The 270601-nt window shown below is 50.5% G+C and overlaps 21 protein-coding genes and 2 long non-coding RNA genes across 134 annotated transcripts in view; 11 read left to right on the forward strand and 12 right to left on the reverse strand.

Moving 5' to 3' along the window:
- Positions 1–38196: 38196 nt before the first annotated feature.
- On the reverse strand, positions 38197–60602 carry KIF1C (kinesin family member 1C). Of its 10 annotated transcripts, none has more exons than XM_070563194.1 (25): positions 60386–60554; positions 60110–60225; positions 59770–59841; positions 58547–58667; positions 58166–58298; positions 57670–57746; positions 57120–57299; positions 56394–56459; positions 55812–55990; positions 55615–55726; positions 55104–55181; positions 54879–54944; positions 54714–54789; positions 54135–54213; positions 53791–53936; positions 52621–52790; positions 52377–52456; positions 52170–52245; positions 47268–47347; positions 46293–46387; positions 43351–43434; positions 42747–42933; positions 42527–42599; positions 41260–41874; positions 38197–39440 (listed from the first exon to the last, which is right to left on the reverse strand). In XM_070563194.1, exons 5-25 carry the CDS (start codon positions 58269–58271, stop codon positions 38757–38759), a joined length of 3309 nt encoding a protein of 1102 aa, XP_070419295.1. In that variant the 5' UTR covers positions 58272–58298; positions 58547–58667; positions 59770–59841; positions 60110–60225; positions 60386–60554; the 3' UTR covers positions 38197–38756. The 10 variants fall into 10 exon arrangements, with proteins under 10 accessions (XP_070419295.1, XP_070419301.1, XP_070419296.1 ...); XM_070563200.1 differs by having other exon boundaries at positions 58547–58653; positions 60386–60511; XM_070563195.1 differs by having other exon boundaries at positions 59770–59890; positions 60386–60511.
- INCA1 (inhibitor of CDK, cyclin A1 interacting protein 1) lies at positions 59807–67129 on the forward strand. 5 transcript variants are annotated; one of them, XM_008534853.2, is made up of 7 exons: positions 59807–59932; positions 62466–62553; positions 64966–65079; positions 65312–65351; positions 65630–65823; positions 66287–66452; positions 66704–67129. In XM_008534853.2, the coding sequence occupies exons 1-7, from the start codon at positions 59917–59919 to the stop codon at positions 66848–66850; spliced, it is 765 nt and encodes a 254-aa protein (XP_008533075.1). In that variant the 5' UTR covers positions 59807–59916; the 3' UTR covers positions 66851–67129. The 5 variants fall into 5 exon arrangements, with proteins under 5 accessions (XP_008533075.1, XP_008533076.1, XP_070419317.1 ...); XM_008534854.2 differs by lacking the exon at positions 59807–59932 and adding an exon at positions 60507–60827; XM_070563216.1 differs by lacking the exon at positions 59807–59932 and adding an exon at positions 60879–61058 and having other exon boundaries at positions 62369–62553.
- Positions 67130–67431: 302 nt separating this feature from the next.
- Positions 67432–84121, forward strand: CAMTA2 (calmodulin binding transcription activator 2). 17 transcript variants are annotated; one of them, XM_070563173.1, is made up of 23 exons: positions 67432–67622; positions 68906–69000; positions 69202–69305; positions 70479–70546; positions 70632–70767; positions 71355–71426; positions 71690–71843; positions 72179–72313; positions 72906–73852; positions 74568–74694; positions 76122–76256; positions 78130–78245; positions 78897–79081; positions 79420–79498; positions 79685–79907; positions 80131–80435; positions 81543–81739; positions 81989–82172; positions 82360–82431; positions 82549–82569; positions 82737–82924; positions 83099–83173; positions 83275–84121. In XM_070563173.1, exons 2-23 carry the CDS (start codon positions 68970–68972, stop codon positions 83336–83338), a joined length of 3618 nt encoding a protein of 1205 aa, XP_070419274.1. In that variant the 5' UTR covers positions 67432–67622; positions 68906–68969; the 3' UTR covers positions 83339–84121. The 17 variants fall into 17 exon arrangements, with proteins under 17 accessions (XP_070419274.1, XP_070419276.1, XP_070419273.1 ...); XM_070563172.1 differs by having other exon boundaries at positions 67519–67622; positions 71340–71426; XM_070563179.1 differs by having other exon boundaries at positions 67545–67622; positions 71779–71843.
- Positions 84094–88525, forward strand: SPAG7 (sperm associated antigen 7). Its single transcript, XM_008534862.2, has 7 exons — positions 84094–84422; positions 86906–86973; positions 87202–87290; positions 87431–87515; positions 87637–87726; positions 87827–87983; positions 88102–88525. The coding sequence occupies exons 1-7, from the start codon at positions 84338–84340 to the stop codon at positions 88209–88211; spliced, it is 684 nt and encodes a 227-aa protein (XP_008533084.2). The 5' UTR covers positions 84094–84337; the 3' UTR covers positions 88212–88525.
- Positions 88526–89563: 1038 nt separating this feature from the next.
- On the reverse strand, positions 89564–96082 carry ENO3 (enolase 3). Of its 3 annotated transcripts, none has more exons than XM_070563213.1 (12): positions 95879–96082; positions 93777–93863; positions 93423–93518; positions 93215–93273; positions 92961–93030; positions 92430–92563; positions 91276–91498; positions 90973–91170; positions 90571–90772; positions 90029–90137; positions 89805–89863; positions 89564–89720 (listed from the first exon to the last, which is right to left on the reverse strand). In XM_070563213.1, the coding sequence occupies exons 2-12, from the start codon at positions 93859–93861 to the stop codon at positions 89651–89653; spliced, it is 1305 nt and encodes a 434-aa protein (XP_070419314.1). In that variant the 5' UTR covers positions 93862–93863; positions 95879–96082; the 3' UTR covers positions 89564–89650. The 3 variants fall into 3 exon arrangements, with proteins under 3 accessions (XP_070419314.1, XP_008533085.1, XP_008533086.1); XM_008534863.2 differs by lacking the exon at positions 95879–96082 and adding an exon at positions 95106–95711; XM_008534864.2 differs by lacking the exon at positions 95879–96082 and adding an exon at positions 94511–95686.
- Positions 96083–96084: 2 nt separating this feature from the next.
- PFN1 (profilin 1) lies at positions 96085–100168 on the forward strand. The gene is made up of 3 exons (XM_008534865.2): positions 96085–97555; positions 99001–99193; positions 99816–100168. The coding sequence occupies exons 1-3, from the start codon at positions 97424–97426 to the stop codon at positions 99911–99913; spliced, it is 423 nt and encodes a 140-aa protein (XP_008533087.2). The 5' UTR covers positions 96085–97423; the 3' UTR covers positions 99914–100168.
- Positions 100169–100619: 451 nt separating this feature from the next.
- On the reverse strand, positions 100620–105710 carry RNF167 (ring finger protein 167). Of its 4 annotated transcripts, none has more exons than XM_008534867.2 (10): positions 105545–105710; positions 104778–105278; positions 104614–104694; positions 103195–103320; positions 102997–103084; positions 102718–102808; positions 102394–102499; positions 102159–102252; positions 101207–101287; positions 100620–101128 (listed from the first exon to the last, which is right to left on the reverse strand). In XM_008534867.2, the coding sequence occupies exons 2-10, from the start codon at positions 104859–104861 to the stop codon at positions 100821–100823; spliced, it is 1059 nt and encodes a 352-aa protein (XP_008533089.2). In that variant the 5' UTR covers positions 104862–105278; positions 105545–105710; the 3' UTR covers positions 100620–100820. The 4 variants fall into 4 exon arrangements, with proteins under 4 accessions (XP_008533089.2, XP_008533088.2, XP_070419316.1 ...); XM_008534866.2 differs by having other exon boundaries at positions 105415–105550; XM_070563215.1 differs by lacking the exon at positions 103195–103320 and having other exon boundaries at positions 105545–105685.
- Positions 105573–108669, forward strand: SLC25A11 (solute carrier family 25 member 11). The gene is made up of 8 exons (XM_008534870.2): positions 105573–105971; positions 106588–106740; positions 106829–107035; positions 107212–107302; positions 107384–107474; positions 107561–107660; positions 107742–107793; positions 107924–108669. Exons 1-8 carry the CDS (start codon positions 105877–105879, stop codon positions 108077–108079), a joined length of 945 nt encoding a protein of 314 aa, XP_008533092.1. The 5' UTR covers positions 105573–105876; the 3' UTR covers positions 108080–108669.
- Positions 108670–110262: 1593 nt separating this feature from the next.
- GP1BA (glycoprotein Ib platelet subunit alpha) lies at positions 110263–113241 on the reverse strand. Its single transcript, XM_008534871.2, has 2 exons — positions 112832–113241; positions 110263–112598 (listed from the first exon to the last, which is right to left on the reverse strand). The coding sequence occupies exons 1-2, from the start codon at positions 113111–113113 to the stop codon at positions 110766–110768; spliced, it is 2115 nt and encodes a 704-aa protein (XP_008533093.2). The 5' UTR covers positions 113114–113241; the 3' UTR covers positions 110263–110765.
- Positions 113242–116397: 3156 nt separating this feature from the next.
- On the forward strand, positions 116398–118921 carry LOC139074137 (uncharacterized). Its single transcript, XR_011523624.1, has 2 exons — positions 116398–116491; positions 117213–118921. It is a non-coding gene; the product is annotated as an uncharacterized lncRNA (long non-coding RNA).
- A 9204-nt stretch (positions 118922–128125) lies between these two features.
- On the forward strand, positions 128126–139780 carry CHRNE (cholinergic receptor nicotinic epsilon subunit). Of its 10 annotated transcripts, XM_070563206.1 has the most exons (15): positions 128360–128606; positions 131587–131717; positions 134188–134283; positions 134637–134723; positions 134988–135130; positions 135255–135299; positions 135418–135527; positions 135662–135817; positions 136113–136213; positions 136613–136813; positions 136890–137004; positions 138293–138407; positions 138483–138669; positions 138757–138863; positions 138951–139780. In XM_070563206.1, the coding sequence occupies exons 4-15, from the start codon at positions 134678–134680 to the stop codon at positions 139098–139100; spliced, it is 1476 nt and encodes a 491-aa protein (XP_070419307.1). In that variant the 5' UTR covers positions 128360–128606; positions 131587–131717; positions 134188–134283; positions 134637–134677; the 3' UTR covers positions 139101–139780. The 10 variants fall into 10 exon arrangements, with proteins under 10 accessions (XP_070419309.1, XP_070419307.1, XP_070419306.1 ...); XM_070563208.1 differs by lacking the exon at positions 131587–131717 and having other exon boundaries at positions 128126–128606; XM_070563205.1 differs by having other exon boundaries at positions 128368–128606; positions 128903–134283.
- Positions 130027–138386, reverse strand: C10H17orf107 (chromosome 10 C17orf107 homolog). 2 transcript variants are annotated; one of them, XM_070563219.1, is made up of 4 exons: positions 138037–138386; positions 137735–137926; positions 137358–137636; positions 130027–137278 (listed from the first exon to the last, which is right to left on the reverse strand). In XM_070563219.1, the coding sequence occupies exons 1-4, from the start codon at positions 138100–138102 to the stop codon at positions 137177–137179; spliced, it is 639 nt and encodes a 212-aa protein (XP_070419320.1). In that variant the 5' UTR covers positions 138103–138386; the 3' UTR covers positions 130027–137176. The 2 variants fall into 2 exon arrangements, with proteins under 2 accessions (XP_070419320.1, XP_070419321.1); XM_070563220.1 differs by having other exon boundaries at positions 137150–137636; positions 138037–138244.
- Positions 139776–190589, reverse strand: MINK1 (misshapen like kinase 1). 50 transcript variants are annotated; one of them, XM_070563135.1, is made up of 34 exons: positions 189925–190558; positions 157680–157745; positions 155893–155949; positions 155679–155804; positions 153634–153744; positions 153128–153218; positions 152556–152686; positions 152184–152238; positions 151962–152040; positions 151530–151705; positions 150971–151040; positions 150393–150609; positions 148034–148150; positions 147479–147565; positions 147045–147272; positions 146677–146850; positions 146126–146326; positions 145596–145681; positions 145330–145440; positions 145074–145186; positions 144745–144833; positions 144494–144517; positions 144244–144407; positions 143693–143795; positions 143471–143608; positions 143181–143289; positions 142631–142798; positions 142381–142524; positions 142031–142165; positions 141726–141826; positions 141492–141641; positions 141248–141407; positions 141017–141156; positions 139776–140628 (listed from the first exon to the last, which is right to left on the reverse strand). In XM_070563135.1, exons 1-34 carry the CDS (start codon positions 189979–189981, stop codon positions 140545–140547), a joined length of 4062 nt encoding a protein of 1353 aa, XP_070419236.1. In that variant the 5' UTR covers positions 189982–190558; the 3' UTR covers positions 139776–140544. The 50 variants fall into 50 exon arrangements, with proteins under 50 accessions (XP_070419236.1, XP_070419235.1, XP_070419224.1 ...); XM_070563134.1 differs by having other exon boundaries at positions 143693–143798; XM_070563123.1 differs by having other exon boundaries at positions 146126–146386.
- A 5140-nt stretch (positions 190590–195729) lies between these two features.
- On the reverse strand, positions 195730–208651 carry PLD2 (phospholipase D2). 13 transcript variants are annotated; one of them, XM_070561004.1, is made up of 26 exons: positions 208189–208304; positions 207531–207640; positions 207311–207441; positions 207065–207203; positions 206760–206931; positions 206526–206631; positions 206366–206431; positions 206168–206226; positions 205940–206032; positions 205694–205846; positions 205075–205224; positions 202648–202731; positions 202430–202508; positions 201014–201124; positions 200648–200818; positions 199580–199706; positions 199272–199390; positions 199067–199180; positions 198826–198930; positions 198504–198592; positions 198283–198396; positions 198066–198115; positions 197656–197790; positions 197271–197424; positions 196776–196890; positions 195730–196523 (listed from the first exon to the last, which is right to left on the reverse strand). In XM_070561004.1, the coding sequence occupies exons 5-26, from the start codon at positions 206810–206812 to the stop codon at positions 196299–196301; spliced, it is 2472 nt and encodes an 823-aa protein (XP_070417105.1). In that variant the 5' UTR covers positions 206813–206931; positions 207065–207203; positions 207311–207441; positions 207531–207640; positions 208189–208304; the 3' UTR covers positions 195730–196298. The 13 variants fall into 13 exon arrangements, with proteins under 13 accessions (XP_070417105.1, XP_070417103.1, XP_070417104.1 ...); XM_070561002.1 differs by having other exon boundaries at positions 207065–207207; positions 208189–208293; XM_070561003.1 differs by having other exon boundaries at positions 207065–207223; positions 208189–208260.
- A 3311-nt stretch (positions 208652–211962) lies between these two features.
- Positions 211963–213100, forward strand: C10H17orf114 (chromosome 10 C17orf114 homolog). The gene is made up of 2 exons (XM_070561012.1): positions 211963–212035; positions 212796–213100. Exons 1-2 carry the CDS (start codon positions 211963–211965, stop codon positions 212966–212968), a joined length of 246 nt encoding a protein of 81 aa, XP_070417113.1. The 3' UTR covers positions 212969–213100.
- Positions 213101–215430: 2330 nt separating this feature from the next.
- PSMB6 (proteasome 20S subunit beta 6) lies at positions 215431–217694 on the reverse strand. Of its 2 annotated transcripts, none has more exons than XM_008534878.2 (6): positions 217306–217694; positions 216811–216878; positions 216355–216486; positions 216110–216239; positions 215760–215904; positions 215431–215646 (listed from the first exon to the last, which is right to left on the reverse strand). In XM_008534878.2, exons 1-6 carry the CDS (start codon positions 217405–217407, stop codon positions 215504–215506), a joined length of 720 nt encoding a protein of 239 aa, XP_008533100.1. In that variant the 5' UTR covers positions 217408–217694; the 3' UTR covers positions 215431–215503. The 2 variants fall into 2 exon arrangements, with proteins under 2 accessions (XP_008533100.1, XP_008533102.1); XM_008534880.2 differs by having other exon boundaries at positions 215464–215666.
- A 5609-nt stretch (positions 217695–223303) lies between these two features.
- GLTPD2 (glycolipid transfer protein domain containing 2) lies at positions 223304–227670 on the reverse strand. The gene is made up of 2 exons (XM_070561032.1): positions 224189–227670; positions 223304–224092 (listed from the first exon to the last, which is right to left on the reverse strand). Exons 1-2 carry the CDS (start codon positions 224284–224286, stop codon positions 223555–223557), a joined length of 636 nt encoding a protein of 211 aa, XP_070417133.1. The 5' UTR covers positions 224287–227670; the 3' UTR covers positions 223304–223554.
- On the forward strand, positions 223448–227673 carry VMO1 (vitelline membrane outer layer 1 homolog). Its single transcript, XM_070561033.1, has 3 exons — positions 223448–226802; positions 226911–227026; positions 227305–227673. The coding sequence occupies exons 1-3, from the start codon at positions 226614–226616 to the stop codon at positions 227600–227602; spliced, it is 603 nt and encodes a 200-aa protein (XP_070417134.1). The 5' UTR covers positions 223448–226613; the 3' UTR covers positions 227603–227673.
- A 1354-nt stretch (positions 227674–229027) lies between these two features.
- Positions 229028–235394, reverse strand: TM4SF5 (transmembrane 4 L six family member 5). Its single transcript, XM_008534889.2, has 5 exons — positions 235046–235394; positions 230124–230204; positions 229605–229741; positions 229199–229379; positions 229028–229121 (listed from the first exon to the last, which is right to left on the reverse strand). Exons 1-5 carry the CDS (start codon positions 235214–235216, stop codon positions 229107–229109), a joined length of 585 nt encoding a protein of 194 aa, XP_008533111.1. The 5' UTR covers positions 235217–235394; the 3' UTR covers positions 229028–229106.
- On the forward strand, positions 229234–233306 carry LOC103560667 (uncharacterized). The gene is made up of 3 exons (XR_011523190.1): positions 229234–229369; positions 229650–229764; positions 232511–233306. It is a non-coding gene; the product is annotated as an uncharacterized lncRNA (long non-coding RNA).
- An 11154-nt stretch (positions 235395–246548) lies between the features above and the next one.
- Positions 246549–270601, forward strand: part of CXCL16 (C-X-C motif chemokine ligand 16) — a 24408-nt gene continuing 355 nt past the window's right edge. The window contains exons 1-5 of one of the 2 annotated variants that reach the window (XM_070561031.1): positions 246549–246722; positions 267136–267525; positions 267884–268022; positions 268307–268389; positions 269877–270293. In XM_070561031.1, coding sequence (XP_070417132.1) covers positions 267459–267525; positions 267884–268022; positions 268307–268389; positions 269877–270293 — 706 coding nt within the window. In that variant the 5' untranslated portion in view covers positions 246549–246722; positions 267136–267458. Of the gene's footprint in view, positions 246723–266839; positions 267526–267883; positions 268023–268306; positions 268390–269876; positions 270294–270601 lie in introns of those variants that run through there. The other variant, XM_008534891.2, reaches the window with a different exon arrangement.
- ZMYND15 (zinc finger MYND-type containing 15) lies at positions 261027–266798 on the reverse strand. Of its 4 annotated transcripts, XM_008534890.2 has the most exons (13): positions 265667–266798; positions 264992–265226; positions 264747–264902; positions 264321–264481; positions 263624–263776; positions 263232–263312; positions 262967–263083; positions 262774–262862; positions 262588–262686; positions 262285–262438; positions 262139–262197; positions 261710–261870; positions 261027–261330 (listed from the first exon to the last, which is right to left on the reverse strand). In XM_008534890.2, exons 1-13 carry the CDS (start codon positions 266247–266249, stop codon positions 261159–261161), a joined length of 2220 nt encoding a protein of 739 aa, XP_008533112.1. In that variant the 5' UTR covers positions 266250–266798; the 3' UTR covers positions 261027–261158. The 4 variants fall into 4 exon arrangements, with proteins under 4 accessions (XP_008533112.1, XP_070417117.1, XP_070417116.1 ...); XM_070561016.1 differs by lacking the exon at positions 264747–264902 and having other exon boundaries at positions 265667–266554; XM_070561015.1 differs by lacking the exon at positions 263232–263312 and having other exon boundaries at positions 265667–266554.
- MED11 (mediator complex subunit 11) overlaps positions 270583–270601 on the reverse strand; it is a 9457-nt gene continuing 9438 nt past the window's right edge. For both annotated transcript variants that reach the window (XM_070561035.1, XM_070561034.1), the window contains one exon: positions 270583–270601. This exon is cut by the window's right edge and continues 1299 nt beyond it. The gene's annotated coding sequence lies outside the window, so the exon portion shown is untranslated.

Consider the following 270601-nt stretch of genomic DNA (forward strand, 5'->3'; position numbering starts at 1 on the left):
CACTGACCCAGACACTGACAGTGCTTCGTTTGATCAGCTCTTGTGTGTGAGTTAGACAGGAAAAGGACAGGTGATATCCTCCCCGCTACTTCATTGCCCACCATCTGCTTTATCACACGAGCCAATTTAGGAGCCATCTGGAGCAACGGGAATCTACTGAGGGAAGGCGACTGAGGCATATAGTCCACAAATACCATTCTCATTTCCCGTGTACGTGAGGATGTTTGTGACAGGGTAGGGGATGATGTTTCACAGTCTGCTAATGGGCTCAGGATTCCATTAAATTGAGTTTTATAGGTAAGTGCGAGCGATCTCTCCTCTTGAAAAACACGGCAGGTAGGAAGCTTACCCACCCTCTTGCATTCGCACAGGGACGGGTACATGGGAATAAGACATGGCTCTTGCTCTCCTTGGCCCTTCTCTCCTATCTGGAAGACAAGGGCAGGAGGGCTACCGGCACAGGCTGCGCTCCTTTCTTACACTTTAGAAACACATCATCTCTCAAATTAGCTTACAATTCTGATTAGGACCTAGTGCTGGTTGTAGTTATATTTTCAGTTGTCTATGGACCGCACTCCAAGCTGTTAGCAAACTGTTAATAACAGCCCTCAATGTCCTGTCAGACTTCATTAGTATGTAAGTGTAAGCTGTTGTTAGGATTCCGAAGGAAATGATCAAAAGCAACCCCCTTGCAAACCTTCAGGTCTTTCCAAATCCCTTCTCCCACAGGTGTAACCCCTGGGCCAAGGTATGATTTAGCACAAGGACCCTGGCTTGGATAGCTCTCTCTTCTCTTGCAAACTTCTCTCCTCTTCCCACTTCCCCACATCCACTTCTTATATCACTGTCACCTCCCTCCTTGATCCTGCCTCCCTTTCCTTCTTTCACCTAGGCCAACCTCACAGGAAATCCTGCACACCCAACATCTCACTCAGTATGACGCAAATGCATCTGGCCTTACGTGACTTAACCATTTCCTATGAACATACCTTTTCCCGCATATAGACAGTGTTCCTTGAGATCCAGGACTGCATTACATGTCCACGAGAGGCACTGGCCATGCCCGGCCCACATTCAGTAGAGACCAACTGACCTGAAATACTCGTATCTCACTTCCACACACTAAGGCGACCGGCTGAAGCTGAGTCAAGACTCAAGTCTTCGGTGTTCCCCTCACACCTCCATCTATGAAGAAGCAGCAAGTAAAACTAAAAGGCAACCTCAGTCTCTAGAATTAATAGTTATACCAAGGAGCCCAGAGCAGCCAGTTCTGAGCCTGACCCAGCAAGGTCATGTTTTCACTGTGCCTGGATAGCAGATCCTTCTGGGGCAAGTTCTCTAAGCCTAAGAGGTGCCTTTCAGGGTCCTGTAAGGTCCACTTCTCTCTCAAGTGAAACCATAGCCCCTTTCACATGGGATAAAATGTAGCAACACCCGAAAACCTCAGCCTCGCAATAGCTGCTCCATGGTTTTGGTGCCAGGTTGAGAGGCAGAGAAGAGAAGGCTGCCCTGATAGAGGGGTCAGCGCTGGGCTTCGAGGAAAGTGAGCTGGAAGTGGTGGGAGGGGATGCACTGGAACTCGACAGCAGCAGAAAGTTCAAGGGAGCAAGTGATCGGAGGACAAAGCGGAAGAAAGCTGTACCCCAGCATATGAGGCTCCTCATCGGGGCTCTGGAGTCTTCACAAAGTCAGCAAAATAATCGGCACACGTGCCACCACAGGTAAGACACCACTGGGCGTCCCTGCCCACTGAGCCCCAAATCTGCCTTTGAAACCCCTCATCACAACCCTCCAGGCAACTGCTACTAATTAGTCTGAATTCACATATAAGTAGAAATTATTTGCCATGCCAGGGCCAAGGCAGTCCTACATGAATATTTCTGAGGCTCTTTTCTGAGAAAATAACATGGAAGGAGAATCAAGCCGCAGTGTCTCCCACCATCACAGGCCCGTGTAAGTCCCCAGTGTGACTAGAGGATCTCAAAACTGCCCGCATGACTCCTAAGTCTGTTTTCATGGTGTCATTTTCCCAGCTCAAGATGTGGCGCATCAAAAAACCTTGGGTGAACTCTTCAGTCCTCCAACAAGATCCATTCTCTGACTCAGCCTTTCTCTGCAGGCTAATGCCATCCGTTTGCTGTCTCCCACACTCTGATTACTCGCTCTTCATACTGCTTTCCTTTACACCACACACCTGCCCACGGTACTGTCCGTGTCTCCAGTGCCACTGAAATCCATAACTGTGATGACACCTCAAGGTCCCTCTCAAACAAAAGGGTCCCTTTGTTTCTGAGGCTTAATTCTGCGGCCAACACCCGCAAATTCTCTCTCTAGACTCGTCTTGGGCTCGTGCCTTCCCTCGCCAAATTCACTCTACCCCTGCAGTACTGAGTCATTCAAATGATCCTCCTTGACCTCACTACTTTAATGCCATCTAAGATATCATGACGTGTAGATCTTATCCAGGTGGGCAAAACACTAGGTTTTGAGGCATGGTTAAGAGAAAATAACAACAAATCCAAACCTTACCGATATCTAACATAGTTTACTAAGCCTCTCTCATATCTTAGCCATGGTCAGGGTCTCCTGAGGCTTGGGCTGTCTCTGGCAACTGTAGATAAGGCTTTCACAGGTGAGGGGGGCCCAAAGGATTCAGTGACTTGTCCAACTTTACTCAGGTCAGAAGGGGGAGGCCAGGATGAGCACTCCCACCTTTACGCTCCTCCCCAGGCTCTTCCTCAACCTGACTGCCTCCCGAAAGTCCACTTTCACACTCAATTGGCCCCCAACCCCTAATGGATATCAGAAGCACGCGCAGGCCTGTTTTGCCAGTGTTTTGACCATTCAGCTCCAGAAAGGAAATTTCGAATCTAACAGTCAGAAAAGCCACATGTGCTTTATGTGTGCATGAAGTATCTCACATCTACCGGAATAAAACCCTGCACCATGATGGAGTTTATGTTACCCATCTGGCTTCCCTGCTTCAACGTTCAAAAAATCCCATCCCCAGAGCCCCTCCTGATCCCTCTCTTCTCACTCCTACCACTCCTCTACTGTCCTGCCTCACCCTCGGCATGTGGGTAAATTTGACCTGTTGTAGCTTGTGTTCTCTTGTAAGAATATTTTCCATCTCCCCACCCGATGATAAGAACCCAACCTGCCCACAGGACTGCACCCATAGCACAGCACCCACCAGAGATGTCTGTACATGTTGACTGAGAAACGCCTACGTGGAAAGTCTTCTGTGATTAACTTGAATTTAACAGTGGCCTTGAAGAAACAGTACCTTAACCCAGAAGTCTAAACGTAATGGCAGGGATTTGGGGCGCAGGGTAAAGCTAGTAAAAAGAGCAAATGGAGCCAACTGGCTTTTCAGAGCCCCTCACATCCCGTGAGATCAGTAGTCATCAAAAGGTTGATAACTTTACCATAGGGTTGGATGAAGAACATTGGCTGACACAAGAGTCCACAAGTTCTATACAACATCTGAGGGTCAGTGAACCAAAATGTAACAACCAGATGGCTGGTTAATGAGATTGGTTGATCTTGATGACTGGTGATACTGGGAAGCTTAAAATGGGGAGGATTCTCAAATGGAATTGGGATGAAGTGTGTGAGCAACCAGTGTAAGGGGCTGATGTTTGCTGATATTTCAAATACAAGTTGGTTTCTGTTCCTCTTCTCCTTTCTTATCTCACTGGACACACCTTTTAAGCTCTATCCAGTATTTCTTTATTTTTGGATAGGGCCACCCCTGGATAAGCAACAATGTTGTGAAGTTATACATTCTACACTCTAGATGGTCAAAACTAGGCCCTTCCCTACTTGTGATGGAGTATGTCATTTGACCTATCATACTGGACCCCAGGGAGGATGCATTGATCTAACCAGTGTCTTTGGTGCCAAGATGTTGGAAGAATCTTGGGCCATTTCCAGTACTGGTAGGCAATTGTTGAAAGTCACCAGACCCCACAAAGGGAAGAACAGCGTCACTGGAGGAGATGGACAGACATCTCCAAATTGGGCAAGTAGGTCACACCTCCCATCATCCTAATAAATACTGCTTAATATGGGATGTGGGTTATTAGGATAAGGGGAGATAGGGCCTGAACCTGAAGGAGACTGGGCATCATGAAGAGGGATATAAGAGATTACATTAGGCCTTGTCAAAATCAGGGGACTCCCTTTTCTAGGTAAGGCCTCAGTGTTAAACTGCAGTGGACATTTCCGCCCCCTCGGAAAATAGCCAAAACACTATTCCACCCGTTGCTCTCTACTGAAAACCACAGCATACAACGTTCAGAGATGAGTAAGCTTGTTTCAGCCCTCAGCTTGCGTGATAGCCATCTACCCAAAAACCATCCAAGAGATGAGTTCTGTTCCATATCCTGAGATGCAGAACTTCTGCCTTGTGGGGAGAAGCCCCAAAGGGTTTTGTCCAAAGCCAGGCATCTGTCTCAAAGGGGAAAGGGTTCTGACTTCTCCTGAGTAGATTAGCAGAAACGACATCCATGGCCCCCTTTGAAGCAGATTTAATGCGTAGATCCTTTTCTGTTCTTTGGTAGCAACATCAAACAACAAAATGACACAAGTTTAGGGTAAAAAAAAAAAAAAAGTCCCAGGCTGCTCTGTAGACCAGATATTTCAGAATTTCCAGAGGGGAGACGGAAGCACCAGGAAGCTCCTCGGTGACTCCCGTGTGCCCCAAGGTTGAGAGCCCTGGTGAGACCATTGAGAAGCCACCTAGAGCTGCGGCCCAGAGGCTTCTCTGGAGCTCAGGGTCTCCAGGCAGGTGCAGACACCTGGGTAAAAGTGGCCTTCTGATAGGAAGGAGGATGAGGGGCTGGCCTACCCTTTCAAAGGTTAAGGACCAGCTCCTGCTGTTGCAGAGTGATGAAAAGAGCACTGGATTGAGCATAAGACCTGGATTCTGGTCCTTGCCCTGCCATTTACTATTTCTGGGACCTTAATAGAGTGGCTTAAACTCTTAGTTCCCTTATCTGAAATAGGAATAATCGGATGTGCCACGTCTGCCCATGATATGCCTGATATGAAGACCACCAAGTACAGAGCTGTCAGTTTTAGGAAAGAAATGAGTTTCTGAGGTTGTTACATAGCTTAAGACGATTTCCCCAGCAGAAATAAAGATAAGGTGGGCGGTGTCCCCACATGGCTCATAAACGTACAATCAATGAATATATTTTGCGTTAGGGCTATGTTTATTATCTCTACAGTTTCACAGGGGACTGTCTCCTCAATTTGTAAAACCAAGTGGCATAGCAGCTGCTGCAACTTTTTCATCAAGTTTTACTACATCTTCCTTCCATTTTAAAATGAGATTTCTACATGCATTTTTCAGTGCTAACATTAGCATCATTACTAAAAAAGCAAGGGTGATGTTATAGAATACAAAACATTAAAAATTCAAACAGTAGATTTTTGCCATCTTTTTAAACATTTATTTTACTCATTTTAAATACCCTTTTTCACAATATATACATATATCAAATCATTATATTGTACACCTTAAATTAATACAATGTTATATGTCAATTATATCTCAATAAAACTTAAAAAATACAAATAAACTTTTAGTTTTAAAACAATTTTAGATTTATAGAAAAACTACAAAACTGGTACAGAGTCCCATGTACCCCACGCCCAATCTCCCCTATTAACATCTTACATGGCTATGATTCATTTGCTACAATTAACGAGCCAGTCGATACACTGTTATTAACTAAAGTCCGTAATTATTCGGATTTCCTTAGCTTTTACCTAATATCCTTTTCCTAGTCCAGGATCCCATCTGGAATACCACATTACATTTAGTAGTCGTATCTCATTAGGCTCTTCTTGGCTGTGACATACCAGCACATTTTAAAAGAACAGCACAATACACATCATCGCCACCGGAAGTGCAGAGGCAAATCAGAACAACTGCCCAGTTCTCACGATACACACAAAGGAAGTGGGCATTCGTTTATCAGCTAAAAAGGCAATAGTGTGAACGGTGTACAGTTTCCTTCCCAAGCTTTCAAACTGCAATTCTTGAAATTTTGCTTAATTGAAGGGGATTGGCTTTATTTCACATTTTGGGTACAAAATGAATTTTATATCATATGCTTTCAAATTACACAACATCACATAAAATGTGTCCCATAACACCACACAAATATAAGGCTGCTCCCCTGGTGAAGAGAAGACAGATTCCAGATTCCTGGGGCCCACCTCAGGAGAGTGTGATTTAGAAGGTCCAGGATGGGGCCACAGCTCTCTGTATTTTAATCCCCAGGTGATTCTGATGTATTACGGCATCGCTAAATCTAAAAGTCACCTCAACCCTGAGGAACAAGCCTGTCCATTTAAATTCAGTATCCATGTAACAGCCAGCCTGGATGCTGAAATTCACACTCAGGAGAACTAATGACGAGTATTCCAGTAACGTGTGCCAAGACACAGAAGTCTACAGACACCCTTAAAACTACAAGCAGGAGGTGCTCCCAAATTCCATCTTTAAATTGGTTATTGAAACCTGAAACGTATTTATTTACCCTAACATTAAGTAAGTTCTCCTAACAACCCACAAAAATGCATTTATCCAACAACACAAGGGAAATAGCATACCCTTGCAAATGAAAGCCGTAAAACAATGCTGTGGCAACACCAGCTATAAAACAAAACAAAGGGAAAATGAATGAGAAATAATATTTTATTTATCTTGAGTGCTGATGTTGAGTAAATAGAATGAGAACAAAAGAAAATAAGGGGGCAGATAGAATTATTGAAAGAATTGTCTGAATTCTTTCAAGAGTTCTAAAGGCTGTTAGCCCATTTTTACCCCAGAATCCAAGGCTGCCTCTTCTCTTTGGGTTTTCTCATAGGCTTATCACCAAAGGCAGTGGGACAGCTTAGATTTTCCCTGATTCCCACCCACGTACCCCCCCAGAATTACCTGGGGAGCTAAAAAAAAATTGATGTCCCTGAGTGTTAGTGTGCTAAGGCAACCATAACAAAGCACCCCAGACTGGGTGACTTCAACAACAGAAATTTACTTTCTCGTAGTTCTGGAAGTGGAGGGCCCAAGATCAAGGTGTCAGCAGAGTTCATTTCTCCTTCAGCCCCTGTCCTTGCCTTGCCAGCGACCACCCTCTTGCTGTGTCCTCACATGGCCTTTTCCCTGTGCAAGCACATCCCTGATGTCTTTTCTTCTTCTTACAAGGACACTAGTCATCTTGGATCAGGACTCACCCTTATGACCTCACTTAACCTTAATTACCTCCTTAAAGACCCTGTCTCCCAATGCAGTTACACTGGAGGTTAGGGCTTCAACATACAAATTTGGGTGAGGCAATTCTATCCATAACACCCTGCCTCACCACAGATCAATTAAATTAATATTAGTACCTAGGGTTCTTGTGAGAATTAAAAGAGAAAAGGCACAAAAAGCACTTAGCACAGATGCTAGAATGTCCATAATGGCGATTACCACTGGAGTGACTGCTGGTGCAAATAAGGAGAGGAGAGATTTTCCTGAGGTCCAGGCAAGAGTTGCAAGGAAGGAGTGTTTGCGTGAGAAGGATTAGCTGCAGTGGAATTAAGTAGACCGGGAGTCACGAAAGGCCCAGGAGCAGGACAACGTTTATGGTTAGGCATCCTCTCCCTGTGCAGCGATGTCCTCGACAGGCGTTAGGTGGCGCCACGAGCCTGCAAACCAGAGCCCATCTGCGGTGGGGAAAGTAGATAAGGAAGCAAAAAGTTGAGTCTCTGGAGCACGTGTCACCCTGACACAGGTGCCACTTTGTCTAGATGAGGTGTCTTAAGTCAGGTGTTTACATTTCAATGAAGCCATAAAACTCAATGTACAGACCAATCCCCCTCATCTAGATTTTTCCTAATTATTTCTATATCGAGGGATATGTTAACATATACATACTGTAGGTTATAACAGTATGTAAGTGTATTACTTATGATAAAAAATAATATCATGACCATGATCCCAAACCAGATAAGCCATTTCTGTTGGCAAATACGGCAGTGAAACATGGGCCCTGGTGGAGACAGAAAAGAGAAAGATGTGAGGAGCATTCACGACAACCGTGGCAGAGAGGTGGCTGCCTGTCCCAACATCACCCATCCCTCTTAGAATCCCAGAGGTTTATCCCGGCAAAGGCCACTTGCAGTACAGAGTTCAATTCCTAATCTTCTTTGACCTGGTGTGGTCATGTGGCCAAGCCTTGGCCTGTGGGACACAAACAGAAGTGGCAGCTTACGGGAAATTTCCTTGAGAGATAGATGGCAAGTACCTTCCTCCATTCCTTGCCTGGAACATGATTTTGATGACAGGAGCTCCACCTTCTACCTGAGGCTGGGGCTGTGCCCTAGGGATGACAGAGTGGGAAGCAGGAAGTAGCCTGGATCCCAGGTGACTATGAGGACTCCATAGAAACCGTGAATTGTCCACCTCCGGCTGTTTATGTGAGAGAAAAATGAAGCTAAATCATGTGTAAGCCACTATTATTTTGGGTCTTTGTTACCCATAGCCAAACGCAATTCAACAGACACTCCATATAAGAACTCTAGTTTTGTTTTTAAAAAATAGTTTTGTATAAAAAAGTATATATATGGACGAAATGAATGTAAGGTCAAATAGAGAAGATGGTGACAGAGACACAAAGATAATTGTCAAACTTTCAAAGCTGAGTAGCATCACACAGAAGAAGCAGGAGGAAATGTTGACAATAATACAGTAAAGATCTCACTCGTTTGAGTCTTCTTTCAGTGCGTCTGAAGGAGAGGACAGTGTAGGGTGGGAGGACGAAGATGAGACCTGAGAGCTCCAACTGTTGAAACAAGCTGGGCGCCCCGTTAGCCCTGCTTGAATTAGTCACCACTGTGGCCAGTGGGGCTTAATCAAGGTCATAAGTTCTGAGCTGAGAGAGTAACAAGGAGAGGTGAATTTAAAGCGTTCATCACTCAGTAACCCTCACTGAGTCACCACTGACAGACAGTTTTCCAATAAGTAGTTCACTCCTATATTTACTGAGACTAGCTGGGATGATAGTAAGGAATGCTAGATAATACTGTACTTACACATTTAGTACTAGTCCTTTCCTCTAGGAAAAGGGATGCTTTGATAATTTAGACCAGAGGCCCATTAAATGGGAAAGTCACCGATGTGTCTCTCCAACACAGCCAACAACAAACAACAAGGTCCTTTGCCACAACTCTAGTCCAGAGACTTCCCCTGTTTGACATTTGGTGGAATTCCTCTTGGGCCACACATAGAATTAGCAATGTATAGACAACTGTAACTGTTTGTGTTCTCTCTTGCTTTTGTTTGTTGAACTGTGATCTTTGGGTACTTAAAATTGGCTTAAAAATAAAGTTCTGTGCGCTTCCTAACACATTCTACAAGGCCAACATCACTCTGATACCAAAGTCTGACAAGGACAACACAAAAAAGGAAACTACAAGCCAATATCGTTGATGAACCTAGATGCAAAAATCCTCAAGAAAATATTGGCAACCCAAAACAGCGATACATCAAAAAGATCATACATCATGATCAGGTGGGATTCATACCAGGGACACAGGGATGGTTCAACATCCGCAAATCAATCAATGTGATATACCACATTAACAAAATGAGGAATAAAACCACATGATCATCTCAATAGACATAGAGAAAGCATTTAACAAGGTCCAACAGCCATTTATGGTAAAACCTCTTAACAAAATGGGGATAGAAGGAAATTACCTCAATATAATAAAGGCGATATATGACAAACCCACAGCCAACATCATACTCAATGGGGAAAAACTGAATGCCATCCCTCTGAGAACAGGAACAAGACAAAGATGGCCACTATCACCACTCTTAATCAATATAGACTGGAGATTTTGGCCAGAGCAGTTAGGCAAGAGAAAGGAATGAAAGGAATCCAAATAGGGAGTGAAGAAGTGAAACTCTCACTGTTTGCAGACAACCTGATCTTATATATAGAAAACCCCAAAGAATCCATCAGAAAACTATTACAAATAATTAACAGCTACAGTAAAGTTGCAGGATACAAAATCAACTTACAAAAATGAGTTGCATTTCTATGCTCTAATAACAAACTTACAGAAAGAGAACTCAACAATACAATTCCATTTACAATCGCAACTAAAAGAATAAAGTACCCAGGAATAAATTTAACCAAAGACGTGAAGGACTTATACAATGAAAACTATAAGACATTATTGAAAGAAATAGAAGATGACATAAAGAGATGGAAAGAGATTTCATGCATATGGATTGGAAGAATAAACATAGTTAAAATGTCCATACTACCTAAAGCAATCTACACATTCAATGCAATCCCAATCAGAATCCCAAAGACATTCTTCACGGAAATAGAACAAGAATCCTAACTTTCATATGAGGCAACCAAAGACCCCGAATAGCCAAAGCAATCCTGAGAAAAAAGAACAAAGCTGGAGGCATCACAATCCCTGACTTCAAAATGCACTACAAAGCCATAGTAATCAAAACAGCATGGGACTGGTACAAAAACAGGCACACAGATCAATGGAACAGAACTGAAAGCCCAGAAATAAAACCGCACATCTACGGACAGCTAATCTTCAACAAAGGTGCCAAGAACATACAACGGAGAAAAGAGAGTCTCTTCAATAAATGGTGTTGGGAAAACACGACAGCCACATGCAAAAGAATGAAAGTAGACTATTATCTCACACCATACACAAAAATAAACTCAAATTGGATCAAAGACTTGAAGATAAGTCCTGAAACCACAAAACTCCTGGAAGATAATAGAGGTAGCATACTCTTTGACATCGAACTTAAAAGGACCTTTTCAAATACCATATCTTCTCAGACAAGGGAAACAAAAGAAAAAATAAACAAGTAGGACTTCATCAGACTAAAGAGCTTCCACAAGGCAAAAGAAACTAGGATCGAAACAAAAAGACAACACACCAACTGGGAGAAAATATTTGCAAAACATATATCTCACAAGGGGTTAATCTCCATAATATATAAGGAACTCATACAACTGAACAACAAAAAAACAAATAGCCCAATGAAAAAATGGGCAGAGGACATGAACAGACATTTTTCTTTCTTTTTTTTTTTTTTTGAGGAACATTAGCCCTGAGCTACTTACTGACAGTCCTCCTCTTTTTGCTGGGGAAGACTGGCCCTGAGCTAACATCATGCCCATCTTCTTCTACTTTTTATATGTGGGACGCCTACCACAGCATGGCGTGCCAAGTGGCGCCATGTCCGCACCCGGGATCCGGGCTAGCGAACCCCGGGCCGCCTAGAAGCGGAATGTGCGAACTTAACCGCTGCGCCACCAGGCCGGCCCCTGAACAGACATTTTTCCAAAGAAGATATACAGATGGCCAATAAACACACAAAAAGATGTTCAACATCACTAATCATCAGGGAAATGCAAATCAAAAGTACACTGAGATACTACCTTACACCTGTTAAAATGGCTATAATCACTAAGACTAAAAATAACAAATATTGAAGAGGATGTGGAGAAAAGGGAACCCTCATACACTGCTGGTGGGAATGCAAACTGCTGCAGCCACTATAGAAAACAGTATGGAGATTCCTCAAAAAACTAAAAATAGAAATACCACATGACCCAGCCATCCCACTACTGGGTATCTACCAAACAACTTGAAATCAACAATCCAAAGTAACATATGCACCCCTATGTTCATTGCAGCACTATTCACAATAGCCAAGATATGGAAACAATCCAAGTGCCCATTGACCAATGACTGGATAAAGAAGATATGGTGTATATATATACAATGGAATACTACTCAGTCATAAAAAAGACAATATCATCCCATTTGCAACAACATGGATGGATCTGGAGGGAATTATGATAAGCAAAATAAGCCAGATAGAGAAAGACAAACACCATACGATTTCACTGTTTCAATGTTTATATCTGGAATATAAACAAACACATGGACAAAGAAAACAGTTCAGTGGTTACCAAGGGAAGGGGGATGAGGGGTGGGCACAGGGGGTGAAGGGGAGCACTTATGTGGTGACAGACAAGAAATAATGTACAACTGAAATTTCACAATGATGTATACTATTATGAACTCAATAAAAAAATAAACTAATGAAGTTCTGTGACTAAAAACGACACACACAAAAAATAAAGTCCTTCGAGCTGCCTTGGATCCAAAACAATCTGAAGTCTGCCTGTTCAGCTTTTCCTGAGTTCTCCTGCACGAGTGTCTACACTGAGGATCCCCAAGACCACCCTCAGCTTTGATGGTTTGCAAGAAGGACTCACCAAACTCAGAAAGCTGTCACACTTACAGGCATGGGTCCTTACAGAGAAAGGACACAGATTAAAACCAGCAAAGGGAAGAGGCGCACAGGGTGGTGACCTGTGCAAGCTTCCAGTTGTCCCTTCCCAGTAGAATCACACAGACAGCGATTAATTCTCCCAGCAACGATGTGTGACAACACGTACACAGTGTTGCCAACTAGGGAAGTTCACTCAAGCCTTGGGGTTCAGGATTTTTGGCCGGGGTCAGTCATGTAAGCATGGAGTGCTCATGCAACTGACAGTAGCTCTTCAGTCTCCAGCCCGCCAGAAGGCAAACTGATACAGTGTGGCCCAAAGCCCCTAGGCAAAGAAACAGGCATTCACCAGATATCACATCATTAGCATAAACTATCTAGGGTGGCCCAAAGCCTCCGGTGTACAAATACACTCTTATCAGGCAAGGTATTCCAAGGGCTCAGAGGTTATCTCTCAGGAGCTGGTCAAGGGCTAGACCTGAAAATCTTTGGAATGTGCAGGATTTGGGCAGCCTAGACCTGCCAAGTTAAGTCTTTATCTTTATAATAAAGCCACAGACAGGAAGGAAGGAAGGCTACAAAGAAAGAAAGAAACAAGGAAAGAAAGAAAAATAATAACAAAAATAATCCCAGTACCATTATAATAAAGCACCATTACCTGAGCTAGCTTCTAAAGACCTCCACTCCTTGCATGAAAAGAGTCCAAGCAAAGCACATCTCTAACAGCAAGGTGTCTAGCACGGTGACACTCAATAAATGAGTGAACGAATATATGGAGGGCCATTCCTGGTGCTCCTGAAGGTGCAAGATCTGTGTCTCAGAGCTGCCCACTTTGTCCAGCTGCAGCCCTGTGACTAAGCCCATTCCTACAGCTCTTTCCCTTGGCCAGCTTCCTCCCAAGTGTTTCCTTCCTTTCGTCCTCCCATCCCTTTCTCTCTGTTCCAGCTGTTCCAAGACCCCCAAGGACCCAGATTTCCATTTAGTCACCCCAGGCAAGCCATACAGGCTTCAGGGCTTCTGTCCAGCATCAGGACTAAGGAGAGGCAAGTGAGGCACAGCGCACAGTATTTAAGGTGGCATCACTCTCAGAGTCATGCAACAGAGAGAGTGCCTTCTTAAATTCTGTCCCATAGGTGCCTCATTCTAGTCCTGGCCCTGCCTTCTGTCTTGAAAGAGTTTCTGCATGGGAACCCATACCCCTTAGTTTTGTGTGTGTTGAGAGGGAAAGGTCAGGTTTGAAAAGAAGCACAGAGGCCAAGTCTTGGGACACAGAGTGGCGCGTTAGTTCAGGTAAGCATGAATGCATCTTCACATCCTCCTTCGCCATCCTAAGGGGTAACCCAATTAACTTTAAGCACCAGAAAATAACTGAAATGGGTCCTGATGACCACCATCCACTTCCCTCATTTTTACCAGGGCCCCTTTACCATTCAACCCTCTCAGAGTCATGAGGGCTTTTTTGGCCACTGCATCTCAGAATCTTTCTTCCCATTTATAAACTACTACTTGGAGGTAGAAAATTTGCCAACACCCTCCATTTCAGCGCTCCTTTGCATTCCCCTGATTCCAGGAAGGAGATGACTACAAGAGATAGCAGGAGTTCTGATCCTGATCAAGGACATTTGTGATGCTTACGTGGTGTGACAAGTCAGAATTCTTCCAAGAATTTCCAAAAATTGCATCCACTGCTTTTCCATCTGGTGTGGCACTTCTGATGATATATAAGGAGGAACTGTAGACAAACTTTCCTCCAGATTTACCATTTGATCAATTATTCGCACAAGAAAGGTATGAAGCAAGGAGTCGCATACAGGGATCAGCTAGCAACTTTGTACCACAAGATAAATACACAGACACATTCAAATTGCTCGCATTTTTATCATCTCTTCTTTCGCCAAGTAGATTCCCAGGTGTCAGTCTGGCTGAAGGCATCCTCATTCTCATTGCATTCATAGAATTCTTCCCTGAAGTGAATTCTTTGATGCTGTTGTAAAGCTTGACCCAAGTCAGAGAGCATTTCCACATTTATTACATCCAAATAGTTTCTCTCCTGGATGAGTTCTCTGGGGTCGAATACGGTATGAACTCTAATTGAAGGCCTTCCAACACTTAGGACATTCACAGGATTTCTCTCCAGAATGAATTCTTTGATGTTGAATAAGACTCAAGCTCTGATTAAAGGTTTTACCACATTCAATAAATTATAGAGTTTCTCTCATGAGTAGACTCAGTGATGTAAATAAGATGTGGGCTCTGAGGAAAAGCTTTTCCACAGTCATTACATGAAAAGGTTTCTCTTCTAACATGAAGTCCCTGGACGGGTAAGGCTGAATTATGTCTAAATGTTTCCCCACATTCCTTAGATCCATGGGGTTTTTTGTGGTGTGAATTCACTGATGTTCAATGAGACCTAAGCTGTAGCCGAAGGCTCTGTCATGCTCAGTACACTCACAGGGTTTCTCCCAGATGAATTACCTGATGTTGAACAATGTATGAACTCCTCCAGAAAGTTTCCACACTTATCACATTCCTATGGCATTTCTCCACCGTGAATTCTCTGATGTTGAACTAGTCAAGATCGCTACCTAAAAAGCTTTCCCACATTCCTTATATTTATAAGGTTTTTTCCACTATGAACTCAATGATACCTAATGAGTTCTAATTTCCCTTTGAAAACCCTCTGGCATCCACTGTGTTTATATGATTTTTCTCCAGTATGGATTATCTTATATGGAGTATGATATAAACTTTTTTGGCCACAAATGGCACATTTTCACCTAGCTCATTGGTAAAGATAAAACTCTGTTGGTGAGGTGGGTGGGGAAATGAGCACTTGCTTATTGCTGCAGGAGCGCAAATTGGTACAAATTCCAGGGAGAGCAAATTTTTCCAAATGAAAAACGCATGCACCTTTTGATGGGGCAATTCCACTTCTAAGAATGTATTCTATACGTAGACTTTATTGCGTGCAAAATTACAAGTGTACGAGGTTACTTAGTGCAACATTATTCATAACATCAAGTGGTATGAAACCGTCTAAATGGATTCATAGGGAAGTGGTTAAATAAATTATGACACATCCGTGAAATGAGACACCCAGTAGCCATGACTAAGAATGAAGAAGCTCTTTATAAACCAATCTGGAATTACCTTAAAAATAAAAACAAGGTTCCGAATAGTGTTTACCAAACACTGCCAGTTGTGTAACAAAAAACAAACGAACAAAAACAGAGAGAGAATGCTCCCACATTTTGATTGACTACGCACAGACTATCCCTGGAAGAACTGAGATCCTTACTCCAGGGAGGAAGACTGGGAACTACTGCCCTTTTGTTCTTTTGCTTTCTATACTACAAAAATGTATTGGTTAGTTTAAAAATTAAATTTCAAAAAATTCTGAAATCTAGGAAAGAAATAGATGAATTCAGGCAGGGGAAAAAGGTTATGATAGAGCAAGGAAGTGATAATAAATAATGCAGAGAACGCATTATTTAAAACTGTAATCTGTTCCGGTTTCTGGTTCCACACGTTAAGAGCTTGCAAGTCGCCACTCCATCCTAACCACAAGTAAAAAGCTGAACAAGCTGAAAAATCAACAATTCTTCTGAGATCAGTAAGAAAAGTGAGGTCACAGAGCAAACCACTGCCCCCAAAGTTGGAGAGACAGGCGAATACAGAGAATCACAACATGCTGGAGCAGAAGCCTCCATGGGAACCAGTGCCGGGTAGGAAAGCCTGACCTTTAATTGATGAATTGCTGGAGGCTCAGTGTGGACAAGTCCGAGAGTTAAGAACTCCAGGGGACCCAGTCAAGGGGGAACGGGGACTCCACGCCTTTATGAATTTTACCTTCAGGAGCTTGACCAGGTTTTCACAGTAACTATCAGAGAAAAATCCCCTTGTACTTCCAGCAGGAGGATGGGAAAAGGAACCACGTTGAAATATGCCAGAGCACTCTGTTCTTCTTAACAAGGTCTGCCCTTAGGAGAAACTAGTTAACCAGAGCCTAACCTGCTGGGGTTTTATCCAAGCCTAACCTGGAGGAAGAGAAATACCCAACTCTAGCCAGCTGTAGCCTTCCACATGGAAAAAGGGAAGTATCCAACTCCAGCCCACTATAGCCATCCTGTCCCACCCAAAGGGAGAGAAAAAAACCTAAGAAATACTGTGAAGTTCACAATCCAGAGGCATAGGCTCACTAAAAGACTGAGACCTAATCGTAGGACTATAGAATGCTCCACCTCCCACCCACCTTGCCACCACATTACTAAAGGCCTACTTATGGTAGTTCCTTTTGCCCGGGACATCATGTCCAGATATCAGGAAAAAATTACAAGGGGGCTGGCCCCATGGCAGAGTGGTTAAGTTCATGTGCTCCACTTCAGCGGCCCAGGGTTTTGCTGGTTCAGATCCTGGGCATGGATATGGCACCACTCGTCAGGCCATGCTGACGCGGCATCCCACATAGCACAACCAGAGGCACTCACAACTAGAATGTACAACTATGTACTGGGGGGGCTTTGGGGAGAAGAAGACGAAGAAAAGAAAGAAAAAAAAGAAGAAGATTGGCAACAGATGTTAGCTCAGGTGCCAATCTTTAAAAAAAGAAAAAGAAAAAAATTACAAGGCATATTAAAAGGCTAAAACACAGTTTGAAGTCAGAGCAAGCATCAGAACCAGACAGGGCAGGGATCTTGGAATGATCAGACCAGGAATTTTAAAAACTATGACTAATGTGCTAAGGGCTCCAGTGAATAATGTAGACAGGATGCAAGAACAGATGGGCAATGTAAGCAGAGAGATGGAAATTCCAAGAAATAACCAAAAAGAAACACAAGACATCAAAAACACTGTAACATAAATGAAGAATATTTTTGATGGGCTTATTAGTAAACTGGACATAGCTGAGGAAAGAATCTCTGAGCTTGAGGATATCTCAATAGAAACCTCCAACTCCAAAAAGCAAAGAGAACAAAGGCTAAAAAAAAAAAAAAAAAAGGAACAGAATATCCAAGAACTGTGGGACAACTACAAAAGGTATAACATGTGTGTAATGGGACTACCAGGAGAAGAAAAAGATAAAGGAACATAAGAAATATTTGAAAAAATAATGACTGAGAATTTCCCCAAATTAATGTCAGACACCAGACCAGAGACCCAGGAAGCTGAGAGAAGATCAAGCAGGATAAATACAAAAGAAAAAAATCCACAAAAAGAAAAGCCTACACCTAGGCCTATCATTTTCAAACTGTAGAAAATGAAAGATAAAGAAAAAATCCTGGAAAAGTCTGTAGCAGACCAAAGATAAGAATTACATCCAACTTCTCCTCAGAAACCATGTAAGCAAGAAGAGAGTGGAATGAAACATTTAAGATGCTGAGGGAAAAACCCACAGACCTAGAATTCTGTACCCTGCAAAATTATCCTTCAAAAGTGAAGAAGGGGGCTGGCCCCGTGGCCAAGTGGTTAAGTTCACGTGCTGCGCTGCAGGCGGCCCAGTGTTTCGTTGGTTTGAATCCTGGGCGTGGACATGGCACTGCTCATCAAACCACGCTGAGGCAGCGTCCCACATACCACAACTAGAAGACCCACAACGAAGAATATAAAACTATGTACTAGGGGGCTTTGGGGAGAAAAAGGAAAAAAATAAAATCTTTAAAAAAAAAAGTGAAGGAGGAATAAAGACTTTCTCAAACAAACGAAAACTGAGGGAATTTGCTGCCAGAAGAGCTGCCTTGCAAGAAGTGTTCAAAGAAGTTCTTTAGAGAGAAAGAAAATAATACAGCTCAGAAACTCAGATCTACACAAAGAACAGAACAGCACTGAAGAAAGAATAAGTGAAAGTAAAATAAAACCTTTTATTTTTCTTATTCTTAATTGACCTAATAGATCATCATTTTTTCAAAATAATAATAGCAACAACGTATTCAATAATGTATGTTTATATATATATGTGTGTGTATATATATAGTGAAAAATGAATGACAACAATGATACAAGGGATGGGAGGGTGGAATTAGTATTGTTTTGTTATTATAAGGTATTCATACTACCCAGGAAGAAGTATAGTGTTATTGAAAGTGGACTTGGATTAGTTGTAAATGTACATTGCAAACTTTAGGGTAACCACTGATATGCTAATAAATGGAACACATAAAATGCTCAATTAAAATCACAAAAGTTAGAAAAAGAGTGGAAGACAGAAATACGAACAAATAACAGGAGCAACAAATAGAAAACAGTAAAAAATATGGCAGATATTAATCCAACTATAGCAATAATCACTTCAGATATCGATGATCTAAATGAACCAATCAAAAGACAGAGATTGTCAGAGTCTATCAAAAAACAATACCCAACTATGTGTTGTCTACAAGAAACCCGCTTTAAATAAAAAGACACATATAGATTAAAAGCAAAAGGATGGAGAAAGATATACCAAGCTAACACTAATCAAAAGAAAGCAGGAGTAGCTACATTAATTTCAGATAGAGCAGACTTCAAAGCCAGGAAAGTTATCAGGGACAAAGAGGGTCATTATATAATTATGCTAAAGGGTTCACTTCTCCAAGAAGACATAACAGTCATTAATGTGCATGCTCCTAACAACAGAGCATTAAAATACATGAAGCAAAAACGTGATAGAGCTGCAAGAAGATATAGATGAATCCACTATTTTAGTGGGAGACTTCAGCTCCCCTCTACCAGAAACGGACAGATCCAGCAGACAGAAAATCAGTCAGGACATAGTTGAGTTCAACAGCACCATCAATCAACTGGATATAATGGACATCTATAGACTACTTCATGCAACAACAGCAGAATACACATTCTTCTCAAGTTCACATGGAACATTCAACCAAGACAGACCACACTCTAGGCTGTAAAACACACCTTAACAAATTCAAAAGAACAGAAATCATAAAATGTTTGCTGTCAGACCACAATGGAATTAACTAGAAATCAATAACACAAAGTTAACTTTAAAATTCCAAAATATGTGGAGAATAAACAACACACTTCTACATAACACATGAGTCAAAGAAGAAATCTCACAAGATTTTTAAAAATATTTTGAATTTGGGCCCAGCCTCGTAGCACAGTGGTTAAGTGTGCACGTTCCACTTTGGCAGGCTGGGGGTCGCCAGTTCGGATCCCGGGTGCAGACGTGGCACCACTTGGCAAGTCATGCTGTGGCAGGCGCCCCACATATAAAAAGCAGAGGAAGATGGGCATGGATGTTAGCTCAGGGTCAGTCTTCCTCAAAAATTATATATATATATTTTTTGAATTAAATGAAAATTAAAACACAACTTATCAGAATTTGTGGGATACAGTGAAAACAATGCTTGGGGGAAAATTTAAGGCATTGATGCATACATTAAAAGGAGAAAGATGTAAGATCAATAATCTAATCTTTCACCCTAGGAAGCTAGAAAAAGAAGAGCAAACTAAATTGAAAATAAGCAGAAGAAAAGAAATAATAAAAATGAGAGCAGAAAGCAATGAAATTGAAAACAAATAATTAATAGAAAAAATCAATGAAACCAAAAACTGGTTCTTTGAAAAGATCAATAAAATTGATAAGCCTCTAGCCAGGCTAACTAAGGAAAGAAGAGAGAGCACACAAATTACGAATGTCAGAAATGAAACAGAGAGGCCAGCCCCATGGCCAAGTGGTTAAGTTCACGCGTTCCGCTGCAGGCGGCCCAGTGTTTCATCGGTTCGAATCCTGAGTGCGGACATGGCACCACTCATCCAGCCATGCTGAGGGGCGTCCCACGTGCCACATCTAGAAGGACCCACAGCTAAGAACATACAACTATGTACCAGAGGGCTTTGGGGGGAAAAAAGGAAAAAATAAAATCTTAAAAAAAAAAAGAAATGAAAGAGGGAACATCACTACAGATACCATGTACATTAAAAAGACAATACACGAATACTGTGTACAATCTATGCCCACAAATTTGATGACCTAGATGAAGTAGACCAACTCCTTGAAAGACACAATCTTCCAAAACTCACAAAAGAAGAAACAGACAATCTGAATAGGCCTGTATCTATTAAAGAAATTGAATCAATAATTAATAACCATCCAAAGCAAAAATCACCAGATGGGTTCACTAGTGAATTCTGCCAAACATTTAAGCAAGAAATTATACCAATTCTCTATAATTTCTTTCATGTGATAGAAACAGAGGGAATATAACTCATTTTCTAAGGCCAGCATTACCCTAATACCAAAACCAGACAAAGACATTTAAAAAAAAGAAAATTACAGACCAGTATCTCTCACGAACATAGATGTAAAAATTCTCCACAAAATATTAGCAAATTGAATCCAAAAATGTATAAAAAGAATCATACATTATGACCAAGTAGGATTTATCCCAGGTATGCAAAGCTAGTTCAACATCTGAAAATCAATTAATGTAATCCATCACATCAACAAGCTAAAGAAGAAAAATCACATGATCTTACCAAGAGCTGCAGAAAAAGCATTTGATAAAATCCAATTTCCATTCATGATAAAAACTTTTAGTAAACAAGGATTAGAGGGCAACTTCCTCTACTTGATAAATAATATCTTCAAAACCCCACAGCTAACTTCATATTTGATAATGAGAAGTTAGAGACTTTCCCACTAAGATGAGGAACAAGACAAGGGTGTCCCTTCTCCCCATTCCTTTTCAACATGATAATGGAAATCTTAGCTAATGCAGTAAGACAAGAAAAAGAAATAAAAGGTGTACTGATTGAGAAAGAAGAAATAAAACTGTCCTTGTTCACAGTTGACATGATTGTTTATGCAGAAAAATCTGAAAGAATTGACAAAAAAAAGCAACCTCCTGGAATGAATAAGCAATTATAATAAGATTGCAGGATACAAGGTTAATATACAAAAGTCAATCACTTTCTTATATACCAGCAATAAACAAGTGGAATTTGCAGGTAAAACACAATATCATTTACATTAACACGCCCCCAAAATGAAATACTTAGGTATAAGTCTAATAAAATATGAACAAAATCTATATGAGGAAAACTACAAAATTCTGTTGAAAGAAATCAATGAAAAACTAAATAAATGGAGAGATATTCTATGTTCATGGATAGAAAGAGTCAATATTGTCAAGATGTCTGTTCTTCCTAACTTGATCTACAGATTCCATGCAATCTCAATAAAAATACCAGCCAGTTATTTTGTAGATATCGACAAACTGATTCTAAAGTTTATCTGGAGAGACAAAAGACCCAGAAGAGCCAGCACAGTAGTGAAGGAAAACAACAAAGTTGGAAGACTGACACTACCAGACTTCAATACCACCTATAAAGCCACAGTAATCAAGACATTGTAGGATTGGTGAAAAACTAGACAAATAGATCAATGGAACAGCATAAAGATCCCAGAAATTGAACCACATAAATACAGCCAACTAACCTTTCACAAAGGAGCAAAGGCAATATAATGGAGAAAAGATAGTTTTTTCAAGAAATGGTGATAGAACAATGGGATATCCACATGTAAAAAAATAAATCTAGACACAGATCTTAAACTCTTCACAAAAACTAGCTCAAAATGCATCACAGACCTAAATGTAAAATGCAAAACCATAAAACTCCTAGAAGATAACACAGCAGAAAATCTAGATGACCTTGGATTTGTTGACGACTTTTAAGATATGACACCAAAGGCACAAACTATGAAAGAAAGTATTTATAAGCCAGACTTCATTAAAATTAAAATTTCTGGTCTGTGAAAGATACTGTCAAAAGAATGAAAAAACAAGCGACAGAATGGGAGAAAAATGTTTGCAAAAGATATATTTGATAAAGGACTGTTATCCAAAATGTACAAAAAACTCTTAAAATTCAACAATAAGAAAATAAACAACCCCATTAAAAAACGGGCCACAGGTCTTAACAGACACCTCACCAAAGAAGATATACAAATGGCAAGTAAGCACATGAAAAGATGCTCCACATCGTATGTCATTATGGAAATGCAGACTAAAGCCACAATGAGATGCAAATTAAAGCAAACTACACATCTATTAGAAGGGCCAAATCTAAATGCTGGTAAGGATGCAGAGCAGCAGGAATTCTCTTTCACTGCTGGTGGAGTGCAGAACGGTACAGCCACTTTGGAAGACAATTTAGCAGTTTCCTAAAAAACTAAACATACTCTTACCATACGGCAATCACACTCTTCGTATTTACTGAAGGAATTGAAAACTTATGTCCACACAAAAACCTACGCATGGATGTTTATAGCAGCTTTATTCATAATTCCCAAGGCTTGGAACCAACCAAGATTCCTTTAGTAGGTGAAAGAATAAATAAACCAAGGCACATCCAGACAATGGAATATTATTCAGCACTAGGAAGAAATGAGCTATCGAGGCATGAAAAGATATAAAGAAAACTTAAATGAGTATTACCAAGTGAAAGAAGCCAATCTGAAAAGGCTACATACCGTATGATGCCAACTATATGGCATTCTAGAAAAGGCAAAACCACGGAAACAGCAAAAAGATCACTGGTTTCCAGAGATTAGAGGGAAGACAGGGATAAATAGGCAGAACACAGGATTTTCAGGGCAGTGAAACTACTCAGGATGATACTATAATGGTGGATACACATCCTGAAACATTTGTCCAAACCCATAGAATGTACAACACCAAGAGTGAACCTCAGTGTAGACAAGGGGTGATGACGATGCGTCAATGTAGCTTCATTATTGTAACAAATGCACCCCTCTGGTGAGGGATACTGATTAGAGGGGAGGCTCTACATATAGGGGGAAGGCAAAAGGGTGTGTGGCACATGTGTGTGGTGATGGATTGTAATTAGTCTTTGGGTGGTGAACATGATGTAAACTACACAGAAATCGAACTCTAATAATGTACACCTGAAATTTATACAATGCTATAAACCAAAGTTTCCACAATAAGAAAAAAAAAAAGAGCAAATATAACTCCCCACCTCCCCAAAAAGTATATATATGTAAATGAATGAGTGCCTGCATGATGTGCAGGACTGTGAGGTAGGTACCGGGGAAGTTACAACGAGGTGTGAGATGTCATCCTCGCCTAGGAGTTACAGACGAGGTGAAATGAAGACACAGGAGCACAAATGTCAGGCGAACAGTGCAGTCAAGTGCCAAACGGGGTGTGCCAAAAATAAATGCTGTAAGAGGAAAGAAATCAGTGTGGGCTGAGTAAGTGGAAGCTTGAGAATATCTGTTGAATGAAAAAGCTGGCAGGGCTTGCTAGCTGTAGCCATGACCAGATAAAAGAAGCAAGGAGTCAAAAATAACACTGAGGTTTGAGCCAGGGTGACTAGGAGGCCAAGTGGTTCTACTGACAGGTGGGAAAGTTGGGCTGGGGAAGGTGGGTTAGGGTTGGGGCATGTTGACATAACACACTCTCTGGCTCTTGCCCCCAGCCTCCCAATGTAGACCCACAAATCCAGGCAAAGTACTCCCCAGGTAATTGTGGTTGTCCCCAAAGGAGGTCTTCCATGTACCAATGAACAAGGCTGGTCCTCTGTGGGCTGACACCAGACATTTCATGTACTTCTCCCTGCTCAGGACCCCTTCCACTGGGTACCAACTTGTCCTGGCTCCTAGTAACAAATAAATGTCAGCTGTTAAATGTGCCAGACCTTTGAAAGCTGTAAAGAAACTGTTATTATCGAGTTATAAAATATTAATGCCACAAGAGACCTTAAAAACCAGTCCAGGGCTGGCCCTGTGGCACAGCAGTTAAGTGCACACGTTCTGCTTTGGTGGCCGACGGTTCGCCGGTTCAGATCCTGGGTGCGGACATGGCACCGCTTGGCAAGCCATGCTGTGGTAGGCATCCCACATATAAAGTAGAGGAAGATGGGCACGGACGTTAGCTCAGGGCCAGTCTTCCTCAGCAAAAAGAGGAGGATTGGTAGCAGTTAGCTCAGGGTTAATCTTCCTCAAAAAAAAAAAAAAAAAAATCAATTAGTCCAGGGCCAGCCCCTGGACTGGTTAAGTTTGGCACGCTCTGCTTCAGTGATCCAGTTCGGTTCCAAGGCACAGACCTACACCACTCTGTTAGTGGCCATGCTGTGCTGGCAGCCCACATATAAAAAAAGTGGAAGATTGGCATGGATGTTAGTGCAAAGCGAATCTTCCTCAGCAAAAAAAAAAAAAAAAAAAGAAAAAATCAATTAGTCCAAGCCTCTCATTTAGCAGATGCACAAAATGAGGCACAAAACCTGGAGTCCCAATCATGGATCAGTTTAATGTCTAAGACAAGACCAGAACCCAGAGCCAGGAGTGGACTCCTGGCCTCCTCCAGTTCCCACGCACTCCACAGTTTGCTTAGCCATATCCATAGTCCTGTTGCTCTTTTTCACTTGGCTCAGAGGTATTTTAACTTTAATTTTCGAAGCTTGTTTTTGAATGCTGGCCTGGGCATCCCCCTGTACTAATGGGAGGGTAAATCAGGATCACCATTTGGGAAAGAAATTTGGCAGTCCATCTCAAGAGCCTACGTTTTCACCAATAATTCTATTTCTGGGAATTTACCCAGACCAAAAAAAAAGGCCAAAAGTTTAAAACCTCTGTAATGGGCCCTTCTTGTTTTTACCCACCCAGCGTTTCTTTTCCTCTGCTGGTAATTGAATCCTCTTTCATCAACCAATTTATGGCTGCAGAGTTGGAGACTTTCACTGAATTTTATCAGCCAAAATATCTGTAAAATATTTTTTCCTTTTCATAGTTACCAAACGGTACCCCACTGATGTTTTCATTTGCCTTTTTTGGATACGTAGTCAAGGAGAGCGCTTTTTCCATATGTGTCAGCTACTTGTATTTCCCAAGAACATTCATTTATTAAGTAATCCTTCCGCTGTCCCCCTTTCCACTATCTTGTAATACAGTCTTCATCATTCTCACCCTCCTAGGGTATGTCTCTGAGGTGTCTCTTTTCTCTTATTAACTTCTCTGTGCTTATAGGAGTGGCATTCTCAACGGAACCTTGATGGTGAGAATTTCCACAAATAGGAATGGGGAGAGGGCAGCTCGTCTAGTCTGTAGGAACAGTGTGGAGAGGTGGTGTTTACAAAGGGGGCCCCCTATATGATAACACAGTGGTTCCCAACTTATTGTTCTTAATTTTACTATTCATGAAATCCATCGTGAAGCCAAAGACTCACTGAAAATTTTTTTCCAATACAAATATTTGTCTTTAATTTTGTCAATAAAGACCTTTAAAGGAAAAAACTCTATTGACATCTTTTTGTGAAAAAAAGAAAGAAAAGAAGAAAGGAAGGAAGGAAGAATCTCAGAATGAAGGAAAAGCCCTCCCAACTAGGGCAACCTTCTCACACAGGTGCACACACCCCATCCGGGGTACACGGTCATTTCCCGCAGGACCAGGGCAAACTTCAGTGTGCAGGTTGTGTCCAGAAATTCCTGCGATAATAGAAAGGGCAAATAGGGTCTACAAATTCAGAACTGGATTGCACCTTTCTCCCAGAGTTCAAACACATCCATGGAGGGAAAGCAACAAGGCTGTGGACAGTCAGATTCAGAGCACCCAAATCCGACTGTGAATCTGACTTTCCCACGCTCCTCTTTCCCACGCTCTGCTCCTTTCTTCTCCTCGCCCTGCCTCCAACCTGATCTCAGGCTCACCGTGGGCCTGTTGTTCTTTCATGGAAGGCAAGGAGAGAACTGGCCTTTGCCTGAATTTAGAGACTATTTGATCTAGGGCTGATATTTCGCTTTGGTCACTGAAAATCACCATCTGATACACCCCTGGAGGCAGGGGGTATCTTAGCGATATTTTAAAAGCGACCATTAAATTCCCTTTAATAAAAAAAAAAAAGCAGGATGCAAAGGAGAATACCCCACCTATATACCCATATATACGCACAAACACACACACATATTCTGCGTTTATAAGAACAGCTGATGGCGATGGTGATCGTCTCTGGGGAATAAAACTTGGGGTCCACCATGGAGGGAGACCCATTTTACATTGTGTACATCTTTTCACATAGTGTGATTTTTTTTTTAATATTTTATTTTTTTTCCTTTTTCTCTCCAAATCCCCCCAGTACATAGTTGTATATTCTTCGTTGTGGGTCCTTCTAGTTGTGGCATGTGGGACGCCGCCTCAGCGTGGTCTGACGAGCAGTGCCATGTCCGCGTCCAGGATTCGAACCGACGAAACACTGGGCCGCCTGCAGCGGAGCGAGAGAACTTAACCACTTGGCCACGGGGCAAGCCCCCGCATATGGTGTGATTTTTTTTAAAAAAACTCAGAGTAATTGTTGTAAAATCTTTATTTCATCTCAAAAAAGATAGAAATAATTCTCACCTCTCCATTCTCCTGCCCATTTTTCGTATCTATAAAATAATACTTGAATGAAGAAAAGAAAAATCGATGAGGATGTACATGACCAGCTACGGACCGTCTAGATTTCTCTGTGTTGACTGGCCAGGTTCTAAATGACCACAACAGGACCTACCCCTTTCATTTTCCCTGACATCGGAGATGACCCTCCTCTCAGGTGGTATCCATGAGTTTTAGATTTTACCATCATCCATTTTCTGTCCTTTCATTTCTCGCAGCATTTTTAGGTGTTTTTTGTGTGTTTTCATTTTAAACATTTTATTTGACTTGTTATTATGGAAATTGTCAAACATGTACCAAAGTCGAGAGAATAATATAATGAACCCCCAAGTATTCATCACCCACATTCAACAACCATCAACTCACAGTCAATCCTGTTTCATCTACAACCTCAACCTCAGTGGGGATATCTTCCTCCTTAACTATAGTTAGAGATGGAATTTGCTCTTCTTGGGGGATGGAGGGAGATTTTACTTAATAGCTTTATTGAGATATAATTCACATACCATAAATCTCACCTCTTAAAGTGTACAATTTGACTGTTTTACCACCATAATCTAATTTTAGAACGTTTTTATCATCCCTGAAAGAAATTTTGTACCCATTAGCAGTCACCCTCCATCCTCCACCCCAGCCCAGCCCCAGGCAACCACTCATCCACTTTGTTTCTAGAAATTTGGCTGTTCTGAATATTTCATATAAATGGGACCACGCAATATATTGGGATTGCTTCTTTATGTCTTAGAAACTCAATGATTTAGTTGAATGTCAAAAGCTCAAATAAAGTCTAACTTCTGAACCTCCTCACACTGCCTGTCTTCTTCACTTCTGGATTCAGCATTCCAGCCCCGGAATGCTGCTTTTAGGGGTGCCATGTCACCTTCACTTAGTCTCCACGGTTACTGTTCCAACCTCCCTTTCAGCTACAGGGGAGCGTTCCTGCGCGACAGTGGTAAACTGCTATGTTCATTTAATGGCAATATAAAACCAGCTCAGGGATGCACAGTTAAGTTTTCCAAGCCTATCTTTTCCATCTTCCTTCCTTTCCCCCTTACAAAACTGTACAGAAAGCAGGAACAGCACCCCCCACCCCCCAGCCCCGCCTTGAAGTTCCTCTGATTGTCCAGTCCTCCACGGAAAATCTTATTATTTGTTTGTCAGAACAGAAACAAAATAAATGCCCTTAAAAGGAGACAAGCAATAGCGCGAGGAGGAGGAGGATGATGAGGGGGCAGCCTCCTCCTTACCCGGCTCCCCCGCCTGGGAAGACACCCAAGATGAGTGTCTGTAGTTTGTTCCCTCCTTGAAAGACAGCAGGGCTTGGGGAGGCTCCCTTCCCCTCCAGGCCTCCCTCTGGCGCCAGATGTAGGTACTGTGAAAAGAAGCAAGCTCCAACCCCGGGCCTTAAAACAGGAAAAGCTTCTGAAACAGCCATTATTTGTGGCATAGTGTAGCAAAAGCAGGCAGGGGGCCAGCCGCGTTCATCTTCGCCTGGTTAACAGCAGAGAATTAGAGTGACTGACGTGTTTCTTTTCCTTCCGATGGGAATGGAGGAGCCCCCTTTCACTCCACTCTTTACCTTATCTCACCTCTTCTCACTTCAGCATCTCAACCCCTTTCATCTGAAAATCCACCTCACCCTGCGGAATTAAAAAACCTATAAACCAAATCCCTCTGATGCAGGGCATGCAAAGCCCGGGCAAGTCACTAGTCTTCATTTTTCAGAAGGGTAAGAGACCAGGTGAGGAAATGTTTACCTCCTAGGGCCATAAAATGTAAGTTAAATCTTTGCTTATTCTTTATCTCATCCTGCTAGAACTGGGTTTCAGTTTCTTTTTGTTTTCTAAAAGTGCCAAAGAGCTTTTCATCAATATTAGAAAGAGTTGTTTTCATACTTCTAAGAATTGTTCGTTTGTAACCTCGAGCCTAGGAAAGTTACAGGAATCTACATTTGCTTGAGTGTTTGACATAGAAAACTGTCCTTGTTCACCCAAGTCGTAAACTGCGTGAATCATAAGAGGTTGACTTGACCCAGGACCAGGTCGTTATCAAGCCTCTGTGACATCACTGGTCTATCTCTAATTAACTTTGCCAATATAAAAACCTCTGTGGGTTCTCAAGAACCTCTCTAAAGGTATTCCTTCTTGTAAAAACAAACAAATGCAAATTAATAAGTAAATCTCTAAGACTGATTGGAAAACACAATGCAGAATCTTAATTTTCCAAATTCACCCCTAACTGCAAACCCAAACCAAGTAATCCACACGAAGGACTGACTGGCAGAATGACTCCCTTTTATCAGTAGTGTTGTGGCCAAATGGTGTGAACTCTGAGCCACTAACTAGTTGGCGTGACTTTGCCCCATAGAAGTGTGTATTTGGGAGAGGGGAGTGATGTTAAACCTGCCTGACAGGTAAGTTATATTGTTGGGCTGGGTTTGCCCTCTCCCTGGGTGAGTTGTCAAAACCAGGCCCCGGACTGGAGACAATCACACTGAAAGGAGGGGTAAGGCTGTGGCCCTTTACAACCACCCACAGGGAGGGAGGGGTCCTGGATCCGGAGGAGCCAGGTTGAAGCAGGTCTAAGATAAGCAAGATAAGGACTCAGGCTGACCTAGGTTCACCTCCTTCTCTGAGATCTGAGTACAAGTTTCCTGAGGCAGAGGGGAAGGTGGGGCTGCTGCGGGAGCAGAGGCCAATGCTGGAAGATAGTCACCTTCAAGTGTGACGACCTTCTTCCACACAGATGCGGGTTAAGTCACGGAAATCAGTAAGAAGGGTTCATCCCGTGCACAATGTTTCACGGATTAAGGGCCTCCACGGTGCCTACCCCAAGGCCAGCCCAGTCCTCACAAGGCTTTGAGGATTTGGTCTCCACCCTCCTATCCATACCAACATTAGTATTTAAATGCTGCTGTAGGGTCTTCAAAAGAGGAATCCTAGGGCCAGCCCCAGTGGTCTAGCGGTTAAGATCTGTGCAGCCTGGGCTCAATTCCTGGGAGCAGACCTACACTGCTCCGTTAGCAGCCACACTGTGCTAGTGGCCCACATACTAAAAAGTAGAGGAAGATTGGCATGGATGTATGCTCAGGGTGTATCTTCCTCAGGAAAAAGAAAAGGGAGGAACCCAAGCAATTGTCTAGGATTCTGGGTACTTTCTGGCTAACAGGTAAGGGAATTCGGGGGAAGTAAAAATCAGGGGTTGGAGACTGGGGAAATCCTTACCACTGCCCCTCCCACCCATCTGGATGGGATGGTGACCTAAATCATCTTTCGTGGCTGCAGAATGAGAAGAGCCTTAGGCCCTGGAAACTCCCTCCCTCCCTCTGTAAGTGCTATTCCTCCATGCTTCGGTTTCCCTGGGGTACTCGGGGCTGCCAGGCTTAGGGCTGTTTAGGGACTGTGAGCCGTCCACCAAGAAGCATAGGGATTCCCCAGTGAGAGGGGCAAGGCAGGCCCCTGGTCCCCTCGGTTACTCCCCTCCCCCAGCCCCTCCCCAGGGCTCCCACTCCTATTCCTTGTACCTCTGCTTCTGCTCTTTTGTGAAAATTCACGGTGAAGTCCAAAGTTCGAGCCACTTCTCACTGTGACCTACTGTGCCTTTTCTTCCCATTTGTGTCAGCTGTCTCACCCCAGACCTGAACGAGTTTGATCTTGGGACACTCCAGTGCCCGGTGACATTCTTCACTAAGAAAGGTCCTTCCACTTCCTACTTGGAGTATGCATTCCTCAGTCGGCCCCACACAAAACGTGTTTTTACAACCCCACAAATGACAAACACCCGGGCATACTTACTTCTAACAGTAACCGCTCACAGCACGCTGCTAGATCCTTTCTTGTGGTCTTGCCTCTCGGTGCAGCCTTTCTAGCGTTCTGCCTCTCCACAGCTCCAGAGCTCCACTTCTAAAGACACAGTGGTTTCTTTCGTCTCAGACTAACTCAAGGATAAGCACCTGCACTTTATTACTTTTCTTTCCCTCCTCTTCAGGGCCCCTAACACATAGGCAACTTTGTCTGTAAATTGTTGATAACTGATTCGCAAACAGGCAGTGGGGCAGGAGCCTCTGGCCTAGGGTGACATGGAATCCTCAGGAGCACAGGCCCTGGAGACATCACCCCGGCCCAAATCCCAGCTCTGCTTATGGCTGCAGAAGTGTGGGCCAATTACTTATCCTCTATGTGCCTCAGTTTCCTCATCACACATGGAATAATAATAATAATAATAATAGTAACCGCTCCATTGGGCTGTTATGAGGATTAAATTTGTTAATATTTGTTAAATACTTAGAACAGTGCCTGGCATATAAGCAGCAGTATAAAAGTGTTGAGTAAATTGGTCTTCTTTTTTTTTTTGAGGGAGATTAGCCCCGAGCTAATATCTGCCGCCAATCCTCCTCTTTTTTGCTGAGGAAGACTGGCTCTGAGCTAACATCCATGCCCATCTTCCTCTACTTTACACGTGGGATGCCTGCCACAGCACAGCTTAGACAAGTGGTGCATAGGTCCACACTAGGGATCTGAACTGACGAACCCCGGGCCACCAAAGCGGGACGTGAGAACTTAACCGCTGCACCACAGAGCTGGCCCCTAAATTTGTCTTTTTAATTCTAGACTTCTCAGAGGATTAGAAATACCGTTGCTTGGTATTACCATGAGGGCCTAAATTTGACCACATTTTGGTCTGGTTCAGCCTTTCCCCTCAGCAGAGAGGCCAATCCTAGTTACACATCAGAATCACCTGGGGAGTTTGTGTCTGTTTAAGCACAGATTCTAGGAATTCACTGGTTCATTCATTCAACAACGAGCTGAGAACATATTACATGGTGTGATGATCAGGAGAACAGAGAAGGTAGTGAGACAGACAGGTAACTCCTCTCAGTGAACTTACACCCTAGTGAGGGAGACAGACCAGGGGTCAGCATGCTTTTTCTGTAAATGACCAGATAGTAAACATTTTAGGCTTTGAAGGCCATAAAGTCTCTGTGCAACCATTCAGTTGTGCTCTTGCAGCAGGAAAGCAGCCACAGACACTCTGTAAATGACGGGCGTGGCTATGTTCCAACAGAACTTTATTTATGGACACTGAAATTTGAATTTCCTGTAATTTTCACATGGGACAAAATAAGATTCTTCTTTTTTTTTTTTTTGAGAAAGATTAACCCTGTCTGCCACCAATCCTCCTCTTTTTGCTGAGGAAGAGTGGCCCTGAGCTAAGATCCGTGCCCATCTTCCTCTATTTTATATGTGGAATGCCTGCCACAGCATGGCTTGATAAGCAGTGCACATATCCGCGCCTGAGATCTGAACCAGCGAACCCCGAGCCCCTGAAGCAGAGCACTCGAACTCAACTGCTATGCCAAGGGGCCAGCCCCCTTCTTTTCACTTTTTTTCAACCATTTAAAAATGTAAAAACCATTCTTAGCTCAAAGGCCTTACAAAAACAGGTGGTAGGCCAGAGCAGTCCCTGAGATGGACAATAAACAAGTGAACAAGTACAAAATATCATTTCAAACAGAGAGGTGGACTATGAAGAAAAGGAAACAGGATAAAATATGCTAGAGAGTATGGGTGTCTGTGGGTAACACTGATGGGGAAGTCAAGGAAGGTTCTCTGAGGAGATAACATTTAAGTTGAGACCTAAATGATATGAACTGTCATGCAAAGCCTGGAAGGAAAGTGCTTAGAAGCTCAGAGATAAAGGCAGAGCGGTAGGTGAGAACCAGAGCCTGTGGGCCACGGTAAGGAGGTGTCCAGGGAACCGCAGGTTTGAAAGCGGAGAGGCTGTGAGGTTGGGCCTGGGAAATTTTACTTCTAAGGGGAAAGTAAAAACCAGGGGTTCTCATGCGATTCTAATGCACAACCAAGTTGAAAACTCTTATAGCATCCTAATAATTTCCCCTCAGAGGTTTGACTCTGGATCTTCAGTCTAGAAACTTCTTGAGGGGGTATTTCCAAAGGCCTTCTTTCCCCTACCACAGAGTCTGCAGTAAAGGCTTCTAGCTGGGTCCTGCTCTCACAGTCCCATGTCCTCCCCATTTCATGAATGAAGAATGGATTGAGACATTCTGAACCACACAGAAAGCCAAGGTTCCTCCATCATGGGAGTGACAGGCACCCACCTGGTTCGGGGAAACTTGTAAACTTTCACAGGAGCTAATTCAAGTGTGGATTCCTTGGAATTTAACAAAAATAAGACTCCATCTGGGGGCTGGCTATACTATGTATTGGGGAGATTTGGGGAGAAAAAGCAGAAAAAAGAGAAGATTGGCAAGTTTTTAGCTCAGCTGCCAATCTTTAAAAAAAAAAAAGAATCCATCTGACTTTTTAAAGACTGGCACCTGAGCTAACATCTGTTGCCGATCTTCTTCTTTTTTTCTTCTTCTTCTCCCGAAAGTCCCCCAGTACATAGTTGTATACTCTAGTTGCAGGCCCTTGCGGTTGTACCATGTGGGATGCCGCCCTACCATGGCTCAACAAGTGGTGCCATGTTTGTGCCCAAGATCCGAACCGGGGAAACCCTGAGGCACGAAAGTGGGCCAGGTGAACCCAACCACTCAGCCACAAGGCCAGCCCCTATCTGGCTTTTTACCATATTTATTAAATTTACTTAGTTACTCTCCAGTATAATCCTGCCATCTACTAAAAGTTATGATATAGCCAAAGGCTATTCATTATGTTTATAGACTATCTCCTCAGTAAAAATTATCTAAGATCTAATTATTATCTGAGAATTTCAGCTTTGATTAAATTTACAAACTTTTTTCCTCCAGGATGATTCTCTGAAACTCAGTAAGGTCAGAATTTCATTTAAAGCCTGAACTACATCTGGCTATTATGACACAAAGAGAAACAGTATCAGCCTGGAAATCTGAGATCTGGGTCTGGTCCCTGCCCTACCCTACTGGATTCTAAGCAAGTCTAAGCTTTTCTGGGCCTCATTTTCCTCTGAGTATTAACATTCTGATAGCGTTTACAATTTTGTATACAATTAACATGCATTATTTTGTGACTTAAAAGTCAAATAAAACCTTACACGAAAAAATTAATAAAATCAGACAGTTGGGCTAAATCATTTTGCCCATACATATATATTCTCTAAAGTGCAATTAGATTCGAATACAGATTGTAATGCCTTTATCATACCCACACCTTCTCTCTTTTGTGGGTTTTCTTTCCTGAAATCTTTCTTTTAGTAAATGGCTCTCTGGCTTTCCCTATGGGGTTTTCCCTTAGGACACTAACATGCACTCATTTGCAAGGATTTCTGAAAACCCTGTTTACTGATCATCGTTCTCTTCTCTTTGTAGTCTCCACACCACCTAACATGCTAAGCACCTAACAAAGGTAGATGTTCAATAAATACCTGTTGAACATTTTTGGACACATTTTCAGGAGGTAGCAATGGGTGCTTTGGGGTGAGGGAATACGGATTACTTCGATTTTCTTCCTTCTACGTTTCCAGAATTGCTACATTTAGAACAAAGCAAACCCCTACCCAAAGCCTCCTCTAGTATGGAGGGCATCCTTGCTCCTAAGGTTGGTCCACTTCCCCTGCACAGTCCCTACGGCAGAAGATGCTCCATTAATGTCCCTTCTCGTCCCTTTCTTTGGAAGTCGAGCGCATCCTCGATCGGGAAGAAATACTCTTACGGCAGTCAGGTTGTCCCTTCTGGAAAATGAAGACGAAAACATCCCGTAGGAAGAGGAAATGCCCGCAGGACCCCTACCGCTACACCCCACGCCCGTGCCGCACTCCTCTGACACCTGGGCCCCCAGACTCAAGCCCAGCCAGCTGCGCCACGCGGGACCGAGACGCCCCAGGCCGGCGCCGCCTCATGCCCAGCCTTCTGCGCGTGCGCCCCCGCCCCGCCGCGGACGGCTCTCAAGACTGTGAACCCCTAAGCGGCCGGCGAGGGAACCTGCACCTTTTCTCCCCCTAGCGGACGACAGTGGAACAACAGGGCTCGGGAGAAGTTTCGACGGGTAGGGGTCCAGGCACTGCGGAGGGTTGAGCTGGAGAGGAGCTTTGACATCTTCTGGGACCTGACCTCGTTTTGCGGCACCTCCCTTCTTTTCCGTGGCTTCATTTCCAGTTCAGAACAAGAAAAAAGGCAAGGCGCCACCCTCGAGCTCCTAATACGTGCTAGGCCCTTTACATGTACATGGACGTATTATCTCATAAAATCTTCCCAACAGCTTCATTGGGTTACTAGTCTTATTTACAGAGGAAACTGAGGCCCTGAAGGGGTGACTTGCCCAGGGTAACACAGCTAACTAGTGACCAGACTGGCCCCCAGGTCTGCCTGTGTGCTCCAATGGTTGATTGCAGCCCTGACGTGTTGGGGCTGGGGCCCTGGACATGGAGAAAGGACAGCTGCTTCTCTCAAGCCGAGAAGGCTCTGCAAGAATGCCCAGAACAGTTCCCAAGGTCATTTTTAAAGCTTAGCTGGTTAGGCAGGAAATCTGTTCAGGCTAGTCCATGTGTCTGGTGTGTCAGGCAGGAACCCAGCTACAGCCTCAGAGCTGAAGAAGCTAGGGCAAGACCTTCCCGGGTATCTGAAAACACAGCCCGTCTCCAGGATTGGGGGGAGGAGGGGAGAAAGGATCTGGGGGAGTTGAAGTGGAAATCCTCACTGAAGAGGCAATCAGGGACATTGTAGGTTAATGTCAGCTCCTACAATTCCTGTGGGATTGTTCAGAGATGAGAGAAGCGGTTTCTACAACACCCATCTGGTGACCAGACTTTTAGATGAGACATACTATCCAAAGGATGCCACAGTCTCCTTTAGCCTTTCAAGAGACAGAAGTGGGTGGTGGGTGTAAGAACTCGTATAATGAGGCAGAGGCTGCTGGCCTTTGACCTGGAGGAAGGCGAACACTAAGCCACCGGAATGGGTAGGCAGAGACGTCAGTGAAGCAGCAGAGTACCAGGGCCACAGGGAGAGCCCAGGAGCCGAGTCAGGTGAAGCAGGATATTTAAAGCCAGCCTGCCTTGGGGAGCGTTCCCTAAAAACTCTACTGGCACAGGAAGCAGGGCCCCAGTGACACCCAGGGTTTCAAAGACTCCATGTGAAGGCATCAGATGATGGTGCAAGCAGAGTTTCTGACCTGGCAGGAATGGTGGGTCTTTGGGGATGGTAAGTAGAACCCACCCACCACCCACCTCAACCCAAACATCATCAGATAGCTGCTGACGTTAAATCTTTAAAAGGGAACGGAACTGGGGCTGGCCAGGTGGTGCAGCGGTTAAGTTCACGCGCTACACTTCGGCAGCCCGGGGTTTGCTGGTTTGAATCCTACACAACACTCATCAAGCCATGCTGTGGGGGCGTCCCACATGCAAAATAGAGGGAAACTGGTACAGATGTTAGCTCAGGGTCAGTCTTCCTCAGCAAAAAGAGGAGGATTGGCAGCAGATGTTAGCTCAGGGCTAACCTTTCTCAAAAACAAAACAAAACAAAACATGGGTGAGCCCTGTGGTTAAGTTCACGCACTCTGCTTTGGCGGCCCAGGGTTTCGCCGGTTCGAATCCTGGGCGCGGACACAGCACTGCTCGTCAAGCCATGCTGACGCGGCATCCCACATGCCACAACTAGAAGGACTCACAACTAAAAATACACAACTATGTACCAGGGGGCTTTGGGAGAAAAAGGAAAAATAAAATCTTTAAAAAAAACAAAAAGCCCAAATGAAAAACAAGAGGAGGCCTCCAAAGAGAAAAATGAGGAAAAGCAAACTGAACCTCCAAGGAAACTGAGGATGAAACTGTAGAAATGTCCAAATTGACTGAGGAAGAAAACTGCCAAATTGCCTGGGGGACTTCTGCCCATAAATCTGGAGGCAGCCCACAAACAGCGGCCCTCACTTCCTCACAGGGCAACTTTGGGAGAGACCAGAAACTAAAGGCAGACCCATGAAATACTTGAGAAGACCTAATACGAGAGGTAATGTGATTTCCACAAGGAAAGGTGGTATCTGATGTCCCAGAGGTGTGAGATGGAGTCTGGGCTCCAGTCAAGCTGACCTGGGTTGGAATCCTAACTTTGCCTCTTAAGAACTGTATGACCTTGGGAAACTCATTAACCTATTCAAACCTCAGTCTTCCCATCTGAAAAGTGGAGACAAAAAGAGACCTACTTTACAGGGCTGTTTTAAGGGTGCTACGCATATGGGATGCTAGGATTAGTGGGCACTTCTCTGAATGAAATCTAAAGTTCAACCCATTTTAAAAGATCAGTTTGGCAGGGACAAGTAGATAAAAATGGTAGATAACACTTATTTATATAAAGCAGTCTTTAGGGAAAAGTAATCCAATTGTATTTAAAATTAGCAAGCTATCTTTCCCACCTTCACTGCAAAGCACTGTCTCAGCTTGCCTTGGCCTGCAGAGAACTTTGTACTCTATCATTTTCTTGCTCACATTTAGTCTCCTTGACCAGATTATAAACTGCTCAAATAAACAGTGTCACCAAACTATCCATTACATTCCAGATCTTGGGTCACCATCAACAGGTCCAAGGTGGCCATCAAAGGTGCCAAAATAAAGGAAGCCAGCACCAGGGCGTGGAAACCAATGGTCAACCTAATCGTCCCCTTGCCCAGAGTCGTGGTCTGGCTGCAGTTGGGATAATGTCTGTGGTTTTGGCTGCTTGCACCTCAAGACTAACATCAGGAAACTGCGGAGAAGCAGCTCAAATTTTCAAGTAGGTAGAAGTGTTTTCCTGAGAACAGGATGCAAACATGGGGATTCTGGAGTTTGGCAAGGTGAAGACAGAGGAAAGATACATCTAACGGACAAAGCCTTTATGACACGGCATTGCCACGGGCTTGTTCCTCCAAGCCAGAACATGAAAACAAGCAGGCAGCCTCCTTGAAAACAGGCTTAAGACAAAATCCTACTTGGAAAACCAAAAGGCAGGAAACAGGAATGGGATGAAAATTATCAGGTAGGTGCAGTAAACTTGACCACCACAATGACTGGTGAGCACATCCAAGCCAGAATAGAATCCCGGGCAACTGCTGCCACTTAGGCTTTTCAAACAGTTAAGTGGCTCAGTGAAGCAGAACCCCTCCTCACCCCCAAATCCGTCCATTTCCTGTTAGGAAGAGCCAGGTGGCACTGACAGGCTGGTACTCCCTCCAGCTCCCCTCATCCCTCCCTCTCTGTCCCAGACAATAACAGCGGTGTTGAGGGCAGAGATGGAGACGCAGATAAGCACATATGAAAGAAGGGAAAGGAAGAGTGGGTTACGCACTCTGAAGTGAGGAGACATGATGTTGAACATTCAAGAAACCAAGATGGAAACATGTCTTGATCTGGGTGGTGACTGCGTGGGGGCATACTTACGTAAAAATTCACTCAGCCACACACTTAAGATCTGTGCATTTTACTTATATAATCTACACCTCCACTAAAAACCAAACCAAACCACCACCAGCAACAAGCTCCCTCTGTTTGCTATCCTTTATTAAAGGGTCCCACATCCTCATGGGAGCCCAGCCAAACCAGAAACCAGACAGGTCCCCCAAATATAGCAGGAGGCCTGGAAGGGGAGGGGAATGACTTATGATCCCACCACACCTCCCTGGAAACAGAAACCCACCACAGACAGACAGACAGACAGGGGCCAGGGAAGAGAACTCACCTCACTCTAGGTTCTCTCCCCTTTGCCCCCACTTGAAAAGAAAGTCAAACACTGGCTACGCAGCCCCCCCAGCCCCCCACCCCACCCATAGCAGCGTTTGTGGGGACCCCCCCTCTGCAAGGGGCGGCCCCGAGGCAGCTTCCCATCTCTCTTCCTTCACTTTGGTTTGCTCCTGGCAACTCCGTGCCCTCTTCCTTCCTCCAGCCTCCGGCCCAGTCACTCCCACATCTTCTATCACCTACTCGGACCTTCTCTCTCATCTCTAGGGCCTCCCTGCCCCAGGGCTCCTGGGGAAGCAGCATCTCCGGCGGCTTCACTCCTCCCAGCAAGGGGCCTGCCAGGCCCTCTGCCCAGGGTGTGGGATTCACACAGCCGCCCCACTCTCCTTGAGGTCAGGGGCCGAGCGCTGCCGTCTCATTCGCGGGGGAGTAGTGTATGGGGGGTAGCGGGGCCCTGGGGGCCGCTGCGCTGGGTACGGTTGGGGCTGCTGGGGATAATAGTTGTGCTTTTTGGGTTGGAAGTGCTGGGCTTCGGGCTGCGTGGAACCCCCTCCCCGGGATCGGCCCCCTCCGTCCAGGGAGTTCCTGCGGGGACGGTGGGACCTGCGGGGACTTGGGGGCCTGCGGGCAGGGGTGGCCGGAGGGGGGGTGGCCTCCTCAGGGGGTTGGGGTGGAGCTGGGGCCTCCCCGCCCCCCATCCCTGGCCAGGACTCCCGGTGCTGGGGGTTGCTCTTGAAGGGGAAGCGCAGCTTGCAGTCGTGAGGGGGCACAAAGCGGGCTGGGGGCCTGCGCAGCCCCCCGCCGCGGCCCCCAGCGCCCTGCAGTCCCTGGAGCCGCAACTGCTCCTGCTTGAGCCAGCGAAGGCGGCCACGACGGAAGGCAGGGTCCTCCTCCATCAGCCGTGACACCCGCTCCCAGCTCGACAGGGGTGGCGAGGGGGGCCGGGCTGAGGGCGTGCGGTCACTGGGGGCCTCCTCCTCTCCTGCCTCTGACCCTTGGGGCGTGGCCCAGGTGGCATCACTGGCTTCTTCATTCTCATCCTCATGATCCTGGGAGGGAGAGGGGTGAGAGAAAAGGAGAAGAGACATGAGGAGAGCAGAGTCCTGAGCACGCGCGGATCCAGAAGTCAGAAGCAGCTGGATGTCAAGGGACCCCCAGAGGGGCCTGGAGATAAGGAAGCTAGAACAGCGGTTTAGGAGCACAGGCTCAGGAGCCAGGTGCTCTGGGCTCCATCCTGGTCTGCCACTTCCCGTCTGTGTGGTCTGGACCTCTGGCTTGTAACCTCTCTGTGCCTCAGTCTCCTCATGTGTAAGATGATGTCAATAATAAAGGTACCTCCTGCACAGGGTGGTTGTAAGAATTACATGAACTAAACCATGTAAAGTATTTAGAACAGTGCCCGGCGCATAGTAGGCACTCAGTAAACGACGCTGAATAAATGACGTGCCCTGGGGATACAGCAGTCAACAAAGAGGGAAGAAAAATACCTGCATTATTTCAGTGGGGTGAGACAGCTGATAAATGAGTAAGAAAAATACATAGTATGGTACATATATTATACTTCAATAACAAGTTAAATATGAGTGTATATATTTATATTACTTAATATACATTATTCATATTACATGTAAGTGTATATATTTTATATATATAGGATATATTATATAACACAATTCATATAAATATATGCATTCAGATGGAGAAGAACAGAGCAAGGAAGAAGAATAGGAGGCTGGGGTGAAGGTGGCTGCAATGAATGGATACAAAGGGACTCACTAAGAAGTTATCATTGTAGGAAACACCTGAAGGAAGTGAGGCTATGAGGCTATCAGGGGGAAAAGCATTCTAGGCAGCGGGACCAGCAGGTGCAAAGGCCCCGAGGCAGGAACTTGCCCAGGAAGTTGAAGAACAGCAAGGGATGGAGTGGAAAGAGCGAGGGGAGCTGCATTGGGAGGTAAGCCCTCAATAACCATGAGGTGGTGTTGTGAAGGCAGACAGTCATCCCCCAGTAGAAGGCAAGGTGCAACAGAGCAGAAATTTTGTCTGTTGTAAGTAACCCCAGTGGCCAGCACAATACCTGGCACACAGTAGGCATTCAAATATTTACTTGTTGAGTGAATACATGCAAAACAGACATCGGCGATAACAGTGCCACTTGCAGGGTTACTGCGAGGATGAAATGAGGTGATGCAGGAGAAGCGCTCAGCACAGAGGCTACCAGAGAGCCAACTGTCACCCCTGGGAGAAGGGTGGTTATAAGAGTGTACATGTGAGTGAACAGTCATCAAGCAGGGACTTAAGAATTGTGCACTTTAGGGGCTGGCCCGGTGGCACAGCAGTTAAGTGTACACATTCCACTTCAGCGGCCCAGGATTCGCCGGTTAGGATCCCGGGTGCAGACATGGCACCCCTTGGCAAAAGCCATGCTGTGGTAGGCGTCCCACGTATACAGTAGAGGAAGATGGGCACGGATGTTAGCTCAGGGCCAGTCTTCCTCAGCAAAAAAGAGGAGGACTGGCGGTAGTTAGCTCAGGGCTAATCTTCCTCAAAAAAAAGAATTGTGCACTTTCTATCAGTGGTGCTCAAACTTTACTGTACTTCAGAAACAGCTGGTACTTCTTATAAACGCAGATTCATCCCCAAAGACACTGTTCAATAGGCCTGGGGAACCCAGGAATCTGCATTTTCAGCTGGTGCCCTGGTGATTCACAAACTAAACTACCCTGAGAAAAGCTGTGTTATAGCTCAACACAATTTTTTAAAGGAAGGGGGGAGGAGGTTGGAATCTGCAGCGGGAGGTTGATTCCTAAAGAGAAGAACTGAAGGAGGGGAGAAGAGCGAGGAAGCTGGGGCCAGGGCCCTCCCTACCTGGGTCAGCGGGATGACCCTCTCCATGCGGAGCATGCGGTCCCTCAGGGCCTGCAGCTCGCGATCCTTGCTGCTGTTCTGCAGCTTCACCTCCTGCAGAATCCCCGTCAGCTTGTCGATGTGAGCCCGGAGGTCCTCCACTTCCGCCCCTCGGGCTCCCTCCTCGCCACCACCACTTCCACTTCCACTGCCTTCCTCTTCGCCCACCGTGTCCCAGACATCCCGGGCCACGGCCCTCCAGGCATCTCCGGGCCCCTCCGGCTTGCCATAGGTGCGACACAGCTCCCGCATCTTGAGGGCGGCCAGGGCCTCGATCTCTGCCCGCCCGTGGCGGAAGTCGGCCAGGGCCACCTCATAGCAGATCTCCTTTACTGCCTGCATCTTCAGGTCAGCCATGGTGGCCCAGCGTGGGTCTTTGCCCTGCAGCCGCCGACGCTGGGGGATCTGATACACCCGGCGAGGGGCCCTGCGCTTGCCACTGCTGGGCAGGCCGCAGCGCTTGACGATGGTCTGGACCGTGGTGGGGGGCAACTGCTCCCGCAAGGACGAGATGAGCCGCCAGCTCTCTTCACAGGAGCGCTTGTCGGAGTCGTCCCCACTGTCAGAGTCCGCATACTGAGGCCAGAGAGACAGAGAGGACACGGAGAGGGTAAGGATATCCCAGAATCCACAGGTCCCAACGACACCAGAAACAACCGTCAGAACTGCGCACCCTTGGGTGGACTGCTCAACCTCTGCTCGTCTACACAACGGAAATAACAGCAGCATCTCCCTCACAGATACATGTGGAGGATTAACGTCCGCCGAGTGTGTGGATCAGTGGCTGGCACAGAGAGTGATGGGTAAACATTAGCTGTAGCTGGATCAAGTCTAGCTTTCGTGTATCCATTATCATTGCTCAGGATGAGGGTAAGGATTTAAAAGTAAGTCCACTTACAGAACAATCTTAAGTAAACAATAATATAGGTGGCACTTGGATACAGTAAAATGCATAAAGCTAGCACAGGATCAACGGGAGTCTGGGAAGCCCTGGTCAACCGGGAGGAAGTGTAGTTCGCTACATATAGTTTCCTCCCCGAGCCACATTTCTCTCCTAACTGTCTCCTCCCAGAACCCACCTCTACCCCTCATCCCCATGCCCACTCCCCACTCTGGCTCAGACAGAGTAAACCAAAAGCAGAGTTAGGCTGCAGCACTACCGGCCTTGCTGCTCATGTGCCCGCCAGCCCATCTCCCACCTCTGCGTGGCCCCCGGCCAACCCCTCACCAGTCGCTGCTGCTCCAGGAGCAGATCAGCCTCCTCCTTTTCTTTCCGGTACTGATTCTCCAGATCCTGCAGCCTAGGATCGGATAGGGAGGGAAGGAAGAGCTGTGTGGGGTTCTGGAGCCACCTCAGTGGGATGTCTGACAGTAGGAGGGTGCTAGTGACTGGGGGGCCCGGGAGGGACGGCCAAGAGGGCCCGGGTGGTGAACACCTCTCTTCATACCTCTTCTCCATCTCCAGCTTGATGTCAATGCCTTGCTGCTCCAGCAGTTCCTTCTGGGCAAAGTTCCAGTCGACGGGCTCAGAAGGCGGTCCTGGGGGTGGGGGGACCCCTCGCTCCCGTTCCAGCCGTGCCTGCTCCGGGTGATTGAAGCGGAAAACGTGGTTCTTGCCCATCACAATCCTATTCCCTGGAGATGGGAGGAGGGAAAAGTGGACTCGCTCCCCCATAGCAGCAAACTCATCCCCATGACCAAGGCGTACAGGGCCTTGCCCACAAGTGCCAGAGGCCCCGATACCATCTCTCCCATCACCCCAAGTCTGAGGGCAGTCAGAGCTGAGGCTCCCCCACTGACCCCAGGAACTACCCCATCCCTGACAGCCAGAGGGAAGTGGGGAAGCTTTGCAGCCTCTTCCTGTTTCCCTGGGCAGCAAGAGAAACCAGAACCTGACTCCTTCATCTTCACTTCCCACTTCCTTCTTCATATTCCCATGCTGTTTCCTATTTATTGCTGGGTCCTGCCCCAGGATTCCCCGAGAAAGCTCTGCCCCAGGACTTCCTACATACAGCCATGTCCCAGAACCCTCACTTTGCACCCTTCCTCTACCTGACTTCAGCACCAGTGGCTCAGTCACAAGCTTCCCATTGACATAGGTCTCGGCTCCTTCACAAGGCTCCAGGGTGACCACCACTGAGCAGAGGGAGACAGAAAGGGGAGCGATTAGACCTTGGGGGAAGGCGGATTATGGTCACAGATTCCCATCTTGCATTACCCCCCAAAAACAGACATGCAGCCCCAGTCCCACCCCCCAGTACCTGTCGGGGTGCCATGGCCCCTCTGGTGGCAGGCAGCACAGGAAGGAAGAGCAGAAGGAGGGTTAGAGCCCCGGCTACAATAGGAGCCTCTGCAGGGACTCCCTACTCGCCCCTGACCACCCTTCCCAGGAGGGGCTTAGCAAATCAGTAATTCTCAGAGGGCTTCCTTTCTCCTGTCCAACAGGTCAGCAGGCCCTGTCATGTCTGCCTTCCAGATGTCCATTCCTTCCTTTCCCACTAACATTACCCCTGCCCAGGCCTGCATTTCTCCAGCAGGCTCCTAGCCCACTTCTGTCCAACGCATCTTGCAAGCTGCCACCTGACTGATTAATCTTCTCAAGCCACAGCAACAGATCACTGTCTCCACAGGACAAGACAAAGTTAACCCAATTCAAGCATCTACCAAGGTGCTCCTCTGGCTTGTGTACAAATCGAAGAGCCTGTTGCTCGCTGGGACACCAAGATACACAAGGCAGCTCCCTGCTTGCAAGGAGTGGTGCCCCTTTGTCACAGAGGGACCCCTGTATCCAAAAAGTTCTGCGACTCCTTAGCTGAGGACTCTGAGGAAGTCACCCAACTTCTGTGAGCTTCTACAAAATGGGATATTGAAGGCTTTCTTTACAGAATGGTTGAAAGGCTCAAATAAAGAAATATGCAAAAGGGAATTATTATTTATACGAAAAGTAATAAAGAAACCAGCATGAATTGTAACATAAGGAAAAGATGGGACTACTGACGCTGTGGGAGTACAAAGCAAGCAGAGAGGGACTCAGCTTAGGGGCAGAGGACTGGAAATGAGTACGGGAAAGTGGTAACTTCCGAGTCAATGCCTGAAGGGATCCTCGGATTTCAAGGGGGCAGAAATGATGGAGAAGAGAAAGAAGACAGACAGAGGTAAGGCATCACTGTGTGTCCAGGACAGAAACGGAAGAAGGTGGCAGACAAGAGGACAGGGTGGCTGTAATGGGTCCCAGTCTATACCCATCCTTATTTTCCACCATACCCCCAAATTCCTTTGTTCATTCCACAAATATATCGCACCCCCCTACTATATGCCAGGCACTATTTTAGGTCCTGGAAATACAGTGGGGACAAAACCCAAAACCCCTGCTCTCATAGAGCTCACCTCCAGCTGGTAAGGCAGACAATAAACAAGTAAATCAGCAGGTAATCTAAAGTCAGAGGGACAGGTGTCATGGAGGGAAATGGGGCCAGGCGAGGGGATGATTTGCTCCAGCCTGGCCAGGGCAGCCTTCTCCATGTCCATGAGCCCACAGGATCTGCACTCAGAGCACAGCCCTGGCGCCTGCCATGCTGCATTCCCGTCCCGTCCTGCCATCTTCCAGCTGTGCGGTCTTGGGCGAATTCCCTATCCTTGAGAGCCCCAGTTCCCCTGCCCATGGGCTGCGTGAGAAAACGCAAGGCACAAAGCAGATGGTCAGTAAGTAATAACTATTATTCCACGTCCACAGCTTTGTCCATGCTGCCCGCCTCCTCTCTGCCTGCCTTTGGTTGACTCTTAAATCTGCCATAAGAACAGAGGCCCAAACCTTTATAAAAGCCCCCTCCCTTCGGGGCACAGGATCATTGGCTGTTTTTACTGCGAGGTAACCACTTAGTGCCTGTCTGTCATGTCCCCAACATACGCTGAGCTCCCGAGGGTGGGCTCGCTCCACGGGCCTTGTATGGTTTTGGTGTCACCCCAGCACACGGCTTGAGGTAACCGCAGAACAGGAACTCAGCAATAACTCAGTGGGCTGCACTGATTCAACGGCTTGCAGCCCGCAATGCCGGAAGCGTCTGCTGCCACTGGGGACTTGAACCAGACCAGAATGACTGCGTTACCCTGCCGACCCTGAACCAATTGACAGCCCAATGAGCGTGTCTTAAACCTGAGCTGTAAGCCACATGATAGTGTCCTTCTTATTTTTAAGGATGTGCTGGCCACGCCCCATCTCCTAGTCCCCTGAAGGCATCACGCGAGGCGCTCCTTCCAGGTCTCTGAGACCCACTACGCAGGCCCAAGCTGATGGAGGGCTCAGGGGTAACATGTCTTGCTCCCTCCCCAACTTGTCTCCCAGAGCTCAACTTCGCTTGGGCTTAATTGAACCCAAATCACTCCACTTTTAGAAAATGACTGAACCAGAAGGAAATGGTGACCTCAAAACACAGCCTGAACTGCATGAGTATCGTTCTGATCCGTCAGACAGGCTACCACTTTCACCCTTAGGGCTCGGGATGCCTGAAAGCTTTTGCTGCTGTGGCCACATAAGAGCTAAAAATCTGAAAGTTCTGGAACCAGAGGGATACATCGGCCAATTAACTCCCAGAAACCTTTGCAGTCATAGCTGGACAGAAGCAGGTTTTCCAGAGACAAACTCAGATATCCCACTGAAACAAACACAGGTTTTCATAAAAAATGACCAGAGTGCTATAGGAAGCTAAAAAATCAAGAAGATGAGATCTCCTCTCTGGCCAGTGTTCTGTTTCTGCCTTGGGGACCCCGGCCATTCCCTGTGCATTGCACCGGTCTGCACTCTCAGGGCGGGCGCACATTGCTGGGCCCTGGATGTTCCCCCACTGCTTACTATAAGCTCGACGTCCCTCTGAGGGTGAGGACACAGGCCCCCTTATATGGCCACACTCTCAGTGCCCGACCCAGGCCTCTGTATTCAGTGTGTGGGGTGCGACTGTACGCAGTGGCCGCTCCACTCTCACCCTCTCAGCCATTACCTTCTCCATCTGGCTGAGGGATGCTCCGGAACAGACAGTGTTGCTCCCGAATGAACTGCCCGGTCAGCTTGATGTCCACATCTACCTGGCCGACCCTGGGGAAGCAATGGCCAACATTTTCTGAGCATGTGCCAGACATTCACCAAGCCTCTTCTGAACACAGGTTCATCCAATTCAGTGAGCCAAGCATAATTATTCCCATTTCACAGATGAGGAAGTGGAGGCTCAGGAAGGTAAAGGAACTTGCCCAGGGTCACACAGCCTGACAGTGGTGAAGCTGGGATTTGCGCCCAGATCTGCGTGACCCCACAGCCCATGTCCTCACCTACTGCATTACATAGCAAAGGGAAAAAGGGAACCTGGAGTGAAATGGGCACCTTCAGCCATGGTCCTCCCTCCCACCCATCCTTCAGCTGATCACCCTCCCTAGCCATGAGGATCACCAAGGACAGCTATGAATGCTTGTGGTAGGGGAGGAAGGGGCACCCTCACCCCTTTAATTCCAGAGGCGACCTCAGAGGCACTGAGTTCCAGGGGTTCATTAGCATCAGTGAGTGAAGCCACCCGCCCCCCAACAACATGGGGCCAGGGCCATGTTTCCCTTCTCCTCCCCCAAGGGAGGGTCCTACCAAGGCATGCCACAGCCATGGTGCCAGGGCCTAAGACTGCGGTGGTCTAAGCTTCCTGCCCATCTCCTGCCCCAGGAGCTATCCCCACAAGCACTGGTCAGTCCGGTCTCAGGAGGCGACTCACTCCTACCAAAGAGGTGGATGGAGGCAGGACGGCCGCTGAGCAGGCAGGCTCAGCAACTTCTCAGGAAGCCCGGACAGTGAGCAGGGCTGCGGAGGCAGCTGTCCTGAGGTCTGGGGTGTCTCCAGTGAGGTCACCAGGAAAGGGAGTCATCAGGGTGGCCGTGCCTTTGCAACCACACCCCGAAAGGAGAGGCTGCCCCACAGGCCACTGAATAAACGCTACCTGGTCACGCCATCTTTGATGTGGTAGAGGAGACATTCAGACATCAGGGGGTCTTCGTTCAGGTTCACCAGGTGGGGAGTCTGAGGGGGGAGGGGAGTGGTCAGGGAGGGATCTCGAGAGGCGGCTGGAGGGTGCCGGAAGGAGGAAGGGAGGCAGGAGCTTCAGAAGACATCCCTCTGGGTTCTAGCGCTGCCTGCTGCCTGCGCCCCTCACCTGGAGAACTCTCCCACCCTCCTCACTCGCACTCACACCAACCACCTTCAGGACAGCTTGACCCACCCCCTCCTCACACACAAGGGGCCTACAAAACTGCCCCCACCCACCTACCCGCTCCCAGGTCAGCAACCCTTCCCAAGGCCCCATTTCTTCAGAGGCACCTCAACCCCCAGCCTCCGCAACCAGAAACCTTAGAATCCACCTGCCCTCGCCTCTGCTTTCCCTGTCTTCCTTCCGTCCCCAGGTCTCATTACGTCTTCCTTTAAAATGCATCTTGCGACTTCTGGACAGTACAAGAGGGGACTGGGTTGGGGAACTGGTACTTCCCATGTCTTACTCCAGCCTGAATTTCTTAGGAACACAGATTACTTTTATAATTATAATTAAAAATAAAAAGGGTCAGTTCAATTCGAAAGCAAATAAGACAGACAGACCCGTTTCTCACAGCAGACTGCCCATTCTTTCCCAGCCACTGCTCGCCCCCAGGCTTTGCCCCTTCGCTTCGGACCAGGGTCGCTGCTGTAGCAGCTGCCTGGCGCCGGCCCTGCCAAGAACTCCCCAACCGAATCTGTCCCTCACACCTGGCTCATCATCATGCTGCTCCGCACTGAAACCCCAGCTGTTCCGTCCCCCAAAGCACCTTTTCCTGACTTGTTTCTCTTACTAGACCCCCGCCCTCTCCAGGCATGTAACTCTGGGCAGCATACAAGCCCTGATCCCTCTACACCCCTCACGCCACTGGCTGCCCAGCCCAGGGAAATCGCCCTCCCTACCATCTGATGCCCCACCCCCCCACCATAGGCCCGCTCACTTCTCACCATCTCCATGTCTCCCAGCTTCCCGCTCACACCACACTATGGTCTCGCATCACCCTTCTCCACTCAGACCTCTCTAGCTGGCACCCTATGCCCGCCTGACTTGAGCCTCTTTTTACACTGGTAGCCCTGGGCCTCCTCCATGTCAGGGCCCCAGCTCACTTCTCCAAGCCCTCTCCCCTTCCGTGCTCCCGTCCAGTGGACCACTGAGCACTCACTCCAGAAGAGGCCTCCTGCACCCCTGACCACCCTTGTGAGCTGCTTCCCATGTTGCCTCACCTGGAACAGCCTCCCTCCCAGCCCTACCTCCACCTGTCAAAGTCATCCACTTCCTCCCTGTCCCTCACGGTCTAGCTCAAATGCCACTTCTTCCAGGAAGCTTTCCTAAGCCTTCCACCTGAACACAAGATCCCCTTCTTCTGTTCTACAAGGATTTACCATGGGCTTTCTATGAGCAAGACCCTGGTGAGGTGGTGGGCAGGACTCAGAGATGAATCAAACCCATCAGTAAGGAAATTAGAGTCAATTTGTGGAGATAAGACTTGGCGTGGAAACACCACTACAAGTGGGAAATGGATGTCTCGTAGTAGAGTTTCTGCTCTTTCCATGCTCCCACTTTGCTTATTCATCTGTTCATTCATTTGTTCCCAGGGAGTTGAGCGCCATCACATCCTGGGAGGGGCTCACACGCGAAGGTGAATAAAGCGAAGAACTTCGAGAGCTCAGGAGGACTTCACAGAATGGGCAGCACGGGAACTGGTTTCTGAGGATGAGGAGGATGTGGACATGCAGAAGGAAGAGCATTCCAGGTGAAAAGAGGAGTTTGAACGCCCGGAGGCAGGATAGCACAAGGTGTAGGTGAACACAGCCAGCAGTCAAGGCCCCACATTTCTTTGGGAGCCCCTTGAACAGAGAGCCCAAGGCTGCGTCCACGGTGGATAGGATGCGTACCAGTGTGTCTGCTCCTCCACCCAGGGCCCCCAATGGTCTCTGCTGCAACACTTCCTCTCCCCCGGGGACGTTCTGCCCCTCCCTACACTGCAGTGTCAGGCCTGCTCTGGGAACAGCAAACACTGATGGGCTCTGGAAGCAGAAAGCGATCTATCCCTCGGGAGAGGGGACACGATTTAGGGCAGTGCTTTTCAATCTTTGTTCAGCCTTGGATCCCTTTGTGCAGATGAAACCTTACCTAGAAGCCTCATACGTCAAGCAGATAAGCAGGGAGCCGCTCAGGCCGAGGCTGGGGGTGGGGGACCCAGAGTCCGGTCCTGCCCCACTCCCCACCTCAGCCCCTGTGGAACAAGTCTGACTCGGGTTTGAAAACCACCAATTTAAGAAGTTCTTAGGCCTGGTGATGGGGGGGTCCCAGAAAGAGGGGGCTTCCCCTAAGGCTATGGCTCTCTCCAAGACAAATTGTAGCTTCTCCCCTAGGACCCAATTCCCCACTCGACCACTCCCAGGTTGGAGCCACCCCCAGCAAACCCATTTCCCTCCACTGAGCTGAGCAGCTCTCCCTTCTGAAAGACACACGCCTTTTCAACACATGAGAGTATGTTCATCCTCACCACCTCGAGAGAGTGCAAAAGTCAACTACCCTAAGACACCTTCTCACCCGTCAGATTGGCAAAGATCCCAAGTTGAAGAGGCTGAGGGAACAGAGGCTCTCTTGTGTGTTGCTCTCGGGGAGACAGTGGCATGGTTATGATCTTTGGAGGGCACTTTGGGGAAATAGATCAAAATTTCACATGGCTACCATTTGACCCCAAATCTCCACTTCTGGGAATCTGTTCTACAGATAACAGACCTATTTATAAGATGATCTGTTGTAACACTGTTTACAGTATCAAAGAATGGGAAACAACCTAAATGTCCATCAGTAGGAAGTTGGTTAAATAAATTATCCCACATCTACACGATGGAATGTTCTGACTGAAAAAGGACAGAACTCTGATACATTGTTAAATGAAAAAGTAAAGTGCCAGGTATAGAACCACTACTGCAAAGAGGGGCTACGTGTGTGTGCATGAGTGGATAATTACACACAACACACGCCTGTACGTGCACAGGCTACCTCTCAAAGAACACATCAGGAATTGATACTAGGGCTTGCCTCTGGGCAGGGGGCTTGAGGATAGGAAGGAAGGAGACTGCCTTCCCACCGTGCACACCTCTCGGTACTACGTGCAGGTTCTCTCTAGTGTATATTACCTTTACAAGAACAATTAAAAACAAAACAAAACCCCCCTCCCGTTGGTCCCCAGGCTTTAGCAGGTGGCATCCCTGTGCAGAGTAAAACCCTCCAGGAAAGAAACATCGCCCCCCTCAGTGTCTCCACCCCTTTCTACCCTTTCTCCAACCCTGCAACTGTGGTGGAAGCTCCTCAGGTACACAGCACCCCAAGGCGGCTACAAGCCACACTGAGAGCCACGTGTAGCCCCTCATCCCAGATGCAGCCCTCAGAAGGACCCCAAAGCCCTGGGTGCCCAGCTCTGGACCAGGCCCCTTGGCCTGGCCTGCTGCCCTCAGTCACCACCCACAGCTCTGTCCTCTGTCACTCCCTGGCTGCACCTCAGGTCAAGCAAGACAAATTCTCCTCTTCTTGGATCCCTGTTCAATGATCCCTGCTTGCTCAGTCTCCCAGACCGCCCTGACCTCATGAAATCAAGATGGGCTTCCTTCCAATAACCCACCACCTCTTCCAGGCAGCCCCTGTCTGGCTCTGAGCACAGTGCGTCTGATTTAGGGCCTGATCCTATTGTGCTCTGAACGATGGACCAGACAGGCATGGCTGGCTCCCCAGTGGGACTGGAAGTTCCTGCTTTACTCAGACTGGCCTCCACATCATCCGTCATCAGTATGCACCAGTACAGCTGGGCTGGCTATCTACAGCTGGCAGCCATTCTGACTGGTTTGCCCCTGTGCCGTGCTGGTTGTTGAAGATTGTGAATACCATTCCGGCCTCTGACTGAGCCTGATCGCTCCTGCCCTGCTTCCTTCCTTTCTTCCTCTCAGCAAAGATTTACTGAGAACCTACTAGACAGCAGGCACGTGACAGGCACTGGTGTGCCCCACTCGGCCGACACCACCCTGTGGCTGCTTAGCCTAGTGTCCTCCCTGCTCCTCTCTACCACCCAAATCCCATCCATCTTTCGGGCTCCACTTTCCAAACCACCTTCTCCAGGAAACCAGTGTCCACACATCCCCAGGCTGTACTGATGCTTCTATCTTTAAAACTCTCGCTGCGTTTACAATCAACATCTTAGAGTTTAGTGTTTACTCCTCTCCGATTCCCTTTACAGTCTTGTCTTTCCAAGTTATCCTTTCAAAAATGTCTTCAGTTACTTTTTTGAATAGGTAACACATACACAGGGTACAAAATTTCAAACGATACAGAAAAGTATACAGTGAGTAAGTCACTATCCCAAACAACCTCCACCCTCCCAGGTCCTCTCCCTCATCTCAGGGTAAGCGCCATAACCAGTTTCTTATGAATTCGGAGATAAATTCTATGCATGAACTTGCATACACACATGTGTAAGGTTATGTTTGTAAATCCCTAGATTCCAAGCAGCTCTTGAAATCTCCCAGAGGGCAGGGACCCTGTCATCCTTCTGTGGTCCCTAGAGCCCCTGGCCACAGGCACCTAATAAGCACATGCCTCTCTGGCTGACTGTCAGATGGAGGGAGAAGGCAGGGATGGTGGACAACACAGAGACGAGGTGGTAGGAGTGAGGACACAGGTGACGGAGGGACAATTCAGAGATCTCAGAGATCAGAGTTAGAACTCATTACCCTGCCGCCCCCAAACCTCTTCTCTAAGCATCCAGTCTCCTAGGCCTCCCTAGACCTCCTCACCGGACTGCCCACTCACCTTCTTGGGAGAGAAGACGCCCACGGTTCCCCCATCCTCCCGGACAGCCACCCCCATCTCAGCCAGCAATGCTTCTCTGTGGGCAAAGGAGAGGCAAATGTTGGTCTTATCCTCGCTACCCACGAACTCCTTCCCAGTAGGGCCTGACCTTCTCTCCCCACCCCCACTCCTCCCAGGGCTCCAGCTGTCACACCCTGCCCTTCACACCTCTCCATCCTCAGGGCTTCCGTTTTGCGTAGCTTCTCCTCCCAGGTCTCGTTCAGCTCAGCTATAATCTTCTCTGTCTCCTGGAGGCACAAGACAGGCACGGGTCAGGACAGTCTGGGACAAGCACCTACCATGGGGGCCACACTGCTCCTAGGATTCCTTCTTCCTCTTTGACCCTGGTTTTGGAGAATTAAACTCCCAAGCAGCCCCTAGACTCCCACCCTTGCCAGCTCCAGCTTCCTACCTGCAGCCTCTCCATGGCCTCCTCAGGCCCAATCTGGGGCTCAGCATTGGGGGAGAACGACGGCTCCAGCTCCCCATTGTGTGCAGGTGGAGATGAGGGCGAAGCTGGGGCAGGGGGAGATGATATAGCTGGCAGAGCACCTCCAGGACTCCCCTCATCCACCTTCAGGCCTGGAAGGGAGAAGAGAGTCAAAGAACGAAGCTAAGAAAAGATGGAACTGGTCAGAGACATAGAGAAGGCCTCACAGAAGACCAGCCTGTAAGGACTTCAGAAGATATCCGGTCAACCTCCACCAAACAGGGAGCCCGCCTACTGCAGCCTTGACAAATGGGCTCCCAGCCTCTGCTTGTTCCCCTCCAGGAACGGAGAGCTCATCACTGAACAAGGCAGCCAGTTCCTTCCATTGTTAGATGACTCGAATCATCAGAAAGTTCTTAGCCGGGTTGAGTTGAAATCTGCCACACGTCACGTATGCCACTGTTTTTAGTTCTGCCCTCCAGAATAAGAGCAACTCCACTGCTTTTCCTTCTGCAAGACTACCCTTCAAATGTGGGAAGGCGAACATCATGTCAACCTTATCCTTCTCTTCCCAAGAACTGACACCCTTATCCCGCTACAGTGCCGCTCAGCACCCTGACTGTCCTCAATGGGATGGACCCCAAGACTGAATGTGGAGTCCACACCGATGCAGTCAACATAAATTACACATCCTCTAATACAGATGCTGTTTCCTATTACTGAGACCGAGCACTGCATTTTAGAAACCATTCCACTATTGACTCTTGTTAAGCTTATGGTCAACTAAATCCCTGATGTTTCACAAGAACTTCTGTCAAGGCAGGTGGCCCAGCAGCCTATTCTTAAATGATTTACTGTTTGAACCACAAATGCAGGACTTGCCATTCACTCCTGCTCCTGCCATTTAGTAGTCCTGGGAGCCTGTCAAGCTCTCTGAATCCTGACTCTCCCCGGGAGAATCAGTCCCTCCCAGCTCTGAACACCTGAAGGCGTGATATGTCCCCTCCCCAAATCTATATCCATGTCACCAAGCACATGAAATGCTTTGTGGTCAGTGGTCCCACCCTGGCCCCAGGACTGGGCAAAGAAAAACAAGGAGGGATGAGGCAGGCCAAGGGGCATCCATGAGCTCCCCCTCCCCTGGAGCCCTACCTCCCAGAGCGGAGGCTGAGAGCCCCTGAGCCATCAGCAGTTCCCGGAGCCGAGCCACCTCCTCCTGCAGCTCCCGGATCAGCCGGGCATTAGGGTCCTCGTTGATGATGGCGTTGCAGCGGATCTGCTTGGTGCGGTCGGCATACCTGGGGTGAGGGGGGGGATGGGGACTGGTGAGGCCCAGATGCAGATGACCTTGCTCTGCTGCCTGTTTCCCTCTTCCCCTCCCAGGTTTTAAAATACTGGGGAGTTGAGGATCGACCCTGTCTCTAGGGTTCTGAGCTTCCAGCCTGAGCTCTGCACTTTTCGTATGCTGCCCCACCTTGCCAGAGCTGAAGGCCCACCTGAGGGTGCTGAGGGTCTCCTCGTAATTGATGTCCGCGGGGCTCAGGGCCGCAATCATTGCCGTGCGTGAGTTCCCACCTATGAGTGGACAGAGGGGAAAGCTTGCGCTGGGCTGGGTCCTGAGTAAAGTCACGCTGCATCACGGGGTGAGGGGGACTTCAGTGCCCAGGCAGAGGTCTGATAGGGTCACTGTTTGAGGTAGGGTGAAGTTAGGAGTTATAGAGCTAACCAAGAAAGCTAGTGGTCAAGAGGGAGGCAGGGTGAGGTCAGGGAGACATGAGACATCTGTGGACAGTCAGAGAACAGTGGGAAGAGAATAAAGTCAGCAGTGGGTGTGGGGTCAGAGAGCGGCTACGGGTAGCCAGGTCAGTGAGGCCCTTGGCTTGGCAGGGAGGCTGTGGCCTTGATCGTAGTATCAGAACATCTTCAAAGGATGTTCCCTGGGTCAAGGTGAAAGCCAATGGACAACTGAGGGATTTGAGATTCTAGGAGTGGCAAGTGGATCTGTCAAACATATCAAAGGGGGGCAGTGAGATAGTGGCCGGGCCAGCAGAGAGAGAGAAAGAAGGAGCCCTCACCTAAATTCTCCTTGAGCAGCCAGGTGAGCACAGAGTCCCTGTAAGGGATAAAATCCGACTTCCGCTTCTTCGATTGCTGGGGGACAAATGAGGCCAGGGGATCAGGGCGGGTCACCCCCTTGTCCCCTTTCCCAAAGCCCCTTCTCTTCACGCCCCAGGTCTCACCATATCCGCAAGGGCCGAGATCACCTTCCCTAGAGTAGTCAGGGACTTATTGATGTTGGCGCCTTCCTGGAAAGGTATGAGGAACATGGGGAATGAGGTCCTCCTCTCCCACTCCAATCCACCTCCCCTTCCACCTCCCTGCAGTGAGATTCCCAGGTTACCATCAGAGTCCACCACACACAGCCCCCAACACTGTCCCCGTCCATCCCTCCTAAGCCCCCTCACCTTGAGGCGCATGCCCCGGGCCCCCGAGGAGTCGGCCCGCTCACTCCCAGCAAGGTCCACCAAACTGATCTTACTAACCTGGGTCAGAGGAAATAGGCAGGAGATGACTGGGGTCGGTAGGGGTGGGGCAGGCAAATCGGGAGAACACCCAGCAAAGGAATGGGCAGTTGGCAAGGGAGGAGAAAGCCAGGAGGGAAAGAATGAAGGCAACAGGAGGAAATGGAACAGCAAGAGGTTGGTTACTCATTCATTTGTTCATTTACAGATACTGATACGCCCACTATGTGCTGGGAGAAGGGACCCAGTGGGATCCAAGCCCTGCCCTGAGAAATCTAGTAATTTGCCAACGAGCACACAGGAGACTGTACCACCCTATTCTGACGGGGAAAGCAGAGGGGGCTGTGAAAGCAGAAGAGGCACTCAACCCAACAAGGGTGGGGAGGGAGGACACAAGGTCCTTTCATCACATCGTTGTCCCTGTTACCAGGTAGGGATGGGAGGGGTGTCCCACCTTCTCCGAGTCCAGCCCAGTGAGCTGGTCGTGGCAGCGCTGTGTGAAGACAATGGTGAAGACGGCATGGGAACGGCTGCTGGTCTCGTTCATGTTGGTGGCAGCCACGGTCCTGTGGGGACGGAGTGGTCACTGGGTCCTGCCCCTCACCTTCCTAACCCTGGCTCCCTGCCCTCCACTCCATCAGCCTGCCTCACCGCGCCTTATTTCCACAGTCCATGAGGTCAGCAATGTCTGCATAAGAGGTCACAGCCAATTTAGACAGGTCCTGCACATAGGGGCCCAGGATGGGGTGCTCCCGGACACGCAGAGAGCCCCGACTCTTGGGGTTCAAGAGGTCTCGTACCCGCTCACAATAGATCTCCATATAGCTCACCTGAGTGGGAGAAGCAAATAAGAAGTGACAAAGCCAGCAATAACAGCAACGATGAAATTTACCCTGAACTCTCCTGGATATGACACAGGTAAGCTCAGCTAATGTACACAGAGTATGTACTGTGTCCCACACACACTACTAAGCATTTTGCATATGTGAGCTCACTGATCCTTGCAATAACCCCAGGAGGGATCCGATCATTATCATTTCACAGATGAACATACTCAGCAGATGAGAGATGAAATCATCCACTCAAAGCCACAGTTAGTAATCGGCAGAGCCAGGAATAGATCCCTGGGTGTCTGACTTGAGAATGCCCTTGGTCTTAATTACTCTGCTCTCCCCTTCCCTGCCCTGGGAACACCGTGCCCCCTCTCAGGCCCCTACTAAGACCTGGGCTTACCTCCACAGAATAGGATAGCTGAGCACTCTGGTTCTTACTAACACGAGAGAAGAGGTCCTCACAGAGCTGGAGGGGGACACAGAGAAGCTGCTGTTCACATCGCACCTGTGGCACCCAGCACCAGGCCAAGCCCTGTCTCAGGTGACCCTGTTTAACCCTTACCACAGCTCTGAGGGAGGGATCATTCCCATTTTACAGACAGGAAAACAATCTCAGAGAAGGTCACACTTTCCCAGAGTCATAGGCTAGTATTCGGTGAGCCAGGATGCAAACCCAAGCATCCTGACTCCAGAGCCTGTGTGCAAGGCCACCATGCTGCGCAGTCAGAGAAAATTATGGTCAACTCTCAGTTATCCTAGAATTTTTCTATAGTCAACACGTTGCCTACTATACACAAGCCTACAGAACTACACTCACGAATAACTACAAGACAAGAGAAAACAGTAGTAAGCGACAGAAGCAGGGTTCAAACCCAGGGCTCTCTGATGCCAAAGCTTTGGCTCTTCTCACTGAGCCTTGTTGCCTCTGACGAGGGCAAAGACCCCCTCCCCAGAGAGCCTAGATATCCAGGTTGCAGCCAATCCCTCTCCCCCATCACATTCCCTGTCACTAACAGCCCCAGAAAGCCAGGTCTATGCTCCATAACCCTTAGACCCCTGGCCTTCCTCCACAGGGGCAGCTGAAGATGCTCCTGCCCTGGCTGCCCTGCCAGGGCCCAGCATGTACCTGGGGCACGATGCCCTGCTGCCCCGGCTCCTGCCGCCCCATCATGGTGTAGGATTTCCCAGCCCCGGTCTGCCCATAGGCAAAGATGCACACGTTGTAGCCTTCAAAGGCATGGAGCAGCATCTCCTCTCCAATGTCCCGATACACCTGTTGCTGAGATGCAAACTGAGGGTCCTCGGCCTAGGTGAAAGGGAGGCAGAAAAAGACAGCAGGAGCCCTAGATGACTTGTCCTTAATGTCTAGGTCCCAAGAATCTTGCCCCCAACACAGATGACTACGCAAATGTCCTGTGTGCCCCCATCCCCATCATGGTCCTAATCACCCCTGAGGATCCTAGCCAGTTTCTTGCCTGTGCTGATTATCCTAAGGGATTCTGTTTCCCCCATCCTGGTCCCAGTCACAACCTATGGGTCCTACCCACCCCCACCCAGGAGTCCTGGTTCTCCCAACCCATGCCCTGGTGGTCTGATTTCCCAGCAATGCCTCCTCCCCACGACCTAAATCCCCTGTCCCTAATTGCTTAGCTCTCCCCCTAGCCCAACAACCTCACCGAAGTGTGTGACCAGTAGGAGTAGTCGAAGGTGAAGCTTTTGGGGGCATCCTTGCTCTGTTTGGGATTGATGATGGCTGAGGGGGCAGGAGAGAGCAAAGGAAGGAAGGCCAAGGTGAGGTATTCCCAACCTCTGCCCTCTCCCTCCAAGCCCCTGGAATCCAGGCATCCCACTCCCCACCTCTGTCCTAGTTCATCTCTCCCCTTTAATATTCCCCACCCCCTCTAGCTACCAAAGCTAATTTTGGCTTCCCAGGACCCGCCCCCCACCGGGCTGCCTCCCTGGATTGGGCAACGGAGGGCTCCAGGCCAACATTCCCCCTCCCAGGGACTGGGAACATGGAAAGGCCAGCCTGCCCCAGCCCCCGCCCTTACAACTAGCACCTGCTCTGCACCCAGCTCAACCCTCCTCTGGGTTCGGCCCAGCAGGACTGGCCTGCGTGGTGGGCCCAGCCTGCCCCACTTGTGCCCAGCAAAGCCCCTGGGACTCACTCACAGGTGGTGCTGCCTTGCATGCTGACCACACACTTGGCATCCTGGCTGGTCTCACGAGCGTTGAAGGGCCGAACCCTCACCGCCACTTTCACCGAGGCACCAGCCATGGCTCCAGATACTCCCACCCTCCTCAGCTGGAGGACAGAAACAGAAGAGGTGGTCAGAGCCCCTGAGAGGACCCAGACATTGCCTCCTAGCTTCTCTCAGGAAGCAGTGTCTCCATCTCCCTTCCCCAGCTACCCAGCCCCTCAAGGACCCAGTTCCAGTTCCCCTGGCCTTCCTCCCAAGTGTCACTCTCCTCAGGGACTCCCGAGGGTGTTCCTGCCTCTCTCCCCAGTCATATCCCAGTTCACAGGGACCTGGGCCGTCACCCCAGAGTTACCTGGCGTCCTGGCCCCAGACCAGGGGGGCTGTATCAGTTCTGGCTGCCACCGGCCCTCGTAGGAGGAGCCCCATCCTACACTTGGGGCCTGGCCACGGCAGCTGGGGCTGTGGGGAAAACCCTGGTTGTGGGGGAAGAGTGGTTAGGAGGCACCTGTGGCTCCAGAGGTGTGTCTGGGTTCCGCAACGGGAGGGCAAGGAGTAGGGGGTAACGTTAGGAAAGGTAAGGGTGGCTGTCCCTCTGGAGTGGCCGAATGCAATGTGAATCCAAGGGCAGGGACGGTGATATTTTTATTCCTCGTCACTCGCAAGCGTACTGAACGTTCAGATAGAGAAGACAGAGAGAAACTGGACAGAGGGCAATTCAGAGAGGGACACATGGGCAGAGACACTGAGGGTGGCAGGAAGGGGGGAGCGGTGGGGCAGAAAGTCAGAGACACCATGAAAATGAGAGACACAAGAGAGAAGGCAGGATTGAGGTCACCCTATGAAGGATATAATGGGAGGAGGAAAATAGGAGAAACATAGAGGAGAGCAAACAGAAATGCTAAACAGGCAGGAAGGTGAGTTCTGGGGCAAAAGCACAAATCAGGAGCCCAGAAGAGAAACGAGAGGAGAGAAAACCCCAAACATAAAACCTGCCCTCAAGTTCCCCCAGAGAGTCAGCCAGGGAGAAGTAGAAACCAGTTCCCACCTAGGACTCATAACCTCCACACAGAGGGAAGGATTGCTGATGGGCAAAGTCCAAGGGCTGGAGATATAGCCCAGGACTGAGCTCCAAAGGGCCTGCCTGCGGGCCCCAAACCCCTTGCCCAGCCCCCAGCACTTCCTCCTCAGGATCTAGGACAATGGGCAGGGGAGGGTGGGGTCATCCTGCATCCCTCATACCAACCCCAGGGCTCCTCTGTTGAGGGATCCAGAATACCTGTCTTTGTGGGAAGGGAGGATAGCACAGGGATCTCCGTGAAAGGGGAGAGAAGGGAAAAGAAGCAGGCAGGTCCCAGCCCCAGCCTGGGGCTAGTGCTATGGCGTCTACTGCCCTGGGGAAGGTGCCAGGCTGGAGCCCAGGAATGTGGGTGATCGGGTGCCCACACCCTGGGAGGAGAGGCTGAGCAGCCCACGCCCACGGACAGCAGGGTGGAGAATTGGGAAGAGGGATCAGGGATGCTGGGCCCCTTTCTGTGGCCCCAAAGGACCTCAAACCCCCGTCATGCCGGGCCTCACCTCACCAGCCTTCCTGGGCAGGGCGTGGGAGGGGTGAGAGAGCTGGTCTGTCCCAGGACAGGAAGGGAGTAGCTGAAATCACAGAGGCTGTCTCAGGAAGGACAGCCCTGACCCGTAGACCCTGACCAGGGGAGGGAAGAGACACTGATGGGGACACGCAATGGTGACGCCGTTGGGGCTAATGGGGCAGGGAATGGGGTGGCACGGCTGAGGGATAGCCGGGTAAAAGACTAAGGAATAGGTACAGGGGTCGGCTGGTGCAGTGTAAAGGAGCAGTGGGGTACAGGAGGAGCCGGGCCTGGGGTGGGGCCGACCGACCCGAAAGGGGGCCTCGGGCTACCTGCATCGCCAGCCCGCAGTTCTCACACAGGCGCCCGGCCCGGCCTCTCTGGGCGGCCATGCGGACCCTGTCCTCCTGACCAGCCAGCCGACGGCCGCCCCGGGCCTGGCACCTCTCTGCGCCTCCGCGGGACAAACAGCACATGATCCCGGCTCTCGCGGCCAGCCGGCCCCCGCCGGGTCGTGCAAACGGGGACCCCGGCTCCCCGCCCGGCAGCCCGGCACATTCCTCCGCGGGCGTCCCCTCCCTCACCCCCCCTTCTCCCCCAGCTCTCACCTCGTCGCGGAGGGGCTCCCCGAGCCGCTCGGCAGAGCGCAAAGGGACAAACTTTCCGGGAAGCGTGAGACGCGAGCGGGAGAGATCCGGGGCCGGATCGGGGCTGCCCCCGCCCCTCGCCGGGTCCCCGGGCGGCGGGCGGCGGACTCGCGCCCCGGGGGCGGCAGCAGCAGCGGCGCCAGCGGCCGGCGCCCGCCCGGGCAGCGCGAGCTGGGGCGGGAGCGAGGGGCGGGGGACCGGCGGGCGCGCGCACGCGGGCGGGCGGGCGCGCACCGTCCGGGGAAGGGCCCTGGAGCAACCCAGACTAATCCGGTTAAAGGGGCAATGCCAACGGGACTGTGGGGCCCACCGGGAGGGGACGAGAGAACCGAGTTGCGGAAGCAGAAGGGCGAGCAGGACGCCAGGACTCGGAGGATTACGGCCGCCTGAGGAGCCGGGAAAGGTGGGGGCGGGCCCTGGAGGGGACCCAGGCCCCGGACCCGCGGACGTCGCCGCCGTCGGAGGCGCGCCCAGGGGGCGGGGCCTCCCCTATGGCCCCGCCCAGGAGGCGGTTCCGCCCAGCTCCCGCCCCGAGGCGCGAGGCGCCGGCCGGCTCCTCCCTCAGCTCCAGTCATCGCCTCTCCTCGTCCCCGGCCGGCGTATGGTTCTAGAATTCGCCGCGCAGCTGCCTCAGGTGCTGTGGCCAAGTGCGGTCAGCGGCGGCACAGCCACCCGGGCGCTCTGTCCCTGCCTGGCCCTCAAGCTCTGCCGTCCCGGCCTGCCCAAGCCGCCGCCTCAGGCCCAACCACTCCCGCAGGCCTGGGTGGCCCCTCGGGCCCAGGCCTCCCCTCCAGACCCAGCCTGTCCCGTCAGGCATGGGCCGGCCACCCGGGGGCCACATCGACTCCTCAGGCCCCAGTTATGCCCTCAGGCTTGGCTGCTCCCGAAGGCCTGGCCCCTTCCCAGTCCACCTGCCAGGGGTCCCCTCTGCCCCCTCAGGCCTGGCCTCTCCCTCAAGGCATGGCTGCCGCCCCCACCACCCCCGGGCTCTGCCCAGCCTGGCCCTTCAGCTCCTCATCTGCCCTGTCAGGCTCAGGTGCCCTCCAGGACCCTGAGTACCTCCTCGGTCAACTATTGAGTACCCTGTCCCACTTCCTTAAGCTTCGTCCTACCTCCTCCATCCAGGTCACCCATTTACACCCAACTCCCTGACGTCTGAATGCCCCTCAGCTTCCAGCTGCCACCTGAGTTCAGCTCACCAGCCCTGGGCCAGGACCGTCCCACTTAGATCCCACCTGCTCTTTGAGCCCAACTCTGTCCCATCTGCCACCTCAGCCCTGAAGACTCCTCTGTCCATTTTTTAGCTCACCTGACTGCTTTCTCAACCCATCCTTGTTTGCCCTTGGATAAATACTTGTTCACTTCTAACAGTTTCCCACTGGCCTTGTCTGTTCTTTATGCTGCCTAACGCACCCTCCTAACCTATCTCGCATTTTTATCTGCCTTTTCTGCCCACCCCGACTGGCTCTCAGGTCCTCTGTGGCTGTCCCTAATTCTGGCTCTGGGCCGCTGACCTCTGTGCTCACCTTCTTTGCCTACAGACATTCCCAACTGCCCTCTCCTTCCCTGTCACCAACTGATCACTCTGTCCACACTTAAGTTTCATAACCGCTCAGACCTGCTTTATTTACCAACCCTCAATTCTGCCACTTCCCTAACTGCCCCCAACCACCAATTCTGTACTAACTGTACCCCCAAATGCTTCTGCCCCATCTAGTCTCCCCCATCATCATTCTTCATTTCATCATCCCATATTGTCAGTTAAGTCACTTAACTGTCATCTGTCCATTTCACTTACTCTATACATTTGGCTTCAGAATATTTATTTTGTCCTTTATTTTTTACCACATCCAAATTTCCTGTGCTCACCATCTTCAACCTGTCTTCAGCTAATAGAAATGTCCATCACTAGAAGTACCTTTGAAACTCTCTTTCCCTTTTCAGGACCCATACGTCTTTTTTCCCATCTCTAGATGTGCTACTGGTCTCATCCCTACAGGCGTTGCATGAGTGAATGATTCATTTTCTGTTATCCTCCCAGCACCAATGAGGAGACTCACTCCACCTACCCAGCCCAGTCCAGTCATTCAGGTACAAGAAGATGGAGACAACCTCATCCCTTTTGCCAAGTGAGTCCTCCCACCTAGTGGGGAGGATGGGAATGGGATGGAGGGAAGATTGCATGGCTGGGTCCTTCCCTAAGAGGAATGGGAAATAAGGAACAGGAAGCTCGGTGCCTGGTCTCAGGAGACTGATGCTTCATTAATTTATTCAACAAATAGTTTTTGAACATTACAATGTTCTAGGCACTGTATTAGATGCCGGAGATTCAGCAACGAGAGTGATAGGGATCCTGCTCATAGAGCTTACATTCTAAAGGGAGGAACCAGAATGTATAAACCAATATAATTTCAATCAGTGATAAGTACCATGAAAAAAATACAACAGGAGTATAATATAATGGAAAATAGAATGTCTTGGAGACATAAGTTTAGATAGGATGATTGTGGAAAACCATTCTAGGGAGGTGAGTTTTAATTGAGATCTGAAAAATGAGAAGGAGCCAGTCTGATAAGAACCTAGTAGGGGCCAGCCCGTGGCCAAGTGGTTAAGTTTGCGCGCTCCGCTTCGGCAGCCCAGGGTTTCGCCAGTTCGGATCCTGGGCACAGACATGGCACTACTCATCAGGCCGTGCTGAGGCGGCGTCCCACGTGCCACAACTAGAAGGACCCACAACTAAAAATACACGACTATGTACCAGGGGGCTTTGGGGACAAAAAGAAAAAATAAAATCTTAAAAAAAAGAGAGAGAACCCGGGGAGAGAAGTAGGAATAGTATGTAAAAAAGCCCCAAGGAAGAAACACACTTGATATTTTCTAAGACCAGGAAGCAGGCCAGTGTAACTGAAACTTAGTGACCAAAGGAAAAGCCGAAAGTCAAGTCAGAGAGTTAGGCAGAGGCAAGATCATATAGGACCTTCTAGGCCATCGAAAAGAGTTTGGATTTTATTCTAAGAACGGTAGAAATCACTGGAACGTTTTAAGCCAGGGAATGACATGAGCAGACTTTTTTTCCTTCAACTTTTTTATTATGGAAAATTTCAAACGAAGATAGAAGTAGAGAAAATAATAGTCGTGAATTCTGTGTACCCTCCTCAGCTTCAATAATTTATCATTATATGGATATTCTTTTCGTCTATATATCCACTGAACCCCCTACTACTCAGACTATTTTGAAGCAAATCTCAAGCCATATATCATTTCATGTGATCATATTTAGAAGATTACTCACACTGCTCTGTGCTGAATAGATTGTTGGGGGATTAGAACGGAAACAGAGGAGGAGGAAGCCATTGCAGTAGTCCAGGGGAAGGTGAGCTGAGATATGGTGGTGGGAGTGGAAATGGTGAGGAGTGGTTAAATTTGGGTATATTTTACATGCAGAACTGACAGGACTTGCTGGTAGACTGGATATGGGAGGTGAGGGAAAGTGAGGCATACCAGGTTTTTGGCTGTAGCAACTGGGCTTTTGGGGTGACTTTTAGTGAGATGAGGAAGGCTAGGGAGATGTTGAGCGGGCAGTTGAACCTGCAAGTCTGGAGTCCAGGGGAGGAGCTAGGGCTGGAAATATGGATTTGGGCACATTGGTGGTATTTAAAGTCATGGGCCTGGGTGAGATCACCTAAGGGGAGATGGAGATGGAGAAGATAAAGGGCCCAGGCCTAAGCCTTAGGACACTCTCCTAGAGATCAGGAGGGTAGGCACCATTCAATCTGGGGGCTTTGGAAGTGATGAGCACTGCTTTCAAACAGCTCTGCACACCCCTCCCTACCTATAAGGATATTAGTCCTTCTGAGATAGGGGAGACAAAGCAGGGCTGAACAGGGACCGGCCCGGTGGCGAGCGGTTAAGTGCGCACGGTCCCCTTCGGCGGCCCAGGCTTCGCCGGTTCAGATCCCAGGTGCGGACATGGCACCGCTTGGCAAGCCATGCTGTGGTAGGCATCCCACATATAAAGTAGAGGAAGATGGGCATGGATGTTAGCTCAGGGCCAGTCTTCCTCAGCAAAAAAGAGGGGGATTGGCAGCAGTTAGCTCAGGGCTAACCTTCCTCAAAAAAAAAAAAAAATGAAGAGTCCACTCGAAAAAAAAGCAGGGCTGAACAGAGGTTCTGCTCTCCTGGATCCTTGCATTGACCAAAAGGAACCATGTTTGTCACATCACCTGAGTAATCAGGGCCTTCCTCTTTAACAGCCCTGCTTGCTAAATATGATGTTCTCTGGTTGTGGGGTGTAGAAGCTTGAGATTGAGTGAGATCCGAGCTCAAACAATTGCCAATCTCTACCCTCACCCCAGCTCCAATCTCCTTTCAAATCAGAGGCCTTACCACCTTCCTCAGCTAAAATGGATAAGGGAGGACATGGCCTGAGGGAGCCTGTGCAGCTCTGTCTTCCCTTGGAAAGACAGGACTCCTGAATCCCTGGGGTGAGTAGATGCTGTAAGGGAAATGCCAGACCTGAGCCTGCCTTGTCTTCACCTCAGGTGTTCCAGGGTGGTCAGCCGATCTCCACCCCCGAGCTTGCCTTCCCAGAGCCTCAGACTGACACCCCAGCGTTATGGAGACATCTTTTGGGAGAACCTTAGTCAAAGGCCCAGGTGGGTGGAAATGGAGAAAATGGGGACTAACTGGAGGTGGGAAGGTGAGGCTGTACAATTTTAAAATACCCTAAGCCCTAGCAATAAGCCCTAGTCTAGAGAGTTGCCCCACTGGCTGATGCACGTTGTAATTCCTAATGCCAGGCAGACAGGTGGTGGGGAGAGGTTGTTAGAGAAACGGTATGGATGAGGGTGTCCTGTCTGCACTTAGCCCATTTTTTGTGCTTCACAGCCCCACCTGGATGGAGGAACATTACATCCCACCCCTGCTGGTATGACAAACTGTCTGCCCTTCAACTCTTGTTGGTTAAAATTGTACCCACTGCCATTCTGTCTTGAGCTCTCCTTATTACCTGTTCCCTCTGGTGTCCCCCAACCAGCGCAGTTAACTAGGTCCTCCTTTTTATGAATCACTCATCCTGTTTCCCAGATCACGGCTATGTTTTTGTGATCTGGGCTTCCCAAGACCCCTGACTCCCTATTTCAGTCCAGGGTTCCCTGAGAGACCCAGTTCTGCCCCCTTGCTCCTTTTCCCCATTCTCTGGCACAGAGAGCCACGGGTTGCTCCCAGCCTGGCTTATATCCCCCTGAGGGGCTCCCACCCCCTGAGATGCTTTGCAGAAGAAAGAGAAGGAGGCCTCATTTGGTGGGAACGCAGCAGGGACCTGGGGGCATCCCAGCCCGGGTAAGGGCTGTCACTTATCACCTGGAGGATCTACGGAGGAGACAGAGAATCATCAATGAGTAAGGAGAGGCATCTGGGCTCTGAAAACCAAACAGGGTTTGGGGGCAGAATGGTTTGAACTAAGGAAGGAGTTGAGAGCTTTGAAGGAATTGGAAGTTGTTTGGGAATGAGTGACGGACTCCATGCAATTGAAGCCGAATTTCCATACTGTGGAAAGGGGGAGGGAACTGAGGGATGGAGGACGAGCCACAGGAGCTGGAAGGAGCGGAAACTGGATCACTGAAGATGGGAAAGCATGCCATAGAACCAGAGGAGAGTGGGGAGCTAGAGGTCACCTCTGAGTCCCTGGACTGAAAATACTTGTCTGAGGGGAGCAGAAAATTGGGAATGGAGAGTTGCAGGTCAAGTGACAACACCCCTGGGTCCCAGCGGGGGAAGCATTTCAGGGCAGAAAGGTGAAGAAGGGAAAGACAGGAAGCCTGGCCTCCAGGCACCTCTTTCCTAAGCCTAAAGTCTCCACAGACTGAAGAAGGCCCAGTGGGGCAGCCCTGAGGCTACGTCTGAGCCCCTGGTGCCCGATGAAGAGGGCTGTGAATTCCCCAGCACCACCAAATACCCTGCCCTGGAGGCAGAGAGGGCAACCTATCCATGGGAAGAGGACCACTTTCTCACTCCCGGCCGGGCCCAGGTATGGTCGGCCAGGCCCAGGTATGGTCGGCAGAGAACTTGGCGGGGTGGTGGAGGGTGATGTGGATGCCTGGTCTCTCAGAGACTGAAGAAGCCAAGAGCCAGGGTGCAGAGCTGGATTTGAGAGGAACAAAACTAAAGTAGGCAAGAGCCAGAGACGTGGGGCTCCCGGGGTTTGGGGACTAGGAAATCTGGAGAAAGACCTGTTTTTCCATTCTTTCATTCATTTTTCAATTTCTCTCATCTTTACAGCTGCTTTGGTCCCCCTGGAGTCCCCTGGGCCAGGAGGGGTCTTGTCTCTCCAGGCAGCTGAGCTCTCTGCCCTCCTACAGCACTGTCACAGCCAGTAGGAACCCCCTTTACAACCCCTGGGGGATGGAGCTGCAGCCTGAGGAGTAAGGAGAAACTGTCGATGCCCAAGATGCTAGCGCTGCCTCACGGGCCCAAGACTAGTTCTCATCACTGGAATCTCCCCATTTCTGGAATCCAGGCATTTCCCTTTCCTTAGCCTCTCCCAACCTCCTCTCCTGTCCTCTGAACTAGGCACTAAAAGCCCCCTTGGCTCCCATCTCAACCCACCTCTCTCACAGGATCTCCCCAAGGCCTGTTGACCCCCCGGCCCGCTCCCTGGCACTGTGTTCTTCTCTCTGTTCTGTTATTAAAAAGCAAGCAAGTTGAGCCCAGAGTTGTCTTTCTCTCCGGGAGGCACTGATGGAGAGGTTCACGGGGAAGGAGGGCTCCTTTCACCTTCTCGAGGACCCAGTTACAATGAGGTCGGGCTGGGTCCTCAAAATTGAAGCGTCCTGCCCCGAGTCCGACGTTCCTCGCCAGCACTGGCCGGCCGCCTGCGCCCCACTCTCCTGGCCCGGAGGTCACGTCAGTTGGCCGAGCTTCCGCCTCGGGGACCCCGGAATCCTGCCTCGCAGCACTCCTGCCCCTTCTGGGACTTCCCGGCAGCCGGTCCCGCCGCCTGGCCCAGCGCCCCACCCAGAGCCCCACCCAGAGCCCCACGTGCGCTGACCCCAGGTTCCCTTCCCGACCCCCATCCCCTTAATTGGGAGGCCCCGCCCCGTGCGCAGTGACGTCGGACGCCGCTGTCAGCCGGCGCCGGGGGGGGGGTCGGTGTGGGGTAGAATGGCCGCTGCCGCCGTCACCCGCGGGACCCCGGGAGGTAAGAGCCAGGGCCTCTCGCCCGCCTCTCCGCCCCCGCGCCAGGGGGCGCAGCTCCACCAGCCCGGACGTGGCGCGCCGCGCCGGGGACCACCGTCCCTCCTCCTGGTTCCCCCTACTCCCCGCTTCCGTCCTCCTCCCCCGCGCCAGGGGGCGCCGCTCGGCGCAGGGCCCCACGGCAGAGCTGCCGTGCCGGGACGGTCCCGGGGACCCCCCGCACCCCGGCTCCGGCTCTGCCCCTCGCCCGCCGCGGGTCCACGGACTCTGCTCCGCAGCTTCCTCAGAACGTCCCTCCGTGCGGGCGGGAGGTGGGACCCTACCACCTTGGAGCTTCTCGGGGGACCACCGCCCCGCCGCGGGGTCCGCCCCCGGCACCGCTCCGCACCCTGGCAGGCTGCCCAGCCCGGACTGCGCACCTGCGCCCTGGGCGGAGTCCTTACCCCAATCCAGGCTTTCCTGCACACAGCCGAGCTCGGACAGGCCTCCTCCCCCTCTCCATCCTCGGACACCTGGCGGAGCCCGCGCCCAGAGCCTCCTCCAGCTTCCATCTGTTCCCTCAGGAGGGTGGGGACTCAGGCTGGAGCCAGAGTGGTAGATGGGGTAGAGTAGGCCTGGAGGCCAGGGGAAGCAGAGACGTTTGGGGGGGGGGGGGTGATAGGGAGAGGGCTGTCAGCCTCAGGGTGGAGGATGGGTTGTCCGGAGGATGAGAAGCTGGGTCCTGGATCTCTCGCCCAGATTCTACCAGGCCCTGACCAACTTGGAGGAGAGGGAGTACGTTAGAATCAGTTCTCCGATCTGCCCTTCCCATTGGAAAAATCAAATAGAGAAGGAACTCAGGGTGTGTCTTCTAAGGCCCAGCTCTCCACCCGCACTTAGATCTGCCCTCCCCCGAACATCCAGGCTCTCATTTGCCAAACCATCCTCCAAGGACCTGACCCCACCGTAGCCCCAGTTTCGTAGCCCCAGCCTCCGCGAGAGCCCACGCTGTAGGGCTCTGAAGCGCCAGCCCTGCCAGCCTTCTCCCCTCCCCCACCCCACCCGTCTCTTCCTGATCGCTCCGTTCTGTCGTGTCTCCACACTCGTGTTGATTCCTGGCACCACGTCGGAGTTCTCTCTCTCCTCCATTCCCTGGCTCTGCTCTCACATCATAGTGCAGCCCCTTCTCGATTCCTCGTCTTTCCAAATAACACGACCCAGTTCTGCACCCCTTCTCCCACCTCATCCTCCTCATCCTGGATTTAAGTGTGGGGGCTTCTGCCATGACCTTGTTCTCTCCCTTCCCAGCACAGACTCCCCCTCCCCCCGGCCCCTCAGGCCGGGGGTGACCTTGCCCCCTGGAGCCCTCACCATGAATACCAAGGACACCACCGAGGTTGCTGGTGAGTTCACAATCCAGGTTCCCAATTTGGGCACAGCCTTTTTTTCTGCCCACACTGTGGTGACCCTCTAATTCGTGGATCCCTGCTCTCCTTGTCATCATTTCAGTTTCCCCCAAAGCTCTGGTTTCAGCTCTTTTCCCCTGGGCTATCACAGGGATGTCAGGAGCAGCACACTAAGCCCTCCCTTCTAATTCCCTCTAGAGAACAGCCACCACCTGAAGATCTTTCTCCCCAAGAAGCTGCTGGAGTGTCTTCCTCGCTGTCCGCTGCTGCCTCCAGAGCGGCTACGGTGGAATACAAATGAGGTTTTCTAGGGAGCCTGGAGGATCAGGGCCTAGCAAGGCCTCGTGGGCTGGAGGAGGGTGACTGGGGGTCATCCTGTGTATGTCGACACTACCAAGTGCAGAGTGCTGTTCTAGGCTCTTTGGGGATCATAGGAGAGGTATAAAGACCTGCATCTTGTAGGAGCTCACTTCTTGGCACATCCCCCCAGGGAAAAATAATAGCTACCACCTACAAAGTATTTCTTACAAACCGAGCACTGTGCTAAGCACTTGACCTACGTTATTTCATTCAGTCCCCTAATGATTACAGAACAGACACTGCTGTTATCCCCGTGTATAGATGAGGAAACCAGCTTACCTCATATAGTTTATCTAACTCCAGAGTCCCTGCTTTTAACCACCACTGATGCTGGCTCTTTCTGGAAGGCATGGACCTTGTGTTACACACCTTCTGTGTTCTCAACACACAGTGCTTTGTGTGTACATGATGGTCAGTCATTATGATTTGGTTGTTGATTAGAAGACAACTGTCAGTAAAAGGGTAGTGTGTGTGTGTTATTGTTATAAATGCAGGAAGGGCCAGGGTGGTAGCAGGACTTCATGGAGACCTGGGAAGGGATTTGGTTGATAGGATGGCTGGGATTTCCAGACTCGGAGAGATGTGCACATGGCACTTCAGGCTTGTAGGGTGCTAACATTCAGGAGGTGACTGCACAGGCCGTGTTCAGGGAACAATGAATAGACTGATCTGGTAGGAATGGTACTCACCATATGAGTAAATAGTGGGAATGATGGTTTGATCCCTGCTCTGGGAGAGCCTTGGATTCAGGCTGAGGAGTCTAGAATTCCTGGCAGTGTCAAACCATTGAAATTTTTTGAGTCAGGAAGTGGCACAAAAATGGGATTTGGAGAGAGTAAAATAATATGCAGTATGAAGAATGGGTGATGAAGAGCTTGGACCTGGCCCCAAGATAAACATCCCAGTTGGGAGGGAAAGAAGAAGAGGTTAGACTTTTGTCTGAGATGGAACCTGGGATTCCTAGGAGGGCGGTGGGCCTTGCTGGGTCCAAATGCCTGGTAGCATCCTCCATTAGCTGCCAGAACTCAGCAGAGAATGTGACTGAGGGTATGACTGAGACACTAGGCTGAGGCTCTATGAAGGGGACACCCACCTGACTGCCTCCCCTCCTACAGGAGATTGCATCGTACTTAATCACCTTTGAGAAGCATGATGAGTGGCTATCCTGTGCCCCAAAGACAAGGTGAGAAAGTTTGTGAAGGGTGGGAGTGGCAGGGGTCTTGGGTTCTGTCCACAGAACTCGAGGAGGCCTTCGCTTCCCTCCTCAGGCCTCAGAATGGCTCCATTATCCTCTACAATCGCAAGAAGGTGAAATACCGGAAAGATGGTTACCTCTGGAAGAAGCGGAAGGATGGGAAGACCACCCGAGAGGACCACATGAAGCTGAAGGTCCAGGGCATGGAGGTAAGCGAAGCATCCCACTCGTCTGCCCTTGCCTGCCCTTCTCCACTCTTAGCTGGTTCCGGCCCTGCCAGGGCTTGGTGACGTCATCTGTCACCCTCCCAGTCACCGTTCCTTTCTCACTTTGGATCAGCAAGTTGGTTGCCTAGCTCACTCTCTGCTTCCCATTTCCCTCCATGACCCACCTTTCCAGGACTTGCCTCCCCCTGGAGGACACCGATCCCCAGTCCCCTCACTTCTCTCGCATTTCCCTCAGGGGTCCAAGTATTGAACCTCTGAGCACAGGTTTCTCTTCCCCAAATCATTGCTGCTCATCTCAGATGAGTTCTTGCCCTGCCCTCTGACTTCTAGATAGCCCCATATCTCAAATCTGCTCCTCATTGTAAGGCCCTGGCCCCGCTGTTCCCTTCTCTCTATCCCTCATCTATGATTCGGGGTGCTGGGATTTGAAAGGTGTGGGAAATAGGTGGGAGTGGGTGAGGGTTGAAGAGGAACTGGTGGAAAGACTGGGATTCCTGCAAAGGGACTGAACAGAGGAAGAGTTGGGGAGCAGACTAGCCCTCCCCCCACCCCAGCCTGTCTCCTGGCAGTGTCTCTATGGCTGCTACGTTCACTCTTCCATCGTCCCCACATTCCATCGGCGCTGCTACTGGCTGCTCCAGGTAAGGATGGAAGAGCTCAGAGAGCTAGACTCTTCCTGGCTTTTTGAGGGAGATGGGGTCTGAAAGGATGAAATGGCAGCATAACTAGGTTCTGAGTGGGAAAAGGAGCCTGGGAAGAAGAGAGAGGGGCTTGGGGATGGAGAGAGCCAGAAGTTGGGGGTGAGGTTGGGGTTGCCCGGCAGAAAGTGAGAACTAGGAAGCCAGCTGCTCCTCTAGACCTCAGGACCCCATGGTGCTGTGTGTGTGTACCCTTCTGCTCTCAGAACCCTGACATCGTCCTTGTGCACTACCTGAATGTCCCAGCCCTGGAGGATTGTGGAAAGGGCTGCAGCCCCATCTTTTGTTCCATCAGCAGCGACCGTCGAGAGTGGCTGAAGTGGTCCCGGGAAGAGCTGCTGGGACAGCTGAAGCCCATGTGTAAGGCAGCAGAGCTAGGACAGCGCTCGAAGGGGAGATTGGAAACGGGCCTCCAAAAGGGCCAGGGTGCTATAACCAGAAGGTTATAGCAACCTGTGGGGTGACCATTTCCTTCCAAGCCAGGGGGGTACTTTCCTATGGGGGGCTAGGATTCCTGGTGTGTTCTAAGGTGTTGCACAGCTGTGAGCTACATGTCCGAGCAGTCTTGAGGCTGCTGGCCTCTCTTCACCTGGCCAGAAGTCTTGGAGCATCTCAGGTGCTTGCAGGAGCTATCAAGGTGCTCTTGGGACTGTTTTGTGGGGGTCCCACAGCACTTCCCCCCAACTCTCCCCTAGTTCATGGCATCAAGTGGAGCTGTGGGAACGGGACAGAGGAGTTCTCTGTAGAGCAGCTGGTGCAGCAGATCCTGGACACTCACCCGACCAAGCCTGCACCCCGAACCCATGCCTGTCTCTGCAGTGGGGGCCTTGGTTAGTGACCCCTGACCTTGGGGCTCTCTTCCCGCCTAGCCACACTGCTCTTATTCAAGCCAGAGGGATATCTGTCTTGCTGAGATTTGCATGCTGATTTGCATGTCTTTTGCATGTTCCAGAAAGATGGGCCAGATGAGCGAGCAGAGGGCTTCCCATCTGGGCGCACACTGGCCCCAGCTCCTTTTACCTGAGTCCTGGCAGCTTGGGCTCTTTATCTGCCTTCTACCCTTAGCAACTCCTGGCCACCCCAGCACTATCACTTACACCCAGCCTTAGCTTTATTCCTAGTTGGTACCCCCTTGGTTCTGTTCTTTTGTCCTTTCTCTATGTCTTTACCTATTTCTCTCAGCTACTCCCCCAAGCCCTCCTTCTCCCCTACAATGCTGCTATAGTCTTGTTGAATTTGGGGGGAGGGGAAAGGTGGGGAGGAGAAACATTTCTGCTGCCTCCCAGTGGCCACGGTCAGTATTACATCTCTGGTACATAGCACAGTCCCGGGAAATACATGAAGGCTGCCAGTAAGAGAAGGCTCCAGTAAGAGAAAGATGTGTCTTAGCCCTTCTCCCCTCCCCACCCCTTTGTACTCCAGGTTCCGGGAGCCTTACCCACAAATGCAGCAGCACGAAACACCGAATCATCTCTCCCAAAGTGGAGCCCCGAGCTTTAACCCTGACTTCAGTCCCCCATCCCCAGCCCCCTGACCCCCCTCCACTGATAGCCCCACTTCCCCCAGAGCTCCCCAAAGCACATACCTCCCCATCTTCTTCTTCCTCCTCCTCTTCCTCTTCTTCCTCAGGCTTTGCAGAACCCCTAGAGATCAGACCTAGCCCTCCCACCTCTCGAGGGGGTTCATCGAGAGGAGGCACCGCTATCCTCCTCCTAACGGGACTGGAGCAGCGAACTGGGGGCTTGACGCCCACCAGGCATTTGGCTCCCCAGGCTGACCCTAGGCCTTCTATGAGCTTGGCTGTGGTTGTAGGCTCTGAGCCCTCTGCCCCACCAGCTCCTCCCAGCCCTGCCTTTGACCCTGATCGTTTTCTCAACAGCCCCCAGAGGGGCCAGACCTATGGAGGGGGGCAGGGGGTAAGTCCAGACTTCCCCGAGGCAGAGGCTGCCCATAGCCCTTGTCCTGCCCTAGAGCCTGCTGCTGCCCTGGAGCCCCAAGCAGCTGCTCGGGGTCCCCCTCCACAGTCGGGAGCAGGTAGGAGGAGAGGAAACTGCTTCTTCATTCAAGATGATGACAGTGGAGAGGAGCTCAAGGCCCAGGGGGCCACCCCACCTGTACCTTCACCCCCTCCTTCACCCCCACCCTCACCTGCCCCCTTGGAGCCATCAGGCAGAGTAGGAAGAGGGGAGGCCTTGTTTGAAGGAGCTGGTGGGGCCAGCGAACTGGAGCCCTTCAGTCTTTCATCATTCCCAGACCTTATGGGGGAACTCATCAGTGACGAAGCTCCAAGCATCCCTGCTCCAACCCCCCAGCTCTCTCCTGCTCTTAGCACCATCACTGACTTCTCCCCAGAGTGGTCCTACCCAGAGGTGAGTCTCAGGCTTCTCCCCTCCCTTCTCCATCTCTCTTATCCCATGGTCTGTGACCTAGTTTCCCTTCGTTTTCATGGCTGCTTAGTTATCTTCCCAATCTCTGTTTTTACAGAGTGTAGCTCCTTTCCTGTCTCTGTAGTCCCTCTGACTAACCCTTTCTCCTTTCCTCCCCTTTCCACATGTTAGCTGTGGTTGTGTGAGTCCCCCAAGTGTCCCAGGGGACTTCACTGTCCCTTGCTGACTGTTTCACGGGAAGGGAACTGGGACAACTCAGCCTGCAGAAGAGAAAACACAGCTGGGGTGTGATTGCAGACTTTGGGAAGCTGAAAGACTGTCTTCAGCAGTGGAGAAGTTCTTCTTTATGCTGCCCCAGAGAGGGAAAGGAGGAACTACAGTGGGGGTACAGGGGGGGCCTAAGAAAAGGATTTCCTGCCAATGATAGCTATCTGCAAATGAGTTGATAGCCTTGGGGGAGGCAGTGAGTTTCTCATTTCTGGCAGATTCAGGTAGAGGGCAGGAATGTTGGGGAGGAGGGACAGACTGGCTGACCTCACCCCACTGGGTCCTGTCCAATCCCTGTACCCCTAGACTCTAGTACAAGGCCTGCCATATATTAGATACTCGCTCAGGGTCTGATTTAGTGAATGAATGAATGAGGAAATGAATATCCAACAGAACTCCAGTCACATGGCTCTCTGACTTCTCTCTGCAGGGTGGGGTCAAGGTGCTCATCACAGGTCCTTGGACAGAGGCCGCTGAGCATTACTCCTGTGTCTTTGATCACATCGCAGTGCCAGCCTCACTTGTCCAGCCTGGTGTCTTACGCTGCTACTGTCCCGGTATGGGAATTGGGAACAGTAGGGGAAGGGGTTAATATATGGGCAGTTAGGACTTCCAGGAAGCACTGGGAACAAATGTGTTGGGTTGTTCCTGAGAGCGCAAGGACCTCGTCTAGTTCTGAGGCTGAGCCCCTTGTTCCCCCAGCAGGCAGATGAGTCTGGGCTTAGGTGTCAGAAGATCTAGGTTCTGGTCTAAGAAATCTACTCCTTAGCTGAATAGTGACCTTGGATAAGTCTGTTCCTTTCTTGGGTGCTTAGCCTCCCCTCCCATAAGGTCAGGCATTTGACCCAAGGGGTCCCTAAGGTCTGTCCAGGCCCTCTGGCTTAAAGTCAGAGTCTCTGCTGCAATCCAGGGAGCTCTTGGAAGAATGAGAAGGAAGAAACGTTGGTCTCCTCCAACCAGTCTTGGGACTGAAGGACATTGGCTTCCAGACCCATGCTGTCAAAATGGTAGCCATTAGCCACATAGGCCTATTGAAATTAATTTAAATTAAATAAAACTTAAAATTTAGCTCTTCAGTCACACTAACCACATTTTGACTGCTCAATAGCCACATGTGGTTATTCCCAACCTTTGTTTTTAGGTGGATTGCAGCTTCTTTCCTGTTTCCATAGTCCCTCTGACTAACTCCTTCTAACTAATGTGGCTAGTGCTACCCTATTGGACAGTGCAGATACAGAACATTTCCATGTTGAGGAAAGTTCTGTTGGACAGTATTGGTCTAGATTTCGTTGCCAAGGCTCGTCTCTGCCCTTTTGCCACCAATTTTGTCCCCTACCCTGCACTCAACAGTCAGTGTTACTGTGGGACCCCAAGGACAGCAAGTTGACAGCTTTGCTGTCTATGAGTGTGTTCTCCCCTCATCTCAACAGCCCTGTTCAATGGTGCATGGAAGGAAAGGGGATGAGACCAGAGAAGCTAGGACTGGGCAAGAGTCTCAGCCTCTAGTCTTGGGACCAGGGCCTGGTGGTTTCATTCTCAAGGCTCCAGACATTGAGACCCCGGGACATAGCTCTCAATAGACACTGTTGGTGAGCAGCTAATGACCTTTTCCCCCATCTTAGTAACAAGGTCGTGACCTCTGGACTCTGATCTTGGGGGATGAGGGGTTTAACCACCATCAAATTATTTATAAGTATAGGTATCTCTAGGCCCTCATCTTCCAGGCCTTGGTGCTGAATAACAAAGATCCTTAACTACAGGGTCTAGAATCCAAGGGGTCCCTGGCCCATAGTAGATATTAAGTTTTCAAATGAATGGAGTCCCTTCCCAGTTAGTGCCAAGGCCAGTGAAGCCAGGGGCCTCTTGGCCCATAGCAGGGGAGTAGGAGAGATAGATGTGAAATGATCATCCATGGCTCTGACTCAAGGGCCCAGAGAAGGAGCCAGGGAAGGAGAGCCCTTCTCGCTGATCCTGCCCTCCCCAGCCCATGAGGTAGGGCTGGTGTCTTTGCAGGTAGCAGGGCGGGAGGGGCCCCTTTCTGCTTCTGTGCTCTTTGAGTATCGAGCCCGCCGATTCCTGTCACTTCCTAGTACTCAGCTCGACTGGTTGTCACTGGACGGTGAGTACCTAATCGTCTAACCCCTAGTGTCAGGCCCCTTGGAGCATGACACATTCCTAGACCCCTCAGGACTCAGGTGGCCACTGCTTAGCCCCCACTTCACCCCTCTTTTCTCAACTCCTGCTCCATTGGTCATTTCTAAATGCAGCAGCAAACTTCCCTCGCCTCCTCTTGCCTGTAAATCTTGGAGCCATCTTTGTCCCAGCTCTTGCCATGTCCTCTCCATCCCGGAGGATGGGATCTAGGCAAGTGAGGCCAAGAGACAGGTGTAGGGACGGGGTCTAGAGCAATATATGTGGGATATGCATGAGTGTATATATATACGTATGTATGTATTTAAATTTTCTTATTGTTTTTCCTCTGAGTATAAAGATAGTTGTTTATTACAGGGAATTTGGAAATTACAGAGAAGCACAAAGTAGAAAATGAAAATTGCTTATAATCTTACTACTCAGTGATATTTACCACCTTTAATACACTTCCTTATACAAACAGAGACGCACACACATGTGTGTATGTGTGTATTTATTAAGTCTAGAACTGTATTGTTCCTTTTCCTGGTTATCCCTACTTGCTTTGGTCATTGTTTCTCTCTGCACCTGCTTCTTTCCCGGCGTTTGCTTTTCTCTGTCTCCTCCTCTTGGTGTCTCTGTTGTTGCCTCTTGGTTTCTCTCAGTTCTGCTGTGGTCCTGTTTAGTTTGTCTCTGTCTTCCTCCATCCCTACTTCTCTCCCTCAGGGCTTTCACTCCTGGTTTGCTCACTCTTGGAGCTGCCCTCTCACAAAGCCCAAGTGTGAGTGTTGGCTCTCTGCCTCGAGTCCACCTACTTTGGGATCCCAGCCCTTTTCTGTCCACTCTGTGACTGCTCCTCATCTGGCTGTCGCTGTCTAATCTGTGTTTACCATCTCTCCTGTGGGGTTCCTCCCTCTCTCTTCTTTCCATTTCTCCTTGGACCAGCGTCTTAACCTGCCCCCCTTCTCTTATTGTTTGTTTGGTATGTTCCCCAACTCTCCTTTGTCCTTTCTCTCTTCTCCTTCACCTTGTTTATCCTTTCTGCTCTTTCTCCTCTGTTATACCTGGGTTTCTGCTCATCATTGTCACCCTGCTTCCCACTATCACCTCTATACCTTCATCCCCTTCCGTTCTGGCATCTCAGAACATCCACAACCTCCACCTGTTTCTCTGTGCCTGTTTTCCCAATGGCTCTGAGCCCCTCCCAACTCCCCTCCTTGTCCTTGTGTGATCTCAGGAGGGGACAGATATAGCTTGGGTGTGTGTGTGTGCACAAGTGTATTTGTGTATGGGGGGGGAGGAATGGACATGGCTATCCATCTCTGTCACCTTCCCTCCCTGCCATCCTCTTTGTGGACAGCTGCGGGGGGCCGGGAAGAGGGGGTGGTGCTTTTCAAATCACGGTCCCTGAGCTCTTTTGGGCAGTGGTTAACAGAGAGGAGGGACCCTGGAGTCCTTCAGCCCCAGCATGGGGGACAAAGGTAGTGTCTGGGGCAAGGAGAACTGAGGGAACAGTTCCCCTAGGAGAAGTGCCCCTGGGGAGTACATGTGTATGTAATCTGGGACAGCTTGGGCTGCATGCCATTGGGGAGTTCCTACTGTCTCTGTGTCTCAAAGGACACGGTCTTGGTTCTGGAGTCTGGTCCTAGGTCAATAGGTGGTTTTAAGAGCCCTAGTTTAAGGACTGAGTCCTGGTGGGCTGTATTTAGAAGGCGGGTGGGTAAAGGGGCTATTGTTTTGGAGAAGAGGAAAGGATATGATTCTGTGTCTTCACCTCCCAGATCCTGGGACAGGTCTGGTTTTGGTGATCAGGGCATCACCTAGACCCTGCCCACTCAGCCCCCCATACCCGTTCCCCTCAGACAACCAGTTCCGGATGTCCATACTGGAGCGACTAGAGCAGATGGAGAAGCGGATGGCAGAGATTGCAGCAGCTGGGCAGGCACCCTGCCAGGGTCCTGAGGCGCCTCCAATGCAGGTACTTCCATGGGGGGGGAGGTCTACAGTGGGGAACAGGGCGAGGGTCTTCCTAAAGAAAATGGCTCTAGTGTATGACTCACCCTGCTCTCCTGTCCCTAGCCTCCTCAGCCAGTCCTCCTTCCTTCTCCCTGACGTCACCCTGCTCCCACCCCCGCCCTGTGGCAAGAGTGGCTATTCTGGGCACCCTCTTGGCATGATGGGCTTCAGACTATTTCTGGTCCGAAGAAGGGTGGAGGTGAAGGAGAGGGTGGGGGAGGGGATCAGCAGAGTTGGGGCTCAGCGCTCTGTGGGTCCCAAGTCTCTGAAGGAAGAAGACTGGGAGAGAACTCTGGGTTCTGAGGGGGAGAAGCCATCTGTGGATATGGCACTGATCTGAGCCAATGTGAAGGCACAGCGTGGGCAAGGGTGTGTGAGGTCTGGCTGCCAGAGACGCTGAAGGAAGTTGGCTGTGGGAGTGGGGGACACCCAGGAACTCGACCTGGGAGAACTGATGGGCCATCAGAGGTCTGGGTGGTGGGAACCTGGAGTGGGACGTGTGGGGACGGGGCAGAATTAGAAGCTGAGAGGACAGGTGTGGGGTGGCCAAGGCCATGCGAAGCCAGGGGACCAAATGCTCAGGTCTCTCTATATAAGTGTGTGTGTACCGCAGGATGAAGGCCAGGGGCCTGGGTTCGAGGCACGGGTGGTGGTCTTGGTAGAGAGCATGATCCCACGCTCCACCTGGAGGGGTCCTGAACGTCTGGCCCACGGAAGCCCCTTCCGGGGCATGAGCCTTCTGCACCTGGCCGCTGCCCAGGGCTACGCCCGCCTCATCGAGACCCTGAGCCAGTGGCGGTAAGCAGGGGCAGCAGGGAGGGGACTGGGCAGCCCCTGGGACAGAAGTGTCAGGCAAGTGAGGAGGAACTGAGGACCTGCAGCCCTGCCAAGAGGGAGCTGGGGTCACTATGGGAAGGAAAAGGGGCTGGAAGATTTGCATATGAGGGAATTTTAATATCCCCTGACTTAGACACTGAGTTCTTGACCGCCTTACATTTATTAATCTCTTTGACTGCCTCATCCACTGACCTTAGTGCTTCCAGACAGCTTGCCTCCCAGTCCCATCAATTCTGATGTTCCTTCTTTGCCTGCTTTTCCCCTGATGGGCTCTATTGTCCCTTTCCCAAACCCTCCAGGAGTGTGGAGACCGGAAGCTTGGACTTAGAGCAAGAGGTTGACCCACTCAACGTTGATCATTTCTCTTGCACCCCTCTGGTGAGGAGGCTGGAGTCCTGAGTGCATGCAGGCAATGGGAAATGGGGACAGGGCTTCAAAATGATGCAGGGAAGGAGTGGGGAAGGTTAGGGACTGAAGACCTGGCAACTGGGAGGAAGGGCCCTAGGCCTCACCTCCACCTCTATTCCCCCTCCTCCGTCCTGCTCTCCCTGCCCCTCTCCTCAGATGTGGGCTTGTGCCCTGGGACACCTGGAAGCTGCTGTGCTCCTTTTCCGTTGGAACAGACAGGCACTGAGCATTCCCGACTCTCTGGGCCGTCTACCCCTGTCCGTGGCTCATTCCCGGGGTCATGTGCGCCTTGCCCGCTGCCTTGAAGAACTGCAGAGACAGGAAGCTTCAGCTGAGCCCCCACCTGCCCTGTCGCCACCCTCCTCCAGCCCAGACACTGGTGAGGGTTGCCCCTAATCTTTTTAAGAGGGGGATGTGGGTGGGAGGATAGGCCAGGGGAAAACTGAAGAGTGGGAGACAGAATATAAGGGGAGGAGGCAGGGATGGGGAGATAATAGTAGCAAGGAAGACAGGGACATTGAGAGCAAGGATAGGGGCAGGTAGGTGACTTGAGGGATGGCAGATGGCTCCTGCTGCCCTCACCCTCTTCCCTCACCTCACAGGTCTGAGTAGTGTCTCCTCGCCTTCAGAGCTATCGGATGGCACTTTCTCCGTCACATCAGCCTATTCTAGTGCCCCAGATGGGAGTCCTCCCCCTGCTCCTCTGCCAGCCTCTGAGATTACTATGGAGGAGGTGGTCCCAGGCCAGCTCTCCCCTGGTACCCCGGAGGGCCCCCTACTCCTCATGGACTATGAAGCCACCAACCCCAAAGGCTCCCCACCCTCACCACCTCCTCTTCCACCAGCCCCAGATGGTGGGGCTGCTCCAGAGGATGCTGACAGCCCACCAGCTGTGGATGTGATCTCGGTACTGCTTATGTTGATGGAATTATGAGGGCTAGAAACAGAGAGGGTGCAGGGGTAGGGTGAGGCCAACTATTATGAGAACAGAGTCAGAGTCTGGCTTCAGTTTGGGAACTAAGGGCCATGTACCCTCATTTTGGGGCAGGCAAGGTGTAACCCTTTGCTTAGCTCCTGTGAGAGCTTGCAACTCAGAAATCATGAGGCACCAGAGGTTAAAAATTTTGGGGAATATCTTCAGTTAGTGCTGGGTTGTAGGGGTTACCTGTTAATCCATGAAGAGACAAGGTTCTTGGGGAACCAGAGCGATGGAGGGAAGTTTGGAGGAGTGTGGAACAGAGAGGTTGGTAAGATGGAGGGATCTGGCGGTGATCTGGGCGGGGAGGAGCCTTGCACATGGTAAAAGCTAAGAAAATCTTATGGAATGAATGAATAAAAGAGAGAGAGTGAATCTGGAAGTGCAGCAGCATATTTCTCTGCTAGAACCTGGAGACGTAGTATCTGCTTTAGAGAGGCTACTGGATTAACTGGGTAGCACTATAAGTATAAAAAACTGAAGAGAACTCCACAAGGTTGGCTGTGTTACCTGTGGCCAGCAGGAAGTACTGTGGGCTTCAGGGCTGGAGCAAAGGCAAGGCTGGAGCCGTCCAATAGGGTGTCATGTGATTGGCAAGCACTGAGCTGGTTCTTGGAGAGCTGAAGTGGGGTGGAGTGGGGTGGCGCGCATGGCCAAGCCTGTGGGGAGGATGTGCCAGTAGGCTGGCATGGGGCAGGCCCAGGTGGGACAGTAGGCAGTTGGCCTGGAAGGGTAATTCCTTCATTTGCCCAGCTCTGGAATCCCCATTTGGAGTATGTTCCCTAGTCTATGTTTTCTACTACACCTCAACATACAGAGCTGTACTCCCAAGTGGGAGCCCAGTAAGCACAAATGAATGAATGTGGAGCAGTGGCTGAGAAAAACAGGTTTAGCAGGGACAGCAATCCCTGAGGCCTCATCGTCCAGTAGTGAGCAGAGGAATAAGATGGGAAGTGGACTGAAGCTCCAGCTTTGGCAGGGCAGGAACATCTGGCACTTGAGGCATCTCAAGGCTCACCTAGCTTCTCCTTCATCCAGGTGGACATGATCTCACTGGCCAAGCAGATCATTGAAGCCACACCAGAGCGGATTAAACGAGAGGACTTCGTGGGGCTGCCTGAGGCTGGAGCCCCAGTGAGGGAGCGGACAGGGGCCCTGGGGCTCAGTGAGACCATGTCCTGGCTGGCTAGCTACCTGGAGAATGTGGACCATTTCCCCAGCTCAGCCCCTCCCAGGTGACCAGCTCAGGACAAAGCCTCCAAATTGTTCTTCAAAGGAAGATGGGAGGGAAGGAAGCTTCCCCATAGCCAAAGCTCCATTTAGGCTCAGGCCCCAGGGCTTTTGAGAAGGGGATTGGAACTGACTGATAAGCTCTGAAGTAACTCTCCAGTCTACTGCTGGGGGTCTGCCTTCACAGCAGTCCCTAGGTGGGAGAAGAGGGACTTCAGATGCCCCATGACGTCCCTTCTCCCTATCCCTTACAGCGAACTGCCCTTTGAGCGGGGTCGCCTGGCTATCCCTCCAGCACCTTCCTGGGCAGAGTTTCTCTCTGCATCTGCCAGTGGCAAGATGGAGAGTGATTTTGCCTTGCTGACACTATCAGATCATGAGCAGCGGGAGCTGTATGAGGCAGCCCGAGTCATCCAGACAGCCTTCCGAAAGTACAAGGTCAGGGGGCTGGGGGTCTCGGGATGAATTACACAATCTTTTTTCAGGGGAGACTGAGCTTCCAGGACTTTGGGAGGGAGAGCAGTCATCCAGACAGGCCTCGGATGGGGTGAAGGAGCAGGGGACCCCAGGCAAGTTGTCTATTAGGTGGGCCATTAGGTGCTGAGGCTTCCTTCCCTACCCTTAGGGCCGGCGGCTGAAGGAGCAGCAGGAGGTGGCAGCAGCTGTGATCCAGCGCTGTTACCGGAAGTACAAGCAGGTGAGACCCCTCTCTCTCTCAAAAGCGTACTCACCAACCCACACCCACACACACCCATTCCAGCCCAGAGCACCCAGAATGCTGCCGGAGCCCTAACTCCCCTTCTCTTTCCACAAGCTGACCTGGATTGCACTTAAGGTATCAAGCATGAGATCTGGGTGTGAGGTTGTCTGTGATCATTCAGCCTTTCCATGAGCGTGTGGATTAGCCAAAGAGACGTGCATCAACTGAACTTGGGGGCGACCCTCAGGGGTTTAGGTCTGTCCCTCAGTTTCAGCTCCTGTCCCTCCTCCCTATCCCTGCAGTTTGCACTCTATAAGAAGATGACCCAGGCGGCCATCCTGATCCAGAGCAAGTTCCGAAGCTACTATGAACAGAAGCGATTTCAGCAGAGCCGTCGAGCAGCCGTGCTCATCCAGCAGCACTACCGCTCCTACCGCCGCCGGCCCGGGCCTCCCCACCGGCCCCCAGGCAGCCTGCCTACCCGCACCAAGTACGACTCCAGCCCTCTGTCCCTACCCACTGTGTCCATGCCTAATGCCCACAGACCCCCAACCCTCAGCTCATCATCATTAGGGACCCTTCCCTGCTAGGTCCCTAAGGGGCTGAGGGCAGGGGATGCCTGAGTGTTGGGTGAGATCTTCTCATCTCTTCTTTCTTTCACCAGAGGCTCCTTTCTCACCAAGAAGCAGGACCAGGCAGCCCGGAAGATCATGAGATTCCTGCGGCGCTGCCGACACAGGTCCTCACCCTTTCTTGCTCTGGATTTTGACCGCCCACCTCCACCATCCCCCCTGCCCCGATCTGCTAGTCTCCTTTGACTCCTTCCTTGTCTCTCTGCAGGATGAGGGAACTGAAGCAGAATCAGGAGCTGGAAGGGCTTCCCCAACCCGGACTGGCCACCTGACCTCTCCACCGCCTTTCTCATCACCCTGGGGGCCGCTTCTTGCAGTCTTAACAGGGAGAGGACTCTCTGGGGGAGGAGGAGCCCCCTGTCGGCAGCTTTCCCCCTCACTTTGGTTGGAGTCCTTCCTAGGTCTCCATCCTCCTCCCCCTCCGAAGTGCTGAGCTCCCTCTCCCACCCCAGCTCCTCCACCTCGCTCCTCTTCCCTCTGGGTCGTGCCCCCTCTTTTGGTCCCTGGCTCCAGAAGACCCACGCCCCACATACCTGCATCTTCAGCTGTGACCTCCGGAGCCCTGCCTGCCCCCTCTCCCCAGCTCCCTCCCTGCCTGCACCGGCGCGGCCCCTTCCTGACTTGCCTTATTTATTTGTTCGACGCGTCTCTGAATGTATCCGCCTCGGCCCCACCTCTGCCTTCGCTGCGCGTGCCCCTCGTGTTTCAGGGCTGACCGGGCCCCCACCCGACTCCGCATGTTTGCGTCTGTTTCCTCCCTTCCTGGCCCTGTCTTCCCCCGTCACCCCGACTCTGGCCACCAACCTCGGGGCCAAAGGGGGGTGTATATAAGAACGCGCTGCGGAGTCCCGCCCCGTCCCCCGAGGGGAGGGGGCTTGTACATAATGTAACATACAGAGTATAGTGAAGAATCTATTTAAGGCGCCGCGGGGAGGGCTGCACGGCCGGGCTTGTGGGCCCCTGGCGCGGCGGGGGCCTCCTGCCGGCTCCACGAGCACTTTCTACTTGTGCATGGGCTTGGTTTCTACGAATTGCCATTAAACATCGCTGCACCAGCCAGCCTCCGGCCTCTGTCTGCGAGGGCGGGACAGGGCGGGGCCTCCGCCGGCGGGAGGTCTCCGCGCGCGCCTGGCCCGGGATCAGAGGAGGACCGGGCGGGGCGGGGCGGGGCGGGGCGGGCGCACGGTTTTCCGCCTCCGACGTGTTTCCGGCCTTAAAGGCATTTCGCCCTTCCCTTTAAGACGCGCCGCCCCTTCTCAGTCACTCCCAAGATGGCGGACCTACTGGGCTCCATCCTGAGCTCCATGGAGAAGCCACCCAGCCTCGGTGACCAGGAGACTCGGCGCAAGGCCCGAGGTGAGGATCCCAAATTCACAACCGCCTTTCTTCGCCCAGTTCTCAGGACTGCACTCTTCCCTCTTTGGACGATACCGCCTCCTCAACCTTGAGAGACCCCCTCACAGGCCCCTTCTGAGAGACCCCCAGAGTCCCTAAAAGGGCAGCCGACCCGCCCGCTGTCCTTAGCGGACGATGATTGGTTACCTGAAGCCAAGCGCCAGCCTCCTGCTTCTTTCCCTAGCCTGGCCTTCCGCAGTCCTTGTTTTCAATTCGCCGACGGGCCCGCCTGTCCTCTGCTCGCGTGCTCTGATTGGTGGGCTGCCTCACTCCGCCCAATCCCTTGGCGTTCTTCGGCCCCGCCTACCTCCCGGCCCGCGTGTCCCTGCGCCCCATCCCCCTTCCAAGTGGGTCCGGGACACGCCCATCCGCAATCCTTTCACCTCTATTGGTCATCTCAACTTAAAGGTCTACCTATGAAGTCTTGTTTGACCTATCTCTCGCCCACGCCACCCTTAGCACCTCCATTGGTTGCTGGGTCCTTTCGGTGCCCGTATGCGCCTTATAACCTGATTTAACCCGGTCCCTCCTGCTTCCCTCCGACGCTTCTATCATTTGTACCCTTAAATTCCCAAGCTGCCCGCGCGGATCGTGATGTTGATCGGAGGGATGAGAATGCCCCTGCCGGGCCCGATTCGCCTAGTCTCCCCGCCTGTGTTCTCCAAGTAACTTCCCCTTAGGCGGGCTCAAGTTCGGTTGCCGGCCTAGGGCGCGGCCGGCCGGGCAATGCTGGCCTCCCCCGGGCTGCCCGCGGCGCGGCGCGTGAATGAGTCTGGCAGAATGACTGCCGTGGGGAGGACCCCAGCTCCCAACCCTGCGGGCCTTGAACAGGGACAAGCCCCGTCCTGGGTACCGGCTCCCCCACAGGTTGGATGCCTTCAAAGTTCTCAAGTGCTGCTTAATATCGAAATATCATCCATTATTTACTGAACGGTTGCTAGGGATCCGGCGTACCCTCAAGAAGCCCACAATCTGGAACACTGATGAAATGATCACACAGAAGTTTAATAACCAACTTAATAAGTCTTCTGAAAGAAAAATAATTTTTATGAGACCGACTACCTAGGAGTCCTAACCTAGTCTTCAGTGAGCTGAGATCTGAACAATAGGTAACTCAGTGAGTGAGAGGGGGAGCGAAGTGTTACAGGCAGAGATGTGCATTTGAAAGCCCTGAGGATGCAGAGAGCATAATGGGTACTGGGAATTGGAATTCGTTAATGTTCACCATACTGTCTAGGTGGGGTTCACCAGTAGCAGTTGACAGACTAAGAAGCTGAAGTTCACAGTTTAGTCACTTGTCTGAGGTTGCACGGTTACAAAGTGGCAGGGTTTCAAACCCAGATGTGCCTTTTAAGCGTGTGTTCTTAACCACAATCTCGTTATACCTCCTCAGATTCAGAGAGAAGATTCGCAAACCAAGTAGAGAACAGTCAGTGGCCAAGATGGGATGCGTTGATAGTTGGAGCCCTTGAGGTCAGAGAGATGAGAGCTCCTAAACTATCGGGCCCTGCGGCCACAGAGAATACCTAGGTAGGAGAGCAGCAGGGTGTGCCTTCTAGGAGCTCATAATCTGGTAGGGGAGACAAATAAGAAGTTACCTTATGTTAGTTCTCAGCACGTGCTCTAGTGGGTGTCTGAACCGAACGTGCTTGGGCCCCAGAGGAAGCAGTGAGTAACTCTGACTCATGGTAGATCTCAAAGTTTACAAGAGGAGGAAAAGCATTTCAAGCAGAAGGAACAAGGTGTGCAAAGGCATGGAGTGATTAGGAAAACGGGAAGAGGGTCAGTGCAGCTGGAGGGATTCAGATCCTGTGGAGGAAGTGGGCTCTAAGGTTAGAAAGGATTTGAAATGGCAGAAGAGAGGAGAGGGAGGCATGAAGACTCAAGGGTGGGGAGTTCCTCTGCAGGTCACCTTGGACACCTACACTCCTAAAGGAGAAGAGTGGCAGATCAGCCATTTCAGCTTCATCCTGTCTGTGGAAGTGAGAAGTGAGGGTGTTACCAAATATAGGAAGTGAAATAATTTCCCCTTTCCTATGTAGACAATGAGATAGTAAACTCTCTGAGGCCAGGGTTTAGCCTGTTCTCCTTACCTCTGCAGGTGCCTTATAGTTCTTTGTATGTTGTGGGCATTAAATAAATATTTGTTAATTGGTTTCCCCAGTGGGGTTGGGAAATGGAGTTAAGCATGATTCTAATCTTTGTTATTCCCACTAGACCGTGGGCTCTTGAAGTGCAAAGCGCTATCTTAATCATCTTTGTACTCCGGGGCCTAGCACAGTGCCACATATAGAGGAAATATCAATAAATGCTTAGTGAATGACCAGTAATCCTGCCTTCCCAGCTGACACCTCCCAGTGGACCCCAGACCTCCTTTGAAGCTTTACAAACTCTCCCCACCCATGCTTCCACTCTGGCCTCATGCTCCCATTTCTCACCCCCAGAGCAGGCTGCCCGCCTGAAGAAACTACAGGAGCAAGAGAAACAACAGAAAGTGGAGTTTCGTAAAAGGGTGAGAACAACTGGAGAGGTCAAAGACAGCCTCAGGAAGGACTTACAATAAGTTAGGATTGGAAAGTTAAGGACTCAGTTTTCTTTAAATGTCTTGAGAGAGGTGAAGCCTGGAAGCCAGTGGCCTGGAGGCTGGGAAAGGTGGGGAGGAGAAGGCCATTGGCCCAGCTGGGGAGAGGGATATTGAGGCAGAGCCATCGTCTCATATTATCTTACCTTTTCCCCCAAGATGGAGAAAGAAGTGTCAGATTTCATCCAAGACAGTGGGCAGATCAAGAAAAAGTTTCAGCCAATGAACAAGATAGAGAGGAGCATACTGTGAGTGTCTCTGGGCTGGAGGAGGCAGGAAACGGGTGGCCAGGGTGGCATGAAAGGGCCAGCAGGGGAATCTGCTAGAGGAGGGCAGTAGGCGCCGTCCTGGCTCTCCATGCTCTTTTCCCTCTGCCTTCCCTTGCCAGACACGATGTGGTGGAAGTGGCCGGCCTGACATCCTTCTCCTTCGGGGAAGATGATGAGTGTCGCTATGTCATGATCTTCAAAAAGGTGAAAGGCCTGAGTTCCCCACTCTCTCCTCTTTCCTTTTCAGCCTGTACTTCCCTGGGGGAGAGGAATGAGATAAAACGTGTATATGGAACCGTGACCCCATTATTCCCTTCTTCCCCAGGAGTTTGCACCCTCAGACGAAGAGCTGGACTCCTACCGTCGTGGCGAGGAGTGGGACCCTCAGAAGGCTGAGGAGAAACGGAAGCTGAAGGTGGGTTATGCCCGGCCATCCTTGGAGTCCTGCAGCCCACCACTTGGGAGGGGTTGGGGTCTGGCCCCTGAGCACCGGTGCCCCACCTCTGCACCCCTAGGAGCTGGCCCAGCGGCAGGAGGAAGAGGCAGCCCAGCAGGGACCTGTGGTGGTGAGCCCCGCCAGCGACTACAAGGACAAGTATAGCCACCTCATCGGCAAGGGGGCAGCCAAGGATGCAGCCCACATGCTACAGGCCAACAAGACCTACGGCTGTGGTGAGGCCACAGTGTGGGCTGGGGAGGGCAGGGAGAGGAACACAGGATGGTGGGGGAGGGGTGGGGAGCCCACAGCACAGGCCTCCTAGGCCCTCTCCACCTTCCCCTCTGCCCCCAGTGCCCGTGGCCAACAAGAGGGACACACGCTCCATTGAAGAGGCCATGAATGAGATCAGAGCCAAGAAGCGTCTGCGGCAGAGCGGGGAAGAGTTGCCACCTACCTCCTAGGCACCCCAGCTCCCTGGGGCAGGGCAGAGGGCAGGGAGGGGCAAGGCTGCTGCTATGAGAACCCGTCCTGGAGCCCCGCCTCTGAGTCACCTCCTAAGAGCTGTCACTCAGGCTGGGGGAAGCAGGGGTTTGATTTGTCACTGTCGGAGCTTGGATATGTATGTGTTGTCTGTGTGTGTGTGTGTGCATGTGTGTGTGAAAGAGTGTGAGTGCATGGGTGGGTATTTAATCTGTATTATTCTCCATTCTCCTTGAAATTTTCTTCCCCATGGGGCTGGGGTTACTTTACATTCAATAAACACTGTTTGACCCAATGTCTTGGTTTATTTGAACAGAGAAAGGTGGGTCCTGGAGAGAAAGAGAAATAATTTTAGGTTGAAAAGTATAAAATTGTTGTTTGTGTAGGCCAAAGATGGCCAAATATGGGCACTTTCATAGAGATTTATAAGAAATAGTATTTTTTTTACACGAGATCCTTTTTCTTTTAATTTTTTTTTTATTTTTGACATTTTATTTTTCCTTTTTCTCCCAAAGCCCCCTGGTACATAGCCGCGTGTTTTTAGTTGTGGGTCCTTCCAGTTGTGGCATGTGGGACACTGCCTCAGCGTGGCCCAATGAGTGGTGCCATGTCCACGCCCAGGATCTGAACCGGCGAAACCCTGGGCCACCAAAGCAGAGCACGTGAACTTAACCACTCAGCCATGGGGCTGGCCCCAGAAATAGTATTTTAAAAGCACAATTGCTAGAGCCAAATGGCCTAGCCTTGGCACCTGGCTCTGCCAGTTACTTTTACCTTAGGTAAGGTCTTTTACCTTTTTGTGCCTCAGTTTCCTCACGTGTAAATGGGGATAATTATGGTAACTACCTGATAGGACCATTTCAAAGATTACACAAGTCAATATGCCAGATATTTAGAATAGTTCCAGATCCTCAGCGTTCCATAGAAGAAGCTGCTCTAGGTACCGCATCCTCGCAGCACACTCGCACTTCATGAGGATGAGCACTCTGCAGACCGTGCACTTCAACTTAGCGGCAGACCTGATCCAGCTGCCCCCTCACGGTGATGTCAGACCCTTGGTCCCCCACCCTGCTGCCCTTCTGGGGCTGGTTCCATGTTCCATCAGTGCCTCTTCAGCTTCATTTCACACATGACACCTGCTCCCCCAGCCTCCTTCCAAAATGTGAACTTTGTCGTTCTAGATCCAGTCCAACTTCCTCTGACCAGTCCCTCACTGCCTCCTCATCCCAGCAAGTCCCACGTCTGTTCTCCCCTTCCTGCCCCCACCTCTCCACCTCCTGTCTTACCCAGTCCAGAGACCAGCATCTCCTCCCTCCCACAAAAGAGCATGCCATTGTCTTGGTTGACACCACTGTTTATTTCAGGAAGAAGGGCTTGAAGGCCTAGATCTGTCCTGTGGGGTCCTGGGGCCTCCGGCTTCTCACTTGGCCTTTGGGTTACGGAACTTGCGTCCAGCAAAGACAGCTTTGTCCCCGAGAGCCTCCTCGATCCTGGAAGGCAGATAAAGTCAGAGCTGTGCCCTTCCAACCCAACAGCCGTCGGCTGCCCCCGCCAGGCACGCTGCACCACTGTACCTCATGAGCTGGTTGTATTTGGCCAGACGCTCTGAGCGGCAGGGGGCACCAGTCTTGATCTGAGGAGGGAAGAGGGATTCGGAGGTTTGCAGCAGGCTGGAGAGAGACTGGGGCTGGGCCTGGCCCTGAGGGAGCAGCCTGTGGTGGCATTCAACTCAGGGGCAGGAGGCCAGGGACCCCAAGAAAACTTGGCCAGGTGCTTGGCAGAGGGGAGCCATGAGTACCTGTCCGGTGCAGAGCCCCACCACGAGGTCGGCGATGAACGTATCCTCAGTCTCCCCAGAGCGGTGGCTCACCATCACCCCCCAGCCATTAGACTGGGCCAGTTTGCAGCTAGGTAGAGAGGACATTTGATAAGGCCTAATGGGACCTCCTCAGGGGGAAAGCCAAGGGCTGGTGGCGCTCTCCCCTTGTTTTGAGGAGTGGGCACTTTGCGGGGAGGGTAATGACTAAGTTCTTCGGGAAGGAGGAGAGAAGGGGTAGATTCTTGATCTTGAATTTGGACTCCTGAGATGCTGGTGGGAAGAAGGGTGGAATCTGGGAGAGAGGAATGGCATGGGGTGGGGATGGGGCATGGCAGGGTCACAGTAGCAAAGCTCTTGGGGTCAGGCCAAGGGTTAGACAAAGCCTTGAAGTTAGGAGGGAGGGAATGGGTCAGGAGCCAGAGGAAAGTCAGCCTTGGAGTTAGTGGGCAAGGCTGTAGCTGGAGTGGGCAGAGCTTGGACAGATGGAAGCCATGGTGCACCCCAGGCCAGGAGGCACTCACGCCTGGATGGATTCGGTCACCGAGCCAATCTGGTTGACCTTCAGCAACAGGCAGTTGCAGGCCTTCTTCTGAACGGCCTGGGCAATCCTCTTGGGGTTGGTAACTGTGAGGTCATCCCCCACGATCTGGATGTTGACCCCCGAGAGGAACGAGGTCCAGGTGGCCCAGTCATCCTGGTCAAAGGGGTCCTCGATGGAGACCACTGGTGGGAGATGGGGGCAGAGTTGGGTGAAAGGTTAGAAGGGCCCCATGGAGGGGTGACAGGTCAGAAGAGTTTGGGTGGGATTTTGATGGGGCTAAGGATTGGAAGGACCAAATTTGTGGCAGTGGAGGCACTGAGGTCAGTGGGTTGGGCAGTCGCCAGGAACTCGGGCAGCAGCAGTGGAACACCTGGGGTCTCACCAGGATAGTTCTTGATGAAGTTCTTGTACAGCTCCCCCAGCTTCTCCCCAGTGATGTGCCGTGCGGGGTCATCAGGTGACTTGAAGTCTAGATCGTACTTCCCGTTGCGATAGAACTCTGATGCTGCCACATCCATGCCGATCACCACCTTGTCTGGGTAACCAGCTGCTTGGATGGCCGTCTTCAGCAGCTCCAGGGCTGAGAGAGAGGCAAGAGAGGACCTGAGGCTCCATGGCACCCTATCTCTGCAGCCCCTTCTCTGTGGGAGCCAGGGGCTCTACCCCTTCTAGCATTGACACTGACCCTCATTGTTCTCCAGGATGTTGGGTGCGAAGCCACCCTCGTCGCCCACATTGGTGGCGTCCTTCCCATACTTGGCCTTGATGACCCCCTTGAGGTGGTGGTAGACCTCAGCACCAATGCGCATGGCTTCCTTGAAGGAGCTGGCTCCCACGGGCAGAATCATGAACTCCTGCATGGCCAGCTTGTTTCCAGCATGGGAGCCCCCATTGATCACATTGAAGGCCTGAGCGGGGAGAGGGCATTCAGACCCGGGCCAGGGGGTGAGGGATCAGGAAGGGTTAGGGGGATTTGTGGAAGTGGAATCCTGGCTTCCTACTAACAGCTGAGTGATCTCGGATGAGTAACTCTACTCCTCAGAGCCTCTTTCCTCATTTCTATAAAATGGGGATACCACCAGCTTATCTGCAGGATCTTATGCTGAAAACTAGAGAAACTGAATGGAAAGTTCTTAGCATGTGCCTGGTGTGTAACAGTTAACACTGTTACAGCACTTACCACAGGCCAGGCACTGTGCTAAGCACTTTACATATTCTATTAGCTCATTTCATTCTCAAAACAACCCTATTAAGTAGGCACTCTTATTATTCCCCCATTTTATAGATGGGGAAAATGAGGCATAGAGAGGTTAAATCAACTTGCCTAAGATCACACAACTAGGAAACTAGTAAAACCAGGACTGGAACCTGGCAGCCTGTCTCCAGAGCTCATGTTTTCATACAATCTGCCTCATAAGCAACAGTAAATGATAACATTATCATTGAGATTAAATTCAAAGGGTTTCTATAAAGAGGGAATTTGGTTTAACAAAGATTAAAGAAAATACAAAGAAATGCCAAGATGCTTGCCATGAAGGAGCTCTCAATCTGATCTGGGGGTTGGGGTACAGGGCAGAATGAGAAGTGGGAGTCATTGAGCCTAGGCCTGGAATGTGAGGGACCTGGTTACATCAGGGAAAGAAGCAGAGAAGCTTAAGGGAAGGTTTGGCCTGTGGGAAAGAGGGAGGGGCAGGACCGCAGCAGGAGAGGTTCCATTTCAGGAAACCACTTCTTTGGAGCTGGGTCTGGAAGGTGGACTTTCCAGGGGCTGCTTATGCAATCCTCGCTGGGTGGGGCAACTCTGTCACTGTGGGATCTGGCAGGGGCAGCTGCACTCACAGGCACTGGGAGGACCAGGTCCGGGTTCCCAGCGAGATCTGCGATGTGTCGGTAGAGCGGGACTCCCTTCTCAGCTGCTCCAGCCTTACACACAGCCAGGGATACGCCCAGGATGGCATTGGCCCCAAACTTGGCTGGGGGAAGCAAGCACAAAGAAAGGATGAGAGCTGTTCCCCTAGGGTTTGGGGTCATCTCCTCAAACATTCCCTCTGGTCACCCCAGGAAGAATCCAGAACTCCAAACCACAGGGCATTAAGAGTTTCTTAATAGATCTCTCCCAGCAGCCCGATGTGCCCCAGGAGCCCCCACCCGAGGGGAATGTGTCGGCTTCACGTCTGCATCCACAGACCGGCCTAGGCCTGGCAGAGAGCAGGCATCAGGAAATGCCTGTGGAATGAATAAAAGTCCATCCAGCTACGGTGTGCCCCAAAATATGGGACACAGAAATAATCCTAACCAGACCTCGGCCCGTGGTCTCTCCCGACCCCTCCCACACCCCACCCTTTCCCTTATCCCTAGCCCTTCACTCACACTTATTCTCGGTCCCATCCAGCTCAATCATAAATTTGTCAACTTTTTCTTGATCCACAACACTTAGTTTCTGGAAGGGCAGGTTGGAGGAGGGGAGAGCAGAGGTCAGGCTTCCTAGGAGCCGGGGTACGTGCCAGAGGAAGGGGAAGCGCGGGTGTCTGGGGAGATGGAATAGTTGGCCTCTCCCAGGCATGAGCTGCTTGGGATGAAGCGACAGGGGCATGGGGGAGGGGGATGCAGGCTCCTCCACTTGCCTTTTCCAGCAGAGCAGGGCCTAGAGTCTTGTTGATGTGCTCCACAGCCTTCAGGACCCCTAGAAAGGCCAGAGGTGGGGGTTCAGACCTCTGATTCAATCAGGTCTCCTCCTGTGGATGCCAGTCCTCTACCCCATGCAGACGTTGTGTGCCCCTGTCCTCAAACCTACCCCCCACACAGGCCCCTCCAGCGTCGGTCTTTCCTCACCTTTCCCCAGGTAGCGGGATTTGTCTCCGTCTCTTAGTTCCAGAGCTTCATAGATACCTGTGGAAGCTCCACTGGGCACAGCTGCTCGGAATCGGCCTGGGGCAGGAGGAATTGGAAGATCACAGGGAGCCCCATCCACCCACTAAGGGCCGAAGTATCCTCTGAGCCCAGGGCAGAAGGCAGACACTCCTGCTTCTTCTCGCTGGGGAGGCGGGTTAGAAGAGGAAGGCCTGGGAAGAACTCTGGGGAAGGGGATCCCAGAAAAAGGAGAGGTTGTGGCACAGAGATGGGAGACAAAGGCCTGATGGGGTTGAGGGTCTTCCAAGGCAAACCATTTCAACGGGCCTATGTTACCCTTGGCTGTGTGCAGGTCCACCTCCACCGTGGGGTTGCCCCTGGAGTCCAGGATTTCCCGGGCAAAGATTTTCTGCATGGCCATGGCTGCAGGACAGGAGACGTGAGTGAGTGCGAACAGTTGATCCCTTAAGGAACCCAAAATCCCTTGCCCTTTAAGAGTCTTCCCCACCCCAAGAAGGCAGGTGCTGGAGCTAAAAATATCCCACAAAAAGGTCACAGACCAAAGAGGCAGGCGAGCCCCCTCCCCCACTCAGAACAGCTCCTATTCCACCCTCCCATCCTAAGACTCCAGGGGCCTCTCTTTTCTGACTCCCCAGATTCCACTACTCCCTGAACCCCCATCTCCCACAGGGCTGCACTTATGCCTTCTCCCCGCACCCTCTGGTAAAGCAATCTGTTCTCCATGGCTTCCTAGCCCGCAAATCCTCTCCTGTTATTCTGGTTCTCATTTTCCTGCTCCTCAGTCTTCTCCAAATCCTCGAGGGGCCCCAAATTCCTCCCCTGCCTCCAACTCTGACTACTCTTCTGTCGCCATCTCTGCCTGCCTCTCTTCAGTCTCATTTCCCTCTCTTTGGGTACTCCCATCCTGCTTGCTCCAACCCCTCCAGTCTTTCTCAAGCACTCCCAGTGTCAGGAGGAAAAAAAGCCGACGTTTCCCTCAATTGCTCCAAGCCAGCGCCACCCGCGCCCTTTACAAGGCCCATCCTCCGGGGATGAAAGATTCATCAGACCTGGGTTGTCTTCACTGGAGGTTTGAGGTGAGCTCCGAGTTTGGTGGCAGCTGGGACACAGTCAGTTCACCCCCTCTCAGGCTGGGCATTTATCCCCGAGCCTCCCTGTCCCCCAGCCAGCCCCGCCTCTCTCCCTCTCCATCCTCCCCCTCCACACTGGGCTGGTAGCCAAGTGCCCACTACAGCCTAAAGAAGCCTTTGGCCCTGGGCACCTGCCCCCTTCCCAAAGGCCAATCACTCCTATCCTTTCTCTCTGTCTCCCAGTAAAGTCCCTACTTTTAATTCTACCTCTGGGGAGGAGCAGGGGAGGGACTTCAGACTAGGGGGGTCTCTCCCCTCCCCAGGATTATATTCCCCTTTTGCAAAGGTTAAAGAGGAACGACTGCCCTTTAGGAAAGGCCACGGGTAACCTGAGCACTGCAGGACTGGGGAGGGGGCCTGGAAGAGGGGCTGCAGGATTGACATCCACACATGCTCAGCTCACTTGGCGGGCGCAGAGCTGCCTCTGCCCTGAGTAGGGGAGGCGGCTGGGGGTTCTGGGCAAGCTCTGAGGTCTAAAATTGAACCCCCGACTCCGAAGGCGAGAGGGTCTCACCTCTCAGGGTCCTCATAGCGGCCTCTCTCGGCTCCACCCCATCCTACCCTCTCTAGGCCAGCAAGAGGGTGGAGAAGGGAGCAGGGAGCCAAATTTAGACGGGCCCTCAAAGTTGGCGCGGCTCCCTGCTGATAGCGCTAGGACAGCACTTATCGCCGTGCGTGGAGACTGTCAGTCAGGAGCCCCTTTCCCTAACGACTGCGGGCACTTCAGGGCGCGGTCCTAGCCCATCAATGAATGATGCTGAATCAGGAGTGAAAAAAATGAATGGACGGGAGGAGGGGAGTGGCCCTTTGTGAGCGTCCGAACGCCCGGGGCCAGTCCGGCGGTCCGCTCGGAGCATTGCAGGGAGGTGGGTCTCTGCTTTCGGTAACCGTGTCCGCCTGGGCGGGCCTGGGGGGAGTGTGGGGCTGCCCCGAGTTCTGCAGCAGCCCCGGCCGGGAGAGGGAGGCACGCCGAGGCTCGGGCCGGCCGGACAGCCGGCGAGGGTCACAGGGCGCCTCGGCTCCTCGCCCCCGACTCGGAGGTCCCTCCCGCCGGCGCCGGAGCGGCCCGCGCCCGGTGACTCACCCCCGCGGCCCTCTCCCTAGTGCCCCTCCCGGCCCCGCAGAGTCTGCCTGTCAGCCCCCACCCCAGGATCCCTCCCCCCATGTCCCATCTCGCCCCTCCCCCCTTATCTCTGGCCGCTCCCTCCCGGGATTTTTCCACCCGGGAGTAGGGGGTGCGGCAGGTGAGAGGTCAGGAGATGGCGGGCGGGGAGCGCTGCCACGTGCCTGAGTGTGGCCCTGCCCTAGCGGGCCAGTGACTCAGCCACGCCGGCTGTCGAGGAACACGGGCTCGGGGGGCATCGGATGCCCAAAGGGCTCGGAGTGGCCGCAGGGAACCACGCCGGACTCGGGAGGAAGACAGAAACGACGCCCCTGCCAGCCCCGGAGGCGCCCCTCCCCCGAGGGACCGGAAGCGGCCCAGCCCCTCGGCGGCCAGGCTGGCCAGGGGAGACCAATTCACCTAAGCCCGCCGCGAGGTCCTGCCCCACCCCCTTCCCAGTTGTAGGCGAGAGAACTAATCGCACGCAAGTTCTTAGCATAAGTTTTACTGAAAAAGAAGAAGAAAAAAAACCCCAACTGGTCCAAAGTAGAAGGGACTTTCCCCTTCTTGAAAAAGTTGCAAATCTTGAAACTTCTTAGTATTCTTCCGCCTTGAAAAATAGTCCCGTCCGTCTCGCCTCGTGGGCGCCCGCGCCCAGTGACCTCTGCAGAGACGGGCCAAGGGGCACGGCCAGTGACCCAAACTGCTGGCCAGGGGACGGGCGGGGCTGGGACGTCGCTGTGGGGCTCGGGGCTGGAACTGATCCAGCAAGGGATAATCCCCTGGAATGGGAGTGGGCTCTAGTGAGTCCAACTTGTGCCACCCAGGGAGATGCTGGGGACACAAGTGTCCCCAGTGGATGCCTTCAACTCTGTAAACGGCTAGGCTATTTTGTCAAATTCCCCTAGCTCCCTTGTTTCTTGAATAAATAAAATCAAGAGTGGAGAAGCGGTAACGCGCGCGCCTCGCCCCCGCCCCTTCCGCCCGGCGGGAGACACGTCCCCGGCCCGCCTTCCTTGGCATGCGGGTCCAAATCGGTCCGGCCAGAGGCGTCCGGCGCGCACCCGCGAAGCCGGCCGCCGGCCCCAACCGCCCCACGCGCCTTCCCACCCGGCCCCGGCGCACGCGCGGGCGCACGCGCCGCCGCCACCCGCCGTTCCTTCCCTTCGGCGGAGGTGGGGGAAGGGGGAGTCGTTCCGTTTAACCCTGAGTTCCCCAAACCCTCTTTAATTTGCTAAATTTGCAGCTTGCTAATTCTTCCTCCTTTCACTTTCTTTCCTCCCTCCGGCTCACTCCCTTCCCCTATCCCAAAGACTAGTTTATATTCAATGAGAACTGGAGCGAGCCCTAACCCTAACCTTTCCCTGCCCCCCCCCCCCCCCCCCCAGCCTTTGACATTGCTTTCACTCGAACTCTGCAAATTTTGCAATAGGGGGAGGGATTTTTAAAATTGCATTTGCAAAGTTCGGTATCTGGGCAGGCAAGAGGGGGGAGGGAGGGAGCGGGGAGCAGGCCCCGCCCCTACCGCCCTTTGCAAATAAAAATCTAGAGGAGGGGGGGAGGAGCAGGAAGTGGCGGTGCGAGGGCTGCTGCACAGCTAGCAGAGCCGCGGTCCGGACAGCAGCGCGTGCCCCAAGCTCTCCGCCTCCCCCCGCCCGCCAGCCCGAGGCAGCCCGAGCCCAGCCCGCGGCCCCAGCAGCAGCGCCGAGAGCAGCCCCAGCAGCAGCGCCATGGCCGGGTGGAACGCCTACATCGACAACCTCATGGCGGACGGGACCTGTCAGGACGCGGCCATCGTGGGCTATAAGGACTCGCCCTCCGTCTGGGCCGCCGTCCCCGGGAAAACCTTCGTCAACATCACGGTACTGCGAGGCCTGCGCGGTCTGGGGCACTGGCCGGGCTCGGACGCTGAGGGAGGGACTTGGGTGGGGGCGGGCGCGGTCTGGGGAGGGCAGCGGATGGCCGTGACCCGGTCCTTGCCCAGGAAGCGGCATGAATGGCGGCTGCACGTGAACGGGTCCCTCTGTTGCCCCCCAAGTCCTACGCCCCAGGCGGCGGTGCCCGTCCCGCCCGCCGCCCCGCTTTCTGCGACGGGGCGTTACATCCGGGGCACAGGGCGGGGAGGGGCGCGCCGCCCGGTGCGGCGGCCCACTTCCGCCTCCTCCAGGGCGAGGCGGGCACGCGCTGCAATTTCAACCAGGGATTGTGATTGAGAGGGGACTTGGGGACCCGTGGACCCCCAGCTCTACTTCCGGCCGCCCGCTCGCGCCCCCTCCACCATTGTTTCTCTTTATGCGGGTGGGAGCCCCAGTCGCGTGGCCTGGGTCCTATGCCCGTCCTCTGGGCTCCCTGCCCCTCCCAACTCCATTAGAGAGGGCGAGGCCGCCACACGCCCCCCCTCCCCCCGAAGTCGGCATGTTGGACTCAACATTCCTGTGAGAACAATCCCGGAAGTCCCCTCGCCCTCCCTTCCCGCCATCCGGCGGGGCCTGCAGCAGGGGAACTTTGTGAGAAGTTCTAGGACAGTATGAGTGAAGGAATAGGGGATGACTACTGCTGTCCCCATCACCACCTCCCCTGTCCACACTGCCCGGAAGTGGGGAGGGGGAGCGGAAGTTCAAAAGGGGGGGAAGGGGATTTCCGGGCGGGAGGGGACCGGATGTGGGGATTTGGGGTGTAAGGGGGAGGGGAGAAAGGTTCCCTAGGGTATCTAGACCCGAGAGCTGGCTTGCTGGGTCTAGCCCCGGGCCCCCTTCAAAAGTTTTCCGACTTTCCCGGAAAGCCCCCAGGGATCTGATTCCTCATCGTGGGGCATAGATAACCTGGACCTAAGCTCTTAGGTTACTTGGAGACCCAGGCGTCCGGGCCCCTAACAACTCCTGCAGAACCTTTGACCAAATAAGGGCAAAGCTGCTTCTCCTGCTTAGCCCGCCCCCTCCCTTCCCCTCTTCGCTTCTGCTTTTCCTGAAGGAGAGTTCTGAGCATCCAAAGGCTCCCCACTCCGTGTTACTGCACTATCCTCACTGGCTTTTCGCCCTCTATTTCCTGGGTTTGCTTTCCCTATTAAACCAGGTCTAAGTCTCCAAAGGAAGCATGTTGTCCCTTCCTATTACTATTCCCTAGGTTTGAGGATCATAATCTTTTTGTGCACTGACTTCTAACAGTCCTGTGTACAAAGCACATAACCTATGCCTCTCCCCACCGGGGGGCTCTAGTTCTGGGAAGTGGAAGGCAGGTGGGTCCTTGGAGATAATGGGAACCTTAGTATAGTAACTCGGTGGGTGTACTAACTTGGTTCCCCTTCCAGCCAGCTGAGGTTGGTGTCCTGGTTGGCAAAGACCGGTCAAGTTTTTTCGTGAATGGGCTGACACTTGGGGGCCAGAAATGTTCTGTGATCCGGGACTCACTGCTGCAGGATGGAGAATTTACCATGGATCTTCGTACCAAGAGCACCGGCGGAGCCCCCACCTTCAACATCACTGTCACCATGACTGCCAAGAGTGAGTTTCTGAATCTTACTAGCTCCAAGGTCCCTAGTGTACCTCCTCCTGTTAATTTTTTGGCTGCTTTTTCTGTGTGGTTCCTCCTCAGTATGAAGGGACCAGACCAGCTTTGGCTCCCAGCCTGCTGGATGCTGGGACTCTGGATAGTCCCTCCAGTTCTGTCTCAGTTCCTCATCTTGTAATATAAAGAAGTTGAACTGTATTACCTCTTAAGTTCCTTCCTGCCTTGAGCCTTTTCGGACGAGAAACTCCCTGTTTCCTTGGAGGAGGTAGACTGTTGGTCGTAAGTCCGCACTTAGCTCTCATCTTTTGAGCCTTCTGTTAAAACTCGGAGGCGGCAGGCTCCTCTACAGCCATTTCTAGCCTTAACACGAGTCAACAGTCTACACGCCTTTGACCCCTAAATTTTAGCGGGTTCCTTTCCAGCCTTTAAGCTTGATTTTCCCCTTTTGAAAAGCCCTATTGTTTCAGGGTGACTGACAGCCTGCCTGTGTGTGGGGGGGCGGGGTTGGGAGAGATGAGGTTGGGTTACAGCCCCCAGGGCTGGACAGCTGCTGAACAGCTGGCAGGGGGTGGAATTGTGACACCTGGGTCCTAGCCTTCTTTCTCTTTCCTCTAGCGCTAGTCCTGCTGATGGGCAAAGAAGGTGTCCACGGTGGTATGATCAACAAGAAATGTTATGAAATGGCCTCCCACCTGCGGCGTTCCCAGTACTGACCTCGTCTGTCCCTTCCCTCCACCACTCCCCACTGCTTTTGCACCCCTTTCCTTCCCTTCCCATACACACACATACACCATTTTTATTTTTGGGGCCATTACCCCACATCCCTTATTGCTGCCAAAACCACATGGGCTGGGGGCCGGGGCTGGATGGACAGACACCTCCCCCTACCCATACCCCTCCTGTGTGTGGTTGGAAAACTTTTTTGTTTTTTGGGTTTTTTTTCTGAATAAAAAAGATTCTACTAACAAGGTGCTGTGTGGTTTTAGCCTGGGTGTCAGGATGGAGGACACTCTCTATACCTGCCTCCTTTATCCTGGCTTGGGGTTAGGAGCAAGAGTGTTGAGGCACTACTTCCAGGACTAAGCACCTGCTTCAGGCCTACCTAGCCAGCTGGCCCAGCCCTTCCACGGGGGCATTTCCAGCCCTAGGTCGGCAGTGTCCTAGAGGAATTGGTGGATAATGGAATAGAGCCATCCAGACAGAGAATGGGTCCAGGCCTGCGGGAAAGGCAGGGCCAGTTGAGTCATCCTCATGTGTGGGTGGGGCTCCCCCTCTTTGAGTCACAACAAATGCCTGCTGGGGTTGTCCCCATGACTACAGGTTAGTCTGCTAGCACTCCCCTGCCCCTTTATGGCAAAAAAGGGGCAATTCACCAAAAGGATAATAAGTTCACTTGTGTGAGAAGGATCTCACCCTGCCTTAGTCCACAAAAACAATTTTATTAACTCAGTAAGTGAAGACCCAGTCCCTTTGCACTCTCAACCCCCTCAAAAGGATGGGGTTCGGTAAGGGAGAAACCTGGGGCGGAAATGTCCCCTATCTCTCAACATAGAAGACTGGGAGGAGGAGGAGGAGGAGCTGTGCAAACAGGTCAGCAGAAGTGGAGGGGTGAGGGGAGCATTAGACCAGGATGGCAACTGAAGAGGAAGAGGAGGAAGGAGAGGCTGGAGGATCCGCGGAAGACCCAGGAAAAACATGGGGGGCTGGGGCTAGGGAGCCAAAGGAGGGGGGAAGTGTGGGACTGGAGCCCAGAAGTGGGGTGCGTTCCGAGGCAGGGTGGTCCCTTGGCTCCCCTGCCTCATCACCCTCTTGCTCCTGAGTTTCTTCTTCCTCCTCGTCCCCAGGACCCCGATGAACGGGCTGCTTGCAGATGGGGCAGGTCTTCCGGGTCTGAGTGAGCCAGGGGTCCACACAGCGGCTGTGATAGGCTGCAGAAGAGAATGAGGTGAAGCACCTGGTGCCTGCTGGTGGAACAGGGACCTGGACACAGGAAGTGAGGGCCTCACCATGAGCACAGGGGAGCACCCTCAGCTTGTCTCCATCCTCATATTCATCCAGGCAGATGGCACAGACATCATACTGGTCTCCTAAGGACGAAAGGAGTCCTTTTACTGAGCCATCCTGGACAGAGCCCACAAGAACTCACTCTGGGAGGCCTCTGGTGGAGCTAAACCCTGCAAAAGTTAGTTTCCCTGGTTTTACAGAACCACTGGAAGTGCTAAGACGGGCAGGGTAAGGCCAGGGTAGAACATGAGGAATTTGGAGTTAGAATGGACAAGCAAAGAGCAGCAGAGGTAAGACGGGAAGTGGGTTTTTTGGAGGGAGGTGTAAGGGTGGAGAGACAGGGAGTGGGAGGAGCGGAAATGGGGGGGCAGGGCTTCTGTTACAGCCTTATATGGGCACTGGAGGCTCCAGGGCCTGAAGACCCAGCCCCTCCTTACCTGTTTCTTCCTTCTCAGACTCAATCCTCCCCATTCCTTCCATTTTTCTTCTCTCTCCACTTTCTCCCTTATTTTATTTCTTTTGTGAGGAAGATTGGCCCTGAGCTAACATCTGTGCCCATCTTCCTCTATTTTATGTGGGATACCGGACAGCATGGCTTGACGAGTGGTGCTAGGTCAGCACCCAGGATCCAAACCTGTGAACCCCGGGCCACTGAAGCGGAGCACGTGAACTTAACCACTATGCCATTGGGCCAGTCCCCCACCTTCTCCCTTATAAACAAGTTTGGGCCTCCATCATTTCCCCCAACTATTCCACTTAGTCATTTTTGCCTTCCATCTCCTGCTCTACTCCTATCCTGTCCTCACTGTATGTATGGGAAGGAGGAAGAAAAATGGCATCTCAGGCTGATACCTTCTCCCTGCCATCTTTCTTTGCCCCTTATCTCCTGGGCTCAAATTCCTTCAAAACGAGGTAAGCTGTGGGAAAGGCTCTCCTCTCCCCTTTCCCCCTCACCCTTTTGATAGTCATGTGTAGGAATCTGTTTCAGCTGCTCTTTGGTCAGTCGATTCCGCTGGAGCCGTTTCCGGTGCTGGATACAACGAACTATCTGGGGAGAGTGGGAGTGGATGGACCAGGCTTAGGGAACAGAACTGGACAATCCAGTAGAAACCATTCCACCTCCCAACTTCAGATCCAGCCTGGCTTTAAAGGCCTTGGCTCTTCCCATCATACTCCCTGAGCTACTCACCATCACTGCTCCCATGGCCAAAACCAGCAGTCCCACAATCCCTGTGAAAGGGATGAGGTAATAGCCCAAGGGGAAGCTATTGTCTGGGACCAGAAGCACCCGAGCCCTGGGAATAGGAAGACCAGTATCAGAAGGGCAGGAAAGGCAGAGGAACAAAGTACCTGGCTCTGGACAAGGCCCGTGGATGGGAAAGGGGGTGGGAAGAAAGTCAAGAGGCAGAGTAAGTAGGAAGGGCTGAGGCTGAATGGTGGGGGCACTGAGGCTTGGGCTCCAGGTTAGCATTGAAGTGCTGAAGGAAAAGGGGGAAGGAGGGACATGTCCTACCCCTTCTCATAGACAAAGAGGGCACGCAGGTACTCGGAGCTCCTCTCCCCAATAAACACAGATGGGATCCAGATCTGCTGCTGGATTTCCTCTGCAAGGATCAGGGCATTACACTGGGACCCAACCTTCCACTCAAATCCTTTAGTAACCCTAGCATTTGGCTCTTTTGCCCCATTCCACCCAAAGGACTGACTTCTTTTCCCTACACTTTCAGCCCTTTCACCATCTCTCAGTCTGAGCACTACTGAAAACCCAGCTGTCCAAATACCCCAGCCTTACCACTATTCCACACCATGTTCAGAAGTTCATTGGAATTCACATTGTGTACCACAGCTGCACCATACCCAGCCTTCTGAGCATTTAGGACCTAGGGAGACAAGGCAGGAGATAAGGAGCCATCATGGGCCTTACCTCCCTTCATTCCTGGTGCTTTTTTTTTACCCTCAGCTTCCCAGCTCCCACTCCACATTCAGCAACCTTGAGGTCAAAGTTGCAGTCGAATCTTCGAAGCAGTGCAATAAAGACTGACCCGTTGACCGGGGCTGGGGGTGGTGGGGCAATGGGGCTGCAGGCATTGGCTGGGTGAGCCTCCACAAGGAAGCCCTGGAGAAGAAAAGCAAACAACAGCTGGATTTCACCTCCCTAGGTTCTGCTCCCCACAGGGCCCCACCAAGCACACTGGCTCTCACAAGCTGCATGTCTTCTATTCCTCACTTCCTTCTCATTCCTGGGGCCTGAGCATCTGGCCTGAGCCAGAAGTCTACCTGTACTCTTAGCCTCCTGAAGATGCAATGACATCCAACCCTCCCTTTACCGACCCTCCCAATATCCCTCTCTCTGTCCCAAATGAGCTAATCTATACCCCTACTCCAAGCTGATTCAAATTCTTCTGCCTTCCAGTTTCCCACTGATTGTGATTCAATTCTCCACTCATCCATGTCACTTTCTCTCAAGTTCTGTTTCACATTCCCTTCTCTGGTACATACTTATACAGAACATACTCCCCTCTGTTAAAAAAAAAAGACAACAGGCCCAAAATGTAGTAACTCGTGCTAAGCCCCACCATTACCGAATCAAGACTTGGTAAGTAACTTAATTACAGTTTCAGCCTCCCCCAGGAATGGAATCTTAAACCAGTCAATCTGGAATTACCTGGTCAGCATCAGTGAGGTAATCTGCCTGACAGACCCCTGCTGTCTCCTAAAGAAAGTTGGTCTTGCCACAATCAGCTTTTTGCTAGTATAACTTCCTTGTCTGGTCCCCTTCTGCCTATAAAAGTCTTTTACTTTGTACAGTTCTTGGGAGCTCCTTGCTATCTACCAGACGGGATGCTGGCCGATTCATCAATCACTGGGTACAGCCAGTAAGATCTTTAAAATTAATTTGGTTGAATGTTGTTCTTTAACACCTCCCTTTAATTTTCCAAATACTCCTCTTACAAACAAGCATACTGATATCTATGACCCAACTGAGTTCTTACTATGTGGCAGTCTTTGTGATGAAGTACTATAAAACTATTTATCTAATTTAATCCCCATAATAACCCTGAGATAATTTCTATTATCCTATTTTACAGGAAAACAAACTAAGGCTCAGAGAGAGAATAAACTTGTCAAAGGTCATAGAACCAATGACCCACGGAGCTCCAGAGACTCTACTGATAAGCACCACTTTGCCCTGACTTTTATCATAGTCCATGCGCCCTCTTCCTGTAAGGCTTAGAGTTCTAGGGGCAGACTTTGTCTTCTCCCTCTAGATTCTACCCTGGATGTGCTTGTGCATTTAGTTCCTAAGTGGACTCTTTTCCTACTTCCAGCTTTTACCAAAAGGCAAGGTTCCTCAACCCCTACTAAGGATGGAGAATTTAGGGAAACAGGAAAAAGGTAAGAAAATCACCTGAAGTCCCTCCTGGCTCAATGCAGCCCCAAAAAGAGCTGGAAGGTCTGCAAAGTCCATGCTGGCATTGTGGTCCGAGGTCTGCGGACAAGAGAGTCCATGGTCCCCTTCAGCATGCCACCTCTCTCTTGAGCGCCCTTCCCTCATCTGCCCCTCAGACTCACCGCTCGAATGAGCCCCCGGATGGGGGCTGCTCCCCACAGCACAGTGGCCACAACCACAGGAAGCTGGAAGGCCGCAGGGTGCATGGCAGCGGGAGGGGAGAGGCTAAGGAGGCCGCGTCTCGGTAGCAGGAGCAGATGCGGAGTTCCGCCTCCTCTCCGCCCCGCTTCAGGATCCCAGGGGTCCAACCACCCCCAGGTCCCACTTCCCAGCTACATGGGGGCGCGGGGAAGGAACCCTGACTCGGGGAGTGATATATCCAACCCGTTTAGTGGCGCTGGGAGGGAGACTAAATATATCCTTTTCTGGAATAGGGATAAAAATGGGGAAAGCGGACAGAGGCAAACACAGGTGATAGAAAAACTTCTGGAAGGGTGGGGGAGCTCCAGGAGGTGGGACTTCCGGCCAGGTGGGCCGTCTTCCTATCCCCTGGAAAAGGGTTTCCGGTAAAGAAAGTCAGGCCGCTTCCAGCATTGGACGCTCGAGATGAAGGACTTCCGGTCCTAAAAGGCCGGTTAAAAGAAAGGTTAGAGGTGGAGGCAGTGCGTGTGAAGATGGAAGGAGCACTGAAGCCCCAGAAGACGACCTAGTCGTTTCCCGCTTAGTGCCCGGGATCCTGGAGCTGCCCAGTTTACGAACCTGTCCTCCCTCTGGCCGCCGCCGCTGCGGTACCTTCAGGTCTCGCGAGAGTCCTGACCAGACTTCCCTCCCACCAGCTGAAAGCTTCCTGCGTCTATCGCGAGAGATCTCCTGACTCTGGCTCGCCTACCTCACTCGATCTCGCGAGATCTTCAAATAAGCTCCTCTCTATTTTCCCGCGATTCCAATTCGGTGAAAACTGCGTCGCCGCTCTGGCTTTCTAAATCAGCCACACCCCTTCCCGTACCCATCCTTGAAGCCCCTCCTTTAGCTCCGCCTTATTCCCGGCCGCCTTTGCGCTGCTCGCCTGCGCCTGCGCCAGCTTCCAGCTTATGCTGATCGTGAGAGCTTGAGGGGCGTGCGCGCGCGCGCGCCCTCCCCCTGTTGCGCGCGCGGTGTCACCTTGGGCGCGAGCGTGGCCGCGCGCGCACGGGACTCGGAGCCGGGGGCCATTGAGTGGCGATGGCGGCGACGGCGAGTCCCGGGGCTGGCGGGATGGACGCGAAGGCCCGCACCTCCCCTAAGTCCGTCAAGTTCCTGTTTGGGGGCCTGGCCGGGTAAGCTCAGGCCCCAGGGATGGGAAAGGAGGATGATGGGACGGGTGCGAGGAACTGGGCCCTGTTCATCCTTGGGTCTGTTGCAGTGAACTGAGCCGGCATGGGGTCGGCGCAGTCCCCAGAGTATTGCAAGGTCCTTGATGCCCTGCCAGGATCTTTTCACCCATTGCAGGGCCGCTACTGGGCTGCATGCAGGGTTATTGCATAGTCCCTGTCAGGCTACCTGAGTTTCCCAAACCATTGCTTGGCTCTGCCGGGCTGTATGGGGTTTCAGGTCATTGCGTGGGGCTTCTCCTGGTCTATGTGGAGGCTCAGGTCATGAGTGCCCACCTCTCTTTCCTGGGTCAGACTGCATGTGGTCCCAGGTCACTGCTTGACCTCCTTGGAGCTGCATGGAGCACTTTGATGATTGCCTGGCCTCTCCTGGACTCCTGGACTTTTCAGACCCATTGCTCTTGGTACACACAGAGACTCATATACATGCCCGTCAGCCTCCTGAGCACTTAGACAATCGCATGGCAGGCCCTGCCCTTTGTGACCCCTTGTTGCCAGGCTCCATTGGGCATTGGTAGATCTGGGACACCTGGCCCTTGACTCCACCCCTGTCTTCCTCCAGGATGGGAGCTACAGTTTTTGTGCAACCCCTGGACCTGGTGAAGAATCGGATGCAGCTGAGTGGGGAAGGAGCCAAGACACGAGAATACAAAACCAGCTTCCATGCCCTCACCAGCATCCTGAGGGCAGAAGGACTGAGGGGCATTTACACTGGGTATTGGGGGCATACCATGAAATGAGGGATAGGGTGTGGTTGGCAGCTCCAGACCTTGGCCTGATGCACTGACCCCTTCACTCCCCAGGCTGTCAGCTGGCCTGCTGCGCCAGGCTACCTACACCACTACTCGCCTTGGCATCTATACCGTGCTGTTTGAGCGCCTGACTGGGGCTGATGGTACACCCCCAGGCTTTCTGCTGAAGGCTGTGATTGGCATGACTGCAGGTGCAACTGGTGCCTTTGTGGGAACACCAGCTGAGGTGGCTCTTATTCGCATGACTGCCGATGGCCGGTGAGTTCCAGGTCTGAACCTGCCCCCAGCCCCATTCCCTGGAATCTAGAATGAAAGGATTGATTTCTTATCCTAGATCCAGAGCAGAGCATTCACTTGTTCTGGCCTCCCTTTCTTTGCTCCTGCGGGACAGGGTGGTCTATCCTGAGCTTGGCCTCTCCCTGCCTTCCCACCAGGCTTCCAGCTGACCAGCGCCGTGGCTACAAAAATGTGTTTAATGCCCTGATTCGAATTGTCCGGGAGGAGGGGGTTCTCACACTATGGAGGGTGAGTAAAAGGGCTGGAGACTTGGGGGATGTGGGGTCGGGTCTCGGCCATCTCTGATTTTTTCCCGCTCTCCCACCCCAGGGCTGCATCCCTACCATGGCTCGGGCTGTTGTTGTCAATGCTGCTCAGCTTGCCTCCTACTCCCAATCCAAGCAGTTCTTACTGGACTCAGGTGAGGTCCAGAGCTGGGCCCTCAGCTCCCAGCTTGGCCTGGGCCAGCTCTGAGCTGACTGCCATCCCCTGCTCCACCTCCCCCAGGCTACTTCTCTGACAACATCCTGTGCCATTTCTGTGCCAGCATGATCAGCGGCCTGGTCACCACTGCTGCCTCCATGCCAGTGGACATTGTCAAGACCCGGTGAGTATGCGGGCCTGGGCCTGGAGATGGATAGGAGGGCCCCCTTTATGTCTCTTATGCCCCTACCCTCCTCTCCTTCAGGATCCAGAACATGCGAATGATTGATGGGAAGCCAGAATACAAGAATGGACTGGTGAGGAAGCAGGGCGGGGGGCTTGGGCTGGAGGATTGGATGTCCTGGGAGGGCAGTGAGGGTAGCTGCATAGGAGGGACAGGGTGCCAGAGGCCAGGTCCTAGCCTCAGCACCCTGCCTGCCTGTCCAGGACGTGCTGGTGAAGGTCGTCCGCTACGAGGGCTTCTTCAGCCTGTGGAAGGGCTTTACACCGTACTATGCCCGCCTGGGCCCCCACACCGTCCTCACCTTCATCTTCTTGGAGCAGATGAACAAAGCGTACAAGCGTCTCTTCCTCAGTGGCTGAGGTGGGCGAGGGGCCTGGAGCCGGTGTGCTGGGGCTCCCACTCGCCCGCTGCTCCTGCAGTCAGTGCACCCCCGGGGGGCCTGGACTCTGCTGCCTGGGCCCCTCTATTTATTTTCCCTCCACAGTGTGGTGCCCCCTCTGCGGTAAAGGACTGGTCTGTCCCACCCCTGCTCCAGCTTGCCCTGCTTGTCCTGATCCTCATGACCTCTCTGTCCCTGCCGGTGCCTTGGGGGGAGTTGGGAGACTCCCTGAGGATTTCTGGCCTCCTCTTGGGTGTTAGTTTCAGGACACATAGGACAGCAAAAGATCCGCCCCTTCTCAGTGGGGAAACCGAGGCAGAGCCGAGGGGACAGGAGAGAGCAGAAGCTGTCAAGATGGTCAAAGGGTCTGCAGGGGGAGGACATGGCCCTCCCTGCACCTCACTGAGGATGTAATCAATAAATTGGATTGATGACACCACCCCAAATCTGGAGAGTTGTGGGGGCAGGTGGGAGAGGAGACTGGACAAAGAAGCAGCTGCCCCTGAAGAACAGGACCTGGAGTTTTTAAGAAAAATTATTAAAGACAAGCACCCGCTGGTTTTACGCAAATGCTATGTAAATGAGTCTTGCTGCAGCAGTTGACGGGGGTGAGGAAAACCAAGACTCAGGCCCTGGGGGCTTCTTCCCAGCCACTTGCCACAGACAGATGCATGAGTCGGCTCACGTTCTCCCAGGAAAAAGCCTGTGGGGTTGTGACTGCTTCTGCAGCCTGAGAAGGGAGGGAATCACGAGGCTCTGAGGGGAAGCCGGCCTGTGGGAATGCAGGGGCAGGACCCCAAAGCCTGGAGGCTTGAGGAAAGCGAGGGTGGTATTAGAGACTTGATCTGGGCCCCCGGCTGGGGGGAGTTCTGCCGTATCTGTTTCTTTAGAAGGAGATGTGTGATTCCCAGGCCCTGCCCTCAAGGAGCCCAACAGCCTCTTGGGGCATAAAAGGGCATGGGAAGGTCAACTGGAAGGAGGGCTGGGCAGCGGGAGGCCCGAAGGCCTTGAGCCAGGCCAGGGGACAGGCAGGCAGCAGGTGGGAGCTTCCCCCTTGGCAGGGCCTCCTCAATAGAAGAGGAGGTGGTGCCTCGCCGCCTGGCGTCCCTGCTGGGCCCTCCCACCTCTGCGGCTCTGCTTACCCCCTCCTTGCACATGCTAGCCTGGGCCACAGTGGCCACTTTGAGACACTTGGAGGCTGGACCTTGTTCTTAAGGAGTTCCAGGTCCAGAAGGGAAGATGACACAGGAGCAGTTGGGAAACTGGGAGTGTAGCAATAGACCATTACTTGGAGCACCTGGCCCAGCCTGGGGGAGGAGAGACCTGTGCACAGTAGCAGTTAGGCTGGTCGGGGAAGGGGATGGGGCCGCACTTCTGGCTGATCTGAGAGCAGAGGCTTAGAGGAGAAATGCTGGGGAACAGGTGATCTATGCAAAGTTTGTGAAGTCTGTCAAAGCTGAACTGTGAGGTGGGGTCAGTGCACACAAGTCCTTGATCGCCAAACTCAAGAGTTTGTCCTCTACCGGGAGAAGAGTTCAAAGCAGGGGAGAGATGCAGTCAGGTTTTCAAGATAAGAAGTTCTTCCAACACCGTCTGGAGGAGGGGGTCTGTGGAGCCAGAAAGGCTCAGGCTTCACTCCCATTCTCTGGGCCCCAGTCCTTGGATTGCAGAGAAAGCCCCACCCAGCGTGGTAAAGGGAATGGCAGAATCTATCGCACAATGGAGAGCAGTGGGTTCCATTTGTCTGTGTCCTAGCTTGACAGCAGGAAACCCAGGACTATTCAGTAAAACCCACCAAGGTGGCACACACCACCAGGCCCACACCCTTCTGTCCCTCTGACCTGGGCAGAGCAGGAGAGCTGCATTTCTGAGGCCACAAGTGTGAACAGACACCCACCTTCACTCCTAATACTGCAGGCTGCAGGCAGGCCTCAGCAATGTCACAAAGCTCCAGGGAAACATGGTTCTTGAGCTGGACCTGGAGCTTGGGGTGGCCTGGTGGGTGGTCACCCCTGGAGGAGAGAAGGAGGCACCAGGTGGGGGAAGTGCAGGCTCAGACTAGAGCTGTTTGGGCGAGTAGCGTAAGGCATGCGGGGGGCAGTTGGGGCCTGAGATGCTGGTGACAGGTGCCCCAGCCACTCTCCCTCTCCAAAAGAAACCAAATTTTCTTCTTTAAATTATTTTTTATTATACCAATAATACACGATGGTGGAAAACTAGAAAATGCTAAGCAGAGGAAAATGAAAAACCATCCATATCTATCCTACCCAGAGAATCAGGGCTCACATCTTGATAAATCTCTTTCCAAGTTTTCTTCAAAATGCAGATACATGTCAGAACCACGCCCTATTCTATTTATTTGCTTTTTCCTAAAACTTCCCAAAAGTGATGGGGTAGTAACCCCAAAAGTGGGGAAAAACAAAACAAAACCATGTGGCATTGGGAGCTTGGTTCTGTGGGCCACCCCACTCCATCTCACTACTCCTGACTTGTGGGTCTGGGTTGTGTGCCTGTGGTGTGAAGAGGAGGCTTCTGACGAAGGAAAAGTAATGAAGACCTTCCACTGAGCCTGTGCTCCTTTCCCCCTCACAGCGCCTCCCCCCTCCAGCTAGATCCTAGTAGGAAAGCCCATCAGAGCCTCTCTCAAGGTCCCCAAACCACCCCCCTCAGAGGCTGTGGCCGGAGTACCTAATGCTCACTGTACCCAGCAGGTCCTGACCACGACCCAGACTCAGGGCAGAGGGCCGCCGTCCTGCCACCAGGGGCCCCACGCGGCCATTAGGCCGTACCCACAGGAAAAGGCTGGAGCGGAAAGTGGGGAGTGACCCTTGAAGGAAAAGCAGCCAGGCCTGGGGCACAGTCACTTGCCTTCCCCTCTGCAGCTCCAGATGTGTGGTGTGTGTGGCCGTGGCCAGGGCAGCAGACTGGCCAAAGACCAGGGCCTGTGGTTTGCCGTGCTGGACCCAGGTCAGCAGCAGGATGAGGACCACAGAGGCAAAGAGAAGCCAGAGGAAACCCAAAATGTAGAAGCCCAAGGGGAGGAGGCAGCAAAAGTCAGGGTTGAGAAAAGGGTCATTTCTAGAGCTATCCAAATTCTCTTGACCCACCCCAAGGACCATCAAGGAGTTGATATCGGTCGTGGGTTTTGTGGATTCTAAGTTAGTAGTGACTGAGGTGGGCTCTGGGGTGGTGGGCTCTGGGGTGGTCAGGGTTGTGGTGGGCTCTGGGGTGGTCGGCATGGTGGTGGGCTCTGGGGTGGTGGTGGGCTCTGGGGTGGTCAGGGTTGTGGTGGGCTCTGGGGGGGTGGTGGGCTCTGGGGTGGTGGTGGGCTCTGGGGTACTTGGGGTGGTGGTGGGTTCTGGGGTAGTTGGGGTTGTGGGCTCTGGGGTGGTCGGCATTGTGGTGGGTTCAGTAGAGCTTTTTGACATTTTGGAGAATCTGATGAATTCTGTGATGTATGGGAATGTGGTCTGTTTCTTAGTGGACTCTTCGGTTGGGGGCAAGTAGGGCATTTGGCTCTGTAGAGAAGCACTAGGTTCTAAGTAGAGTAGGCCTTGGTGGGTTGTATTGGCTTCAGTGTTGGTAGAGAAGCTGACCATACCCCTCATGGTCGTCACCTCCTCTCTATAGTCATCATAGTCTATGTCCTCATCACCAGCGGTGGAGCAGCCCTCCCCTGCGTAGGTGTAGACGGGTTGGTTGTCACATCTCACACTTGCCACATTGGGGGTCATGGCCTTGACATCTGTACCGTTCTTCCATACGTAGACATTCTTCTCATTGGCCTCCAGCCAGTGCTTGAAATAGAGGATCTCACAGTTGCACTTCCAGGGGTTGTCGTGGAGAAAAGCAAAAGGCAGGATGAGGTCCCCAAAGAAGCGCTTTGGTATTGTGTACAGCCAGTTCTGTTGGAGGTAGAGGGTGTCGAGGTCCTCCAACCCATCCAGGAGCCCAGGGGGCAGCTCCTGCAACTTGTTCTCAGCCAGATTGAGCTTCTTCAGCTGGGCTGTGGGCCTTAATAGATCAGGGGGCAGACTCTTCAGTTTATTGCCACGCAGGGAGAGCTCATGGAGTTTGCTCAGGCCATTCAGGTCATGAGGAAACAAGGAGGTCAGCTGGTTGAAGGAGACATCCAGGGTAGTGAGTGCTGGCAGTGCTTGTCCTAGCAAGGGCAGGCCTTTCAACTGGTTGTGGGAGATATCCAGGGTATCCAGCAGTGGCAGCATACTGTCAGTCGTCAGCGTGGTCAGCTGGCATTTAACCAGGTACAGCTGAGTGAGGCGAGTCAGAAACACCGCGGAGGACGTAGAGAAGCTGCCCAGGGGATTCTCATCCAGGTGGAGGATAGCTGTGTCTTTTGGCAGATCGGGAGGCAGCGTCTTCAGCCTCCGATTATCACAGTTCACTTCCACCTTGGCCACTTTGGAGACCTCACAGATAGATTCGGGGTGTGAAGGGCTTGGCAGCAGGAGCAGCAGGAAGAGGAGAGGCATGGGGACCTGTCGGCGAGGGGGGCTTGAGTGGGCAGCCCACTGGCCCCCAGCATTATTCCCCCAGGCCCTAGCCCCCACTGCCGCCTCCAGGATCCCTTCCAGAAACTCAGCTCCCACACCTCCCAATCTCTCCACTCCCCTCTCCTACCCTTGCCCCCCAAAGCCTAAACTGCTAGCTCCAGGTCTTTGGCTCTTATCCCTCCCTCACCCCCCCTCCCCCAGCCCCAAGCCCAGCTTACAGGCAGGCAGAAAGACCTCTGAAGGCACAGGGCTTCTTCTAGGGTGTGACTCGGTTCTTCTCTCTTCCAGCTCCAGGGAAGGCAGGAAGGGGGTGGGGACTGAGAGGAAATGCTAGCCTGATAGGGACTCCTGTGACCTGCAGAACAGTCTCCCTCCCGGACATAGGCCCTTATCACCTCCTTCCACAACTTTCCCCTAAGCCCTTCTTTTGGCTCTACTCTTTCCCACTTTCCTTCTACACTGGGGAGATTGAGAGTGACTCCTCCAACCACCACCCTCATCCAGCTCTTAAAAACCTCTCCAGCTGCCACTCTCACTTCCCCTTCAGAGCTACATTCTTAGAGTTGCCTAATTTTAATCCTTGTTCCCTCTGTCTTCACTCCATTCTAGTCTGGTTCCCCCCAAGCCCCACTCCATTGGGTTAGTTATTGCCAAGGTCACCAGTGCCCCCCACTCCTCTGCATCCACTGGACACCTCTCCTTTATGATCTTACTTGTTTTCTGCAGCCTGCATCCCCATGGCCACTCCCACCCTGGGACTCATGGCACTAATTTTCCTTGTTTTCCTCTTACTTCTCTAGCTGGCCCTTCTCAATCTCCTTTGTGGATTCCTCTTCCTCTGTCCTTTAAGAAAAATTAACCTTCCCCCAGAGTTTGGCCTTTGGCCCTCTTCTTATGCTATACAAACACCTGAGACTATCCTCATCCATGCCCTTGCCTTCAACTACCACCCCAACCCCAGTGACTCTCAAATCTTTATCTGTAGCCCAGACCCCTCTCCTGAGACCCAAACACATATACCCCACTGCCTTTAGAATTTCTTGGATGTCCCACAGGCACTAAAACAATATGTTCAAACCTGAGCTTGTCATCTCTTTCCAAATAGCTTATCCTCTTGTGTTGTCCAGCCTGGGAAATGGTACCCTCATCTACTCATTTATCTACCCATTCAGTCCATACAAACAAAATCCTTGGCAGTCATCCTAATGCCTCCCCTCCTTCATTCCCACATCCAACCTCTCACCAAGTCCCACTGACTTTACCTCCTAATCTCTCTCAAATCCACTTCTTTCCATCCCTGCTGCCACCATTCCTAATCCAGGGGGCCATCTTGTCTCTACTGCTTCACTGCTCAGCTCCCAGCTGGTCTCCCAGCTTTCTGACTTCCCTTCTTCTCCCCATTCCCCACTGGAGTGGTCCTTCAGAACTTCAAATTTGCTCATATCCTTCCACTGCTTGAAACTCATCAGTGGCTCCTTATAGCTCTCAGGAGGAAGTCTTAGATCCCTAACATGGCCTACAGGATCCTGTGTGATCTGATCTTCCTACCTGTCCAGCTCCATCTCTTAACACTCCACACTTCACTCGAGATCATTCTCATTTTTTTTTTTTTTTGAAGAAGACTAGCCCTGAGCTAACATCTGCTACCAATCCTCCTCTTTTTGCTGAGGAAGACTGGCCCTGAGCTAACATCCGTGCCCCTCTTCTTCTACTTTATATGTGGGAGCCTACCACAGCATGGCTTGCCAAGTGGTGCCATGTCCGCACCCGGGATCTGAACCGGCAAACCCCAGGCCACCAAAACGGAACATGTGAACTTAACCGCTGCGCCACCGGACTGGCCCCAGATCATTCTCATTCTGTGCCAGCTCTCTTCTCACCCCTCATCCCCTTCTGCCTAACTCTTACTTATCTGGAAAGTTGCAGCCAAGAATTTCTTCCTCTGGAAAGCCTTTTAGCACTTCCCAAGACCAGGTTACGTGCCTATTTCAGAAAGTCAGCCACCATGTCTGTTGGTCCACTGCCCTTTCTTTTTTCTTTTTTGAGGAAGATTAGCCCTGAGCTAACATCTGCCATCAATCCTCCTCTTTTTGTTGAGGAAGACTGGCAGTGAGCTAACTCTGTGCCCATCTTCCTCTACTTTACGTGTGGGACGCCTACCACAGCATGGCTCGACAAGTGGTATGTAGGTCTGCACTTGGGATCAGAACCGGCAACCCCCGGGCTGCTGAAGCAGAACATGCAAACTTAACCACTGCACTACCGGGCCGGCCCTCCTCTCTCTTTTCTTTTGCTTGAGGCAGATTAGCCCTGAGCTAACGTCTTTGTCAGTCTTCCTCTATTTTGTATGTAGGTCTGTGCCCAGGATCCGAACCTGTGAACTCGGGCCGCCAAAGCGAAGCACACTGAACTTAACCACTATGCTGTGGGGCCAGCCCCTACTGCCCTTTCTAATGAGGAAAATGTCCCACCTCCTGTCCCCCAGGAGGAGCACCATGCAACCACATGAGCCTGCCCCTGTCTGCTCCCCACTGGTGGCAGACAAGAGGTGGACACTTGAGCCAAATGCAGTTAATCCATAGACTTGCTGTTTGTATAATTTGCTGGCTGCAAAATGTATTTGAAAATGTAGAGAAAATGAGACTGTAAGCAGCAGGAAGTGAGGTGGGAAGTTGCATAGAGAGAGGCCATGACGTGGAGTAAGGGCCCTGAGGCTGTTGGGTTTTGCTGCATTGTATCAGTTAGAGTTTTTAGTGGTAAGCAACAGAAAATGTTCTGGCTAATTTAGGCTGAAAGGGAGTTTATTAAAAATACATTGGCGGGGGCCGGCCCCGTGGCCGAGTGGTTAAGTTTGTGCACCCTGCTTCAGCGGCCCAGGGTTTCACCAGTTCGAATCCTGGGTGTGGACATGGCACCACTCGTCAAGCCATGCTGAGGCGGCATCCCACATGCCACAACCAGAAGGACCCACAACTAAAAATACACAACTATGTACCGGGGAGCTTTGGGAGAAAAAGGAAAAATTGAAAAAAAAATTACATTGGCTACTTCACAGACTTCTCAGTGAGGGCTAGAGAACCAGACTTGGAAGTGTGTCAGCCAGGAATGGGGCCCAGAATGAGGCTGCAGAACCAGTCTGGTGAGCAAAACTCTGCTCCTGCTGCAAGACCAGGTCACTGAAGCTTGCACCCCTCCAGCTGCTGAGCCAGCACAACCTCCCTGTCGCAGAGAGAGAATCCTGCAGCACCCTTACTCCTTGTGATATCATCTCCTGATTCAAAGTCTGGGTGTGAGTCTGACTGGTCATGCACCTGTGGCCCAGCTGCAAGGGAGGCCAGGGAAGCAAGCATCTGGCATTTTCAGCTTCTTTAACAGGAGGCAATTCTGCTTCTCCAAAGATTCTTAAGTTGAAAGATTTGGCCGACATAGAAAAGACATTCATATGCTTTAGCACCTACTAAAACGATCCTATGTTTTACTTTCTTCAAGTGTCAATGTCCCGAATTTCTTCTAATTTTGCATTTTTGAATGCTTGGGATTAACCCTAATTGGCCATTATGGATTATTCTTTTAATATAATTCTAACTTGGCATGCTCACATTTTATTCAGAACTTTTACATCTAAATTAGAAAATAGGAGTGATTTGTAGATTTCTTTTGAGGGCCTTCATTTTTTTATGTTTGTTTGTTTTGTTATTAGAGTTATGCTGCCCTTGTAAAATAAGTTGGAAATTTTTATATTCTCCGGAAAAGTTAGAAATCATAGAGATTTTCTGTTCTCTGCAGGTTTGGTGGAAATCACCTATAAAACCATCTAGACCTGATGCCATTTGGGGAATACCTCCTCAAATACCTTTCTACTTCCTACTGTAATTATGGTAGGTCTGTTGAAGTTTCCACATCTCGAGTTAATTGTGGTGATTGATATTTTCTAATGAAATATCTATTTCGTGTGACTGTTCAAATTTATTATTGCAAGTTTGAACATTTATACTTTCAACACTTGTTAAAATCTCCTTATCTGTAGTTATGACCCCAATGTTGTTTATTTGTATTTTCCTCTTTCTGTCTCTCTTCCTTTCTCCCTCCCTTTCTTTCTTCATCAGACTTGCCAAAGATTGGTCTGTTTTATTGGACTAGTCAAATAACCAGATTTATTAGTTTTACTAGTCAATTGCTGGGGTTTTTTTGTATTTGATGACAAATGTCTACTTTTATCTTTAATAATTCCTCATACTTTGAGCTTATTTTCATGTTCTCTTTCTATCTTCTTGAGTTGAAATCTCAGTTCACTTATTTTCAATCTCTCCTTCTTTGTGCCATCTCACGTGTTTTATCGTGTAATACCTGAGGTGAATATCCGTAATTTTTTTATCCAGCATCCATTCCTTAGATAAGAGGACCCCAGTTTCCTTTTGGGAGATTCCACCTCCCCAGATGAGTGAAAACTTGATGGGACTATAGAAGTAGGCACTCTGACCTCTCACTTTGGAGACCAAAATGTCTTTGGAAGTTCCTTCCACTAGATTCTTCTTGTCACCACCTGAGATCAGCCCAGGGATGTGACCTAATGATAGACAACTTTACTCGTTCTCCTAGGACTTCAAATGGCGAATGAAGTGACAAAAGAAAAGAAAACAGAACCGGACTTCATTCATTCTCCAAAGTGCTCAGGAAAAGCTGTAGAGCAGTTCCTGCTGCTAAGGCCCCCGGAGCCACCTGATTTCTGAGCCGTCCTAGATGGTCAGTGTTCTCTTAGACCCCGGCGAGCTCCTGCATCTTTCCAAGAAGTCTCTGTTGGATTAAGTTAGGTAGAGTTGATTTCTGTTGCATGCGTCCGAAGAAATCCAATTCTGTGCTCTAGTTGTGGTTCATTTGTAAAGAGTTTGTGCAGAAGACATTGGTTGGAAGTCTATTCAAGATCCATTCAACTTTTTCTCCTTTTTTTGAGAAATTACTCTTACCCCATCCTTAGGATTTTTGGTGGGAAGGACTCTAACCCAGCTGTATGAGTGGACCTAAGTCAGTCACTAGACTGCCTCCCCTTTGACACAGTTTAGGGCCCAAACAAGTACCCTGATATAAGCTGGTCAGGGTATCCCATGGTCAGAGTGACTGGTCCAGAGATAGAAGCAGGAAGTAAGTTGGTCCTTTCACAACAAAGCCCAAGACTTCTGTTGGATGGTTGAGGTATACATACTTTCTTTGGATGTTGACAAGGAAATATGTGACCCCAGGTGAACTGTTGGCATCCATCTTGTGTTCGCATGGACATCTGGCCTTAGGATGAAGCTAATGTCAGGGAAGTTATAATGAAAAAAATGGAAAGAAACCAAGTCCTTGGCGTCATTGAGATGCTGTATCAAACCAATTCTGAAGTTCAGTGAGCCAAACATCCTCTTATTTTTTAAAAAACCGACTGGTTTTGGAATTGTTACTTGCAATATAATAAGCTTTACGAGATAAAGATTGTATTTTCCATTTTTCTTTTTTTTACGTGAAATTACTTACAAAGGTATTTAAAAATTTTCAGGTGAGGGGGCTGGCCCCATGGCTGAGTGGTTAGGTTTGCACACTCTGCTTCGGTGACCCAGGGTTTCACTGGTTCGAATCCTGGGCGTGGACATGGCACCACTTGTCAAGCCATGCTGAGGCGGCGTCCCACATGCCACAACTAGAAGGACCCACAACTAAAAATACACAACTATGTGCAGGGGGGCTTTGGGAGAAAAAGGAAAAATAAAATCTTTAAAAAACATTTTTCAGGTGGATTTTTTAAAATTAAACTTTTTATTTTGAGATATTTATAGGTTCACATGCAGTTGTGAGAAATAAGACAGAGATCTCATGTACCCTTTACCCAGTTTTCCTGAATGGTAACATCTTTATCATAACCATGATATTGACATTGTTCTGTCAAGATACAGAACATTTCCATCACCATAAGGATCCTTCATGTTACCCTTTTATAACTACATCCACTTCCTTCGTACCCCCACCCCTCCTTACCCCCTGACAACTACTAATCTGTCCCTCGTTTCTGTAATTTTATCATGTCAAGAATGTTATATAAATGGATCATACAGTCTATAACCTTTTAGAATTGTTTTTTTCACTCAGCATAATCCCCCGGAGATTCGTCTAGGTTGCTGCATGCATCAGTAGTTCATATTTTTTTTATTGTTTAGTAGAATTCCAAAGTATGGGTGTACCACAGTTTGTTTAACTGTTCCCCGGTTGAAGGATTCTATGCTGGTTCCAGTTGTTGGCCATTACAAATAAATTTGTTATAAATATTCGTGTACAGATTTTTGTGTGAACACAAGTCTTCATTTCCCTGGGGAAAATGACCGGGAGTGCAGTTTCTGGGTCACAGGGAGTTGCGTGTTTATTTCGGGCTTTGTCTTTGGGTTCATCCTGTTTGGAGTTTGCTCAGCTTCTTGCGTGTGGAAGTTTACGTCTCTTGCCACATTTGGGTAGTTTTCAGGCATTATTTCTTTGAGAACTTTTTCAGCCTCCCTCTGTTTCTCCTCTGTTTCTGGGTCTCTGATGACACAATGGTAGATCCTTTTCATAGTCCCACAAGTCCCTGAGATGATTTTTTTTTTTTATTAATGTTATGATAGATTACAACCTTGTGAGATTTCAGTTGTACATTTTTGTTAGTCATGTTGTGGGTACACCACTTCCCCCTTTGTGCCCTCCCCCCACCCTCCCTTTTTCCTGGTAACCACCGATCAGATCTCCTTATCAATATACTAACTTCCACCTATGAGTGGAGTCATATAGAGTTCGTCTTTCTCTGACTGGCTTATTTCGCTTAACATAATACCCTCGAGGTCCATCCACGTTGTTGTGAATGGGCCAATTTTGTCTTTTTTTTATGGCTGAGTAGTATTCCATTGTGTATATATACCACATCTTCTTTATCCAATCATCAGTTTCTGGGCATGTAGGTTGGTTCCACGTCTTGGCTATTGTAAATAATGCTGCGATGAACATAGGGGTGCAACGGACTCTTGAGATTTCTGATTTCAGGTCCTGAGATGATTTTTTTAAGTCTATTTTTCTCTTGTTCAGAATGGGTGACTGCTGTTGCTGTATCTTCTAGTTCACTGATTCTTTTCTCTGTTTCCTCCATTCTGTTGTTGAGCCCATTCACTGAGCTTTAATTTCAGATATTATATTTTCAGCTCTAAAATTTCCAGTTGGTTCTTCTTTTTTATTTTATTTTTTTTTTAAAGATTGGCACCTGAGCTAACAACTGTTGCCAATCTTTTTTTTTTTCCTGCTTTTTTTTTTTTCTCCCCAAAGCCCCCTGGTACATAGTTGTGTATTTTAGTTGTGGGTCCTTCTAGTTGTGGCATGTGGGATGCCGCCTCAGCATGGCCTAACGAGCAGTGCCATGTCCGCACCTGGGATCTAAACCCTGGGCCACTGGAAGCGGAGTGCACGAACTTAACCACTCGGCCACGGAGCTGGCCCAGTTGGTTCTTCTTAGATCTTCTATTTCTTTGCTAAAGCTTTCTATTTTTTTCATTTGTTTCAAGCCCATCATAATTTCTTGTTAAAGCATTTTAATCACAGCTACTTTAAAATATTTTTCAGATAATTCTAACATCTCTGTCCTTTGGGTGTTGGCAGCTATTCATCGTCTTTCTTTCATTCAGTTTGAGGTCTTCCAAGTTCTTGATATGATGAAGGATTTTTAATGGAAATATGGACATTTTTGTATTATTTTATGAGATTCTGGATTTTATTGAAACCTTCTGTTTTACCTGGCTTTTTCTGGTACTGTTCTGGCAGACAAAAGGGAGATGCTGCCTCTTTACTGCCAGGTGGAAGTAGAAGTTCAAGTTCCCCACTCAGCCTCTGTTGGTATCTGATGTGGGAGGTGTGCTTCTCCTTACTGCTGGGTAAGGGTGGGAGTTCCACTTCCCCACATGGTCCCCACTGCCACCTCGGTGAGGATGGCCTCATTGCTGCTGAAATGAGTGAAAGTTCTGACTCACCAGTAGGCCTCCTCTGACACCACCCCAGCGGGGACGGGGAGCGATCCCTCATTACTGCCCATATGGGATGGAAGTCCAGGCTCCCACTGGTCTCCATTGACCCTGCAGTGTGGGAGACCTCATTATCAGCTGGCCAGGGTGAAAGTCCCCACTCCCTACTTGGCTTCCTGGAAACCACCCTGGCAGGGATGTTGGGGTGCCTCATTACAGCCCAGGGAGGGTGGAAATCTAGGCTTGCCGCTCAGCCTTTGCTGGTGTGGATGTGGGTGGGGCCACAGTTTTTCTGTGGTATTTGTCTGGAGCAGAGTATTGATTTTCTACGTTTTCTGTCTTATTCGGCTGCCCCTTTCCTGGTCCTTTGGCTAGAGAGAACAAGCTTATGCTGGGGCTTTTTCGTCTGTGCCTGTGGTGTTTCCAGGTTGCCAACATCTTCACCTCCAAGACTGGGACGTGCAAGACAAAAAGAAAACCCAGAGAACTCGCCATCATTGTGCTGTTCCCTGGGTCCCAAGGTCCCTTGCCTTTCTGCCTTCTTCTCACCACTTTCCATCTTCTTATTTTTGCTCATATACAATGTCCAGGGTTTTAGTTGTATTTAGTGGGTGGAACAGGGAAAAGTACATCTGGTCCATCTTCCCAGAAGCAGAAATCTCTCAGGTAGATTTTGCTGCCTTTTTATTACAAACCTCTAAATTTATTGCAGTTGACAATCAACATCCCAGGTATGGTGTGATGGTTAATTTTATGTATCACCTTGGCCCACACTCACCATTTGTTAACATTTTGTCTCATTTGCTTTATCACTCTTCCTCTGTTTTTTCCTGAACCATTTGAGAATAAATTGGAGACATCATGCCCTTTACCACTAATATGCAATGTGTGTTTCCTAAAACAAGGACATTTTCTTACATAACTGCAGGATACTTATTAATTTCAGGAAATTTAATATTGATACAATCCAGTTCATATTCCCATTTTGCCAACTGTCCAAAAAATGTCCTTTATAGCTTTGTTTTGCCAGTCCAGGATCCAATCCAGGACCATTTCTCTATAGTTTCCTTTAGTTCCTTAACTTGTCTTTATTTTTAATGAGTTGACATTTTTGAACAGCACAGTCCAGTGACTGTGTAGAATATCCCTCAATTATGTAGAATTTCTCTCAATTTGTCTGATGTTTCTCAAGGTTGGATTTGGGTTGTTTTTCTGGCAGGAATATTACATGAGTGACGTGTCTATCTCAGTACATCACATCAGGAAGTACATTATTTCAATTTGACCCATTACCAGTGGTGTTAACTTTGGTAACTTGGTTAACGTGGAGTCCACGTGTTTCTTCACTGTCAAGAGTCTATTTTTCCTTTTGTAACTAAGAAGCACTTTGGTGGAGGATTTTTTTTTTTTTTTTTTTTTTTTTTTGCTAAAGGAGATTAGCCTTGAACTAACATCTGTGCCAATCTTCTTCTACTTTATATGTGGGTCGCTGCCACGGCATGGCTGATGAGTGGTATAGGTCTGAGCCCCGGATCTGAACCTGTGAACCTGGGCTGCCCGCCACAGAATGCACCAAACTTAACCACTATACCGTGGGGCAGCCCTGTATTTTGATACTATGTAAATATCAGTTCCTAATCAAACTTTGGCCCACAAGTTGCAACATCCATTGATGATTATTGCCTGAATCAATTATTGCCATGAAGGTTGAAAAACATTTTTGTTGGAGGTGATTTAAGTTTATTCCTTTTTCCTTGTAACCAAAAGAACCCGACTAACACAAAAATTAGAATCAGAAGAGGGGTTTCATGGAACTGACACTGAGTGTCAGCAGGTGGAATGGAATGTTTCTATCCAGGGTTTGCGTGGCACAGCAGCTAAGGAAGCCATCCCCCGGGGTCTCCTGGGCTGACAGCAGGAGCCCTCTGTCAGTGGGGATGTGGTGGATCCGGTGGCTGTAGCTCTGGCTGAATTCCAGGAGTGAAATGGTTTTTCGAGCTCTCTAGACTGGATTAGGTACTATACTGTAAGTTCCCACAACCCTGCCAAAGCTATCATGATACTTTGTCTTAACGTCTGTCTACCCCTCTAGATGGCGAGCTTTGGGACAGCAGGCACTCAGGAACAGCCCATGCTCGGGGGTGGGGTGGAGAAACTGCTGCATGCGCTGAGGGAGGAGTGAGCACATTAAATAAGACACCTCCTTCGGCTTCTCTCTCTGTGTCTCATGCCTCACTTTTATGTGCTTCCTCTGGTGTCTCATTATAGTCTTAACAATGATCCTGGGGCCTGCCTGGTGGCGAAGCGGTTAAGTTTGTGCGCTCGCTTCTGCGGCCTGGGGCCCCGGTTCTCAGGTTCGGATCTCAGGTGCTGACCTACACACCGCTCATCAAGCCACGCTGTGGTGGCGTCCCACATACAAAACATAGAGGGAGATTGACACAGATGTTAGCTCAGGGTCAATCTTCCTCACCAAAACAGAACAAAACAAAGATGCTGCCAAAACGCTACCTGCACAATTGCTGAAAAGATGCCACTTTTGGAAAATGTGCTCCTTCTGCCGGCTCACTCAGCAAAGCCAGTCCAGCCACATTTCTGCAGAGATCACGTTCCCTGTTGCGAACTTTGTTCGCTGTTGTAGCCCCAGTGCTGGCGTGGTGCTTAATAAAAATTTCTTGAATAAATGAATGAATGAATGTCAGCAGAGTAGGCAGACAACAGTGGGTAGGTCTGTGATAGCCTTGGCTGAGCAGAAATTCTTAATTTTAGTGTCTTGAAATCCATCAATGTTTCCTTTTATGGTTTGTGGTTTTGGTATCTTGTTTAAGAAAATCCTACCCCAAGGTCACAAAAATACTCTCCTACATTTCCTTCTATTAGCTTCCTAGTTTAACCTTTTGTTTTAAAGTCCTTAATCCGTCTGGAGTTTACTTTTATAGATGGTGTGAGGAAGGGTACAGCTTGATTTCTTCTTTCCTCTTAAAGTGAGGCAGCTACTTACCCCACTTGCTAATCTAACCTGTGACCACTGATGTTATCCTGTCTTTATCCTGTATCAAGCTTCCGAGCGCACATGGTCTGTTTGTGTGCTCTCTATTCAGTTTCCTTCTCTTATTTGTCAGTTACTAAGCAGTACCAATTGTGGGGGTTTTTGTGTTGTTGTTGTTTGTTTGTCTGTTACGACTTTTGTGGTATGTTTTAACATCTGGCAGGGTGATTCCCTCCTCTTTTCTTTTTCAAAACTGATGTGGCGGGGCTGGCCCTGTGGCCAAATGGTTAAGTTCATGCTCTCCACTGCAGTGGCCCAGGGTTTCGCTGGTTCGGATCCTGGGCGTGGACGTGGCACTGCTCATCAGGCCACGTTGAGGCGGTGTCCCACATCCCACAACTAGAAGAACCTGCAACTAAGATATACAACTATGTACGGGGGGGATTTGAGGAGAAAAAGCAGAAAGGAAAAAAAAAGATTGGCAACAGTTGTTAGCTCATGTGTCAATCTTTAAAAACAAACAAACAATAACAAAAAAAACCTGATCTGGCTATTCATGTACCTTTATACTGTCACATACACTTGTCAAGTTCCCAAAAATTTAACTTATTATTTTAGGGAGAATTGACATCTTTATAATATTGAGTTGACCCATCCAAATAGTTTCTCTCTCCATTTATACTGAACTTTTATGTCCTTTAACAGTTTCAGATTTTTTCCATAAAGGTTTTACATACATACAAAGAATATTCTTTTTTTTTTAAAGATTTTATTTTTCCTTTTTCTCCCCAAAGCCCCCCAGTACCTAGTTGTGTATTTTCAGTTGTGGGTCCTTCTAGTTGTGGCATGTGGAGCGCCGCCTCAGCATGACCTAATGAGCAGTGCTAGGTCCGTGCCCAGGATCCAAACCGGCGAAACCCTGGGCTGCCGAAGCAGAGCACGTGAACTCAACCACTGGGCCGCCTGCAGCGGAGTACACGAACTTAACCACTCGGCCACGGGGCCAGCCCCTAGAATATTCTTAATTAATTTAAGTTCTGAATACTTTATAGATTTTGTCACTATTGTGAATGATATTTTGTTTTCTATGATTCCTAGTTGATTATACCAGTGTAAAGGAGAGCTATTAGCATTAAATTTTTCTTGTATCCAGTAAAGTTCCTGACTCTCCTATTTGTTCTAATGGTTTGCTTATTGTTTCTGATAGATTTTCCACATAGGTAATCATCATCACAGGTAACAACAGCTTATCTTTTCCTTTCCTGTCTCTATACTGCTTATTTCATTTTCTTAGTACATTGGCCAGGATCCCCAGTATTGCAGTAGTGGCAACACTGTCTTATTCCTGTCTTTACAGGGAGGGCATCATTAAATATGTTAATTGTAGGTTTCGGTTTTTAAAATTTTTTTTCTGAGGAAGACTGGCCCTGAGCTAACATCCGTGCCCACTTTCCTCTACTTTATATGTGGGACGCCTACCACAGCATGGCTTGACAAGTGGTGCATAGGTCCTCACCTGGGATCCGAACCCGCAGACCCTAGGCCGCCAAAGCGGAACGTGTGAACTTAACCACTGTGCCACTGGGCTGGCCCCAATTGTAGGTGTTTCATAGATATTCTTTTTCAAGTTAAAGAAGTTGTTTCCATTCCTAGTTATCTGAAGTTTTAAAAGTTAAAATTAGGCATTGCACTCCATAAGGTTTTTTTCTGTTTCTAGTCTTACAATCATGTGATCTTTCTCCTTTAGTCCACTAGTGCAATTAATAGTATTGGTTGATTTTCTGATGATAAACCATTTGGGTTGGTAGAAATGGTCTCAGCTGCATGTGCAGAATACCAGCAACAGAGTCTGGAGACCTAAGGGCACTCACTCCTTAGCGTGCAGTCTGGAGGTGGGCCACCTCGGGGTGGTCTAGCAGTGTGATGGTGTCATCCCGCAGAAGGAGCCTATCTTTCTATTTTGCCATCCTCAGCACACTGGCTTTTTGTCCTCATGCTAGTCACCTCATGGTCGCAAGATGGCTGCCACATTCAAAGGCATAAATCTGGTGGTGAAAGGAAGGGAGCAGGAGCAGAGGCACAAAACTGCTTTACCTTAAGTGATGCTCCTTTTATCAGCAAAGGAGAAGCTTTCCCAGAAGCCCCCTCCCCCGGCAGACTTGTCCTAGTGTCATTGGTCAGAAATGGATCATGGTGCTCTGGCTGCGAGGGAGGTTTGCCTTCTGAGTATCTGGCAAAGGAGAAGGGGAGGGCTGTGACTAATGGCAACTTATCCCTTGTGGCTGGGCACGTGCTGCTCCCAACAGGCTGGGGTTCTGTCGGGAAGGAAGAATGTGGGGGCACATACCATCCTTGCATTTCTGGGACAAACTTGACTTAATCAGGTTGGACAATTCCTTTTTCTCTCTTTTTTTTTTTTTTTTTGGAGGAAGATTAGCCCTCAGCTAACTACTGCCAGTCCTCCTCTTTTTGCTGAGGAAGCCTGGCTCTGAGCTAACACCCGTGCCCATCTTCCTCTAGTTTATACGTGGGACGCCTACCACAGCATGGCTGCCAAGCAGTGCCATGTCCGCACCCGGGATCCGAACCAGCGAACCCCGGGCCGCCGAGAAGCGGAACGTGCGAACTTAACCGCTGTGCCACCGGGCCGGCCCCTGGACAATTCCTTTTTCAATAAACTTTTGGATTAATTGGCCCATATTTTATTTAAGATTTTCACATTTATATTCCTAAGTGAATGGGGCCTATATTTTTATTTTCCTGTCATGTCCTTAGCTGAAGTAAAAACATCAGAAAACTAGTTGGCTTGCCTTCTTTTTCTATTTTCTGGAACAACTTGTATGAAGTACAGATGCTCCATTCTTGCAAAGTTTGGAGGAACTCATCCACAAAGCTAGCTGGGAGTGGGTTCGCTGCGAGGAGAGAGCTTTCATTATCATTTCGTCACACACTATTCTTTATAACTGCTTCTTTCTGCTTCAGTTTACTGATATTCCCCCCTTTTCCCTCTATATAAAGTAGCACTTATTTTTGGTAATGATTGAATAAAATGAATAAAAAACCGAGCCTTGGGATAAGGTGACGAGGATTTCCTGTTTCAGATTCTTGCTCAGTAAAGCTTTTCCTCATGTTGAAATGAAGTGGATAAAGAAATCCTAATCTTGGGGCCGGCCCCGTGGCATAGTGGTTAGATTCAGTGTGCTCTGCTTCAGCAGCCCGAGTTCATGTGTTCGGATCTGGGCATGGACCGACATCACTTGTCAGCCATGCTGTGGCAGCGACCAACATGTAAAGTGGAGGAAGGCTGGTACAGATGTTAGCTCAGGGCTAATGTTCCTCAAGCAAAAAAAGAAGAGGATTGGCAACAGATGTTAGCTCAGGGCTAATCTTACTCAGCAAAAACAAACAAACAAACAAAAAAAACCCCTGAAATCATAATCAAATATAGGAATCTGTTTCCTCTATATTTAGACCATGTGGAGAAAATTAATTTAACTTTGATCATATATTCCTCTTAAAAATTCAGTTCTACATATTCTTAAATAGAGAAGATCAAATGATCAGAAAAATAAATTTCTCCTGTAAAAACTGGTCACATTTGATCACAATGTAACATTCAACTAATACAAACACTGCTTTCAAAGGCATGAGAGTGTTATCAGCCCCACCAGGTGTGAACGTATCTGCTCTCCTGTTGCTTTGGTTCAAAAGAATAGGACAGAATCATTAATAGTAAACTAAGTACCTAATATTTTCCCTTCATTAATTTAGAATAGATTATCGGCAGGAGAAATAGCCAAGATAAATAGTTCTACTCTAACAAAGAATATTAAAGGAAGTGTTTGTTCATGATCTCATCACAGTACCAAGGGAACTTTTATAAGGAAAATACAGAAGGGCAGGAAAAAGATCCACCAGCCGTCACAAGCAAGCAATTTCACAAGACATTACGTGTGTTGACAGTGTGTCCTCTACAACTGTATTAGAAGGAGTAAAAAGGTGACGATGCTATAATATGAAAGGAAAATAAGAATTGTATTTATTTGGTATTTATACAGCTGTCATAAATTACAAAAATGGATACAGTCATAACCGTCGTCATGTAACCCATGGCATCTGAAAGCAAACACTCTTTGCAATTATTGAAAATGGCCCTTAAGAACTATAATACCCGCTCTATGCTCTATATGTAATCCTCCATTGTGTGTTTAAACAATGTATTATTTTAATTTTTTTAACTAATCACTTTTAAAAACTGAGTAACAATTTATATACAGAGAAATACCGAGATCTTAGGTGTACAGTTCCATAAGTTCTGACACACGTGTCCGCCACCCTTGGTGGTGACAGAGAACATTTCCATCTCTTCCCTGTGCCCCTTCCGGCTCAGTCCGCCCAACCAAGCAACCATTGATCTGGTTTGTGTGCAAGTCTCCTGCGGACATATGCTTTCCTTTCTCTTGGATAATTCCTAGGAATGGAATTCCTAGGTCAGGGGGGGAATGCATGCTTTTAACTTTGGGAGAAACTGCCCGTCTTCCAAAGTGGTTGTCTATTTTACACTCTCCTACTTACTTAAAAAAAAATTGAGTTCCACTTACTTTTGAGAGTTGGGAGTATGAACCATGGATCTAACACGCATCATTCTAGAATTGCTTCCCGCATCCTTACCGCTCGAGGATTCACACCTCATCAGGCTGTTCCAGTGCTGGGAGTTGTCAGCAGTTTTCCCCGAGCCTGAATCATTTTCTCCCGGACTTTCAGAATCAGCGGCATCCTGGCGGCGGCAGCAGCGGTCGCATCACCTTCTCCACCGCCTTCGCACTCTCCCAGGCCGGGCGCGCCGCGTCGTAGAAACTTCCCGCGAACGTACTGTCCGCTCTTGCCTGATACTGAGACTTCCCTTCTCGACTCATTTTCTTGTCTTCTGTTCCGAAGTGGGAAGGTGATTCGACGTCTCCTTTAACAAGACGACCGGTATGGATTTTCTTTCCCGTACCGGTAAGTCCCCAAAGTTTTTTCTTCTTTACCCAGGTCAGCAAAGAGATCCCCGCCTGGGGAGGGCGGACGCTCCACCGGGGCCTGGGGGCCTCCCTGGCTGCGCTCGCGTCGCCACATCCCGGGGGGCCCGCTGAGCCGTCTCCCTCCTCTTCCTCTCCATTCTCTCCTTCCCTCCCTTCTCTTCCTCCTCCTTCTCCCCCTCCTCCCCCTCCTCCTCCGCCCCTCCTCTCTCATTTCTGCCCCTCTCTTTTTGAAGTTATTTATTATGAGTCTTTGCCATCTTCATCTCTCTGCAGGGGAGCACGCCCCCCTTGGCTCTGGCCTGCTGTTTCCCTCCGACGCCAGGACCCTCCACCTTCTCTCTTCCCAGGGGTTTCTCAGGTTTGCAGCAAGGCTTTGACGCTTGAGGAGGGAGCCAGCGGCCCAAGTGATTTCACCACCTTGTGCGTTTTTTATGGCTTTCCATGGGCACTTTGTTACGAAAGGAGATAAGCCATGTTCTCTCAGTTTATCATTTGCTTGTCTTTGGTTTTATACTTTTGACCCTACAGAAGTTTTTTGCATTTTTTTCTTTTTCTTTTTCTTTGTGGTCTGATAGGAGGCTCCCGGGAAGGCAAGGCAGGCCTTCTTCCCTCCGCGATGCTGAATACATCCATCCTGATTTTACCCTAGGACTTTCTTGGTTTCATTTTACATTCAAATATCAGACCGCCTGGTGGAAGTGGGGAGATGAGGGTCTGGTGGTTATTTTGATGATTGATTTTTCAGTTGTCCCAACAGCATTTATTTGACTAAGCCTTATATTCCATATTAATGTGCTTTATTTTTTTTAAAGATTGGCACCAGCTAACATCTGTTGCCCATCTTCTTTTTTTTTCCCCTTCTTTTTCTCCCCAAAGCCCCCCAGTACATAGTTGTATATTCTAGCTGCAGGTTCTTTTGGTTGTACTATATGGGATGCCGCCTCACCATGGCTTGATGAGCGGTGCCATGTTTGCGCCCAGGATCTGAACTGGCGAACCTAGGCTGCCAAAGTGGAGTGTGCGAACTTAACTACTCGGCCACGGGGCTGGCCCCTGATGTATTATTTTATCTTTATTGTATTGCAGATTCCCATATATTGGAACAAATAATATTGTGTTCCATTGACATGAATAGGCAGTTTTCAGAAAATAGAAATATATGTACACCAGCTGAAAAAAAAAAGCTCAACCTTTTTCATCAAGACATGTAAATCTAGGTAATGAGATAGGAGTTTTCACCTGTCAGTTTGGCAAAAATTTAAAAGTTTGATAATCTTTCCTGAGGAGGGTATGATGAAACAGGCATTCTCATACTCTGTTGGCATGAATGGAAGTGGGTACGTGCTTTTTGGACAACAATTTGGCAAAAGGCATCAGCAGTTCTGTGTGTGTCTGTGTGGTTTTGGTGTTTTTTTTTTTTTGAGGAAGATTAGCCCTGAGCTAACTGTTGCCAGTCCTCCTCTTTTTGCTGAGGAAAACTGGCCCTGAGCGAACATCCATGCTCATCTTCCTCTACTTTATATGTGGGACGCCTACCACAGCATGGCTTGCCAAGTGGTGCCATGTCCGCACCCAGGATCCAAACCGGTGAACCACGGGCCACCGAGAAGCAGAATGTGTGAATTTAATCACTGTGCCTCCGGGCCGGCCCCTATGTGTGCTTTTTTAATGCGTGAACTCTGTCCCAGCAATTTCACTGCTAGGAATTTATCCTACAGATATACTTCCAAAAGTATGCTAACGATAAATGCACAAATATGTTCACTGTTGCATAGTATGTAATCTCAGAAACCCAAGTGGTTAGCATCTTAAATGTCTATCCATTGAGAACTGCATAAATGATCTATGGGGCATTCATACAACGAAGAGTGTGCAGCAGTTAAAAAGATGAAGACAACTTGTATGCCCTGCTATGGGCCACTCTCTACGGTATAGTAAGTGAGAAAAAGATGCAGGATAGTAAACATACTCTGATGCTTTCCATATATGTTAAATCAATAAATGCATATATATATATACGTATATACACGGCACATATGCTACACTTTGGTCTAGAAGCATTGAATTTCCAAGAAACTGCTAACCTTTGGGAAAAGGGACTGGGTGGAAAGAGGAAAGCTTTTGATTTTCATTATGCCTTCCTGTACCCTTCAATTTTTCTAGTGATGGCATGTATTACTTTTTTATCGTCAGAAGGGTTTTTCTGGGTATTGTGTTATGGGGCATTTTTGTTTTCTTTATACTAGTTTATTTTTTTTAATCCTAATATTTTTAAGTTGAGAAAAGGGGGATTCACTGGAAAGACGCTGAGGTGCCTCATGCCATCGAAGGAAGTGCTGGGCCCCCAGGCTGCAGGAGACAGTGCGGCTGGGCCTCAGGAATTTCTGGGGACCAGGGGCTGGGATGCTGACGGCCCTTTCTTGTCTCTACTTGTCTCTGTGTATCAGCCGCCTTCTCTCTCACTCCACGTAAAAGATGAGGAATGAAACATGGCTGCCCCATGCATCTAAATGTCTTATCTTTCAGCTCCTACGGCAGCGAGACCGCCTTCCTGAGTTCCTGCTTGACAAAATTCTCAGGGAAGGACTATCTTTGGCCTGGCTTGGGTCAAGTGTCCTCCCCTGGACCCATCAACTCTGGCCAGGGGAGGGGGGTGGGTGGGAGGTGGGGAGTGTCTCTAAGAAGCTGGCATACCCTCTGAGGTCACATGGTTGGAGAAGAACGGTTCTCGGTAGAAGGGAGGGTGCTGGGAAGATAACACTGAGCTCATGCCTTCATTGGTTCAGAGTGCCCATCATGTGCTGGGCTCTGCAACCAGCAAGGGCTCAGCCATCAGCGAGCTTAGGTTCTAGTGAGGGAGACAGTCTGGAAATCGGTGTCTGCCAGACCTCCCTGTCCTGGCTCAGCCAAACCCACTTTCCCGTTCACAAAAGAAAGAGGAGCTCTTTTTGTTGCAGGCAGAGGAGGCCCTCATCAGACCAGCTGGGGGATATTTCCACTGTGCGGGCACGGATGGCTAAGGAACAGAGCCTGGCAGGCCGGGCCACGGAAGGCGGCTCAGCTGTTCTGAGTTGCCAGCCAAGAGCCGGTAGGTGAAGGGAGTGGCTTCCTGTTGAGCTGAGATCTTTGGGTCCAGCTTGGAAGTCAAGATGTCCCCGAAACAAAATAGTCAGGCAGCCCACCAAGGTTCTGTGGAATTGTTATTATAGAAATACAAACCCCAGGCCTGGCTCCACCAACTTGGCAGGAAGTCTCGGTCCCTCAGGCTATCGTCATCCTGAGCAAACACAGAAGACGCGGGGCGGCTCAGTTCTGGCCTAGCACTCCGGAACGGGATGGCTGCCGGGGTGGGGGTGGGGAGCGGAGGTAAGAGCCCCTCCTGCAGACTCCCCAGGGCAAGGTTTTCTGATGTGTGTGCTCTGTCAGAGATGCCTGTGGGATTCACTGGTCTGAGAAAGGTCTCCACCCGCAAGTTACAGCCCCAGCTGGGGACTCAACAGCAGAGTGCTCTCCTATAGATGTGATCCCTGCCTCCGGCCAATGGCCCAAGCTGCAGTCTGTGGGTGTGGGCATCAAGCGATGAGTATTTCCACTCCCCCCCCACCCCCTCAAACTACTCTCCTGCATGCAGGTTGTTGGTCCAAATGTGGTTTTGCGCCACTATTGTATCTTATGGGATGTGGGGTGTGTGTGATACATTGTTTATACATGATGTAATGATGGCGCTTAAATTGAGGATTTAGCCCATAGTTTGGAGAATGGATGGAAATCACGCCTGGAGGAGACTTTACGTAAATCTGAGGACACTGGACTCTGAGGTCAAGGGCTTTGTCAAAGGCCCCTGCCACAATCACTTTTGGAAGTAAGACATCAGCTTTCAATCCTGCTGGGAAGGCCATAGTGCATTTTCAGTTGTCGCAGTGAGAATGGGATCACGACAGGGTGTTTTAGGAACTAAATATGCAGGAAGTGGGCTGAGCTGGTAAGGGTGGAAGGCTCTGGACATGTGGGTGGCCACACCCACTGTCCTTGGGCAGTCTTGGGCCAACCCCATGAGTGTTCCCTGCCTGTCCCCCCATCCCCCAGCCTTGTGGCATCAGGCAGGTAGCAATGGGAGTAAAGGCTGAGTTGACTGCATCTGTAGAGAGAAGCCAAGAGCACGACTTGGGGCCAAGACCATGGTGAAATGATGCAGAAGCTATGAGAAAGCAGAAACCGCACAGCAGAAAGGGGATATACAAAGTAGAGGGAAAAGGCAGCTGGTCAGGAGTGAGAGGAGCACAGAGCAGACAGAGCAGAGGCAGGAGAGGTGGGAGTGGCCAGTCCCCAGAGCTGCCTTAGCCTCTGACACTGGTCCAGTGTGTTCCATCCACCTGTAAGGCTGTGGATCTGATTCTTGCAACACAAAGAAGCTGAGTGACATGGTACACTACTTACAGCTTCCATGACTCCTGCTTTTTACCCTTTGATAGTTCTGGTGTCACTGTCTGTTTATTGGTCTCTCCCGCCTCCTCGAGGCCGTGTCTTATTCACCTCTATAATCCTAGCATCTGGCCCTGTGTAGGGAACCCTGTAGGTGCCCATTGCTGTTTGAGTAAATATCTGCATTTATCACAACTCCTGGACTAGGCCCTGACGCAGAGGCTGTGGAACAGGCAGCAGCACAGATTTTAGAGTCAGTGTGTGTAACAGCCACGTGCAAGGTGAGCTGGGCCAAAGAGATTCTTCCTGAGGGTCTGAAGTGGAAAACGTGGAACAATAAGGCAATCAGCAGTGGAAGCAGAGGCGTCAAGGATGTGTGGGAAGCGGACAAACTGCGTGGACCCTCTGGTCTTTGGTTTCCTTGCTTGTTACATGGGGGTGATTATGACGGCGCTCATAGGGAGAGGAAGACCCCCAAAAATGATGGACATGCAAGTGTTTAGTGAAGTGTAAAACAAACACAGGTGTACATGATCAATAAAGCTGACTGACAAATCTCATGCATTATTGTCAGCCTACTTGTGTGACCTTGGCCCTGACCTGAGAGTCCGCTTTCGTACATTCAGGTCAGTGGTAACTGCTGTGCTGGCCCGGTGTGGGGAAGCAACGGGTAAGGATCGAAAGTGCTAAGTCCAGCACCTCCTACCGGGTGAGGAAACATATGGATAGCTTCTTAAAAAACAGATTTCTGGCACCCCATCTCTGCCACCCTCTTAAATCAGTGTTCTTTAGGGATGGAGCCTAGGAATGTGAATTTTAAATAAGCACCACAGGTGAAGGATTAGGGTGGTCCAAGGAGACTTTAAGAAACACTGAAAGGATCAGTTAAGGTGTGTGAGGCGGGGTGGGAGCTGGGGAGGACAGTACTATCACCTGTGGCCACAAGGTGGCAGCAGGGAGAGGCAAGGAGAAACTGGCCCCCTCTAGCAGGTGCCCACTGAGAGGGGCTGGGGTGGGCATGCATGGGAATGAGGCTGTGGGAAGAGGTGGACCCCCGAAATCCTGCATGGTCTCCTTTGCCAGGTGAAATCTGTTACTGCAGACTGATCCCCCGTGACCGCCGGTCTCATTACCAGGTCTTATGGAGACTTTACTACTGCCAAACTGCCGGCAGAAACTGCATTAGCATGACTCTGGCCGTGCTGTGTGGTGATAATGTGTGTTCCACACGGGTGAGTATGTGAGGCAAGGGATGTCACCTGCCCAGGGCAGCTTACTCAAAGGACACCAGTGCATGTTTAAAGCAGGGGCCCCCATCCCCTGCTGCCAGTCTCTTGAAGGACCTGTCCACCTGCATCGGGCCTGCTCCAGTCATGAGAGGATCGGGTCTGTGACTTAGGAGCTGGCCAAAGACCAGACAAAGGATACTGGGATGGGGCGGGAGCAGGGAACACAGGATGGGGCAGCTGCCTCTGGAAGCAGCCAAGATGTTCCTGGCTGCAGTAGGGGTGGGGAGAGGATTAGGTGACAGTCCCCTGACCCAGCCCGGAACTAACACCCTCCTCCCCCTCACCCACCCTCCAAGCTTCCTAAAGCTCAGAATAACCCCGAGGACCAGACAGCGGGATGGCAGGGGCTCTGCTCGGCGCCCTGCTCCTCTTGCAGCTTCTCGGTATGGACAGGGGTCAGAGGAGGTGGTCAGACACACACACGGAGATACTGACATAAAGGGACAGGACAAAGACAGAGACCAAGATGTAGACTGGGATGTAATATTTGGTCCCCAGGCACAATATCATTAGCTCAGAAGACAGACACGGAAAAATACACAGCCTCAGAGACAGACACGCAGAGACTGTGCCGACCCAGAGGCAGAGAGGAGAGGCCCCGCAGCCTCTTCATCTCCAGTGACCCCACTGCTTGACCCCATCCCCAGGCAGAGGTGAGGGGAAGAACGAGGAGCTGCGGCTTTATCACCATCTCTTTGACAACTATGACCCAGAATCCCGGCCAGTGAAGGGGCCTGAGGACACTGTCACCATCAGCCTCAAGGTCACCCTGACCAATCTCATCTCACTGGTAAGATACCCCCATCCCCATCTCCGTTTCTGAGCCTAAAATCCCACTTCTAACCCCAATGGCTGAGCCCTGTCCTAAAGTTGACTGGAACCCCACGTCAATCATCCTAATCTTCCCTTTGCAGAACGAGAAAGAGGAGACCCTCACCACCAGCGTTTGGATTGGAATCGTGAGTCAAATCTGGGGAACAGCATAAGTCCTGTCCAGGGGACCCCTTTCTCCCAAACTCCTCATCGGCACCAGGTGGGAGATGCAGGACACACGTCCTTCCGTCCCCCACCCCCTAGGATTGGCAGGATTACCGACTCAATTACAGCAAGGACGACTTTGGGGGCATAGAAACTCTGCGAGTCCCTTCAGAACTCGTATGGCTACCAGAGATTGTGCTGGAAAACAAGTGAGGACCGAGCCAGACTGGCGGGAAGCCGAGGCCCCAGGCGTCTGGGCTGGAACTGGTTGGGGCAGGAGGCTACTTGGAGGGGGCGGGGGCCGCGGACCTGCGCAAACGCCGGGTTTCCCCCGAGCACACAGTATTGACGGCCAGTTCGGCGTGGCCTACGACGCCAACGTGCTGGTCTACGCGGGCGGCTACGTGAGCTGGTTGCCCCCGGCCATCTACCGCAGCACCTGCGCCGTGGAGGTCACCTACTTCCCCTTCGACTGGCAGAACTGCTCGCTCGTTTTCCGGTGGGAAGAGTTACTCAGAGGCCTTGACTGTTATGGGATTATGGGATTATGGGGCAGGGGCGGGGCCAGATGTGGGAATCTAGCCCGGGGGCGGGGCCTTGAGCTGGGGGCGGAGCCATGCCTCTGAATGGGGTGGAGCCGTTCGAGCCGGTTAGAAGTAGGGTGGAAACAGAGGCGGGGCCTGGGCAATGGGGTGGAGCATTATTCCCCCGCCACATCCGAGCTTCCAGGGCCGGCTTGAGGCAGAGCCCGGGTCCGAGCTTCTGGGGTGGGGGCCCGGGCTCTGGCTCCGCAGCTCTCAGACGTACAATGCCGAAGAGGTGGAGTTCGTCTTTGCGGTGGACGATGACGGCGAGACCATCAGCAAGATCGAAATCGACACCGAGGCCTATACTGGTGAGGCCCCCTTCTGCTCTGAAAAACCTGTTTCTAGACCGAGTCCAGAGAGGGCACCTGCAGAGTGGAGTTGCCTCAACCATCGATACTAGGGTTTGACTTGGGCAACTGGGCTTGAACTTACCCCTTTCCTGAAACCATTCTCGACCGTCAAACTGGTCCTGCTTCCTCGCTTGTGGTCATTCCGTACCCTCACTGGGAATGCCCATTTCTGCCCGAATTGCCCTCATCTGACGGCCCATGGCACACGCAGTCCAGACCACCCGCCCCAACCATCCTGTCCAGACAGCAGCATTGTCTCCTCGGCCCGACGTCACCCCGCGGTCAGCTGTGGGGCCGGAAAGCAGGGCAGGGCGCCGCACTCCCGAGGGTGGGCTGACCGTGCCTCCCATCCTGCAGAGAACGGCGAGTGGGCCATAGACTTCTGCCCCGGGGTGATCCGCCGCTACTACGGTGGGGCCGCTGACGGCCCGGGGGACACTGACGTCATCTACACGCTCATCATTCGCCGGAAGCCGCTCTTCTACGTTATTAACATCATCGTGCCCTGCGTGCTCATCTCGGGCCTAGTGCTGCTCGCCTACTTCCTGCCGGCGCAGGGTACGGAGGCCACCGACCCTAACCCCGGGCTCACTCCTGGGGGGCGGGGCCTGCTCTCACCGGGCGCTCCCTCCAGCTGGCGGCCAGAAATGCACAGTCTCCATCAACGTCCTGCTCGCCCAGACCGTCTTCTTGTTCCTAATTGCCCAGAAAATCCCAGAGACGTCTCTGAGCGTGCCACTGCTGGGCAGGTAAGCGTAGAGGGGGTCCTGGCGGTGCCCACGTGGAGGCGTGGCCAGCGTGAAGGGCGGAGCCAGCGAGCACGGAGCAGAGCAGGAGGGGCGCGCCGGTGGGCGGGCGGGGGGCGAGGCCATAGCCAAGTCACTCCGGAGCAGCTTTGGTTGGCTGGACCCCTGCTGGGCTTTATTTACTTGGACGCGGGGTGGGGTGGGGCGGTGGTGGATTCTCTGGTTCTCCGTCCTCCGCACTGCTGCTGGACGCCACTTTGAGGTCTCCTGAGTATCTCTGTTGGGGGCGGGTTCGTTCAGTGCCTCCTCATCCCTGCCGCCTGTGGCCCCCAACTCACCCTCCATCCCCAACTCACCGGTTCCCCGGGGGTTCCGAGGCCCAGCTGGCGTCGCCACTGTTGCAGGAACGAGGCGGACCCGTGCAGACCCCGTCCGCACAGGCACAGCCACGCCCCCTGGAGGAGGAGCCCGGCGCTCGCTCCCGCGGCAGCCCCCACCTGCCGAGCCCCCTGTCCCGCGGCCTCGGCTACCCGGGCCAGCGCTCCACCCGGATCCCCACCATCTGGGGCTGGGCTCGGGCCGCCGTTGCCGCCGTCTAGTCGTCGCACCTCCTGCTGCAGCCACAGGGCTGAGATCTGCAGTGGGGGTGCAGGAGTTAGTGGGGATGCAGAGGTCCCTGCTCCCGCTGTCCGATCCCCCCTCCCAGTCCCTTCCTAGTCCCCCGGCGCCCCACCTCTAACAAGGTGGCGCCGAAGCTCACGACGCTAGCCGCGGCTTCTCTGAGCACCAGCCCCAGGGTGGGCTTCGGGGCGGGCGGCTTCTTCGGCTCCAGGGACTTCAGCTCTCTGAATCTCTGCTCCAGATATTCATGGGCTGCGGCCACAGCGAGTTCCAGGGAAGATAGAAGCGGGGGCTGGAGGGCCACCTGGAGAAGGAATATCGGGTCACAGGGCAGAGGTCGGGGGGGGGGGCGTTGGGGAACCTTCCCAGAGGGTCCCGAGGTGCCAGCTCTGGGGGGCATTGGGGTAGCCTTACCTCCGTGGAGCTGTGGAAGCGGTAGACCCACAGCAGGGTTTCCAGGGAGCTGGGGGTCCCCTTCATGGCTGCCACCGGCGGAAGGAGGGGGAGGAGGACCGGGGGACGCGTCTGGCCCCGCCAGTGATGAGCCCCTAAGGGGCATAACTCCACCCCTGGCGGAGATGTGTGTTTGTGAGGTCAGAGGACGAGCGGCGCCCTTTGTGGCTCCGGGGTAGTTGGGGGGTTGTGACGTCACGCACTCCCGGCTCCTCAGGTACCTCATTTTCGTCATGGTGGTTGCCACGCTCATTGTCGTGAATTGCGTCATTGTGCTCAACGTGTCCTTGCGGACGCCCACCACTCACGCCATGTCCCCGCGGCTGCGCCACGTAAGCGCCGGGTGGGCGGCTCGGGGTGGGAGGCGGGGCTTCGGGCTAATCCCCGCCCCGGCCCCGCCCCACCAGGTCTTGTTGGAGCTGCTGCCGCGCCTCCTGGGCTCGGGCGCGCCCCCCGAGGTCCCCCGGGCCGCCTCGCCCCCAAGGCGGGCGTCGTCCGTGGGCATCCTGCTCCGCGCGGAGGAGCTGATATTAAAAAAGCCGCGGAGCGAGCTCGTGTTTGAGGGGCAGAGGTACCGGCACGGAACCTGGAGCGGTGAGCCGAGTAGCCCGGGCGGGCCAACAGGGGCGCCTGCAGCGGGGGAGGCTTCTAATAACCGACCCCTGGGGTTGCCTCCACCAGCTGCCCTCTGCCAGAACCTGGGCGCCGCCGCCCCCGAGATCCGCTGCTGTGTGGATGCCGTGAACTTCGTGGCCGAGAGCATGAGAGACCAGGAGGCCACCGGCGAGGTGGGGCGCTGCAGAGGTCCCCCACCCTCTCTGGTGCGGCAGGCTCCTGCAGTCTACAGAACTCAGCTTGTGCCCGCCCTTCCCCAGGAGGTGTCCGACTGGGTGTGCATGGGGAAGGCCCTTGACAACATCTGCTTCTGGGCTGCTCTGGTGCTCTTCAGTGTGGGGTCCAGCCTCATCTTCCTCGGGGGCTACATCAACCAAGTGCCTGAACTGCCCTACCCGCCGTGTATGTAGACCCAAGCCCGGGGCCACACCGACTTCCACTTTCCTACTCATCTCCAGGAGGAAATTGATTTTGAAAAACAAATTGCTGCCGCTGTTGTATTATGACCCTTTCCCACTGCCAATAATCAATCTGTATTGTGCCACCTTCCCAAGAGGAGTTGTGTCTGCACCGGTATGTAGGTCTGGCCACCCAGCAGCAGGAATCAGGAGAGGGCAGACGATTCACGCAGGCTCATGGGCCCCAATCCTCCAGAAACAAGAATCACCCTGGATTCAGCCTTTCTCACCTCCCAGTTTTTCTCAGGCCCCATGTGACCCTCTAGCCCTTGCAGATTATAAGCGATCTTTATCCATCTCATAGCCAAACAGGACAGACCCCTTTGCAGGACTGGCACATATGGAGGCTGGAACCAGGAAGCCAGGTCCCTCTCTGGCCTGATCCTGCTGGAGTGGGCAGAGACCAAAGGCCCTCAGTGCAGATTCCCCACAGGCCCACAGGTTCAAGGCTGAGGATGCCCTGGCCCTCCCACAGTCACTTCTTCTAGGTCTTCCTGGCTGCGCTCTGCCCCACCAAGACTCACTGCAGATTCCACCCTACTTTGCCCCCTTCATCCCAGCTCCGCTGGCTTGTCCTGGCTAGTATCTGGGATTGTGAAAGAACAAAGAATAAAACAGGGCCTGAAATGGTGGGCGCTGGTTGAATTGTCTTTATTAACAAATGGGATATCCAAGGCCACTACATTGAGGAGGGGTGGGGGTGGGGAGGGGACGGGGCTACTTGCTGCTCACACTATATACAGATGCAAGCACGGGGGTGTGGAGGGTGAGAGCTCCCTGCTCCCTCCCTCCACTAGGGAAGGGCAGAGGCTAGAAGAGATGGGGGTTGGAAAGGGGGAAATGTTTTGGCTGGCGGGGTCCCCCCTCCATTCCCTGGGGTTTGGGGGGAGGGGAATCATTAAAGTGCTTTCAGAAAATGAGGAAATGGTCCCTGCCCCTGGAGTGGCTGGTGACCCCCCTAAAACCTAGGGCCCAGTGACCCCCCCCAGGGTCTGGTACATTCAAGGGGGGAGCCGGCTCCCCTGACGTGCAAATAAAGGGGCCCAGGGCCCTGCCCAGTCAGCAGCAGCGGGGTTTGGGGTCCAAGCCCCAAGCACTCCCCTTTTAAATGGAGAAAAGGGGGGGGTGGGGCTAGGCCCACTCAATTCCTGGTAAGGAGAAGCTGTGCCGCTCCCCGGAAGTTGGGACAGGCACAGTTTTGGGGAGAGAACATGTCAGGGAAGAGGATGGTCACGTGATCACAAAAGCATCAGGGGTCAGAGGTCACGTTCCCAGCAGGCTCCAGTGAATCAAACCAGTAAAAGCAAAAGCCCAGGGAGGGGAAAGAAGGGCGGCCTGGGAAGTCTGGCTGTGCGGGGAGTGGGTCCATGTGGGCCAGCCCCAGTCCAGGGCCCCGTCACCAGTTCATGATGCAGTTACGGTTCAGAGTCATGAAGTAAACTTGGCTGCTGCCCCCGGAGCGGACTGAGGCAAAAAACACCTGGGTGGGGTAGGAGAGAAGTCACTAAGGGATGGGGCAGGGTCTCAATTAACTGGGAGAGGGAGAGAGGGGGAAAGAAAGAGAGATAGAGAGACAGACTGCAGAATTTAGTCTCTCAGAGTGCCCCCCTTCCCTCCCTGCGACAGGAAAGGCAGAAATGCTTGGGGAAGGGGGTAGCTGGCAGATGAGGTGGGGGGGTGAGGGAATCTGGAGGTCTCAGAAACTGAAGGGGAGGGGAGGGCAGGCTGTGATTGCATGCTGTGCTCCCCGAGGGGCCCTCTTTCAGGACAACTCCACAACCATCTCCTCCCCCAACTCCGTCTGGGGCCCTAGGGTCATGGGGGCCAGACCAGTGCGGGGGCCCGAGCCCTTTCCAGGGGCCTCGCACCTTGTCATTCCGCTCACACAGGAACTTGAGCCTCTGGGCTCGTTTGTGCATGAAGACCCCATCCAGGTGGCCCGTCTCCACGGAGCGGATCTCAATGGCTTTCTCACCCCAGCCCATTATCTGGTTGGAGCAGATGTAGGCTGGGAGAGAAGGGAGTTGAGGGCCAGTGAGTTGTGGGCCAGCTTAGGGACATGTGGTGGGGGGAGGGGGGCGCGATGGCACCTCACTCACCCACAGAAGTGGGCATCTCCCCCCACTGCAGCACCACATCCTTAATGATCCGCCCATATGTGTTGACGTAGACGCCCTCGTCCTCATAGCACAGTAGCATCTCCATGCCATCGGTGTTGGGGAGGAAGATGATGGCATGGGGTGTGATCTGGCTCTGGATCTGGGGAGGAGAAGGCAGGCTGGAGTTCCCACGTCTGGGGCCCAGACTGGTGTTCCCACTCTGCCCACAGCCCACCAAAAGTACATGCACAGGGATGTAGATGTCATAGCTGTTCCCCGAGTCAACATCCACAGCATGGAAGCCAGCACTGGAGCCATAGATGACCTTGAGCCGCTGTCCCTCCTCTACAGTCAAGTCAACCAGCAGAGGGCGGTGAGGGAGGTCAGCGAAGGACTGTGGAGGAGAGAGAGGCTCAGGGGACACAAGTGGAGAAGCTGGACCTTGGAGCAGCACTAGGGGTGCCGAGGCTGCGCTTACCTTGAAGGCCATGAATTTGTGGTAGGGTTTGGGGGCCCAGGCATACACCTCCACGGAGTTCTTCAGGGCGATGACCAGGAACTTAATGCGTTCATATTTCACTGAGGGCAGGAAAGAAGAGGGATGCAGGGACTTCCCTTCTTGGGCTGTTGGCCCCTCCCACGGGTCTGTCACTACACCCCAAGCCCAGGTCCCTAGTCTCTGGCTTCAAGGCTTTCTTAGTTAGCTGTTAAGCCCAGACAGACACCTGTGTCTCTCTTCTCATAAACAAATGTGCCCTGGCCGCTCTGTTGTGACCTCCTCACCAACGCGGTAGTGCCCGCAGCCCTCCATGTCCCCCACGGTGGTCCAGCCCTGCTTCTTCTCCACTTCTGGGTCATTGTGCAGAATCTTGTTCCGGAGCCAGGACAGGTAATACACCCGCAGTTTGTTCCTTTTCCCTGAGGAGCGGACAGACACACTCCCTCACTGGAGGTCCAGCTTCTGCCTCCCTGCCATCCTTTCTCTGTGTACCACAAGGGGTGAGAGTGTCACCCCACCTTCCGGCTCCTGGACCAAGGGTGCCCTCCTCCCAGGCTGAAGATGGTGACAGAAAGCCGAGAAACTGAGCCCCCTCCTCCTGGCCCTGCCCCCACCCTGTACTCCACACACATACCTGAGATGGTGATGAGCAAGTTGAGTCCTTCCAGCACATCCATTTGCTGGAAGCGTCGCCGCCCGATGAGTCCATACACCTTGCCCTGCCCACTTCGGTCCAGCAACATCAGCCCGTTCTCGGTGCCCACCAGCAGGTTGACCCCTGCAATAGGAGCCCTTGGGCAGATCAGAGGCAGAGCCAGACCCTCACCTGACCAGGAGCCCAGGAGCACACCACACCCCTCTTCTCCTCCCCGGCCCCGGCTTACCCCAAAGGGCTGCACAGAGGATCTCGGAATTGAAGCGCTTCTTGTACTTCCGAATCTCGGGGGTTTCACTGTGGGCCCGGGTATTGGTGGGGTTCACGTTGACCACAGAGCCTTTCCGCACATCATATTGTAGCTGATCGAGCCGACTGCCCTCTCCACCCACTAGGGCTGCAGGGAAGAGGAGAGGGGAGGAGAAGTGGGCTGCTGCCCTCCCTCCGTCTCTCCTGATCCCACCCCCTACATTTGCTCTTGACTCCTCTGAACACTCAGAAGGAAAGTGCAAGACTGGAGAATGGAGGAGGTGCACCAAGGAGTTGAAACAAGAGCCAAAAGGCCTGGCAAAGTCCTCGTTCTGTCACTCAGGTGCTGGGCCACTCTGAGCAATTTTCCTCTTGGGTCAGTGAGGCCCCAGAAGCCCTTGCTGCCTCTGGCCCAGGGCAGGTGCTCAAGCCAAAGGGAAGGCCAGGACTGTGCTTCATCAAGCCCCATCATCAGAAGCCCACCTGTGCTGCTCCCAGGCCTCATCGCAGATCTGTTCTCCCATCCTCACCTGTGATAGGGATGGTGTCCCCACTGCCTCCAGGCTGGTAGATCCCTAGGTCCACAAACATCGTGAAGGAGCTCTTGCCAGGGGCCTTTACAAGCCCTCGAGACTGGTACTGCAGGGGTGAGGGCAGTAGTCAGGAAAACACATGAGACCCCAGCCCATGGCCCACCCACTCTGGAACCCTGGCCAACCAGCTCCCAGTGCTCTGCCCTGCCCACCACAGTGCACCCTCCGCCCCAATAGCCCTCAGACCCCCTGCCCACCCCAGCGGGCTCCTCTCTCCACCCACTTACGTCGCCGCCTCCCTCCTTTGAGGGGGGGCTTTGACCTCTGCTGCTCTCGGTGGGTGAGTGGCTGGGCTGGACCACATCCGGCAGGTTTGTGTAACCGTTGCTGTCGGCGTGCAGCAGGCTTCGCTCCTCTTCAGGAGTCTAAAGGAACAGAAGGAAGGGGGCCAGTGCTGGGGCCAAGGAGGGTGCATGGCAGGTGCTGGGAAGAAAGGGGAGCCCACTCACACGCTGGACCACCATAGTCCCGCCCCCATAGGGGGTCTGGGTCCCGGCTATCTCCTCCACGTCGTGGACCACCATGGTGCTGACGCTGTCTGTGTCTCCATCGCTGCTATGGGAGAGAGGAAGGTCATGAGGCCCTCCAGACCCTGCCCACCATGCAAGTGACAGAGGGAGCAGAAGAAGCAGGAGGACCAGTGCTTTCAGTCTCCATCCAAACCCCGTATGCTCAGCCGTCACCAAGCAGCCTCTGCCCCACTGCTGGGTGTTCCGTGCTTGGCACTCGGGGAAGGCTGGCCGCAGAGAGGCACCTGAAGAGGCCCACTCCCAACTGAGAGGATAGTGGAAGAAAGATAGGAACACCAGCCCCTGTACCCCATTCTCTAGAGAAGTGGGGGAAGACCTGACCAGCAATGACAGCCAGGGTTCCCCACTCTGGGGAAAGAGGAACCCTTTTCCCTCAGACTTGCCCCAGAGCCTCATCCCCTCCCCTCCTGCCTGCATCCTGTCGGCGCCTCCGAGGTGGGAGCACCCCTGCCCCCAGGATGCCCCCATACCGGGCCCCAGGGGTATCTCTGCTCCCCTCTGATGGTTCGCCGTTGCTTTCCTCCTCCTCGTCCTCACTGCTCTCCACTTCCTCACTGGATGAAGAGTAGTCCATGGCCTTCTTGGGAGGCCGGGGGGCCTCGTCCATGGTCCGCTCTTTCAGCAACACAAAATCCTGCAGGGGAGGAACTGCATGAGGAGGGGAGGGAAAGGGACAGGGTAACACGAGGGGCTCCCACAAGCAGGCCCCTACTCACTGACCTCACCAATGGCTCGCTTATAGCTCTGGGTGGGGCCACAGGGGAAGGCGGGCAGTCAGGAAGAGGCAGGAGAGAGGGTGAGAGAGGTTAGTAAGTGAGAAGTGCCATCCCCTTATCCTGCAGCCCCCCTCACGCAGATTAATGAAGGCCCGGCCCCTGGCACCCGGCTCCTGGGGGCTCCAGAGGCTCCACATCTGGCCCTTAAGCCCCACCAAGAGGAGGCAGGACCACGGCTGCCACCCAAAGACTTACTGCAGGCCGGCCTGGCCGTGAGCGGTGGTCATCAGGCTTGGCTTTGTTCCCAGGGGAGAGCACTGGGGAGCTGTCCAGTTTGGAGGAAGCTGGACATGGCAGGGTGGGAGAGGGAGGTCACTGACTTCTGACAGGAATGGCCTCAAGCCCACACGCTGGGCTGACCTCTTGGGCCTGAGCCCCAGAGCTCAGTGCCATGCTCCATACCCAGCCTGGTCCCCATCCTGCCCCCAAGAGTATCTCAGGCCAAAGCTGCCAAAGGAAGGGTCCGTCCTGATGGCAAATGCATCGGGGCCCCAGAGCAGGCTGCCCCAGCCCGGCCAACGTACCTCCCACACGGTTCCGCTCCAGTGAACCAGCCTGGGGGAGGTGCCCATGAGAGGCTGGGAGGACACTGTCTGATCGCTCCCAGCCAGGGTCACTCCTCCTGAGGTCGGGGTTACTGTGGGAGGAGCAGAGGCAGGGTCAAGGAGGCAGGGTGCTCCCCTCCCCGGGGTGCTGAGCTGCACCGCAGAGGGAGCCATCACCAGGGGAAGCAGGTGGCAGAAGTGAGGGTGGGAGTGAGTGGGGGGACAACTCCATTACCTACAGGCGTTGGGCGGGCCAGGGGGCTGAGCAGGGGGCCCTGGAGGCTTGGGGGTTCCCCGCTCTGCCCGCCTTTGCAGATAGATTTGCCAGGCGGAGTTGCTGCGAGGTCTGTGGAGGGAGCACAGGGGTGCCGGGGGCGGGGGCAGGGAGGGGGCTGAGGTGACTGGGTTGGGGCTTGCCCACCCCTAAGCGGGTAACCTGGCAAACTTCCCTCTGCCCCCCCTCCACTCCCCAGGCTGCCGCCAATTCCACCCGGGTGTTACCTGGCACGGACAGCCTGAGCTGGCCGGGACCCTCCGGCCCCACTGGTGTTAAGGGCAGTGGCAATAGATGAGGTCCTCTGAGGCACCTGAGGAGAGAAGAAAGAAGTCAGCGTGCCTTGTACTAGCTTGGTGCTGGGCACCCCCAAACACTTCCTCCTCACTGTTAACTCTGATACGTGCTCTCGTCGGCTTTTATGGAGAAGCAAACTGAGGTCAGGGAAGCTAATTAATTTGTGGAAGGTCACGGAGCTGGGATCATAATCCAGGGAGTCTGCCCTCTCATGCTCCCCGAACACCCTGGCATTCTTCCACTCCCACACTCACCAGTGGGGTCACCTCCACACATTCACATGCCGCCCCACCCACCAGAGTGAAGGTAAGCCCTGCGGGACAGAGACCATGGCGGATGCCTCACCCTTCTCTATCCCTCCAACCCGGAACCCATTGCCACCTGCCTGCTCCCTACTCGCTCTCCTCTTCCTCCCTTACTATTTCTCTGCTCTTTCCTGGTCCTGAATGGTTGTCCTTACCTTGGGTGGGGCCTCATTATCTGGCCGGACCCAGGCTGGGGGGTTCGGGCTGGGGCCAGGCCCTTCGGAGGTGGGGTCTGAATTCTGGCGGATGACAGCTCCTCGGGCGCTGGGCGTGGCGGTGGGTGTGGGGACAGCAGGGTCGGGGTCGTGAGAGGCTGGGAAGGCAGCCAGGTTTCTGGTGGGCTGGTCCTGCAGGGACTGGGATCGGGGTACAGGCGCTGCATATGGCTTCAGTGGGACCCGGTGTGCCACCAGGCTCTGCGGGGAGAGACCAGGGAGGGTGGGCTGCCCGCTCTGTGGCACATCCCCACCTGGGAGCTGGGGCCTGGGCTGGTTGGAAGGGGCAGGTAAAGCCTCTGGCTTCTGATTCTCCATGGAAGGAAAGAGACTCCTAGAGCCCAAGAACAGGTAAGACGTAGGAACAGACACATGCAGCAGTGAGCAGGTGACAGTCTCTGCCAAAGTATCCTGAGGTCTGTGATCCCTGGTTAATGGTGTGGGTGTGAACGTGCACACGTGTGTTAAGACAGGAACGAGGAGAGACTCACCTTGTGTGGTCCCTCCTGGGGCTCCACCGGCCTCTGCATAGGAGGAGTTTGGGACAGGGGTCCTGGGGGCCCAGGGGAGGCCTGGGGGACAGGGGGCTCAGGCCCTGTGCTGCTTGGCTTGGTCTTGGCCAAGGGAGAGTTCTGCTGTTTGTTCATCCTCGTCCTCTCTTCTACCTGTGATGTGAAAGGAAGCCAACCAGGCCAGCTTTTGCTTCCTTGTCCCCACCCATCCCACCGCTCCAGCCCTCCGGCCTGTGGCCCCTTCCCTTCTCAGGGCCCACCAGTGCCAAACAACCTTGCAGCTATCAGGCCTCAGGCAGTGGGGCCGGGAGGATGGAGTCCCAGGTGGCAAAGGAGGCAGTGAGTACCTCTCGGGCCCAGGCTGGTTTGTCAGCGGGGTTAATGCCCCGACCATAATGATACAGGGGCTTCCTGTCCCCGGGCAGGATTTGCTGCTGCTGCTGCTGCTGCTGCTTCTGAAGTTGCTGCTGCTGCTGCTGCTGCTGCAGGGACTTGAGGTAGGCATGCTCCTGCTGCAGCTGCCTCTGGAGACGCTCTGACTGCCGCTGCTCTTCCAGCTGCTTCCGCTTGTATTCCTGGGCCCAAGGGTAGGGAGAGAGGGCTCAGCAGGGTGTGGCCCTGGAAGTTAGAGCAGGCACGCCCTTCCTTTTCTCCAACTGCCTAGAGAGGAGACGTCTTCCCTTGATGCTTGGGTGAATCCCTTCCCCTGAAGTGTCCCCATCCCATTCCAGCAGAGCTCTGAGCACACATCTTCCCAGGGGAAGCTAGGGGACCCCGTTACCAGCAGTAGGGCCTGTTCCTGGAGCAGCTGTTGCTGAAGGATCTCGAGCTGTCGCTGCTCCTCCTCTAGCCTGTGACGGATATATTCCTGGGGGGACGGGGGGTGGGGGGCAAAGGGCAGGGAAAGAGGGAGAGGCGGAGGGGGCGGCGGCGGCGGCGAAGGAGTTGGAGGAGGAGGAAGGGATCAGTGGGGTGAGGATGAGGAGAGCGGGGAAGAGCAATAGAGAGGGCGGGGTGGGATGAGCCCACCGAGGGCAGGGAATGAGGAGGAAGCCAGGGTGGAGGACCCATGAGGGAAGGTGCAGGGGAGAGGAGTTGAGGATGGGGCAGAGAGATGGGGAATGAAGGTACAGAGACAGGAGGAGGGCAGGAGCCGGGGTCGGGGGTTGAAGGGTGGGAGAAAACAGAGAGAAAGAGTGAAGCTGGAAAAGATAGGAGGAATCTAGGGGTCGGGAAAGAAGGGGAAGGGTACGGGGAGCAGGGGAGGCGGGCAGCAGGAGCGAGAGGGAAGGCCGGGAGGGCAGGGGTGTGGCGGTGTGCGCTGGGGGCGCTGTACCTGCTCCCGCTCGGCCTGCCGCCGCTCCTCCTCACGCCGCAGGGCCTGCATGTCCTCCAGCCGCCGCTGCTGCTCCTTCTCCTGCAGCTTCCGCTGCTCCCGCTCCCGCCGCTGTTGCTGCGGGTGAAGAGAGGGGTGGTCTTAGGGACCCTACCAGACGCTCAGACAGCACAGCCCTGGAAGGGGCATCCAGCCCATTTCCGTGCCTCCTGGAAGGGGATCCCTAATGGACAGCACGCCCAGGTCTCCTCCTCACTAGGGATGGTGGTGAGTGAGAAGGGCTCCAACTTGTTTCTATGACCCTACACGAGAGCCCACGGGGCTTGGCTTAGGAAAAGTTGCTGTCTCACACAGCTGCTGGCTTGGGACGAGAGAGACTGCTGCCCCTGGAGTGGGCCGAACTGGACAGTACCTGCCCCATCCACTCCTCCACCAAACAAGCAAACCAAACCAAACCAAACAATAACCCCCAGCACACTCCTGGCCTCTCAAATTAACCTCTGCCCGGAGGTCCAAATAGAGTGGGCTGTAGTGATAGCCATTGGCCAGAAGAGGGCACGAGCCACCAGGGGACAGAAAAGCTACTCCGAGGACAGGGACTTGGCCCCGCTCCTTGGCAAACAGCAGTAGCCCAGGTTGCACTTTACTTTCACAATCTTTCTGACCAAAGAGTCTGCTAAAAAAAAAAGGGGAAAAAGCACAACCCCAAGGGGCCATTCCAGTTGGGAGAACTTTGCTGTTCCTATCTCTACAATGAGGATCTGGCAGGCCTGCTCCAGGAAACACCGTGGTAGACACGATTTTCTGTTCTGTTACCTGAAAACAGTATTTATTAAAAGGGATTTGCACTAGGCTCTCTTGTAGCAAGCCAGCTCTGGTGGGCTAGTGGTTAAGATTCGCTCTCACCACCATGGCCCGGGTTCATTTCCTGGTCAGGCAACCACACCACTTGTCTGTCGGTTGTCACACTGAGGAGGCTGTGTCTTGCTGTGATGCCGAAAGCTATGCCACCAGTATTTCACATTCTAGCAGGGCCACCTGTGGTGAGCAGATTTCAGCGGAGCTTCCAGAGTAGACAGACTAGGAAGAGGGACCTGGCCACCCACTTCTGGTCAATTGGACTGATCTAGCACTGGAAGGTGAGAGGATGGCACAAAAAGACTGGGCAGGGTTCCGCGCTGCTGTTCACAGGGTCACTGGGAGTCAGACGCAACTCCTCAGTACTAACAACTCTTGTAGCAGGCTTTCCTGCAAATTATGTTTTGTTCAACAAAGACAGGGGCCTGCTCCGGGGAGAGGCATGGACAGTGTGGATGCTTCCAACTATCTACTATTATTTAGATAACTTTTTGTTAAGCCCAGCTCTTCATGAGTTTTGAAATCATGTAATTGTTTTAACAAAAATCTCATCATTTAAGGCAATTTTTTTAAGCAACCTATACCTCTCCTTCCCCACCATGCCCCCTGCAAAATAAATACACTTAAACATGTATATATACAGATACATGCATATTTTAAATTGATGGTAAGAAAAGCAAACTGCAGCTATTTAAAAATAAGATTCTCGGGGCCGGCCCAGTGGCGCAGCGGTTAAGTGCGCATGTTCTGCTTCTTGGCAGCCTGGGGTTTGCTAGTTCGGATCCCGGGTGCAGACATGGCGCCGCTTGGCAAGCCATGCTGTGGTAGGCGTCCCACATATAAAGTAGAGGAAGATGGGCACAGATGTTAGCTCAGGGCCAGTCTTGCTCAGCAAAAAGAGGAGGATTGGCAGTAGTTAGCTCAGGGCTAATCTTCCTCAAAAAAACCAAACAAAAAATAAGATTCTCTATTAATCAAAATGAATTTCTCCCACCCACCTACAACTAGTCTGATTGACAAGACTGTACTTTTCAGCAAACCTGAGCCCAAACAACCAAAAGTAAAAGGCAGATGTCTCCATGTTTGGCCCAGACAGCTGTGGAGAGTCAATGCCCAGGGGACTGAGGTGTTTGTATACAGACCCCAGCTCCTGAGATTTAAGGTACATGGAGCTCGACAAACCCAGGGTGGAGGTTTAGAGCCAGTCTTGTCCGTGGGGAACCAGAATGGCTTTACAGAATTGGCTCTGCTCTGAAGGGACGCCGAAGGCACAACCATCCACACAGGGCTGGGCGGGGCCAAGGCGCCCGGGGCCTGGCCTCTAACAGAGGACGGCAGAGCCTTTCCACACAGTCTGAAGGAAAGGGCTGGGGAAGCCCTTGCTTGCTCCTGTTCTCCCCACTGCCCTGAGGAACCAGGGAGCTTCCAGACCAAGGCACACCAGGAAGAGGGACCTGGCCACCCAGGAAGGGGGCCGGGGACAGGGGAAGGACAGCCCCACCTCCTCGACGCGCCGCCGCTCCTCCTTCTGCTCCTCGATGCGGCGCTGCCGCTGGTGCAGGAGGTGTTTGATGTGCGCCTCGGGGTCTCGCTGTTGCTGCTGCTGCAGCTGCTGCTGCTGCTGCTGCTTTAGAGCCTCTGAATTGCTCTTATTCTCCTGCTGGAGCCGGAGAAATTCCCTGCGCAGGGTCGACTCCCCGGGCACGTTCATGATGGAGCTGGGTCAGGGTAGCACAATGGAGGTTGAGGTCAGAATCCTGCTGCTTCCCACTCTCATCCCTGGGCAGCCGCCTGAGCGGGTGCTTTACCTGGACCAGTCTGCCTCAGGTCACTCCACATGACCGGGATCTGCCTTCCCCCTGCCCAGTCTTGGGCCGTCAGCCTGCAGCCCTGCATCACCCTCGCCCCACCTCGGGCTCATCCATTCGTTCCATTTCTTCTCAGCACTCAGGGATTCGGTTTTAGGAGTCTCTACCTGTCTGTGCCCACCACCCCCAGACTGAGTGTCCCCAAGCAAGGACCACTGTTGTCCCCTCAGACAGTAAGTGACGGCCCTCGACCTCCGCCGGCCAAGCCCACCTTGGCTCTCCTTCCTCTCCATGGCTGTCATCTTCCTCTTCGCTGCCGCTGTACTCGTATTCTGTCTCCTCTGCAGGGGGGAGATCACTGCTGTGTCTTCACCCAGTGCCCCAGACCCCACCCTGGGCTAGGGAAACCTTAGATGGGGACAACCAATAACTTCTGTCTGGATGGCCATGCACCTGGGTCCCCTCCTCCCTCCTTGGAACAATGGGGTGATGGGGGGGGGTCTCAGGTTTGGGCCTGGACAGAGATGAGGATCAGACCCCACAGTAAGTGGGATGTGGCAGAGTGTGTGCGTGCACTCACACATGCATGTACTCAACAGGAAGCTTCTGTAAGGATGGAAAAGGACTCATGTGGAAGGCTGGCTGGGATCAGGTGGTAAAGAGGAAGAACCCCTCTGGGGCTGGAAGTTTGGGAAAGGAGATCTTGGACAGGGAGAGCTGGGCCTGCCTGGGAGGGGAACCTGAAGGGGAGCCAGCAGGGGCCAGGGCTGGTAAAGAAGAACAGGGGCTGAAGTGTCGGAGACCTGCCACCTCCCTCCTAGCCCACTGACCCTTCTCGCCTCGTTTCTTCCGGGATCGGTCGATGTGGTCCTTGAGCTGGATGCGGACCTGCCGCTCCGTGGGCTGGTCGCGGATGAAGGGGAACTTCAGCAGCTGCTCTGTCGGTGGGCGGCTCAGGTATGTCTTGATGAGACATGTGTCAATGAAGTCGATGAACTTCTTAGACCTGAAAACAATGGTGCCACACACTGGGAGGGACCCCTCGGAAGAGGGGGGTTGCAGGAGGAAGAGGGGGGATCATTAATCCAAAAGCCACTTTGACTTCCCTCCTTTCTTCTCCACATCCCAACACAGCCCCCCGGCCCTCCGGCTGCAGTGCCCCCTGCCAACACCTCTTCTGTGGCACAGACCCAAGCCTGGCCCAGGTTAAGGCAGGGTGGCCTTGTCCAGAGACCTTCCTTCCTGGACCCCCAGAGACCTACCATTTCTTAGACTTGAGTCTGGGTGGTGGGTTCCGAGGGATGAGGAAGAGGGCTCGCATAGGGTGCATGTCACACAGAGCTGGCACACAGAAGACACACCATCAGGCCCTTCTGCCGTGCCGAGAGCCTCAAGGAGCCCTTCTCACCATGATCTCTGGTGATCCACCTCCTCCCTACAGGCACTTTCTGGGCCCTCCCTTCTCTCCCAGACTCCGTACTTACGGGGGGCTCCCTCTGCCATCTCGATGGCTGTGATTCCTAGGGACCAAATGTCACTCTATAGAGGGAAGAGAAGAAGGGACAGGTGAATGTTCCCAACAACTCTCTTTACCCACCATCCGCAGTCTCTTTAGGACCACATTCTGGTCCACACCCCTTCCTGAGGCCCCTCTCCTCCAACTCTGCAATGTCCTCCCATTCACCCAGTCCTCCCATCCGTCCTTTCCTTGCCACAACCCTCGCTGCTAACACGCCATTAGACCTTCATTTTCTTGCCCAACCTGCCCAAGCCCCTGAGATTTTCAATCAACCCATCACCCCCATCTCACTTCCTGCCCTTGGCTGCCTCCATGCTCCCTACTTTCTGCTCCATACCCTGTAATCGTAGGTGGCATCGGGGTTCTCATCACAGGCGATGACCTCCGGGGCCATCCAGTAGGGGGTCCCAATGAAAGTGTTCCGCCTGCCCACGGTGCGGTCCAGCTGAGCACTCACCCCAAAATCCACTGGAAAGACATGGAGGGAGGGGTCACATCTGCTCCCCTTGTCTCAGCCCAGCATGTGTGTGCCCCAGGGCAGTGGAGGTCCTTGTCCTACCCAGACACTCCTCAGCACCTCTTCCACCCCACCAACATCCTGAAGAAGCTGACCTAGTCTTCCTGCATCTTGGGGGAAAATCCAAGGTGAAAGGACCAAGGGAGAGCATCCCAGGCAGGAGGGGTCAAAAATATCCCCTCTCCCCAGAGGGACCTGCACAGCCCCCCCGGTCATAACAGGTAGCTGGCAAAAAATTTCTTGAATGACTTTTAGCAGGAGGCAGGGCACCCCAGGGGAGGAGATGGGGAAGGGGAGGGGCAAGCCTCCCAGCCAACAGGCAGAATAAAGGGGCCTCTCATTCCGTCCTGGAAGTGAGAGTGCCCCGTCCGCCTCAGAAGGAATCAGCATACCTAGCTTGACCTCAGCATTCTCTGTCAGCAGGACGTTCTGCCCCTTGATGTCTCGGTGGATCACCTTGTGGGCGTGGAGGTGGGCCAGACCCTGGGGCAGGAGAGTTGGGGGGATTAGTCTTGGTGTTGGAATGGGTGGGAAAGAACAAGGCCACGGACCTGAGCCCAGGCGAGGACGAGTCATCAGGCTAGATGGGACTGAGCTGAAGGAGCGGCCCCTCTCCACCCAGGAGCCCACATACAGGCAGAGCTGTCGTGGGGAGAATTCCTCACAGCTGAGGGCTGCAAGCCAAGTGGCAGAGCTTGGAAACAGAGGCACTTGTCTCCTCCAACGGTCTGAGGGTTCCCCAAGGTCGGGACTCTGTCTTGTCCCCACCCCATCAGGCCATCTGCTCCTTAAAGAGGCACAGTTCCACCCCCTCCCAGCACGAGGAGGGTCCTTGTGCAGGGAGAAGCTCTAGCGGGGGTGGCCCAGAGGCAGCGGGGAGGGAGGGGCGGGCACTCACCCGGAGAATCTCCCTGCAGATGTAGGCGATGCAGTCCTCCTTCAGGGCGTTTCCTTTGGTGTTCTTTACCAGGTCCGTCACAGAGCCAGCACCACAGAACTCCATCACCAGCTACGGTCCCAGGGAGGCACGGGAAGGAAGAGCACTGGTCAGGCAAGGCCTCCTTCCCCTAGCAGCCCCCTGGAGGAGGACCAGAGGCCTCGGGGACAGAACTGGTAGGAGCTGGAGAGCAGGGCCTTTGAGACCGCTCGCAAAGGCCACAGAACTTCCAGAGATTTGGAAAGAAAGGGGAAAGACAGGGCAAGTGGGGCTGAAGGAGGTGGTCTGGGAGAAGGAAAATAGAAGTCCAAAGAATCCCTGAAACTGTAGACAAAACAATGGAGGTATGTGCCTTTTCCCTGGGGAAGGGTCCAACGCTTTCGTCAGATCCTCATCGGGACCCATAAGCCCAAGGGCCAGTAACACATGCAGTGAGTCAAGCATAGTATCTACATTTTTTAATGGTTGGAAAAAATCAAAAGAATCATATGAAACTCAAATTTCAGTATCCTGCATAAAGCTTTGGGGGATACGTCGACGTCCATTCATTTATGTACTGTCTACAGCTGTCTTCACGGTGCAACGGCTCAACTGAGTAGTTGAGACAGAGACTTTATGACCCACAAAGCCCCAAACAGTTACTATCTGGCCCTGCACAGAGAAAGTTTGCCAATAGCTGACCCAGAGGCAAGAAAGGGGCTAAGAATCAACAATTCTGCAGGTCTGCGAGAGACAGAAACAGGGCAAGGGGCTAGAGAGAGCTGCAGGAGGAACTGGTGCGAGACTGAAGCATAAACCGCACACGGAGGGGCAGCCAAGGCCGGGAGATAAGGAGAGATCCCTGCAGGCATCTCAGCACCTCGAGGGAAGAACCACTGAGACCCAGAAGCAGGGCAAATCAGTCCCCTGGGATCAGTATGCCTGTCCAAACGTTTTCACTGTACGTTTTCCAGAAGCTGCATCCAATGCAGAAAAAAGCTGGATGGGACACGTACATTTGCATATGCAATAAAAGTCCTCTGCATAGGCCTCCCCCTCCAACAGCAGAGCACAGTGGGAGGACAGGAGGACAGTGTTCAACAGGTCCAGAAGGGGGCGCCTGGCCACGTGTGCCCTGCCTCTAGTCCTCGATGGTCTCCTACCACAGTTGACGGGTAAACCTACCTGATGTGCTACTCCCTTTCTTTGTGTGTGTGAGAGTGTGTGTGTGTGTGTGCGCGCGCGCACACACACACCTGTCCCCAGCAAGACTAAGTGCCTTGGAGGCAGGGACCATGACACATGTCTATCTGTGCAGGGTAGACAGAGGTGCTCAATAAGTACTTGTCTGGCAGACTGCTGGGAGGGGAGACAGCTCCAAATCTCCACAGCCAAGGCCATGCACCCTGCTGCTCTCTCCTGGGGGCTGAGCTGAGTACCAGGAAGGGTGAGGCCGGGGAATCAGCTTGGCACCAGCGTCAGGCCAGGGAGGGCAATGACTCTTAGGAATGCTCTGCCAAGAGGGAATTTGGGGGAGGCCCAAAAGAGCCACAGCAAGCCCTCGTTAGAATAATCATCCAGAAGGGCTTGTGCACTGTCGGGAGGGGTCTGAGCCCTGTGGCCGCCCACAAATATTCTGGTCTGTTGCTCTCCCAGGAGCTGTGCACAGACAGGAGAACTGATGGCCTAGCCTCCCTGTGGTCTCTTTCAGCCCTTGCTGGGATTCCATTGCTCATTATTCATTAAGTGCCTGCTGGACACAGGGTAAGGGCACACTACCGATCAGGGCAAAGGTGGGGGCAATCCCCAGACCCCTGCCACCAAAAGGCTCAGAGGACAAGAGGCTGCAATGTGTGGGAGGCTCCGTGTGAGTCAGGAAGTCCCTCTGGATCAGACACGGGAGAACTGTGTAGACTGAAGGGGAGGGCTGGCAAGAGAAGCCTGGGGACTGACGCGGAGCTCAAGAGCAGCCTGGAGCCAGGGAAGGGCAGGGATGCGCAGCCAGGAAGGCTGAGGGCACTTCTCACCCAGAGCTGGTCGTCGTTTCCAGGGGGGCTCTTCTTGATAAAAGCCCCATAGTAGGTGGCAATGTTGCGGTGGTGAGAATATTTTTTCAACATGTTGATCTCCTGTTTGATCTCCTCCTCCTCATCCTGGGTGAACAGAGGAGGTGAGCCCTGAGAGTCTCCCCACCCCCTCCTCAATGCTCCCACCCTCCCTCTACCCCTCACCACTCCCTACCTCCGTGACATCCATGACCTTGATGGCAGCCAGCTGCCCAGTCTTGACATGCCGACCCTGCAGGACAGAGAGCCAGGCATGGAGGGATCTGGGTCTCCGCTTAGGGAGGGCTGGATTCTGGGAGAGGCCACACCTTTTGGCTGTTTTCTGTCTTAGAAAGTGCCCCTGACGGTGGCTAGACACCTCAGTTTGTGGGTTGGTCACAGGGGTAGACAGAGGGCTACAGAAAAACTACGGAGCCTGGATTCCAGGCGCTGAACCTGATGAAGACCAAGGGTTTCCTCCCATCCAACACTCGAGAGACAAGCGAGAGACGTATGTTCTCCTCCAGCCTCTAGGGCTTGGACTTCCTACAGTTTGACAGAGTGAGCAACGCAGGGTACCTTCTCCATCCTCAGCTGGAGCTGGAGGGAGCTGGGGAGGAGGCTGGGGAGGGAGGGGTTCTGCCTCTCTGGCCTCTTCTGTGTAAGATAAACTGCCTGGGTGCTTTCTCGCCCCGTCCCCTCTGGACGGGAGTCCTTTCCCAGAATCACCACCCCCCCCAAGCCTTTTTATTATTGTTGACAGGAAAGAACAAAGACAGCTGAGATTTTAGGGAACTGGGGGAAACACAGAAGGGCTGACACGTGTTGATGCCCCATCACCAAAGCTAATGGAAAGAAACTTCTCCTTCGAGAGTACGTCCCCATCCTCCCCACGCCTCCCTCCTCATCCTTCTGAGATCGCTAGCAGGGGCCACCTCAGGCTTGGACAGGAAAGCCCAAGGCTTCCTGGGGAAGAGCAGGGTGGGTGGGGGAAGGCAGCCCCTTGTGCAGATGGACATGGGTATTGCCAACCATGGATTATTTTTATCCCCAGCATTCATTTAAGACCCCAAGCCTGGAGAAGCAGAACATAGAGCTACTATTTCCATGGCAACGACTAGGCAAGAGATGGGGGGAGGGGGGTGCCTGTTCCCCAAAGCTTACAGGGAAGAAGGGTAAGAGAAAGGCAGGTGGTCCTAATGATCCAGGACCACAGACCCCTGAGATGCAGAGGAGACTCGCGACAAGACAGCATTGTGTCTGGACACAAAGAAGCACGGTGTCTGCTCTGGGGGCCTCCAGCTCTGGGGCAGCGTCCACCTTGAACATCTCTCTGCTGTGGCCACCTCCCCTCACCCAAGCATGACCAGTGGTCAGGCCACGTGAGAGGCTGGGCTGGCCGAGCTAAAAGCTACAATCAGTGGCTGAGGCAATGCCACTTCTGTGGGAGAGAGGCAGCCTCAAAAGCAGAAGGCCTGAGCTCTGGCTCCAGCCCTGCTGCAGGCCAGCTGCGGGAGCTCAAGAAACCACTTCCCCTCTGCAGGTCAACCATTAGGTCCCACCAACTCCAAGTCCTGTGGGTCTCTGTGGTCTTGGGAGGAGCCAAACCTGCACCTTTGGTTGAGCTCTGCTCTGAGCTCCCAGGTGAGCTCTGACACACATGTCCCCAGACCCTTCCTACTGCCCTCATATGTGCTGTTCCACACTCCGCCCAGCTCTAGACCTGTTCCTGCCACACCCAGGACTAGTTCTAAACTCAGAGGCAGAGCCAGCAAAAACAGCCCACTTCCTGCTGCTTCCTTCCCTTCCTTCCTTGTATTCTCCTCTCTTTCCAGGTCCTCGCTCCACTCCCCGGGAAGGGCCCCCAGCCTCTGGGCTCTCCCACGGCCCGCCCCCAGATCTCTAGGCCTGGGGCCCACTTCTTCCACCCCTCCTGAGAGGGCCCCCTGGAAGAGGGCCACGCTTCTGCACCACCAGTCTCACCTTGTACACCTGTCCGTAGGTTCCATTGCCGACCACCTCCACCAGTTCAAAGATTCCAGCAGGGTCCTGGGGGCAGAGAAAGAATAAGGTGTCAGGACTTCAGAACAGGGTTACGCAGCTCGTGGGGTGGGAAGAGGTATTCAGTCAGGAGATGAGTGAAGAACTAACTAGTACATTACGAGGGGGCTTCAAGGGGCCCCTGATGGCCAGCTGCCCTTCTCCTGGATTGGTTCAGAGTTCGTTTTCTATGGGAAACGTCAGAAAGAGGTGACAGCAAACAGAAGTCAGAGCCCAGCTGGCTTGTCAGACATGCTCCTGATTTCAAAGTCAGTGATAAACACTGAGAGTGTGGGCTCATCTGCAAAATGGGGATCCTGAGTACCCATCTCTGGGGTTGGTGTCAACTTTAAATGAGGCAATGACCATAAAATGCTCAAGACAGTGCCTAGCACAGAGCGTGTACACAATAAAAGTTAATTATCATTGTTGTTATTTTATTTTTTAAAAGCAGGGATGGGGAAAGCTGGTAGGGGCTGGAATTTGAGTCATCCTTCTGTCCTTTCCCCCCTTCCCAGTCCTCCCGAGACCCTGGGCTTCCAGGCCAAGTTTTGGGGCATTTGTGGGTAGAAGGGACCTGGGGGGTGGGGGATAGCAGGTGACAATGAGAGGCCGCTGGGAAGGGCAGTGAAAAGGGAGACCTTTCGGTTCCTACTTTCCCGAGCCAAGTGGTGCCAGGAGGAGAGGGCCCAAAGGGCTCAAACAAAGCTTCCACAGAGGTTCACTGCCTGCTGGGCTGAGAGCAGGCAGGCTGGCTGAGCAGCACAGCTGCTGGGAGGCCACCCACACCCTCCTGGCAGGACTTCTTTTTGAGAGAGAGAGAGCGGGAGAGAGAAAGAGAGAGAGAGAGAGGTTGGGAGGTGGAGCGGCAGGCTGAGAGCCAGCCTCGAGCCCCGAGCCTCGAGCCCAGTGCTGTCCGCACTCCCAGCAGAAAAGGCTGGTGTTTCCGGGTGTGGGCCCCCTCCGGCCACCTGAAGGACTGAGAGGGGAGGCACAAAGTGAAGATGTCACTAGGAAATAAACTCCCCAGGTAACGCTTAGGTCTCCGTGCTGAAAATCCTAAAAGCATATAATCTAAAACTGCTTTCTCCTTGATTTTGAAAACCAATATAGAATTTCTAAAAGATAAATAATACCAAACAAACCAAAAGAACCCTTGAGCCTCCATGCACTGCCATCAGCAGATGGAACAGAACCTGGGCGTGGTGGAGACAGGGAGACACCAGCCCGTCCTCACTGCGCGCTGTCTTTGCCCATTTTCTCAGAGCGGGGATGGGAGGACTGGAAACGTACTCTGCTCCCTGTGCTTCCCCGTCAGAGCATGTGTCATCATGCACCGTGGCTGTGTACTTACTTATCTGTCAGTTCCTGGAGGAAAGGGACTGGACCCTCCTTGCTGGCTAGTGTGGCAGCACTAGCCCAGGGCCCGGCACATGGCAGCCTGAAAGGACATCCCAAACCTGCTCCGGGGACACTGGAGCGAAGCTGCACAGGGGCTCCTTCTATGAGCGCCAAGGGGCCTAGGCTGACCAGACCAAGAATTTCATGGTTCTGTGTTCAATTATTTAGCTCCAGTTGAAGGTCTAAAAACACAGCAGCCCCAGGAAAGGGAGAAACTGCCCCTGAGTGGGGGCTCAGGAGAGGTTTGCCTGAATCTGAGAGCTGCAGGGAACCCTGTCTCAAGAGGACTGAAGAGGAAGGGAACACAGTTCCCTCACGCTCTCCCCAAAAGAAGGGCCCATCCATTTCGGGGCCTCTGAACTCGGACTCTTGGGAAGTCCCTTCTTACATCTAACTTAGTTCTTCTGAGATGGATGGAGACAGGAAAAAGGACTCAGGATCATGATTTTCTGGATGCTCCTAATCTAAGAGGGTAAAATATGATGGGCCTGGTAGAGTCATCCACGCTATACCATCATCTCCTCAAATCAGCACAAATGGATTCATTTTGCAATCCTGGCTCCAAATTTGTCTTGTTCCTATACATTTGGGAGGCACTGACTGATGAAAGAACAATCTCTGAGGTCAGACACGCTGGGCTGGGTTCAGATATTGATTTAATGGTTTCAAGCCCATTTTCTGACTCACAGGTCAGGACAACCACGCCTTCAAAGAGTTATTCTGAAGATTAAGCTGAGAGCACGCGTGTGGCCTGGCAGCCGTGGTACCTAACACCCTCCAGAGAACGCGCTCCACAGAGCCGGCCCTCTTCACTCAAGGGCAGCACCATTTTCCACACCAAATCCTGCCTCCGCACCATTCTCTACTTCCCCTCCTTCCCTCGCCGCATCAGTCACCCAGCCTTTCTCCCTTCAAAGTGTCCGTTTGTCTCTGCCGCTCAATTCCTGAAGCTGCCACCCCGGACCACTCCCTTCGCTCCTCCCTCACCACTCTTCCCGCTGCCGGATTAACCCTCCTAACACGGCGCCTTCCTAATTTTACTCTTCTGCCCAGAACCCACACGGCTCCCCACTGCTTCCAGAAGAGTCCAAACACCTCAGCTTGATATTTAAAGTTGTCCCATCATTAACCAACCACTAAATATTTTCTGAGGAGCTACATCTATCCGGCACCGGGCTAGGCCCTAATCAGGGAAAATCTATAAGGCACCTTTCTCTTATTTCGTCCATCTGTTCAATATTTACTGAGCACTCAGTTAGGTACAATGAGGAAGTCAATGGTACATGAGGAACATGGACGGCCCCTCAAGGACCTTATAATTTTATAGACAGGCCAAGTCCCCCAACAGCGATATGTAGCAGTGTTTGATCACATGCCGTCAGAGCAACTGACAGCACTAGAGGCATTAGGAACTGCTCGGTACAGCATTCAGAGCACTGGAGAGTGACCTTCTAGAGAGAACTTTAGCATCAGCTGTGTGCCCCTGGGCAAGTATTTAACTGTTTGGGGCCTCATCTTCCTCACACAAACTAAGAAGGTGTTGCACTGGGTAAAAAGTCTGTTTCGTGGTTTCAGGGACAGAATCAAATTCTGGCTTGGAATCTCAGGCAGGCTTCCTGGAGGAGACGGTGTCTGAGCTGGGCTTTGGAGGCTGATTAAGTTTTCAATTGGTGACAGGAATTTAAGAGTGAGGAAGGCCATGCCATGCTGAGGGACAGCAGTCTGGGTTTGGATCTTGAGTTTGAGACGTTAGGGGACACGGAGGGGTAAACGTCTATCAGGCAGTTAGAAACAAGGGCCTGCAGAGAAAGATGTAGAGGACGCTCACGAGTGGGAGAGTGGGAGAGAGGAGACAAGAAGTCCAGGGAGAATGTACGGGCAAAGGAGGAAAGAGCCAGGGCCAGCGTTGGAGGAATGGCCAAGCGCTACACACGGGAGAGGAGGAGAAGAACAGACCCCAGCGGAGGAAATGGTCAGAGAGGACTGAGGACAATACCACTGGCTTCAGCACCCAAGAAGCCCTGGGAACCTCTGTGGGAACTGCAGTTGAGTGAGCAGAAGGCAGACAGAAGGGCTGGAGGAAAGGGGAGCAATGAGGAAGTGAAGGCAATGGGTACAGCACTCTCTCTAGAGAGCTTGAACTTGAGAGGAAGGGGAAATCAGATGATGGCTAAAGGAGGCAGCAGGGTCAGACAAAGGGGTTTTCAAGATAGGGAAGATCTGTCATGCTTGTGGAAGGGAAAAAGCTAAAAAGTGAGACTGATGATGTTTGACAAGTTAACCTTTTATGCTATGTGTGTATATATATGGAAGTGTGCATTGCCAGAGTATGCAGCTGCATCTCCCACCGGGTTACAGTTGTGATAAAATACGGCAGTGCCTACTCTCTCTCATACACATACCCAAGGATTCCGAATGCCCAGAAATGTGTGTCACAGTTCTAATATGATTCGTGCATTGATCTGGCTTCAAATGTGGGCCCTTCGACTACGCACTTGTCTGTGTGCTTGATCACGCTCCTCAATGGTGACTAGAAGAGGCGCCTCCAGAGGGAGGGGCTGCACTCCTGGGAAGCCCCAGGCGGCCCTGGCTTGCCCTCTGCACGCGGGCACAGCTCTGTCCGATGCTGTCACTGCAGGCCTTCCCTTGCTGTTTCTTGGCACTCAAACTCTTTGCTCTCAGCAGCTGGGTAACTAATGAGAGGAGGGAGAGAGGAGGACAAGAGAGGAGAAGTGAAGAGACACTGGTCTTCTGAGGTAAAGAGGAAGAAAGATGAGGGAGTTCCATGAACACCCAATGACCTTGACTTTAAGGACTGCGTAGGAGGGAAGACCATCTGCTAGGTAGGAGGGAGGTGGGGGGCCCGAACGAGGTGGAGAAGCTCAGGAACAGCCACGAGACAGGGGGCTTTAGGGTGGTGGTTCTCAGACGTCAGGGTACATGAGAATCACTTGGGAGGCAGACTCCTAGGATCCGCCTCCAGAGACCCTCATGCAGCACCACAGGTCTGCGGAGGAGCAGGCCTCTAGATGTTTAACAGATGCCTTGCTGATTCTAACGCAGAGGGTCAGTGGACCCACTGTGAAAAACGCTGCAGTTACTAACAGTTAGGCAGTTACTAACAGGTGAACAGAAGGGGTGGGATGATCTAGGAGTGGCAGGGATCTGAGGGAGGTCAGGCAGCCTGCACAAGCGGTGGGTGAGCAGCATCTGGGTGATTAATTCCTGCTCTCTCCTGCAGCAGCTCTACAGCACCTGTCTTCACTCACTCAACTCAGGCCCATTTTTTTCCATGTTCATGTGGCCAACTGTGCCTAAAAATGACCTCTCTCCTTTCAGCCAAGCCAAATCTCAAGTTTTTTTCCCAGGAAGTCTTCTCTAGCTCCTCCAGCCCACCACAAGCTATCCTACCCATGAATTTCAATCTCAATTTCACCTCCACCATGAGTTTAAGTTTCTCACGAATAGGACCAAGTGGATATAATTTTTTAAGTAATCTAAGAACAAGACAAGATTATCCACTCTTGCCACTTCTACTCAGTGTTGTACTGGAAGTTCTAGCCAGGGAAATTAGGCAAGTAAGAGCAATAAAAAGCATCTGAATTGGAAAGAAAGGAGTAAAACTATCTCCATGTGCAGGGGCCGGCCCGGTGGCACAACGGTTAAGTGTGCACGTTCCGCTTTGGCAGCCCAGGGTTCACCGGTTCGGATCCTGGGTGTGGACATGGCACCGCTTGGCACACCATGCTGTGGTAGGCGTCCCATGTATAAAGTAGAGGAAGATGGGCACGCATGTTAGCTCAGGGCCAGCTTTCCTCAGCAAAAAAGAGGAGGATTGGGGGCAGATGTCAGCTCAGGGCTAATCTTCCTGCAAAAAAAAAAAAAAAAAAAAAAACCCTATATGTGCAGATGACATGATCTTGCATGTAGAAAATCCTAAGAAATCTAAAAAAACTATTAGGACTAATCAGCACGTTCAGCAAGCTTGAACAAAAGCTTATACAAAAACTAACTGAATTTCCATATTCTACAATGAATAATCCAAAAATGAAATTAAGAAATCAATTTAATTTATAATAGCATCAAAAAGAATAAATTTAACCAAAGAAGAGTTAGATGTATACACTGAAAACTACAAAATATCTTTGAAAACCTAAGCAAATGGAAAGATAGCCTATACTTACGGATCAAAAGATAATATTGTTAAGATCTACAGATTCAGTGTACTTCTCTCAAAATCTCAGCTGCCTTTTTTGCAGAAATTGATAAGCTTCTCCTAAAAATCACAGGGAAATGCAAGGGATCCAGAAGAGACAATCTTGAAAAACAACAAAGTTGGAGGACTCACATTTCCAATTTCAAAACCTACTACAAAGCTACAGTAATCAAGACAGCGTGATACTGGCACAATGACAGACATACGGATCAATGGACTAGAATTGACAATCCAAAAATAAACTCTTACATTTGTGGTCAATTGATTTTTTGTTGTGTGTGAGGAAGACTGGCCCTGAGCTGACATCTGTGCCAATCTCTCTCTACTTTACGTGGGATGCCGCCACAGCGTGGTTTGATGAGTGGGGCTAGGTCCGCCCCAGGATCCGGGCCTGCGAAACCTGGGCTGCTGAAGTGGAGTTCGTGAACTTAACAGCTACACCACCGGGCCGGCCCACCGTGGTCAACTGATTTTTGACATGAGTACCAAGACTATTCTATAGTCTTTTCAACAGATGGTGCTGGAACAACTGGATACACACATGTGAAAAAATGAAGTTGGACCCCTACCTCACACTATATACAAAAAGTAACTCAAAATGGATCACAGACCTAAAAATGTAAGAGCTAAAACCATAAAAGTCTTAAAAGAAAACATAGGAATAAATCTTCACGACTTTGGATGAGGTAATGGTTTCTTACACATGATACCAAAAGCACGAGCAATAAAAGAAAAAAAATGATAAGTGAGAGTTCATCAAAATTAAAAACTTTAAGAAAGTGAAAACGCAACCCACAGTATAGAAGAAAACATCTGTAAATTATCTCTCAGATAAGGGACTTGTAAATAAATAAGGGACTTGTATCTGATAAGGGACTTGTATACATAACATAAAAAGGACTCCTCACTAATAAAATAACTCAACAATAAAAAGACAAATAACTTAAAAATGGGCAAAGGATCGGAATAGACAGTTCTCCAAAAATGATATACAGTGGCCAATAAGCACACGAAGAGATGTTTAACATCATTAGTCACTAGGGAAATGTGAACCAAAACCACAAGATACCTCTTCACATCCACTAAAAGGGCTGTAATCTAACGGCACTGGCCAGGGTGTGGAGAACTTGGAACCCTCATACATTGCTGGTGGGAATGTAAAATGCTGCAGTTACTTTGGAAAACAGTTTGGCAGTTCTTCAAAATGCACAACAGAGTTATCACACGACCCAGCAATTATACTCCTAGGTAGATACTTAAGAGAACTGAAAACATACATGCACACTTCACAGCAGCATTATTCATAGTAGCCAAAAAGTAGAAACAACCCAAATGTCCATCAACTGATGAGTGGATAAACGTGATATACCCATAGAACAGAACATTATTTGGCAATAAAAAGGTATGAAGTGATGACACATGCTACAACATGGATGAACCTTGAAAACGTTAGGCTAAATGAAAGCAGCCAGTCAAAAAAGGCAACATACTGTATGGCTCCATTTATGTGTAATGCCCATACTAGGCAAATCCACAGAGACAGAAGTAGATTAGTGGTTTCCAGGGGCTGCATGGAGGACAGAATGGGCAGTGACTGCTAATGGGTACTGCGTTTTATTTGGGGCTGACGAAAATGTTCTGAAATTAGATGTTGGTGACGGTATATCTGTGAATACACTAAAAACCACTTTAAAATACTTTAAAAGGATGAATTTTGTGGTATGTGGATTATATATCAATAAAGCTGTTATAGGGGTTGGCCCGGTGGCGCAGCAGTTAAGTTTGCACGTTCCTCTTCAGCGGCCCATGGTTCGCTGGTTCGAATCTTGGGTGCGGACGTACACACTGCTTGTCAAGCCATGCTGTGACAGACGTCCCACATGAAACAGAGGAAGATGGGCACAGATGTTAGCTCAGAGCCAGTCTTCCTCAGCAAAAAGAGGATTGGCAGCAGTTAGCTCAGGGCTAATCTTCCTCAAAAAAAACCCAAACTAACTCCTTCAGGCAGGTTCTCCTGTCTTTTTTAGGGCTGTGGTTGTTAACTTTTAGGTTAGTGAATGCCGTTAGGGGGCTCTACAAGTCCCCCTGGAAATTGTACCCAAAATTATGTAAGGCAGATATGTTTATTTGGGGAAAGCCTACAAGAGATTCTCAACAGATTTGGGGAATGCAATAAAAATTAAAAACCTCTTCAAGCTGACAATGCAAAAAAAAAAAAAACACCAAACCAACAAATAAATAAATAAAGCTGTTATTAAAAACAAGAATCCTGAAGGGAGTCAAAAGGTACAAACCTCCAGTTAAAAAATAAATAAGTCTTGGGATGAAATGTACAGCATAGTGACTATAGTTGATAATACTGTATTACATATTTGAAAGTTGCTAAGAGAGTAGATCTTAAAAGTTCTCATCACAAGAAAAAAATTCTGTAACTATGTGTGGTGATGGATGTTAACTGACCTACTATTATCATTTCATGGTATATACAAGGGTCAGGTCACTGTGTTGTACAACTGAAACTAATAGAATACTGTATGTCAATTATACTTCAATTAAAAATCATAATAATCATCCTAAGAGCACTTCCCATAGTGCCCAATAAATTATTGTTGATGAGCGACAGTTTCCACTCTAAGAAAGCTGCCCAGAAACACGAAGGGAGCCCTCAAGGTGCTTCTGATCCAATAACACATACGAGAAAGTCCTGAGACAAAAGGCTGGATAACATACAACCACTTACGTGATTAAGAGTTAGGCAACTTGGTTTCTAATCTTGGCTCTACTGCTAACAGGCTGTGTGTTTGGGGGCAAGTCATTTAACCTCTCTGGGTTCCCTTTCAACAAGATAAGAAAACTTTCCAGTTCTAACTCTATGATTCTAAATGCTCAAGTCTACACTCCGTGAAACTGCCACCTGATGACTAGGTACTACTTCCATACTGTGTGCCAGGAGCTGTGTTAGGCTCGGGAATATAGTAGTGAATAAAATGGGGGCATCCCTGCCGTAATGGTGTTTACATTCTGATGGGGGAGGCAGACATTAAACAATTCAACAATTAACTTGAATTATAACCGTGGTACATCTACACGCTATGGAGAAGCATTGGGCACTAAGAGAACAAGCGTGACCAAGTGCGGGCAATCAGGGAAAGGCTCTCTCGGGAAGCCATGTTTAAGTTGGGGTCTAAAGGCCTTCCCAAACCTCCTCGGGGCAATGAATGCTGTTATCTGCCCTGTCCCTGTGACCCTTATCTTTACTATCTTATGAGATCTCCCATATTTTCCATCTCAGAGATCTGTCTCATTGCCCACCCTCTCCATACCCCCTTAATAATTAAGTAGCTAGCAATTTTTGAGCATTTTCTTAGTTTCTGGTACTGCTGAGCACTTTAGAAGTATAATCTCACAACAAACTCTGAGGTAGGTGCTGTTGGTACATTCATTTCCTGGGTAGAGGAAAGCAATAAATGACTTGGCCAGGGTTACACACAGCCAGGAAGTGGTGGAACCAAGGTGTGACTTCAAAGATTTGATTCCAAGGCCTGCCTTCCCTTGCTCACAGCTCCTGTTGCCTAATGGACCATGTTTTCAGCCATTTGGTCCCTTTCTTGCCCCAGTCATAGCTCATGAGTCCAAAAAAGGGGTCCTGACCCAAGAGTAGCCAGCCCAAGACAAAAGAGAAAAGATGAGCTCAGGCAAACGTCCCCTTCAGCCTTTCCGACTAACGTGCAGAGGGAAGACTCCAGGTAGTAGAGGGAGCAGCCAGAGTCAGGGCTGGGGAGGCCGTTACTGTCTCAGGAAAAGGCAAGCTGAGAACAAAGCAGCGTGGAGGGAGAAGGGAAGAGGGCTGCAGGGAGGGGGACAGAAGCGGGAGAGAGATTGACCGGTTGTTCTAGCTGTCCCCTGGTATCACCACAAATCCAGAGCCACCCTACAGTTCCAGTTCCATGGAACTGGCTATGCTGCAGTTCTTGTGCTCAGATACCAACGAAATTCTGGACCTTAAAGTTAATAAAAATTAACATTGATAGCCAGCATTGTTTAAGAGCTTTACACACGCCGATTAATTTAATTCCCACAAAAGTCCATGACATTAACACTACTACTATTCCCATTTTACAGATGAGAAAATGAAGGCTCAGTGAAGGGAAGTAACTTGCCCAAAGTCAACAAGCTAATTAAGGGGCAGAGCCAGGATTTGAACGCATGCAGCCTGGCTCCAGTCTATGCTACAACTATCCCTTTCTTTGACCCAGCCCGAGCAGGTTCCTTGTAACTGAACGAGCCAGACCACACCATCAGTAAGTTTTCACGTGATGATGTCTCTTCTCCCCAAGTAGAAGAGAAGCTCTTTAAGGGCAGGAACCATGCTCAGGTGGTTGTGAGCACTGCATGGGAGAGGGTTATGCAGACTTGTGCTGACACGGATGCCTGAGTGGAAAAACAGTAGCAGCACATTGTCGGTGCAGCTTGGAATCTGTATCATACACACAACTATTTCTGTTGCATATTGAGCATGTAGAGTAACAGTCTGGCTGCTTTCTTTCACTCACTAGAGCTTACGTTACTAAGCATTTCTTATCCTCCACATTTTATATACATTAAAATTTCATAAAGCCTTCAACTGATGGAAGGCATCATAAAAGTGTCAGAATCAATTATTGAAGAGTGGGACTCTGAGACAACTGACACACCCCCTCTCGTGGGTCAAACACTGTCAGAGGTGTGTCATGTGGCCCTGTGCTTTACACTGTATGATGTCATTTACAATTTATACATGTTCAGATATGAAGAGGCAGCACGATGTTAACTGCACACACTCTCCAGGTAGATATAACGCACACGCAATACAAAGGACTTTGTTTCACACACACATTTCATCCTGATGTGCACATATTTAGTGATATGCAGCTCATTCAGGATGCTACCCCTGCACAACTCAGGAAATGCCTGGTGCCTATCCCTCTGTCTTCCTCACAGCACCAGGTATTTTTCTGAGTATGCATGAAGTACTCAGATGCTTGTTGATTTAACGTTTAAATGCCAGACAGAGCAAGGTAGAGATGGGTTTGGTCAAGGAAAGCTTTCTGGAAGTTGAGGATAAAGTGCTGGATGGTGGGGCTGGTCCGGTGGCACAGTGACTAGGTGCACATGTTCCACTTCTTTGCAGCCCAGGGTTCACTGGTTTGGATCCCAGGCGCAGAGATAGCACTGCTTGGCAAAAAAGCCATGCTGTGGTAGGCATCCCACATATAAAGTAGAGGAAGATGGGCACGGATGTTAGCTCAGGGCCAGTCTTCCTCAGCAAATAGAGGAGGATTGGCAGTAGTTAGCTCAGGGCTGATCTTCCTCACAAAAAAAAAAAGAAAAAAAAGAGCTGGATGGAGAGAAGAGGCCCCCAGCTGGGAGTAAAGAGGAGGCACACAGCCTGTGGGTGGGCAAGGGCGTAGAAAGAAAGGAGCTGTCCCTTCTCCTCTGCCTTAAATCCCCCTTCAAGAATTTCAGGTGTCTTGGTCTCCCCAGCTATAGCCCACAGACTTCCTGAAGGCACTGCCTTATTCTTCAGACTCTCCCCAGTATTTGGCACAATGCTGTGCCAAATGAATTTACACATTTTGAGTCTTGCAAAAGAGTTTATGCATCAATTGTTTCAGGACTACCAAATCACAATCCAGTTCAGAGGCTGGGGTGGGGTGGCGGTGGCGCTACTACCTGAAGCTCAGGGATGAGCGAGCAGTGAGCCAAGGCTAGAGGACAAGGGAAGGAGAAGGAGAAAACCCCAATTACTCCCTCCTCATTAGCGTGCGGATGCCCAGACATGTACAGGAGGGGTCTGGCGTCACGGTGGAACCTAGGATGAAAGGGGTGGGTGACAGAATGGGCAAAGGGAGGCGAGCACCCTAGGTTTGGGGTCACCTTTCTTGGAAGTGGCCCAGTGCTGGGAGATGAGAACCTTGGCCTCCAGTGCTGTTCCACTAACAACTCCTCTGACAACATGCCTCTCCCTCAGGTACTTAGGCCGCCAGGCTCCAACTGGGGCAAGGCACGCTCGCTGTGTCTGCTTTGCATGTAGATGAAAGCCCCTGAGGGGTAAAATTTTTTTGAAGTACTTTAACAAAAGCAGATTGCTATTATCAATATTAGCCAGTATCTTTTTTAAGTGCCTTTAACTGCCTTCTAGGAGCTTGTAAGTCAGACAGCAACAAAGAGAGAAGAGAAGAGCTACATAAAATACAGCAAAATATAAAGGGTAAGACTGCTTGTGAGGCTGGAGAAGCAGCAGGTAGGATAGGAAAATGTACCCCCCACTTTTTTGTTGACCCATGAGGCTTATAATGACAAAATTTCAGAGCTGGAAGGGTACATTCATTAAGAATCCCAGGAGATTCTAGGAGGATGCTAGAATGGGAGAAAGAATTAAAACTGTAAAGCCTGGGGGCCGGCCCGATGGCGCAGCGGTTAAGTGCGCACGTTCCGCTTTGGTGGCCCAGGGTTCGCTGGTCCAGATCCTGGGTGCGGACATGGCACCACTTGGCAAGCCATGCTGTGGTAGGCGTCCCACGTATAAAGTAGAGGAGGATGGGCACGGATGTTAGCTCAGGGCCAGTCTTCCTCAGCAAAAAGAGGAGGATTGGCAGCAGATGTTAGCTCAGGGCTAATCTTCCTCAAAAAAAAAAAAAAAAACAACTATAAAGCCTGGGGAAGGGCTGGAAGTCCTTGGGAAAGAGACGAGGGAAGGACTAGTCTCTCCCGTGCTCCAGGCCCAGCAATGATTATTCACTTGGATATGCCCTGGCAGGTCCTGCTGCTGTAACCAGTGCTGTTCCCAAACCCAGACGAGGTGCCATCCTACCTAACAGGAGCAGCACCAGGAGGCGGGGCTGCCACGGGTGTGGGGGCATAGGAGGACAAGGGCTGGGGGAGGGGGCTACAGGCCCAGCTCCTCCCACTTACAGCAGACAGACTTACTCCTATGGCTAAGTACACCGGGACTCCACAGAGGACGAGAGACTCAGAGAAACCTGATAGAGACAAATAGATGGGGGAAGAGGGAAAAAGAATGGTGGGGCCACCAGGGAAAGAGAACGAGAACCTGTGGTCTGCAGACGGCGCCAACAAGACCTGGTATAATGGAGTCCAAGCCAAACAAGTCTCTTGGTCTAGAAGAGCAGGGGTGCCAGGGCCCGCGGAGCCTCTATTTATCTGGTACTGAGACTGGGCTGGGCTGAGGGGCCCGCCCTCCCTCCCTCCCAGAAGAAAACAATAAGCCTGTTTTCCTGAGCTCTTCCTGTGACCCAGAAGGCCCACACAAAGAGGAAGAGGGGGGCAAAGGCAGGGTGGTACCAAGGCACAGCCTGGGGGAAGGGGCCTTCAACCTCCCAGCTCATCAGTGCCTCAAAACCCCAACCACCTAAGCGCTAAAACAGTGACTGCTATGCCAGTGCAGCTGCAGACCCCATCCCTCAGTCCCAGAACCAACCAGATGACTAACCCCAGAGCCCTTCTACAGGGGATGCTCAGGCCACCACCAGGGGAGCGGCGAAGGGCCTGACGGGCAGATGGAGTTTCTCCAACAGTTCAAGTCCCTCAGGGACAGAGGCCAGAATCAGTACTGGCAGACAGGAAAGAGGAGGAGTATACTGGTAGAGGAGGGTGGAGACTCAGACATCCTTCAATTAGCTGTGAGTACCTAAAGGATGTGTGTGCGTGTATGCACTTGAGAAAAAAATGTAGGAGGGTATGTGTTTGTGAGAAAGAGAGTATGTATGTAAGAAAAAAAATGGGAGTGGATGTGTGGGCTGGGGGTAGGGATGTGGCAGGAAAAGTTGCATCAGGTCACCTCTTCCTTCCTACCCAAGCGGAGAAACCAGGCACAGTCCCAAGGACCCAACAGGAAAACAGAGAGCCAGACCCCTGCCTTTCTCAACAGGAGGTGGCCCTCCAAGCCAGAGTCTGTATCCATCTCCCCCAAGCCAACCAGGGGACGTATGTTGCTTTACCCCACTCCTACCCCAAAGGGCTCAGTGGGGAAAGTAGGCTCAAAGCCAAAGCATGAAATAGATGAAATGCTCCTATGGTGAGAAAGGAAGCACCTCTTCACTGAGCCAACCATCGGGAAGGAACAGAGAATGAAAGGAAGGTTAAAACCCTCATCAATTCCCTATTGCCCATCATGTCCATAATAAACTGGACTCTAATAAAGCATCAAAAAACTCTTCCCAACTTTCATTACTCTCTAACACTGACTCTCCACTCTGCTCTGGGCTAATCCCGCCTTTCACACTGTGGAACTGAACTGGATCCTTTTATTCTGGCTCCACACGGTGAGGTACTAGTCCACTGATTATCTATTGACTGATACACACGTCTTGAAGTGTTTTTATAGGAATGAGGCGCAGGAGGGGAGGAATTCAAGTAAGCTCTGGGAAGAGAGGAAAGAGAAAGAAACCAGGAAAGATATTTATGTGCTGGGAGGAAGGGCAGTTAAGTGACTCCTCCTGGTATTTATGCCAGAAGGACACACACATGAATGTGAACGCGGACACAGAGACTTGCAGATACAAGCAGAGGCAGAAACAAGTTTAGACATGACACATACACAAACACAAATACCATTCTAATCAGAAACCAGTCAGAGGAGAGGGGGCCCTGTCTGAGCAAGGAGGCTGGGAGCAGTTCCCCTCCATGCCTCAATGCCCAGGTTCCCCACAGACCTGGCTGCCTCAGACAGGGGCCCTGGGTGGTGCTTTATCTAGACCAGAGGTCTTCCTGGAGGGGGAGGCCCACAGGAGGTGGGGAGCTGACATATGGATGGAGCTAGATGAGAGGTTTCTGGGAGAGTACAGAGGACAGACAGTCAGGCAGTGGGGGAGGGAGAGAAGGCAAGGAGGGGACCAGAATTCAAGCAGCCTTGTGCTGGTTCTAAAATGGCCACAGGCAAGGCAGGGGACAGATGGTCCCTTTCTGACGCTGAGCCGGAGAAGTGGGGAAAGGGAAAAGGAAAAAATAAATACCCATCACAGTCAGAAATGTAAAAATAAACCGAAAACCCTAAAAGATAAACAGCTTGCTTCTGAGGTTCCGCCTGCCTCCAGAGCCTTCTAAGGGAAAGCAGAGAAGTGCAGGCCTGTGAGGACAACGCCGCCTCAGGTCTGAAGTCTGCTGGAGGTCATGCCAGCCATGCCCCTGTCCAGAGTCCGAAGACCTTGCAGTCTTCTAGGCAGCTGAGGTGGCGTCTTCCTTTACCTCTCCAACGGGGTCATTGTGTTTCCTGCTAGTGTGAGAAGGAGGCAGAGGGGCAGGAGCCTTGGAATCCACTGGGTTTCTCTTAGCTCTTCTAATATGCCATGCCCTTTCTCACCTCTGGGTCTCTGCACATGCTGCTCGCCCTTCCAAGCAGATCATTCCCCTCCTCTTTACCTGGATGCCCCATGCCCATCCTTCCAGACCTCAATGTGAACGTCACCTCCTCCAGGAAGTTTTCCTGACTATCCTGCTCCCACAGTACTCTGTGCTGCCCCTTTCATGGCACCAAGTACATTTTTGTGATTGATTCTTTAATTGCCTGTCTCCTCTGCTAGACTGAGTTCTTGGAGGTCAGGGCCACATTCAATACCTGGCTGTTGAATGAATTCATATAGAAATAAAAAGAAAGTTATGTAGAAAAACCTTCCCCTCTCCTTAATACAATGGTTTCTAACACTAGTTTTGGGTTTATCTCCATTCTTCCAAAATAATCCATGAATATTCACTCAAAAGCAATGCAGGAGAGGAGCCGGCCCCATGGCCTAGTGGTTAAGTTCGGTGCACTCTGCTTTGGCAGCCCATACTTGGTTCCTGGGTGTGGACCTACAGCACTCCTCAGCAGCCATGCTGTGGTGGGGATCCACACACAGAACAGAGGAAGACTGGCATAGATGTTAGCTCAGGGTGAATCTTCCTTAGCAAAAAAAGAAAAAAAAAGTGCAGTGTACTAGAGCATCTACTAAAAATGAATCCTTCTTTGCCATGTGCATCAGCGCCCCATAATTTATATGCTTGGTAAATATGTATCACTAGAAAGTGGACTTTCTTAAAGCAGGAGAACTCCTCTATAGTTGGCAAAACCCAAACAGGAACATGAGTAAGGACCCAAAGACGACAGGAAGCAACAGGGCAAGAAGAGATAAAGGGAAGGCTTCCCAGGGGAGAAAGGAGCCAAGTATTTTGGAAAGGAGGAGAAAGAGGTGGGCAGAGGCTGGTGTAGGTGAGAAGGGCAGAAGGTCCCACCTCTGGACAACTTACAGGAAGGTTCAAAGGTGCAAGAGGACAACTCAGGGACAGAGCCTCTTGACCGAGGCAGAAAGGAAGCCAGAAGTGTCGTCAGATGGAAGGACAGGGAATGGTTAGTGTTCATACTTCACTCGGAATCAGAAGCCCAGGGACTGGTTCCGAATCGTTCATGTAATTGAGGCAAATCAGCAAATCACTTAGCCTCCCAGAGCCTCTTTTCCTTATCTACCCAATCCCATCTCAAAAGAATTCACGGAGGTAAACACATTCTGAAATCCATTAAGTGTTATAAATTTGCACAGAATCATTATGAAGAGGCTGCCTCCCAGAGAGCAGGAGAAACTGTGTCAAAAGGTGACTTAGTGAGACTGTTGGTGTTACTGGGATTTAGAGTGAAGAGCGGCAGCTCAGGAGAGAAGAAACAAGGTATGTAGAATAAAAAGGAGGGAGAAAAAGAGACTCTGGCCCTGGAGGCAGGGCTGAGAGGGGCAGGGAGGAGCGTGGTTCCTGGGAAGCAGGCTCTAGGAGAGCAAGAAAGGGCAGAGCATGGAGGCAGGAGGAGGCAGGCAGGGAGGCACAGAGGGGGATGTCAAGCCCATTCCAGCTGGCAGACACCAAGCTCACGGAGGAGGACAACAATAATCAGGGGCTGGGTAATAATAAGGCTTCTCACTGCTGGTTTTCAATTGCAGCACAAACAAATCATTATACCTCATTGCCAACCTCCTCCTGGGGGAGTCAGGTGTCCACAAATCCAAGAAAGAGACCGGAGAAGCTTCAGGACCAAGAAAACCTGTGACTTGTCTTACGCATGTATTGCTTCTAGTTCCAGATGGGAGACCAACCAGAAGGCATGAGAGAGATCTTATTAAAGAATACCGCGAAAGACAAGGGAACTATGAAAAGAGACCCTGGAAGGAAGGGTAGAGGGCACAAAGCTGAGTCAGTTGGGAGAAGAGCAGGTGGAGGGTGGGGCCAGCAGGGAGGGGAAGGAAGGAAGGACTGTCTGAATCACAGACTTAGAGAGGAAGACCAGGATTATTCTCCAAAGGGCGGAGACCATATATTCTCTGGCCCCACCAAGGACCAACTCAGAATAAATTACAGCCTAAGGGATGTAGGTGAGATAGGAGGAGGAACTTCCTGACCAGCAGGACAGAGCAAACATGCTCACCCAACTTTTCCCCAGGCCCATCTCTCCTCTGTTTCCTAAGAAACCTTCCTTGGTTGCATTCAAGCCAACTCTAGGGCCGAGTGAACCAGTTCACGCATTCACTCAACAAACATCGAGTGCCTGCCACACACTAGACTGTGGCAATGAACAAAACAGATACGGTCCCTTCCTTCGTGGAGCTTATAGGAAGCAGACGTTGAAAACATAATGACACAACAACTACATAAATTCAACTGTGATAGACTATGGAGGGAAAGTTCGGAGCACTATTAGAAAGACAAAAGGGAAGTCATGATGAGGAGGGGGGCCAGGACAGGCCTGCTGGGGAACTGATATTTAAACTGAGACCAAAAGGACAAGAAAGAATTAACCAAGCAAAGGTCAAGGGGTGGGGAAGGCCAGATGCTCTGAGGCGGGAAGAATCTTCAGTCTCCAGGCAAGGAGGAGCCCAGCAGCCCCGGCCGCCCAGCCGGGAATCCAGGTCTTTCAGTAAAGCTCTCTACCCATTTTTGTACGAACGTCCTGTCTCTCGCATCCGAACAAAGCCATGTACCCCAATCAGAATGTCCTCAAGGGCGAGGCAGGTTTCCCCCCTCAGTCTGAGTGTTTCTGGGCCCAGAGCCTTCACACAAAAGGGCAGGCAGGGACGCTGCTGCCCGGAATTCCTGACTCAGGGGGCAGGACAAACAGGAGTTTCAAGTTCAGATACTAGATTTTGAAGTTGCTCTTTCTTCCAGTGAAGGTAGACTTCCAGGGATGGGAGAAGGCTCTAGGGCAGGGAAGGGGCGCCAGACTCATGGAATTCCATGCCCACACCTGGGGGCTCTGACTCACCCACCCACAGCCATTAAGATGGAGCCCAGTAGACGGGGCGGTTTTCTCTTTTCCAAAAACAACACAAGTCGGGAGGAGAGGGAATGTTAACAGAACCCCAGGAGACACCCTTTCTGGGCACTTTCCTTCATAAGAGAAATCAGGCAGCTACCACCTCTACTGAGCAGTGCCCAGGCCACACACTTTACCCCACTGTCATTCAGCCCTCGCACTATGAGGTGGGTCTTCTTTCTTATAAATGACGAAAATGAGGCATGGCCTTACCACAGTTCACACAGTAAGTGACAGAACTGAGATCTGAATTCAAGTCTGTTTCCAATGCCATTACTTTTGAGGCTAAGTGATGATGGGGAAGGCCCCACTATCCCAGGTCCCTCCCCATCTTCAAAACCCAAATAAAACTCCCTCTTCTTCCCAGGTCAACCCCCACCTGGTCTGACTGCTCTTCCCCTCAGTCATAGCTGGGAGACGGCAAAAGGAGCTGAACACAGCGGAGAAACCCTTAACTTCTCTTTCTGCTACCTAATCCTCTTGTGATTCCGTGCAGCCATTTCATTCAGAGACTCAGGAAGCAGTCTCTGGAGCACACTGATGCTGAACTTCATGCTTTGAACAGTCCTTTAGACCTTTTTCTGAACCTTCCTTTTATTCTGTGTCCCTCCCAGATGCCGAGCCCCATGCCCACCCTAACATTGCCAGCGCCTCCCACCGCACCCCCGCCCCCAAGATCTCTACACAGTAGGTGCTGGTGTTTCCCAGACCAGCTCAGAGACATCATCATCAGTTACCCCTCCCCACCCTCGACCCCCTCCCCCCGCCAACCCCCCTCCCAATACTGTTTCTCTCAACTCTTCTTTTGCCCAGCTTCACACACAGTCACTACCCCATAAGTGCACCCTTCCTTACATATATAGTACATTGCAAATCACACATCTGATTGGTTCATACGTTTAAGTCGGTGTTAAGAATAGAGCATACCACATGGTAGGCACTCAAAGATTTTTAGGAAGAGAAGAAAGAAGGGAGGAGGGGACTCCTGGGTGAGAGGGACCCTAGGGATCATCTAGTCCAGCAGTTCTCAGAGGAAATCTGCATCAGATCACTGGGAACACACATACCAGGGCCCCAGCCTGGATTGCCTGAATCACCTCTGGGCCTGGGTCTGGGTATACGTAAGTTAAAAAGGCTTCCCAGGTGACTGCGCCTCTGATTAAGAGCCACTGCTCTCACCCCTCATTGTGCCAGCGAGGAAACCAAGTCCTGTCCCAGAGAGACGACACTCATCCTATAAACTGGAGATGGAACTGAAACTAGAACCAGGTCTCCCAGCTCCTAACGCCACACTCACTCCATGTATCATGTTGCCTACGCTTCACCAGCCCCAGTGTCAGTCAGCAGGCCTCCAACTGGGAGCTCTCTGGGGAAGCCAATTTTACCCCATCAGGGGAGGTTCCGAGGCCAGGGCAGGGCATCCAGGCGGGAGCAGGGGCATTAATCACTGCTTTGTGATTAAACACACCTCATCTGCACAGAATGCACCTTGGACCCCAGGCTGACCAAACACAAGAGACCTTCGTTTCTGGTGGAGACGGGTAACACAGCAGAGTGGTAAAGCACACGAGTACATCTCGGAAGTCAGATCTAACAAGCTCTGAGACCCTGATCTACTGCTGGCACCTCTAAAAATGTAAGATGGGCCTGTGGACGCTCTCCTTTAAACACAGGCATACTGTGTTTAATATTTCTCTTAGTGATGGTGATGACACCCACATCCAGGCAGTGCATAGTGATAGACTACAGGATAACACCTAAGGCGGGCAGTGTTTCTAGGAGTGAGTGAGTGGAACATTTCTCCATTCAAACTTGGAGCACCAGGGTTGGGGAAAATAGGCTCAGTCCAAGGAAAACAATCAAGCCCAGTTCATAAACAGCTCAAGTGAAGAAAAAAGTAGCCCTCAGACTGCAGTGACAGGGTCTGTGGTGAGAAGGGCCCTTAGTATTGGGCAGACCCTGGCAGAGAATGCTAAATACCAGTAACCTCTTCTAAGGTTGTGCACGGAAGACAGAGAAAAAGACTGAGTCCTCAAGCTTTCCCTCAGTCCTGGGAATTGAACACAAGCACTGGTGACCTAGGGACACAGCTCTGAACGGTGGCCCTAAGTTGCCAACCCCAACCTACCGGCTAGAGGCCTCTGCGGCCTGGATTTGACCTGCAGGGCAGGCGTCCCTCAGGCATGGGGCTCTCCTGCCCTCCTCTCTTCCTACACCACTTGAGTGCCAAGCCTGTCACTCCTTCCTTTTTCCTTCTTTCCCCATGAAAGTCAGTGAAAAAAACTGTAAATGGCGTGGACAAACGAAAGTGAGGAGGCTGGGCAGGTCATCGAACTGGTCACCTCTATTCTGAGAAATCCAACTCAATTCTAGGTCACACTTTGGGTCTGTCCAGGGGTGTGGACATCACAGAGGGTTACAGTTTGACCTGGAGCCAAACTGTACAGGCCTGGAGGCCTAGGAGGGTGATATCGAAGGGGCCTCAAAGGCTGCCCGAAGTTTCGCCAAAACATCTTCAGCAGCTAACCATCCCCTCCTCCCATAAGAATTTAGGCCTTTTCTGGGGCCCACCATCCCAGAGGAGAGAAGCATCTGAGTTCATACTGCCCTGCCTTTACTTGATGTCACCCATGCATGAGCTTTCGGCACCTAGAAAGGTTCCCAACAATACAGGAATACATGTTTATTGAACAAAGCCTCCAGCCAGAGATGCAGCACGGGCCGCCCTTCAGGACATAGGAAGACACTGTCCCAGGTCCCGGGTACTCATCTCAGGGTGGTTTTCTTTCACCTCCAGGGAGACTCCCTGTTAATACGTGTACTCTCTCACACACAGATACAGAAATGCTGTTACATTTTATGACCTTCATCCCCTAAATGACCTTCTTTCCAACCTCCTTGAGCACCTACCCACCAGACCCCCAGGATGAGAAGAGCTGAGAACAAGCAAGATGTTGAACAGAAGCACAACGACAGAACCAGAAAGCAAGTCATAGCTGGGAGATGGCAAAAGGAGCTGAACACAGTGGAGAAACCCTTAACTTCTCTTTCTACTACCTAATCCTCTTGTGATTCCGTGCAGCCATTTCATTTAAAATCCTTCTCAGAGGCCTACGGCCTGGCATTGGAGCCAGGAGGGAGGGGAATGTTCTGGGTTGGCTGATGACGCATGGACTTCTGAGACAGGTCACCTCACCTGACTTGACAAATATTAAGCATCTGCTCTGTCATGCCCTCTGTTCAACTCTGCACACACAAAAAGGGAGGAGACGCAGGAGGGTGGCTGCCAGGGGCTGGGGGCAAGGGGGGAGGGGGAGTTCGTGTTCAGGGGGTACAGAGTTTCAGTTCGGGACGACCACAAAGTTTTGGAGATAAATGGTGATGATGAGTACACAAGAATGTGAATGTACTTAATGCCACTGAACTATACACTTAAAAACAGTTAAAATGGTAAATTTTACATTTATGCATATTTAACTAAATTTTTTATTAAGGGGGGGGAGTGAGACAGCCCTCTTCTCCTCCCTCTGAAGAACAGGCCTTCTGAATCATTCAACTGTCTTTCCTCCAGACTAAATCTTCTGACTTCTTTTGCATGTCTTTCCCCTCCTGTCATCACAGCGCTCTACCCAGCAGCCCAACATCCAGAAACCTCTCGGTTCTGGGCACAGGCCCCACGGAGCTTTGTATTCCCAGCACGCACCCATCAATGCCAAGCCACCAGCAGTTCCCAAAGGCTCAGGCTCAAGTCACTCACTCCCTCTTCTCCTCAAAAACTATCCCAGGTATATGAATAAAACCTGTGTCCACCAAGACACAGATGTAGACCGTGTGCTCCTGGAGGGCAGTAACCATTTCTCACACAGGCTGTCTCCAAGCCACGAAACAGGCCATATTCCAAAAGTCACCAAATACTTGACTGCAGAAACATCACGGAGGGGGCGATATCCCTAAGCCCACAAAGCCTGTTTGCCACAGGTCACAAATTTACAATTAAAGTGAGAAGCAAACAATATTGCTCAAAGCACACCATCTAGAATGTCAGCTGCACGCGGCCCTCCCCTCAGCACGCACCCACACACACACCACGCCACTGGGGAGCAGCCTCTGATGGCACAGGTGTCCGGCTGGGAGTCAGACCTGAGTGTGAATCTGCGCGCTGCCACGTACTGGCTGTCCAACCTTAGGCAAGTCACTCAACTTCCCAGTTCTATAAGCCTTGGTTTCTTCATGAAAATGAGGAATATCATTCACCTCAAAGGGTTACTGCGAGGGTAAGGAGATTACATAAGGAGAGGACCTACTGCATCGTAAGCGTTCATCATTATTCTTATTCCAACCCCAAAACCCCTTCTGAAACGAATCCACATTAAAATATAAATGACTTGCATCAGAACAGCCTTTGTTCCGAACTGAAGAAAGGGAGAAAAAGAAGGGCTTACTAGAGGTCTAAAGGGATAAAGGAACCGACCAGCTTCTGAGCCACATGCTGCCTGTCCCCTCAGCCCCGCTGTGACATGTGGGTCTAGGGCAGTTTCCAGGGTGAAGAATGACCTGGTCAACGCTGGAGGAACTTTCTCCTGCTTCTCCAAACCTTAGCTGGACAAGACCAAGAGCCCAGCAAGTTCACCTCTCTTGAGTCGTCTGAAGTGGATGGACAGCTTCATCAGCTTGTCCCTGTCAGCTGCTCTGCTCCCAGCCACTCACCCACCCCACAGCTCTGTTTTTCTAAAGGATATACAAGGCAAGTTGCCTCCCACCCTCTGGTTACTCCCCTGCAATCTGAGTAACGACACTCACTGGCCACACTTCTGTCTTCAAGGAGACAACTGTCAGATGAAAAGACCCGAGAGAAGTGACGACGGTGCTGGCCTCCTCTCTCAGACACAGTATCTCTGCCTCGTGCTGCTTAGGCTTTGGGGCGCCCCTGTCTGACTGTTGTCTTGAAGATTCTTTTCTGACCACTTAGAATGAAAGACCAAGGACTACATGCTTCAGCCCCTTTCTCACAAATGTGCCTTGAAAGAAAGAGCGGGCGGGTGGTGAAGAGAGAACATGAAAATCTTCCTCCTTACAGTCTGGCTTCCAGCCTGCTCATTTCACCTTCTGAGGTGTGCTGGCAGGCAAATAAAAGCTGTCAGAAGAGTTGTGTGCAATGCACAAAAGTAACTCAGAGCCTACAGTCCTCTCTCCATGCAGAAAGAAGCAGACTTAGGAGCTCTTCCGACTTCACGGAAGAAACCTGTCTAGTCCTTTACCTCACCTTTCCCAGGTCCATAACGAGCTCACAAGAGGCACTACCGGCAATTTGGGTGGAAAAATAATTCTTCAATGTAATACCCAGACATCACAGGCTGGTTAACATCCCTCATCCCCACATACTAAATGCTGTTGGTGCTCCCCAAACATAGCGACAATTGAAGCTCCCTCCCCAGCATTTCCAAACACCTCCTGGAGGCAGGGCCACTCTAGTTGGGAACTACCGAGTAAGAACCTGTATCGTTTTGTGTTGCACGGTGCCCAGCACACACAAGGCACGCTTTGCAGCTTATGGGTTGAATCTAGTGGGAAAGGACAAGTCACAGGAATACTTAGATCCATGGCTCTTACCAAGCGAACAATCCCTGAACTCCTACTATGTGCTGTTTTTGTAGGCACTGTGAGGGATCAACAGGAAATATGGATCATGATCCCTACATGTAAGGAGGTGATAGGAAAAACAAGACCATAAAACAGTATTCAACACGAGGCAATACATAATCAAATGCTAAATTGTAGGATCCGGGAGGTGGTGGGGAATGTGACCAGTGAGGGCTGGCACAGCCAGAGGAGGCTTCACGGAAAAAGCAGAAGTTGTGGTGGCTTGAAGGAGGTGGAATTTTCTTCACTCAGCCCTACTGGTCCTCAATCTGTCCCCCCAAGGACCACCGTTCACAGAAAACTCCTCCATGGGGCCAGCCCGGTGGCGCAGCGGTTAAGTGCGCACGTTCTGCTTCGGCGGCCCGGGGTTCGCCAGTTCGGATGCCAGGTGTGGACATGGCACCACTTGGCAAAAGCCATGCTGTGGTAGGCATCCCACATATAAAGTAGAGGAAGATGGGCACGGATGTTAGCTCAGGGCCAGTCTTCCTCAGCAAAAAGAGGAGGACTGGCGGCAGATGTTAGCTCAGGGCTAATCTTCCCCCCCAAAAATCAAAAAAAAAAAACCCCACAAAACTCTTCCAAACCAAAAAAAAAAAAAAAAAAAACAACACTCCTCCAAACCTGTGGTTCCAGGAGCCAATCAGCAATCCAAGCCCTTCAGATCCTATCCTCCAATGGTTCCTGGTGGAAGAGGGTGTGAGAAATTTCCCATTCTCCCTCAGAAGACCGGCCAGTGTGAGGCCTGCTTTAAGGAGGCTGTCTCATCGTAAAGGCAGGGGTGCAGTGACCGCCACCTGCACTGACTCAGGCACAGACCCTAAAGGGTGGGGGTTCCCGCTGTGATTACAGAAACTCTCCACTTTACCTGTCACCTTGGCCCTGTAAGATGCTCCTGCTGTGGGGACATGCACTTCCCAGATGAGTCTGAGGTCCTAACTGCCTCCTCCCTTACCACCCACCACCCTTTTTCTCAGGCAGAATCTCCACTTCCTCCATTCGTCTCGAAGGCTCCTCTCGCAGGCTGTGCCACCAAACACTTCTCACAGCCCATCCCACCATCTCCTCCTCGGCCACCAGCCTGACATTTAAGCTGCTCCTGGAGTCTGGCTCCTCCAAGAAGCCCAACACTGCGGCTTCCCCAACCCTATGTCACTTCAAACACGCAAAATCAGTAACACTCCCCCTACACACCCCACTCAACCTTTACGTGTGCACTATGTAAACTGAGCGTCTCATCTATGTATGTACAGTACCTCTCTAAGGTGGGGGAAGAAGCCCACTTCCCGCAGACCACAAGACCCATGCCCAAGGCTGGGCCTCCCTGTGCTTATCTCTGTGAGACTCTGCTACCTTCCAACCCCAGCCACCACTCAGGCTAAGAACATTTAGTCACACACACCCCCCAGGTAACTGTGCGAGGAGGTGGGTATGTTAATTGGCTTGACTGTACTAATCACTTCACTATGTAGACGAATATCAAAACATCATATTGTACACCTGAAATATATACAATTTTTATTTAAAAACTAAAACATCTAGTGAGACACCCTTCTCCCTCACCTGCTCTGGTCAACAAGCACACTCCCACCCTCTGCAGAGCCACATGTGAGCCCATACAGACCAGACACCCTCCCCCCAATAAAAAGGAAGATCACACAAGTCACATGTCCTTTCCAAATACATATACCTTTACCCTCTGAAACAAAGAAACAAACAAAAATATTTTTCCCCTCCCATAGGAAGGCTCAGAAGAAATCCTTTTGGAAATTAAGCCTGGAGTTTCCAACCCACCCTCAGGCCCCAAGACCTCTGGGTATTGATCAAATGCTCTGCCGTAAGACGGGCCCCATTCCAGGGTCTCCCAATTCTGGTCATCACGAAACTCCACCGGCTGGCTCACCTCTATCTACTCTTTCTGCAACAACGCCAGCTTGGTTTTCTGATACGTGATTTATTCCTCTCTCAATCAACTAACCAAATTTTTTTTTGTCTTGTAAAAAGTAAAAACAATTCTTGTTATATGCTCTCCTGGCATGCTAAAGTCTTCTGCTAAAGTCCTTATCATGGTTTGCAACTTTATATATATGTAATTATACATATATGATTATTTTATTAATGCCTCTGCCTACTACTACACTGTAGGAAAACCACATCTGCTTTGTTCATCCGTGTGTCCACTGTGCCGAGTTCTAGATCTCTACTCAAACAGAACACGAAATCCTTCTTCTTTCTTCAAATAGAACTCTAGTTAGCTAGGACATCCTCAGGCTGCCTGGTCACTGGACAAAATCTCCAGGGGCTCCTTGGGTCACGACAATTCTACCCCTTTCTTGTCTCCTCCCCCTGCCATTCCCTACCCTTATAAAGAACAAAGAGCCTCAAGTACCCTTTCAGTTACCCTCTGAAGGAGCTTCCTGTAGACGGGAGAATCCTAGACTCACGTTGATGACTGGTTGGTTGGGAGGAGAACAGCAGGAAGAACAGGAGAGAGGAGAGGATGAATGTGGGCTGGAGACAGGGTCCAAGTCTTCTACCAAGTACTGTTTTTATCTCATCCTGTATTCTGTGGGCATTCAAGAAAGGCTTTGAGAGTTGACTCATTAACCTGATTATTTTTTGTACTATTTCTTCAACCTGGGAAAGAAAAGATTGAGGGAGATGGGGGCGTAAACAGAGTATTGGTGGAGGGGAAAAGAGTGGATACCACAATTCAAGATGACTGACCACAGGACAACAGAAAATTCACAGCAATCAGATTTAACAAAAACCTCCGGACCTTGAGGGTTCTAAGATATTGAGGAAAGCAATGACAGTTAAGAAAAGGGGAGCCTGAGCCTACAAAGGCATTTCTTACATGGATGCTCCCAGAGCTCTGATTAAATAGCTTAGTATAGTACTGAGCACAATATTACATTCTTCCCATAGTATCTAGAACCTGATTCTTGATACAGTAGACTGACAATGCTTGGTGACCGACTGATGCAGGAAAGAACATTAGTGACAACTTTCTTTTGTACAGTGTTGTCTGGAGACAGAAAGATCAGTCAGGCAGACTCTCAGATTACTTCTGGAGATGCTCTCCAGGCCCAGAACTGTTTTATGTTTCTGGGTTGAGAGGTTACTGCATTTCTTATTTATAGACCTATGCCAGAGTGCAAGCTTGTAAAGAGCGACTGCACACTTCCTGCCATCTTGTCCCCAAGATGACAAGCAAGGACACTACATATCCAAACTGTGAGCTACCCTTAGGCACATAGTTCAAAGATGAAAGGAACGGAGGCCAGATCTGAAATTAGGATTCTATGCAGCACGGTCTAACTGAGTTCTTTGGGCAAGCACGAGTGGGCGAAGCAGCTGGCTCCCCTGCTGACCCTCTTACTGTTATCTTAACTGCCAAACCTTCACTTTTCCAAAGACCCTCCCCTCCATGTATCACTAAGGGCTGTGGCAACCTGTCCTAACCCAGCATAATGAGTGTGGTGTCTCTTCCCTCATTTGGGGAATGGCTGAACACCTAGTTTCAGCAAAGTTCTCTGCAATCTTCCTTCCATCGTTTTGCCAAAGCAGCATTTCACTTCACTCCAAAAGCCACTAGCCACCGAAACAGCCCCACCCATTCGCAGTCCTCTAGGAAAAAATGCCATTACTTCTGCTGCAGGAGGTCAGTCTTCCAGTTCCCCTGCCTGAGGCATCTGTCGTCAACATTTGGACAGCTAGCACATCAGAACACAGTAGCAGTCCCACGTTGCTCAGCAGCCTAGAAATGCAGCCCAGAACTGCCAGCTTTCCCAGTGGCGCTGGCTCCACAGCCTTGTGAAGAGAGAAGGAAAGGGAAGAGACTTCTCCAAAGAACAGACACAACAACACAAAATCATTCGAAAAAGAACATCCCTGTCAGCACTTCTACCAGGCAACAAGTCCCTCTTGACTACGATCCGTGGTTTTATTTCAATACAGCAATAGGGAGCACAGCTCCATAGTTTCAAGGACACTGCAGTCTAAAACTTCCAGATGGCCAGACAGTAAAGAGAAGCTGTGTGATTTATGAAGTGGGTCAATCAAAGGGAGTAACACAAGAGGAAAGAGGTCAGCTTGGGGTATGCTCCCTCCTTGTCCCGTCCATCTCCACTGACACTTATCCTTTAGGAGAAGCCAAGAGTCCTAAGTCAGAAGATTCTTCTGGACTGTAACCAAGCTTGGACACAGAGAAAGTTTGAAACAAAAGGCCCAAATTTTCTCTTGGATGATCCTAACTTTACTTCAAGGGCATTGCTCAGATGGAGGGTTCCAGAACTGTGTTTACCACCAAACAAGGTCTGATTCCAAAAACAACTGAGAAAAGACATACTCTTAATTGTGTGTATATAAAAGAGGGGCAAGAGGAAGCCTAACAAAAGTGACATTAATTGAATGCTTTCTCTAAGCAAGCATTATGCTAAGAGCTTTCACTTGTTATAACAACCATTTATTCCACAAACATTTGAGACCCCACTATGTGAAAAACACTGTTATAGGCACTGGGGATGCAAAAAGGAACAAAATAGCCAAAATTCTAGTTTTCACTCAACTTACATCTTAGTCAAGGTTGATAAAAATAAATCTATATGTCAGCTGGTAATAAACGATATGAAGAAAAAGCAGACTAAAGGAATGCTATATAAAATTTTACATAAAAATAAAGGGAGGGGCTGACCCGGTGGTGCAGCAGTTAAGTTCGCACGTTCCACTTCTCGGCGGCCCGGGGCTCACCGGTTCGGATCCTGGGTGCGGACATGGCACCACTTGGCAAAAGCCATGCTGTGGTAGGCGTCCCACGTATAAAGTAGAGGAAGATGGGCACGGATGTTAGCTCAGGGCCAGTCTTCCTCAGAAAAAGAGGAGGATTGGCGGTAGATAGCTGAGGGCTAATCTTTCTTAAAAATAAATAAATAAATAAATAAAATAAAGGGAAAGGAGGCAGCCTGGTGGCGCAGGAGTTAAGTTCACACAGTCTGCTTCGGCAGCCTGGGGTTCACCGGTTTGGATCCCAGGCGTGGACCTATGTACCGCTCATTCAGCCATGCTGAGGCAGGCGTCCCACATACAAAATAGAGGAAGATGGGCACAGATGTTAGCTCAGGGCCAATCTTCCTCAGCAAAAAGAGGACTGGTGGCAGATGTTAGCTCAGGGCTAATCTCCTTCAATAAAATTTTTTAAATAAATAAATAAATAAAAATAAAGGGAGGGAGTGCTATTTTAGATACAGTTGTCCTGGAAGGCTTCTCTGATTGCCATTTGATAACAATTAATGACAATAAGGGCTAGCATATATGGTCACTGTGTGCTAGGACCTGGACTAAGTACTGGACATGCAATATTTCATTTAATCCTTAGCAAGTCTCAGTTCAGTACTATTACCATCCTCTCTGATATAGATGAGAAAACGGAGGGGCTGGCCCCGTGGCCAAGTGGTTAAGTTCGCACACTCCGCTGCAGGCGGCCCAGTGTTTCGTTGGTTCGAATCCTGGGCGCGGACATGGCACTGCTCATCAAACCACGCTGAGGCAGCGTCCCACAAGCCACAACTAGAAGGACCCACAACGAAGAATATACAACTATGTACCAGGGAGCTTTGGGGAGAGAAAGGAAAAATAAATAAATAAATAAAATAAAATCTTAAAAAAAAAAAATAGAAAACGGAGCCTTAGAGAAGTAAGGCCCTTTGCAGAATCTCCAGCGAGTAGGGCAAGAAGAGAGAGCAAGGGGGCCGGCCCAGGGGCCGAGTGGTTAAGTTTGCATGCTCCATTTCGGCGGCCCAGGGTTTCACTGGTTCAGATCGTGGGCACGGACACGGCACCGCTCATCAAGCCATGCTGAGGTGGCATCCCAAATGCCACAACTAGAAGGACCCACAACTAAAAATACACAACTATGTACCACGGGCCTTTGGGGAGAAAGAGGAAAAAATAAAACCTTTAAAAAAATAAAAGAAGAGAGAGCAAGGCCAAGGCTGCACAGTAAGTGAGGAAGCCGGACTTGAACTCAGGAATACAATCCCATGCTACCGTGCTGATGGAGAGATGGAACCTCAAAGAGGTCAAGTGTGCCTGTGGTCACAAAGTGGCAGGGCCACCTGCCCTCCCCACACATAGCTAAGAGATGAGTGCAATTCAATCTTCCCTAATATCACACTATTACTCTCATCAGCAGCTGGAAACCAAGCCTTACCTCGAAACAAGAGGAGAAAGACAACTTGGGCTCTTCAAGGCCAGCTGATAAATGCTGACTACGTTCCTCTCCCCTCCCCCCAGACCTCCAACACAAGTCGGTGAAGTAAAGGGAAACATGCTTTGTTGCTAATTCTCCAGGTTACGGTTTCTTACTGGAAAACAGACAGGAACAGAACAAGGGATGACTGGGCTAGCTGCTCCACAGTGCCCCAGCAGCTCTCTGAGTGGAGCGAAGGGGACAGGCACTGAGAAGAGGTCAGAGGCAAGGAGAAAGCAGCCCTCTCTAGCCCCATTTCAAGAAAGCACAGCTCTCCCTCAAGCTCTGGAGGACTGGGGTGATAGTGGGGGAAGAGGAATGCTTTCTTAAGAAGCATGAGGCAGGAAAGACGGAAGACAGGGAGCAGGTCACCCAGCTCTCTTGAGGGAGAGAGAGGAGAATAAGGCAGGAGGCTTGAGGAAGAAGGCTCACATTGCTTCAAGCAGATCAGTCCAGAAGGGAAATACCACATCCAAGGTCAGAGGGTGTTTGCAGAATTGCTGGAAATCCCGGGTTGAGGTTCCAGGCCGAATTACCAGAAGAGGCTAAAGGGAAAGAAAACCCAAGCAGAGTCCCACAAGGCTTAAACCAAAGGTCAGGATTTGGACCAACCCGTTTTTTATTGTATGTCAGTCACCACAGCCACAGGAACCTGTAGCCAGAGTTAATCAACAACCAAGGTGGTCAGGGAAGATGGGGTTCATGGCAGAGAGGAGCACATTAAGGGGAGCCTGGATTTCCATCTTACATCCACCTGCCTTAACTTGAGAAATGTAGTTCACACCGACCTTTAGAATCTTTTCCCCAAAGCCTTCAGACCCTCTCCCCACCAACACACACACACACACACACACACACACACACACACACACACACAGAAATTCAATGCTCAGTCTCCCTCTTCAGCAACTTATCACCTTATCTCCAGCAAGTCAGGTCTCCTAGTCCAACACTGCACCAAACAAATTATGACCTGAATGGCAAGAAAAACTGTGTCACCTAAAGAAACCCAATTAACGACATGACTCTGCTCTCTTCAATTCCCCTCCAGTCATATCCAGGGCACCGGTGTGGCTGACCGCCTTTCCGGCTACTGGCCATGTACCTTGGCTAACTCAAAAGCCAGAAGACAATTTAAACTGGGGCCTCCAGAGAACATAACCCAGAGATGGGAAATCCTGCTCTCCCCACACCTTGGCCTGTTGAGAAAGCCCGAAGGACACAGGACAAAAACACCACCTGGGTGACAGTCTGGAGTGTTCACCTTGAAATCTCTAAGTTGCCCCTTCAGCCAGAGCTCCTTGCTGAAGAAAAACACATAAATGCTCCTGAAAGCTCCCAAATGAGTGTGTGCAAGTGCCCCAGGAGGGACAATAGAAAAGGTATTTCGAAGAAATTCCTGCTGCGATTGTTTCCTTTTATTCCTTTTCTAATTAGCCCCTCCCTTGAGAAATCTCCATTACCTCGCCCTCCCTCCAGCAAACATACAACATACCCACTGCTCTCCCTCACCTCCTGAGGGACCACATGCAGCGTGTGTTTTGTGTGTGTGCATACATATAAACATCCTCTTCCCAGGCTAGTTTCCGAAGAGAATCCATGCTTCCCCTCCTCCCCAGTGCACTTGTCTTTCCTCCCAGCCCCACACCGCTGCAGAGTTGGTAATGCAATATTCAGGGACCCTGAGACCGGAAATGCCTGGTTCTGGACTGCTGCACTTGAAACAAGAGAGAAGGGATGGGGAGAGTCGAACATGGGGATGAGGGGCGACGGCAGGAGGTGTGGAGTGGAGAGGGGAGGCTGAAATTCCGACCAGAGAAGAGATGCAATTCAAGGGTGGGCGAGGAGGAGAAAGGGTGACGAGGGGGAGGCTGTCAAGACAGTTGCAAAGTCAAAATTCGAGGAACCGAGAAAGAGGAGGGGGAGGAAGAAGATATAAGTAAGGGCAATGGTGGAAAGGCCCAAGAGGAGGTATGGGGCCAGGGAGGGGACCACAACAAAGATTCTGCAGGTGATGGGGGCCTAAGTTTAGGGGAACCAGGAGTGATCCTCAAACACCTTGGAGGAAGGGGGTCCGGAATCTCAGTAAAGGTAGAGGTGGCTAGGAAGCGTGGGGGCGGGGCACCACAGGGTGGGGACCGAACGGGCTCCCAGAATCTGCAGCGAGTGGAGAGAGGGGGAGCAGGGGCGGGGGCCCAGCAGCGGCGGGCGCCCGGGAAAGGGGCGGGGGTGGCCGAGGGGGACGGGGCTGGCGGAGGGGGCGACCAGGGAGCACGTGAGGTGTGCAGCCACCCCGCTCCTCTGCGGCGGGGCCTGGAAGCAGGGCGAGGCTGGGGGGCGGCGCGCTCACCCGCAGGGCGGACAGGTCGATGTCGTCCAGGCTGCGGGCGGGGGCTGGGTCGCCCATGGCCTCCGCGGGGAACGGGGCCCCGGGGCCGCTCACGCTCCGGCTCGGTTATTCCGCTGCCGCCGTCGCCGCTTCTCCCCCATCGGGGGATCCCGGGGGCGGACTCCACCGTGCCTCCCCCGGAGAACGGGGAGGGGGAGGGCCGGCGGGAGGACCGACCCACCGACTGACAGGCGCTCTCGCCCGGGAGCTTGCCACCCGAGCTCCCCACTCTCCTGCGCAGGCGCGGAGTGGCCGTGCACCAGGAGGGTGGTAAAGGGAACGTGACGCGAGCGCGCCGGGTTCCCCCTCCCCCTCGGCGTCGACACCTGCGCGCAGGCGCAAGAGAGAGAGCGAAAGGCGCGCGCGAGGACTGAGCGACTGCGCGAGCCTGGCGTGAAAGAAGTGGGCGGCGGCCGAGGCGGCCGCGGAGCGCGCCCACCAGCTGGCGCGCATGCGCACACGCGCTTCCTTCTCTTCGCCTATTTTTTGCCCTTTCTTTCCCCCATTTCCTTCTTAGCTCTCCTTTGACACCTTTCCTTCCCTTTCCCTCCTCTTTCCTGTGCCCAGCTGCCAATCAAGCCACCCACCTCTCTATTTGCGGGGGAAGGGGGGCGGGACCCAACCCCCTCTGTTACTTGGGGGGTTGTTATGGTAACTCCCCACGCGAGGGCTGGGTGGCCTCTAGATAGGATGGGCTGTCCACCCACCTAGTTGCCATGGCAACAGTGGAGCCGCTGAGGGAGGGGCCTCTCCGTGAGAACGTGGCTGTAGAAACCACTTGGGGAGTGGAGACGGGGGACTGGCTGCCTCGGGGATGCCCTTTACCCCCTTCCCTGGCTGGAGTCAGGGGTGTTGAGGAGGCAAATCTCAGATCTCAGGATAGGGAATCCTACCGCAGGGCTTTATCTCTGCACCTCTTGTTCTGCACAAAGGAACTGTTTCAACAATTATTCATTGACTGATCCCTGGAGCCGCGCGTGGGGAAAGGGGTGGCAGGGAGAGGCGGAGGGGAAGAGAAGAAATCTATGTCCAATCCCTTCAAATCTTGCTTGGGTCACCTTAGGTCTAGCCGTGTTGGCACAGCACCCGCAGCCATTAGCCTCACTAGAGGCTGGGTAATGCTATGTAAAGAACAAGGAGTCATGTTCTACCACTGACATGCTGTGTGACCTTGAGCAAGTTGCTTTGCTCCTCTGGGCTTTTCTTTCACTGTAAAGTTGAGGGAGAAGGTTGCTTGATCCCTAAGATCACTTCCAGCAACAATGCTATCTCCAAAAGACCCCACCACCAGCCTTAATACAAACATCACTTAGGAGAGTTGGAATCGAAAGTCTGGATCCTTCTCCTCAGTACATTCACATTCACATGCACATGTGAAAAAGTTTTGCTTCCCTCCCTTCCTATTTATCTTGCCATTGTCCTTGTCGAAGCCACCATCCCCACTCACCTCCATTACTCTTATCAGCCTCCTACTTGGTCTTCCTGCCTGACCCGCTTAAGTCAACTCTCCATACCCAGAGTGATTTTTCTAAAACTCAAATCTGATGTCACTCTCAAACTAAGACCCTTCGCTGGCTCCCCACTGTCTTTTTTTTTTTTTTTTAAGATTTTACTTTTCCTTCTTCTCCTCAAAGCCCCCCCAGTACATAGTTGTATATTTTAGTTGCGGGTCCTTCTAGCTGTGGCATGGGACGCCGCCTCAGCATGGGTTGATCTGAGGTGCTAGGTCCGTGCCCCGGACCCAAAGCTAGTGTAACTCTGGGCCACCAAAGCGGAGGGTGCGAACTTAACCACTTGGCCACTGGGCTGGCCCCTCCCCAAGTAGAGTCTAAAGTGTAGCATGAAAGATCCTTCAGGATTCTGCCTGCTTTTCCTGCCTTCTTTTTCAACACTCCACCATTCCACCTCACATGTTCTAGCCATACTGAAATCCTCTACTCACAGCTCCCAGAACTCAACTGGTCCTCCTCCAGCCATGCACTTGCTGTTTCTTCTCCCTGGAATATTCTGACCATGCCCACTCTCACTGCCCTTTGCTTTGTACTACGTGTCTAAATCATCTCCTCCACGAAGCCTACCTTGACCCACTAAGACTGAGTTTGGCTCTTCCATTTTAGCTGCATGGCTTAAACCCATGGTAACATTTAACACTTGAATTGTAAATATCTGTTGAATCTCCTTAATGGTGGGAATTCTGTCAGTCTTGTTCAACACAAGGCCTGGAACCCACGAGAGGTTCAGTAACATTTAAGTGAGTGAAGGCCCCTGTTGTTTGGGTAGGCACTGTGATATATAGTAATTCAAGGTCAAGACTGTGGGATAGTAGGAAGAAAACACAGAATTTGAAGTTAGTGCTTTGGGCAAGTCATTAATCTCTCTGAGGCTCAATTCAGGCTCAATCTGTAAAACAGGAATAATAAGAGGGAGGTTAGGGTAAACTAAAATTAGCTATGTACAGGACTTGGTGTATCCTAGGTCTTTAATAAATTTACTAACACCTGACTTGTAGGCAGTGTTTAATAAGGAGATGCTGAATCAATGAATAAGCAAATTAAGATCACAGGGATAGGATAAATGATCACTCAAACCTAAGAGGCAGTGTAATTTGTGGGGTGGGGAAGGTAGAGAAACAAGATTGGCCCTGTGCTGATAATTACTGAAGCTGGAGTATGGAGTATGGATGCATGAGGGTCCTTTCTCCTATCCCCCGAAAGGGGAACGTATCTCCCTTATCCACAGGGGCTACATTCCAAGACCCCCAGTGGATGCCTGAAACTGCAGATACTACTGAACCCTATATATATACTATGTTTTCTCCTATGTATACAGACATACCTATAATAAAGTTTAATTTATAAATTAGGCACAGTAGGAGATTAATAATAGTAACTACCAATAAAATAGAAAAATTATAACAATATATAGTGTAATGAAAGTTATGTGAATGTAGTCTCTTTCTCTTTCAGTCCAAACCTATTCCTGAATCTGTAACCATCTCTTACTTGCAGTGATTGGCTTTGTGTCACTCAATTCAGGGGATCTCTTGCTGAAGCCTCCGTATAGGCTCAAAGCTGTCTGGCGCAACACGTTGCCATCAGTCAGAACACGTTTTCTGTTCGTGTCTTCCACCCACAAACTTAATGCCTTTTCCATCTTAACTAAGCACCTATCACGTACTGTGGCCATATTTTTTACAGTTTAAGCAAAACCAACATGAATTTCTTTTTCCTTCTCACAATTTCTTGGATAGAAGATTTGTTCTTACTGTAGCATAGATTAGCAACCTCAGCATAGAATTTTTTTTCTTATTACATTGAGAACTTTTACCTTTTCACTTAAAGGAAGCACTTTATGACTCCTCTTTGGCATATCCCAATTGCCAGCATTACCACTCTTGAGCTTTGGGGCCATTATTAAGTTAAATAAGTGTTATTTGAACACAAACACTGTGATACCACTACCGTCAATCTGATAACTGAGACGGCTACTAAGTGACTAACGGGTGGGTAGCGTGTACAGCATGGATGCGCTGGACAAAGGGATGATTCACGTCCAGGGCTGGACAGAGTGGGATGGTGCAAGATTTCATCATGCTACTCAGAATGGTGTACAATTTAAAACTTATGACTTGTTTACTTCTGGAATATTCCATTTAATATTTTTGGACCGTGGTTGACCGTGGTTAACTGAAACCACAGAAAGTGAAACCACAGATAAAGGGAGACTACCGTATATGTGTAATTGTTTGTAATAAGGTTAAGTGCGCACGTTCCGCTTCTCAGTGGCCCGGGGTTCGCTGTTTCGGATCCCGGGTGTGGACATGGCACCGCTTGGCATGCCATGCTGTGGTAGGTGTCCCACATATAAAGTAGAGGAAGAAGGGCATGGATGTTAGCTCAGGGCCAGTGTTCCTCAGCAAAAAGAGGAGGATTGGCAGCAGTTAACTCAGGGCTAATCTTCCTCCAAAAAACAAATCAAAACAAAACTTAAAGAGAGACAATGTGGTGGAGGAAGCCCTGGATCAGCCATCAAGAAAATTTAAAATATTAAAAGTAAGTCAAATTTTAGGACCCCTGGGGGATGAATGAACATTTTGCACAGGCCCAGTCACCCTCAGGATCGTCCATCCTCCTTGGGAGGCTGGATTCCTTTTCTTCCTCCTGGGTCTCGAGCTAACTCTTCTGATTCCAAACCTACAGCTTTTCCCCCAGCCCTGTGGTGGCCTCCATTCAAGAAACTTCGGGAATAAGGAGGCAGGGTGGGGGCAGACAGACCAACCGACAGTGTGAAGCAGAAGCCAACTCAGCCTTGGGCCCAGCCTGGGGCAGCTGCTGCCTCTGCCCCACTCCTCGCTTAATGAGGTAACGGTCCCCTAGGGAAAGAGGCACTTAGTGCTGACAAGGAGGCTCATTAGCAGAATGCCAATTAGTGCCAGGGGACTGCTATATGCAGGAGGGGGGATTTCTTGTGGGGAAGTGTCTTCTTCAGAGGAGCGGAGGGCTGGACTCAAAAGAGAGGATGGGGGCAAGACACCAGCCTCCCCTCTTCCCTCGTCATCATCCACTGCACACCCCTCTTCCAGGAAGGCTTCCGGTACTCCTCGCTCTACTCCCCTGTTTATTCCTGCTCCTGTCATCAATTCTGAGACTGAGAGTGAGGTTAGGAGAATGAAGGGCAAGAGCCAGGACCTGTGCTAAACTTTGTTCTAATTGCAAAAAGATATGAATATATATATGTTCCTGTACCCACCACTCAGCTTAAGAAATAAAAGCCACCAATTCACCTGAAGAGCTCTGCCTCCCCCTCTGTTATCCCCTTCTCTCCACCCACACTGGGAGGTAACCCTCTTCAATCCAGTGTGTGCTGTACACTCTCGTAGATAATACCATTTATTTTCTCTCTCCCTCTGGAGCAGCACCAAGCAATCGAATTTTGTGGAATGATGGAAATGGTCTATACCCACACTGTCCAGTATGCTAGCCACTAGCAACAAGTGGCTACCGAGCTCTTGAAATGTGGCTAGTGCAAGTGAGGAACTACATTTTTAATTATTTCTAATTTCAATTAATTTAAATGTAAATAGCCAAACGTGGCTAGCGGCTGCTGTCCTGGAGAGTGAAGCTCCACCATATATGTGCCGAAGTGCGAAAGCGCCCCATGAGGCGGGGGGCGGCTCTGTTGTACTCACTTCTGTGAGTCTAGAACAGTGTCTGGCAAATAGCAGGTGCTCAATAAATGTTTAAGCCCGCGACTGAATCTTTGCACAAGCCAGTTATGCAAGTATTATTCCCATTTCCCAGTTGGGACCACCGAGGCCCAGAGAAGTGATGTGACTTGACAACATCACCTAGGTAATAAGTGACAAGTCCAGGATTTGGGCCCAGTTCTTCCTGCCCTCAAGCCTGTACCCTTAACCACTCCCAAAGGGGCTTCCCTAAGCCTCTCCTGCACTGTCACTTGAGGAACAAGAAGCAGCCCATCCAGGCCCTTCTCCGTGGACCTCCCTCCTGGGTCTCCAGGTGTCCGGATTTGACCCTGCCTTTCCTTCTCCCCAGGCAGCCCTGTGTGAACACCTTCTCCTCCCAGCAGCTAGGTGATCGAGCTCCTGAAGCCACAGACAAGTAGAGCAGAGATGAAGCAGCAGAAAGAGGACAGGAGTTGGGTGGAGAGAAGGTGAAAGCATCTGGCACTATGTGGGGGGGGGGGAGTTGGGGGGTAGGGTAGAGGCTGAGACAAGCATTCAGTTTGGTGAGGGAGAGGCACAGGGACCTTTTCTATGCTTTTATTTACGAAATGCTTATTGAACTGATACAAAGTTAGTGTCTGTCAGCAGGCTGGTGGAGGGAGTTAGTGTGTACCCCCCACGACAACCCCTCCCCACTGTGGGGGCTGAAGCCAGGAGTGGCTTCATCCTTCCCTCCACCTTGGCAGCAATGGGCTGGGAGAGACCCTGGGGCAGGGAGGGGGTTCCAGGGCAGCAGGAAGAAGGGAGAGATGGAAAGACCCAGGGCAGAGCCTGCTCCTCCTGGAGTAAGAGGCTTGTCCCAGGCGTCCTGGCAGGAGTTACGCTTCTCCCCGGAGGCAGTGGTTTGAACTGGGCGGCGGGGAGGATGAACTTCTCTGAGGCCCTCTCCCGCCTCCCCGGCCCAGGGTTGGGAGTGTCCTCTTTGGCTGCTTCTCAAGACAGGATCCTCTGTGACTTCTCTCGTCCCCTCCAGGGATGCTTGCTCCCACAGGTCTCAAAGGGCACTGCCCTCAGTCCTCAGAGTTAGGAGGCAGGGAGCCAAATCCAGTGGAGCCCAGTGTCTGGTGATCTCTCCTGGGTGGAGCCACAGCTACGTCCACACTTCTAGGGGCATCACACCCTCCTTGCTACCCAGAGGGGGCAGCAAAGACTCATCTTCCAGGAACTTGAGAGGGAAGTGGACCAGGTGTCCCTGGACCTGGGTGAGCTCAGACCGTGCCAAAGGAGGGCAGACCGTGGCTAGAGGCTCCACGGCCACATACTCCCGGAGTGCCCGCAGGGAACGTGTGGCGTTGGACGGCAGGCAGCGGAAGATCTGTGGATGGCGGACATGGAAGCCAATAGGGCTTAGGGAGACTCTGCCAAGAGTCCAAGCCCAACTGGGCTGGATGCCCTCACTCCCCATATCAATTCCCGTGACACTGACCTTGAGCCGCTGAATCCCTTAATATGCCCCCCAGACCCTCATCCCCCTTCTAAGAAGGGCTGTGTGGTGGGGCTTTTCTCCATCCCAGCCGGAACAGGATAAGCCAAGAATTTCCCATAGGCAGCCCCTCTCAGTGCCCACCTGCTCATAGATATTGGCATTGCTCTCCGCTGTGTCTTGCCACAACTGGAAGAAGACATCACAGATAGGGTCTCGGAGATCCAGGTCTGGCCGGGCAGCTGCCCCAAGAATCACACTACAGGAGAAAGGAGTCCCAGCGGGGCTAGATTAAGACCCTTAGAGAACTCGAATGCAGAAAAGTTGTGTTGTGCCTACCCAGGCCATTCAAAATAGATACAATGTGAAACAGTAAAGTAAGCCAAAAGAGTCCAACAGAGCTTTAATTTTTCTCAACTTTGGCAACTACTTTGATGCTTTAAAAAAATATATATATATACTAAATTATCTTTAAAATGCTTGTTTCTCATTTTTTGGTATCCCTACTTTGCTGGTACCCTAAACTGGGTTAGTCTTCCTACTGGGAAATCTAAGCAGTCCTCATACCTGCTCAAAAGGCAGGACTCCCCCACCCCCGACTTCCTCTCCCCACCTTATAGCACCCCACCCTGGCTCTACCTGAAGCAATGCTTCCGCAAACTCAGGGCAAACCTGCCCGCCTGATACTCCACGCCGTCCATGAGGGATGGCTCCATCTCTGTGTCCTCGATCAGCACGGCCAGCTCACTGTCCCGCTTCCCTAGCAAGCTCCGGTCATTGATGTTTGCAGAACCTGGGGTGGGTGTGGGACACACTGTGTCTGTCTGGATCCAGGGGGACCCCTCAACCCCATCACCTCTACCAGAGCACTGGCCTGTGGGCAACACACCTTCTTTGGTCTCCATTCCCAACTGGGCCTCAGCTGCAGTCTCGTCATCCCCTTTCATCCCATTGCCCCAGGCTACCTCTGCCCCACCCCTCCCCACCCTCCTCTTGCTGCCAGGGGCCCAGATCCAGCACTGACCAATGATGACTGTCCGGTCATCCGCAATGAGCATCTTGCTGTGGATATAGATGAGCTCTGAGACTGGGTGCCCGCACAGCTCTCCATGTGTACGAAGCCCACAGATGGATATATAGTCCCGCCATGCTGTCCCCACTGTGAGTAAGAGAGATGGGGGTGAGGGGAGTGAGGTGAGAGGTGCCCTCCGTGTGCAGATAGAGCCCTGTCCCACCTATCTCCTCAGTTCAGAAGCCCTGTAGAGCCTAGTCTATATAATTTTCCCTGTGGTGAAAGCCCACCAATGGTCTCAGGGCAATAGTCCCAGAGGCATGCAAGAATGACAGCCTCCTTCTCTCCACCCGTGGCCTCCAGCTCCCCAGTCTCCCCCTCTGCAGGGTTCCAGAGCTCATCCCCCAGCCCCCAGCACTCACTGGCTGCTTTGAGGCGATGTAGGATTGAATATTCCCCACGACACAGAGTCCTGAGGGAAAAGAACCAGTGAGGGAGGTGGAGGCTGGAGGAGGGAATGGGGATGTCAGGAGAGAGATAGATCTCACAAGTCCAGCAGGAAGGGATCAGGACAGAGTCAGGATGGGGACACGAGTGGGATGAGGCCACAGAGAGGCAGAGTCTGGCTGAGGGGGTCACCTGTAAGTGAAGTGCAGAATGGCCTGGATGGAGTTACCACCACCTGTGGAGATGTCACCCTCAAACCCGGGGAGCAGGGGCAAAAGCACGTAGACCCGGAAGCACTGCCCCTGTCTGAGGAGGGGGCAGAGTCAGAGGTGTGACCTGTCCCCAAAGCTCCACCCTCCAGATGGGTTTAAGCCATGCCCACAGTCCCCCCACCTCCTGCCAGTCCACCTTACTTGTGGGCCTTCAGGATTCTGTCCACAATCTCATCGCCCACTTTGTTCAGAACCGTCCGCCCATCTGAGCAGCTAATGAAGAACTGATTCTAGGGCAGGCACCAAAGAGAGACATCAGCAGCCTGGCCCTGGCCCCTGCCGCTGCTGCTGCCCTCAGGCTCCCAGCCATGTCCCTACCCCCAGGCTCCAGGGCCTGGCCCCAGGCTTCTGCATTTCTCCAGGCCCCACTATACCAGCCCTCAAGACTGATCCCACTGACTTCCTACATCTCTCTCCTGGGACATCCCTCCATGCCCTCCCCGCTCTCTACCCCGAGGCCGACCTCAATGTAGAGAAAGTGCTGGCTCTCCCTGATGGTGTGCAGGTAGGCATTGAGGATGGAGTTCTCCAAAGTCCCCGCTGACCAGCGGTCCACTGACCGCAAGACCTGGGGGATGGCGAATACGACGTGGTTTCAGACCCTGGGAGAGGAGGAGTCTGGGGGGCTCTCAGGTCAGGGAGAGTGGGCTGAGGTGGTGGCTGAAGGAAGTAGGGAGGTGGCAGGCTGAAGTGGGGAGCCTCACCTGCACAGTGGCGCACTGCATCCCCGGGAGCATGAAGGGGAGCTGGTTTGCAGTGCTGGTGGACTTGGGCAGCAGGTAGGGGTACATGGGTGTCTTGTACTTGGCCTTGGTAGTCTGAGGTGGAGGGATGGTAGAGTGAGTGGGAGGTGGCGCGCTGCCCCTGCCTCTTTCCCACCCTCCAGCCCCTACAGGAGGGGGTGAGCACCTTGGTGAAGTTCCAGCGCTGGATGAAGTGTCGGGCAAGGTCCCGGGCGGGTGGGCCGTGGATGACCACCCCAACGTCCCGCCATGGCATGCGGGGTGTGGTCTCCCTGTCAATGAAATCTGGGGGTCCCAGGAGAGTCGAGAGAGGTCAGGGATGGTCTCTTGGGAACACTTGGGACAGGGGGGAGGAGGAGCTGCCCAGAGGAAAGGCTGCATTATCCCGACCCAGCTCCTCCCATTCTCAGTCCCAGCCCCAACTTCTACCCCTGGTCCCAGCTCTCAGGGTCTTTGGAGGAGGGGGACCCTCACCCTCAAAAGGCCGGTCCAGTTGCACCCAGTCCTTAGTGATAAGATTGCTGTAGTCCTTGCCCAGCCAGAAGAGTTGGTTGTGAGAGAGGTCTGGGGTGTCTGAAGAGTCTGAGCACGGGGTGGGAGGCTGCAGGGGGAACACACCCCAGCCAGGGGCAAGGAGAGGTCATGGAGGCCATACAGAGCCAGGGCCAAAGAGAAGATAGGAACACTGAAAAAGTGTGAGACAGACACACAAGAGAGACACAGAGTAAGAATGAAACAGAGAGAGTTTGCTTCCCCAGCCCTCCCCTTCAGCTGCATTTGACATCCCTGGAGGAATAGATATGGGCTCAACACAAGGTTGCCATAAGGGAAGCCATATTGTAGAAAAGAAACCACACTGTAACTTTGAATGACCTTTGATTAACTAACCCAGCTGGATATGCACCTTCCAGGAGATAGACATGCTCTGTAGATTCCATGGCCCCTCCCAGCCGCTATAAGTAAATAACTTTGTTCTTTTGAGTTCCTTAGGAATGTGATGAGCCCCAGGCAGAGTCTATGCTGATAGTCATCATCAATGACAACCGAAAGATCAGGGTGTAGTGCTCCAGTCTCTGATGCATATCCAGTAAAACAAAAGATTATCAGAAACTTGGACCAAATGTCTGCCCCCCAGAGACCAGATGCCTCCCTCATCCAGAGACCAACCCTCTATATAACTGGCCTGTAGTCTTTGTTCTGTAAGATGGTCCCTTCTGACATTAGTCAGCCATCTTCCCCCTTGTTAGTGAGCTGTAATAAAACCCTTTCTCTCCTACCACCTTGCCTCTGGAATGCTGACATGTCTTGAGGTGGGCAGATGACCCCCTTTGGGTGGTAACAGAATGGGGGGTGGTGTTGTGGAAATGGGGAAGGGACTGAGTCATAGTATCTTCAAAGTGGGTTCTTGAGGTGCCAGAAAGGCCAAGGAACTCTGGCGTGGGTAGTGCTTGGAATGACTGGAGGGGGAAGGCTGGAGCTGGGAAGAGGTGTGGATTTGGGTTAGCTGAGTTTGGGGGAACCAGGAAGGCCTTGGGGGATTACCTGTGGGGCAGCTGATCCAGAGGAGTCCCCAAGGTCAGTCAGTCGGTAGTGCAGGTCATCCCAGCGGCCATAGGCAAGGTCCAGCCCCCCCAAGAAGGCCACTACTTGGTCCACTACCAGGAGCTTCTCATGATGGGCCCACAGCGTCACCTGGTCTGGGTGGCGCATCACCTGGAGCAGGTATGGAGGAGTTTGTGAAGGTGGGCATAGATGAGTGAAGACAGGAGGTGTTGGGAGGGAGAATGGGAAGATAGAAGGATGAGACAGGATGACACGTTTGTTTAAGGAAAGAGAGGGTGGAGGGAATAGGCAAGTGTGGGGAGGAAGGCTGGAGTGTGGGAGGGGTCTCCGAGACCTGAGAGTCACCTTTACGTTGGGGTGCAGCAGCATCAGAACCCTCTTGCTATAGCCACTGTTGATGCCCAAGGCCAACTCCACTTCCTTAAACAGCAGTACGGACACACGGACACCCTCCTCCTGGTGGTGAGGGAATCAGATCCTAATGCTTCTCCCAGAACAGCCTCTTTCCACCCTTCCAAACCCTTCCCCATGCTTAGGATTCCTGTATGTCCCTCCACCCTGCCTGGAGAACCTCGATGTTCTGCCACTTACACCCTGCCTTGATGCTTACAGCAAACTTAGATTGAATGTCAACTACCTGCTCACCCTCTCATCCAACCGCACATCTATCCACCTACCTATCATTATCTATCCATCCATCTTCCCAACCATTTACTTATCTACCATCTATCATACGCCCATCTACCCACTCACCCTCCTATTGATCCACTTTTCCAACCTCATATCCTTCCATCCATCTCCCTTTCTTTTTTTTTCTTTTTTCTTTTCTTTTTTTTTTTTTTTTGAGGAGATTAGCCCTGAGCTAACTACTGACAATCCCCCTCTTTTTGCTGAGGAAGACTGGCCCTGAGCTAACATCCATGCCCATCTTCCTCTACTTTATAGGTAGGATGCCTACCACAGCATGGCTTTTGCCAAGTGCTGCCATGTCCGCACCTGGGATCCAAACTGGCGAACCCCAGGCCGCCGAGAAGCAGAACGTGTGAACCTAACCGCTGTGCCACCGGGCCAACCCTCTTTTTTTTTTTAATTCTTTTTTTATTAAAAAAAATTTTTTTTTGAGGAAGATTAGCCCTGAGCTAACATCTGCTGCCAATCTTCCTCTTTTTGCTGAGGAAGACTGACCCCTGAGCTAACATTCATGCCCATCGTCCTCTACTTTATATGTTGGATGCCTACCACAGCATGGCTTGACAAGCAGTGCCCTGGGGATCCGAACCGGCGAACCCTGGGCCGCCGAAGCAGAACGCGTGAACTTAACCACTGCACCACCAGGCCAGCCCCTATCCATCTCCCTTTCCATCATCTATCCATCCACTCACCCACTCACTCTCCATCATCCTCCTGTCCATTAACATCTATGGGTGCTCCCAACATGGCAGACACCGTGCCTCGTACTGGAACTACTGATGTTATCAGTCCAGTGGGAGAGATAGACATGTACATGCCCAGTTAACATAATAAGTTAGCTGGGAGAGAAGTCTATACTAGGCAGAAGACGAGCACGAAGAGGGAGGTGTCAGTTCTCCTTAAGGAAGAGGTAGAGGTTATGCTTGCTGGACACTGAGCCAGGATGGGCATGCTTCCTCCCCCTGAAGCCTCAGATTCCCTACCTTCCCCCATGCCGCAGTCCCTTCCAACCAACCTCCACCCACAGAGAACCCCACCCCAACTCCTCTGCAGCCTGACCACTCTCCTCACCGCCTTCTTCTTGAGCATAATGTCCAGTCTCCAGTCATCTGAATGGGCCGGACGCTTCAGGTACATCTCAGGACTCAACCTGGGATTCAGGGCAGGGGGTGAGGGCTAAGCTCCAGACAACCGGCCACTCCTCTCCTGCCACCCCCTCCTCTGACCCTCAGCTGATCTGCTACAGGCCCTGTCCTACCCCTTCTTGCTTGGGCTTTTCCCCGACTCACCACCAGTCTGTGATGAAAATCTCCTCTCGAGCTCGAAGAATGGCATCTGCCACAGCAGCAAAGTAACCTGCCCCATTCACGAACCTGAGGGGAGGCCAAGCCAAGGAGGTCAGGGGAGTCAGAAGCCAGAAAGTTCTGGAGAGTGAAGACCGGAGGACAGTCATGGGTCAGAGGTGACAACAGATCAAGAGTGATCAGAGAGGTCAGATGGTATTAGATATATCAAAGTGGGATAGATAAATTTGTCAGTATGAGCTAAATAAAATTAAAAATTACAAAAGACACAATAAACTAAAGAAAATGACTAAAGATTGGGAGGATTAATACATCATACATAAAGAGTGTCAACAAATCAATACGAAAGAGACATATAAGCCAACTGAAAAATGAGCAGAGAATCTGAAGCCTCAGATTAAGAACTGACAGTTTACAGAGTAAATCAATAGTTAACTATAGGGAAAGATGTTCAATTTCACTACTAAACAAGGAAATTTATACTAAAATGAAACAGTTTAATTCATTAGATTGGCAAAAATTAAAATCAGTGGTAACATTCAATATTAGCATATAGGGAAGTGAGCATTCTCACAGACTATAGGAATATACCTTGATTATTGCCTTTTTAGAGGACAATTTGGCAGTATCTATCAGAATATTAAATGCATATACCTCAATACCATTAAATGCACATAGTAAATCTAATCCTAGGAAAAGATCCTATTAAATGCTTAGGCAAAGATTATGTTCATCACAGCATCATTGATAAGAGTGAAAAATAGGAAATAATCTAAACGCCTAATCTCTAACACATTTATTAAGTGAAGGAATAAGTCACAGAAGAGAGTGCATGATCTTATTTATGTTGAATCAAAAAGCAACATACACGCAGAAGCATTTGAAAATATGCAGGAAAAGGTCTGGGAGGGTAAAGATCAAACTGTTGCCAGGGTTACTTCTGGGAGGAGAAATGGGATTGCTGGGAGGGAGGGTAGGGAAGAAGGGCTGGGGGAGAAAGGGTTGTGCAATGAGTGGGAACTTTAATTTTTTATTTAATTGTTTCCATATTGTTTGTCTTTTTAATAACTAACAGTCTAGTATGACAGTTCAGAGCAAGCTCTTGACCCAGCCTGCCTGGATGGGAATTCTTTCACTCTTTACAAGGTGTGTGACCCTGGGCAAGTTACCAACTTCTCAGTGCGTCAGTTCTCTCATCTGTAAAATGGAGATAGCCATACCCGCCCCATAAGCTTGCTGTGAGGATTCAATAAGTTAACACACGGAAAACACTTAGAACGGTTCCTGGCACACAGTAAGTGCTATGTAAGTATTAGCTATTATTAGTTCCCATGTTAAAAAAATAACTTGGGGCCGGCCCAGTGGCGCAGCGGTTAAGTGCGCACATTCCGCTTCTGCAGCTCGGGGTTCACCGGTTCGGATCCCGGGTGCAGACATGGCACCGCTTGGCACCCCATGCTGTGGCAGACGTCCCACATATAAAGTAGAGGAAGATGGGCACGGATGTTAGCTCAGGGCCAGTCTTCCTCAGAAAAAGAGGAGGATTGGCAGCAGTTAGCTCAGGGCTAATCTTCCTCAAAAAAAACCAAAAAACAAATAACCCAACACCACCTCTAAGAAAAATATTCCTTCCCTGATTCCCCCCTGCCTATGATGAAGGTCACCCTCCACAGCTCAGTGCTCAGGGCTCAGCAGGGGCGGCCCACTCCCAGACTCCTCTGGCTGCTCCTCGTCACGTGGCAACAACATTCGGTCCTGTGGTTCCCAAACACGCCAGGCTATTTCTAACTACTCTGCACTGACCGCCCTTCTCCATATTCTTTATCTTGCTAAGGCAACCTCAGGATTACTGCCTCTGGGAGTCAGTCCCGACATCCCCACGCGGGGGCAGATGCCCCTCCTCTGTGCTCAGTCCCCTGTATCTACCACCAGTCAGGAGAGCTCCCATTGTTTCATGATTGAATCACCTACTGGCTTGTGTCTTATTCCTGTCACTGGACCTGGCACTGTTTCATGATTGAATCACCTACTGGCTTGTGTCTTATTCCTGTCACTGGACCTGGCACATGGTAGATGCTTAGAAAATCTTTGTTGCATGAACTGATAAATCAGAGAGATTTGAGGAGATCATAGAGAACAGAGAGGGTCAGTGTGGTAAAAGAGGGTTCGAAATGTGACAGGAGGTCAGAGAGGTCAGGGGTCAAAGGAGATTACCAAGTCTGAGGGTTAGAAAGATCAGAGAGATCAGTGTAGTTAAAGAGGTCAGAGGGTTAAGGAGATTCAAGAAGTCAAAGGGGGAGGTTATTGAGGTCAGAAGGGGTCAGAGGACATAAAAGAGGATCAAGGACTCAGAGAACACCAAGGGGGTCATGAAGGCCACAGACAAGCTCAGAAGGGACATCAGTGTCTCACCACCGGGCCAAAGTCCCAGGCCGAGGAGGAGCATAGCTGTCATGCCGGTGCAGCTGTAGGAAGTCTCTGCCCGGGCCCTGGGCCAGCTCAGAGATCTCCTGGGCCCACCACCGCGCCTGCCGGTAGCTGCTGCACTTGAGAATCAGGGACCTGGACAGGAACAAGGAGATGGACCACAATCCTCCCCCTCCATTCCTCTAGTGCAGCTCAGAAACCTCCCTACTTTAGCTATCACCTCTTTCCCACTTCCTCCCTTAGTCCCTAATTCACGACTCCATGGGGACAGGGCATATTATCTGCGTTTTCACAGTTGGGTCCCAGGCACCTAGTATTGTGCCAGACACTCAGGTTTGCTGAAAGAATAAATGAATGGAGTTCCTTTTCTTTTACATCAAGAGTCCCTCCTCCAAGCTTATATTCAACCCCCTTTCTCTGAACCCAGACTCTAAGAGCAGTCTCAAGCATCTGGCTAGACTAGTTCCCTGGTTCCAAATCATGGCAGGCTTCAAGAGAGTGGCAATGCCTTCCTTTCTTCCCTGGTCTCTTCCACTCAACTCCACTCAGGGCCCTCAGCTGGCTCTTCACTCACTAGGTGCGGTCCACACCAGGGAGGCCTTACCTGTGGGAGGTGTCGATCCGGACCCCGTACCGTACCTCTGTGCTCCTTTTCCCCACCTGCACCTCGAAGCCAGGGTCGAAGAGCTGAACAAATGAGATGGTGCCGGTCTCGAGGCACATGTACAGCAGGAAGGAGTCCTTCACCACCAGCCACCTGGAGCAGAAGGGCTCCATCCGTTCCGCCCTGCCCTCGAGATCACCTTCCTCAACCCCACCCACTGCCCAGCTGCTGTACTCCAGGTCTCACCTCTTGGACCAGCGGTAACAAACTTGGTCCCGGCCACAGCAGGTGAGGCCAGGAACACGGTGGCCACCGGAGCGCTTCCGGATCACCCCCTCCCTGTGGGGAGAATCAGGAAGAGATGCTGGATGAGGAATGCAGACCCCAGCCCACCCTGCACTGCTTTCCCCATTCTTAGGCAGGGAGAGATCCAGACGTCTGCAGACGGCTGGGGGAGGAGTGTCAGATACTCACAGTCCTTTGCATCCAAGGTCCGGGATAAAGGACAGCTGACTGACTTCCAGGAACTCCGTCTGCAGAACAAGACAAAGGCTCAGAGGAGAGACTTTGGCTTTCAGCCCCTCAGACCCTGACCCTGATCCTTTACCCCTTGGGGGTCTGAATATCCTGCCCCACTTCCAAATACACAGGCACCCAGACCCTGGACCTTACCATGGCATGGTAGTTGCGGTAGAAAGACATGGTCAGGAGGCAGTTGAGGTAATTCTCCAGGTATTTCTAAAGTAGAGATGGGAGACAGGGAGAGATAGATGGGACCAGAGCCATTTGCACACCAAACGCCTTCCCAGAGGACCTGGGGTCCCGGACGCACCTGTTTGCTGGATGCATGTCTGGCAGAGCCTTCAGGACCTGCTCGGGGGAGAGAGGGCATCTCTCTGTTGGCTGCCTCTCGGGCTGGAGGATGGGCAATGGCAAAACTGTGGAAGGGATGGGGTGAGGGTCAAGAAAGATCTGGGGGGCCGAGTGCCTGGGTTCCTGAAGCACTGGAGATGGGGTCTTGGATGGGGGAGGAGGCCTAGAAGCTGGCAGAAAGAAGGCCCCCTACCTTGAGAATGGAGACAAGAAAAGAGGGGAGGCTGCCAAGGGTATTTTGGGCATGCAGCCCAGCCGAGATACTGGCACAGAACCATGAACAAGGAGAGCTGAGCAGGGAAGGTTTCCTGGTAACCGGGGTCAGGGCAGGGGGCCCAGTGGCCAGAGCTGGGGAAGGACGGCACCTGGGGAGAGAAGGTTGTGGCCTGGGGATGAGACACGCAGAAAGGAGTGATGGGGGTTGGGGCAGTGACAGCCCATGCTGCCACAGGGTGAGAGCCACCTGCTCTTCACAGGAAGCAGTCCGGTCCCCCTCACCGAGCCAGAGGGAGCAGACTCATCAAGACTTTGTGTCTCAGAAGGTCTCGATGCAGCTCCTGGAAATGACGGAATTTCTTCTTGGTTGTCCAGGTAAAGTTGCCATGAGTCAATTGGACAGAATACAGAGTGCAGGTTCCTACCTGGGAGTGTGAAGAACTGAATAGATGTCCCCTGATTGGGTCACAGCCCCTCCACTCTGGCCAGCCCTCCCATTACCCCCCTCCCTGGCACCAGCCCAGCCACCTTGGATCCACTGGTGTATCTTTCAGTGCCCACCACCCGGGCTGTGACAGGGACCCCAGCGGCAAACACCAAGGGGTGCGTTTTCAGAGGCTGGAGGTGGTAGATGGCCAGAAAGGGGTGCATCCGGTCAGCTGGAAGGAAAGAAAGTGGAAGAATGTAGACCTCAGGAGTTCTCAGCCCCCTGGTCCTCCTCTCCCTGAGGGCCGTCCTCCCTGTGTACCTGGGTCCTCTCCCTCCCTCAGAGTGTCCACTTCATCGGGCTCCATCTGTAACTGGCTGGAGTCCAGGTCGTCCCCAGAGGGGAAGAGGCTCACGGGGGTCGCCATCATCCTAGGATTATGGGGCGGCCTCAGGGAGGTGATCTGCCCTGCAGAACCCTGCCCTCCCTCCCACCCCTACGGCCCTCCATCTCCCACAAGTCCCCCTCTTCCCCACCCACCTGGACCCCGATGACTCCCAACCTCTCTCTCATTACGGCCCACCGGTCTGCAACGCCCCACCAACCCGCCTCTAACCTTCATCCCCTACCGCAATCCTTCATTCAGGATCCCTGAGCCCCGTCTCCCGTCCCTTAACTAGGGCGCCGAGGAAGACCCAGCCAGGCCCGGATGGTCCCGAACTGAGGCAGAGCAGAAGCCAGGGGAAGGGGTCCCGGGGGGTCGCAAGGGGACCGTAGCCGCCGGAGCTCAAGGCGGGCCCGGCTGGCCAGGAGAAGGGGTCCAGGCGGGAATGAGGAAGTTACGCGCTCCCCGCCCGGGAAGGAAAGCCCGAAATCTGAGCGTGCGGCTGAGTCAGGAGGCGCAGTCCAGGGCCACTCCCGTCCCCGCCCGATTCCCAGGGCCAGGACCTCCGCGGCGCCCCCTCCCCGGAACCCTCACCCGGGCAGCCCCAGCCGGAGCCGGCGCGGGTCCGCGAGCGGAGGCAGCAGAGCCGGGCCGCAGCCGGAGCCCACGCCCCAGCGGCCCGGGGCGGGGTCGGCACTCAGGGCCTGCCCTCGGGGGCGGGACGGCCCCCGACCTCACCTCCGCGGGATTCTCGTCTGTCCTGTCCCGCCCCCGCCGCCCTCGGCACGCCCCGCGTCCTGCGCGCAGCCCTTGGTTGGGGGTCCGCCCTGGCGCTCCGGGGCCCCGCGTCCGCTCGGTGCGACCGCTGGGCGCTGTCCGCGGTCTGTCGGTCTGTCCCGCGCGGTCGGTCCGAGAGCGCCCGGCCGCCGCCCTGTGGGCTCTCGACGCTGCGCACCTTCCTTCGCTCCGGAGCGGCCCCTGGGCCCTTTCCGGCCGCTGGTGCTGCCTGGGCCCCTGGCGGGACGCGCCTCAGCGGCAGGGCTCTGTGGGTGCCCCCTTCTCGGGCCGGCTGCGAATCACATGGGGCCTGGCCTAGATGTTTGCAGATGGAAGGAATGATGAAAGGCCCAAGGGATGGCAGCCACAAGTTCATTAATTACGCGAGCCTGCATTCTTCCATTCATTCACCATTTATAGCGCTCTTGCGTGCCAGACACTGAGCGTACAATAGTGCACAAGACGATGGTGGAACTGCTCTCCTGGAACTTACAGGCTAGGGGGAAACAGGAAAATTTTCAGATTCTAAAAGACAAAATGTTTCATTTTTTTTCTAAAACAGATTTCTTTATCTCTTCTTAGGATGGACATTAGGATTGTTTCCAGTTTTTGTCTACTGTGAATAAAGCTCCTGCAAACATTCCTGTATAAGTCTTGGTGTGGATATGTGTTTTAATTTCTTTTGGGTAGATAGCTAGGAGTGGAGTTGCTGGGTCATGTACTAAGTGTATTTCAACTTTATAAGAAACTGCCAAACTGTTTTCCAAAATGGTTGTTTCATTTTACGTTTCCAAAGTCAATGTATGGTAGTTCCAGTTTGTCCACAACATGGCTCACATTTGCTAGTCAATCTTTTTAATGTTGGTCATTCTAATAACTGTAAAATAGTAATTATATCATTGCAGTTCTATTTGCATTTCTCTGATGATTACTGATGTTGACCATGTTTCATGTGCTTATCAGCCATTTGTGTATCTTCTTTTGTAAAGTGTCTGTCTTTTGCTAACTTTTTAAAAACCATGTTGTCTGTCTTACTATTGAATTATAAGAGTTCTTTCTATATTTTGGATACAAATCCTTTATCAGATATACGTATTGCAAATATTTTCTCCCAGAATGTGGCTTGTCTTTTTAAAATAATGGTGCCTTTTGAAGAGCAAAAATTTTTGATTTGGATTAGTTTGTGGTAGATAGACTATTACTCAGCAATAAAAATTAATAAAGTGTAAAATGGTGCAGCCACCCTGGAAAACAGCTTCTCAAAATGTTAAATGTAGAGTTACCAGATGGCCCAGCAATTCCACATTTAAGTATATACCCAAAAGTGTTGAAAACATATGTCCACACAAAAGCTTGTACACAAATGTCCATAGTAGTAGTATTTGAATAGCCGAAAGGTAGACACAACCCAAATGTGCATCAACTGAAGGGATAAACAAAATGTGGTATATCCCTACAATGGAATATTATTCAGCCATAAAGTGGATTGATGTACTGATTACATGCTACAACATGGATGAACCTTGAAAACATTATGCTAAGTGAAAGAAGGCAGACACAAAGGACCACATATTGTATGATTCCAGTTATATGAAATGTCCAGAATAAATAAGTCAGTAGAGACAGAAAATTGATTAGTGGTTACCAGCAGCTGGGGAGAAGGAAGACAGGGAAGTGACTACTAATGGATACAAGGTTTCTTTTGAGGGTGATGAAAATGTTATAAAATTAACTGTGATGGTTGTACAGCTCTGTGAATAGAGTAAAAACCACTGAACCGTATACTTTAAAAAGGTGAATTTTGGGCTGGCCCAGTGGCGCAGCAATTAAGTTTGCACGTTCCACTTCAGCAGCCTGGGGTTCACCAGTTTAGATTGCGGGCGTGGACCTACGCACCACTTGTCCAGCCATGCTGTGGAAGGCATCCCACATATGAAATAGAGGAAAATGGGCACAGATGTTAGCTCAGGGCTAATCTTCCTCAAAAAAAAAAAGGTGAATTTTATGGTATGTGACTGTTTCAATAAAGCTGTTATTACAAAAAACACAAACAAATAAACTGTTAATACATATAACATGGGTGAATTTCAAAACCATTATGATTGGGGCCGGCCCTGTGGCTGAGTGTTTAAGTTCGCATGCTCTGCTTCGGCAGCCCACAGTTTCACTGGTTCGGATCCTGGGCGCAGACATGGCACTGCTTGTCAAGCCATGCCAAGGCAGTGTCCCACATGCCACAACTAGAAGGACCCACAGCTAAAAAATATACAACTATGTACTGGGGGGATTTGGGGAAAAAAGCCCTCCCACAAACCATTATGATAAAGGAAGCCAGACACAAAAGAGTGATACTATGACTCCATTTATATAAACTTCTGAAACAGGCCAAACCAATCTATTTTGATGGAAATCAGATCAGTAGTTGTCTGTGGCCAGGGATGGGGAAAGGATTGACTGTAAAGGGGCATACTAAGGGAACTTGGTGATAGAAATGTCCTATATCTGGATTGGACTGGTGATTCCATGGGTGTGTACACTTGTCAAAACAAAGAACTGTACATTAAGATGTGTGCAGTAAATTGTATGTAAATTTTTACTTCATTTACTTAATTTAAAACAAAAAACAGAATTCTGTCTGTCAGGCGGTACAGTGTAGTCAGCAGTGTTTCCCCACCTTTCCCACATCATGGCACCCTTAGGGAATGATAATACAGCATTTGCACAGCCTTAGTGGAGGGCATTTAGAGTCCTTGGCTAGGGTGCTCTAGACCCCCCCAGACCTGGGTGAAGGCATCAGTGCCTACCAGGGACATGTTTGGGAAGCTCAGGGTGGGAGCAAACAGAGTGAACCCTGGGATCAGACTGATGGGGGTGGGGCTGAATTCCTGCTCTACTGATAACCGCCTGTGTGACCTTGGGCAATTGACCTAAACTCTAAGTGCCTCTGATTACTCATCTGTAAAGTCAGGATAGTCATAACTCTTACCTCAAAGGATCATTGATGTCATTAAATGAGACAACATGTAAAACTGCCTAGAATCTACCTGGCATAGCATAATTAATTAATTACAACACTTTCCATAAAAGAGGACAAGAACTACTAGACCATTCAATGAGAACATAACATTTCTCTGACTAGTAAAGTTTCCTGTTCTAAAAAAATGGACTATTCTTGAAAATTTTTCATCCTGGGCATTCTAAATTCTCATTCTAAAATACAAATGACTCCGCAGCAGTGTCCAGGCTGGCTCCAAGTTGTCCGGCATTGCTGCAATGAATTTTCACTGCAACTGTCTGTGCCATGCCACCCCTCCCAGTCTCCTCCTGCTTCTCCGTGGGGATCAGAGAGAACCCCCCAAATTAAGGGGGCACAAAAGGATAGGTGTTGAATGGGGTATTCCTCCGCTACCTCGACCCTCCTCCCTCTTCTCCCCCTTCCATCTCCTGGCGCCTATAATCACCGCCTATAATCACCGGGCGGTCTGAGGCTAAGTGGTAGTTTTGTCCACAGTGAGGGGGCTTGGAAACCACACCCCTCCTCCTGAGGCCCTCCTGGCCACTCCCAGCATCCTGGTCTCCTCCATTGTTGAGATGGGTCTCAAGGGGGCATGGTGTTTCCCATGGTGTGGGTGCCGGAGACAGCGGGGGACTGAAAGAGGAGCAGGTATGGGGGGAAACTGAGGAAAAAGGGGGGCTGCCAGGCAGATAGACAAACTGCACTGGGAAGAAAGGTAAATGCTCAAATCAGTGAAGGGAAAAGGATAATCCGTCTCCCCACGTAGGAGGTGGATCTATCGCTTCCCCATAGGACTGGCTAAATACTTGGCAGGGCCCAGTGCAAAATGGAGAAGAGGGACTCCTTGTTAAAAAATTATTAACACTTTCAGGGGCTGGCCCTATGACCGAGTAGTTAAGTTTGCGTGCTCCGCTTTGGCAGTCCAGGATTTCGCCGTTTGGGATCCTGGGCATGGACACAGCACCGCTCATCAGGCCATGCTGAGGCCACGTCTCATGCCACGACCAGAGGCACTCACAACTAGAATATACAACTATGTACTAGGGGGCTTTGGGGAGTAGGGAAAAAAAAAGAAGAAGATTGGCAATAGATGTTAGCTCAGGTGCCAATCCTCAAAAAAAAAATTTAACACTTTCAAGATGGTGACAGCAGAGCATTACACCAAGCACGGGGAGCCCTTCTGAGTGTGGGGCCCTGTGCGGCTGCGCAGGGTCATAGGCCAGTGAAGCCAGCCCTGCCCTCTCAACACCCCCTCTCCCTATCCCTGCTGATGCCACTGACGCTCACCCCCCAGACCCTCAGGTGTCCTCCAGCCTCTTTCCTCCTCACTGGGTGGGGGTGTTGGGTGGGGAGGGAAGGGGGACTCTGACCCACAACTCCCTTCTTCCTCTTCCAATCTCCCTTTTAGGCCTAGCTCCAGCTGCCCCTCCAGATCCAGATCCCAGTCCAGCTATAGTCCCCATGGTGGCTGAGGGGGGCATACCCACCCCAGGGTCTGGTGCCTACTTCAGCAGGAAAGCCCGACTCTCCTTCCGCCACCAGTTGCATGACATGGCATCGGCCAATGACTCCACCATTTGAAGGGGACAAGCAGGGACTGAACTTCCGGGAAGCCTTGGAAACCTTCCTTCCCCCAACTTCTCACTGATCCCAGTGTCTGGCTCCCCCAGGTCCCTCATGACCTTCTTATTAAATATATTCAAAGTTGCCAAATGCTGTGCGTATGCGTGTGCGTGTTGGTGGGGGGAGTTGACGGGGGCCAAGGCACTGGGCTTGCTAACGGGGCTGAGGCGGGATGTGCAGCATGGGGTGGGAGTGAGGGCACAGCAGTGGTAAATATGATGCAGCTGATCTAATGCAGAGCGCCTGTGGCCAGCAGGAAGTAAGTTTGCTGAAATCAACCTTCAGAGTTGAGCGTGGCGATGGCAGTCTGGAGAGGCTGGGGACTAGGCAGGACAGCAGATGGGGCTAGGGAGCACATTCATTCAATAAATAGCAAGCGTCCACTGCCTGCCAGGCATTGAGGATATATCAGTGAACCAAACAGAAAGAATTCTCTCTCCTCACTGACCTTACTTTCTAGCAGGGGAAGTAGACAATAAATAAACAAATAAGCGTGACAGTACAAGATAACGATAAGTGCCACCAAGAGGAGAATTAAATAGGATAATGTGAGAGCAGGGTGGAGGAGGGTATCTCTTAAATTCCAAGTGATTAGGCCTTTCTGATGAGGTGACATTTGAGCTGAGCCCTGAATGATGTGTCAATGTAGGTTCACTGATGTTAACAAATGTCCCACTCTGGTGCAGGCTGTTGATGGTGGGAGAGACTATGCATATGTGGGGGCAGGAGGTATATGGGAAATCTCTGCACTTTCTGCTCAATTCTGTTGTGAACCTAAAACTCCTCAAAAAAAAATAGTTTATCTTTTTAACCAGGGAAGAGCAGTCCCAGGCAGAAAAAAACAGCAAGTGTTAAGTGTAAACCCCTTAGGTTCTAGAAAACAGAAAAAAAGCCAGTGACTGGAGTGTCGAGGTTGACGGGACCTGCTGGGTAAAGAGATAAATACCATTCTAGACGGAGACGATGTGATTTCACTTACATCTAAAGATCACTTTGGTTGCCGAATGGGGAGACTGCGGCAGAGCAAGTGTGGAAGCAGCAAGGCGTGTAGGGGGTTTGCCACCCGCCAGGCAAGAGATGATGGTGGCTTGGCAGAGGACAGTGCTGTGGAGAGGGTGAGAGGTCGATGGAGCCTAGATATGCATTTGCAGAGTTTTTAGGACTTACAGTTAGACTGAATGTGGAGTACGAGGGAAAGAGAGGAATCAAAGATGCCTTGAAAAAGGGAGGACCAGGAGAAAAGGTTTTGCAGGAAAACCAGAAGTTCTCTATTGGTTAGTTTTGAGGTACAATGCTTGGGGTCAGAGCTCCTTCTCTGCTCTTCTTCACTTAATCCAAGACCTCCCCACCTCCTTGGGAAGCCTCCCTCGTACCCTCCGAAATCCTCCAGGGCAGGATTATATTCTAGAACAAGGTTTCAAATGTGGTTTCTACAGTTCCCTGAGGCAGAGAGTGGAGAAAAGAAGACTGAGCAAGACTGAGAAGGTTGGTCACTGTTAATGAGCAATACTGAACTCGAGTGGGGACAGCCTTGAAGGGGCCAGAGCCCACTCTCAGTCTCCCATCCAAGGGGCTAAAGACTGACTTACCATCACACTCCCCAGGAGAATGGTGGCTTCCAGAGCTGGCCCAGAGTACTCCTATGGCTGCCCTCTCCTACCCAACATCCATCTTAAACTCCATTTGCAAACAAGGTCCACCTTTCTCCCAAAAGTCCAGGAAGTCACACTGCTGCTCCTGACAAGATGAGGCGACAGAGATGAGTGTGGAGAGAGGGGACCATGAGCCTGGGTCAGAGATCTGGAGTCCTTCTGGCCTTAGGGCCAAGTAGCCACCCATGATGACACGCAGGAGGCAGGCTGAGGGGAGGTGACCCCAGTCTCAGCCATGATTCTGAGTTCCACATCAGGCTTGAACAGGGAGAGAGGTAGCCATTTGTTGGTAGCCCTGCCATCAACCACACTCTAGTGTCCTAAGATATGGTAGAGGAAAGGAAATGTAGGGGAAGGTGGTCTGGAGAAAGAGGCTTGAGGGGCCGGCCCGGTGGCACAGTGGTTAAGTGTACGCATTCTGCTTCGACGGCCTGGGGTTCGCCAGTTCAGAGCCCCGGTGCAGACATGGCACCGTGTGGGAAGACCATGCTGTGGCAGGCGTCCCACATATAAAGTAGAGGAAGATGGGCATGGATGTTAGCTCAGGCCAGTCTTCCTCAGCAAAAGGAGGAGGATTGGCAGCAGATGTTAGCTCAGGGCTAATCTTCCTCAGAAAAAAAGAAAGAAAGAAAGAAAGAGGCTTGAAAACCACCCTTGCAAAGACTCCTCTCCAACTCCCTTGGAGCTCAGAGCAGGGGTTTGTACAAACAGGAGTGGACCAGACAAGTTCAGGCTTGAGGTCAAGAGAAGAACTCCAGAGCACACAGATTCTTTGACAAACTGTTTATTGAATTTTGCGATGGTATGGGGTATATCTTATTGTATCCTAGATTCCCAGGATTCAAGGAGGTGGTAAAGTGGCAATGGTGAATTTGGGGATCTGGTCTCCCAAAAGTACCTGCCGCTCTACCCCTGATTCTGCAATGGCTGCCAAGCGGATCACCCCTCCACTGGAGCCATCCCGCTCCATGGCCAAAGCGAGAGCTGTGGATAAAAGAAAAGAGTTGGGGTCAGAGTCAGATGCGGGGATCACTGCAAGGAATGAGGAATGTTGGCGTGGGGTTGAAGCTCACAGGCCCCGAAGCCCAAGTTCTCACCATTGGCAGTGAACTGCAGACATTCTTCCTTGGTCATGCCTTCCCGGTAGGTGGCATCCACATAGCCATAGATATAGGAGCTCCCAGAGCCCCCAATGGCAAAGGACTGCCTTACCATCATACCCCCCATGGGCACTGAGTACACCTGCCAGACGGAGGGAGGAGAAGAGTCACCAGTTGTGCCCTCCATGAAACACATGTACATTCACCCGTGTGTTGTGGGACTGGTCTGGGAAGAACTAACAGTAAGAGTAAGTGAGGTAGAGAGTGGAAAGAGAAATAGAAAATGGCTGGGGTGGGGAGAGGATCAAAGGTGTGGCTCCAGTGCTCTGGAGGTGGTAGTGTCCGACCTGCCCTCCTTCTTGGGGGTCCCAGCCGGCAATGATGATTCCTGCCATCAGGTCTTCCCGGTATCTGTAGCACATCTCCTTAAAGAGGCTGGCTGCCGTGTGCACCAGCGGAGGCTCATTCAGCTCAATGCTAAAGGGTGAGGGGAGTGATAGGGAAGGCAGTGTCAGGACCCGGGAGTCGGACCATTTAGCTCCTCAGGTCCCAACTCCCTTCAGATTCTTGCTCCTCCCCTGCCCACAAGCACCTGTGGAAACCAAGCTGATAAGTGACAGCATCTGCTACTGCCTGGGTATCAGCTGCTGAGCCTGAGCGGCAGCAGAAAATACGGTCGTGAATAGGGGTCAGCTTGTCAGTAACTCGATTGGCGATGTAGGACCTGCAAGATAGAAGAATAGTGAGGGAAGGACCCCACTTGCTCCCACCTCAGTATCATTACTCTCCACTCCCTCAGGGATCAGGAATAGGAATTCCAGTATTTCCTATTAGTTCTCATCCAAACTGAAGCAGGCTGGAGAACAGATTTTTGCAAGAATTTCACCAAAAGGTAAGGGGAACTGAGAAGTAGAAGCTGGAACAAACCGTTATCTCCAGGTAGGGGAAAACCTCCCACCCCACAGCAGTTTGTGGAGGGTTCAGGATAGGCTGGCAAGCAAGGAAGGGAAAGATGGGAAGACCTTTCACACATCTGTCCTGCGCTCACCCAGTGGTTGTTCTGGAGTCCGCCCCCAGAACCACGCCCCCGTCAAACTGCACGGCCATGATAGTGGTCTGGGAAAAAGGAGAAAGGGGTGAGTCTGGGCCCCTCCGCTTTCTCCAGCATATACAAACCTCAATGATCCGCCTACCCAGGCCGTAGAGTACGAAAGTCGTGTGCTACTGACCCATTAACAAATTTCAGGGGGCCTCAACACCCCGCAAACTACCACAATTCCAATCCTCAAATCCCCAAAGGCCCATCCCAGCCTTAAGCCCTGGTCCCGCAAGATTCCCGAATTCCACGCTTCACCTGCCTGCCACCTCCCACCATGAAAGGACCACACCACTCCAGCATCCTCAGAATATCTCTCCCTCTGCCTCGAGCATATCACAGACCATCTCCCTCCCCTGCCCCCCAGTTCTCACAACCCATTCAGGCCTTATCCTTCCATCGCATCAAGCCTTGTGCATCTCTCCTGAACCCCGAGTCCTTCCTCACCCCTGTGGAGACTTCTCGGTTTTCCCAGTCGGGGGTAATGGCCTCGGGTCCCCAGGCCGGTGCTGGCCCCGGTAATCGAGCAGCAACTGAGGTGGCCGCCATCTTTCTCCTCCGGTATTGCCACAAAGCAACTGTCGTAAAGCGCCCTGTCACTCTCTTTGGTCGTGCTCTGAGGTCTTCTCGGGGCGAGGCTATGCCACGGTTGACGGAAGAACGGAAAAGAAATGTGTAGGGAAGGTTCTTTTGCGACAGTGAGCGCTTGATGGCAGCGTGGTAGGCAAACAAAAAACCCCCGGAAACAATCTGCAAGGACTGAGTTTACTCTCGGATTGCGCAAGACTGATGTGTCTGACCGGATTTGCAGTTCGAAGAGCCTTCAAGCTAGACTTGAGAGTCTCTGAGTTAAACCACACTGTATATATACTAGGAGTGGAGTTGCTGGGTCATATAATAACTGTGTTTAGCGTTTTCCGGAACTGACAACTGTTTTCCATGGCGGCTGCCCCATTTCATGTTCCCACCAGCAATGTATGAGGACTCCAGTTTTTCCACATCCCATTGTTATTGTGCATTTTTTATTTTAGCTGTCCTAGTGGGTGTGAAGTGGTGTCTTGTGGTTTTTTTTTTTCTTTTTGCACTTCCTTAATCATTAGCAATGTTGAGCATATTTTCATGTGCTATTTGAGCGTTGCGTATTTTCTTTGGAGAAATGTCTATTCAAGTCCTTTGCCCATTTTAAAATTGGGTTATCTTTTTGTTGAATTGTAAGTGTTTTTATAGTCTAGATACAAGATCTTTTATTTTTTCACTTTTTATCTTTTAAAGATTGGCACCTGAGCTAACATCTGTTGCCAGTGGGTTTTTTTTTTTTTTCTCCTTCTTCTCCCCAGAGTCCCCTGGTACATAGTTGTGTATTCTAGTTATGAGTGCCTTTGGTTGTACTATGTGGGATGTGGCCTCAGCATGACCTGAGGATGGGTGCCATGTCCATGCCCAGGATCGCAACCAGGGGAAATCCTGGGCCGCAGAAGCAGAGCAGCGAACTTAACTACTCTGCCACAGGACCAGCCCCCTAGATACTAGATCTTTATCAGATATACGATTTGTAAATATTTTCTCCCATTTTATGGATTCTTTTCACTTCCACCACTGGTGTCCTTTGAAGCACAAAAGGTTTAAATTTTGATAAAGTCCAATTTATCTGTTTTTCCTTTGGTTGCTTGTGGTTTTTTTTTTTTTTTTTTTGAGGAAGATTAGCCCTGAGCTAACTACTGCCAGTTCTCCTCTTTTTGCTGAGGAAGGCTGGCCCTGAGCTAACATCTGTGCCCATCTTCCTCTACTTTATACATGGGACACCTACCACAACATGGCGTGCCAAGCAGTGCTGTCTCCACACCTGGGATCCAAACCAGCAAACCCCAGGCCGCTGAGAAGTGGAACGTGTGAACTTATCCGCTGCACCACTGGGCTGGCCCCTTGCTTGTGCTTTTGATGTCGTGTCCAAGAAACCATTGCCTAATCCAAGACCACAAAGATTTAGATCTATGTTTTCTTCTATGAGTTTCATAGTTTTAGTTCTTACATTTTTAGGTCTATGATCCATTTTGAATTAATTTTTATATATGATGTGAAATAGGGGCCCGAGTTCATTCTTTTGCTTGTGGGTATCCAGTTGTTCCAGCATCATTTGTTGAAAAGACTGTTCTTTTCCTTTGAATGGTCTTGTTGAAAATCAACCATGATGTATAATCCTTTCTGTATGTGATTTGGTAGTATTTTGCTGAAGATTTTTTGCATCTCTATTCCAACGATATATTGGTCTGTAGGGTCTTTTTTTTTTCTTCTTGTGATATCTTTGGTATCAGAGTAATACTGGCCTTGTAGAATGAGTAGGGAAGTGTTCCCTCCTTTTCTATTTTTGTGAGTTTGTGAAGGATTTGTGTTAATTTTTCTTTAAATGTTTGGTAGAATTTGTTAGTAAAAAACATCTTGTCTTGGGCTTTTCTTTGTGGGAAATTTTTTAAATTACTAACTCAATCTCTTTGTTATAGATCTAGTCAGATTTTCTATTTATTCTTGGGTCAGTTTTGGTAGTTTATGTCTTTCTAGGAATTTGTCCATTTCATTTAGATTCTTTAATTTGTTGGACTACAATTGTTTATGGTATTCCTTTATAATCCTTTTTATTTCTGTAAGATTGGTAGTAAAGTCTCCTCTTTCATTCATTTTTTTTTCCTTTTTGAGGAAGATTAGCCCTGAACTAACTACATCCAATCCTCCTCTTTTTGCTGGGAAGACTGGCCCTGAGCTAACATCCATGCCCATCTTCCTCCACTTTATATACGTGGGACGCCTACCACAGCATGGCTTTTGCCAAGCAGTGCCATGTCCGCATCTGGGGTCTGAATTGGCGAATCCCAGACCGCCGAGAAGCCGAATGTGCGAACTTAACTACTGCGCCACTGGGCCGGCCCCTCCTCTTTCATTCTTGATTTTAGTAATTTGAATTTTCTCTCTTTTTTTCTTGGTCAGTCTAGCTAAAGGTTTGATCTTTTCAAAGAGCCAACTTTTGGTTTAGTTGATTCTTTCTATTGTTTTTCTATTTTCTATTTCATTTATTTCCACTGATCTTTATTATTTGTTCCTTCTGCTTTCTTTAGGTTTAGTTTGCTCTTCTTTTTCTAGTTTCTTTTTTTCTTTTAAGATTTTATTTTTCCTTTTTCTCCCCAAAGCCCCCGGGTACATAGCTGTATATTTTTAGTTGTGGGTCCTTCTAGTTGTGGCATGTGGGACGCCGCCTCAGCATGGCTTGATGAGCAGTGCCATGTCTGAGCCTAGGATCTGAACTGGCAAAACCCTGGGCTGCTGCAGTGGAACGCATGAACTTAACCACTCGGCCACGGGGCCAGCCCCTCTAGTTTCTTAAGGTGGAAGGTTAAGCTATTGATTTGAGATCTTTCTTCATTTTTAATATAAGCATTTAGAGCTACAAATTTCCCTCTGAACACTGCTTATGCTGCATCCCCAAGTTTTGGTATGTTTTGTTTTCATTTTCACTAATCTGAAAATATTTTCCTTGTGATTTCTCCTTTGACCCATTGGTTTTTTAGGAGTGTGTTGTTTAGATTCCACGTATTTGTGAGGCTCCCAAATTCCCTTCTGTTATCAATTTCTAATTTCATCCATTTTAGCTGGAGAATATTTTATGACTTCAATCTTTTTTTTAAGGGAAGATTAGCCCTGAGCTAACATCCACCACCAATCCTCCTCTTTTTTTTTTTTTTTTTGCTGAGGAAGATTGGCCCTGAGCTAACATCTGTGCCCATCTTCCTCTACTTTATATGTGGGGTGCCTGTCACAGCATGGCTTGATAAGCAGAGCATAGGTCCACACCTGGGATCCAAACTGGCGAACCCCAGGCTGCCGAATCGGAGTGTGTGAACTTAACTGCTGCGCCACCAGCTGGCCCCCGACTTCAATCTTTTTAAATTTATTGAGACTTTTTTGTGGCCTAACATATGGTCTGTGCTGGAGAATGTCACACGTGCACTTGAGAAGATTGTGTATTTTGCTGTTATTGTGTTGAGTGGTCCTTCTATGAATCTGCCACACTCTTTCTACACACTGCAGCTGTGCTCATTTTTTTTAAATGGAAAATATGATCCAGACAATCCCCTGCTTAAAATTAACTCTTGAGATAAAGTCCCATCTCTGTAACATAGTTTTTTTTAAATTTTATTTTTTGAGGAAGATTCCCTCTGAGCTAACATCTGCAGCCAATCCTCCTCTTTTTGCTGAGGAAGACTGAGCTAACATCCATGCCCATCTTTCTCTACTTTATATGTGGGATGCCTGCCACATCATGGTTTGACAAGCGGTTCATAGGCCCACACCCAGGATCCGAACTGGTGAACGCTGGGCCACCAAAGTGGAATGTGTGAATTTAACAACTGCACCACTGGGCTGGCCCCTGTAACATAGTTTATAAGGCCCTTCATGAACTTGCTCCTGCCCACCTGTCCAGAATCCCATCTCCACTTTGCTTTTTAATTTTTGTTGTAATAAAATACAACATAATATAAAATAAAATTTAGCATTTTAACCATTTTTGGTTCAGTATAATTCAGTAGCATTAAGTATATTTGCCCTGTTGTGCAACCCCCCTTTTCTTTCTTTTTTTTTTTTGAGGAAGATTAGCCCTGAGCTAACAGCTAACATCTGCCACCAATCCTCCTCTTTTTGCTGAGGAAGACTGGCCCTGAGCTAACATCCGTGCCCATCTTCCTCTACTTTATATATGGGACACCCACCACAGCATGGCTTGATGAGCAATGTGTAGGTGCACACCCGGGGTCCGAACCTGCAAACCCTGGGCCACCAAAGTGGAATGTGTGTACTTAACCTCTGCACCACCTGGCCGGCACGATCCTCCTCTTTTCCTTTTAACACCCTGGGCTCCAACCATCTGAACTATTTTTAGTATTCATACATTCATTCAACAAAAATCTATTGAATGTCTACTAAGTGCCAGGCATTGTTTGACGCACTGGAGGGACATCAGGAAACAAAATAGACAGAAATTCCTAGCCCCATGGAGCTTACATCTATTTTGGGAGACCAAAAACCAAAACAAATAAGTACAACATACAGTGTGGTAGATTGTGAATCATACTAAGAAGAAAAACAAAGTAGGGAAGGGAGATAGGAAGCGTGTGTGTGTGTGTGTGTAAGTACGTGTTTTGAAATTTTAGAAAGAATCATCAGGGAAGGTCTCACTGAGGAGACATTTGAATAAAGACCAGAAGGAAGTAAGGAGGGAAGTCATTTGTCTATTTGAGGAAAAAGCATTCTGGACAGAGAGAAGAGCAATTGCAAAGGTCCTGAGGCTGGATCATGCCTGACATGTTGAATGAATATTGAGAAGGTCGATTTGGCTAGTAGAGTCACATCACACAGGACCTTTATGAAGTTTTTCGTTATCCTCAACTGAAAATATGATCCAGAAAACTTCCTGCTTAAATTGCAAAAAAATTTCATCTGAGTGCAATAAGAAGCCATTGGAAGATTTTAAGCAGGGAAGTGACACGATAGGATGTACGTCTTAAAGGATCACTGTGGCTGCTCTATTGAAAATACACTATAGAAAGGCCAAGTATGGGACAGAGACAATTAGGAGGCCATTGCAATAATCCAGATGATAAAGTTGGCTTGACAAGGGTGGTAGCAGTGGAGATAGTGGGAAATGGTTAGATTCTGACAGATTGGATGTGGGTATGATGAAAGAGAAACAGAAGAGTCAGGATGACTACAGGTTTTTTTCTTAAGACCTGGAAGAATGGAGTTGTCATCTACTGAGCCAGCAAAGACTATGAAGGGACTATTTTTGGAGGAATAGGTATTAGAAGCTCAGTTTTGGACATGCCAAGTTTGCTATGGCTAGCTGAAATCCAAGTGGAGATGTCAAATAAAGAGGTGTATTATAGGATTCTGGAGTCCAGGGGAAAGTGTGTTGGAGTTATAATTCGGGAGTTATTAATGAAATGGCCAGCCTCTTTCACATACACTATTATTGTGGGAGTGGCCAAGGAGTCATTTAATAAACATAGAGCTGAGCGTCTGCTTGGTGTGAGGCATGGCCCACAGGTTTTAGGCTTGGATCGTTGACAGGAGAGGGTGCCATTTATTCACAGAGACAGGGAACACAGGAAGAGGTGCGGTTCTGGGAGGAGGTGATTGGATCCGTGTGGGACGTGTTGCATTTGCCCTGTCTGTGGAGGTGTTCAGGAAAGAGTTGGCTTTATGGGGGCTGGAGCCCAGGGGACAAGTCTGGGCTGAAGACTTGGCATGTAGTTGGCAAGTGAAGCCATAGGAATGGTCGAGATAGGCCACGGGGAGCGTGAATCTCTCGGCTGCCGGGAATAAAGACGACACATCTTCCCACATCCATTTTTTTCTCTTTCCCTTAAGCGTCTGCCGTCATCACACAAAACGCCCTAAATGGACGGCAATCAAAGAATACTTTTTATTCCCCATAGCTCCTCTTCTTTCCAAGGCAGCGAATAAAGGGAGGTGCTAAAAACCACTCCCGCCGGGGGCGAGCCCTCAAGGGCGATGACGTCACCGAAGAGGAGAGCTAGGCGGCGGCCCCGCCCCCTGGCGCTGGCAGCCAGCGCGGAGGAGTAGACTCCGGGTGGCGCTCACCCCGCGCCGGGGCGCTACGTGCCTCGCCGGTCCCGGCAGCGGCTGGCTTCAGGCCAGCTGGAGCAGGCCGCGTTCGGCCAACAAGCCCTGGGTGCGGTTGTAAACATCTTCCAGGGTGCCCGCGGCCCGGGCCAGCGCGGCCCGTGCCTCCGCCTCTCTAGTTCCCGGACAGGCCAACTCCAGCAAGCGGCCGCGACCTGGGAAGGCGAGGAATGCGAGTCGGGCGGCCTGACGGATGACCCAAGGGTGGTACGGGGCCAAAGCTGTGTCGTAGGCGTCGCTGCACTGCACACCGGCATCCGGGCCTCCGAGCGTCCCGGTCGCCACCCGGTGGAGGCAGAGCTGGGACCACCGTAGCGCACGGTGCAGCAAAAGCATCGTTCGCGAGCCTGAGGACTTGGTCAGGTCTCGAGGGGCGATCCCGGGCGGCTCCAAAAGTCCCGCCCGCCGCTCCCAGGTCACCATGGCTGCCAGCGACGTATAGTGCGCGGCATCTGGCCCGTGCACGCGAGCCTCCAGGGCTGTCACTTTGATGAAGGCCTCGCTTGTGGCGAAGGCGAAGATGGAGCGGAGCGGAGTTAGGAACCTGTGTGTTTGGTGGTGGGAAGAGTGAGATGGTTTGAGAAAGGGCGATGGAGCCACAAAGAGGCGGGGACTGGGGTAGGGGAGGGAGACCACTCACTTGACTAGCTCCCTCCATCCTGCCAGGTACTGCGACAATTCCACATCCCCTTCGGGGTTCAGACTGGCGCGGAACGGCCTCATCATGCGGCCCAGCATCCCCTGGGGGCCCAGACACTGAGGCTCTTCTCGCTCCGGGGCCTCCAGGGGTCCTGACTGTTGCCGAACCTGGGGAGGAAGATGTGAGGGGAAGGGGGCGGGAGCAGAGCCCCTCGCCTTCTGGGCCTCCTTGCTGGGCAGCCCAGGTGGGCTCTGAAGAAATTATTCCTAAGGTCTAGCTCGTGTCCCTCCTGCTGTACTCTCAGCTTCTGACAGAAGAGGGGAGACGAGGAGGAGGACCTGCCTTTGACCAGATCCTCAGCTTAGCTCCACTTCGCCCTGTTCAGAGTCCCAGTTGGAGCTCCAAGTCCCAGCCCTGCACCAGCGTACCTGGAAAGGCGGCAGTCCCTCGGGAATGCAGGACTGTGCTTCGGATGGGCAGCCTGAGAGGGCGCCAGGGGAGAGGCGAGGTGGAGCGGTGAGGGCTCCAGGAGGGGGCTTAGGTCCCGAGGGCCTGGATTCCTGGGTTCCTCCCAGAGCAGGTGAGGGAAGGGGCCACGCACGGAGGCTCCGAGCGCTGAGATAAAGCAGCAGCAGCGTGAAGACAGTGAGAGGAATTACACGGCAGAACCAGCGCCGCGGGACCTGCAGAGGCAGCATGACCCTCATGGCTGCTGCTGGGACCACGGCCCCCTCACCAACCGCTAGCCAGTCCTTATCCCTTCGCCTCGCCTCCAGGAGGGGAGAGAGGCCCGCAGTACTCTGAGGTGCTAAGGGTTAATAATTAACCTACTAAGCCCCCTTCCCTTCTGCCCTTTGCCCCTAAGAGCAGCATCCCGGGGGTGAGGGACTGGATGAAGAGGATTTGGGGGATTTGAGCAATGACACGTCTCTGCATTTCCCTTCCCTGTATGGCCATGTTGTAGGAAGAGGCAGCCTGGGTACTGGGAAGAGAGGCTGGGGTCAGAACCAGCTCTCCCACTGAGAAACGGTGTCGGCCCTAAATTAACTCTGGGCTTGACTTCACTCACTGTAAATTGAGGCCAATAATAGGTACTTTGCAAGCCTCATGTGAAGATTAAATGATAATGTTATGTGCAAACACTGTAAATGGAAAAGCTTACCACAATTGCTCCATAAATCTTACCTATTAGGTTCAAGCGTGGGGCACCTGGGCTCCAGGGAACACTCACTTCTAAATTCTCCATTGTATCCCCAGGGGGCCTTGTCTTAACCTGGTTGCATGACTTCTCGATTAGGTACTTTACGCTTTATCCTTTTACATTTTTGCGGTTTAATGTTTGAAACTCCAGATTGGTTCCTCAATCGTTCATCAAACCAACCTTTATTAACTACTTCTGCATCCCAGGCCCTGTACTAGGCCTCAGGAAGACAAAAGTGCCCTCACAGAGTTCAAGGTCCACTGGAAAAACTTATCATCTGTTTCCCCGACTGGAATGTGAGCTCTGAGGAAGACAGGGGCCTTGTTTTTCTTTGTTGCTGCTCTATTTCCAGCACTTAGAATATCACCTGGGTCAAAATACATTATTGCTAAATAAATATATATTGAATAAGCAAAGGAATATGTATGAGGGGCAGGCAAATCAGGGGTGGTGCTCCCCAGGACAAATTTGAGCCAGGTTTTTTTGGTTTGTTTTTAGCAAATTAGGAGTCCACCTGGTGGTCATGGGGGGAAAAACATTCAGGGAAAGGATACAGGAAGCAATGGAAGAAACAGCATCTCCTGTCCATAAACTTCTTAGAATTGTTCCTGTCTCTATGTATATTTTCTTCTAGTGGAGAAGGGGTATCCAAGATTCTCAAGGAGTCAGGATCCCAATCGCTAAGAAGACCGTTCCTAGCTGCCACAGTTCATGATTCTTGCCCTATCTCTCACTCTGATGCTCCCTCACATCCTAGAGGTCCCTAGGCTGGCTTCTGACCAACCCTGTCCAGTGGGATTCCCGAGCCATCACTTCCATCCCTAGCCTTGGGCTCGCCATTTCCCAGTGTTAGACCCTTTCCTGGCTTGCTGTCTGTGACCTTAGGCAAGTCGCTTCCCATTTCTAAACCCCAGTTCCCTCCTCTGCAGAATGGGAAGGGTAATTCCCACCTCCTAAAATTGTTGCAATGCCTGCAAAACGCCAACTACAATTCGTGGCCTATAGTAACCCTTCAGCAGGTGATGGTTACTTCAACTTAGCGGCTCTCACCGCCCCTCCTCTGGCTCTGGGAGCCTGTTTGCCTGAGCAACAACTGGTCTGCAGGGTTCCAGGAGTGGATTGGTTTTGGGTTTCACTTAATCCGGGTAGCGTTTCCGCAATCCGAGCCTCTAGGAGAGGTGGTATAAACCTGCGTAAGGGGCCCGGGCTCACAGAGGCTGCGAGATGGAGCGGGTCGCGGGAGCCAAGCTGCTGCTGCTGCTGCTGTCGGCGACTTGCTGGGGACGTGCACGAGCAGATGGGCTGAGAGGCTACAAGTCGGTCATCGAGGTGACCAACGGAGGCCCCTGGGGCCACTGGGCCTGGCCCGAGATGTGTCCTGACGGATTCTTCGCCAGCGGGTTCTCGCTCAAGGTGTGGGCTCAGGCCTAGGTCTCGGAGGGGGGCGGAGATGAGCGGGACCCCAGAGCAGAGGTTGGCGGTCTTCTGACTCTCCTTACCCCGCCTCTTCTCGCCGCCAAGGTGGAGCCCCAGCAAGGCATTCCTGGCGACGACACAGCTCTAAACGGGATCCGGCTGCACTGCGCGCGCGGAAATGCGGAGCTCAACACGCATGTGGTGGAGTCCGAGTCTGGAAGGTGGGGGTCAGGGGCCTCGGATCCCCTAGGGTGGGCGTATGCCCCTTACTCTGTTACACACATACCCTCCCCGCAGGCAGGTTCCTCCACAGCTGTGGGGCAGTTTGGACCTGGGGAGTGGGTGGAGGACCTCCCCTCCGCACCTGGGAGGAGGTCAGGTGACTAGACCCAACCCACCCAGGTCGTGTGGCACCTGGCCGGGAAGTCCCGAGGGCTGGGGCAGGCTGGAGGCGGGTAGAGGGACCCGCAGAGCCAGCGCGTCTCCTCTCCCCTCACAGGTGGGGCGCGTGGAGTGGGCCGCTGTGGTGTCCCGGCGGCGGCTTCCTGGTGGCTTTCTCGCTTCGCGTGGAGGCACCCATGACCCCCGGGGACAACACGGCTGCGAACAACGTGCGCTTCCGCTGCTCCGACGGCACGGTGCTGGAGGGGCCTGGCCTGGCCTGGGGAGACTACGGAGACTGGAGTGACCCATGCCCCAAAGGCGTGTGCGGCTTGCAGACCAAGGTCGAGCGGCCTAGAGGCCTCCGCGATGACACCGCGGTTAACGACGCGCGCTTCTTCTGCTGCCAAAGTTGAGGCTGTAGCCTCCCTCTCCCTGGCCCCGAGCCTAGTCCCACATCCCGCCATTAAAGCTTCTCTGTCTTGGCTTTGGTCTTGCTTGTTTAGGGGAGGGACACTGCCCTCCTTGTCTTCCTCCTCACCTCGCATTGGGCCAGGCCCAAGTTTGGGTTTGGTTTCAGGAGTCTTTCACAGACTACTGAAAGTTACGAACCCATAGTCCAGAAAAACAAACACATGCTTGCGTGCAAGCTAAGGAAGTTTCTGGCTTCCTGAGGGCGTCTGCAGACACACTGCCCCCATTCAGAGCCCTAGTTGTTTCCTTTCTCAACCACTCAGTGACCTCAGATTAAGAAACTTCTACCAAATTAGGAGATGACAATGTCATAACGCTTTAAGGCTTTTCTAGAGTTTAAGAGGCTACTATGTCTTTCTATAGTCCTCCCTCCTTCCGTTTTTCCCCTACAAAACTCAAACAGTGGCTTTTCTCTATACTGATTCCTTTTAGGATCTTTGTTCTTGTTGTTCTCTTTGCCTGGAATCCCCAGCTTTCCAGATGGTTAGCCCATCCACCAGATTTCAGCTCCAATTTCACTTTCTCAGACTTTATCTTATTTTTATTTTTATTTATTTATATTTTTTTTGAGGAAGATTAGCTCTGAGCTAACTGCTGCCAATCCTCCTCTTTTTGCTGAGGAAGACTGGCCCTGAGCTCACATCCATGCCCATGTTCCTCTGCTTCATATGTGGGACGCCTACCACAGCATGGCTTGACAAGCAGTGCCATGTCCGCACCCAGGATCCGAACCCTCGAACCCAGGGCAGCCGAAGAAGAACGTGTGCACTTAACCAATGAGCCACCGGGCAGGCCCCTATCTTATTTTCAAAAGTCCCTCCATCAGTCAATATCTATCCCATTACCAACCTGTTTTTAAAAAGTGCTTATCACCAACTGAAATAATCTATTGCCTCTTTTATTTATTTTTTAATTTTCTGAAGAAGATTAGCCCTGAGCTAACATCTGGCGCCAATCCTCCTATTTTTGCTGAGGAAGACTGGCCCTGAGCTAACATCTGTGCCCATCTTCCTCTACCTTATATGTGGGACACCTGCCACAGCATGGCTTGACAAGCGACGCATAGGTCCCTACCGGGGATCCAAACTGCCACACCCCGGGCAGCATAAGCAGAATGTGCGAACTTAACTGCTGCACCACCAGGCTGGCCCTTATTGCCTCTTTTAAAAATTGCCCATCTTCCACTCCTAGAATGTTAAATTCTTTGAGAGCATAGAACTTGCCTGTCTTGTTTACCGCTGTATTCCCAGGGCACACTAAGAGCTCAATTAACTATTTGTTAAGAAAATAACAAGCCGGGTGTAGGGACCCCAAACACCAGAGTTCCAGCCCCGGTGGATGCAGAGGGCGTAATCTGAGACGCGCAAGAGAGCTCAAAACAGTTTATTCCAGGGCTGGGGCGGGCCAGGTGGGCGTCCAGGAGCGAGCAGGGCAGTCCGTGGAGCCTCAGTGAGGGGCGTCCTGCGGAAAAGAGAAAGTGAAGACACAGCCAGGAAGCAAGCAGGTTCCCTCTACAACTCCACCTCACGCCGTCCCACCTCCTTCCTGCAATCGCCACAGAAGACACCAATGGCCGCGTTCACCAGCTGCACCCCACACAGCACGATCTCCAGGCACGAGGCAGCCACCAGCAGCGAGAAGAGCGTCACATTCCAGTAGACCACACCAGGCGGCTTCTCGCACAAATCCCACTGGGTGCGGTTGAGCAGGTAGGAGCCTCTGTGGGCGGGGCAGGGTCACGTGAGAGAGGGCGAGCAGGCAGAGCGCCCCCCTCCCGGTTCCCCGCCCCGCGCACGCGCCGAGGGGGACTCGCGAAGGGCTCGTTTGGCCCACGTGGTGGAAGCACTCTCGAAGGAGAGTCCCACCGAAGTTTCCCGGTCCACGTGAGAAAGGCAGGTGAGAGAGACAGAAAATGGAGGGGCGCGAATACAGGCTAAGCCTTACAAGGTCTCTTCGAAGTGGTAGTCCCACGTGCCGTTCACTAAGCAGTAGGGTCCACTTCGGAGCCCAGTTCCCGATACCGAAAGGCAGTAGATGGCACCTAGCACCCCGAACGCCGAGCAGAAGACCGAGCGCAGCATCTGGACGCAGAGTGGAAAAAGAGGTGAGTAGGTCCCTCCGTCCCCACCTGTGGGCAGATGGCGCCTAGTTCCGCCCCTGCACATTACCGCCCGCCTCTGGAGTCACCTTAAAAATACATTTCCCGTCAAACCTCGCGGCTTGGAGCTCTGCTAATCCTAAGAGCCAGAGGCCGCGGAGGTTCATGGGGGTTGTAGTCCTCTGTGCTCAGGCCCACTGAGGCCTAAGATTTGCTGGTGGGAGGGAGAGTGAGGGGGAGCCTGGGACTCTGCCAATGAGCTCGTGTAGCTAGGAATTCTGTAGAGTGGGCCGTGGCTTTAGGCGTGGCTCTTCGAGGACCTGTTCAAAGACAGATCCAGAATCCCGTCTTAATTTGGAGCTTACCCTGCAGCGGTTTCCACAGCAGCCTGCCCCACAGCAGCCCTTGCCTCCTGCCCGAACGGCTGCGATTCCTGGACACAGTACCTGGGGGAAGAGAGTCAGTGTGATAGCGAGTCCCCCCAGATCCTCTGGCCCTTACTTGCACCAGTGCTTACCTCCTCCTGGAAGCTGCCTGTGATGCCCTCATCCCTTTGGACTACAGGAAGATCTTATCTCTGTTTCTCCTGGAGCGCTGTCGGGCTTTACCTTAATGTATCCTTATTTTTTGTGCCTGCTTATCTCTGTCCAGATTGTAGCCTCCAGTAGGGTAGGGCCCAGTATCATTGTGTCGCCTCTAAATCTGGGCACACAGTAGGTGCCCAACTGAAGGAGAATCAGGAGACTTGGGTTGCCTTGTGCTCACTTCATGAATTGATTTATCTCTCTGGGTCTGTTTTGTCCATTGTAAAATGAGTCTGCAAGCTCTACCTTATACAGCTGTTCTCAGGATTTAATGAAATAACAGGTTGAGCTGATGTCAAGACTGGCTCAGAGTAAATGCTCAATAACTATAAATTCCCTCAGCAGCAGGAAGGAACGGTGGTGTTGGAGTGTCTGGTGAGCTGGGATTATGGTGGAGGATAGAGGAGAATGTTAGTGAATGCTGTCATGGGAAGTGTAGGAATCCCCCAGGTACAGCCCTGATCCTCTTTGTCTTTCTTTCTCCCTATGGCCTTCCTCACAGAGCCCATCCCCTCTCAGGGCATCAGCTGCTCCCTCTAACAATAGTTGCCTCCTAAGTTGATGCCTCCGGATTCATATCTAACTGCCTGAAGGATATGTTCATTTTATTGTCTTGGTTTTAGCTCACATTCAGCCAACCTCATACTGACCTTACAATTTATTCCCCCCAATTCATTTCCCTTTGACTTTCTTGTCTCCGTCAGTGGAAATATCTTCCAGGTCACCCAGGTTGGAAAACTTGAATCCTCTACACCCAGCAGGACCTCATGTCCTTAAGATTTTTCCTTCAATGGCTCTTGAAACCGTCAGTCCTTTCTCCTTCCCCGTCGTCAATCCATAATCATCTCCCATGAAGATGATGTTCTCAACCTTCCTACTAGATTTCCATGTCTCTTGCCCTGTGCCACCCCACACTCCATCCTACATTGCTACCACCTGATTAAACTTAGCTTTCAACTGGTCTTTTCCCTGTTCAAATCCTTTAGGTTCTCCTCAAAGAGTAGCCTGTCCAGACTGAGCTCTGGGAAGCCATTCGAGGCTCTTCACTTTGGCTCCAGCTTTATCTTTGCTGCACCAGGCCAGGTTCTTTGCTCACCTCCCATCTCTAGAATTCCACAGCTGTCTTTTTTTTTTAAAAGATTTTATTTTTCCTTCTTCTCACCAAAGCCCGCAGTACATAGTTGTATATTCTAGCTGTAGGTCCTTCTAGTTGTGGCATGTGGGACGCCGCCTCAGCATGGCCCGACAAGTGGTACCATGTCTGTGCCCAGGATCCGATCCGGTGAAACCCCAGGCCGCCTAAGCAGAGCGTGAGAACGCAACCACTCGGCCACGGGGCTGGCCCCTCCACAGTTGTCTTGATCTTTGCCTTCCTCGGTGTAGTGTCTGGCATACACCGTACAAGCCAGCATTTTGCTCTTCTCCAGGGGAGGGGCTGAGAGTTTTAGTTCTGTTATATTATTCACAGCAACCTCACAGAAACACCTGCAGAGTTGAACAGACTTTCCACCAGACGCGTCTCTTCTCTTCCACGCCGCATGGCAGGTCTAGGACCAGTGCTGATCCCCTTGCTTAGCTTCTCTGGTTAAGTCACTTACTGGGAAGCTCCTAGATCCAAAGACACCGAGAATTTGGATTTATCTTTTAGATTTACCAATTTTGAATGATCTACCTGTTTGAGATTTTTACTTTTTTAGTCAAAGTGTTTGTTTCCTTCTGTTGTCTGAGCTTCTCTGTCTTGCTCTCTGCCATCTACTCATCTTAAGGAGAAAGAAAGGCCATTGTAAATGCAGGAGGAAACATTGAGTTTATAGCTTGAATCTGCTTACTTTTCTCCATCTCCATGGCCACTGGCCTACTCCAAGCCACTATCATCTCTCCTGGACAACTGCACTGACCTCAGTCTGGTCTTCCTGCATCCACTGCTGACTTCCTGTTATCCGTTCTCTGCACAGCAGCCAGAGGGATCTTCTTAGAGCCAAAAGGATGTGGAGCGGCTAGAACTCTCATACTTAGCTGATGGGGATGAAGTTGGTATAAGAAGTTTAGAAAACTATTTGGCAATACCTGTCAGCACTGAATATTTGTACACCTTAAGAATCAGCAGTTTTGAGGGCTGGCCCCATGGCCGAGTAGTTAAGTTCGTGTGCTCTGCTTTGGTGGCCCAGGGTTTGCTGGTTTGGATCCTGGGCGCGGACGTACACGCTGCTCATCAAGCCATGCTGTGACTTGCATCCCACATAGAAGAACTAGAATGACTTACAACTAGGATATACAACTATGGACTGGGGCTTTGGGGAGGGAAAACAAAAAGAGGAAGATTGGCAACAGATGTTAGCTCAGGGCCAATCTTCCTCACCAAAAGAAAAAGAAAAAGAAGAAGAAAAAGAAAAAAGAAAAAGTATACCTTAAAAAAAAAGAATCAGAAGTTTTACTCTTCAGTATATATCCAAGAGAAATGCAAGCATATGTTTACCTAAAGACATTTAGAGGAATGTTTATAGCGGCATTATTTGTAATAAACCCAAATTGGGAATTATCAAATGTCCATCAGCAGTAGAAAGTTTAAATAAACTGTGGTATTTTCACACAATGGGATGCATAAGAAATAAAAAAACAACTGCACACAATAACATGGATGAATCTCACAAACCTAATGTTGAGCTAAAGAAGTCAGACACAGCAGTGTCCATACTGTACGATTCCATGTATGTAAAGGGGGAAACAGGCAAAACTAGTCGATGGGGTAGAAGTCAAGATAGTGAGGACCCTTCTTGGTGGGGGGTAGTGCCTGGTGTGGGCGGCATGTCTGGGATTCTGGTAATGACCTGTGTCTTGATCTGGGTGCTGGGTCCCTGGGTGTGTTCACTTTGTAAAAATTCATTGAGTTGTATACTAAGGATCTGAGCACTTGTCTGTATGACTTAAATAAAAAGTTGGAAAAAATTTTTAAATTCAGAAAAAGGTTAAAAAGTCCTTCAGTAGTTTTCTGTTGTCCTTGTTATACAATTCGAATTCCTCCCTGTGGCTTTCTGTGCAGGCTCTGGCCTCTGCCCAGCTCAGCTCTCATCTCATGAAACCTCAGCCGCACGGCCGCCTGTCCAGTCCTCAGATGTGCGAGCCTTTTCCTGCCTCAGGCTTTGTGCTTGCCTGTCCGCCTGTCTGCAGCGCTGATTCCTTCTGTTTGTCCTTAGGGTCTCGGTTCAGACATCACCTCATCGAGGCCTTCCTTGAAAATGCTGTAAAAAGTGGCCTCCCACATTACCCGAGGAGCTCTTTATGATGGCCCCCTGCTTTGTTTTCTTGATGGTACCTACTGCTATCTGAAATCACCTTGCTCATTTATGTACTTTGTTCATTCACTGACTATTAATCGAGTGCCTGTTAATTGCAAGGCACCGATCTAGGCACCTGGCACACAGCAGCCAAAGAAACAGGCAGTCCTTGCTGTTGCGGGCTTATGTTCTTGCTTTCTTGATGCTGTGCATTTCCCCAGCGGGAACACGAGCTTTGGGGACAGCAGGGACCTCGCCTGTGCCCCTGTGGTGTAGCACGGGCTATGTGAATACATTTGAGAAAGTCTTCTTTCTCAAGAGGGGCTCTGGGCATGGAGGTGGGAGGAAGGCACTGGGAAGGGGCATGTTGGGAGGGCATTCTTAGGGATCTCCTGGAAACATGCTGGTTAGACTGGGGGTGGTGGGTGGTTTAGGCTGCAGGATGAGTGGCATGATGCGACACCAGGTGAGTGTGTTGGCCTGGGTGGAGTGTGAATCTCAGAGAGAGCTGAGGTCAGAGGAATGGAGTAGAATCCAACAGCCACGACTCCTTGCAGGAGGGGGAGCAGTAGAAAAGATCCCAGAGGGTAAGAGGGGATTGTTGGGTAAAGCAGAAGAGGTGTGACCAGCAAAAGAGAGGGCAGGTGAGACCTCTCCAACCTTCCGGAGAGGTGGGGAACCATGCCGAGTGGATCTTTTGTCTTCATCCCTTGAAGATGTTAAACCAGCTCCACCTTCCAAAAATCCCCTTAAATGGGGAGGGAGATGGAGGTTGGGGGTTAGGAAGTCCAGCAAATCTGTGTCTCCCCTTCCTCCTGACAGATCCTAGTCTCCAGAAAGGCGTGGGGACACCTTCTCTGTCATACTGACCTAGGTTCTGAGTTTATCTTTAGCGCCAAGCACAGAGTGGGCATCCAGAAATGTGGGCTGAGAGTGAATGGACATGGAGGTGGGGGAGGGTGACACCGAGCTGATCCGCGACGTCGCTCCCTGGCTCCAGACATTGCCACTGCACCCCAACCCCCATGCCCATTGTTATCTTGCCCTGATAACCTCCCACATAACCAGCTGCTCCTTCTGCATCTACCCTTCTACTGAAGTGTTCCCGGCATCTGCTCAGCAGTGGGGGCAGTGAGTGGCAGGGAGGACATACTCCCTCCCCAGAAGGGGAGCTGTTTAGAGCAGTGGGGCTCCCTTCCTTCTTCTTCCCCTCAGACATTCAGCTCAGGATGCTGGAGCTCCTCCAGGTCCTCTTCAGAGTGCTTAGTGTTTGGAGGCAGATTGGGAGGGCTCCAGGTCCCCACCATGCCACTGCCATCTCTTCCCAGGCAGCTGTCCTCTTCCCTCTCTCTCTCCCTCCGTCCTATACAGAACCCCATAGAGTGGCGCCCAGACCCCTGGTTTGTGCTCCCTTGCCAGTCTTCTCACCATCAGGCCCCCACCGATGAAGCCAGCCATGAGCCAGACTTGCAAGCTGAGGTGGTTGGTCCAGGCAGTCTCCCCGTTAGGCACCAGCAGGAGGGCGTTGGCCACGATGCAGACCAGGGAAAGGGGGATGAGGGTGAGCCCCAAGAAGCGGGCGCACTTTCCCGTACACATGGTGAGGCAGTTGAGAAGGACAGGCAGTCAGTGAAAGTGAGCCCGTGGTTTCCAGGTCCAGAGGAAAACAAGCCTGGAGCAAGGAGCAAAGGTCAGGGAAGAGGTGTGGCAGAAGCAAGCAGGATCGATGATAAGGGAGAGAGGCCCGAGACTGGGCAAAGAGGAGGTGAAGTGCAGTGGAGGATGTGGTGGAGGAGGAGGGGGAGCTTGACACACAGAGGAAGTTGCCGGGGGGGTCAGTGTTTCATCCTCTTGTTCTGCACTCACCTCTCTACAGCCCCTCTGTTGGCTCCTTACCTGCTCTGTGACTCAGCCAAGCCCTTAATATCTCTAAGTCTCAGTTGCCTCAGCTGTTTGAAGGGTATGGTGATGCCGCTTGGCTTGGGGGCTGGTTGTGAGGATTAAATGGGACAATGTGAGAAGTATTTTGTAAACCAGGATGCACTAAGCAGAGGTACGGTGGCCTCATCGTTCTAATTAGTCCCAAAGGGAGGGTTCCTCCTGGAAAGAAACTAAGAAGATGGCAGTGGACATTTGTTGTCTTTTCATTTCTTCTTGTCACTATTTGTTTAACAAACCCATCTCTGGCTGAGGACACCGCCTGTCTTTCAGGGTGGGCTCTGGACTGAGGCCTGACCGATTAGACTATTCCATCCTCTGACCTCAGTGTCTGATTCAGCAAGGGCCACGTGGTCTAAACCAGTCTCGTGAGAATCAATTTCTGGTTTTTTTTGTTGATGATCTGAGGTCAAAGACGTTCTGTTTTTGTTGGGGTGCTGAAGTTGCTGGTGGCATATTGTCGTCATGAGGGAGGGCCTTCCTGTTGGAGAGTGAAGTCAATCCAGAGGAAAGAACAATCAAGAGATGGAGAGAGACTAAGTCTTGATGACATCTTTTGAACTTACTGATCCAGCCATGCCTGAAGCCTGGTCATTCCTTGGAAAGTTTTGATTTTGTAAACCAGTTTGAGTTGTGTTTCTGTCAACTGCATTGTAGAGAGTCTTTTCTGATACGGAGTTAATTCATTAAGCCCTGGATATGGACAGAACCTTGTGCTGGAGACTGTGGGCGTTCACAGTTGTATGCATGAGAGCTAGATCTGGGCCTCCAAAACAAAAAGGAGAGCAAAGGCCCCAGTAGGATGTGGTAGTGCCGTGGAAGAGATGAGGGGGCAGGAAGTGCTGCAGGACTTCAGAGGCATGCGATGAGAATGTCACACAGAGTGGTATCCAGCCAGTGGCCTTGGTTGTAGCTTGTCCCAACAGCCCACTCAAACCACTACAGAGACATGGAAAATGGAGAAAACTTACCACTCAAGATGAATGCCAGAATCCGGGAGGGATTCCTACTATTTATAAGACAGAGGAGCTGGATTGAGAAAAATCTACGAAGGAATTTACCTCTTGAATCAGAGGATATCTGAAAAAGAAAATACTTTGAACCTCCCCTAACTGTCTGCCTCTGACTCATAGACAATTATTGTGATAACTGATGCTTGGTTTTGCTTCTGTCGTCTTGTTTAATGCTTTAAAGATTTCCATGTTGTTTTTCATGTCTCTCTCATTAAATTTTCTGCCTCTTTGCATGAGAATTTTTGCATTCTCCTGTGTTTTAGAAGGCATATTTTAAATCCTGGAAGTGGTTGCTTGTGAGTGTTGCAAAGGCATCCTTTAACTTGTCACCCTGCCTCTTTCTGAGAAGCGTCAGACTGCCTGTCATCCCTGCAGGCTCCTTTGAGGGGTTCTGTACAGACGGGTTAGCACACTGAGCTTTATAGCTTATGGCTATGTGACCATGTGATTCTGTAGTAAAAATTGAAAACTGTTTGTTCTGATTGTTCAGTCCTCTTTGCTCTTTGCTATCTCATTTTGTAGTCACTCCCACTAGAGGTAGATTGTACTTCCCAAAATATGGGCACAGTGGAATGTGGGCCGGATCAACAATATCTCAGTTTGAGCCTGGGCCTTAAGAGGCATTCTCTGTTGCTGCGTGAAATCTTGTGCCCCATCACTGCCGTGGGAAGAACATGTCCAAGTTATCCCACTGGTAAAAGGAAGGCATAACATACAAGGAAAAGGCCCAGATCAGCTGACCCCAATAACCCAGACATGTATGAGTGAAATAAATGCTTATATTTGTATGTCACTCAGACTTTGTGGGCTTTTTTGTTCTACACCAATAGCTGACTGACACAGACCCCATTATCTGGGCCACAGCTGACTGATCCAGGAATGAGTTGCTGACCCAAAGGCAGACATGTAGCCAGAGACCTATGAGGTAGCTTGAGCACTCTGCCCAGCAGAGGTACCCTCTCTGCGTGATGACTGACCAGTGATGAATTCTTGGGAAACTTGACTTCAAGACAACTTGAGAGAGTCATCAGAGGGAAGAGTGGCCCCAAACTGAGAGAAATATGAAAGCAGGGAGTGAGCAAAAGTCACGAGGTAACTGAAACCACAAATAAGCAGAAGCTGTAGAATTGTGTGGAGAAGCAGTTCAGGGGGAAGAGGCACAAGGACTGGGAAGTAGAGATGGAAAATTTGGGTCCTAGATGAAGCGGCTGACAAGAGGTTCTGCTGCGTCACCAGCAGTAATGTTGAACTGTTAGAGCAGCTTTCATGCGGAATAGTGGGCCTTCCCACTGCAGGCCTGGCGAGGGATCCAGCCATTGTCCCGAGGGACAGAGAGCGGGGCCAAGAGCAAGCCACATATCTGTGCAGAACTCCGTCAATACTGAGTCTAAGAGATGGTACTCCTTTTCAGGATAAAGAGGACAAAGAAGTCGTGTGTGGGGGGTCGTCCAGAGGTATTCATTATATTACATTTTATACAATTCTGTATGCATGAAATAGCGTTAGTAATGTTAAAAACATGGGGATTCTGAAAATTTTTCTCAAAACAAGGGAAGGGGCACATCATCCTGAAGACTGAAAGAAACAGAACTCTCGAGACATGTTTACTGGAGGATTTGGAAGGAATTTTCAGGAAGGTTTTCACTAGAATTCTCCTGGAAGTAGGAGCAGAGTACTTGAAGAAAGAAAAGGCTGAGATGACAAGGTGCCAGCATGTATCTGGGGGAGAAAACGGAGAATTGCACGGAAACTCCAAATGCACAAAGAGAACTGAAGTCTGCATCAGCAGTGCTAAAGAACAGAATGGAAGCCACAAAGCGAATGAGGGTTGCAGAGGACAAACCTGAGAAAACTCTTGAATTCACAGACAAAGGACCAGAAGTTTAGCAAAAAGGACCTGCAATTAAAACACTGGAAGGGGAGATGATAGAGAGAACAGAGATGTCAGGTAATGTTGAGATGAACGATGAACAGAGATGTCAGAGTTGTTGGCTGCTCCCAAAGACAAGAACGGGGCTGGTGGACGTGAAAGCATCCCTGGGCGTATTAGCAGAGTGAAAGGCATACTGTACCCCAGGTAAATTATTAAAAGTGAACTGAACCTAGATTCCCCCCAAGAAAATATGTGAATTAAAAGGCTACGTAGAAAGGAACAGAAGTTGGTCTGGCCTGAGACTTCTCTGCAATATGACATTCTAGAAGACAAAGGAGCAATGTCTATAGTTAGGACAGGAAAAGAAAGCTATGACTCAATTATTGTGTATATATCCAAGTTGCTTTTTGTATGTGAAGGGCAACAGAATTGCATTTCTGAGAATGCTTGGGTTTGGAAATACCACTGTGTCTCCTTCTTCTTCTCCTTTTGTTTTAAAAAAAGTGTTTTAACTCACCAAGACATGTAGTAAAATAAAAACTCCAAATTGGGGAAGTCTCGGCAAAACTCTAAATAATTTCTATAAATCTGGTTACAAAACTCAGCAGGAATTTCAACAAAAAAAATCCCTTAAGGAGAAACTATATAAATTCTAAAAATTATATTAACAGTAGTAAAGATGTCAATTATTTCTTGCCTGCCATGTCCAGAGTCCATTTTAAGGAAATATATCAGGTAACAGAAAACCCAACTTAACTGAAATGAAAAGGGAATTTATTGGTTTAGGTAATCAAAACGTCCAAAGATAGAACTAACTTTCAGGCACAATCCATGAAAGAAATAATTGATAAGCTAGACTTCATTAAAATTAAAAACTTCTGCCCTGTTAAAGACACCATCAAAAGAATGAGAAGAGAAACCAGCCTGGGAGAAAATAGTTGCAAAGGACATATCTGATTAAAGGACCGTTATCCAAAACATACAAAAACTCTTAAACTCAACAATAAGACAAAAGAACAACCTGATTAAAAAATTGGACAAAAGACCTGAATAGACACCTCACCAAAGGAGATGCACAGATGGGATGGCAAATGAGCATATGAAAAGATGCTCAACATCACATGTCATCAGGGAAATGCAAATTTCCTTACAAAGAGGAGATATCACGACGCACCTATTAGAATGGCCAAAATCCTAAACAGTGACAACGTCAAATGCTGATGAAGATGTGGAGCGACGGGAATTCTCATTCTTTCCTGTTGGGAATGCAAAAAGGTGCAACCACTTTTGAGGAAAATTTGGCATTTTCTTATAAAACTAAACATACTCTTTCCATACGACCCAGCATGATATTTACCCAATGGAGTTGAAAACGCGTCCACACAAAAACGTGCACACGGATGTTTACGGCAGCTTTATTCTTGATTGCCAAAGCTTGGAAGCAACCAAGGTGTCCTTCAGTAAGTGAGTAGATAAATAAACTGTGGTACATTCAGGCGATATTGTTCAGCACTAAAAAGAAAGGAGCTCTCAAGTCATGAAAAGACATAGAGGAAACTTAAATGCATGTTACTAAGTGAAAGAAGCCAATCTGAAAAGGCTATACACTATTGATTCTAACTATATGACATTCTGGAAAAGGCACAACTCTGGAGACAGTAAAAAGGTCAGTGTTTGCCAGTGGTTTGGGGATGGGGAGGGATGAATAGGCAGAGCCCAGAGGGTTTTAGGACAGTGAAATTATTCTGTTTGATACTATAATGGTGCATCCGTGTCATTATACATTTGTCGAAAGCCATAGAAAGTACACCACCAAGCAGGAACCCTGATGTAAAACTATGGACTTTGGGTAATACTGATGTGTCAGTGTAGGTTCATTGATTATAACAAACATACCACTCTGGTGGGGGTTGTTGATAGTAGGGGTGGCTGTGGGTGTGTGGAGGGCAGGGAGCATATGGAACCCTCTGTGCTTTCTGCTCAATTTTGCTGTGACCCTAAAACTGATTGAACAAAATAAAGTCTATTTTTTTAAAAAAGTATCCAAGTAAAGAGAGTACATCTTAAAAGTTCTCATGACAAGGAAAAAAGAAATTGTAAATACCTGAGGTGGTGGACGTTAACTAGACTAATTTTGGTAATCATTTTGCAATATATACATGTATCAAATCATTATGCTATACACCTAAACCTACACAATGTTATATGTCAATTACATCTCAATAAAAAGAAGTCTCCAAAAGGATTACATTGTGTTTTAAAGTTGAAATGGGGCAAGCCCAGTGGCACAGTGGTTAAATTCACATTTTGATTCTCGGCGGCCCGGGGTTCTCCGGTTCGGATCCCGGGTGCGGACATGGCACTTGCACTCATCAAGCCATGCTGTGGTAGGCGTCCCACGTATATAAAGTAGAGGAAGATGGGCATGGATGTTAGCTCAGGGCCAGTCTTCTTCAGCAAAAAGAGGAGGATTGGCAGTAGTTAGCTCAGGGCTAATCTTCCTCAAAAAAAAAATAAGTAAAATAAAATTGAGACAAAAAGCTAATGCTGTATTTAGATAGTCATGGAAACAAAGTAGTGGGGCAAAAATTTGATGTGAGTGAAGGTGTCAATTCTGTTGATACCATCTGGTAAAATAAGAAAGTGCCAGCAGTTTGGGAGAAAATCTCGGAGACAATAGGGGAGGACTCTTGAGAAATGGTGCATCACCAGTGCCCTTGATGGCATAGAGGACAGTATTGCATGGGAAAACACAGAGATTGATAACTCAGTCAGAAAGTGATTCAGGAGAATCAGACTCTGAAGAAATTTTGGAATATTTTATTTTATTTTTTATTTTATTTATTTATTTATTTTTTGAGGAAGATTAGCCCTGAGCTAACATCTGCCACCGATCCTCCTCTTTTTGTTGAGGAAGACTGACCCTGAGCTAACATCCATGCCCATCTTCCTCTACTTTTTTATATGTGGGATGCCTACTACAGCGTGATGTGCCAAGCTGTGCCATGTCTGCGCCTGGGATCTGAACAGGCCACCAAAGTGGAATGTGTGTACTTAACCCCTGAGCCACCAGGCTGGGCCAGGAATATTTTCTTTTTTAATTTTTAATTTTTTTGGTGAGGAAGATTGTCCCTGAGCTAACATCTGTTGCCAATCTTCCTCTTTTTCCTTGAGGAAGATTGTCGCTGAGCTACCATCTGTGCCAATCTTCCTTTATTTTGTTTGTGGGTCGCCACCACAGCATGGCTTGATGAGTGGTGTGTAGGTCCTCGCCTGGGATTCAAACCTGTGAACCCTGGACCACCAAAGTGGAGCGCACGAGCTTAACCACTACACCACTGGCCAGACTCTGGAATATTTTAACCAATTTATTTTACTTCTTGTTTTCTTTTCATGTATGCACCAGAATGATTTTCTTAAAAAGGACCTAAAAGAGCTTTTAAATTAGCAAAAAATAAAAATTTTATGTTAAAAAAAGCTGCTACAAAGCAAAGGAAACCATCAACAAAATGGAAAGACAACTCACCAACTGGGAGAAAATATGTGCAAATCGTTTATCAGACAAGGGGTTGATATCCAACGTATATAAAGAACTCACACAACTCAACAAAATACCCAAACAACCCCATCAAAAAGTGGGCAGAGGATATGAACAGACATTTTTCAAAGGAAGATATACAGATGGCCAACAGGCACATGAAAAGATGTTCAACATCACTAATCATTAGGGAAATGCAAATGAAAACTACAGTGAGACATCACCTTACACCAGTCAGAATGGCTGTAATTACCAAGACCAAAAACAACAAATGTTGGAGAGGGTGGGGAGAAAAGGGAACGCTCATACACTGCTGGTGGGAATGCAAACTGGTGCAGCCACTATAGAAAATAGTATGGAGATTCCTCAAAACACTAAAAATAGAAATACCACATGACCCAGCCATCCCACTACTAGGCATCTACCCAAAGTTGAAATCAACAATCCAAAGTAACATATGCACCCCTATGTTCCTTGCAGCTCTATTCACAATAGCCAAGACATGGAAACAATCCAAGTGCCCATCGATTGATAATTGGATAAAGAAGATGTGGTATATATATATACAATGGAATACTACTCAGCCATAAAAAAGACGATATAATCCTATTTGCAACAACATGGATGGACCTGGAGGGTATTATGCTTAGCGAAATAAGCCAGACTGAGAAAGACAAACACCATATGATTTCACTATGTGCAGAATATAAACAAACACATGGACAAAGAAAACAGTTTAGTGGTTACCAGGGGAATGGGGGTGGAGGGTGGCCACAGAGGGTAAAGGGGAGCACTTGTGTGGTGATAGATAAGAAATAATGTACAACTGAAATTTCACAATGATGTAAACTATTATGAATCTCAATTAAAAAAAATTTAAGTGTAGGGGCTGGCCCAGTGGCACAGCGGTTAAGTGTGCACGTTCTGCTTCTCGGCAGCCCAGGGTTCGCCAGTTCGGATCCCGGGTGCCGGAATGGCACCACTTGGCGAGAGCCATGCTGTGGTAGGCATCCCACGTATAAAGTAGAGGAAGATGGGCATAGATGTTAGTTCAGGGCCAGTCTTCCTCAGCAAAAAAGAGGAGGATTGGCAGTAGTTAGCTCAGGGCTAATCTTCCTCAAAAAAAAAGAAAAATTTAAGTGTTAAGAAAGCATTGTGTTATAATTTAACTGGCAGCATTTTTTCTTAGTGGTGCATAAAATAATAGTGTGTGTTACAATTGAAGGTGTCTTAGATTCAGTGAAATTCAGTATTGAGCACTGTCTCTGTACTGGCTCACTTCTGGACCCAGGGGATACAGGACTAAGCCTGACAGACAAGGTCCCTCCGTGTAGTTTATATTATAGTTTAGGGAGACAGGCGGTAAACTAGAAATTAGAGACTATGCTAAATTATATGAAGGAAGGAAACAGGGCGATGTGATAGAGAGTGTCTGGGGTGGTAGCTGCTCTAGATTTGGCGGTTAGGGAACCAGACCCACACTTAGACCTGGGCAGGAGGGGCGCCTCCCTGGCTCTCTGCTTAGTTCAGTGCTTCTCAAACTTTAACTTTATGCAGATCTCCTGGGGATCTTGTTAAAATGCAGGTTCGGATTCAGTGGAGCTGGGGCAGGACCAGAGAGCCTGCGTTTCTACCTGGCTCCCAGGTGATGCTGATGCTCCTGTTCCAAGGACCCACTATAGGTAGCAAGGCTGTAGGGGGCCCTGCATATCACAAATACTGAAACACAAATCCCCTTTTGGCCTTATTTTGAGGAAGATTAGCCCTGAGCTGACTACTGCCAATCCTCTATCTTTTTGCTGAGGAAGACTGGCCCTGAGCTAACATCCATGCCCATCTTTCTCTGCTTTATATGTGGGACGCCTACCTCAGCATGGCTTTTGCCAAGCGGTGCCATGTCAGCACCCAGGATCCGAACCGGTGAACCCCGGGCCACCGAGAAGCAGAACGTGTGAACTTAACCACTGTGCCACTGGGCCAGCCCCTGTGAGAAAGTTTTTGAAAGTTCAGTAACCGACTGAGAAAATGGGAATTATGAGAGAGAAATGTGCCAGCTGGAGTGGATGGGAAGCTGAGTGTGCAGGTGTGTGTGCTGTGACATGGGAGTCTGTGCCCAGAGCAGCTTCTGCTCACCCTGCCCCAGCAGTTCTGGGCTAACCCTCAGGCTTGCAGGAGGCAGCCCTGGTCCAGGGAAGAATTTGGCTCCTTTAGCTTCTGGATTGTGAGGAGGTGAGCAGTCCAAGGGTGAATGTGGGCCAGGCCTTGGGCATAGATTGATTTATACATTAGAATATTTAGACTTCCAGTATGTGGGCCTTCATTTCTGCTACTGTCCTGGGCCTTACAATGTTAGCAGTGGGCTGCAGGATATAATAATAATAATAATAACTAACAATAATAATGGCTAACCTGTATGCCAGGCTCTAAGTATTTAACATATATTAACTCCCATAATTCTCAAAACAAACCCACAAGGAATTGAAACAATTATCATCCTCCCCATTTTGCAGATGAAGCAACTGGATTCAAATCTAGGCGGTTTGGCTCCAGGGTCTGTGCTCTTGACCACGATGCTCTGTGGCCTCCACTCAGAGGGGGAAGCCTCTTGGAGCCTGAAGGACAGGGGGAGATAGTCACATGATGAGCTGGAGGCAGAGAACATTCTGGGCTGAGGGACAGGCAAAGGCTGGGGGAGAAGCATTGCATTAAGAGACCAAAGAAGGCCAGTGTGATTAGAATGAGGGGGAGGGGTCCAGGATGAGGGCAGAGAGGTAGGCAGGGGCTAGATCGTGTAGGACCTTGTGAAGAGTTTAGAAGCCTTTGGAGGATTTTAAGCAATGGAGTGACATGATTTTATTTATTCTTCAAAAGACTGTTTTGGTGGTGTCTGGAGAACGGATTGTCGAGGGGAAGAGCGGAAGCGCGGAAGCGTGGAGACCAGCGGTTAGGAGGCCCTCGCAGTAGACCAGGTGAGAAATGATGTAGGTGTGGATCGGGGATGCATTGGATTACTGATGGATTGAATGTGGAGGTAAGGGAAAGAAAGAAGGAAATCAAAGATGGTTTGTAATTTTTGGGCTCGGGCAACCAAATGGAGAGTGGTTTTGTTTCCCAAAGTAAGAAATCAAAACCATGGAAATGAAAGGTATGAAGGGAGACCCAGGAATGAGAGTCCTGCTATTCAGAGGACCCCATGAATGGTCACTGAGGATGTTTCAGAATGTAACCTGGGGCAGGGATGGGGGTTGAATGCTCTCTTAGCTCGGTAAGACCAGGGTTTTCGGCTCCTGAGAAGTAAGGTCCAAATGAGGACCAGATGGAATCTTTAGAAGAGAAATAACCTTCAGATGGTGAAGAGTGTTTGAATTCAGATTTTTCAGTAGAAACCCTGCAAATACTATAGCCCCTTGGCATTTCTCTCCTCTTCCCTCTCACAGCTGAGACTGCTGGAGACCTTGGGACCCGAGCTCGCTGGTCCCCCCTCGCCCTCCACTATATGTTTGTGGGGAGTAGACACTGAGATACCAGGAAAAAAATGCATTTGGCTTCAATATTTTCAAGACCAAAGAAAGTATTGAGAATAGATTCTTTCCATAGGCAAGAATGGTGGCATTTCCTGAGAAGAAGGCACCAACTCAGCAGGGGTCAGGAAAGAACTGTAGAAAGAGGTGGAGTATTGGGAATGAGGGGCCGTCCATGGGTCATCTGCAAGCGAGTCACAATCTGGGGTGTAGGGCAAGGAACAAGCTGCTAGAGCAGGAGTTCTAGGCCTGGTGTCTCTCTCCTTTTATCCTCAGGAGAAGACATCTAAATGGAGTGGTAAAGACTGCTTAACTCCAGGGCCGGCCCGGTGGCACAGTGGTTAGATGTGCACATTCTGCTTCTCGGCAGCCCGGGGTTCACTGGTTCAGATCCCTGGTGCCGACATGGCACTTCTTGGCAAGGCATGCTGTGGTAGGCGTCCCACATATAAAGTAGGGGAAGATGGGCACGGATGTTAGCTCAGGGCCAGTCTTCCTCAGCAAAAAGAGGAGGATTGGCAGCAGATGTTAGCTCAGGGCTAATCTTCCTCAAAAAAAAAAAAAAAAAAAATCCTTCTTAACTCCTTATACTGGGAGGCTGGCAAGGCAGAATCCTGAGCAGGGGAGGGTCACTTCCTGCTCAATGTCACCTAAGAGGTGTCAGTCACCACATCCTTCCTAGGGACCACTAGTGGCAAGGAAGAGCTTCCAGCAGATGGCAGCCTAGCAGGGAACACGTCATGCTGGGTCCCCTCCATAGGTTTCTTTCTAGAGGGTCCTTAGAGACGCCCTGTGGGAAGATGTGAGGGGGCTTGCCACATGGTCCCCTTTTCCTTGAGTTATTTCGGGTGATGCTGGGGCCGCCATAACAAAGCAGCACAGACTAGGCGGCTTCAACAACAGAAATGTATTTCTCACAGTTCTGGAGGCCAGAAGGCTGAGATCAAGATGTCCCAGGGCTGGTTTCATCCGAGGCCTCTTACTTTGGCTTGTAGATGATGACATTCTCCCTGTGTCCTCACATGACCTTCCCTCTGCATGCGTCTCTGTCCAAATTTCCTCTTTTTATAAGGACATCGGTCATTTTGGATTAGGGCCCATGTGACGACCACCCTTTAACTTATTTAAAGACTCTATTTTCAAATAGAGTCACATTTTGAGCTACTGGGGATTAGGACATCAACCTATGAATTTCCAGGAGCCAAAGTTGAGCCCATAACAGGTGGGTAAATCTTCCTTACAACCATAAGGCCAGACTAGAACAATAATAACAATCTATGTCTGTAAACCCCTAATCTCATCAACATCCTCTGAGGAGGGGAGGAAAGGGATATGCTCACATTCTTGATTTAATTGGGCAGACTCATAGCGTGGTATTTTACTCTTGACTCCAAGTCAAGAAATACAGGTTAAGAATACTTTTGAAAATGTTAAATGGAAACATTAGAGAAATAACAAATGGGGTATATGCCTTCCAAAGCACCAGAGAAGATAAAAAGAAAGAAGACTTAACCCACATAGCACAAGACAAAGCATCAAGGGAGCGTAAACAACAGAAAGCGTAAAATGACTCTGCCACATATATGGCTCAAAACAATTCACGCAGATATTTTAGACTCCTCTGTGAAAAAAAGTAATGTTTTCAAATTGAGCTAGTCAGAAAAATTCTGTTAACTGGTTGCCTCAGGGTCGGGGGAACGGGGTGACGGGAGATGAGAGGAAGGGAAATTACTTTCCGCTTTTGTGAAAAGATACTTTTGTACCTTTTGAATTTTATTATTGTGTTGCCAATTCAAAATAATAAATGCATAATAAAATGAGATCATATAGTATAGTGTTTTGTTAAATAGTCATTTTATATTGATAGAGAGTATATTTATAATGATTGTATAACAGCCATAAACTCTCAGGCACTGAATCATATTGTATTGAAATATATAAAGCCAAAATAGTCAGAAATACATTGGGAAACAGTCAGAAATGTAAGAGTGGTGGGAAATTGTAACAACTCACCAGTCTTTGGCAGGTGAAATAAGAAAAAAATATACAAAGGTACAAAGGTATCGAGAATCTAGATGATAATAAGGTTGATTGATTAATTAGCCGCTCATTCAACAAATATTTATAGAATGTCTATGACGTGTGCCAGGTCCTTTGCTGGAGACGAGGAATCAGCGGTGAACGTAGTGTCTCCATCCTGGAGCATTTCAAATGTTATTTATTGAACTCTGTATCTCATAAATGGAGAACACACCTTTTTCACTGCCAATGAAACATTTACAAATATTGATAAAATATTAGGCTCTGAAAGAAATACCAAATTCCCCAAACCTGAAATTGTACTGGTCACGTTCTCCAGCCACAATGCAATAAACCAGAAATCTACAAATGTTTAAGTAACAAAACCCAACCTCTTAATAACCCCAAAACAGTCCTAAATAATGATTTGATCAATGAGACAATCCAAATTGCAAACACAGATGATTATAAACAGACAGAATGTCTCGTGGCAAAACTTGAAGAATGGGCATAGATAATACCAGACGACTGAGTATTATGATTAGCTAGGCTTGGTGCCAGAGACTCATCATACACTGTCTTATATAATCTTCACAACAGACATGGCACAGCGCCCCTGTTGTAAAGTAGGCACTCAGTAAATGTTTGCTGAATGAGTGTATGCGGCCCAGAGAAATTAAGTAACTTGCCGGAGACTGCACAGCTGAAAGTAGTCAAGCTGGGACTTGCACTCAGGCCTGTCAGACTCAGTTCTCGTGCTTGAAGTTCCTGTGCTGTGTGATCAACATGCTTGATGACATATGCGGAGGGGAAGAGCTGATGATTTAGCTGGCTTTATCCAGAATCAGTTTTCTGAGGCTTTTTGCTCACCTGCTTGTTATTTCTCTCTTTCTTCTCTCTCTCCCTTTTTTTCTTTCGTACAACAAAGATTTATTGAGTACTTACTTCATACCAGGCATTGTTCGATGTGCTGGGGATTCAGTTGGGAGAAGCAGACAATAAACAAGTAAATGAATAAATACACAACTTTAGGTAGCGATAAGTGTTATGAAGAAAAACAAAACAAGTGAAGGAGATAGTCTAAGAGGTACTGAGGGCTGTTTTAGTTGGGGAGGTCAGGGAAGGGCTCTCTGAGGCAGTGCACTCAGGAAGGAAGGAAGGTTTGGGAGGAAGGGTGTTCCAGTGAAGGCAAGAGCAAGGCCCTGAGGAAATGACCGTGGCCTGCTGTAGGCAAGGCAAAGAATGGCTGAGTGGCTGGAGTTTGGTGAGTGAGGGAAGAGCTGGAGGGGTGATGTAGGGCCCTAACCCGTGTTGGTCATGGTCAGAGTCTGAGTGCTGTCACAGGGGTCATGGGGAAGCCCCTGGAGAGTTTGGAGCAGGGGCTTTGTGATCTGATTCAGGTTTTACTGTTACCCTTTGTTATGAGGAGAACAGACTGTAGAAGGGCAAGACGGAAGTAGGGAGACAGTGAGGAGGTTATTGCAGTTAGCCCGGGTGAGGGATGGTGGTAGCCTGGACCAGTGTGGTAAAGGTGGAGGTGATGAAGAGTGACCAGATTTGGGAGAGAGTTTGAAGATAGAGCCATTGGACTGGCTGAGGGGTTGCACGCATGGATGAACCCTAAGATTTAGACCCAGTGATGGGATGGGTGGTACCATTTATAAACATGAAGCAGCACAGGGAAGACAGTTAGTTGTGTGGGGCAGGAGTGGGAGAGTGAGCGTAGTCAGAGAAAAGAGGGTAGAGGATGGAGAGACTGGTAAGAGGAGGAGAAGCCAGCAAAAGGATCCCCTGGCAAGGTGGGAGGAGAACCAGGAGAGTGTGATGTCCTGGAGGCCAAGACAATGTTTCAAGAAGGGAGTGACAACTCTGTTAAATGCTCCTAAGAAGGTGAGTACTCACCATTGGATTTGGCAAGATTATCTCCAACAGGGTGCTTTCATTGGACTAGTGGGGATGTGAAATGGAGAAGAAAGGATGACCAGACATTTGGGGAATGCATTCAACATGACAGACCAAAAAACAACTAGAAAAAAGGAATTTGCAGGGTGTAGATATCATAAGAAGCACTGGTAGAAAGATGAGGAAGTTCTTTTCAGGCTGCTTCTCTTTTCTCTGTAAAATAAGAATTAAGATCACTAGCCGAGGATGGCAGGGTGTTGATGGCCACTTGAGGAGAGAGGGGTATGAAGTATTATTTCAGAGAGCAGCGGAAAGAATTGAGTAGGAAAAACCATAGGATTGTTGGGCAGTGCCAAGAGCCTACTTATGATTCATCATTACAAATCCAAAGTGAGACCTGTCAGCACAGTCGTTTATCTTTAGCCGTGCTCAGCAGCTCAGGGAAAGTCTCATTGTTGGTGGAGCTTGGTTTAATCATGCTTGCAGGGCCAGCCGGGTGGCGTAGTGGCTAAGTTCGTGCACTCTGCTTTGGTGGCTCGGGGTTTGGATCCCGGGCATGGACCTAGCACTGCTCATCAAACCGTGCTGTGGCAGGTGTCCTGCACAGAAAATGGAAGAAGATGGGCACAGATGTTAAATTAGGGCCAGTCTTCCTCAAAAAAAAAAAAAAAAAAAAAAGTCATGCTTGCAGTTTTGCAAATAAGATGGAGGAAGAAGGACAAGAGAGTTGAGATGTACACAAAGGAATGATTATAGTAATGGATAATCAGATCTAAACTGGGTGAGGTGAGATGTGAAGGCTTGAAGAGGGTAATGGACAGTGAAGATGTGGACTGGTCAATGGACTAAAGAGCCCAAAGGGTTGAAGGATTGTTGAACTGAGGGGATCAGAAAGGGGACTGGAAAGATGGAGAGTGGAGGGATGTTTGAAATCAGGAGATTGGAAGTGGTGCAGTTACTGATAATGGCAGGGTTCTAGGGTTTGGCCTTTGGAGTGTGTGGCTGAGGTGGGGTGGAGGAGATTAGAGTGCAGAGGACAAGGGAACTGAGAGATTGGGGTGTTGGGTGGACTGTCTAGGTAGATATCTTAGTCTACAAGGATGAAGACATGATTAATGGTGAAGAAGTAAATGTCAGCCAAATGCTTAAGTCCTCAGAGAAGTTGGCAGATGTTGGAAGATGCCTGTAACAAGGAGGGGTAATGGGTGATATATAGTCTGTTGTTGTGTGCTTCAAAGAGGCTGGGGTTTTGAAATTTTTTAGAAGCAACAACAGGGAGTTGCCTCACCTCAGAGTATGTGGAATGTGGGAGAAAAAACACCTCCCTCTTCAAAAGGTTGCGAGGGAGCAGTGGCTTTGGAGGAGAGCCAAGTTTCTATGAGAGCAAGAAGGCAAAGGGAAAACTGAGAGAAGAGGTTGACGATTGGGGGAATTTTGTCAACCTTAAGTTCCAGAAGGTCCAGTGAAAGGATTTGGGGCAGGGTGCGGGAGGGGTAGACATTGAACCCAAGAGCAGATGGACAGAGTCATTCGGGGCTAAGTCAAGGTGACAGTGGATGCCCTGGCAAGTGTGAACTTCTAGCGTGGTGCCTACAATGAACAGAGGTGTAAGGCATGGTATCTCTTTGTGAAAGGTAGGATGTTAGTTTTAGTTGTCATCTCTGTCTTAGAATGGGTCTCTTAGGCAGTTTGCAATAATAATAACAACAACATATAACATCTATTGAATACTTACCGTGCTGAGAACTCTCCTAAGCACTTACATTTGTCACTTTCCTTCATCCTCACGACAATCCCGTTACTATCCCCATTTTGCAGGTGGGGAAACAGGCACAGAGAGGCTGGGTAACCTGCTCAAGGTCAGGAAACTAGTAAGTGGGAGGCTCGGATTCAAACTCAGGCTATCTGATCCCTAAATCTTGTTTTATAAAAAATTTTTAATAATATATTTTATTTAACCAAATATATTCAAAATGTCTTTTCAACATGTAATCAACATAAAAAGTTATTAATGAGACAGTTTACATTCCTTCCTTCATACTAAATCTTCAAAATCCAGTTTGCATTTTGTACTTGAGGCCCGTCTCAAGTCAGACTTGCCAAATTTTCCTGTTCAACAGCTGCAAGTGGTGAGTGGCACCATGTTCATTTTCATTCCTAAGCTGTGGATTTCGTCATATTCCATTCCATCTCCCGCTGGCGTGGTGAGATGGGCAGTATTCAGATGGGGGAGTAGTGGTCTTACCAGGAGCTCGTGGATCTATCTCTGCGGCCTTCCTTAAATCCTTCCATGTATTTCAAAGAAAACTTGACAGAGTGTTTCTGATTCTTTGTATGGCCAATCATCAAGGGAAAAATGACTTTCATGGCAAGCCTTTCGTATCTGTCCTGGGAAATTGTGTCGTTTTCCAGGAAGCAGTAGTATAGAGGTTAAAAGCGCATATTCTGGAGCCAGATTGCCTAGGTTTGTTTCCAGGCTACCCCTCTTGACCTTGGTTAAGTTACTTAACCTCCCATTGCCTCAGTTTCCTCATCTGTAAAATGGGGGAAAATAATAATACTGACTTGCAGGTTTGTCGTGAGGATCAAATTGATATAAAGTGCTTAGAACATAGTCTGGCACAGAGTAAGCGTTATATGAATATTTGCTCTTTGCGCTTTCCATCCTAGGCCAACAGAGTGTGGCTCTCAGAAGAGTTTCTCCAGGGTTCTGGATCTGCATATGCTTGAGTTCAAACCAGGTTTCTCTAAATCCATAACCCATGGCCTACCTTTCAGTAACTGATTGAACAATTAGGCAGAAAATCAGCAAGGATATAAAAGAACTCAACACCATCAACCAACAGGATGTAATCGATTCTTGTAGATGACTCCACCCAACAACAGCAGAATACACATTCTTTTCAAGCACTCGTGAAACATGTACCGAGATAGACCGTATCCTGGGCCATAAAACCGACCTCAGCACATTGAAGAGAAGTGAAATCTTACAGAGCATGTTCTCTGACCACAGCAGACAGAAACTAGAAATCAATGACGAAAGATAATGGGAAAATCTCTAAACACTTGGAAACTTAAAAAACCCATGACCTCACTAGCAGGTGGGTACTAACTGAGGCCATTAATAATAACAACCTCTAGGCTGGCCCAGTGGCGTGGTGGTTAAGTTCACGTGCTCTGCTTCAGTGGCTCAGGGTTTCTGGGTTTGGATCCCCAGCATGGACGTACACACCACTCATCAAACCATGCTGTGGCAGCATCCCACATACAAAATAGAGGAAGACTGGCACAGATGTTAGCTCAGGGACAATCTTCCTCAAGCAAAAAGAAGAACATTGGCAACAGATGTTAGCTCAAGGCCAAGCTTCCTCACCAAAATAATAATAATAAAATAATAATAATAATAATAATAATAATAATAAAACAACCTGTAACTTGCTGGCTCTTGTCTCAACTGTGTAATGCTCCCAATGTGAAAGTGACAGCTTCCAAACCTGCCAGTTATCCATGTACCACAGCCAGTCTTTTGGGTTCTTTGGAGTTCTCAGTGCCCCCCAAAGCCACACTGTGTCCACTGAGAAGTAGGAGGAGCCCTTTCTGTGTGTGACTTTGTTTCCTGAGATCCAGATGCTGTGCTGTGCTCTTTGTGCCCCATGGGTCCTTTGGCCTCTGCCTATGGTTCCTCTCTTGTAGACGTCAGATCTTAGTCCATAAGGCCGTAGGGGTTGGGACTCACACGCCACACAGAATCATGTTGCCTTCCTCACCCCATGCTTCTACCCAAGAACCTGCAAACTGTCTTCCTCCTTCCTTGGCCAAAAATGCCACGCAAAGCATCTCAGGTAAATCAACTCCCCAGCTGCCAGGGAGGCCCACACTATCTTGGGTCCCAGTTTGGTTTCAAGCTGGGTCACTTTCTGCTTCTTTCTTCATTTATAATAGAGAAAAATTAGAAGCTGCTTAAATGTCCAAAAGTGGGCCAGGGTATGTTACATTCATAAAGTAGCTAGTGTACAGCCATCCATGAATAGAGACTGTCTAATGACGTGAAAAACTATTCATAGCATTGTTATATTAAAAAAAAGAAAGCTAGTTAACATTATGTACAGTATGATAAAAGTTTGTAAAAATATGTGCATTCTGCTCAAAAAAACTAAACATACCAAAATGGTGATGGTAGTTATTTCTGGGTGTTGGAATTGAAGACCACTGGAATTTTCTTTTTAGTGTTTTCTGTATTTTCTAAGTTGTCCGATTCTTGCCCCCCAATTCACCTCCCTCTCACTTATCTGCCCTCTCCAGTCTGCCACCACCACTCTATTGAATACAGTTGTCCCCCTCTTATCCGTGGTTTCGCTTTCCACGGTTTCAGTTACCTGCTGTCAACCACGATCCAAAATATTAAATGGAAAATTTCAGAAATAGACAATTCATAAGTTTTAAATCAAGTGCCATAGTGAGTAGCATGATGAAATCTCACGCCACCTTGCTCTGTCCCACTCGGGACCTGAATCATCCCTTTGCCCAGCGTATCCATGCAGTAGTCATTACCCGCCCGGTAGTCACTTAGTGGCCATCGTCGCAGTGCTTGTGTTCCAGTCACCCTTACTTTAATTAATAGTGGCCACAAAGCACAAGAGCAGTGGTTCTGGCAATTCAGATATGCCAAAGAGAAGCCACAAAGTGTTTCCTTTAAGTGAAAAGGTGAAAAGTCTCCGTTTAATAAGGAAAGAAAAAAAATCACATGCTGAGGTTGCTAAGATCTACAATAAGTTTTATTACAGCATGTTGTTTTATAATGGTTGTATTTTATTGTTAGTTGTTGTTAATCTCTTACTGTGCCTGATTTATAAATTAAACTTTATCATAGCTGTGTATGTATAGGAAAAAACATAGTATGTATAGGGTTCGATGCTATCTGTGGTTTCAGGCATCCACTGGGGGTCTTGGAACGTATCCCCATGGATCGGGGGGGGCTACCGTACTCTGTGTCCTTGTTGCTAAGTCCAGGGGACTCTTCTTCACTCTCATCTTACCTGATGTAAGCAGCCCCTGACACAGCTGAGCACGTGTTCTTTGTTTCTGAGCTCTCCTGGGTTCCCTGCTGCCCTTGGAACTCTGCCTCTCCTTGCTCTGACCAGCCTTACATTTTGGCCTTCACCAGGATTCTGTTAAGGCCTCTTCTCCTTCTCTCTAGGGCTCTCATCCACTCTCCTAGTTGTGTGAGTTCCATCTCACATATCCGCTGCCTGCCAGAATCTCCACCAGGAGGTCCCACAAGCATCTCCAACTTCACAAGTCCCACTCTGAATTTATTACCTTTTCTCTCATCCTCTTCCAACTAGTCTAACTTCACTCCTCTTCTTCTTGTGTCCCCACTGCGAGCAGATGGCCGTTCTTCTATCTAGTTGCCCTAACTAGGAACCAGAGGTCATCCTTCATCCCTTCAGCCAGCCCTCCCCTTGCCCTAACATCTATTCATTTGATCACCACCTGTTATTTTTACCTCCTCACGAGCCCGGGATCTCCCTGTTTCTCTCCAACATTAAGGCACCATCAGCTCTTGCCTGTATTATTACCAGAACTTCCAAACTGGTCTGTCTTCTCAGGTATTACCCTCCCAGAGTCCATTTTCCCCCCTAGTATAGCAGGAACATCTTTCTACAGTTCCCTTAGGAAATGCTGAGTGGCTATGACACCCTAGGCACTGTGCTAGGGCATAGTTATAAACAAGGCCGACAAGGTCTCCCCTTTTGTGGATTTTACTTTTTCGTATGTGTTGGAGGAGCAGGGGTAATAAACATACATAAATGATGGGCCAATCAAATAACTGTGATAAGTGCTCAAAGAAAATAAAAGAGTAATGTGATGGAGAGTGAGGGGGTAAGGGAGCCTCATCTCATCCTAAACTCCCACTATGTTGAACTTCTTGTAATTTCTCTCAGGGCTTTGCTTCCGTTTGCCCCAGGGCCTCTGTACATGCTGTCAGTCTTCTTTTCCTGGCTAACTCCTACTTGTCCTTCAAGTCACTGCTTAAATGTCATTTCTTCCAGGAAGCCTTCCCTGACACCCTGAGGGTGTCTTAAATGCCTCCTCTTTGTCTCTAAGAGTCTCTAACTCTGTCATCATCACACCAATCCCATTGTACTATAATTTTCCTGTTACTCCTCTGTTTCTTTCAGGCCTCCCTCTAAGCCAGTGGCCTCCAGATGTTTTGACCATCGTCTACCGTAAGAAATACACTTTATATCATGATGCAGCACATACATGCGTATGTTGTATATAGAAGCAAAACAATTGTTTCACACAATATTTACTCTTACTACATGTGATACGCCTAATATTTTGATTCTGTTCTATTTCATTAAAAAAGAATGCTATTTGAGGGCCTCTAAATGGACTTTACAAGCCACACAAAATCACAAAATCACAGAAGTCCACATTTTGAAAACCTGGCCCTAGACCAGGGGTCAGCAAACTTTTTCCATGAAGAGCCTGTTAGTAAATATTTCAGACTCTGCAGGCAGTATGCTTTCTGTCAGTAGTGCTCAAACCCTCCTGTTTGTATCACGAAGGTAGCCACAGACAATACATAAAGAAATAGTTGTCAGTCTATTTCAGTATAAATTTATGAACACTGCAATTTGAATTTCATATGATTTTTACATCATGAAATAGTCATCTTCTTTTGATTTCTTAGCTTGCAGACCATACAAAACCGGCGGTGGGCTGGATTTGGCCAGAGGCCATAGTTTACTGACCCCTGCCACAGCCTGGAAGCTTCCTGGAGGCAGGGACCACTACCTGTCTTTTTTCCCCATTGCATCTCTAACATAAAGCCTGTGTGCATTCAATCAGTATTTATTAAATTATTAAAGAGAGAAATTTATAAATTAAACATTTTTATTACAAAAGTACTATGTATTCATGGAAGAAAAATGAGCAATATAGCTAAACAAAATCAATAAACAAATCCTTAGTAATCCTATGGCTCGGAGGTAACCATATCCTTTCATATTTTTATCCAGTGGATGGCAGGAATTTAAGGAAGGGTTATTTTCCAGCCAAGGGAGTCATGCAAAGTTCTATTTCCCCGTAACCTACCAGGGACCTAGGCTTCTCTTTTATGGCTGTAGGGGATGTCCAGGGCGATATGAGGGCTTATCTTCATCTGGGGGTCCAGGAAGTCCTCCCTCCCTAAGGAAGTGATGTTTAGGTTGGAAAGGAATGTGTTGAGCAAGAAAGCAGGGAAGTTCCACAGTGAGAGAGTGTGATGTTTTCATTTAGAAGCAGCTGGCTGCAGGGTAGAGAAGGGGCAGGAAGTGGCATGAGATCAGCCTGCGGAGGCTGGCGGGGACCGCATTAAAAGGGCCTTGCCATCTAGGTCTAACTACCAGTTTTCAGGAACTAGAGGAGATAGATGAGCAAATTAAAAAACACCCTGAGGAAGTAAGCGGCCAGATCCAGACGTGAAGAACATTCGACAGGACAAATGATTCAGTTTCTCATTGAATCAGTGGCATGAAAATAAAAAAGAAAGAAAAGGGAGGGGGGTCTGTTATAGAATAAAAGAAACATGGCACACGTAACAACCAAAAGCCATGTGTAGATCTGATTTATTTCTTGATTAGAACAAACCAACTGTAAGAGGCATCTTTGAGATAATTGAAGAAATTTGAATATGAACTGAGTATTATAAGATATTAAAGAATAATTGTTAATTTTATTGGGTATGATAATGGCATGGTGGTTACATTTTTAAAAAACCCGTTATTAGTTACAGATGCATATAAGTGAGATGACTGATGTCTGGGGGGCACTTTAAAACAGTCTGGAAAAAAGCTGGCGTGTGTGATATTGTGATATAAGAAATATGTATTTGGTCTCTGTCCCAGGTTCCTGGCACAAGTGTTTCTAAAACCCTTGGCATCTCCTTCATGATAGGGGTAAGAGGAGCAGCTCTTGTTAGTGATCATAAGCCCCTTTCAACCATACCTGAGTTTATGCTAATGAAGTGACTCTTACTGGGCCCCTAGATAGCTTCTGGATTATTCCGCAGGAATAACCTTCTGTGTGTCTGGATTGTGTACAGCCATCTGTGATTGTTTAATAGGGAGCTGTGGGTCCTGTATCAACCCAAGCATGTTTTTTCACCCTGCAGCATTCAAAACCAAAGATATTACCCCTAAATTAGTCACTCTCACAATCCATTTTAGTAAAGGGTCTTCAGGAAGCTGATGATACCAATCTGCAAAATGAACTCCTTCACACTCTACACCCCCTGGTTTCAGTAGTTTCTTGGTTTTGCCCTCCCCTCATGTTGACTACCTTCTTGGTGACCAGATGCTTTTGAGACTTTCTGTTGTACCTACATAACTTTTCAGTTTTTTTTTTTAAAGATTAGCACCTGAGCTAACATCTGTTGCCAATATTCTTTTTTTCTTTTTTCTTCTTCTTTTCCCCAAAGCCCCCCAGTACATAGTTGTATATTCTAGTTGTAGGTCCCTCTGGTTGTGGCATGTGGGATGCCGCCTCAGCGTGGCGGGATGAGTGGTGCCATGTCCGCCCCCAGGATCTGAACCAGCGAAACCCTCGGCCGCTGAAGCGGAACGCATGAACTTAACCGCTTGGCCATGGGGCTGGCCTCAATTTTTCACTTTGTAAACAGCTTTGAGGCTAGTGGCCGAAGCTTAAACTGCCCAAAATTTGAGCTTAGTCTAGCATCAAAGTCCAACCAGAACTCTTTTAAAATTTCATTTTAATATTACAGATAATAACCAAGAGATTATGTGTTTCACATTTTTCTTATTAGTTTGCATTTCCTTATACATCCAGTGAACCAACTCCCTGGGGGTTTGATCCAATTCTAAATTCCCCTGGTAACTTTTACCTTTAGTAACTGATTGCTGCACAGCTGCTGTTCCATACCATGGGTGACCACATGGCCACCCGGAATCAAAGGTTTCTCACCTGCTACCCTTTCATTCTTTCTCTTCCCAAACCACATATTTCTGTGAGCCAGGGCCAGTCTAGCAAATCTCACTTCTGACACCAACTATTAGCTGTTTATACTACCAGCACTTCTGTACCAAATTTGTGGGTTTTTTCCCCCCACACCCACCAATTCTCCAACTGAGTGTCCTGCAATTCAATTAATTCTGATACTAAATACCCAGAGTGAGCTTAATCCCACAAGTCTGTCCCCACTTCAGATGCCAATCACAAGTCCTGGGCCTCCTGTACTTCTGACCATGACTATAAATCAAGGGTTTCCATGACCCCTCCTCAGGTTTGATAATTTACTAAAACGGCTCACAAAACTCAGGAAAACAGTTTACTAACCACTACTGTTTATTATAAAGGATACAACTCAGGAATAGCCAAATGGAAGAGAGGCATAGGGCAAGGTATGGGGGTGGCAGGGTGGGGTGGAACTTCCATGCTCCCTCCAGGTGCACCATCCTCAGTAGCTCAGTGTATTCACCAACCCAGAAGCTCTCTGAACCCTGGTGGCTGGGATTTTTATGGAGGTTCCAGTATGTAGGCACGACTGATTGAATCTTGGTGATTAACTCGATCTCCAGTCCCTCTGCTCTCCCCATGGGTTGAGGGTTAGGCCTGAAAGTTGCAGCCCTCTAATCACATGGTTGGTTCTTCTAGCAACCAGCCCTCACCCTGAAGTTAAATAAGGGCCCACCTAGGGTCACTTCATTAGCACAGACTCAGGTATGGTTGAAAGGGGCTTATTATGAATAACAAAAGACACTCACGAAATTCCAAGGGTTTTAGAAGCTCTTGTGCCAAGACCCAGGACAAGACCAAATATATATTTGTTATTATATCACAATATCACATAGGATAATACTAAAAAGGGAAAAATGTTGATAATTGTTGAAGCTAAGTGATGGGTACATAGAAATTTATTATGCTAAGCCTCTGGGCTTTTGTATATATTTGGAAACTTAGATAATAAAATATTTATAATAAAAGAGAATGACAGAAAGACACCTCATAAGCCATACTAAGGAGGCTGAACTTGATTTTTAACTTTTTATTTTGAAATAATTTTAGATTTATAGATGAGTTGCAAAGATAGTAGAATGTTTCTATATACCCTTCACCTATCTTCCTTTCATGTTACATCTTAAATATCCATGGCACATTTATCAAAACTGAGAAATTAACATTGATACAATACCATTAGCTAAACCACAGACTTTATCTGGATTTCTCCAGTTTTTCCACTAATGTCCTTTTTCTGTTCCAGGATCCAATCCAGAATACTGCGTTATATTTAGTTGTCCTGTCTCCTTAGTCTCTTCCAATCTGTCACAGTGATGAGGATCAAGGCTGCCCCAGGGAGAAGCCCAAGGCTTCCTGGCCTACATACCATCTACATCATCCTCCGGGAAGCATAGGATGTCCTGACCTGATTCGACCTGATTTGTATCCAAAGTTATAGGACCACCCAATAAGCAGACCCCACCTGCACTGATGCCATTTTAATGATTTTTTTCATGATCTTTCCTTTGTCTTGTAAAGAATAACTCACATACCTATGCCTTATAAATTTAGCCCTACCCTCAACCCATTGCAGCTCTTACTGCCCATGGGTCCTGTCCCCATGCTACTCCATGCTATTCTCTGAATAAAAGAGCACGACTGCCAGACCTTGAGAGTCCAAGAAATCTTTCTTTCAACTCCTTGGCTCGCCAAGCCCACATCAACAGTGTCTTGGTCTTTCCTTGCCTTTCATGACTCGGATACTTTTGAAGAATAGTGGTCAGGCGTAGACTGTCCCACAATTTGGATTTGTCTGATGTTTTCTCATGATTAGACTGAAGTTATGGATTTCTGGGAAGAATACTACAGAGGTGATGTGGCTTTCTCATTGCATCATGTCAGGGAGCACATGATGTCAACATGACTTACTATTTCTTATTAACCTTAGTCACTTGGTTAAGGTGGTGTCTGCCAGATTTCTCTGCTATTTTTCCGATCCTATACTTAGTGAGAGTCACTAAGTCCAGCCCATACTCAAGGGGACTTTAGAAGTGGAGAGTCACGGAAGGTATTTAAGCAGGTAAATTGAATGTTTTAGAAGGAATATGCTGGCTGAAATGTGGAGACTGAGGTATGGTGGAGTTTGCAGTGGGACTGGGCATACACTGGTGGATGGGAGGGGCTTGAGGAGTCTGACTCAGCAGGAGTTGGTTCTTCATTGGATATGAGGGATGAGAGAAGGTGGACTCAAGGATGGCCGCCATGTTTCTAACTTGGACAGTTGGGTGGCTGGGGCCTTTCACTAAACCAAGAGGTCTGTGTGCCCCTAGGAGGTTGTACGCTTCCCCTGCCCCCCCAGTGAGAAGCCACTTTCTGCTTCTTGGTCTTGGCTTGCCTTGGTGCAGGTCCCTGAGGGTTACTGGGGACGGAAAATGACTTATCGACATATCCATTAGAAGAAGTTTGAGATTACCAAGGAGGGTCAGAGTCCCAAGTAAGAGTGGGTAGAGCCGTCGAGGGGCTGAGGGAAGCTGGAGGAAAAGAAATTATCTGAGTCCGTTTCTCCCTTCCCCGTTTAATGACCCAGTTATGAGCGTCTGACTCAGTGATTTCAAACAAGTAATTTTATTTACCGTTTCGTGTTCCTCCAACCGGCCTACTCCCCGGCCTTGAGTATTTTCGTATTCCTTTCAGAGGCGTGTTGGGGGACGGGTGGACTGCTACCTCTCCGCCCTCATCTCCGCCGGCGGGCCCCCCGCCTAAGCTTCTTTTCTCCTCGGCGCCTTCGGGCGGGGACGGGAGGAGCGGCGGGAGTTGGGGCTGGGGGTGCGGGCCTGGGCGCAGGGCGAGCCCCGTTCCCCTGCGGGGGCTTGTAGACCAGGTGGAAGATGAAGGCGTTGCAGTACCTGAGGGGGCGTGGCCGTCAAGGGCGGGGCCAAGAGGCCGGGATTCCCAAGGGGCGGGGTTTGTGGGCCCCAAGTTCCAGGAGATGAGGCTAGATTTAGGGGCTGGCCAGGCAGAGGGAAGCGGGGTCTTTTAGGGGTAGGAGGTGGGAGAGGAGTTGGAGAGATTTTGTGAGCTGGATCTAAAGAGGGGTGTGGTGGGGTTGTCGAGACCCGCTAGTGGGGCGGTGAGTAGTGGAGGCAGAGAAGGCGGGTTGTAGGGCTGGGGCGAGGAGGGTCTCAGAAGAGCAGAGACGAGGGTCGAGGTGGGCCTTTTAGGATGCACAGCCGGAGTAAGAAGTTAAAGGTCAGGAAGGAAATAAGGAGGGTCTCTGGCCCTTACCAAGGCATGCAATTGTCACCCGCTCTGAGGCGAAACGGGGAGCGGAAGGGGTTGGGCTGTGGAGGGCTGGTGCCCCCTCCTGTGGCCACCGCCATGGTCTGGTCGTCCATCACACAGCCGTACTCGCTGCTCTCGGTGAAGAAGGCCGGCACTCGGAGGGACTGGGGGTGGGGCGGGGCCTCAGACAAACTTCAAGAGGCTCCTTCCCCTCAGGTACCTCCCTAGCCACGGGGATCCAAGACTGGGTTGAACACTGAGGACCCAGACGGACAGGGATGAGGGAGAAGCACCAGACAGACACAGAGAGGGGCAAGAGGACCCGTGGGCGCACCCCATGTCTGTGGAGCAGATGATGGCACGGAGAGACTTTCAGAAAAAGAGGAGGGGCTGAGCAGGAGGTGAAAAGTTCCTTTTTGCCTCATCCCTCACCTGTAACCGGGGCAGTGAGCTCAGCCAAGTGTCCTTGAGACCAAAGCCAGAGTTAAATCCTGCAGACCAAGGGAGAGCAGGGAGAAGCTGGTTCCTATGGTCTTCTTCTCTCCCACCTTCCCCACACTCATACTCCAGGCTCTTACCGATAACCAGGTCAGGCTTAGGCCCCTGGAGCAGGTGGTAGGGCCGGGCAGACACCTTGATCTGCAGGTCCCTGTGGCCCCCCTTCTCTTTAGTCCCAGAGTTGAGCCGTGCTGATACCCCAGGACCAGAACGGGCAGATACTTCGGGGCCATTCTGGGGAGCCAGGAGTGGGATGGAGAAACCACTGGAAGTTAGGGTACTGGCAGATGCATTAGGTAAGAGAGGGAAGAGGGATGGGGAGAGAGGAAGCGGAGGGCCCAATCATGATGACAGCAGGATGAGAGCCCCCCCTCAGCCCTCACCCTCTGCAGGGTAAAATGCTGCTGGTCACTCTCAGGGGGCAGGCCGTCACCCACAAACTGCAGCTCCAGGGCCACGTGGGGGAGCAAGACCAAGAGCTCCTGAAGGACAGAGAAGACAGATCTGGGTCCCACCCTGCGTCCACCCCCACACCCAAATGCCCAACCATCAGGCCTGGAGGGACTTACCCAAAACACCATGACAAGGTCAAACTCCTTCCCGGCCTCCACCACATGGATTTTCAGTGACTGTTTGTTCTGGATGTTGAGCTCAGGGACTGGGTGAGAAGCTAGCCATTTAAGAATACTGTCCTCCTCCCTCTTGTCCCCTACCAGCTCCCCCTCCTCCCTGCGCTCCTCCCCCTGCCTTGGTTCTCCTTACAGGACTGGGGCACCAGGTGGGTGATGACGTAGTACACAGTCAGTGGGTAGGTGAGAAGCACAGCCACGGGGGAGTCCAAGCTGAGGCCCCGCCATGTGTAGTAATCCTGCCAAGAACCTGGGGAGAGTGGGTTACTGGGGACCTGACCCCAGGCCTGGATCCCAACCCCTTCCGTCCAATAGCCCCCTTTTTCTCAGCCACCCAGACTGCTGGCCCTCCAGTCCCTGTCCCTACCCCTAGCTCTCTCAGGGCCCCTCCAGCTCACCAAAGAGGCCTCTGGGTGGATCTGGGGGCAAAGGAGGCATCAGGGCAGGCCCATCCCCCTGGAGAAGCTGGTAGGGATCTCCTGAGAGGATGAAAAGAAGAGGAGCCTGGTGTCAGGGAGACCCCGCCTGGCTCATCTGTCTCTTCCTTCTAAAGGATGTGTATTCCCTGAGGGAGAGCCTGGAGCTGCAGCAAGAGGAAATGGGGGGTTCCCTATGGAGGGGGCTTCTGGATAGGGTGGGTGGGGGTGACTTCTTTGAGGATCGGGGAAAGGCCTGAAATGGCCCTGGTGGTGTGACTGTGGAGGGGTTCTCTGGGACCAGGACAACTTTTTTCTCTCCCATCCTTCCCTCTACGCTGAGGGGCCCACGCCTGAAGAGAGGCCCCACGCACCACCGAGAAGAAGGCTGAGGGATGGCGTGCTGCCCCAGGGGTGCCTCGGTGTGCCAGGGCCAGGAATCAGCATGCTGAGCTGGGTCCAGTAGCCACGAGTGAGGCCCCGCGAGGCCAGGAAGGCCTCCTTGTTGAAGGTTTCACTGGTCACCTCTGGAGGTGGGGAGGGGAGGGATTGAGGGCCTGGTGGCTAGGAGCTCAGACTGTAGCTCTCCTCAGCCTCTCCCAGGGACCCTGGGTCTGAGTCTGGTTCTGGTCATGGAGCCAACTAACATTTCTGAGTGTTTACAATGTAGCAGTCATCAAACCCACAGAATCCTTATAGCAGTTCCCTGGGTCTTAACATTTGTTACTATTCCTATTTTACAGATGAGGAAACTGAGGCTCTGAGAAGTAGTTTGATTAAGGTCACCTGTTAGTGGTAGAGCTGGGAAGTGAGTGTTTGAATCCCTACTCCCAAATCCCTTAAGCTCTCAGGGACCCAGGCCTCAGTCCTCAGCTCCAGAGACCCTGTCTTCAGCCCTAGGGGTCTAACCCCCAGCCCCCAATACCCCACATCCAGCCCTTAATCCAGGGATCTAGACTCCAGCCCCAGGCACTTAGACTTCAGCCCCAGGACTCTGTTCCCAGGCACCAAGTCCCCAGTCCCAAACACCTGGTCTCAGTTTCCCCCACCATCCCGACCTCTTTTTGGTACCTGCGGTGTAGGTAAAAGGCAGGGTTGCCAGTTCTCCAGCTCGCTCCATGAAGGCTGCAAGCCTTGGGCACCAAAATCGGTGGCTCACATCATCTGGGCATCGCTGCCAGTCGGCCCGGAGACAAGCCTCTCCACAGTATAAGACAGCACTACACTGGGGGCTGGGATCACAGGGATGGTGGGCACCCAGTGTTAACCTCTGGAGGTCCTCTGTCCACTGTCCATCTGCCCTGCAGCTGCCCATAGGTCACGCAGTCTGTTTTTCCTTATACTCTGCCTGTAACAGCTTATTATTTTTTTTCATCTTCTTATTTCCCAGTCCCTCTCTTTGTCTGTCTGCTGGGGCCCCCACCGGCCTGTTTTCTCTCTATTTGCCTAACTATTAGGGTCTTCCTCCCTCTCACTCCATCTTTGCAGGCTGCTCACCAGGGTGTCAGCTTCACTTCAAAGCTGTGCCTGTGACAAACATGGCAGGTTCGGGCCCGAAGGGAGGCAAAGGTGAAGCCTGGCTGGGGACCCCATGTGCGCATTGGGGTCTTGGCTAACTTCACTCCCAGCCTTGGGACCAGACTCTCCAGCTCTCTGAATGGGGGTAGAGACAGCATCAGGCTGGAGGGTTCAAGAGTCCAGGCCCCCCGGCCTCCTCCCCCTCAGATAATGGATTTCTGTACCTGTGCAGCTGAGCGTCTCCCACGGTAAGCTGTCGGGGCTTTCGGGGGTCTCCAGAGCCCATGGGGCAGGTCATGCTGTGGCAGAGGAGAGCATAGGCCCGAGGAGCCAGGTTCTCTGTCCCTGAGACCCTGCCGGCACTCCCCTGGGCTCCATCCATTAGCAGGTCAATGCCCAAGATGGTGCCATGTTCATCCGTCACCAGTAAAAGGCAGGAAAGGTGCAGGGGGGCAGCCTCTGGGGAGGAAGGGAAAAGTCAGGGGTGTGGGTACCAAATTCAAATACCTACAGGGGTGAGGCAAGTAAACTAAGTGAGTAAAGGGGACTAGGTAGAGAGGGTGTGCCTCATCTCAAGGGGACAGCTGCTACATAGTACCAGCATTTGCTGCCATGTAGAAATGTGGGCCTGCTGTCAGAACTTTATGTTTTTCTTGAGAAGGTATAAATCCAGGCATCTGGAATTTTTTTCTTTCAATGTTTAAATGTTGGCTCAAACTAAAAAACAAAAACCACTGAATGAAAGGTCAATGAAAACAGCTTTTCAGGCCTGTTGGCCTGAAGGCCACCTGTTTGAGACTCCTAGCTGGGTTCTGAATAGTAGAGGAGGGCATCAGAAGGGGAGGATGCCTGGGGGGGGGAGGGGGGGTGGGCAGGGCAGGGCCGCGCCGGGTTCTTACCACTTCTCCGTCCCTTCCTCCTCTCAGGCCCCTTTTCGTCCTCTGCCCTGTCCTCTCGGCAGCCATCCTCGCCACCTCCTGCGTCCTGCTCAGCCTCCTCTGGCTCCCCTGGAGGGTTTGCTTCCTGGGGGGTCTCGCTGCTGACAGGGGCTGGCTCCCCATCCTCCTCTGGTTCTACCTTCTCCATGTCTGCACCCTCCTCCTCAACATTCTCTTCCTCTTCCTCCTTCTCCTCCTCCTCTTCCTCCCCTTCCTCCAGGCTGACAAAGCTGACATAGGGGCTTAGGTCTCGAAGGTGGAGTGGGGGCTCATCTCCTAGGAGCCGGGCAGCCCCCAGACCTGGTCCAGGGCCTGGCTCTGCCCCTTGCCCCAGGCTGATGCCCACACTATGGTTGGGCAAGACGTGGAGCACCCAAAGGGCAGGGTCCTGGGGCAGCCTTCTGATCTGAGTCTCCAGCTGTTGCCAGCGGCCATCAACGCTGGCCGCTGCAGCCCCACGTTCTGCCACAAACTTGCGGAACCAGCCAAAGAGGAGGGCAGCAAAATCAAGGAACTCATCCCGGTATCCAGACACAAACTCCATGTCTTCAGGGGCACAGGGCCTGGGCCCAGATTAAGTAGAGGAAGGGATATATGGTGAGGGAGAGGGTAGCGGTTAGAGTTTGGAGCTGGGTCACAAAATTGGGAAGGGTGTGAGTTTAAGGGTCACAGGGTGGAGCCAACGGATGAGTGGTATGAGCGGAGAATAGGGTTTTCAGGGCTGAGGATGGGAGTTCGGGATGAGAATCGGGACTAGACTTGAAAGCGGGAGATTAGGGTTAAAGATGAGTAGTCAGCAGTCAGATAGTATTTGGGCTCAAAATTTGAGGCTCGAACCCTCAAAAGTAGGATTTGACTTGGGGATAGAGATGCGGGAGGGTTAATCCTCTGGAGAAGGGTTTAGTGAGGAGGGAAGAATTTGGGATCAGTCTCCCGGGTGTAGGAGGAGGGAATAGGAGCCGAGGCATCCCTTTGGCTTGGATCGGTTTGGCCGTGCGCCCCAGTAGACCTAGTCCCTTCTGGCCGCTCCACTACTCCGGTACCTGCAGCCGCCACCACTTTTCGAAGGTAAATACCTCGGGGCGGGGCGGTCGTGACGTCAGGGCTGCCCGCGCCCACGGCCCGCCCCTCGGTGGCCACGCCCCGGTGGTGAATCAAGAGTGAGCTGAGCGCCTGGCCAGCGCGCGAACTTTCTCGCGGGCATCACCCCGGCCATGTGACAGGTCCGGTTGCGCCAGGACCCCTACGGGGGAAGTGAAAGCGGCTCGGAGGAGAGGCGAGGTGAAGCGGCTCACCTGCATCCCCAGGTCCGCGGAGTGACCTGGGGCGGGCGCACCGGCGTCCCTGAACCCGACTGCAATCAGCCGTCCGGCCACTGGCTGCCTGTCCCGCCTCGCTCCGCAGCCTGACTTTTCTTTCGCTTTCTTTAGACATTCCTGGCCGCCCCGTCGACGAAGGCTCTGGGCCCGACGTGGGCGAAGGGGCTCCGCCTCCGGGGGTTTCCCCGCCGCGGGAGGCGGGCGGACGCGCGGGGTCCCCGGGGCTGGCCGCGCTGTCTGTTCTAGGCGGCGCAGCTTGGGGACGGAGGGCGCCGCCACCTCGCGCCCCCTCTTCGACCGAGACTCGGTGCCCTTGGCCGCAGTCGGCCCCGGAATCTCCGGCGGAGCGGGGGATCGAGGCGAAAGCCTGAGAAATCAGCTGGACATCTTGCTCTCGAGCCTGTCTGAGAGTCAGACGGCGAGGCGGCGCCGAGATGAGGCGGCGCCGGGGACCCCTGCCCTTCGAGCTCCTGCTCCTGCTAGCGTTGCTGACTCTGCAAGGTTCGTCAGGGGCGGGCTGGGGCCCAGATCCCCAAATCCCGGGAAGGCAATGAGTGTTTGCGTGTGTGTGTGTCGGGTGGGGGGAGTGCTTTAGGGCCGCGGGGTTGAGTTAAATAAGTGGGGAGCCAGGTACGCCAGAGTCCCCAAGGCAGCTGGGGCAGAGAAACAGAGGCTCAAGGACGCCGGGGTCCGGGTGGGATTATGGACGTCTTTGAGGGGTATGATGTGTGGGTGAGCCTGGCGACCAGACCCTGGTCTAGGTGAGAGGCTGCGATGGGGCGGTGGGTTGGAGGCTAAGTAATAGCTGGGGGAGCCCTTTGGCGTGGGAACCTGTGCAGACCGTCGCTGTCTCTCTCAGGGGATGGCAACGAGGGCAGCATCGCTGGAAGTTGTCGCTGTAATACAAGATATCCGTCCGACTCCCCTCCGGCGGTTGACTTTATGGAACATTTCCGAAAACAACTGAGAGGCTATGATCGCTGTGGTTCGTACGTCAGGTAATCTTAACCCCCCACACCCCCCACCCCGGGAAGACAGCGCCTCTGGGACCCTCTCTGGTCAAACTTGAACTCCTTCTGGGAGGACCTAGCCCCCTCTCCGGCTTATAATTGCCCTGATTCTCCCAGTTCACCTTCGTTTCCTTGTCCCAGCTATCTGGAATTGCCCTGCCCCAGCAGAAAGGGCTCTATCTTGGTGGTGACGTCACTCCGTCGGTATGAGGAAAGAGCTGGGGAAAGGATGGGGCGGGAGGTGTAGCTGAGAACAGGTCGTTTCCCGACAGGTTTCAGCTACATTCGCGGAGTGTGTGCGGGGGCAGCAAAGACCAGTGGGTTCATGAATTGATAAGCTGCTTCGATCGCAAAGGTGAGCGTTTGGCCCTCGTCTCCAGGCTCGGTCTCTAGGGCTCATCTGCCTCCGCCTTACAGTTTTCTTTGCCTCAGCGCTTTCCCCCAGCGCCCCTGACATTCCTAGAACCGTCTGACGCTAAGGCCAAAGGACTTTCACTTAAGTCCCTCTTTACCAAACATCATTCACCACCACTTTCATGAGTTTTTGCCAATTTATCCTAACACCCATGCTATTATTTACTTGTTTTTCTTAAAATCAAGGGCACTATTTTTTTTTTTTTTTGAGGAAGATCAGCCCTGAGCTAACATCTGCTGCCAATCTTCCTCTTTTTGCTGAGGAAGGCTGGCCCTGAGCTAACGTCTGTGCCCATCTTCCTCTACTTTATATGTGGGAGCCTACCACAGCATAGCGTGCCAAACAGTGCCATGTCCGCACCCGGGATCTGAACCGGTGAACCCCGGGCTGCCAAAGCGGAATGTGCGCACTTAACCGCTGCGCCACCGGGCTGGCCCCTCAAGGGCACTATTTTTGTTTTCCAATATTTTGTTATGGAAAGTTAAAGACATATACAAAAGTTGAAGGAATTGTACGTCAACATCCATATACCCACACCTAGATTCTACAACATTTGATTTTATATTTTTATATTTTACATATTTTATGTAATATGCACATAATGAAAACAAATATATTTTATACTTTACTGAGATTACATTTTAACTATCTTTGCTTTATTGCACCTCCGTCTGACTGTCCATCATGAATCCCCCTTCTTTCTGATGCATTTCTAAGTAAGTTGCAGGCGTGACTATACTTCATCCCCAAACATTTCAGCATGTATATTATTAAGTAGAGTTCAATATTTTATTCTTCCTTTTTTCTTTTGAGGTAAAATTTATATACACTGAAATGAATAAATCTTAAGTGTACACTAGCCACGTTTGAAAAACTTAAGTAGCAACTTGTCCTAAGCAATAACCTCTGTGAAGTCACAAATTTGATGTGCTGGTTGTATTTTTCTCCTAAAATAAACACAGAGCTATTAAAATACAAAATATTCTTCCGTGTCCCACCTAAAGTTGTCTTGTGTTGCACCAGTTGTACGCATACTGCCCTTACGGCTGCACAGATCCACATTATTTCATTGGATCCTCCCAGCTACTCTGGCCCTTGGTACTAAAATTATCTCCACTTTACACCTAAAGAAATGAGTCCTAGAGAGGTTAAGAGACAAGGGGTAAGGTCATACAGCTACTTTGTAATAGAGCCAGGGTTCTAACCCAGGTCTACTTACTTCCCAGTTCAGAATGCACGCTGGTCCCAGTGGTTCCATGTTGTGGTTTGCTCACTTCTTGTCCCCCAACTTTCCCCTCCGCCTCTGCCTTCCTCTCCTGCCGTTCAGCTGTTCCCTTGATGTTCTCCTTGACCCACTACCCTTCCCTCTATCTGCTTCTTCACCTTGTCCCCTCATAGCCCTGATTCCTCACTTCTTGCCTCTCCAGAATGTGGACGTGGTAACCTTGGGAGAGTGGCCCACCGGGAGCATTTACCTCCCCCCAGCACTCAGGCTCCTGAACCCACAGAAAGGGCATCTTCAGACGTAGTCACCCCTGCCCAGACATACCTGCCATCTACCCTGCAGCCTATCCAGCAGTCCACCCGTCCAGCAGCAACACCGTCCTTGGACAAAAACCTCATCCATGCCAATGAAACCACTGCCTCCACTTTGGGCCACAGCCTAGTGTCTGGGCCCGAGGCTGGGGAGAACCAGAAGCAGCTGAAAGAACATGTGGGTTCTGCAATTGGGACATCAGTTACAGTGGCAGTGCCGTCCCTCTTGGCCATCGTCTTCTTCCTCACAGGAGTCCTCCTCTGTGTGTTATGTAAGAAGAGGGAGAAGACACTGCGGCCCTCTCCAGGTAAACTGGGCCACTGAACCCTTTCCCCAGGGACCCAGACTCCCTGGCAGGGATCCTACCCCCAGTAGCTCCCAGGTGGCTGGAAACTTACCCTCGGTGGAGAAATATGAAAGCTCTCTGCACTGTGGACCATAAGCTGTGAGAGGAGTCAGCCAGAGACTACGGAATGGGAAGGGAGGGAAGCCACCACTGGCCCAGGGACCCAGTGGTTGGCCTCCAAAGCTGGGCAGTGCTTGGAGTAACAAAGTGGCACCTAGAGTAGGCTGTGAAGGAAAGTGGGAGCCATTCATTTAATTCACAAATCTTTA

Source organism: Equus przewalskii, chromosome 10 (genome assembly GCF_037783145.1).
Source record: "Equus przewalskii isolate Varuska chromosome 10, EquPr2, whole genome shotgun sequence".
Taxonomy (NCBI): domain Eukaryota; kingdom Metazoa; phylum Chordata; class Mammalia; order Perissodactyla; family Equidae; genus Equus; species Equus przewalskii.

Bases quoted from the DNA above. Each gene is read 5' to 3' on its own strand.
- KIF1C (XM_070563191.1), bottom strand. From the start codon at position 58,271: ATGGCTGGTGCCTCGGTGAAAGTGGCGGTGAGGGTTCGGCCCTTCAAC. The intron at 57,300-57,669 runs GTGAGGTTGTTG...CCTTTCACCTAG, and splicing joins CCTACTGGTCACACACTTCG to GCCGAGGACCCTCAGTTTGC. The intron at 56,460-57,119 runs GTACATGCTGGG...GTCCCCCTCCAG, and splicing joins AGCAGGGCATCGTGCCCCAG to CTCTGTGAGGACCTCTTCTC.
- INCA1 (XM_008534853.2), top strand. The intron at 65,352-65,629 runs GTATGACAAACT...TCTCTGGCACAG, and splicing joins ATTACATCCCACCCCTGCTG to AGAGCCACGGGTTGCTCCCA. The intron at 65,824-66,286 runs GTAAGGAGAGGC...AAGTCTCCACAG, and splicing joins AGACAGAGAATCATCAATGA to ACTGAAGAAGGCCCAGTGGG.
- CAMTA2 (XM_070563190.1), top strand. From the start codon at position 68,970: ATGAATACCAAGGACACCACCGAGGTTGCTG. The intron at 71,427-71,689 runs GTAAGGATGGAA...TTCTGCTCTCAG, and splicing joins GCTGCTACTGGCTGCTCCAG to AACCCTGACATCGTCCTTGT. The intron at 76,257-78,129 runs GTGAGTACCTAA...CGTTCCCCTCAG, and splicing joins CGACTGGTTGTCACTGGACG to ACAACCAGTTCCGGATGTCC.
- SPAG7 (XM_008534862.2), top strand. From the start codon at position 84,338: ATGGCGGACCTACTGGGCTCCATCCTGAGCTCCATGGAGAAGCCACCC. The intron at 84,423-86,905 runs GTGAGGATCCCA...TCTCACCCCCAG, and splicing joins GACTCGGCGCAAGGCCCGAG to AGCAGGCTGCCCGCCTGAAG. The intron at 86,974-87,201 runs GTGAGAACAACT...TTTTCCCCCAAG, and splicing joins AAGTGGAGTTTCGTAAAAGG to ATGGAGAAAGAAGTGTCAGA.
- ENO3 (XM_008534863.2), bottom strand. The intron at 93,519-93,776 runs GTAACATAGGCC...CTCCTGCCCCAG, and splicing joins GGACCTGCACACAGCCAAGG to GCCGATTCCGAGCAGCTGTG. The intron at 89,864-90,028 runs GTACTCATGGCT...TTCCCTCCTCAG, and splicing joins TGGGGCTCTGCACCGGACAG to ATCAAGACTGGTGCCCCCTG.
- PFN1 (XM_008534865.2), top strand. From the start codon at position 97,424: ATGGCCGGGTGGAACGCCTACATCGACAACCTCATGGCGGACGGGACC. The intron at 97,556-99,000 runs GTACTGCGAGGC...TTCCCCTTCCAG, and splicing joins AAACCTTCGTCAACATCACG to CCAGCTGAGGTTGGTGTCCT. The intron at 99,194-99,815 runs GTGAGTTTCTGA...TCTTTCCTCTAG, and splicing joins TGTCACCATGACTGCCAAGA to CGCTAGTCCTGCTGATGGGC.
- RNF167 (XM_008534867.2), bottom strand. From the start codon at position 104,861: ATGCACCCTGCGGCCTTCCAGCTTCCTGTGGTTGTGGCCACTGTGCTG. The intron at 102,809-102,996 runs GTAAGGCTGGGG...TGATCCTTGCAG, and splicing joins GAACATGGTGTGGAATAGTG to AGGAAATCCAGCAGCAGATC. The intron at 102,500-102,717 runs GTAGGACATGTC...TCCTATTCCCAG, and splicing joins CTCTTTGTCTATGAGAAGGG to GGCTCGGGTGCTTCTGGTCC.
- SLC25A11 (XM_008534870.2), top strand. From the start codon at position 105,877: ATGGCGGCGACGGCGAGTCCCGGGGCTGGCGGGATGGACGCGAAGGCC. The intron at 105,972-106,587 runs GTAAGCTCAGGC...GTCTTCCTCCAG, and splicing joins CTGTTTGGGGGCCTGGCCGG to GATGGGAGCTACAGTTTTTG. The intron at 107,661-107,741 runs GTGAGTATGCGG...CCTCTCCTTCAG, and splicing joins GTGGACATTGTCAAGACCCG to GATCCAGAACATGCGAATGA.
- GP1BA (XM_008534871.2), bottom strand. From the start codon at position 113,113: ATGAGGGTGGTGGTTGGAGGAGTCACTCTCAATCTCCCCAGTGTAGAA. The intron at 112,599-112,831 runs GTAAGCTGGGCT...CCTCGCCGACAG, and splicing joins AGAGGTCTTTCTGCCTGCCT to GTCCCCATGCCTCTCCTCTT.
- CHRNE (XM_070563202.1), top strand. From the start codon at position 134,678: ATGGCAGGGGCTCTGCTCGGCGCCCTGCTCCTCTTGCAGCTTCTCG. The intron at 135,300-135,417 runs GTGAGTCAAATC...CCCACCCCCTAG, and splicing joins CCAGCGTTTGGATTGGAATC to GATTGGCAGGATTACCGACT. The intron at 135,818-136,112 runs GTGGGAAGAGTT...CTGGCTCCGCAG, and splicing joins AACTGCTCGCTCGTTTTCCG to CTCTCAGACGTACAATGCCG.
- C10H17orf107 (XM_070563219.1), bottom strand. From the start codon at position 138,102: ATGAAGGGGACCCCCAGCTCCCTGGAAACCCTGCTGTGGGTCTACCGC. The intron at 137,927-138,036 runs GTAAGGCTACCC...TTCCTTCTCCAG, and splicing joins GCTTCCACAGCTCCACGGAG to GTGGCCCTCCAGCCCCCGCT. The intron at 137,637-137,734 runs GTGGGGCGCCGG...CCCCCACTGCAG, and splicing joins TCGGCGCCACCTTGTTAGAG to ATCTCAGCCCTGTGGCTGCA.
- MINK1 (XM_070563116.1), bottom strand. From the start codon at position 189,981: ATGGGCGACCCAGCCCCCGCCCGCAGCCTGGACGACATCGACCTGTCC. The intron at 153,219-153,633 runs GTGAGTGCCCGC...CTCCTGCCCCAG, and splicing joins TCTGCAGGGAGATTCTCCGG to GGTCTGGCCCACCTCCACGC. The intron at 146,851-147,044 runs GTACTCACTGCC...TTCACATCACAG, and splicing joins AACCAGCCTGGGCCCGAGAG to GTAGAAGAGAGGACGAGGAT.
- PLD2 (XM_070561001.1), bottom strand. From the start codon at position 207,639: ATGATGGCGACCCCCGTGAGCCTCTTCCCCTCTGGGGACGACCTGGAC. The intron at 198,397-198,503 runs GTAAGGTGGACT...CCCCCTCCTCAG, and splicing joins AGAATCCTGAAGGCCCACAA to ACAGGGGCAGTGCTTCCGGG. The intron at 197,791-198,065 runs GTGAGTGCTGGG...TCTTACTCACAG, and splicing joins ACATCGCCTCAAAGCAGCCA to TGGGGACAGCATGGCGGGAC.
- C10H17orf114 (XM_070561012.1), top strand. From the start codon at position 211,963: ATGGGTCTCAAGGGGGCATGGTGTTTCCCATGGTGTGGGTGCCGGAGA. The intron at 212,036-212,795 runs GTATGGGGGGAA...TCTCCCTTTTAG, and splicing joins GGGGACTGAAAGAGGAGCAG to GCCTAGCTCCAGCTGCCCCT.
- PSMB6 (XM_008534878.2), bottom strand. From the start codon at position 217,407: ATGGCGGCCACCTCAGTTGCTGCTCGATTACCGGGGCCAGCACCGGCC. The intron at 216,879-217,305 runs GTGAGGAAGGAC...CCTTTTTCCCAG, and splicing joins ACCGAGAAGTCTCCACAGGG to ACCACTATCATGGCCGTGCA. The intron at 215,647-215,759 runs GTGAGAACTTGG...TTTTATCCACAG, and splicing joins TCTGCAGTTCACTGCCAATG to CTCTCGCTTTGGCCATGGAG.
- GLTPD2 (XM_070561032.1), bottom strand. From the start codon at position 224,286: ATGCTGGGCCGCATGATGAGGCCGTTCCGCGCCAGTCTGAACCCCGAA. The intron at 224,093-224,188 runs GTGAGTGGTCTC...CCAAACACACAG, and splicing joins GGATGGAGGGAGCTAGTCAA to GTTCCTAACTCCGCTCCGCT.
- VMO1 (XM_070561033.1), top strand. From the start codon at position 226,614: ATGGAGCGGGTCGCGGGAGCCAAGCTGCTGCTGCTGCTGCTGTCGGCG. The intron at 226,803-226,910 runs GTGTGGGCTCAG...CTCGCCGCCAAG, and splicing joins CCAGCGGGTTCTCGCTCAAG to GTGGAGCCCCAGCAAGGCAT. The intron at 227,027-227,304 runs GTGGGGGTCAGG...CTCCCCTCACAG, and splicing joins GTGGAGTCCGAGTCTGGAAG to GTGGGGCGCGTGGAGTGGGC.
- TM4SF5 (XM_008534889.2), bottom strand. From the start codon at position 235,216: ATGTGTACGGGAAAGTGCGCCCGCTTCTTGGGGCTCACCCTCATCCCC. The intron at 230,205-235,045 runs GTGAGAAGACTG...CTCTTCCCCCAG, and splicing joins TCATCGGTGGGGGCCTGATG to GTACTGTGTCCAGGAATCGC. The intron at 229,742-230,123 runs GTAAGCTCCAAA...CTCTGCGTCCAG, and splicing joins GCTGTGGAAACCGCTGCAGG to ATGCTGCGCTCGGTCTTCTG.
- ZMYND15 (XM_008534890.2), bottom strand. From the start codon at position 266,249: ATGGAGTTTGTGTCTGGATACCGGGATGAGTTCCTTGATTTTGCTGCC. The intron at 264,482-264,746 runs GTGAGCAGCCTG...CTGTGATCCCAG, and splicing joins GAAGTGAAGCTGACACCCTG to CCCCCAGTGTAGTGCTGTCT. The intron at 261,331-261,709 runs GTAAGGGCCAGA...ACGCCCCCTCAG, and splicing joins GGTGACAATTGCATGCCTTG to GTACTGCAACGCCTTCATCT.